Here is a 249,041-nt window from a genome sequence, read left to right on the forward strand (position 1 = left end):
GTGCATCCTGTCCCTCAGGATTCCCTCCAAAAACTTGCCCACCACCGACGTCAGGCTCACTGGTCCATAATTCCCTGGCTTGGCCTTACTATCCTTCTTAAGCAGGGCATTTACCGTATTGGAAAATAACCTGCAAAATGTGTCAATATTAAATCTTTAGACCTTAGGATATGGGATATCTATAAGTTCACTTAGCATACTCGATCAGTTCCAACATTCGATTATGGTTGACATGCTTCTCCACCCTGTTCTCCTGCCTTCTCTCCGTAACCCTTGATGTTCTTACTATGCAAGAATTGATCTCTGCCTTAAGTGCATTCAATAAATTAGCCTCCACAGACTTCTGTGGCAAAGAGTTTCACCCACTTGCTGCAGAAATTCCTCCTCATTTCAGTTCAAAATGATCACCCTTTCACTCTGAGGCTGGGACGGAGGGTCTCAGTCTGATGTACAAGTGAAATTATCTTTTCCACATACATTCCCTACAGTCTCTCAGTATTCTGTCAGATTCAATGAGATCCCCTCTCATCTTTCTTAACTGCATTGAGTGCAAAGGCAGAATATTCAACTGCTCCTCTTTGATAAGCCCTGTATCCCCTGGATCAGTCTTCCAAAATCAGTCTGGACTCCTTCCAATGCCAGCACGACCCTATTTAGTTTAGAGCCCTCAACTGCTCACACTTTTCTAAACGTGTTCCTTATCAAGCCATAGACAGCCTCAGAAATACATTCCCGTGCTTGTATTCTAGCACTTTTCATATGAATGCAGACATCTCATTTGTCTTCCAAATGGCCACCTGAACCTACAGGTTTCAGAAGTCATTCTGAAAATATTTCTCATCTCTATTCTTCCATCCAAAGTTCATAAACTTACATTCACCCACATTACATTCCATTAACAACTTATTTGCTGATTCCCCAGCCTGTCGAAGTCCTTCAACACCCTCCTCCTTCCTCAATATAAATTTTCCCTCAACCGATCATTGTGTCACCAGCCAATTTGACAACAATTCCCTTTGTTTCCTCATTCAGATCGTTTCTGAATAAAATGAATAGTTGTGGTCCCAACACTGACCCGGCAGAACTCCAGTAGTATTGTTTACCGTCCTGAAAATGACCTATTTGTCCACTCATTTGACTTCATCCAGTCAGTCATTTCTCCAGCTATGTCTGTACGTTACCCAGAACATGATGGCTCTTATCTTATTTAGCAGCCCACTGTGTTTGTCAAAACCATGGTGGAAATCCAAATAGATCATGTCCATTGCACTTTATTTGTCTTACTTGCTGGTTTCCTCCTTAAGAATTCTAAAAGATTTGTAAGGTATAACTCCCCATTGATTAAGCTGTGCTGAATCAACCCTATTTTATCAGAATCCACGTATTCTGCAATCTCACGTTGAGTAATGGACTCTAAAATCTTATGATTGAATGAGGTCAAGCTAACAAGTGTCAGTGCTCAATCTTCCGACTGCCTGTCTTCTTAAACAGCAGTTAACGTTAGTCATTTTCCAATACTCTAGAAGCCTCCCCAACTCCATGTATTCCTAAAAAGTCACCACCAATGCCTTAATGATCGCTTTAGTTTTCTCCTTCAGACCTCTGAGATTTATTCCATCTTGTTCAGGTGACTTATCCATCTTCCGAAATTTCAGGTTCCGCAGCACTTCCTCCTCAGTGATGAACTCTGCTCGTTTACACTTGAGACGTTTCGATATATTACTGGAGACTTGCACTTTGAAGACTGATGGACAGTCCCCATTCAAATACTCCACAATTTGTTGGTTCATTATTTCTGCTTCTTCAGTCTCATTTTCTATTGGCCCATTGTTCATTTTTTGCCTCTCTGTTACCTTTTATATATCTAAACAAAGCTCTTGTAATTTTTGTAATCCAGCTAGCTTTTTCTGACATCTCATCCTACCCCTTTTTCAGTTTACAATTGCTGTTTTTAGAGGTTTTTCAATCCTCTCTTTTCACACGCACCTTCACATTCTATCTTTTTCTTTTCTGCTGTTTCTGATTTCCTTTGTCAACCATGATTGCCTCGCCTCAGCTTCGTATGTTTCGCCTTCCTTGGGGTAACTGTCTGCTTTGCGTCCCGAATTGCCTCAGAAACTCCTGCCGTTGCTCTCTGGCATCTTCTTGCTAACCTTCCTTTCGAATAAAGTCTGACCAGCATTCCCTTCATGTCTATTTGGTTACTTTCAATCAATTAAATGCCATGACATCTGTTTCAAGGTTCTCTCTCTCTCAAACTGCAGGGTGAATTACATCACATTATGTTTATCGCTCTCGAGTAGTTCGATTATTTGAATTCTCATTCAATGCTGTCCCAATCGTTAGTATTAAATGCAGAATTCCTTGTTCACTGGCGAGTTCTACCACAAGCTGCACAAAAAAAAGATACTCGTGGAGATTTAATGAGTTCTTTTTCATGGTATCCGGTAAGAACCTGATTTTCCTAGTGTACAAGAATATTGAATCTCCCCCATGATTATTGCAATTGTGTCTTTCTTACATCCCTTTCGTACTGCCGAATTTATTTCCTGGCCCACATATTATTAACGTTGTTGTAGTAACAGCAAGCCTCAAGTCAGCGAGGTGAATTTGAAACATAAGCAAATGTAAAAGAATTCTGATCATTTAACTGGTCGAACCCAAGAGTCGCTTGCATAATTGTGATTCCACACCCTCCTCAGAAATAAAACTAATGATTCGACAACTTGCAACGATAAAATTTCTGTCTTGCTTAATCGCCCGGTTTGTGGCTGCATCAAATGTTGCAGATAGCTTATCTGGAGCCAGCATTCAAAGTCATTTCAATTCCATTAATTCACTACCTTTGGTAAAGAACAACGAGCCAATATTTTACTGATATTCTCTCCTGCACCCATTATTTGAAGGAAAGGTGATCTCCCTGAACATTCCTGGTTCTAGTCACAGCTTTTGAATTAACTGATTCGTCACATGAGATGAAACGTTAATAGAATGCCATTAATCTCTTTCTTATATAAGTGTTTATTCTATGCCATGTTCGTATCTAGCCACATTATACCTTCTGCACCGACGGGTATCAAATGATCTAGAAGAGATCATGCTCGGGAATCATATGCTAGATCACCACGGTGGCAAGAAAATCGAATGGATTTCTGCAAATATGTACCAGATTTTCCATGTTCTGCTGAAGATAAATCATTTTCACGTATCAAGAACACAATCATACCAAAGACCAAATTATTTCCGGCCCTTCATTGGCCTTCATTGTGAGACATTTCGAGCAGGGATGTATTTTTGCAGTTATACTGGACCTTGTTGAGCCCACACCTGGAATATTGTGTGCAGTTATGGGAATGGCGAGATTGACATATGAGGAGAGATTGATTAGTTTAGGATTGTTTTCACTGTATTTCAGATGCAGGACTGGACATCTCATTAAGAGTTATAAAATTCTAACAGGACTAACCTGGGTTAGTCTAGACCATTGGTTAGAGTCTGCGGATTCGAGGTTGTCCATTTAGGATGGAGATGAGGAGACATTTCTTCACCAAAGAGTGGAGAGCCATTGGAAGTCATTACCACATGAAGTAGCTGTAGAATCAGAGAGATGTACAGCATGGAAACAGACACATTGGTGGAATTCGTCCGCACCAATCAGATACCCTAAATAAACCTACTCCCGTTTTCCAGCACTTGACACATATTCTTCCAAACCCTTCCTATACAAGTACCCATCCAAATGCGTTTAAAATGTGGGTACAGTACCAGCCTCCACTACTTCATCTGATAACTAATTCCATACACATGCCACCCTCTCAATGCAATAAGTTGCCAATAGATCACTTTTTAAATCTTTACCATCTCAGTCTAAACCTGTGCCCTCTAGTTATGGGCTACCCCAGCCCAAGGAACAGACCTTGTCTATTGACGCTATCTATGCCTCTCATGATTTTAGAAACCTCTTTCAAATCACCCTTGATCCGCCAACGCGCCTGAAAAAAAAACAGCCTCAACCTATTCAGCCTTTCCCGCTAGCACAAACAGTTCAACCCTGGCAACATCCTTGCAAATATTTTCTGAATCATTTCAAATTTCTCTCTTTGGAGGGAGACCAGAATTGCACACAATATTCCAAAAGCTGCCTAACCAATATCCTGTACAACCGCAACATTATCTCCCAACTCCTCTGCTCAATGCCCTGACCAGTGAAGGCAAGCATACCAAACTCCTTCTTCATTATCTTATCTAACTACGAACCAAATTAAAGGAACAATGAACCTGCACTTCAAGATGTCTTTGTTCAGCCACTCTCTCCAGGACCTTGCCATTTAGTGCGTAAGTCCTGCTCTGATTTGTCTTTCTAAAATGCAACAACTCACATTTATCTAAATTAAACTGCATCAGACATCACACGGCCGATTGGCCCATCTGGGTAAAAACAATGACTGCAGATGCTGGAAACCAGATTCTGGATTATTGGTGCTGGAAGAGCACAACAGTACAGGCAGCATCCGTGGAGCAGTGAAATCGACGTTTCGGGCAAAAGGCCTTCATCAGGAATAAAGACAGAGAGCCTGAAGCATGGAGAGATAAGCTAGAGCAGAGTGGGGGTGGGGAGAAAGTAGCATAGAGCACAATAGGTGAGTGGGGGAAGGGATGAACGTGATAGGTCAGGGAGGAGGGTGGAGTGGATCGGTGGAAAAGAAGATAGGCAGGTAGTACAAGTCTTTGAGACAGTGCTGAGCTGGACGTTTGCAACTTGGGTGATGTGGGGAAAGGGGAAATGAGGAAACTGCTGAAGTCCACATTGATGCCCTGGGATTGAAGTGTTCCGAGGCGGAAGATGAGACGTTCTTCCTCCAGGCGTCTGGTGGTGAGGGAGTGGCGGTGAAGGAGGCCCAGGACCCCTATGTCCTCGGCAGAGTGGGTTGGGTGGGTGGGGGGGGAGTTGAAATGTTGGGCCACAGGGCAGTGTGGTTGATTGGTGCAGGTGTTCCGGAGATGTTATCTAAAGCGCTCTGCTAGGAGGCGTCCAGTCTCCCCAATGTACGGGAGACTGCATCGGGAGCAACGGATACAATATATGATATTAGTGGATGTCCAGGTAAAACTTTGATGGACGTGGAAGGCTCCTTTATGGCCTTGGATGGTGGTGAGGGAGGAGGTGTGCGCGTAGGTTTTGCAATTCCTGCGGTGGCAGGGGAAGGTGCCAGGGTGGCAGGATGGGTTGTAGGGGGGCACGGACCTGACCAGGTAGTCATGGAGGGAACGGTTTTTGTGGAAGGCGGAAAGGGGTGGGAAGGGAAATATATCCCTGGTCTGATCAACATCCCATTGAGCGCTGAGGTAATGTTCTTCGCCACCCACTACCCCTTCATTTTTGTATCAGTGGCAAATTTACTAACTATTACCACCATTTTCACAGTCAAACTATTTTTTTTAAATGACGAAAAGCAGTGGACCCGAACCAATCCTTGTGACACAACACTAGCCCCATGCCTCCAACCCAAAAAGTAATACTCTGCCATCACCCAAACTATTAAAAGTATTCAAGAGGCTGCTAGGAATCACACTTGGAACAAATGGAATCAAATCTTATGAAAAGAAAGCATGATTAGGCTATTGAATTGATTGTGCTGAATGCTGGAGTTGGCTCTAAGGTCTGAAGGACCTCCTCTTGCTTCTAGACTGTTTCTTATTTGTTTTACTACGTTTTCCTTTTAATGTTAATCTATTTATTAAACGTCAAGTTCACGTTGTCTTGTTCACATCAAGATATTATTTCACTTATCCTGTCGCAGGCAGGTTGTGAAATTATGTGTTAATTTTAAGAATTCGGTATGAGACATCACTTTATCTGAATCTGGACTAATGTTCATTTCTTTCCTCGTTGAAGAGTATCTGTAACAAGCAGGAATCCGAAGCTAATTCCTGGGGAGTCTCACTCATTTCTTAAATCCTGATGTGGACTTCTCAATAGTACCGGGTTATTAACAATGTACTTTCAAGCAACTCCTATTTCCAGTTTCTAAGGATGACAGAGATAGAGCATCATCTGCGCCAAGTGTCTAACATGCATCGAAATCTCTTGTATATGACTTCCATCTAATAATTCATAAAATCTACTGTCCCCAGAGCTATAAATCCAATGTCTAAGTCTTTGATGTAGAATGTCCCGGAAGCCTCAGTAAAAACTGGGATAGGCAGACATTTCCAAATGTACTTTGCGTACCATTGATTAAATGACTCATCTTTCGTAAATGCGATGGAACTCCACTGAGCACAGGTGGAACTGGGTAACCTCTCAAAATGATGACATAAAAGCTGTGTAAGGACATTCCAGACATGTAAAGAAAATCAATACGTACACTGCTAAATTATTCATTTCAATCAGAACAACCGTCATTCTTCAAAATTCTGAAGGGTTTAGTATCAATTTACTTTGTTCCACACAGTAAATATTTTCAACTCCCAATCCACCTGTTTATGTTCACCAATACGTTTCGTCGACGTGTCAGGCATAACGATACGAGGATTAATTCATCACATAAATGCCTAATGTCCTGTCCATTCAAATGTAGTGTCATGTAAGTGGAACTGATAACGCCTTGAAAAGTTTCGTGTTTAGTCAAACATGAGCCCATGCAGTAATATGAAAGGAAAAAGTCACTATGACTTTAAATACCTTGTGAGGTTTCGGAATATTTTCCTGAAACATTATTAACAACGGATCAGACCAAATTCGATGGAGTGTTTGATTTCCATACTTACTTTAATTAAGAAGCTATTATTGAGGAGCAACTTAGCGAATAATGTGCTATTATCATACCATGGATCATTGTGCTCCAGGATAAAATTTAAAGCGCACGGATCAACAATAAAGCATATTATCATAATGTTGAGAAAGTATAAAATTCTGACATGCAGAGAGATCTGTCTGTCATAGTGAATAAACCACAGACATTTGATATCCAGTTCCAGACACTAATCAGGAAAGTAAAAGGTAAGTGGTGTGAATTTGTGACGGCCATTTCCTGCAACTGAAGAGAGGTTATGCTTCAGTTACACAGGGCATTTCTAAGATTTAAAAAAAACCTGAGAGATATTGTACAGTACTGGTCACAGCATTTATGGAAAATGTTAATAAGAAAGCAGAGATCATCGCCTTCAGAAAAGAGTACAGACAGGCGAGGTCTGTAAACTCTGGAGTTAAAGACAGTCAGAGGTAACTTAACTGAAACATATAAGTGCTGAGGAATATTGGCTAGATCGATGACGAAAGGTTGTTTCCCTTAGTGGGAGGTTCAAGAAAAAGGAATCATTGTTTTAACACAAGGACTCGCCCAGTTAAGACAGACATGAAAGATAAATAACTACTCGGACATTTGTGTGCGTTTGGAAATATAGACAAAACATAATGTTTTTTAAACATATTTATAAGGAAAAGGTAAATGGATGACTCTTGATTCCAATGGGATTAAACATTAATGAGTATGCAGGAATGTCGAGTTGAGGTTATAGTCAGATTCGCAATAACCTAATCGAATGCTGAACAGACTAGAACCGCAGGATGGCCTACTCTTGTTGCCTCTTCTGAAGACATAAACGGAATATAATCACAAAGTAATTAAATGTTAATTAATTTCAGCCAAGCAGCATCAACAACTCCTCTGCTCCCTCCACCCCACGTCTATAAGACAAACTACATGCGAGAATGCTGGAAAGTCTGCATTAAAAAGACCACATAGAATACACTGGAAATGCTCAACAATGTTCGCAGTATCTGAGTAGAGCAAACCAAAGTTAAGACTTCATGTCATGTGATTTAATCGAATCCCTTCTGATGAAATTTCACGACGTGAAACAACAACACTTGGAAATGATTTCACTGCGTCACAACACTGTTTACGAGGGTGTGCCTTTTGCCCCTCCGACAGAGTTCACATTTAAACGTGTATGCACGGCTCCTGTTTCCAGATTCTGCAACCTCTCATAGCTCTCTCTCTTGATGGAAACGTTTTCCACCTGTTCATAATTCAAACGTGTTTTATGTGATCAATAATTGAGATTCTTTGAACAAAGAAAGCTCAATCTTCGTGTATTCCACAAACCAATATTTCCATATGCCAGTCAACTTTCGACGGTATCTCTGGTGCAAGTTTTGAAATCACAGCATTCAAACTCTTGGCTGGAGTCATTCGCTGAATTCTGATGTAGTGTTGTGATTTATTATTGTCAGCATTTTGTACTGATTTAATTAACACGAAGTGGAATTTTATTTGACTATTTGTAGAATCCGACCAAATCTAACGTTATGCACAAAAAGAAGCCTTCCCCAATGGAATAAAGCACCACTTCCAATTCAAAGCATGTTGAATCCTCTTTTGATAAAAAAAAACGACAAAAAGCCTTTTTTTATATATTTCACAGTGACTTCCACCTTCTACTTTTAAACTAAATCACGCCAGTCTATCAGGGCCTCTTTGATTTTCGAAATTGTTAGCCATAATTCGTAACTGATTAGAACATTCAAATTTTAGCAGCACTGTCTCTAGGATTATACCCAGATGGTGATGTCAATGTGACTGGAGGTATCCCAGAAACAGGTCGTTTGTGAAGCTTCTATCTATTTTTATTTGGTCTGAATATCGCTTTTTTTTTTTGTCTTTTCTCTTTTCTGAACACTTAAATTGACTTCACTGTCCAGTTTCGAATTTTGCCTTCTGGAAAATCTGCACTTGCATTAATTTCTATTTATTAGTCAAAGACATTTAAAGTTCAATACACATTTCATCAGATATTTTCAAGGAACGAAACACAACAAATAAAGCAGATGTTTCAATGTTATGATTTTGGCGAGCATGGCATGTATACATATGGCTACGTGGTAACTCAATTTGCAGATTTCACCGTATGTGGGCTTTCAGTCTTAATTAATTAAGTGTGACATTTTGTTCAGGAATTCGCTGTTAGAACTTGAGAGGTTTTCCCAAATATGAAATGAAAATATCACCAAATTAAAACACAAGGAAATTAAGCACATGTTGCGAATCTCCATTCTAAATTGATGCAGATTTCCATGATGCGAATATGGTTATTCTGCGCAAAATTCAACCCATCACAATCCGTGAGTTAGAATATGCGTGATTGGTCTTTCGTTCCACATCATGCAAATAAACAAATCTCACGAGGTTTATAAGGTCGGTGCTCCGATGCACACTGCTACACAGAACAGGTGGGATTGGAATCCAGTGTTGGCTGCATATGAAGTTCTGCCTGTTGGTGCAGAAACAATGAATATTTTCTTGTTTTCGTGCCTTTTAGCGTGGCTACCAAGTAAGTACTGTTTCTCACAGATGCTACTCCTATAAAGACCGTGTTTATATTATTGAAATGTCCTCTCTGAAATTCTGCTGTTGATAGATAAATGGCTTGCATTAAATATATTTTTTCTTCATCCAGGTGTCTTTACTGGTTGGGTGGACCAAACACCGAAAACGATAATAAGGGGGGCAAACGAATCACTGACCATCAACTGCGTCCTAAGAGATCCGAGCTATGCATTTTATAGCACGTACTGGTATCTAACAAAATTGGGCGGAACAAACAAGGAGAGCATATCGATTGGTGGTCGGTACGTTGAAACAGTGAACAAGGGTTCAAATTCCTTTTCACTGCGAATTAGTGATCTCAGAGTTGAAGACAGTGGCACATATCAGTGTGGAGCATGTTTTGATCACAGTGATCAACCTCGATCGTCCATCATTCAAAAACACCATCAATTCTTCTGTGAAGTAAATTGGATTTGGTTTGCCGTTTCAACGCTCAACATTCATTTTGAGGTCACCGATTATGATATGGAATGCTAGGAGGCAGGTTCTAAATGATTGTTATCAATATTCAGCAGAGAAATTTAGAGCAAGTGCACTTGTATATTCAGAGCTGTTACATAACTTAGAGTTACGAGCGAGCATTTATTTTTGCACTGGGATGTATCACTGTGACGACGGCTATGTAACATGCAATACCACATTGAATAATACGTGATTACAGGAATGCAGAAATGTCTTCCCACATGTGAATCCACTCTTCATGTGAAGTATTATCTGCATGCTTTAATAATTCATGCTTAAAAGTTTCCTGCAACTGTTAGGACCTAGCAACTCTGATACACAGATTTTCATACGTCTTTCACTGATTATTATGTGAATGTTAAAATCATAGCCACACACCAATATCAATAAGTATCCAAAATTTGACAAGTGGTTGAGAATTATAAACGTTGATTTGGAAAAAAGTATAAAGGGAATGATTTGCGTCATACTTGCTGCGTCGATCAATCAATATCCTGGAACTTTTGAAAGGTTTTGGTGATATTTACAACAAGTGATTTCTTGTGCTGATGTGAAACAATGTGTACATGGAGTGAAGGAAGCGGCACCATTCTGACTGTGAAACCTGGTGGTAAGTGCCCCTCTTTCTACTTATCGCTATGAGCATGCTGAGAAATTACAAAGAATGATTTCTAAAAGAGGTAGAACTGTGCTTGCGTGAGATGCAAAACGTTTTGTCATGAACAATTTGTGAGTGCTGTAATTGATGCATCTTAGATTTCAAATAACTTTGCAGATTTTGTTTGAGTAATTTTATGTAATTATATAAATATAAACGTGTAATATAGCTGGGAACAAGCCAATATTTAAATATTTAGCATGCTTGGCACAGACAACATAAGATGTATATTTGAGTAGATGATGGAATCAGGCGGTTAACAAAGGAAACTGACCAGGGTGGGAGGTTGTACAAAGGCGTACCTGTGTGACATAAATATACAAGATTTTCAGTCGGAACAATTAATACAAGTTTGAATTGAGGAAACCTTTCATCGAACGTTATTGTTTTTGGATTGTATCCAAAATTAATATGCTTCAATTAATTTTGTAATTAAGACAAGCCTTATTATGTAAAATAATACTTTAGCATAATGACAAAAGCAGCAAGTAGGACGTCCGCTTTTGAAACATCAAAAACAGTAGTTCGCTAAATATGGACTTCATACTAATGGTTGCTAGGAGCTGAAGTTCATGTGTTCCAGTTGCAAAAAATGTAGATTTATTGTGGGCGGATTACAACAGGGTCCAATTTCAGATCATCAGCAGAGTGTAATTTTACTGCAATTCAGTATTAAATCAGATTGCTGGAAATCTGCTCTCCTCGATACATGACCGTGTGATTTGAAGTTTGTTGTGTTTAAGATTGTAATGAATATTCGAGAACTTTGAAATCACGGTAGTTGTAGTGTGAACTGTTAGTTTGAATTTAAAATGGAAACCGTGGAGCCCATCTGTTCAATGTTTCCTGCTAGAGTAGAATAAGTTAGTCTTTGACTTACTGATTACACTCATTGCTGTCTGATAGAATTATTTTAAACACATCATGGTACGTGTCTAATTAGAATCTTTTGCCTTCATACCAAACAGAGTTGATGTGTACACGATGGCATTGTTTTTGTAAAGCAGCAGCAAATTTAGGGTACAAATGCGCTCTGCCCTATAAAATATGGCATAAACGTGACTACTTTCTTCAGAATGATTTAGTAATTTTATTGTAATTATTGGCAAATTAGGCCAAGTCCCTTCTCCAATCCAACATGCAATTTCATAAAATCAGTTGCAGTCTCCTCTACTTCAAAGGAATCATTAACTCTGTATTTACTTTGTCGTCTATCATATTACTGAGAATTTGTATTGCTATGAAGGTGTTTAGGCGTACTGTACCTTTAAGAGAGTTGAAAAGCTAACAAAGACTGACTGAAAGCGCAGAGTGTCCTGAACACGGTATACATGTAACACTGGGTCGAAACAAATTGCTGCAGATGGTTTGCTTTGAAAGAAAGACAAATTCAAACTCAGCCAATCAGTTTAAATCATGCCCCAAAATACTAAAATCCAATCAAATTTGAATTCAATATTTTGATAATGTTAAAATCAATGAAAGGACCGGATGTTTTGGTGTATAAGACGGGAAATTATTGCCATTTAGTGTGCGAACTACCAACGGCCAACAAATGAAGACTGCTAGCTGAAGAGTTCTCTGAAAGATTCATGTATGTGGCGAATTTGCGCAGCAGGACATCGATGCCAACCTGGAGGAAAATCTACAAAGAAGAATTGACGAAACTGATTGATTTTTGAAACATGATTTTTATTTTGTGAATCCTTTTTTTAAATCGGACTAGTATAGTAGATTGGGAGTTAAGCCATTGGTTTCGGAGGAAGTAGTTGTAAATAGTTGTTGGTTTTAATATTTATTGTTGAACTTAAAGAAGAACGTTGTTCATTTTCACTTTAAATAATGACCTCTGGGATAGTTCATTGCCTCTCGAATTTTAACAGATGACAGCACGACGTGAACCATTTTGTGTGGCTGGTTTAATTTTGCAGCGGGGTTTACCCTGTATCGTAAACATATGCTGACTTCATTTGCTTTACAGTATATTTTAAGGACCTGATCATGCACAATCCAAGTATAAATAGAGCATTCAAGTCTTAATTCTGCTGGGAGGGCTGTGAAACCATTCCTTGTAAGGCAGCCAGTTTACGCCAGGGAATTGTCACGTAACCCTTGTCCTGAATAGCCTCTGATACATTTACATTTCCTGTAAATGAGATGCTTAAAAATGTGTTGCTGGAAAAGCGCAGCAGGTCAGGCAGAATCAAAGGAACAGGAGAATCGGCGTTTCGGGCATAATCCCTTCTTCAGGAATGCCCGAAATGTCGATTTTCCTGTTCCTTTGATGCTGCCTGACCTGCTGCGCTTTTCCAGCAACACATTTTTAAGCTCTGATCTCCAGCATCTGCACTCCTCACTAACCTCAAACGATCTATCCATTAGGACGCAGTGGTCATTCTGCAGCTCAGAGTTGTACCATCGTGATTGTTTTTTTTTCTCTATTCCTCTTGCCAAATGTTCATCTTCTTCAGCAAATCCCCATAATACACATCATTTTTTGTATTCTTACTCACACCTATCACGATATTTTTGTATTTTAACTGTGCCCTCTAAATACTTAAAGCCCCTTTTAATTTTTGAGAGTTCAGCAAATTTGGAAAAACGACATGGCCCTCTTTATCCAAGATATCAATTTCCAATAGTTGTGACTCCTACATCGGTCCCTCTGGCACAAACCTTAGCAACCTTAGGATTATTCCTGCACACCTACTGTCACTTCCAGCTACCCAGCTATTCTACTGTCCATTTCAGTCTTCCACCCCCTCCCTCTTTCATTAACAACAATCAGCTTTGATGGAACATGTTATTTAACGTCTTTAGAAAATCAGCACACACTGCAACCACTGAAACCTCTTTATCTAGATTTCTCAAATAAGAATTCCCTTTCCTAAAGCCATGAGTTTTTGAACTTATCCAGCTGAAACGTATTTCAAATACCCTCTAATATTTCGTTATGACAGTTCTGTACACTGGTGTGTGTCACTTCTTGTTCGCTACCTTAAAATGCTTTGATAAACTTATTAAATTTGATATCTTGCAAGGTAAAGTGTCTTTCCAGCAGTGGGGATGAGATGCAACAGTAAACACAAAACGTTAGTTATTACACAAGCATTTTCTGTTCGGATGCAGAGATGATGTCACGAGAGGACTAGCAGGTGCGGGGCACAGCTGCAACTATTTACTCAGTCCTGTTTCTCCACTACATGTCATTCCTCAGATTTCAACTTTCATTTCATTTACCGATTCATTTCTGATTCTGGGGTGTTGTTTGTATTCTTTGCCGTGAAAACTAAGGCAAAATAAATATTCTGTTCATTTCCTGTTTCCTTTATTTTACAACATGATTTGCTTACATTCAGTTTGTACATGAACAATGCTCACTTGGTGAATATTTTGTTTTCAAAATACAAGTGTACTTAAAGGAACTTGCACTCTCTGTTTTTAATCTCCGGTTAGCTTCCTATCATAATCTGATGGTTCATTGGTTACTAATTTTCAGATATTCTGTTTCCATAAACTGTAATGCTCTGACCTAGCATGTGTTTATTCACAATTGCATCCATTTTGCTTAATTTTGATATTATCTTAAACCACAGATAGCAGGTCCGAACCTTGGAATACTCCTTACTTTTCAAATGCACTTATTTATTTGATCTGACATGTCTCCTTACATTCCACTATATTACAATTGAATTCTCCTCCATCTGATTTTCCAATTCACTTCGGTAAGCTCTGATTATGTGCCTTCATAATCTCCTTTTGTAAAAAGTCATGCTTTCTCTCTCCATTTGAATGTCAAATGCAATTGTGTTAATGTTCCTGATCCCTGTGGGGTGGGGTGGGGGTGCTTCACAATTCCATAATGAATTAATTCTATCTCATTCCTTCATTGAAGGAGGCTTAATACAGGTCAAAACCGTGCGATGTGAATGAACTATTCCAAACTCTTTGTACAAGCTCCATGCGTGGGCTGTCGTTACACATCTAACTTCCACAGTTATTTTACAAAGAATATCTCGCATAATGCTGACTGATTTTCTGGTAAGCACTCATAAAGTCTTTCTTTATGCTCCCCCTATCATTCAGTTACACATGGGTGACCCGAACATCGCTCCCACAACTACAATCTTGAACTGGTGATTGCTCAACTTCATTCAAACCTATTGCACTGGCTGCTTTCCTCAAATGGTATCACCTCTTTCCTTTTCATAAAATAAGAAGAGCAAATTCTGAAGAAACTCAACCTTTCTGGCAGCATTTGTTGAGAGACAGAGACAGAATGTGCTTCCTGTTTGGTATGACTCTGCTACATCTCTTTCTGTTATGCAAATAGCATTGTGAATGAACTGTTACACTTGTACGGGATCATTGCCCCCTTCCTCGTTTTTTCCATGTCATTTGAACGCATATAATCCATGTCATCTTGCAGGAACGATAGTGGTGAAGGCCACGAACAGCTTTGTAATCTCTTGGCCTTGGCATGATCTGAATATGAGTGCGGACATTGTTAATGTCAATTTAAACTAATGTAGCTATGATACTTGTCAGAAAGTGTCAGAAAACTGCTGTTTTCACACAGCATGATTGAGAGGACATAAACGCATGCATGAGATCGTCAATTGCAGGTGGAACAAATTATTATGCAGATGTATGGTGTTACCAAGATAGTCATTGCCATGGAAGATATTTCAGTATGTTAATACCTAATTTTCCATTAAAGTGATGCCGTTCTTTGGATAGTGGGCTTGCTGTAGATCATGAGAGAGTGCTCATGTGTAAAATGAAAAAAGAATGTAATCAACTCGATAATTAGTAAGTGGGGTTTAGCTGCTCCTGCGGTGTATTATTTCATTTAAAAAATTCACAAGCGATATTTTCTCGTGTTATGTATGACGTGACTGCTAATTTGTGATTGACATTGGGGATTAATTAGCAGTCAGCAGTGGACTAGCATAAAAAGTTAAGAGCATGTTTATCTCTGGCCGTTGCAATCGTAAGAATGGGGCCATGGCTGAATCTGAACACATTGAAGAGAAATTTAATTCAAAAGTATTGTCTAGCTTTGAGACAATACTTTGATGGGCGAACAAGAAGTGCAATTTAGGATCTGACTGCAGTATTCGGATTGGATTTACTTTAAAGAATTTGAAGATGTGATCCCAGCGTGGATAATGGTGGAATAATCTAAGCTAACTTTGAAGAGCTTGGAAGTTCCTGCAAGAACCAGCCTTGCTGTCAAGGAAAGGTAGCCAGCATTTGCAAAGATCCATCCCACATTGGCAATGCTTTACTACAAAAGTTACCATCGGGGAGAAAGTACAGAAGCCTGAAAACACGCACCAGCCGTTTTCAATACAGTTTCTACACTGCTGTTGTTAGAGTACTGAATGGACTCACAAAACCTTAACATTCGCCTGTAGCTGTGTTTTTGTTTTTGCCACTGTTTACCGATTATATACTTATCTATTCAACTTAACTCTGGGATCTGTCTGTATTGCACGAAAGACAAAGTTTTTCACTATGCCTCTGCACACGTGACAAAAAGTCAATGCAAAGTCAAATTCAAAGTTATTCAAAGTCACGGGTCAGCTGAGGCATTGTCGAAACAGGAGGCGGTTTGCAGTAACAAGCATGTGGTCCTCTTGATGGCTGTATTAAGCAGCCTGATGCTCACAAAATGATTACAAGTAAATCCCTGCTTGTGAACAGTTTGGTCAGATGGTTGCTTTGGTGGCGATAGGTTATTTTGAGGGGAAAAGAAAATGTCATCTCTTTCCATGACAGGAACGCTTTAAATTTATGAGGTCTAATCAAAAACTGAATGGAAAGAAGCCCACTTGTGTGTATTGGGAACGTAAGGGATTTGTTGAAAACAAAATAATCGTCTGAATAAAGGGGGACATTAAGTGATATCTTTTACTATCGAGTTGGATTTTAGGTTCAACGAACTTTGGTCCAAAAGGAGCGATGCTCACAAAATGACACTGTCTACATTGTACAACAGCAATGCACAAAACATTTTGAAAACTAATTTTAGAAAATGCATGAGTTTTGTAATTAAGAATATTATTTCCTCCGTGTAATAGTTGTAACTGTTCATTTCTACTCCCCGATGATCCTCTGACAATAGTGATAGAAAATCATCATCCGAAGATGGCGAATTAATCTATGCATGCTGCTGCCAACGTCTAAAACTTGTTTGCAAGAACCAGGGCCACAGTATGAGGATTCAAGTTGGACCATTTAGGACAGAAAGAAGTATACATTTCTTAACCCAAAGAGTGGTGAGTCTGTGGAACTCATTACCACAGGCAGTAGTTGATAACAAAACATTGAATGTAATCAAAAGGTGGTGAGGTATCGCACTTCGACCGACTGATATGAAAAGTTATGGGGAGAAAGCACGATTAGGCTACAAAGGAATGATGGAGCAGGCTAGAACGGCCGAATGGCTTCCTCCTGTCCCTCTCTTCTATGTTTCCATGTTTCGATTTGTTTGAGTTTCTACTTCAGTAAGGAGTAATCTTGCTCCCACTACTATATGAACAAGGCCTCCAGATGTCTTCACTCTTCGATGTAAAAATACACTTCTGCTGCCTTATAGAAACCAAAATGACACGTTCCTTTAGAATTGCTTGGACAAAATTAAATCCCAATAATTATATGAGATCAAATTGTCTTGTTAAAACAAATTATTGGCAAAAAATCATTAATATTTCGAGAAATGTGTATTTTTTAAAATATAAAGGCATACTTTAAAAAGTTCACAAAAAATCAAAAGAGGGGGTTAGAAGACAAGGTATTGATGGATGAGTATTACAGAATCTTGAATCTCGGAGGCAGGAAGGACAGCGATTAATTTTGGAACAGTTAAAATCAGGAATTCTCCAGAGGCCAGAACATCAATATTTATTTCTCAGGTGATTTGATCTCGAGGAAATTTTAGAGCAGTAGTTGAGCGAAGCCATTGAGAACTTGAAGATAAGGAAGGGAATACTGAAATTGAGCGATGGTTGACATGGCAAATTTGTGATCACAAAGCAGACAGATGATCATGGCTAGTTATTTGGCCAGAGATTAAAGACACTGGTAGAAGTCGAGGCTTAGCCCCAAAGTTAGAAAATGGGAGATTAACCAGGGATATATTTTCTAGATTGCACAGATTTATGACTTAATGTTTGAACAAATCGATTAGCTGAGCATCACAAACACGGTGAAGTTAGATGTAAAAATATGTGTTCAAAACGGGAAAGTCAGGAGGCAAACATTTATAGGTTTATAAAATCATGAAAACCATGTATACGGGAAATATCAAAAGTATTTTCCCTAGGGAGTGGAGTTCAAATCTAGGTGAGATCGGTTTAAGCTGAGAGGGAAAAGATTTTAAAATAACTGAGGTTCAGGTTTTTCGCACAGAAGGAGGTGTATATATGGAAAGAACTGCCAGAGAAAGCGCTAGAAATGGTACAGTTACAATATTTAGAAGAGATTGAGAAGCTACATGAACAGTAACTGTTTGTTGAATATGGACCAAATAAAGAAGGTGCTTGGAATGCATTGCTTTTTTCGTCCGTGTGCCGAGTATAAAAGTTGGGGGGTCATGTTGCGGCAGTACAGAACATTGGTTAGGCCACTATTGGAATACTGTATGTAGTTCTGGTCTCGCTACTTTGAGAAGGACGTTCTGAAACTTGAAAGACTTCGGAAAAGATTTATAATTAGGTTGTCAAGGCTTAAGGGTTTGAGTTGGATTAGTGGTACTGGAAAAGCACAGCAGTTCAGGCAGCATCCGAGGAGCAGTATAATGAACGTTTGAAGGGTGAAGGGCTTTTGCCCGAAACGTCGATTTGACTGTTCTGGACGCTGCTTGAATTGCTGTGCTTTTCCAGCACCACCATTCCAGAATCTGGTATCCAGCATCTGCAGTCATTGTTTTTACCCTAAGGGTTTGAGCTACAGGAGAGACTCAATAGGTTGGGGCTATTCTCTGTGGAGTGTCAGAGGCTGATTTGTGAGCCTTCAGAGGTATATAAAATTACGAGTGGCATAATTTCACTCATGCCATACACATAATGCCTTTGCCCCTGGGTTGGGGAGTCCAAAGTCAGACGGTGTGAAATGGGAAAGATATGAAAGGGTCCTAAATGACAACGTTTCTCACTGAGGATAATGTGTTTATGGAGCAAGCTGCCAGATGAAATGCTGGAAACTGTTAAAATTACTATATTTAAACTGCATCTTAAACAAGACTAATTTAGGATATCTGATCCACATGGACGAGTTGGACTGAAGAGTCTGTTTCCTTGTTGTCAATGATACTAAGACTCTGAATTGGACAAGTTCAATTTTGGAAAACAGGTCAGCGTGGACGAATTCAATTGAAAGATTTCTTTCTGCTTTTTTTTAACCTGTGTCTGTCTGTGTAGTTTGGAGCTCACCTCAATGTTAAATATGACGCCAACATTGAGAGTAGCCTCATTTAGCAAAACGACATTCTCAGACGATAATATGTTTTTTGTAATATTTGAGAGAAATAGATTGTACAGGACTTCACAGAAATAATCTAATCATCTATACACAAGAGAATAAGTCTTAATTTGTAATTTCAGGCGCGCAGCCTTCTCCACCAGTCATCAGTCTACTCTACTCTGCAACTGAAGAACAGAGAGTAAACGGATTTGTGCAGCTGGTTTGTATAATCAGCGGATATTATCCCGAAACCATCGCAGTGACCTGGCAGAAGAATGGAAATGCTATAAGTTCTGGCTTCACAACCACGCCTTCAACGACAACAACGACCACGGATTTTAGCTCTACAAGTTGGCTTAAAGTGCCTATGCAGGAATGGAGCAGCGGTTCTGTGTACAGTTGTCACGTTTCCCATTCTGAAACCAACAGTAACCACAGAAAAGAAATTAGTTCAACATCGGGTAAGAAAATTAAACACACTCAAAAACCTCACGTTCATAATCATAATCACTTCTATAATAAATATTATTACAGATGGAATATTATTATGTTGGTTTATTTCTGAGGATGAAGTAGTCTTGAAATAGTTGCAGTGAGTGATATCAAAGGCAATTTGTTGTCCAGAGTAATGCTACAGCAAAAATGGTTGCAAACGACCCAGGTATCTAAAGCCACTCTTCAAAAAATAGTGGAGCATAACATCTGAAAATATTTCCCTCTGCTCGGTTTAAGTCTGATGGAAATAAGCAAAGGCCTTGGAAGAGGACAGAGGAAATGAGACAGATATATAGACATTGTGAAGAAATTAACAGAATGGGAGAGATTAGTTATCAATATTCTTAAATGACAAATTTAGACAAATATTTTAAATATTCTGAGTATTAATGATTCTTTGGCCGATTTACCAAGTCAAGATAGTCCTACGCATTGGCTAATTTACCAAGTCAATCAAAAGCAGCAAAATTGCCGTGTCAATGCATACACTTAATCAGAAAGCAATCAGCTGCAACAATCTGTATTTCACCTGGTGACACAAGCGAAGACTTAGTGTTTTCTATGGCAATGTGCTACTACGCAATTATAGAAAGAATGAATTGGTAGGCCGACGTTCAGAGAAGCTAAGGAGAGAGACAGAGATGTCTGGTGAAACAGAGGTATAACTTTGTTATTGGATGGGAATCGACAGAAACAACAAATATACAACGACATGTTTATTTGAAACATTTCTCATGTAGTTCAGCATTTGGACAGGAGTTTAAATGACCTATCAGGGATAAAGATCTCAATGATCTTCTGTGCTTAAAATGCATCGACCCTTCTGATGTGGCGAATTTTCTTTGTCTCTTCCTATCTGTCTTGGTATCTGACTCTCTTTTATTCCTGTCAGTTTCTCTCTGTCTTTATCCATCGATCTGTCTGTCCCTGCTTCATCTGATCCCTCTCGTTCTGGCACTTCACCTTTCCCTTCACCGACAAAATGTCTATGTCCATTTTCCCTGCTTCTCTATTTCTCACAATTACTTGTACTTTTATCTTTCTATTTCTGCAGATTGTAATCACTATTCGTCAATCAAACAACAAACACTGCCGCTCCTTTTCCTTCTTTTACTGTTTGCACATGTCGGTATCTAAGCATCCATTTCTTGTCTACGTTCCCTTAGTACTATCTGACCCTCTCCCTCCCTCTCTGATTATCTTCTTTGCTCTGTCATCTCAAGCTCTCATTCACTAGCTTTATGTGTCTATAATTCTGCCTGACTGTCTCAGATTGCCTGTCTCTGCATCTGTCTCCCTGTCTTTCCATCTACCTTGCATTTCTGCTGATTGTTTCTCTGTTTATTTCCGTACTGCTCACTGCATGGACCGACAACAATCCCTTCATTACCCGAAAATTTTCTCTCGTAGTCCTTTTTGCTTGCTCTCTTTCTTAATTCTATTAGCTTATACACGTTATGACGCAATGTAACCCGGTTACATTGCTGTTGGAACATGGGCCAGAACCTAAATCTCTGACTTCTCAGTGAAGAGATTGCTGTATTACTAAGAGATCCATTGGTTGAAGAAATCTGGATCAATAAAAGTGCCACTCTGGTTTGCGAAGTGCATTCTACAGTTTCTGCTGTGGTGGTTATCTCTTGGATGGTGAATGAAAAGGTTCGGAATGAAGGCGTGCAAACTGAAACAGCTAATGAAAACCAATATCTGACCATCAGCCGCTTGACCAGCAGCGTGGAAGAGTGGCAGAGTGGGGTAGAGTACACATGCTCCGCAAAGCATGATCAATCTGCGACTGCAGTATCAAAACAGGAATGGAAAGAGGTTGTTAACAAAAAATTTATATTTGTATATGTCACTTTATTAACGAGCAAATATTAAAATTGTCTGTAATTCTATGACAGTCGAAGCAATGAAGGCAAAACTTGGCCTCCTGCCTCCATCGCCAGAAGAGATTCAGAAAGGCAGCTCTGCTACTCTCACATGTTTGATAGGAGGATTCTATCCAGACAAAATACACGTTTTCTCGGAGAAAGACGGAGCTTCTGTCAACGCAAACACCATCAGTTTCCCCACAGCTTTGGAGCAGGATCTGACCTTCAGTGCATGGAGTCTCCTCGTTTTACCTGTAGTGGACTAGAAGAGCGGAGCAAAATGCACCTGTACTGCCTCGCATCCACCTTCACATTCCACGGTAAAATGGTCATCAGGTGCCCGAAAGATAAGGACAGTGTTTTAGCAAACATTTTCAACATTAACGCTCTGTGCTAAATATCAACAGAATATGAAATCTCAACCAAACATTCCAAGGTTCAAGCAAGACCTCTTGGAATGAAACAGCTTTAACACACTGCACACTGGCAATAGGTAGAGAGGAAAAGCAATAATATACAACAAATGCGTGGATTTAATCAGTGCGAAAACTGCTGGTGTAAAGAATGGAGGAGCCCTCCTGTGGAGCATTGGTAGTGTCTGTACCCTGGACCAAGAGGCCCGCGTTTACTTTCCCCCATTTCAGAGTTGTGTATTGAGCAATCTGAACAATTTGACGAGAAAAAATAGGTTAAGAAAAAATTTATATTAAGAAAAGAACTTCAGGAGCATTTCTGAACTGACAGCCAGACTGCTGCGACCACTAGGACTCATAACAGCACACAAACCAACAGCCACCCTCAGATAACAACTCACCAGGACAAAGGACCCGATCTATCAACAGACACATCGACCTAGACCCTATATACCGGCCACTGCAGCGGACAGCAACTGACAACCGGAAGCGGCAGATTCAAACCAGTATAAATGCCGGAGGAATCAGCACAGAAGCGCTTCATAGGAGGCTTCCAAGCGCTGAAGGTGTCACCTAGAAAGGGGACGAAACGTTTGCAACAAAAACTCCCAGCTCGGCGAACAGAACCACTACAGAAAAGAGCTTCATTGTACGATTAATACTTGAAGGCGTGTTATCTCTAGACAGAAATGAATGGTGGTGAGAGGAAGATTGTGGCGATATGATTTTTGTGTCTTGTGTGCCTCAGTCACTACTTCATGCTGCTCCATTTGTTCTAAAAAGAGTGGTTCCTTAAAGTCAACTAAAAGGTACACAGAAATGAAACAATTTCTCCCAAAGTGAAGCTAATGCACATGATTTGATTTGAACATTTCAATGATTCTCTTCTTCAGTCTTCTTCCCTTGGACGTCACAAGAACAGACAAATAATTATTTTATTGACGAGAATAATTTATGTAAATTACTGAACTGGGTTTAATTCTCGCTGCCTGCTGAGCTCCTGGATCTCACCAGATTGTGGTGTGGGCCGTACAAAAGCAGGGTCATGACCTTTAAGAAATGAGAAGCAATACATCGTGTTTGCAACACTGATCTCTGGTACACGGGTCTGTGAGTAAGGGAATAGATTAATGGCTGTGACAAACTTCTGGTCATTTACTTGCCAATAGCAAACTACTAGAAGACCATGCGTTGATTTAACTCTGCAGATCATTCTTTGAATATTACACTGAAGGAGACTTATATGAGCAGCATATAGTCACTTTGCTTTGTCTGCCATCTGAGGAGTCTTGCTAAAATAAATTTACTTGCATTCCTGCAAATGGCAGCGGCGAATGTGAGTGTTACACATATGCTATATAAATTGTCTCTTTCTAATTCACGATGACTGATCAGTCAAATTAGCTTTCATACCAATACCGTTTCTTTATCAATATGAAATTCAGTGTCCCTCTGCACAGTAATGGATGACACCCATGTGAAACTGTGAGAGATTTCACTTCAGAACTTTGATGCAATGGTGCCCCTGTTAAAATCATCTCTGTCGTACACGAGAAATCTGAAATTGCTTGCTTTAAAATGTCATTGATAAACCTCCGATTTCTGTTTCAAACACGAGGGCATGATTAATTTCATTTTGATTAGTTTTATTCCTCGCAATTCCGTTGTCACCCGCCCCTGAGAACATAGAACGTTATCAGGCTGTGCAAGCCATTCGGCCCTTAATGTTGTGCCGACCTGTGAAAATAATCTGATGCCCGTCTATCTTACACTGTTCCATTATTATCCATATGCATGCCCACTTAAATGCCCTTTACGTCGCTGAGTCTACCTCTGTTGCAGGCAGGCCGGTCCACACCCCTACTACTCTCCAAGTGAAAGAAAATACTCCTAATATCTGTCGTAAATCTATCACCTCACAATGTAAAGCTGTGTCTCCTCACGTTAGCCTTTTCCATCAGAGGAAAATGGTTCTCACTGTCCACTCTATCTAATCCTCTCATTATTTTACACATCTTTATTAAGTCAACCTTCTTCTCTCCACCGAAAACAACCTCAGTTCCCTCAGATCTTCCCCGTAAGACAGTCCTTCCATAACAGGCAACATCCTAGTAATTGTGCAAGGAACCCTTTCCAAAGCTTCCGCATTCTTCTAATAATGTGATGAACAGAACTGTATGCAATACTCCAGGTGGGGCCTTGCCAGTGTCTCATCCAACAGAAGCATGGCCTCGTGGCTCCAAACCACAAACCCCCCTACCAATAAACACCAACACACCATATGCCTTCTTAACAACCCTATCAACCTGGGTGGCAACTTTCAGGGATTGATGCTCTGGGACACTGAGATCTCTCTCTACATTTACATTGCCAACAATTTTACCATTAGCCTAGTACTCTGTGTTCCTGTTACCTTTTCTAAAGTGAAGTCCTTCACCCCTTTCCGCAATAAGCTCCATTTGCCACTTCTCCGACCAGCTCTGCATCTTATCTATGGTCCTCTGTAACCCACAGCATCCTTTGCCTCACATCTCTGCCTCACTTAGTGTCATCCGCAAATTTACTAACCCATCCTTCTCTGCCCACATCCAGATCATTTCTAAAAATAAATTGTCCCAGATCCTTGAGGCACACCACTAGTCACTGAGCTCCAGAATGAACATTTCCCAGCAACCACCATCCACTGTTTAAAGTCTGGTTGAAGATTTGTAGCTCGGGTGTCCGTTGTTGTGGTTCTGTTCGCCGAGCTGGAAGTTTTTGCTGCAAACGTTTCGTTCCCTGGCTAGGGAACATCATCAGTGCTATTGGAGGCTGATGATGTTCCCTAGGCAGGGAATGAAACGTTTGCAGCAAAAACTTCCAGCTCGGCGAACAGAACCACAACAACCATCCACTGTCTTCTTTCAGCTAGCCAATTTCTGATCCAAACTGCGAAATCAACTTCAATCCCGAATCTCTGTATATTATGCAACAAAACACCGTGTGGAACATTATCAAACGCCTAACTTAAGTCCATATACCCCACACCAACCGCTTTACTTTCATTCATCTGTTTTTTCACCTTCTCGAAGAACTCAGTAAGTTTAGCGAGGCACGACCGACCCTTCACAAAACGGTGTTGACTCTACCTAATCAAATAATTCATTTCCAGATGTCTATAAATCCTATCTCATAACATTTTACATAACCTTACCCACAATCGAAGTATGGCTCACTGGCTTTAAATTACCAGGGCTGTCCCGACTTCCCTTCTAAAACGAGGAGCAAACTTGGCTATCCTCCACTTTTCTGGCAATACATCTTACATAACCCTTCTTCTTCCTCTTGACAAGATCTTCAACGTCTTTATAAACCATAGCTGCCTCTCTCGAGAACTACCTAACTGCCTGATAGATATATACTAATCAAGAACCAGCAGTAGTTGTTTCTTGAATAATCTACACACTTCAAGTGAGTCAATCCCCTGCTGTTTCATTCCCCATCCTATTCAGCCTAAATCTTGCCTGATAACTGCCTTTCCCCCAGTTTTACCTCTTTCTCTGCGGTGTATACCTAGCCCTGTCCATTGTTATTATAAACATAACCGAATTATGGTCACTATCGCCGAGGGCTCATCTACCTCCAAATCTAACACCTGACCGTGTTCATTACATAGTACCAAATCCAATCTGGCATCTCCCCTTGTTGACCTGTCTACATACTGTGTCAGTTAATTTTATGACTGAAACGTTTTGACAAAGCGATTATCACCAAGACTCTGATTGAACATATCCTGTGACGTAAAATATGACCTACATATTTAGTGAAGATATGATTATATAAGGCGACTGATCGCAGGTTGCCAATCGACAAATTCATGTTAGTAGTCTGCTAGGTTTAATAGAAGACACGGAAGTATTTAGACTTAAGAGTTTGGAATGCAAATCAATAGAAGAGTAGCATCTGCAATATTCTCCCCGGCAAATAAACTGAGAGGCACTGGCAAAATTGAAGACCTGCATAAGCGTTACAGTATGCATACAAAATAAAATTATACCACGAGAGCTGGACGGTAGACACGGAAAACCAGTCCTCCAAAGAGGTATTGCAACTTTCAGAGATAACTGGTTCTTCGAATGCAGAAAAGGTACTAATGTTAAGCTAACAATACAATCAGAACCTTGAGCAACCTTGCTTTGATTTGTATTTTCCGGAATGCACAACGAAAATAAATGTTATTGTATTAAGAGCGACCATTTTTCTTTAAGAAATATAAAGGTAGGCTTTCTCCTGTTTTATGCGTACGTTTAAGGTTATCACCATTCTGAAAGCTGTTAGGTTTGGCTGTTCTTAGTAGCAGAGTGCAGCTGTGAAGTTTGCGCGCTCACAATACTTTAGGTTTTCTCATTTCACACTCTTCAAAGAATAACTATTTTTTTTAAGTATTTTCAGAACTCCATTGAGTGGACCTGAATTATTCAGTAAATATCTTTTTTTTTAAATAAAAAGACTCTGCCGAGGAACTAGGACAAAAAGTCACTTTAAAGGACACAATCAATCAAAATGCAGGTTTATGCCAGGTGAATGTCTCCATTAGTTGATCGGATACAGTGCAAATAATTTTAACTTTTGAACATGGGATACTTACGATACGTTTTTGCTTGTTGGTTATTGGATTCCGACAAATGCAGTCCATGCAGCAGGAACTACTTTCTGGCATAAGTAACTGCAATTGGCAAAAGTGTGCAGCACTCGAACGGAGACAATTCAGCCTCAGTTTATGCAAAACAGAACAATTTCCAAATTGTGCATGAATATATCACACATATTAGTGAAGATGCATCCATAACATTCAAAACGAATGCAACCTTTACGAACAGGAGGGCACAGCATCTAATTAACTAAGCTGAATCTATCAGGGAAAACAGGTAACAGATCGCAGTAAATAACAATATTCCCCAAAACTTGTAGTATTTTGGAATTGATTTCGATATTGCAGCCTTAAAACGTGTATTCCTTTCCCTTTCCAGATGATTGCCATCAGACAGACATTTCTGTTAATCTCCTGAAACCTCCGTTTGAAGAGATTTGGACACAGAAGACAGCGACCATTGTTTGTGAAATCGTTTACAACAACTTTGCAAACATAAACGTTTTCTGGCAAGTGAACGGGGCTGAGATAACGAAAGGAGTCGAAACAGAAAATCCTAATTGGAACGGAAGTAAATTCACCATTGTAAGCAAACTAAAAGTCATGGCATCAGAGTGGGACAGCGGTGCCAAGTATGTTTGCCTGGTAGAAAACAGTGAATTACCAACACCAGTGGAAGCTTCCATCAAGAAGACAATTGGTAAGTGGCGATAACACTGCAATAAGTACAAAATAGAACCGACTTCAGAAATCTGAAACGAAAAAGACGTTTGTAGAGACTGAGCAGGACTGACAGCATCTATGGAGCGAACAATAGGGTAAACCTTTCCAGTCCACTATGTCTCTTTCCAAAAATGGTAGTTTATGTTACTATGAGATAATCTTGACTTAAAATCTAGTCCAATGTAAGAACATCCTGTCAAATCTTTAATGCGTTACATTAAATAGTCAGGAATCCGCAGTGGCAAGGTGGCTCACTGGTTTGCACTGCTGTCTCACAACGCCAAGACCCAGGTTGAATTCCAACACAGGCACTGTCCATGCGAAGTTTTCCCATTGTCCCAATGTCTACGTGTTTGCCTTTGCATACTCCAATTTTCGTCCACAATCCAAAGATGTGCAGGTTAGGTGGACTGGTCATGGGAAATGTGTTTTTGGGGATGGGATTGGGGATGGGCCTTGAAGGGATGTTCTTTAAATGTTGGGTCTGGACTTGACGTGCGGAATGGCCTGTTAACACACTGTGATGATTCCTTGCAAGTCCAATAGCCATGACTGCGACTTTACTGCAAACGTTTTCATCCCACGAACAGTACTCCTTGCAAAATATATGATTGGCTCCAAGATTTAAACTATTAAAGCAAGTGACGTGAAATGCTGTAGCATTCAGAGACATGTGCACAGTCTTACAGATAGGAACTATTTTATCAACCACATGCACTGCTAACAAAGTAATTGTGATGCAGACAAAAGATTGTCTCAGTTCAATAAATGTCACTCTCTTCGCAGACAGCCAAATACATCCACCTCAGGTTTATCTCCTGCATCCATCGACGGACGAGATTGATACTGAGAATTCAGCGACTCTGATGTGTGTAGCCACCAGTTTTTACCCAGCTGAGATCTACATTGCCTGGATGGCCAATGACAACCTTTTGGATACCGGGTATCGGACGCACGTAGATAGTGAGAAGGGGAATAGTTCCAACTTCATGACCAGCAGGTTGACAGTCACAGCGGCGGAATGGAACAGTGACACCACTTACACCTGCTTAGTGGGACACCCATCCCTCAGCCGGGAGATCATCAGGAGTACAAATAAATCTCACGGTAAACCGACATCAGTTAATGTTTCAGTCGTACTGAGCGACATTGCTAAATCCTGCACATAAGTGCAGTGATTGATTATTTATTTTTCTGTGGATAGGTTCATGTTGTTATGGCAATAACTGTTTAAGCAAACAAATCTATCATTTTCAATTCATTGCACGCAACAATCGCATTTCTGATCAGTGAACACTTTTGTAAAAAAGATAAATGTCCACTATTACAAATTGTATCTGTTAGTAAACTTTAGCTTAGAAGCTGAAATTCAATGAAAACTTTGTCTTATGAGTGTAATCGTTCCAAAGATCGCTTGAAACGTTCCATCCCGCTACTAAAGAAACGGGAAACCGCGTTTAAGTCTGTATGTGACTCATAAAATTGCAATAAATGCAGAATGAAATTTTTTTGACTTACTTATTCTTGACTTGCATGTATAGTCCTTTCAGAAAGATGATTTAGACCTTGATTGAATTGTGTGTGGCATTCTTTTTTAAAACGCCAATACTGCAACTTGTTTAAACGTACAGAACTTCACATGCACCCGGGTTTCCTCTGAATAAGCTACACTTGTCCGTGCCATTTGTGGCAGCACTCCTCCATTATACGTAACCAATTGGGTATCTCGATGTTCAAAGAAATGACGAAAGTGGATATGATGCCAACTTGTTTAGTACACCAATCTGTCATCCAAATTACTCTTACCTTCATTTAACTTACCTTCAGTCCTGCCAAGTATTCAACTGTAGTGACCTGCAATCCGCGTCTCCAGTTTTTGTGATGCATCTCTGCAAGAATCTTTGCTTGAGCCCTCATCCAGAGCAGGCGACATGCTGTCCCTTATGGATATTATGTGAACTCTGATTCCACTTTGACACCTATATGATATAACTCTCTCTCACAATATTTTACTATTTTCTTTTGTGTATGACCAATACCTCCTCAGACTTGAGCACACAAACAAATAATGCAGAGTCCACAATCATTGCCCTCCATCTGGTGACAACTTAGGTTCTTCATTCATCTGCATTAGTGATTTTTTTGGCCATTTTCTGTGATAACATATGTATTTTTTTATTTGACATGCTACAGAACAGAATACCCAAACCAATCACTCACCCCTACAGATGACTGCCATTTCTTCCGGTTTACCTGTTTTCATAAGATCATGTATTTCAACCTGACTGTTGACAATGTTCTTGTCAGCGATATATCTTCCACTCTCTGTAGTCTTAAATTGACACAAAACTCAATTATATACCAGACGAATTTTGCAAAAGTTATGGGTTGAACCTTTCTAGCAATTTCTGCTTTTGTTTCTCATTTACAAGATGCACAGATTTTATTTATTCATTTTTATTTAAAGCGTCATGCAGAACTTTTGCACACAATAAGGTGAAGGCAACGGAGAAATCTGAGGAATTTGTTGACAGGTTGGTGTCGAGTTTCTCCTGCATCTGCAATGCCTCTTCTCCCAAAAGACCTCCATTTTAAAATTGAAGGAAAATGTCTTTCACAAAACGTTTGCAACTTTCCGAATCTCCAAAGCACAAATTTCACTTAGACAATTTTGATCTAAGTTTTTGGTAAAATATATGCTCCGAATAACTTATGAGGGAGGCGTGCAAAGGAGTGTTCTGAAATTTCTACGTGACCATGAACGCCTACACCAGTGATCAGGTGTGAGTTAGCAAACTCAGGTAACCTGCTTTGATGAACATATGCATCTGACCACTGTTCGTGAATGTGATGAAGTTTTGAACATTGAGCATTTGTCACTGTTTTATGATGTGAGATACTTATTCTCAGTAAATTGTATCTCCGAGTGCGACACTCTGCTTTGCTATCCGATGTGACATTTTTCCATGCTGTTGAGCATATCTGTGCGTGGACAGATCTGTTCAATGTGGTGTGATACTGTTCGTGCTGCATTGGTGACTGGAGAGCTGATCTTCAATTGCCTGTTCTGTGTATCCGTACATGAGGCTCTCACTGAGTGGGAATATATCCAGAATATGGTACATTTATATTAGTAAGGCTTTTCAAAACGTTCCTCACGGCAGGCTATTACACAATATACATGGCATGGGATTGAGGATAACTTAGCGGTTTTGATCAGAAATTGGAAAAAAACAAAGAGCGGTGGTTGATTGGAAATATTCATTATTTACTAGTGGTGTTCGCAAGGAACTGTTTTGGGTCCACCGCTGTTGTCATGTTGATAAATTACCTGGATGAGGACATAGAAATATTGGTTCACAAATTTGCAGATAGACGAAGGTTGGTAGAGTTGTGGATAGTGACGAATGATGTTGGAGTTTCCAGAAGGACATGGGTAAGCTGCACAGCTGTGTTGAGAGGTGGCAAATGCACTTTAATGCAGCAAAGTATGAGGTGATTCATTTTGTAAAAAGTAACAGGAATATAGAGTACTAGGCTAATTGTAAGATTCTTGGTGGTGTGGAAAAGCTGAGAGATCTTGGTGCGCATGTGCATAGATCGGTGAAAGTCGCCACGCAGCTTGATAGGTTTGTTAAGAAGGCATACGGTATATTAGCTTTTATTGGAAGAGGGATTGAGTTTTGGAACAATGAGGTCGTGCAGCAGCTGTGCAAAACTCTTGTGCAGCCACACTTGGATCGCGTACAGTTCTTTTCTTCGAATTATGGGAATGATGTGGAAGCTTTAGAAAGGGTTCAGAGGAGATTTCCAAGGATGTGTCCTGGTCTGGAGGAAAGGTCTTAGGTGGAAAGGTTCAGGGATGGGATTTGAGGCTGTTTTTGTTGTAAAGAAGAAGTTTGAGAGGTGTCTTAATTGAGACATATAAAATAAAGAGGGTTAGATAGGGTGGACAATGAGAACCCTTTTCTTCGGATGGCGATGGCTAGCACGAGGGGACATAGATTTAAATTGAGGAGTACAATACAAAGAAAAGATGTCAGAGGCAGTTGCTTTACTCAGAGAGTAGTAGGAGCTCGGAACAAAGTGTCTTCAACAGTAGTAAACTCTCCAAATTTAAGGGTATTTAAATGGTCATTGGGTACGTACTTCGACGAGAATGGAACAGGGTAGTTTAGATGGGCTCCAGATGGCTTTCAACAGGTCGGCTGAAGGGCCTGTGATACACTGTAATGATCTATGTTCTCCGTCCTCTGCAGTATTTGGTTATACATTGGCTGTTTCATTATACGGGAGAAACAGTGTCCTGCTCGTGCATACTGGTGGTGGTTTCAGTCACTCGAGTGGATTCCTCAGGTCAGATTACGGGGTGTCTACCCATGTTTGGCATAACCTGTGAATTGAAGAATGATGCTGCGACTGAAATGGACTCTGTACATGCATAATCTTGTATGATTCGATGACAATACAAATTGCTAAGCATTTGTATGTGGCGTCGGTTCACATTAAAAATACTCTCGTTTATTGAGGTATTTGTGATATTACGTGCTGGTTCGTTGGTCAACTGTGTAAGCGGCCATGTTATGCCAGCGATTTGAAGCGCTAGTTTCAACCGTTGTTCAGAATACAGAGCAGATCTGTTCAAGTTGAAATGGAGTGATAGACTAAACCCTTGATGTGAGCTTCGAATTCATTCTATGAAACGGTTTATTCTGTGATATGATAATGATTGTTTTGGGTGAAAAATCCAACTGCCTGAATACATTTTCATCACTGATTTCTCCGCATTAACTATACTGTTGTGAATTCAAGATTTATTGATGAAGGGTATTATACTAGCATTGACTGAGATTTAATTAATATGAAGAAAGCACAGAGTGAGTCTAAATGGAATACATAAGCTATCATTCTATTATTGGACGATTATTAAAGGAACAACATTTGTGCAATCGTTATTCATAAGCTGTGTCAATGATTATGAGGACACAATGCAAGATATCTAGCATTGTGAGTGGCAGGAAACTATGTGGGTTCTGATGACAATGCCAGGAGGCGCCAAGCTGATACAGACAGACCGATCCCTGGGCAAAAAGAGAGCAGACGGTTTATTTGGTAGATTAAGTACGAGGTTTTTCCACTTTGTCATGACGATCTTCGATGAGGAATATCTCAGTCAAGCCAAGAAAATGGGAAATGTTGGTGCTGAAAGGGATTTGTACGCCAGATTAGATTAGTTATTGAAATCTAACAAATGCTAGAAAGAGATGGAGTGCTGAGAGGGATGGTGTAAAGACAGCCCAGTCCATAATGTAAACCAGCCTTCCATCCACTGAATCCATGTATACTTATCCTTGCCTTGGGAAAGCAAACAATATAATCAAAGAACACGCTCACCCCGCTACTTTTTCTTGCACCCTTTTCCATCGGTCATAATATATGAAAGTTTTCATTCATGTCCGAATAGATTCAAGAACAGCTTCTCCCCTGCTCCTATTAGATTCCTGAATGCAATTCTCAAATTACACGATAATTTGTCTTTACAATGGAGGGAGTTCATGCAGATAATGTAACTTAAAAGGGCCCAGTGTATGTTAGATGAAATAGTAATGGAATTGAAAGTAATGGACAGACAAATCTCCTTGAAAGTTCAGAAACAATTCGTGGGAACAGGAAGCCAGTGAGGAAATAATAGATGCTCAGAGGATAATTTGCGAAATCTCACGAGATGCATGTGAGGTACCAGAGAAGTGTAACAAAGACTACAATTATTCCAGCTTCGAAAATGTTTTAATGGTTGACCAGAAAGCTGGAGGCCAGTTAGTCTGTACTCCATGAAGGGCAATTTACGAGAAACCATAATTAGATATTAGATGAAATGCCTCTCAGAAGGGGATGGACTAACCAGTGAAAGTCAGTGTGAAGTCGTGAAGTGAACATGGTGTATTACGAAGTTCATTGATTTTTTTGTGTGAAAGCGTCAAGCGGATTCATGGGGATAGTACTGTGGCTAACGTCTAAATGGATATAATGAGGAATTTGACGAGGTCAAACGTGAAAGATAGGTCAGAAAAATAAAGCCCTTAGAATACTAGGGAATGTGGCAAGTTTGAATACAAAACAATCTAACCAACAGCAAGCAAAGTTTAATACTCGGAAATGTTTGTTCTTCTTTGTTTTGGCGATCTCCACTGTTGCATGCCACGACTTAGTATTGTATCTCTCGCATTTTGAGGTGCACCTTAATGAATTAGAGTTTAATGCAAACGTTTTGAACTGGTTTGCACTGACAATATAAAGGTGGTGGTGCCCTTAATAGTAATGATATCAGCTATCGAAGGCGGCTTTATATTAATATTTCAATTCGGTCGTTGAAATATGATAATTTGATTACAGTCTGTAAGTGGGAATTTATAAAGTGTAGAAAATGTTTAAAGCTTTGGATTTTACGTTCACAGGTCCGTGATTGCTGGATAATAGGAAATGAACTGTTTTTAAAAAATGAGTGAACCATTGAGATGTTTACTTTTTATTATTGAAAAGTTGAATACAAAGCAGGTGCAATGCTCCAACTATGTGGTTTTTTTTTGTTAAATCATTGCAGCGGTTTTGTGTCGAGTTCAGCTCACTATATTTTTGGAAAGCCAAAATTGTTCAAAATAGAACATAATAGGTTCAATAAAAATGTTGTCAGTACTATTATGGGCAACGAAGTCATGTTATTATTGTGGTGAGCCAGTGGTTATTACGTTAACATAATGGAGACTAGTGAAGGAAATTTCTTATAGTTGCATTGTATAATTAGTGAAAGATAACTGACTGTGATTTAATCAGATGGTCCCTCTCAGGGCGACATGGGAACCAAAGGAAAGAAAACACATGCCCACCCAATGGTGGGGGTTGTCTGGAACGTGCTTCCAAGTTTGATGTTTGAGACAGAAATCCTCTACTTATATGTATCCAGTTTAGATGTGCACCTGAAGTGTTGTAACCTGCATTAATTTTGTATGGTTCTGTAGTTCTACAAGGTTTTATTCATATACTTGACCACAACATGATCATGATGTCGGTCTCTTCAAACCTTGTAATGGAACTTCGTCTGTGGGAACTGTGTTGGCATTGAAATGAATCATTTTGGATAAAATTATCAGTCAGTTGGACAAATGTGTATTAATTACAGAAATGAAGTCATCATTCAAAATGGCGGGGTGGGAGTGGGGAAGACATTCAAATAACTTGATTGTTATTTTCATGAGGAAACAACGTGAGTCCGTGAACATTGACATGTTGCCATGAAATTACAAGAGGTAGAGAAACAATATTTCTCCACGATTGTAAAGTCACGGGATACAAAGAAAATTGTAAAGCATGGTAGGACATTATATAACTGCCAAATGACAGAGAATATCTGTGGACTTCTGATCCTAGTGATGCTCCATTGCACATAAGCCTCCAATGACACAAACAGCCTTCTACCATTGTCCTTTGTGTCCTATTAGTGAGCCAGATTCTGATCTAACAAGTTTCTATCAAGTCCATGTGTTTTAACCATATATATCATCAACTAAACTCACGTTGTCCACACACTTTATAACTTTTTCAAAAAATTGTAACCAACATGTGAGGCATAACATCTCTCTGACGAAGCCATGCTTACCATTCTCTGACCTCTATTGCCTGTTCTTACAGCTATGTAATCTACTCTGTCGTGTACGTCCCATGATAAATCATCAATTCCATTATTTAAATTCACTCAGTTTGACGACGAATATATCACATATCTCACGATTGCCAATACCATGATGTTACAGGACATTGATCCAGACCTTTTCTTTTCTCAACGTGATTAACTTTAGAAAAATATTCATTCATTAATTGCAGATACCCCTGATATAATTGAATACCCAGAAGACAATGGCATCGAAGAAAAGGAAGGAGAAAATATCAATGGACATGTCAACGGTTCTTTATCGATGATGACATTCATCATCCTGTTTATTCTCAGTATGCTGTACAGCACATTTGTAACTGTGCTTAAGGTAACAGATTTTAATAGCAATATGATATTCTGCATGTCCACGGCATGCACAGTTGAGATGATGCCAAGCTGCACATAGTGATACATATATATTACTGAAAAATAGTAAATCCGATACAAAAGAACGACATTGAACGTGTATGTTTAACGTGCGTCTTTAATAAACGTCCTCAACTGGTTGCTTGTATCGAAGAATGCAGGCACACATGAACAAAAATGTGTAATGAAGGATCTAAAACATGAAATAGTGCTTAATTGGCAGCATCGACACATAAAAGGTCAGAAAATGGTTTAATAGAAAAGTCTTACTTCATACTGATTGGTCATAAGCTAGAAACGGGGATATATATAAGACCTGAGATTATAATGATAAAAGTATAGTTCATAAGAAGTTGAAAGCTAATTGTTTCAAATACTTCGGCATCTCCATGAAGAAATGAGGAAAACATCAGTTAATGAAGGATCAGTGATAGATCACTGTGAAAAGATGGGAAAAAACATGGGTATGAGTGGCGGCTTTCCTTGTGACGCTCACGATTCTTCCAAGATTTTGCAGGACAGATGCAAACAGATATAAAATTCACACAATGCCATAATAATATAATCTAAGAAGTTTAGTTGGAAGCACTCGATTTCAGAGTGCTATAACCTCATCAGGACCTTCATAGGAACAGCAGAAAGATTGGTTTTCCTGGTGATAGAGTTATACAGTCACAGAACACATAAGAGGAACTTGGAGCCGTTGAGTTTGCGCCGACCTAACTACTCTAATCCCACATTCCAACATTTGTGTTGATTGTTATGATGCTTGAAGTTCTCACCCAAGTTCACAATTAAATATTATGAAGGTTCTCAGTTTTACTAACCTCCGAGGCAGTGCACTCCAGAGGCCCACTAACTACTGTCTGGCCGAAGAAATATTTTATAAAATTCATTCTAATATTTCATAAAATTAATTCTAACACACCTGCCCTTCATTTTCAATTATGCCCCTTCCTTACCGAACCTTTAACTAGAGGGAAAAAACAGTTTCCCATGTACCCTGTCCATGCCGCTTGTAGTCATAGACATCTCAATCATATCCCGCATCTTTTTTCTCTGTTATAAAGAAAATAACCAGGATGCACGTCGTATCAGTTCAACTCTTCAGCTCTCCCTCCACTTCAAAAATGTCATTCCTCCAATATTGCAAGCAGGACTACACAAGTAGTCCAGCTGTGGCCTAAACAAAGTTGTGTATAGTCCAACATAACCGCCCTGGTCTTACATCTATACAATACGTACTGAAAAAGGCAAGTTTCCGGAATACATGCTTAAAGAAAGAAATGGCCCTCGACATCTACATAATTTTAACGAGGCAACCTCAATATCTCCAGCAACATTTATATAAGGAAATGGTTCGTCACATCACTCCCTAATATGTTAACACTAATTAACGCTATTATACCTCATACATCTGTACTCTGTAAACATCATCATCATTATCATCATTAGATAATGATGATAGAGTTACCAGTTCAAAAAAATCTGTTTCACATATCTCAAGAATTATCTTGTTTCCCTGCATTTCTCTCAGACCTAACTTTAGCCAACTTGAGTAATTCATCTTTAAGAGAAATTCACCATGATTACTGCAAACAGTCTGCACCTATTTGATGTTTTTGGCATGACGTCATTCTGGTGACTATGTGATACGCAGACTCTATGAGCTATACATTCTTCTTGCTCTGTATGACCTCTGCAACTGAACACAAAGTCAATTATTCAATGTAACTATAAAAGGATAAAAAGCTCTTTGTGCCCCACACACGGGCTTGACTTAGAAATCAGCAATCTATCAATCAAAAATAAACAAATACAGAAATTCTGCAGAAAGGTCACTGCAGCTACAACGTTAAATCTGCTTTCTCTTCTCAGATGCTGCCAGATCCACTGTGATTTTCCATAAATATCTATTTTTGTTTATGATTTGCTGTACCCACAGACACTTAGTTTTTCGGTTTGATGAAAATGTTTTGTCTGAGGAAAAATGAGTTCCTGTATTACAGCTGGTTGCTTAGCAAAAAGGTGAAGACCTCATTTCATAGGCTCCCCAAATAATATAGAGAAGAATTTTCACAGATTTTGTTTTGAATTTTCAAATTGTATTTAACAGCCTTATTAAGCATATTTAATTAAATTACAATGCCTTATGTTTTAAGCAACTCACAGTGACCTAGGTGTCGTCATTTCATTCATTCAGCTTTGCTCCAATATTGAAAACGGGTTCTCCTCGGAATTTCCCGCTCGAACTTGCGAAATGTAATTCTCAACATTCTGTCGTTAAACGCAATTGGTGTGCTTTAACATATTTTTTCAATTAGCTGGCATTGAAACATATTATAGCTCCAGTATTACTCCACCAGTGGTCACGTTGTCAACAGCAATCTCTGTTTTCAGTAAGGCCATTTCAAGGGGCAGGCAAGATGATGATGTCGAGTGAAAATTAATTAAATTAATTTGATAACAAGAACCTATAATTTTCTAATGTTTTCAAATCAAATTTGATTTTTCTTAATTAACTGTAAATATATTTATATTTGCCTACACGGGCCTTAATCTATCTTGATTTCCTTGTACTTGGTTGATTTACTAAATTGCTAGAGCATTTTTCTGTGTAGCATTTGATATGTTACTGAAAGTAACATTCTCTGAAAACATAAATCTATGCTCCAATTGATTCTTTCTCTTCCAAGTCAAAATTGCTGTTATCGTTTACATTGTTCAAGAAATGCCGAGTCAAATTTCAGGTTGCCTGTGCATGGGCTATTGTCGATCATTTCCTGATCATAAACCTGACCACCCAATTACATAACTGTGGTGTGCTATTTGCGTTTTGTGTCTGCTTCAGAATGTTAAATGATTTAATACTTCTTTAAATTTTGTTATTATCATGCTTTTGCTCTCTGCAGGTGAACTGACCATCACTGCTGAAAACAATTGCATTTGATTTCCTTGAAAGCCTGTGAATGAAGCTCCATCAGATGCTGATTGCAAATGGCGTTGAATTGAAGTCTTGCTCTCAACCGTATTAGCTGCTCCACGCAAAACTTCAGCGTGTATTCCCACGTCGTCTCAACTAAGGAGTGAGATCTGTCTGCCCGTTTTCAGTCATTAACGTTTGCCTTCACGCTATCTTTTTTAAGTGTTGTTGTTAAAGCAATTCCATGTAACTTCTACGCATTCAGGAAATCACACTTCCCCAATTAAATAAGATGAAGTCAAGTCTTTGGAAGTTGCCAATTGCCGGTAACATTTTGAAACAGTGAAAGTGCACTTTATGTAACTCAGCCCTTAGAGATATGTTCAATACATCTTTGAGATGAGTAACCAGAGAAGCTTTCCAAGCAAACACACGGCCAAGCATAGAATGCTTACCCAAGAGCATGAGATTGATGGAAGTCCATTGATTTAACAGAATGTCGAGTCATTACAACAGATACAAAAAGAGCATTATCCAAAAATTGTATTGGAAAAGACTTGGAAACAGACATACAAACATGAATATTTATATCCCCACTATTGCCATTAATAAATTGAAAGCACAAGCCGAGATTTCCTCTGTTCAGCATTTTTATTTGTACAATACTCAGGCTATCATTGCTGAATGTGAGTAATCGAATCGCTGGCTAGAACTGAGGAAATATTTGAGAAAATCTTCAGGATATTTCGAGATACGGAGCCCAGCGAACTCTTAATAAAACGTCATGAGTGTAGTATCCAATTTGATTCAACCTTGACTCAGTCCCATCATTTTACAGTCTCGTCGAAATCTAATGAATACTGTGCACTCACATTACTATCCTTAACAACATATATGTGGAAATATGTTGCAAGTATGATTCCTTCTTTCAAACTGAGGTTGCAAATTCCCAGAAAGAAATATTGTAAGGAGATAATAGCCGTTCTACATCAATTTCACGAACTGCTACTTTCTAACATTTTATAAAATGATTCGCTCTTTCTCTCGACTAACAAAGGCAAGACAAGTCAAACCGACACCAGATACTGTGTAACATCACAGTTAACATTCAATTTACTCATATTTCTGCTGTTTATTTTGCTGAAAACCTTCTGATTTGCAATGAAAGTGTTTATGTATAAGACAATAATTGTTATTTTGAGTGGGTAAGGGATTCATTCTTGAAATGCATGAGTCATTCAAACTCTTGTAACAACTTTTGCTTGCCCAGTACCTTCACTTTATTCCCACATGTGTTTCTGAACATCTGAATTAACTGTTTTTACAAAACTGTAATTCTTGCGATTTTCAAAAAAATTAATGGGGTGTCAGAAACAGTAGAAACTTGCACGCAGTTCCATAAACTGTGGAAATGTAACACTGTCACCAATATACGAGACTGTTGTATTCCCATTTAGTTATTGTCTTTATATTTTGTCAAAGCAGAGATGTGAAATATACTTGCTACTATCTGCTCTATATTGCCTTTCATTTATGTTTTGCTGAAATCCTGGCCTTAAATCTAACATATGTTTTCAAAACGCAATTTAATTAAGTTCATTCCAATGACTACGTCAGTATTCACTTCATGAATGATTTTACTTTTGCAAATAAAATAAAACCGATCAAGTTTTTCAATAAGCAACTGGCGTTTAGAGTTCTATTCATTACTTTCAATGTTTCCTGACCGTTATAAATCTCAGATTGAATCGAAACTTATTCCTGTGAAGTAGGCACCATTGGCACAACCAGATCTTATTGCCCATCTACAATTCCGCCTAACGAGATTTGATGTTTTTTTGGCTGCTGCAATCTTTGTCACATAGGTGACTGCACAAAGCATATCAGGATGATAAGTGAATTGAAGGGGAATTGACAAGCGCTTGTTGATTTCATGCAACGCATGACCTTATAATTTCAGAGCGTAGAGGAACGTGGCTCGGAATTTATCATACAACAAAGAAGAGGGATAAGAAGTTATTGAATTATTGCCAGCCATCAATGATATCTAGTCTTCAGTTCTTCATTTTTCATGGAAGACAGAACTTATTGCATCTACCTGTAATAAATTGGTAGCTCTATGCACGAAGGAATGAATGTATTATTGAAAAATGATGAGCAGTTCTTGATACCCTTGGCACTGCATATTGCTGATCCAGCTAATTAATTATATTACATTTTATGAATGCAATTCTGCTTATCATTGAGAGAAGGCTGGGGTTTAAAATTCTGCAGTGGGTAACCCCTGGCTTCCCAAAGTTGAAGGGTCAGATCAATGAATTTGGTCGCAGCTGAGATACCACGATTACATAGACAGCATTTAAAATTATTTTTTTACAATGTCTTTCAAACCGTCTCATAAGATGTCACGACAAAATGTTACTGTAATTAGCCACATTGTCAATTTTCAGTGGCCTTAGACACATCATCAATTTTCAGCTGTGCATCTTACAATAACATGAAAGGCGGAGAGTCCAAGGATTTCTTGGCATGATTAAGTAGCTCATTCTTCATGCAATCCCTTGCTACCTTATGTCTGTAGTTTAAAGGCAAGCGTCACGTTAGCTACTTTCATCATCCTAAAGATTGCAGCTATATCTTCATTTCATGCATTTCAGTACATTGCAAATGGCTCAAAACCGTTAGTGTTTAAACATTTACAGATGGAAAATGGTATCTGCCTAAACAATCAAATCTGTGCCAATAATTTACAATAGTGATTGGCTATGCATTCATTCACACATCATCAATGTTGCAGGAACAGTTCAAAGTGAACTGTATATTCTATCCATTATATTTCATGTGAACAAAATCGTTAGCGTTACACATGAAATGCCTTCACTACCTATAACATTCTAGAGGAATATAGGCTCAAGTGGCATAACATTGGGATTCGGAGAAGTTATGTTAATACCTTATACAGTCCAAGAACATATGTGCAAAACAACTGAATGGATAACATTAATTTTAATAGTTTGAAAACAATGCAAATGTATTCAAGGAACAGAGAGGTTGAAACGACAATAATATGACCCTTATTTTGCTAATCTTTGTCCGGCTTCACTTATCTGCTTCTTACAAATTATACAAGACAAACGAAAACTTGCCAGGAAATTTGCCATGGACAATTTCTTCCCTTACTTACTTCAGTCAAACTGTCGTAATCAATTGAATAATACAGAAGCGAAAATCCATTGAAAATTTCAGCTTTTTATCTTAAGAGATAACTTAAAGCCATGTCTTTTCTATATTTCAAAACTAAGCCATATTTCATGCATCCTACAAATAAACTGAAACAGCGAAGTCAAATCTGCTGCTGCAAATGTTCAAAAATCTAATATGTGTAGGAGATCACTGTAAATCCGTCTGATCTTCAGAGAATACTCACACATCGGTCTTTCAAACCTTTTATCAAAATGTAAGTATTTGAATACTGTTATCATTGTTCTACATTGAAACATCGGCCGATGATCCAGACGGCCCTTTTGGAGAGGCCTACATGTGGACAGCTTGTTTATTTTTCTATAAAATTATATGCAAAGAAATTATTTTTATGTAAACGTCGCTAAATTTATTTGTTTTGAATTGTGGAGACGAACTTTTTTTTAACATGCTGTTGCATTTACAGAGTTTTTGGAGAAGCCTACACCTAGACGACTCTGCAGTGAGGTTTTCTGTCAGACATTTGAAAGCTGCCTCCTAGATCATTTGAGCAGGAGTCGTTTCTACATAATCGTTTAAAGAAGTGGTTGATTGTATTTAAGGTTCTAACGTTTGATTTTTTAAAGTTCTTATTGTCTGCATGCTGAATGTTAAATCTTTGGTGCAGAAAAGTCGTTTATTTTGTGTTTAAGATGTCACTGCAAACTGCTTCTTTTTAGACTTAATTACTTTGAGCACTTGCAAGAGACACAGAGATGACAGGCTAATTGATTTAGAGAAGTGATTAAGCAGCAGGATCTCTCAGAGAAACGAGTCACTGTCACGAAGGTAAGAAGTCAATTCAGAAACGTCTTGTTGTTGTTCCTATCTTAATCAGATTCTCAGGCTTGGGTACTGTTGAAACGAATGGCCTCTATGACGAAAATTCATGTGGCAGCCAAATTTTGGACACGAAGAATGAGTCTTATATTAGGCAGTGTTTGAGAAACATTAAAATAATCAGTATTATAGGGGACTGTTCTGTCAAGTGCACAGGCATGTTACTCTGTAACGGTGAGCGTGAATGTAGGATAGAAGAATGTTTTTCTAATGCCAGGAATACGGAGGTCTCTAAATGTTTGAAGCATATTGTCAAAGGGGAAATGAGAAATCAGAAGGTTTTGCACACACTTGTAAGAACAACAGAAGCAAGGCTTTACAGAGTGAATATGACAAGTTAGGTAGAAGTTTAAAAAAACAGAACGTCACATGTGGTATCTCTGGTTTACACAAACGAAGGGAAAAATCAAAGGATAAAGGAGGTAAGTCAATGGCTGAAGAGGGTGTCATGTTCAGGGATTTAGGTTTTTGGATCCTTGGTATCTTTTTGGGGCAGGAACGACCTGTCCAAGTAGAATGGATGTATATATACTGGAAATGATTAATATCCTTGCGGGAAGATCAGCTAATTATACTCAGGGATGCTGTAAACTATGAGGGGTAGGGTGAGGTGAAAGGACCCGATGTAGCAGATTAAATAGAAACATAGATGAGGATGGTATTAAATCTGGAAAGAAAGAAATTTATAACAGACAAGTGCAAGTCAAAGAATCAAATAACTCTAACTAATTAATTTGAATATATGTCAATGGAAGGTGTCTTACAAGGAAGGTTGATGATTTGGGAACACGGAATTGAGACGTCGTACCTATGTCAGAATCCTAGGTAAAGTATGGACAGGTCTGGCACCTGAATGTTTTGGTTTTCTTATGCTGTAGGAAGTACTGAAAAAGAGGCAAAATACTTGGGGGAGACGAGTTTTGATTAGTGGAATCATTGCTGTGTAAACCCAAAAGATATTTTTGAAAAACCTTCCGTTTAAAATACAGGGGTATTAGAAATAAAAGAAGGATTGACCACCTTGATGGGATTGTACTGTAGGTATTTCAACAGTCAGAGGGAAATTTAGGAACAAATATATAGACAGCTCTTCGCTATATTTAAGAATACAGAAGTCATAAGAGCAGATGATGTTAACATATCCAAGCATTGTTTGGGGCAACCAGAGTTCTTAAGTTGTGGATAGTGAAGGGTTGTTAAATTTTGTCAAGAAAATTTTTCTGATCTTCTTGTGAATGTTCCTACTACAGAAGGAACAAAACGTGACCTTCCCTTGTGCAAAGATAAACAGCAGAAAATGAGGGCATCTGGAGATCAGAGCTGAAAATGTGTTGCTGGAAAAGCGCAGCAGGTCAGGCAGCATCTAAGGATCAGGAGAATCGATGTCTCGTTTCCTGAAGAAGGGCTCATGCCCGAAACATCGATTCTCCAGCTCCTTGGATGCTGCCTGATCTGCTGCACTTTTCCAGCAACACATTTTCAGCTGAAGATAAACAGAGCAAATGTCTAAAGTAATAGTCGAACACTCGGGGTCTAGTGATCACAATTCTATATATTTAAAGTATTTTTTGAAAGGATAAGTCTTCCATAAAATAATTATGTTTTTATTTTGAATAAAGCAAATACTCATGCTGTAAGTCAAGAGTTTTCAAAAATTGATTGGAGTAGACTGTTCATTTGTAAAGGGGCTGTCATATAAGCGGGAGGCATTCACAAATGTAATGAGGAGAGTTCAGAGCCGTTATGCTCCAATTAGAGTGAAAGATAAGGCTCATAGGGTGAGAGAACAATGGATGTAAAATATATTGAGTCAAGAATAATAAGATCATATGTTTAACATCAACAACTCTGTTCAAATAAATCTTTTGAACACTGTGAAGAGTGATGAGGCATTCGTAGATGGGAGATCAGAAAGGTAAGTAGAAGGTTTGAAATATCCATTGAAAATAAGGTTATGGAAAATCCAAAGATATTTTCCAAGTACATTAAGAACACAAGAACGACTAGACCGAAAATACAGCTCCTTATACATTAACAGGTCTTTCTTGTGTTTTACCTCAGGAGATGGGGAGGATTTTAAATGAATATTATCCATCAGTTTTTCCTGTGGACATAAACAATGGAGTTCAGAAAACTCAATAACATACTTAATGATGCTTTCAAAAGATTTAACATAACAGAAGAGGAACTCTTGGACGTCTTTGAATATATAAAACTGGATAAATCTCAGAGACCTAACCTAATGTATCCAAAGACTTTGTGAGAAGTTAGGGAGGAAACGCAGGGACACTTACAGAAATATTTCTATTGGGTATAAATACAGTTGACCTACTTATTGACTGGAGAGTGAATAATGCTTTGTTTTTTTAAAGAAATATGGGAAGTATCGATATCCATTTCTTACTGTTAGAGTTCAGGTACATAATTATTTGAAGTTTTCATCACGTATACATAAGGTTACAAAGAAGACGTTTCTCATGTTTGTCTTCAGTTCTGAGACCTTTGTGTTCATGAGTTGGAGCATTTCGCTAAGATTACATTGGAAGTTGGTAAAATTTCCTCTGGGTAACTTTGCCCATTTCTGATCTTCCTGCAGAAGGAATGATATCATTATTCTGGAAAGGATTCCAAAGAGATTAACCAAGGTTGGCCAAGGCTAAAATGTTTTCCTTAGAAGGAGAGGCTGGATACGCTGAGTCTTCTTTTTCCCTGGATCTTTAGAGATTGAAAGGTTCCCTAATAGAAGTATATAAAAGCATAACGGGTGTGGATAAGATTAACAAAAATGGCTTTTCTCTTGGCTGGTGGATTTCAGACTGTAAGGCATTTTTAAAGCTGAGAAGTAAAATATTCTGAAAAGACACTCATCCACACAGAGACTTTTTCGTGTGTGCAATGAACCTCCAGGGAAAGTGATGAATGACGTTTATAAAACATTTCGATCCGCGTACGAATAAGAAACCTTGGAGGGATATGAGCCACGAACAGATACGTCGGCTAGTTTACTTTGGGATGATGTTTAGTTTGGACTGGTTGGAATCAAAAGTGCGTTTCCATGACTCTATGACTCTCTGATTCTACAACTCTATGAATCTACAAATAAAAATATCCTCAGATGCTACAAATGCAAGATTTCAATCTGAGCAATATTCTTTAAATTTAGATAACTCAGGCTATTCCTTATATGTCAGCGCAACTGACCCTAAAGCAATTATTTAGTAGATTATCAATTATTTAGTAGGTCTGCCAACCGGGTGTTATTAGATTGTATACAAATTCATCTTTGTCCTTTTTGTCGTTTACACTTTCTCGTCCTTTCTTTGAACAGAAATATTCTACCTGTATTTTTTCTCATCTGCAGGGAGTTATTTTATGCTTTCTGATTTGGAACTACACTGCCAAGTTTTAGAAACTGCCGCAATCTTTCTCTAGGCATTTTTTGAAAGCACCCGTTTTCTTCTGTAATCTTGCTGTAACACCCAAGAAGAAGATAAGTAATTTCATTTTGCCTACACAGTAAATATCCTTTATGAAGAGTCTGACCCCATTAACCATAGACTGCCCACTTACGGGTGTGAAAAATGTGCTAATTCTTGGACATTCAAAATCATTGAACGATGCATTGTCATTCAGAAAAAAAAACGGCAGCTATACTCTTGTCATATTCCTGGGTAATCACCGAAGACATAGAGGGCAGGATATCCTCCTTTGTTTGCAGGGAATCTATCCTTGTATATTAATATATCGCACCTCACGCAAGCCCAAAATGGTTCACGTTCATAGCTCAATCTATTGTGAAGAAATGTTAATGAACTCCTGACACATTAGAAATTCTGCAAATTTGTAAACACTAGTTGCTAAGTTTGAACTGTATCTCAATCATCTAAAAAAATCAAAAGTCAAAGTCATTTGTCTCTCTTCCATTTTTATGCAATCACTTGAAATGTCATGTTTCTGCGTTTGACCTGTTCAGTGCATAATAAAATGCACCAGAACATGTTTTTCTTTTCAGAAAGACTCGAGTTCTTATTTATTACAAATTAACTTTTGTGTACACCTTGAAGCGCAACACTTCGACCAATTTGAAAAATTGACATTCCTTCATTTTTTTTATGATCACGGCATTATTTTCCTACGGGGAACGTTTATTTGTATTCCAAAAGCCTTACGTTTTATTTTTAAAATACATCATTCTCTAGTTAGAAAGTCATTTCACAAAACCAATTCAGAGAATGCACCTGCCTCTTCCTTTCATGCGCTTCTTGCACTACTTCATCAAAAATAAATCAAAATTAGGTTCTCAAGCGTTGTCTCCTTTTTCCAAATCTGAATTGCAATGTGAATTTACCACTACTCTATTGTCTGTTTATTTCATTTTCTGCAATTATTGTTTTTCTTTTGTTTTTTCTAACTGCTGATATTACTCGCCTGTAGTTGTGACGACTAACATGTTTCCCCTTCATTTGTCAACCTACCAGGTTTTTTTTCCCATTCTTAATTCTCCGTTCCACAGTTTACTTAATTTTACACCAACTAATTTTCACTGCTATTTATACTTTTGCAGATATATTGTGAGAGCGTCCATTTCCTTTCTAAATCTCTGTCCAATACACATTAAATGCATGACCGTGCCATCTTCTCAGTTTCTTACTGGACTCGCACCTGTATTATTTATATGCCTGTAGAATGCTTTTGGGTTTTTCTTAACATGTTATCTTTTATGTTGACCTACAGTCTACATAGATTTGTTTCGACGCAACAAGGTCATCTTGAAATAATTCACCTGACATGCAGTTTGAAATCCCATTTCCATTTCCATTTAAACCTGACAATACTGTGCCTTTAATACATATATTTTGTGCAGTTTTGTTTTATGAAGAAACGTTGAAATCAGAGGTGCATTTCGTCTGAATCAAAGTATTTAAAGCTATCAGCTTGTGAACCCTTGGTGTTTCATTGTCTAAAGTTTAGAACAATAAAATCAGCTTGAAATTTCGGGTCAAGTGTCCATTGAACCAGGATTTTCTTGTTTGAGGTTTTCAGGAGCAATTGTTGTTGACTTCTTGAAGCTGGATTTGAAGCTGCAGTACTTCTCACCCTGCTTCTCTTTCGTTCAGATTTTTTTTTTGTTAGTGCTTATCTTCCTGGAATGGAGAATTGCCTGCGAGATATTCGATTTCTTTGAACTTGGCTATACCAAGGTTTTGGTTATGGGATTCTACAATGTTGGAACAATAATTAAGTTACATTTTACATATCTATTACTTTGTTAAACGCATCGATAGAGTTACAGTTGAGCCAAGTGTTTTATTTTACTTTTATTTTATTTGCATGTTAATGGTACTGTAAAACTGAATGTCTTTTAGCTAGACCAATCGAATTTTACTTGGAATGTAAAGTTTGAAACTGACCTTTAAGATGAGAACATGTCCACGATCTTCTCTCACATATTTGAGGGGGTCTAGTGTGGTCTGTAACAAACAGAGGGCTACTTTCAGGATCAAAATCTCAAATACCACATTGGATTTATGATTGTGAGACTGAAAGGCCATGAGTCGTGTATATTGGCATCTTTCATTTTGGGCGTTGCTTTCGGTGTGTTTAAATAGACCTTGTATAATAATTGCTAGTTCAGTCGTTAAATGTGTCCCAGGTGTGGAGGAGATCACTTGTGATGTTTTATATAAAGTGAGAAAGGCACAGATTTCGGAATTGGTGAGCGACTTTGAGTTGGGTTTTGCAGTGTCTGTGGGGAAAGTGGAGATAATTGTGACCACCATGCAGCATTTACAATTGCCAGGAAAATGACTAGTTAGTTTGAAAATAGCTATAAATCAACTTTAAGTGTCGCAAAATGAAAAAAAAACAAAGGGAAAGGAAGAGTAACTCTGGCAAAAGGAAAATAAAAATAAAATGAAATGAAAACAACTCAATAGCAATTTAAAGCAGGTGAAAAATAAAGCGAATGGGAGACCCTAACGCAAGAAAGGTAGGAAGAGAGAGAGAGAGAGAGAGAGAGAATAAATGGAGAATGAGAGAGAAGAAAGAAAGAAAGAAAGAAAGAAAGAAAGAAAGAAAGAAAGAAAGAAAGAAAGAAAGAAAGAAAGAAAGAAAGAAAGAAAGAGAAGGTTTTTTTTAACTTCAGTATTTCGGAACTCTAACCTCGAAGTGATTTAAAATGGTGAACATAGATCGGGAAAGGAAAAGTAATGAAGGCAAGGTTATTTAGGAGTTTACTCTGCCAACGTTGAAGAAGGCAAACTACGATTTCTGGGTTTGAGTGATGGTTTTTTTATCGCATGCTCGTGCCAAATTTTGGGAGTGTGTTTGTACGCTGATTTATTTATTGAGTAAGTGCAGAACATTTGAAAGAATGGAAGACTTTCAGAAGATATTGACAGTTTGAAAGCAGTGTTAAGGTCTGCTCCAGTGTTAGTGAAACCATTCAAAGTGTGTATCCATACAAATGAGATGGCCGCCAGTGCTGTCCTTGCAAGGAGACAATGAGGAGATAAAAACGACGCATTCTGTATTTTTCCAGAAAATTGAAAAACCATTAACTGAAATATGTCATGATTAAGAAGGGAGACCTTCAGATTGGTGTTGGCTTTGTAATTGTTTTCGAAATTTATATTGGCATTAATATTTCTGAAACAATCTGGTGTAATGATTACAACCTCTTAGTGCTTATGGAGACATCTAAACACAAAAATTGCAGACTGTTTCGATGGAGCTTATTATTGCAGCCATTCATTTTTAGAACTATACACGTGGCTGAGAGAGAGAGCATGTTGTGACTTTGATTACTAAGGGTGGAGACGGGAATAAAAACGATTAAAATACACCGTAGCAATTGTAGGCTTAGATTTAATGCAATATATATGGACTTAAGTGAACTAATAATGAAATTCTAAGAGTTTCCAAAAAACGAAGTCATCATTTCACGTTCATGCTTCATTTTCTAAAGGAGGAAGGTATGACGACACTATGACTAAGAGTTGTGTTTTGTTGTGCTTTCTTTTAGACAGTGATCTGTGGATAGGCGATGAACACTGTATGAGAGATAAACGACCTGTAAAATCTTGAGCATTTTGAAACAATAGACACAACCGGCAATGGCATGATCATTTCTAACAAACCAGCATTTTTACCTTCTAGTTTTGAGATTTCAGCAGCTGATGCTGATGTCTCAGTGACGTTAGAAGCTGGAGTAAATCTCTGGAGTAAAACGTTGTGAATTTTCTGCTAATGAAACTATCCTCTGAGGCTACAGAAGATGCATGTCAAACAATTTGTGTTCTGAGTTTGCATTTTGCCAGAGGTGTGTTTGTGGAAAAGTCAATCAGTAATATTTAATATATCTATTATTCTGTTAAGTTTTTTTTATTTAGCAATTATATTGCAATTCCACCTTTATTTTTGTGGCATTTTAACGACAGTGGATGAATTAAAGTGTGTGTTTTATTTTAATTTCGTTAATTCTACCAATCGAATTACCTCTGGAATGCAATGCGCTACATTTATCTATAAAACTAAAAAAAAAGTTATGCCCTGTACTAGGCAAACATCAAACTGCACTCATCTCTTCGAATTGTACCTGTTGCATAGCGTCCAGTGAACTGGCATGTTTATTACTCAACTAGATGCTTCTCAAATATTATGAGACTGCACCCACCACTCTCACTGGAAGTTTATTCCATACTCATCCACCGTCTGTATCGAAGAAATTTTCCTCAGGCCAACTTCAAGCCACTTATTCCTCACTGTACATTTATGCCATATGCTGTTAGGGACGTGAACTGAAGGGAAATGCAATCGCACAATCTTCTATTCGTATGCCTCTTATAATTTTGTGCACCTCAATCACATCTACTCTCTTCCCATCAGCCTTCTCTGCTGCAGTGAAAATGCACCCTACCTGTCCAGTCTCTCCACATTAATTTCATCCCAGATAACATTCTGGCGAATCTCGTCGACCTCCTCTCAATTCTCATCATGTCCTCCTTCTCTTGTGACAACCAGAACTGTGCACGACATTCTATCTGTGATATAACCAATTTCCTTTCTAAAGTTGCAACACAACTTACTTTCTTCCACATTCTACGCCTTGGATTTTGAGGACAAACATCCCATTTGCCTTGTTGTCCATTCCACCTATGCAAACAACGTCAGAGACCGATAGACATATGGACCAAGATTGCTTTGTTCCTCAGTATTACTTGGGGTCGTACCATTCATCATATATGTATTTACTTTATTGAATCTCGCAAAATGCATCAATTCCTATTCAGCAGAATTAAAATCTATCTGCTGGTGCTCTGCCCAATTTACCAGATGATCAATATTGAATTGTGTTCCAAGAAAAGAAAGCTTACTACCAACAATACGACCAATTGTTGACTCATAGGAAAGCATGCTAATTCAAGTTGTTGCATTCCTATTCAAGTCATGAACGTACATATCAAACAGGAAGGGTCCTAGCATTGATACAGGACCCTCATACAGACTATCATACACCAGTGTTGCTGAGGAGAGCGGGAGAGAAAATATCTGTGGCCCTGACAGATATCTTTGTGGCATCCTTAAATACCAGTGAGATTGCGGAGGACAGGCAGGTTGCTCATGTTGTCCCCCTGCATAAGAAGGGTAGTACTGATATTCTGAGTAACTACAGACCAGTGAGCCTGACGTCAAAGGTGGGGAAGATGCTGGATAGGGTACTGAGAGATAGGATCTATTTATATTTATAAAATAATGAGCATATCAGAGATAGGCAACATGGTTTCGTGCCTTACCAACTTCATGGAGTTCTCCGAGGAAGTGATCATGTTGTTAGATGAGGGAAGAGCTGTCGACGCCATATACATGGATTTTAGTAAGGCATTTGATAAGACTTCCCATGGTAGACTAATGGAGAAAGTGAAGTCACATGGTGTGCAGGGTGTTCTAGCTAGGTGGAAAAGAACTGGTTGAGCAACAGGAGACAGAGTAGTAGTTGAAGGGATTTTCTCGAGATGGAGAAAGGTGACCAGTGGTGTTCCACAGGGGTCTCTACTGGGGCCACTGATGTTTATGAAATACATAAATGATCTGGAAGAGGGCACTATTGGTATGATCAGCACATTGCAGATGACACAAATATTGGTGGAGTATCAGAAAGCATTAGGGACTGTCAAAGAATACAGGAGGATGTAGATAGATTGGAGAGTTGGGCGGAAAAGGGGCGGATGGCTTTTAAATTAGACAAATGTGAGGTGATGCATTTAGGCAAGTCTAATTCTAGAGCAAATTATACAATGAATGGAAGATCCTTGGGAAAGGTTGATGGGCAGAGAGATCTAAGAGTGCAGATCCCTTGTACCCTGAAGGTTGCTGCACAGGTGGATAGAGTGGTCAAAAAGGCATATAATATGCATGCCTCCATTGGGCGGGGTATTGAGTATAAGAGCTGGCAAGTAATGCTAACATTGTACAAGACATTGGTTCGGCTACATTTAGATTACTGTGTTCAGTTCTGGTCGCCACATTGCCAAAAGGACGTGGACGCTTTGGAGAGGGTGCAGAGTAGGTTTAGAAAGGACGTTGTCTGGTATGGAAGGTACTAGCTATGAAGAGAGGTTGAGTAGGTTAGGTTTATTTTCACTAGAAAAAAGGAGCGTGTGGGGACCTCATTGAGGTTTCCAAAATCTTGAAGCGTATAGACAGTATGGATAGAGAGAAGCTTTTGCCCAGGGTGAAGGATTCAGTAACGAGAGGTCATGCTTTCAAGGGGAAAGGTGGAAAGTTTAAGGGGGATGCACGCGGTAAGTACTTCACACGGAGGTTGGTGGGCTTTTGAAACGCGTTGCCAGCAGATTTGGTAGAGGCAGGCACGGTAGATTCATTGAAGATGCGTCTGGACAGATGTATGAGCAGGTGGAGAGCAGATGATGATGATAAGTGCCTTGGAAGGGGATTTGCTGTTTGTGACGTGCCTGTGCGCTGATGCCATTGTTATTTTCTGTACAAACCAAAGTAGATAGAAAGTTACTGTTTAAAGACCTTTGGTGAATTTCTTTCCTGCAGTTTGTACATTGCTCTTGCTGAGTGTCATGAAAGAAAGCAGTGAACAGTTGTATATTTGGTGCCAATCAAACGACATGCTTTGTCCTGGATGGTGTCAAAATCGTAGACTGCTGTCAGAGGTGACAGATATACCCATATCAAGAATAAACTGGAGGAGGCCGAGATTGGCCAAGCACTCAGCACTTCAAACATTAACACAAACCTGACAGTTCAGAAAGAAGTCATTCGGCCCATCTAGTCTGCAAACACCACACATAGGTCCACTCTCTACCACAACCTTGTAATGCTGCTATGGGCTTTTGCCACAACTAACCCTCTAAGCATGCAAATCTTTGTACACTATGGGGCAAAGTTTCATCGTGGTAACGCAATGAATCTGCACATTTTTGGACTGTTGAGGGAACCTACAGAGATAAAAAGATAACGTGCAAACTCGACACACAAAATCACTAAAGGCTGAAAAAGAATTCAGTAATCGCTGCATTGAATTAAACTATATTGAACTGAATCAGTTTTATTGTCACATGCGCTCGAATGGGTACAATTAAAAGTTTCCAAGTGGCCACATTATGGCCGCATGTGAGGTACAAGACACCAGGTACAATTATTTAATTATTTGTTATAAAATAGAAAGAAAAGTCTAGCACAAAAATATATGGGAAACATAAAATCATTCTGTGCTGTTCTTGAAGATTGGCTATGCCGAATTATGAGATGGCAAGCTTGTTGGAGTGCAATTTTCTGCTGATGATTCTACATGCCACTTCATTGATGCCCAATTTTGATTTGCTTGATCTGTTCCAAGTCCATCTCATTTAGCATGATGACCATTGTACACAACACAGTGGCATTTACACTGACTATCGCAATAGTTTGTGCTATGATGGCATGCTTGTGTATCGGTCACTCTTAGGACACTGTCTTGGCGAGGTGCGTTTAGAGGAGACTGATTAGTGAAGATAAGATCAAGTACGTTTTTTTCCTTCACATTGCTTACCTCACCACCTGCTCTCTTTGTTACCACAGTCCAGTTTTTCTTTCAAGTCGTCCTCAACATGGAGGAGTACTGACTAAATTGGCTGACGAGATTGCCTTGCAGACAGTTGACCTGATGCCATGAGATGTCAATGTTATGTAATGCCAGGTCAACTCTCTCCCGACTTATTTTCCACCATTTCACCACTTTGCTGGGTATGTCCTTTAAGTGGTACATAAATAGCTTAGAGATGGTGATGGAGGCGTTTGGGGCATTGATTCTGCGCATATGACACTGTCAGACTTACTTTGACTGGTCTTGTGTGACAATTTCTTCAATGCGTCTCTCGTCATCAGATACAAGGGATTAGAGCACGCTGGTTCGAAAGGGATGGGATTGCTGTTGTGGTTTCCTATTCCTTAATTTGTGTCATTTGTCTATCTGGTTTTAGCTGAGACCTTTCTACGATTGAGTGTAACTGAACATTTTGTGAGGCCGATTCAAATGCAGTTAGAAGCCAATCACATATCTCAGGGAAATCAGAGAGGAACAACAAAAACTATATTTTCAAGTGCACCCACAGTTCCTAATATAATAGATTAAAATGTATTATCTTCCATTCTAAAGTTTCTCATTTCAGCTTCAAATCTATAGATCGCCGAAGCAAGATCGAGGAGGAAGACAGCTTCAACTGATTAAAGTTTTGGTATTGTTTAAAAGCAATATATACCAAAGATCATCGAAAACAATTAAATAAACTACCAATGGAATGAGACAGAAAGCCCGGAGATTGCTTTAAATAACTTAAAGTACTCTTAAATTCAAACTATTTTCGTTGGAAACAAGCGTTTAGTTTTCACATAAACACAGGATCCACTCAACATTTCTTTTGTGCTTAAATTGCTCTGTTCAAAGGTGTTACACAGAGATCTCATTTCAGAAACAACCAGTGTCTTCAAGTGTTCCATAAATCTTATGGCTTGGTGCATGCCATTGAAGTAGAATGTTATTTACCTTGTTAGAATGCTCCTTTAAATTTCCATGGAATGCAATGAACGTTGTGTCATGATAAATTTACACAAGTCAAGAACAGCTAACCTGAAAACATTTCACACTTCATGACAAGGCTTAATAATTTTGGTTTGTGCTTTTGGTTATTCACTGTGATCACAGACAAATTTCCGCGTTTCCACTTGGCTTCTCATTAAACGTTTGTTACTATCAGTGAGTTCGACATCACTGTCCAGACGTTTACTTCCGACTTTTGTTCAAACCTTGTGTGGGAATGTTTGTCTGTGAAGACTGTAGAACTGTTGCACGATTATCAGCAACTGAACCTAGTATCTCAAAAACATGTGGAAACTATTTCCTTAACTCCTCTTAACTTGAACATTCAATTCTAATTATTTAAATTCATTGTTAAACAGAATGACATATAAATTCAAGAAACCACTGAACTGGCGAAATTCCGAAACATAAATCAAAATGAACCGAGAACAAATGATTGACTGCTCATAGGATTAGGTCGGATATTGCAAGACCATCAGGGTTTTTGATTCCGGCCTTTCTTAATGATCAATGCATTTACACGTAAATAAACATGAAAAGTGTTCCTACCATATCCTTGAACTCATAAATTCGAATCTCAGAATGTCAATCCCCAGTAATCTTGATTTCCTTACAGATACAAGATTCAAATATTCCCTGTAGAACAAAGAAACATAGATGTAAGCCATAAAACAGATAGCAGAAGAGTCGAAAGTTAAAAAAAATGCCGGAAGTACACGTTTCGTTGCTCTTTAGCTCACATCACCATAGATTCCCTCCTCAAGGTATTCCATTGACGGAAGCAATGGCTGATTCCAAAGGTTGCTGACAATTGCATCAGTGATTCAGAAGGGTAAATCTTCAATAAAGCGCTTGCATATATAATATACATTGACAAGAAAGCTAAATTTGTGCATTTTCCCCTTACAAATGTAATGACAGTAACATATACAGTACTTTGATTTTGTTATTCTCAAGACTTTGTCAAATAGCTAAATCCAGAAAGGGTCTCAAGGTGGCCACAGCTGTCCTGGAGCGAAACTGCCAAAATGGGATTAATGTTTCGAACCCCACATTTTGCGGGAGATTTTTTTCCTGGTGCGTGTCACTAATATCAAATCAAAAAATTCTGACCCCTTGGAGAAATATTTTGAATTGACCCATTCACTTTCCAATGAACACGGCACAACACACAACTTACATTGGTACTTTAAGTAACATCTTTGCTTGTAGTTAAATGTAAATTTTTACCCTTTATGTCAATATGATGCAATCTTTGAACATTGATATCCACAACGTTTACAACGTGAATTGATTCGTACCGGAATATTAGAAGCCATTTTGTTTTAAAAGGGACAAATTTCAGGAAAGTGAAAAGTCCCTGTGCCCCCTCAGGTATGAATGAAATTCATGTTTGCTTTGTACCTTAAAACGTTTACTCTACCTTATTTGCAATATAGTTAAATGAGATTCGCAGATAAGCCTATATTCGGAGTGATTTATTTAAATGAACAGACCGTCTGTCATTTTGCTTAGTCTGTGCAATTCATTTACATAAAAGGATATATTTCATATGCATCTTCATTTTGAACGTCTGTCTTCTTTTATCTTATAAGCAATGCAATGTTAAACTTTGCCAACGTAATGCACTAGTTTATAATATGTAAGTGTACTGAAAAAATTTGCAAGGATGTTTCCAGATATGGAGGATTTGAGCGATAGGCAAAGGCCGAAGAGACTGGGAGTGCTACTCCCTGGAGAGTCGGATGCTGAGATGCAACCTATAATAACAGGTGTCATTAAATCATGGGGGAAATACTTAAGGAAAATACATAATGCCGTTTTCCTGGTGTGGGAAGAAGGGAACTAGAGGGTTTTGCTTTCGGGCGAGAGGGGAAATATTGAAGAAGGAACTAAGGGTCTTCATTTTCACGCAGAGGGTAATGCTTGTATGCAATGAACTTCTAGAGGAAGTGGTGAAGACTGGTACGATTACAACATATTAAAAAGTTTCTGGATGGATAAATGAATAGGAAGGGTTTAGAGGGATATGGGCCAAGTGCTGAAAAATGGGACGGGATGACCTTAGGATATCTGTTCGGCATGGGCGTGTTGAACTGAAAGGTCTGTTTTCTGTGACTCTATGACTCAAAATATGATAGAAGATTTATTCATTGTTTTCGCTGAAATCCTTTTGTTTAATTTAACAAATGCGTTCAGAATATTTTGTCCAGATTTGTATTTCCTTTAAGGATTAATTTTGTAAAATTTGTCATTAAGTTTCATAACCATTGCGCCACACGTGAATAAATGCATTTAGATGCTAAATTCAATCCCTTTCAATTGGGGAAGCTTGAGAAGCTGCCAGTTGTTTTTGTTGGTGAATTTGCTCTTGGGGTGTGTATGATACTGATATCGTCGAAAGTTATGCTAGTTGCCCTTTAGAAGATGCTAATGAGTTATTTAAACTTCTGAATTCTATGTCTGGTTGCTCCATGTGCAACTGTTTCAGGCAGGAACTTTCAATTTTTTTGATTCACTCACAAAGAAGATATGTTACATATTATTCTATGGCAGTGTGATCAGTGACTTGCATGAGGCCATCCATGTGTTAGTGTTCCCTTGCCTCTTGATTCCTTTTAGTTCCAGACTACATAGTGCATCGTTTGGAATTAATGACCTTAATGGTCCAAATGAACGAAAAATGAAGAGCCACAAAACAGCACAGAGTTACTGTAGTAGAATTTCATGCACAGCAATTTGTTTTTTTTACTTCCAAGTATTTTACTGCAAACTGATTGCCGATAGCTGTATGAATTGAAATGAAAGTTCCATTTCACTGACGCTTGAGTGCATTTTATGAAATAACTGTCAGGATTCGAAATGAAAACGTGAACCTATGAATAGCTCCATCAAAAACTGGGATTACCATTGACCACAGATTTATCTGGTTTCATATCAAGCAAAAACTGCAGATGCTGCAAATCTGGAAATCGGAGAAAGTCAGAACATCTCTGTGGAGAAAAAAGCCGAGTTATTGTCGCATGCCCAGAGATTCATATTTATTCATCAGCTTCTGGCTAAAATAAGTGGTCAGAGATGAAAACTTCTATGATGGGTAAGTGATTTCCCCTCATTGCAAAAAGGCCAAGGAATGGGTAGAAACTGGTGGTTCTATAAGTTATGCTATTGTCCCAACATGGAATTAAGAAACTAACTGTTGAAAGAAATCTCATAGAAAATTGTGTTAAACATTCATGCAAAACGTTATTTGAAAATTTCGAGAGGCACATACATGAAATGACCAGAAGGATTAAGGGTGCAAAGATTATTTTCATTATTTGCTGTTTAATACATAACATTTTTTTCATTGATGATTTAAGGTATTGCCAATTTTCATGCTATAATTTTAAAATAATTATTACACATTTTTAATTCCTCCGGAGGTATTGTTAATGCAGCATTGTTTGTAAAATAAAAGCTACCATCAACACAAACAATGAAACATCCGGATGTAATGTCTGGTAATTTCAGTTTACGATTTTATTTTTAAAACTTACCAAACAGGAAACTGATTGAAGCTACTCTAACGTGAAAAAATAACTTCGTTAGGTCCTCTCATATAAAGCGAAATTTACTTTCTGGAAAGTTCTACATAGTTCGGTAAGCTCTTTCCTGTCAAAAATTAATAGGTGCTCACATTACTCAAACGGGGAATCACAAGAACGCTGAACAGTTTGTTGGGCTCAGAGTGAATTCAGTTTCTTGAAAATAAGCAATAATACAAAGTTACGACAAAGTATTGCGAAACTAATTCAAGCAAGTCAAGAAACAGGGGGTTAAATACACTGAAAATATTACAGATAGAAGAATCAGAATGCATAATCGTTACAAAATTTCAATAATGTGTTTTTTTAATATTCACATTAACCGGGAAAATGGCCAGTAAATGCCCAAAGAATAATACTTGCGCGTGTTGTGAGGGTTTAATTCATGGTTCCAAATAAAATAAATCCAGGCGTACTGCTTTCAACGTTTACCTCAGAATACTCAGTAATATTCTGTCAGTATTCATTAAAGCCAAGTGACTCGTTATATAGCAGAACGAATATTAAGTTGTGGTGTCACCAGAGTGCAGTTGGTTTTCTGTGATTACTTGATGCGTTCCGATTTGATCTGAGGAACAGCATCTTGTGCCACCTAGTGACTAATGTTTGTAAGTCAAGTAATTTGGGCGATGACAAACTGATGAAGCTGTTCAAAATCTTTGGTCTGTTCCTCCATGAATTCAGATCATGATTAAGTTGAGTTCTGCATAAAATCAGCCATTTCGCAGTATATGTTGTAACACTGCCACACAAATAGCTAGCGAACTCAGTTGTTAACATTCCTGTAATCTACTACATTTTGAGAGAGCTATCTCCAGATTTTGAATGCTGTTTGTCATGAAAATACCTTGACTCCTTAATGTTCTCTACATAATTCTTGAACATGGCAGCACGATTATATAGTTACACAAAGTCTATTTTGAAGATTTTACCGTTTCGTTAGTTTAGATAAATACCTCCTCCACCTTCTATACTTTACAGAAGTTATGTAATGTCTCTAGAACATGGTTGTCGTAATTTAAGTCGAAGCACCGGAATTATCTTTCCTTATGTTATTGACTGCACCTCCAAATGCAATGGACGAGCAGTGAACCGAAATAACGCAACACTGGTGAAATCTTCCACAACACAAAAACATTTGCGTTGTATATTAGTCCAGTTGACTCATTGCTCTTCCCGCCTGCCACTGATTATGCAGTCCCTACTGTGTGGAAGCAGACTATTCGGCCAATGGAGTCCACAACCGAACGTCTGAAACTATCTCACCTGACCCACAATCTACTGTTTTCCTGCAAATATGCATTTCTCACTAATGGTCGAAATACACTTTCTTTGACAATGGGAAGAACCATGGCTCCCACAAAAGAGGGGCGAATACACAAACTCCAATCAGGCAGTCCTCCACGATTGGAATCAAACCCTTGTCTTTTCTGTTATTCGGCAAGAGTGCCATCCTCTTAGCTGCTGTGGTGCCCCACCTATCAATTAAGAAACAAGTATCCTTCGTCTCTTCGCACCTTTACTGTATGTGTAATAGTTTTTAACTATTATCTCAATCAATCTCTGTTTCTTTATATCGCTCACTGCAGCACAACATGCTCTGCCTCCTTACTGATTCACACATTACTTGATTACAACATTAATACAATACAACGTTCGTTATCTCAAGTCCAGACATCAGAGATCATCACAGATCTTCTCAGAAAAAATTGCTGATTCTGCTTGCAAATCACAAAGTCATCAAAGTATGTGCCTCAGTTGGCATGTCCGCGTTATTTCGCATTTCCTACCTTCAGACCCTCTCTCAAACCCAATCATTATTTCTTTCCTCCTGCTACCCGTTTCTGTCACTATTTGCAACTGGTCTTTCGTATCATTCTTCTGATTCTAACCACAGAAAGCGTTTGATCAAAAGGCTCGAGAAAAGTGAATTAAGCTTGGCATGAAGATCACACAGTCCCTCCGACTTGTTGACAAAGTGAACTTACGGATGTAAATGTGCAAAATCGTTCATATATCACGGCGCTACCTTGCTCACGTATCCCCAGGAAAGTGACATGGACATTTTCAGCGATAAAACTTTTTAAAAAGTTAAAGGAATTACCAATCTGATGTTTTTTTTCTCTATCAATGGAATATTTCTCATGATTCCGTATTGTAAGCTATTCTCAAACAGTCCGTGCACCATCATCATACAAGTAATATCTGCAAGCTAACTTTTTTTTGCACTTGAATCTGTTTCTTAACCACGACGCTCTGCAAAACAGCCAAGTCACCAGGGATATGCATATGCAGTAACGGAATTTCCTTGACTGTTTCCGTAACTTTGTGCACAAACACACAAACCATAACTGATCATACCTCAAGGCAGCCAACCCAGCGCTATTTCAATGCATGCAGACTTTTTCGCTCTGTTGCCTTGAGGAAGAAAGTTAAAAATCACACAGCACCAGGATATAGTCCCACACGTTAATTAAGAAGCATGAGACTTCGAAGTGCTGCTTCTTTATCAGTTAGAGATTGCATCTTGTGGTTGAAATATATTAAACAAACTTAGATTAAGTTCGTCATAATTTAGAATAGGTTTCATAGCTTTGGTTCGTTCATATGTAAATCCCAGAACTCATTTTAAATCATAATCTGAAGGTAACTCCTAGTTTTCTGACAAAAGGTGCCATCTCAGCTCGGATTATGTATTAGATGTGTGAGGTTCGAATCTGTCTTTGACCCAATATAGAGTCAGATTGGTTCTATTTCTAAAGTGAGTTTTTCAGAATCCTACATGTATTGACTATGGGTTATATATTTTGAGCAAATACAAATACAAATTCACCTCATCCACTTGTATGTGTTTGCATTCAGGAGACTCAGGATGAGTGTGTGCATGTGGGGGTGAGAGTGCATGTGAGGGAGCGTGTACATGTATGTGTGAAAGCATGGTGATGTGTGTGCTTGACCGTCATAGGATATAAGCCAGTGAGAGGGTGCGTGTGTGGTTATGAGTGTTAGTGGTGCATGTGTGCGTGTATGTGAGAGAGATGTGTATGACAAAGGGTCTGTATTAGTCTGTGCGCATATAGGAGTGTGTGTGTATACGTTTGTGTATTTGTGACAGAGATTGTGTATTGTGCAATGTGGTCACCTGTAGTCTGATATGAATCTGAGATCCCAGTCATGGCCATTATCATGGGAATCGAACTTGGCTGATCGGCCACTTTGCGTTGTTGCATATTCTGAAGTCTACCTTGGAGGATGGTCTGAGGCTAAATGTCCTGTACCACTGAACTGTTCCGCACCTGGGAGGGAATACTCTTGCTTGTTGATTGTTGTGGGTGCCCAATCGCCCGTTGTAGCGTCTGCTCTGTCTCGCCAATATATCATGTCTCCTTGCCTGCAGTGTATGAGATAGGTAGCTTTGTCCGAGTCACCGAAGTACCTGCCACTTAAACGATGGGAGTTGTCCCGATGTGTAATGGTGGTATCCGTCTGGACACTCTGACAGGTCTTGCAGTGGCTGCCATATCAGGGTTTTACGGTGTTGTTAACAATGATGTCCTGAAGGTTGGGAAGTTTGTTGTGAACAATGATCGGCTTCAGATTTGTTGGTTGATTAAAGACGAGAGGTGAAGGCGTTGGGGAAGGCCTTAGCGAGGTGCCCACCTTCTCGCCTTTAAACAACCATCAAACTTGAAACAGTTCATTATTAGCAGCAAACTGCCCAGCCCTCAGGATAACATCGAAAACAACACTGTGCAACGCTATCAAGGTAAACGTCTGGAACATTCCACCTCCGATTTTCAGTGACCATCTTGCAAGGTGGACTTCGGGACAAGCAACAACGCAAAGTGACCGAGAAGAGAGTGTGAGCCAGGTTCGGCACTCAAGAGGATGGTCTCAACCAGGATCTTGGGTTCATACTACACTACAGGTGACCCCACTGTACTATACACTGTATCTCTCTCTCTCACACACACACACACACACACACACGCACGGACATACACACTCTCACACATTCCGACATACTCAGACACTACCACAGACCCTGTCTCGTACACAAGCTCTCTGTCATTTGCGCGCACAGACACAATTCACATTTACACCCATGGACGCACCTTCTCCCAGGCTTATACCGCATCTTACACACGCACATCCACACACTCTCTCACATGCACTCAACATGCACTCATACACGCACACACGCACTCCCGTGCAAAACTCCCTCTGTCTCCCTTGCTGGAACTCAGATAAAATTTTGAGGTGAATGTGTATTTGCAGAATTGTATTTTACTTTGCTCAAAAAATGCATAATCTGCTGTCAATCCATGTAAGATTCTGTGAATCCCACTTGAGAAATAGAACCGGTCTGCCTCAACATTCGGACACAGACAGACTTTAACCTCACATTTAATACATTGATTGAGCTGAGATGACACCTTTTGTTAGAAAACCAGAAGCTATCTTGAGAAAATGACTTAAAAGGAGTTCTTGGATTTACATATTAACAAGCCAAAGCTAGCAAATCCATTCTAAACGATAAAAGACATAATATAAGTCTGTTTAATATATTTCAGCCGCATAACGCTGTAAAGTTTTGCAATGATTTGTGTGTCTTATGGTCCTACTCCACAAACACCTGATGAAGAAGCAGCAGTTTGACAGCTCCAGCTTCCAAACGGACCTGTTGGACAATAACCTGGTGTGCGATTTTTAACGTTGTTCACCCCTGTCCAACGCCAGCCCCTCTAAGTCTTGAAACAATTTTAACGTGTCAACTGAAAATTTAAAAAAGGATGATTTGTCTCTGTAACTGCTGGCCCTTATCAGAAAGAGCCACCTAGGCACTGAATACAAAGAAAAAAGGAGATAGACTCCTCAAGTTCATTCAATTCTGATCGTGGTTTTTGAACATGGGTGCATTTTACTTAGAAGTGCGATATATATTACCTAATATGGAAACAAACTAAGATCATACGGACATCCCGCAGAGAATTGAAAATAGTAAATGCAAAATCTGGCAAAATAAATGTCTGCCAGGCAATTTTATCCTTCGTTTTAACAGTTGAATGTTGGCGTTTCAAATAAGTCACGCAAAATCCCTGCCCCCAAGACCGTGTCTCATGAATTATCAATTTTATCGTCGCAATCAAAAGAAGAAACGCTGAAAAGCTTGCATTTTCCCTCTCTCAAAACTATCTAGACATCAGTCTGATTCCTGGGATGCCAGGGCTGACGTAAATCACTGGAGTTTAGAGGAATGAAGGATGATCTCATTGAAACCTATACATTTGTGATAGGTGCGGATAGGGCACATACAGGAAGGATGTTCTTAATAACCAGGGAATACCAAACCAGGAGGCAGAGACTTGTGATAAGGTTAGCACGTTGAGAACTGACATAAGAAGAATTTCTTTCTGCAGATTATGGCGAACTTTGTGAAGGACTTTGTCAGTGCCAGCGCTTGAGGCTTAGCATCGAATGTTTTCAGGAAGGAGTTTGATATTGTTCTGAGGATTAAACGAGTCGGGGGCTAGCAGAGAAAGAGGGAATAAGCAATTTATTTTTCTTTTATTTCTACAGTGTGGAAACAGGCCATTAGCCCATCAACCCTGCACAGACCCTCCGAACGGCACCCCACCCAGATGCACCACCGCAACTCTTTCTCTGTAAGCCTACCTTTCCCATGATTAATGCACCACGCCTCCACATCCCTGAACACTATGAGTAATTTATTCTAATCGATCCAGTTAAACTGTACCACTTTCAACTGTGGAAGGAAATCAGAGCACACTGTGGAAACCCACGCAGACATGGGAAGAATGTACAAACTCAACACTGGCTCTTGCCAAGCGTGGAATTGAATCCGGATCCCTGGTGCTGTGAGGTAGCAAGTGGATGACGAACAATTATCACATTGAGTAGTGGGGCAGGTTTGGAAGTCCCAATGACCAACCACTCTACTCCTATTTTTGTTTTCATTTCTAAAAAAAAAAATCATTTGATAAATATAGATATTGCTGGCTGGCCAGCATTTATTTCCCATCCTTATTGACCTTCAGTAGTCGTTGGTGAGTTGCCGTCTTGAACCACTGCAGTTCACCTACTGTAGGTTCACGTATAATGGCATTAGGGATGGAATTCCAGGATTTTGAACTAAGAAGTGTGAAATAACAGATATATATTTCCAAGTCAGGATGGAGAATGGCTTGGAGGGGAATTTGAAGATTGTTGTGTTTCCATATCCTTTCCCTTCCAGATCAAAGTGATTTTTAGTTTGGAGGGTGCTGTCTGTAGATCTTTGGCGAATTTCCACAGTGAATCGTGGAGATAGTGTACACTGCTGTTACTGAGCGTCGGTAGTGAGGCGAGTGAATCCTTCCGGTTGTGGTGGTGGGTTTGGGGGGTGCTGTTTGAAGATCTTTGGCAAATTTCCACAGTGCATCTTGGAGATCGTATGCACTGCTGCTACTGAGCGTCAGTACTGAAGCGAGTGACTCCTTCCGATTGTGGTGCCAATCAAACAGGCTGCTTTGTTCTGGGTGATGTGTAGTTTCCTGAGTGCCGTTGAGGCTGTACCTCGCCAGGCAAATGTAGAGTCTTTAATCACACTCCTGACCTGTGTCTTGTAGATTCAGCATAGGCTTTGAGGAATCAGAGTTGTGCGTCTTGCCGCAGTATTTTTAGCCTTTGAACTGCTCTTGTAGAAACTATGTTTATGTGGTGAATCCAGTTGAGTTTCTGGTCAATAATAACCCATGGTAGTAACGATGGGAGATACATTGATGGTAACAACAATGAATGTCAAGAGGTGTTTGGATTGTCTCGTAAGGTGATGCACATGTTACTTCACAATTTCCAGCCCAGCCAATATATTTTCAAGACCTTGTTGTATTTGAAGATGGAATTCTTCAGTACCTTGTGACGGAGGGAACGTCATTAATGAAGCAGCTAAAGGTGGTTTAACTCAGGATAGTAGCCTGAGGAAATCCTGCAGAATTGTCTTTGAGCTGAGATGACTGATCTTCCACAGCCTCGAGCATTCTCCTATGTATCAGGTTGGACTTCAAACAGTGAAGAGTTTGCTCCTCATGATTCCAGTTTTGCCAGGGCTCATTGATGGCAAACTCGGTCGAATGCAGCCTTGATTTCAAAGGTTGCTCCTTTCACCTCAGCGCTGGAATTCAGATCTTTTATCCATGTTTGAATCAAACTTGGAATGTGGACAGGAGCTGGGTGGCACTGGCTGATCTCAAACTGAGCATGATTGAAAAGCTTTTATTTCTGAGCAGATGGGGCTTGATCTGTTGGATCACTTTACCGATGATCGAGAGTAGGCTAATGAGAGCGAGATTGATTGTGCAGCTGATTGTGTACAGGAAGTGCCTAGGCAATTTTCGGCATTGTTTCAACTGTACTGGAGTAGTTAGACTACGGTAGTGGCACGTTCTGGAGCAAAACTCTTCGCCAGTATTGTTGGAATGTTGTCAGGGCCTGTTGTCATTTCAGTATCCAGTGTCTGGAACCGTTTCTTGCTATCACGTGACGTGAAGGGAATTCGCTGAAGATTGGTATATGTAATACTGGGGAACATGGAGTTGGCCAAGATGAGTCAGACACACACCTCTCCTAGCTGAAGATATTGCGAAAGCTTTTACATTAAATATTGTTCTGAAGTGCGAAACGTTTCTATCAAAATAGCTTTTTGCTAATCAAAGGAAATGGGCACTTTCATTTTGATAAAAATGTGAGCACCAGAATGAAAAAGGCATTAAAAGCCGACGATCATTTCCAGGAAACTATTTTGAATCATTTGACTTAATGTGTCTCAATGAAACATCCCTGACCATATCCGTTCAACTTAAAGAACATTTAAATGAAGAAAGTAAAAAGTGGGTTAACTTTGATGTCGTCAAATAATCCCGATAAGTATTCGACCTTGACATAATTCTCTTCTGTTGAATGCACAGGGAATTCTAATCAGCCATTTCTCGAAGACTTTCAGTTGAACTATGAAATGACGACACTCAAAGGGTAAAAAGGCGCTGCATGACATTTCTCTGTTCATTAATTTACGAGATTTTGTCTCAATTAGCCAAATGATTGAAATTTGAATCCGTTTTCTAATTTCAACAGAACGCAAGACAATCTTCTGTCTATTCGAAGCAGAATTGTGCTTAAAAGACCGGATTAAAGCATACGTTATGAATTTACGTGATTCTGTGGGGTTCGGCTGTACTTACACGTGGCAATGATAAATTAGATTTTCAATGGGCAATGGTCACTGAGGAAGCAGCGTCATTGGGCTGGCATAAATATATGGCAATACAAGGAGCTGTGGACATCGAGATAAATAAAAATGTTTTGATACAGGATTTTGAGAGAAGACAGACAATTTGAGTTAATTCAGCCAGGATACTGGACCATGGGCTGACGACTGAATAATGTAGTTCACAGTCATTTTTACAGGCAAAGAAGAGTAAGGAAATTGTAAGACTACTTGAGACAGTGGCAAAGTATGACGGGGGATTAGGCTGTGTGGTTAATTTCAGAAGGATTTGGGTAGAGAGGGAGTTGAGCTCTGGTATTATTGCTCAAGGCTGAAAAAGAGCAGGTAATATGCCACAGGCTTAATTATCATTATTTGCTTCATCAAGGACAAACCTCTCTTCAGAAAGTCAGAACTAGCAGTGTTTGCTTATTATTGTAATAAGTTCATCAGATCCTGAAGTGTATGCAGAGAAATACAGAAAACCCTTAATAGCATCCAGGTTTTGCGCTGAAGTGTCAAAAAGCACAGGAATAAAGCAAAGGCTCATCTCACCATTATCTCTTTATGTTCATTGTTATTAACCATCCTCTAACCTGCGTTATCAACATCTTAGTGTTAAGCAAATACCTGAAAATGACTGCAAGAATCATATAAACACTATTGCTGCCAGAACACACCTGGAATTTAGCATTGCATAATTGAAGTCCCGCTTCCAGAATAGTTTGCCTACAAGTACAAACCAGAAGCCCTGTTTTGTGATGAAAGATTTTCCATTGGTTCGGATGAGTGCAGCTTCACCAGCCTGATAGAAGCTGAACCAGCCAAAAACAATGTCCATTTTATTGACACTGCACCAACCATCTTCAACAAGCAAGACAGTCAGCTCCAACAGCATGTGACATGAACAAAATTCGCCACTGAAAACTTTTTAAGACATTACATTTCGAGCTTAGATAGTGAAACACCGACAATGGCAAGGAGAGCAGATGCATATTAAGATTGTCATCCGCAAATTCTACTCTAAGCCGCTAAAAACCCTAACACAGCACTCGATCATTCGTCCTTTCATAGTTACCTTTTGCAAATCCTGGTATCACTTCCAACATTTCTGAATGTGTCTTCTCAGGACCCAGTGCAATTCAACAAAGCAGCAATCAGCCACCTCCATCTGGTAAACAAGGAACCGGCAATATATATTGCCCTGGCCAAGGGTGCCTGTACTCCACAAGGACTGAAAAATATGATAATAATAAAAATAAATAATGCAATGTTATGGAGGAAATCAACAGCTTGTGATCACTCATGTATTATTACAGAATGAACAGAAGCACATGGGTACATTTGGAAACGCGAGTGGTGCATGGTTACAGAGTGTAATTCTGGAAATAATGTGAATTGAACTCTGATGAAGGAGAATGGCAGTTAATTTGAGTTGGAGATAGTGCAAGTCTGTGCAGCGAAGTGTGTTTAATTGCAAACTAGGGCATAGAACAATACAGCACAGAACAGTCCCTTCGGCCATCGATATTGCGTCAATCTGTGAACTAATCTATGCCCATACCCATTTTGTGCTTATCCAAGGATTGTTTAAATCTGCCCAATGTGGTTGAGGTAACTATATTGACAGGCAAGTTATTCCACGTACTTACCACTCGCTGAGACCTGAGATCTGTCTTAAATCTATCACCCTTCAATTTGTAGCTATGCCCTTTGTAGATGCTGACATCATATCCGAGGAAAAAACTTTAATTGTCTACCCTATCTAATCCTCTGCTCATCTTGTATGTGTCTATCAAATCCCCTCTTAGCCTTCTTCTTTCCAATAAAAACTGACCCAAGACTCTCAGTCTTTTCCCATAAGACATTCCTTCCAGACCAAGCAACATCCGGGCAAATCTCCTCTGCACCTTTTCCAATGCTTTCACATCCTTCCTGAAACAATGTCAACACAACTGTACACAATATTCCAAGTGTGGCCACACTAGCGCTTTATATAGTTGCAAATTTGCAACTAGTTGCAAACTTTTGAAGGGTTCATACGTGTGTAGAGTTCAAATAAAACGGAAACAGAGTTTTCACTGCAAGGGGTCATATTATTAATAAGTTTGGGTACCCTTTTGTTTGGTACATGGTGACACTAATGCACCTTATCACAATCACTTTCCTGTGTGACCAAGGAAAGTTTTCACCACAGAAATAAGAGACAGGGAGCTCTCCTACAAAGGCTCCATGGCTTGCTGAAAGCTATCAGTGAGAAAAGGGAAGTCATTCATCATTGCTTTCAATCTCCTGACATTTAACGGTTAAAAATGAACTCTGAATAGTGGGGTCATCTTAAACTTAACTACAGATTGCTCGAACGTTTGTTTCGAACATTCAGTCATATCGAGATTACCACCTGCTCTATGTATACATGATATCCTGCATTTTGCCTTTTCCTTTCCTAAGTCATTCTGTCAGGTTTATCTGGCCTTGGTTGGGATAGAAACGGGGAAAATGCATGCAGATTAGCTGTGTCTAAAACCACCTTCATAAATCACGTTTTATAGACAATACAACTTGTCAATCAACCCACTTGTCATGTTTTGGCACAAAAATTGGGGAGGGTGAGACTTGACTCTACAATGTCAGTATCATGCTTCTGACAGTAAATTAATGGATGGCACAAAGACTGAGCGGTCTGTCGTTGGATTCTACTCATAGTATCCGAATAATGTTCCAGCCAAAGCCACGAAATTATTTTTTCTCGTTTCTTTCTTATAAATAATAGTGGTCCTTTCTCTTTAAGACGTGATTATTTACTCTACAATCTTCTAATTAGTACAATATTAGTAAAAACATGGAGATTTTTATGTGTCTATCATTAGCAAAAACAATTAGAGCACACCAGAACAAATGAAGCCTGCGTGGACCTAGAACTGCAAAGCAATATTGAATTATTCATCCAGTGACTATCTTTCATTAACTGCCCTACAACTCAGAGGAAGGTCATTATGTTTTTACATTAATTTTCATTCGTTTCCAAACTCAGTTTCAAATAAATTTGAGCATTGCACAATACCACACAGATACATTCAGGTTAACATGATGTGGCATGAAAAAAAAACATTTGAAGAGGAGGTCGATTTACATCTGAAGCATACACTGCCATTGAAATTAATTCCGGTCATTCTACACATTGTCCAATGTAACCAGCAGAACAGAATAAGTTTTGACTTGATCGCACTGAAATCGACACCATTTCTCTTCAAGGCTCCGTCTGTGGACAGATGAGAGACAATTAAAAATGGGTAACGCCGGTTTAGCAATATATGTTTACTGATTTCATTGTTCTGTTTGTTAGTTCTAATGTTATGCTTATGTTTGCCTGTGAAAACAAAGAACAATAGAAATATACTCAAAACGTTCACTTGTGGCATTATAAGCGCTCCAGCATACCACTTCTTACGGGTTTATATGCATTAGAACACAGCACATTTTATGCAAGTTGTGGTCGCAACAGATTTAACTACGAAGACGTCTGATTGACCTGTATTTCACAATCTCTTGCGGTACTCCAAACAGGTTTAAACAAGACGTGCGATATCTGAAAGGTCTTGTGCCTGAATATCCTAAACAAACAGTAAAAACCATTAGTATTCTAATCCTGATTGTACGAACTTTTACAGGCTTCTTTACTCAACATTCAGTTTCACAACTTCAGACGATGAACAATGTCATTAATTTAGAAACTTATTTTTCCTCAGAGTTTCTTTTTCAATTTTTCTTCAGTGTGATTGGCGTTATTTGGAACTGATACCTAAACCTCCATCTTCATCTACTGGACAAATTTTATTCCTCATTTGTATAAAAATCCCCACACTTTGAATTTTTGTCTCCTAGCACAATCTGTTCTTCAGCCACCCTGGCCTTGAAACTTTTGGTGGAGCTTCCGTTTTATTCATCTCGCTTTCCAGTTTGGCACTTTAGAGCCTCGGAGGCTCAATACTGTATTCTACAGCCTGAGAACCGAATGCATAATAAACGTTTTCCATTTTCCTTATATTCTCCCCCTGTATTACCACTTAAACTCTGAATTGTTTGTATTTTCTTTACTTTTCTATCAGTTGAAAGGACTGGGTTTTATCCCTTCACACGTCAATGAACGCCCATTCTACGTCTCTATTTGTCTTTCATCATAATTAACAAATTGTTTTTGCATCGGGCCTCCACATTATCTGTTCTGTTCGCATCTTCTCCACCACAGCCAGAAGCTTTAAATAAAAAACACCTTTGAATATTTTTGCATTCTCAAGAACAATAAAATTGGATTCGGAACATAAACTTTGATTCTTTCTCCACAGATGATGCCAGGCATGCTGAGTTTAATCCAACAAAGTGCTGCATTTATTTTATAACTCCTCGTTATCAATCTGCTCATCCTTCCAATATGCTGAACGGCCAATGGTAAGTGTGGGAGTACTTCCTCGTCCGGAATTCTACAGTACCTAACGACAGGCCCCATCCCTCACCCCACCCCCCTCCCACCCCCTACCCCCCAGGGCAATCTTTGTACGACACTGGATCAATCCATGCACAGAAGCCAAGCAAAATCGTTAACTTTACCAAGAAATTCCACATTTGTCTAATGGATAAAAAATAGTCACAGCAATTCCTTAAAAGAATTGCAGGCAGTTGTATGAAAGAAGAAAAAAACGAGTATCGACCAAATATTAATCTCTGCTTGCAGTTCAATTTTAGACTGCAGCAAAGAATGAAAATATTAGCTTTATTTCAAAGTTATGCGACGCCACATACTGTGCTGCTCTAGCAATATAGTGTTGGTGGAATTACAATTTTATGGTAGGTAGATATGCAACAACACAAGTAAAGCTCATGGTTATTCATGAAAAATTCCTAGGCTTATCGCCAAACATTTATTGAATCACTAAGTATTAGCTTATACAAGGTTTTTCGCGAATGGTGAATCTTCTTTGCCATTTATTTGCAGCTACATATATGGACAGTATCAGGAATCATTCCAATAGATATTGAGGTATTGTAATATGAATTGACTTGCACAAAGTGCATTCAAATGCTCAACGACAATCAGTTGATTAAAATGTCATCTTGTATTCCAATTTATATCTCTTAATAATATGGACGGTAGATCTTTATATCGAGCACTTATCAACAAAAGTACAAAGCCAAATAATACTGAGAAGACACAAATACGATTTTGAGTAAAGTTTGCATCTGTTTGCAGCTTATTTTGTGGACATGGGGAATGATACAAATCCTCAGCAAAGTATAAAAATCTCGGTGTGCTTGCCTATATAAATATTACTGTTGATGTCAAGTGAATATTTATGGAAGCATTGAACTCAACATTCTGATGCAAAAATTGCAGACTTCTGAAATTTTTCAAAAGATTTTCTAGCTCAGGTCTTGTATCAGGCTGTTGCTCTGCTCGCTGACCTGGTGGCTATGTTTTCAAACGTTTCCTCACCATTCTGAGACTTCAGTGAAGCGTTGGTGTGCTGCCCCACTTGAGATTTATGTGTATTAGCTTGTGATAGTGGGTGGTATCATTTATTTTCTATTTCTCAAATGTTGATAAATGGGGTCCACATCTATATTTTTGTTAATGGAGGTCAGCTGTGAATGCCAGATATCTAGGAATTCCCACACATGTTTTGTGCAGATCCATACCAGAATGGATGCACTGCCCCTGCCGAAATGGACAGATTGACAGATTCACATATACAAAGACAGACAGATAATTCAGCCAGATTCCTGGAATCGGTGTTAAAGAAAGGGTACCACAGATATTTTGTTGGTACTTTGGAACATTTGGAAACAATTGAACCTGACTTGAGATCAACCCAAAGTGCAGGAAATAATATAGATACAAAAGATTCAAGGAGACATGTCTGTACTTCGTCCTCTTAAAGAGGTTCGGCTGAAGTATGCTGTCTGCAGTTGAGGTGTTTTCATTTTCAGTGAAAATGTAAACAGAACGACGGGTAATTAAATGAAAAGTAACATGCTGATGTACAAAATAAATTGTGTAGAAGGAGGTATGGTATAACATGTTATAAAAATGTGGTTGTGAAAATATCAGCTTTGCAGTTCACGCAGACATGTGGAAAATAGTCAGTCCATGCCAGGTTATGGGAATATTAACGTGCCAATTTGCATGTCAATAAGGTTGAAAGTTCGGTCAGAACAAAGCTGCAGATGGCAAAATCAGGAATCATTATTCAGAAATATTGTCATTAATATGGCAGTATTGTATGGAAGGATGGGTCGATGGATTGGGAGAGTGAGAAAGATAGGGACATAAAGTCTGGTTGAAGATTTGTAGCTCGGGTGTCTGTTGTTGTGGTTCTGTTCGCCGAGCTGGAAGTTTTTGCTGCAAACGTTTCGTTCCCTGGCTAGGGAACATCATCAGTGCTATTGGAGCCTCCTGTGAAGCGCTGCTTTGATGTTTCTTCCGGTATTTATAGTGGTTTGTTCTTGCCGCTTCCGGGTGTCAGTTTCAGCTGTAGTAGTTTGTATGTGGGGTCCAGGTTGACGTGTCTGTTGATGGATCTTCTTGCCGTTTCCGGGTGTCAGTTTCAGCTGCAGTGGTTTGTATATGGGGTCCAGGTCTGTGTGTCTGTTAATGGAGTTTGTGGATGAATGCCATGCCTCTAGGAATTCCCTGGCTGTTCTCTTTCTGGCTTGTCCTATGATGGTAGCCACAAAACGACACGACCAGATATCCCTAGTAGCCATACACTCAGACAACCAGGAACATGAATTTGACTGGAAAAACACTACCATCATAGGACAAGCCAGACAGAGAACAGCCAGGGAATTCCTAGAGGCATGGCATTCATCCACAAAAACTTCCAGCTCGGCGAACAGAACCACAACAGATAGGGACATATATCGACAGGCAGACAGATCGAAGATACATGGATAGATATTTGGATGGAGAGTTAGCTGGATACATAGATAAACAAACAGATGGATGGGTAGATGGATAGATAGAATGATGGATGGATAAGTGGATGAATAGATAGATAGATAGATAGATAGATAGATAGATAGATAGATAGATAGATAGATAGATAGATAGATAGACAGACAGACAGACAGACAGACAGACGGATGTAAACATAGATAAATAGATTGAGAGACAGACAGATAGATAGAAGATGCATGGATAGATATTTGGATGGAGAGTTAGGTGGATACATAGATAAGCAACCAGATGGATCAGTAGATGGATAGATCGAATGATGGATTGATGGATCAATAAATGGATGCATGGATGGATGGATGGGTGGATGGATAAGTGGATGAATACATAGATAGATAGATAGATAGATAGATAGATAGATAGATAGATAGATAGATAGATAGATAGATAGATAGACAGACAGACAGACAGACAGATACACAGGCGGACAGGCAGATGGGCATGATTTGATGGCTATTAGTGAAGCCAAACCTCAACCTGATTAGTCATTTTAGTTTTCCAAAGCAATCTCCCGTTTTATGTAATCCATTGCTCGGTCAACACAATCAAATATTCCATATTCCTTCTTAACTAATTTATCCATCTTCCTGTTACGTTCAGGCATTCCTCTATATGCAGACGTTACACCTGATGTCTGCGTATTTTCTATGGTTTTGACATTAATAGAACATTATCTTGCTTTCTTCACACATCGCAAGTGATAAACACTCACTTTTTACAATGGAATCCGATTTACTGTTTATCATAATATCTGTCAAGTTTTGTAAAACTTTCTGCAGTTTATGGCTACCTTTCAGACTGCTCACCAGCATGCCCAATATCATGAAATTGTCACTTTCTTGATAGTGCTGGAGAATGCAAGATTTATTGAGACAGAGGAAACCAGGGAGAATAATATTAGTAGAGAAATTGTGCAGAGAGAGTTGAAGGGTTTGAAGGAGGATAAATCCCCAGATCCTGATAATTAGCTTCCTAGAGTACTGACGGATGTCATTCTGAAAATAATGGGAGCATTGGTAGTCATCTTCCTAGATTCAACAGACTCTGGTGCAGTTCCTGCAGATTGGAGGCTAGTTAACGCGATTCCGACATTCAGAAATGGCAATCAGTGGAAAATATGGAAGTATAGACTAGTAGGACTAACATCAACAGTGATTAGACTTCTCGATTCCATTATCAAGGAATTCTCGTGGAACATTTAGAATACAGTAGCATGATCAGACCGAATGAACATTGAATTGCAAAGAAGAAATGTTGCTTGTCAAATCTGTTGGAATTATGTGAATATGTAACTCGTAGATGGACAATGTGAGCCAGTCGATGTGGCATAATTGGTCCTTTTGGTCCTTCAAGAAGATTTGAGCAAGTCCTACATCAGAGACATTGTGCAAGATTAAACCTTATGGAATTGCGGAAAGTAATTTGATGTGGATAGAAAACTGTTTGGCAGTGATGAAACAAAGAGTAGAATTCGTGGATCCTTTTCAAATTTCCATTCAGTAACTAATGGGATACCACTCAGATCGTTGCTTGTTCGCCAACTGTTCACATAATATTTCATGATTTGGATGATGGAACAAAATGTAACATCTCAAATTTTGCAGAGGAGATCAAGTTGGTTGAGATGGTGAACTGTGACGAATATACAGAGATATTTTTCTTCAGCATGATCTGGACAAGTTGTGTGAGTGGGAAAATCAATGGCAGACAGAGAATAAGTTGAATAAATGCGAGAATGTTCATTTTGATACTAAAACAAGAACGCACACTGATATATTTATGACTGTAAATTGAGAGACGAGAGTGTGCAGCGGGCCCTGAGTATCCTTGTGCACTTGCCACTGAAGGTAAGCATGCAGGCGCAGCAGTCAATAAAAAAGGCAGATGGTTTGCTGGTCTTCATTGTGAAAGGTTTCGAGTACAGGAGTAGGGATGTGTTCTTGCAGTTATACAAGGACATGGTAAGGCTACAGATAGAATAGTGTGTGTAGTTTTTGCCTCATTTTCTGAGGAATTATGTTATTACTCTCGGCGGAGTGCCGTCAAGTTTTACCTGGTTGATTGTCGCACTGGTAGGATTGACATCACAGGAAGGATTGACGAGGTAAGGATTATTTTCACTGGAGTTCTGACGAATAAGGGAGAACCTCACAGAGACTTTCAAAAGTCTAACAGGACAAGACAGGGTAGATACAGTATGGACTTTCCATGTGCTGGTTGTTTCCAGAGGTAGGGGCAACAGTTTGAGGATTTGGGGTGTACCATTTAGAAAGGAGATGGGAAGACATTTCTTCACGTAAAGAGTGGTGAGCCTGTGCAATTCATTACCACATGAAATCGTTGATACCAAAATATTGAATGCATTCAGGAGGGGGCTAGATTTAGCCCGAGGGGTGAATGGGGTCAAGGTTCATGGGGAGAAAGCAGAATTACATTATTGAGTTGGATGATCAGGCATGATCATGATGAATATTGCAGCAGACTCCAAAGGCCGAATGACCTTGTTCTACTTCAATCTTCTATGTTTCTATGTTTCCACATTCGCTAATTTTAAACACAACTCATTAATGTACACTATCAACATATAGACCCAAACACCCAGTCTTGTGAAATCTCATTGGAGACTGATTTCGAGTTATAGAAAGATTTTTCTTCCATCGAGTTCTGTTTTTATTCTGTCCGTAAAATTTGAATACAACGTGCCAATTCGCGCTGGATCCAATGGTCTCTTACTATCCTGGTCTATCTGCCATAAGGAAATGCATCAAACGATTTGCTAAAGTCATCAAATCTTTCTTCAATCATTCGATTGCCTCTACAAAAAAAAATCACAATTCTGAACATTCTATGCGATATCCACGCTGGCTTTCCCTGATCAACGCATAAATCTTCAAATGCAGATATACTCCCTCACTTTACATTATTCCTAATATATTCATGACAATTGATGCTGGACAGATATTGCTGTCATTTCCAGGGCTATCGTTTTAATTAACTTTATTTTCAAATGATGTGACAAAGTTAGAAGTATTCCATTCTTCATCACCTCACCTGTGGACAGAGAGGATTCGATTCTTACTGCCAAGGCCAGTGATATCTCTTTCCATGGCCTCTTTCAACTTCTTATAATATGCTGCACGCAGTCTTCTGGATTTATCCAGATTGGGCACTTTTTGGTCCCTAAGTAATCTGTCTTTCTCTCTCTCTCTCTCTCTCTCTCTCTCTCTCTCTCTCTCTCTCTCTCTCTCTCTCCTTCTCTCTCTATCTCCTCTCTCACTATCTCTATCTCTCTCTCTGTGTCTTTCATTCTCTCTCTATGTCTCTCTTTAACTCTCTCTCTCCCCTCAATCCGACATGCACACACACACAGTACTTTTGATATTCTTACCTACTTTCCTCACTTCAAATTGATGTTATATTTTCTCAACCCAGATGTCTATATCTACATCACTGTTTTCTATGGTGAGGACCAATTCAACAGATTCATTAAAGACAGTGCTCATGACTTGTATGTACACATGTAGATTATATATATTCCCCTTGTTGGTCCCACTCTTTTCCAAGCTATTCCCTTACTGACCTTTAGAATTCTTCCACTGTGATTTGCTGACTCTGAGAACACTGCGGCATTCAACCCTGGATCTCTGCATTTGTTCATAATTTTTCCGTAATCCTAAATTTTGTAACTCTTTACATCAAATGTTACCCTGTCTTGGTCTCGTCGTTTGTTTTAATGGGTACATACTTGGCCTGAACTCTTGCTATTCCTTCTTGATGACTTTTCGTGCTTTAACACAATTTGATGCCCACATTGATCAATTTCCATTTCGTTTTGTAAAATTACCCCTTTTGCAGGTCGGTGCTACTTTTCTCAGCTAATATTTATTCTTTTCTCCAAAATATAACTGATTTATGTTTATTGTTTATACATTTCTCATTTGCAAATGCAACTTACCGATGTCTTGCCCGTATCGTTCTATATTGTGAGAAAAGATGTCAAGCTTCCTAAATGTCTTTGGAACTATGCTCAGTCAGGCATTTGAAGAGATTTCCATCACGCTCCAGATTTATGCATTCTAGACAGAGGAAAGCCTTTAGGATGTCAATAGTTGAGTTATTTGCTGCAGTATGCCAAGTCTCTAACATGCTCGTATAGCAAATATACTTGCATGGTTTGTCCAGTTTCGTTTCTGGTGAATGGAAACGCCCAGGTATATGATTACGTTCCTCACTGGGCATAGTTATTGATTGGTTTTGCGTGCCACGCATGTTACTTATCACTTGTCATTCCAAACCTGAATATTATCGAGGGCTTTGTGCATTTGAACATGAACTGCTTTGGTATCTGTGTCGTAGTGAATTGTGCTGAATTTAGTACAATGATTAGCGAAGATTTCACGTTATGATGAAGGGAAGGTCATTGATGAAGCAGCTAAAGGTATGTGGGGAACCGCAAAAACCTTAGGAATTCCTGCAGAAATTTTCTGGAATCGAGGTAACTGATTTCCAAAAATCACAAATTTGTACCAGGTCAATCAATAAATGTTAACTCGCGAATTAGTTTGGAATCAAAATATCATGATTAGACTACTTACAGTGTGGAAATAGGCCCTTGGGCTCAACAATTCCACACCGACCTTCCGAAGAGCAATCCACGCAGATCCATTTCCCTACATTTACCCCTTCACCTAACACTACGGGCAATTTAGCATGACCAATTCACCTGACCTGCATATTTTTGGACTGTGGGAGGAAACCGGAGAACCTGGAGGAAACTCACGCAGAGAATGTGCAAACTCCGCAAAGATAGTTACCTGAGGTGGAAATTGAACCCAGTTTCTGGCACTGAGAGGCAGCCGTGCTAGCCACTTTGCCACCTTACCACCTTACCGCTCATCATCTACAGTTTTCAAATTTCATCTCTAATCCACGGAATACTACCGGCATACTTGGATCCCGAGACCTGTGAGAATATCACAAAGTCTTCATGCAGCTTTTAACAGCAACGAATGGTTTTAAATCTGTTGGTTTTCATGTTGTGTTGGGGGTGTGGAAAATGACCGAATGTCACGATCTAGCTTTTGAATTGTCATTTTTCTATTTACTTCTCACCTGCAAGGTGAGGACAGAGATTGGATCCATAACAGCGTAATGGAGGGAGGAAAGGCAGAGCTATTTAATGTTGTAGGAGAAGCATGGTATTGCGTGTAACAATGTCATGTACCTATCCACAGATAATCTAAAAGATGTCAGCATGATTCAGACTCGATTATTATATGATGGCTTAGTCACTCGAAAATTGAGCTCTAGAAGTCCACTGAAAACTGGTGCATAGCAATGTCTTTCGACATTTTTGAAAAAAAACATTATGCATTTTGAACCGATAATACAGAACAGAACTTATCCCCATGAGGGATTGTGTTTGATCACGTTTTCAAAACCATAAGTAACATCTTGACAAAGTGCCTAAATGGGACTAAACGAAGTCTACTTCAAACAATACAAACTGATTACTGTATCCTTCGTTCCCTCAATGTTTTTTTTCCAGATGAAAGAAGAGACAATCGTTGCCTCTGCCTGATGATATATTTAAATAATGGTTCCAAGTTTGAGAGGATAACATACCTCGATTTATAATTGGGCTGTAATTACTTCGGCTCGTCAATGCAACTCCAGTTCTCTTATGGACATCATTTCGAATTTAGTGTGGTATCTGAGATAGTACAACACCTACAGTTTAGGAACTATATTTAGTCGTGAATTCCAGCAGTTGCTTGTGCATGATGGACAGTCGATTAGGGTGTACCTGAATTTTCAGACTTCGTGCTTTCTGCTCTTTCAAGAAGACTGTGCAAAATAGTCATAGATTTCTGAATGAGTTCAAATCGACATTTTCTACTTGGAGATCCAATTACTTGCAACAACACACAAACATTTCCAGGGTTTGGATGGTGAATGTAATTTCAGCAATCGAATTCCATCTACAGTGTAGAATGCAGTAAACTATTTCTGACAAAGATTGGGAGCATGCTTTGAGGAGAGAGAATTTGAATGATGAAATACCATCTCTCAGAAGGGAGGGAATAGCATAGAAGACAGGGGAGGGGAGCGGAATTTGGATGAATGCACAGAACACAGAATATCGGAGTGAAAGACAGTGAGGGTTCTTCAGAAAAGCATGCTTAGTTAAGAAGGGAATGAATACTTTTCTGGTTAACATGATTGAGAGAAGGCAGTCATACCCAGGTCACATGCCTTTCCCACCGCCTCCTCCGACCCCATCAATAATCCCTCACCCCCACCTTCAACAAGGAGAAAAGGATGTTTATAAAGAATTAACTGTATCTGCTTCATTCTCTTGAACGATGGGGCCGAAATTTATATCTCCTCCAAAACTGCCTGTGAGAAAATGGTGATGACTGACATTCGTAAACTGCCTAAATCCACGAATTCACAGTGTAATTTGAATGGGAGTTCCACTGGTGTTGAACAGAGTGTCCAAGCGTCTACGTCAGGGAAAAAAGAAACTACTGAAATGCAAGAAGCAATGCACTCGCATTTTGAAAAGGAGACGGAGAGTACAGATATATTCTTAGATAATATGGGACTGAGTGTTGTTGATAGAATACGGATACCACTGTACAAAAGGGGAAAGACAGTAAAAGAAAACACAATTCTGTGTGTCGGTGCGTGTGTGTGCGTATATATCTATACCTATATAAACACATACATATCCTGACAGGAAAATCAACATCTGAAATGCAAGAATTATTCTGACTATTTCGTTCTTTAACAAAGTGGGCAACATATGTAGAGCGTTAATGAATTTATTCGCAACCACTTGTTTACAGGATTCTGTCTCGCTCATCATAAATGCAATCGTGGGCATTGACATCGTAACAATATCTCAAATTTTGTGTTTAATGCAGAACACTATTTCACTCTGTCTCAGTGTGTTTGTGTTTGTGTTTGTGATGTAACTGAGATTTATCATAACCGTAACTCTACAAGTGCAGGATCAGTTTCATCTGAAAATTAGCTTTCAATTTTCTGTCATATCTCATAGCATGCACTTTTCAGTTGTGTTAAATATCAATCGGCACTCTTCAGAGCTGAACCACAGCAATCTTCGACTCAACTTGTCGTAGACAGGTACAGCACCCAAACAGAACCATTGGACTAACTCGTCCAGGCTGACCAGATTTCCTAAATTAATCCAGTTTTATTTGAAAGAAGTTGTCACATATCCTTTTAAAAAGTCTCTACTCAGACACGCATCTTAATGTTTTTTTTTCATGTGGCAATTAGTCTCCACGAGTTTCTCTGATAACTCATTTTTCGCACGCACCATCTTCTGCGTGAAAAGGTCGTTCCGTGGGTATATTTCAAATCTTTCCCTTCTCACCCAAACCTCTGACCTCTAGATCTGGACTCTCCCAGTCCAAGGAAACTTTCTTGACTGCTTACCCTATCCATGCTGCTCATGATTTTATAAATCTCTATATGGTCGCCACTCAGCCTTAAAAGCTCGAGGGAAAATGTTTCCAGGCTATTTACCTTCTCCCTCCACCTCTTCAGACGAACAACATGCATGTAAATCTTTCTGAGCCCTTTCGAGTTTCTAAACGTCCTTCCACTCGGAGGAAGGCCAGAATTGCACACAGTATTGAAAACCACTCCACCCGAGCAGTAAGTAAATCATTAATGGAACCCTTGACCATTCAGTTGACAGAGGCTTTGAAATCATCGACAGAACTCAAAGCATTCTCCTTCTTTCTCTCCTTGTGGCTCATCTGGGTATGGCTGCGAACCCAACTGTACTATGACATATCATACGAATGAAGAAAATGCAACATGAATGCTGCCCTTCTTGTTTGAAATATCCCTACTGTTTTGATTATCATGGCCTCGATATAATAGTTCATTTGATTTATCCCGAATTAGAAGATGTGAAACCACTCTTCAATTCTATACTCTCTTACGTTTCATTGATGTTTTGTTTAGTCACCCTTCATGGTCTGCAGTGCCATTGACTGATGAATTATTGCTGTATTCTGCAGAATTTGATCCTGCAGAAAGCATTATTACTGTGTCATCCTTTCTAATGTAACGTTTTTGGCAGTGTTCACTGCAAATCTGATTGATTCTGCTGAATTTTAAAAGAAAGGCATAACTAATGACAATTCATGCAGCTATGAGCGATTAATGTTTGGACGAAAGCAACTCTTGAATTCATTTTTATGAAATTCTATTGTTTGCTATCCTTATCCTGATCCTGATCCTGCTGATTTGCTCTGCCATAACACAAAGGAAACTGTTAAGAAGTGGAGATGGAAAGGAATCCATGGAGCTGATCAAGAGGAATTTGGTAAAGACAATTGGTGGAAACGTAATCTTCCTGCTCTTTTGTTTTGCTCCTCCTCATATACTACAACTTTACCTTTTGAATTTGATCTGGTGTGATATCCACTTTCAATGTTGCATTTATGCAATGTTAAGAATTATGAATGCACAGTTCCTTGTTTACCTGACCTTTCCAGCTCCTTACTGTACTTTTTCATGTCCCAAAACGCTCAGTAGAAAACACAGTGCAGTATGGTGTGACATGGGAAAAGAGTAGCCATCAATTCAAAATCGACAGGGTTTGGGTTCGCTGAATAAAATACCAGCGCCTTATTTTCTATATTGAGCCTAGAAAGATTGTGTTTCTCGCAAATTTACAGAATAATTTGCTTACTCCCTTTTATTCAGATACAATTCTGTTTGAGAATTTTGCACAAGAAATTCAAAGCTTCAAATTAAGTGAATAGATGCCGTGTAAATGCTCCAAAATGGTGCTCTTCCTTTCCATATTAAATACAACACAAGATAATAATAGCCAGGCAGCATACCGCTGAGATTATTTATTGGAAGTTATTTCCTCAAACATATATATTTTAAAAATAAACAATGTGTAATAGCTGCTTCCAAATTTACAAAGGGAAGACTCATTATACACGTAAAGAAAGATCCAATCGTCAAGATATTCAGATGTATATTCTATCAAATGTATTCATGGATTATGGTTTAAAGAAAGCATAGATAACGAGAAAACTATACATATGAAGATATATGAAGGTTGATTAATTTACTGCTGTGCTTGGTAGATAAATATGATGTTCATTCACTGTCAGTTGGATAGTTACAGATATAAAAACAGTTGAAAATGTAGGTACAGAGAAATAAAATTGAGAAGATCGCGATGTGTTAGCTGAGAGATAAACTTATTAAAACAAAACATGCACAGTAATTAGTTAGAGTCCTTTGAAGAACTGACCAAGAGGATTGTCTAAGGCAAGGTGGAAGACATAATCTATTTGGATTTCAAAAAGACCTTTGATCCGTGGTAGGCTGCTCTGAAAGGTTACATCGCATGAAATCCGGGGGAGTTCGCAAATTGGATAAACAACTGACTTGAGTTTTGGAAGCAGAAAGTAATAGGGGAAGAATGCTTGTCGGACTAGATGCCTGTCACTAGTGGACTGCCACAGGGGTCCGTGTTGGGTCCATTCCTGTTTTTTGGCTGTGCTTTGGATGAGAATGTACAAGGCATGATTAACAATCTTGCAGACGAAACTAAAATAAGAGATATCATGGACAGTGAGGAAGTTTATCAGAAATTGCAGTAGGATAACGGTCAGCTGGGGAAGTGAGCTGAGGCATGGCATACGAAGATTAAAATAGGGAAGTATAAGGTCTTGCGTTTTGAAAAGCCGAATGAAGGTAGGTGTTTCATGATGAATGTTAGGGCTTCGAGAGTGTAGAGGAACAGAAGAATCTTGGCGTTCAGGGGCACAGCTGTATGAAAATTGAATCACAGCTACACTGGGCAGGGAAGCAGGCTTGTGGGACCCTAGCCTTCATCAGTCAGGGAATACAGTATAGAAGTTGGGAAGTTATGTTATAGTTGTACCGGACGCTGATAAGGCCGCACTTGGATTTTGTATTCAGCTGTGGTCATCTTGCTCTAGGAAGGATGCTATTAAACTGAAAAGATTGCGGATGAAAATTACAAGGATGTGCCAGGACTCATCAGTCTGAGTTATTGGGAGAAATTGCACAAATTCGGACGTTTCTTTTTAGCGTAGAGACAGAGGTGGTATCTTATAGATGTGTATAAGGTAACCAGAGGCATGGAGTAGAGTGAATGCACTCAGTTTTTATTTTCAGAGTTTGTAAATCAAGGACTAGAGGGCATCAGTCTAAAGTTAAAATGGAAAGAATGAAAGCGAAACTGAGGGGCAACTTTCTTTAAACAGAGAGTGGTATCAATAAGCTGCCATCGGAAGTGTTTGAGGCAGCTCATTCCTAATAAAGTTTAAAACGCCATTGGACAAATACGTGGACAGGGAAAGGTTTAGAAGGATATGGGCTAAGTGCAGGGAAATTGAACTAATGTGGGTGGGCATTATGGTCGGCGTGGACCAGTTTGAAGCAAAAGGGCTTGCCTTCGTGCTGTATGACTCTGTAACTCTATGACTCTATGACAAGGAGAAAGACAGATAAAGACGGAGTGAGAGGAAGAATATGTGGAACATGCAATAAAGGCTTCAGCAGTAAATGCTAAACGTTAAGTATTGATGTGTGATAAAATCCTTGGTAGATCCATATTTATTTGCAGTTCATGTTTCGATGCCAAGGTGTTTTCTCACATGAGGCTTTGAAGGATCTTCAGGCAACAAATGCAGTTTGGAAAATGTATAGGATCGCTTATTCTAAATGTTCAATGGCGACCCCGTGCCCAATACCTTCCTGAAGTAGAGAGCCAACTGTGTGTCTTGAGAAAGGGCTCATTAAACATTCATACTCTCTGATGTAAAAGATATTGAATATTTGAATAGAAGAGTGAATGTTAATTAACATTCATGAAAGACACTGAAGCAACAATGGGAGCAAATAATGAATTCAAGTATGCCCTATATAGAATGATCCAAACTGACAGACAATATACGTTCCATTCTCTCTGATCGAGGTGGGTGTAAATGAGATTTTTGTTGAACCGCCTGGGCTCGTGGTTGACATGCTGAAAGATTTCATAAATAATCGAAAGATTGGTGTCAGGCTACACAATTGGTTTGATGGTAGCATGCAGTAGTTGATATTGAAACGATAATTCGTGGTTAGGGGACCTGTGGCGAGTGCAGTGGCGCTGGGTACATCACTGTTTGTTTAGTCGAGTATATACAAGACATAATTAGTAAGTTTCCAGATGACACAAAACATGACATATTGTGGACAGTGGAGAAGGTTTTCAGAAATTACATCAAGGTCTTGAGCAGCTGAGGAGGTTGGGCAATAAATTAAAAATGCAAATTAATATAGATAACTGTGAGATCTTGCATTTTGGAAAGTGAAGTCAATGTAGGAGTTTCCTGGTGAATGATAGAGTCTTAAAGAGTGTCATGTAACAGGATGAACTTGCGGAGTTCAGGTGCACGGCCTTCAGAAGTCAGGAAATTCAGAGTAGAACTTGGGAAGTTATGTTGCAATTATGCAGAATGTAGTTGAGCCGCCATTTGAAGTACTGAGTTCAGTTTGGGCCACCTTGCCATTGGAAGAATATGAACAAACTGGAAAAAGTGCAGAGCAAATTTACAAGGCTGTTACCACAACACAGCGGTCTGATTTAGAGGGACATATTGCACATACTAGGACTTTTGATATCATTAGAGCATATGAGACTAAAAACGGAACTTACAGAAGTGCATACGATTAAGAAAAGCATGGATAAGGTGAATGCACTTATTGTTTTATCCCAGGTTTTTGAATTAGGGATTAGGTAACGTCAGTATAAGGTTTGAGGAAAAACAATACAAATGAACCTGATGGGCAACGATTTTTACACATAGAGTGGTATGTATGTGGAATGAGTTGCCAGCAGAAGCATTTGAGGTGGGTATACTGAAAACATTTAAAAGGCAATTGGACAAATACACGTCTAAGAAAGATGGAGGATGATATTTGCAAAGTGCAGGGAAAGGGGGGTTAGCGTGGATGGACATTTTGGTCGGCAACATCCAGTTTGTGCCAACAGACTTGTCTCCTTGCTCTCAGAGTCTTTGTCTCTCTCAAGCCATGTTACCGCACATTCAATGCATATCCGTAACCAAGCACCTTTAAACAATAAATGCACCATTAAATTATTGTAAGGTACGATCTCCATTCAGAATGCTAAACCACTGAATATGTATGTTTTGTATTCATTCTCAAGTTTCAGATGTTCGTTTAGGTTTTTGCTATTTTCTCTCCTTACTATCGTTTGCAGCCGCGATGTGACCACTGTTGGAGTGTAGGGAGTATTGAAATTTTCTATTCTACCATGATTTAACGCTTTAGGAAGGTTACCACATGAGCTGTCCATCAGATACATGAAACAACTCAATTAGGCTGAACGTTGCCAAGTACAGTTAAACAAGAACGTCAGGCGAAATTACTACATGGAAAGATATGAACCATAGCGTCACAGAATGATTACTGTGCAGGAAAATGCCGTTAGGCCCAAATGACTTGCACAGGCTGGATCAGCCAGTGCGAACTTCATGCGAATTTAAAAGAAAACTGCACACCACCCAACAAAAAAATACATCCACTGGCCTTTTGCTAGAAAAAAAATTCCATCTGCTGTTACCTTGCAGTGTGGATGAAGTTTTTCTTTCTCACTGTTAAACACCGAAACACAATGCGACACGTTAAAATGTCTTCTTCAGATTTAAACCGCATTATTAAAGAGGGCTCAGATACGGGGTGCTGCTAGAAGTTTGTATTCTTATTCTGAAAAAGCTTGCCTCTGTTTTATTAACATCTCAAGCTGTGCTACGGCCCAAAGACAATTACATAATTTTTGTCAGGCAGATGAACTTTGTCATTGATAATTCATCACTAGTCCACAAACCCATCAACTTCATTTGAAAACAGCTCCTGGGATCCAGTTCGTTTGCACTTTATTGCGACACACAGCGATACAAACTATGTTCACTTTTCAAAATATGTAGCCATTCTTCTAAAACCCGAAGTTTCAGGCAGTTTTTTTTTGTTGTTGTTCTAGTCCATATTTTAAGCATCTCAAGCAAATGAGAAGACATGGTCATTTTGTTGCAAAATTCTGTAGATTGCCAAATCCATGATCCTTATTATTCTCGAGAACTTTGCACAACGAATGTTGATACAGAGGCTTTTACCCTCTGTTGATAATCTACACATTCTCTTGAGTCGTCCAGTCAATGTTTATCGGTACTGATGGACACCTTGACTCATGACTCTCCGTCTTTCCAACTCAGAGAGATTATCTACATTCTCATTTCTGTACGTTTGTCAATATTCATCTTGGAACTATCACTGCACAGACCAGGCACTCGAACATTTCCATGAGGACATATACGTGCATTGACAGATGTTTTACACTCGGTTTTAATTTGCCTCCAAAGATTTACTAACGCCACTGTTGGTTTCTGTGAGCATCTCTGTTTAGAAGACGTAAGTAGACATTTTCAATTCTGCCAGAACATTCCCGCGAATAATTTCTATGTGACTTCTTGTCTCTCAGGCCTCTCTTCTATGACTAGTGTCTGTCAGTTCGCCTTGCTCAGAGTAATATTACGTGCCTTCGTTTTTCATTTCTCACTGAGGCTTGACTTATGAAAACTGGTATGTGTTTCTGAGTTTCACAATTCAGTGAACAATCAATGCAAAGATAGACATGCCTTCGTTGTTAACCAGCAGCATCGTGTTTGCACAATGATTAACGCCGACCAGTCTTTTGCTCTCGAGGGAGCAATTTAATTACTTTTTGTTGCCTTTTGGTCTTTTTGCCTCAGAGGAATTATATGCAATTATTGGTGGCATCTTAATTTCGTGGACTGACGGACCTGTTCCTAAATTTTGTTCGTTCTATCTCTGCCTGATTGATAACTTTACACTAAACAATCGTCAATGGTAACCCCTGTTCTTTTATGGTGCGTGTTTCAGCGACGGTAACACAATTGAATGACAAATGCCAGAGTTAAATTGCCTCTTATTGGAGATGGTCATCACCAGGCAGTTTTGAATCGCAAATCCTTCCATCCATTTTTCCAACTAACTCAGCATAGTGAAAATATCTTGTGGTGCTGGACTTCAATATCTGCGGAGTTGTGAATTGTACTGAACATTGTGGAAGCTTCAGCAAACGTCTCCAGGTCTGAGCTTACAATGGAGGGAATGTCATTTATGAAGCTGTGGAAGATAATTATCTCTAAGACACTACCTTAAGGACACTCTGCTGTGTTGTACTGGAGCACAGGTAACTGACCTCCAATAACTACAATCACCCTCTTTTGTACCATGCATGGTCTCTAACCACTGAAGCTTTATCGCTCTCACTCATGTGGAATTCTGTTTTCCTCAGAACATTGATGCCGCACTCGGGCAAATGCAACTGGGATATTAAGGACTATCAGTTTCAGCTCACCTCTGGATTTCTGTTGTTTTGTCCAGTTTCAACCAAGCTGTGATGAGTTTTGGCATTGTGTTACACTGTCAGAACCTAAGCCGGACATCATTGAGCAGGTTATCGCTGAGTAGGATGTTGCATTTTTGTCATGGTTTTGGCACTTTACAACACTTTATTGATGAAATAGGGTAGATTGGTGGGGTGGCAACTGGTTAGGTTAGGTTTGGCCTACTTTTTGTTTGGTGGTTAGTTTCCAAATTGTCAGGTAAATGCCAGTGTTGTAGCTGCACTGAAACAGTTTGCCACAGGGTGTGGCAAATTCTGGAGCAGAAGTCTTCAATGCTATTGTTGAAGCACTGTCAGGAACCGCAACCCTTGCAGTTTTCAGTGGCCATTAAATGTTTCTTGTTAACACATGGAGTGAACTGATCTGATTTACGAAAGACATCTGTGATCATGTTGTGCTCTGGAGTAGCTGTGGACATTCACCATTTAGATTTCCTCACAGGCCATGCCGACAGTTATCTGCTCCTCCATTCTGTTTGGTCCTCAATAATTTCTCAAACCAGCACTGGATATGAAACCCTTTGTGCATTCTAAGGTACTTCCTGTACTATTTTGCGGCCTTCTCTCACCCCTGATCAGTGATTTAATTCAGTTCGACCTAATCGCATTTGTCTTGAAATGCGTGTTGGATATTAGTCAGTAATATTGTGGGACTAAGTGTCGAATATAGAGTGATAGATTCATACAGCACAGAAACAACTAGTTCATGCCAATCACGAGCTTATGCAATGATCGTTTAAACATTGCAATTTTCAAACATTCAAACAGATTGGAAATATAGTTCTTGCTCGTTGCTGAAGGACTGCGTCCTTCAACTGAACTCTCGTCCTTGGTCACAAGGGTACACTTCAGCCAAAGGCCAAAGCTGATACCATATACTTGAAGACACTTACCACCATTTATTCCTCAGGTCGATTACTCCGTACTCTGGAAATATCTTCTTCTAAACCTTTACCACTGTCTCTGTCCATCACGCCTCAGTGCAATCTGGACTTTAATAAATTCACATATTCGTACAGCAACATTTAATAATTGCCCTCATCATTATTCTCGCAATGCAACAGATCAGGTGTCATGGCACACTGAAATATTCATCCGATGTCTCTCATTCAAGCCCAGAATCATCATGCAACATATATCAATGCACAGTTAGATTTCCTTAAACCATTGTTTACATTTATTATTTACCATGTTGTCAACCTGGAAGGCAAACACATGTTAATCAAATTTTTCATGCTACCTTGCATCATTTCAATCGCAGTTGACCTTTATTTATAGGTCTAGCAATTTCTGTTTAATGCAAGATAAATCTTCATCCATGTCTTTCTTTCTGTTATTCTGTCGCGTAGCCTCTTTACATCTCTACACAAATTTATGTAATGGTGAGATATCTACTTAATCTATCTAGATGATTATTCTTTTAATGATTTGTGCAGTTAAGTTTCCCTCCAGTCATGTGTCTATATCCAGAAAAGTCCCATTTTCTGTCTGAAATGGAAGAAGTCTGTTTCAAACTGCGATAATTCATTTCAATTTATTCAGGAATTTCGATAAGATGATCTATGGAGCATGTACACAGAACAATGCATACACACATGAGCAAAACACACACACAGACAGAGTGGGCAATCGGTGATAGAGATGACATTGCATCTCGGGGTGATTGTGAGGATGTATCTTCCTGGAAATGGTCATTGCCTGACTTTCGTGGCATGATTCAACATTACCACTTGTCAGCCCAAGCCTGGATTCTATCCAAGTATCATTGCATTTTGTATCTGGACTGCTGATGCTGAGCATCGTCGAGTTTGTTACTTTGTCATAACAGTCAATCTCATGAGGTCTGGGGAAATAACAGTTGACTCTATATGACGTGTCAGCATGTTAACATCGAATCGACTGGAAATTCCTGCACGAATATAACTTATTAATCTTTATTGAAATCCTGTTGTCATAAAAGACAACTGTTAAGACGCTGAATGTTACCAATGAAGCGCACTACCAACCTTTTACACCCACTCCACTCCCACATCATCAAACGGAGGCTGATTTTTCTGTTCGCAAACTGCATGTATGCAATGACACCTGAAGGTTGAAGTAACATAAAGCTTGTGCATACCAGGCAAAGATTTTCTATCATTTAGTGTGAGTGGGGGAACCGTTCTGGTACCTGATTACAATCTTGGAAAGCAAATAACACGCCATAAAACATCGTGCCATATTTGGCCTTGGTCAGAGCAAGTTACCTCGATTTTGACGAGAGAGCATGTTAAATACATTTTCGTATTGTGCCTGGAATTTTGTTTGTGGTGTCATCTGTTGAGGCACTACTGACAGAACCACAATCGCTCGAAATGTTCTTAGTACAATCGTTTTATTATGGGTGGTGCGATTTTTAAGAACTGGAAAAGGAATGGAAGAATTCATTGCGACTGATTTGGCAGGAAAGATTAAATGTATTTCAAAATATTGGCGGTGTATTAATTTGCGTATCATGAATAGTCTGTAATTTCTGACAGCTCTGCCTTTGTACTTTCACTAATTTCAGCGTTAGACTATGTGGTGATGAATGCGCTGAACAACAAGGGGAGAAGTGTGAGATTTCTGAGAGGTAATTTGTTGTGCAAGAGAAGCCAAATGCAGATTTCATCCTCCCGCTTTTGGGTCCAAACCATGCTTTGTAAAGACAGAGAAGTGCAACGGAGAGCAATGATTTATGAAGGGACATGTCAAAGTATGAGATGCAGCATGGGAATAGTTGGCAGTCCGCCTGTCTGTAAAGGAAATGAATGTATGGTGCAAATTTAACAACAATATGTTGTTAAATATGCAATGTTCAGGGCAGTTGCAAAGAAAATGTTATTTACGACATTCACAGTAGTAAAAGAAATCACTTAAATAATATGATTTTCTCTCTCCCAGCCCATGTCAATGTGCAAATGATCCCAAGCAGTTCTCTATCAATTATAATCAAACACCATTTTAACCATGTCCGCCGAGTGGACTGTATAATTCAGAAATTAAAGGTACATTGCTATCTTTCCTGATCCAATAAAAATGCCTTCCTTCATTACCCTTTGTCAATTAAAACTAACTCAGACGTGCAGAGCTCCTATTCTGCATTATAGCTATACGTAATTCCTCTCTTCCCTTTACGTTACATCAAACCTAAAATAATCGAACAGGGACTCTAGAAGCCTTTCAGCCTGTATAATTCTCGTGGAAACGAAACTCTGCATTTGGTGTGAGAAATTGGCGTAATACTATGGTTTGAATACTCCAGTGCAATAAGAAAGGAGGGCCTACCATCCCTTCGCCCCACAGCCCTGAATCATAATTGTACGAATTGCAAAACCTCACTCTCTCGTATAGCTCTTCAGGAATGTTCACTTTTATTTTACAATGAAACTAGTGTCATCTCAGTCAATATAGCTGTGTATCCATTTAAGACTCGTCCTTCATCTTTCTGCTTCTCTATCAACAAGGATGAATCCAAAATCGAATTTTTATCTCATGTCAAGTGTACATCTTTGGACCAAAATATAATGCAGCATCACATTCTCTTATAGAATATAAATTCCAATCATTGTGGTGTTGCTCCAAAACCCAAGATGAAATTGTTAACAAGGAAAAAGATATATAACTTTTCGACTTTGACATGCTGAATATTGAACAAAATGGTTTGGCAATCAGAGTTAAAGCAAACAAAATGTGACCGATAGAACGCATATAACATAAAGGGATAAAGAATCCAAAAAGCAGCAGGTCTCAATAGTAGGAAGAAAATAGTTGGACATTTGTTCCCGGGTTAATAGGACTGTGCAACTTGGAAGATTGAAAGAAAACTGGGCCTGAATTTTTTGGAGTTTCCATGAATGAGAGGTGATCTGCTCAAACCTGACAAAATACTTAAAGAAATAGACAGAGCAGGTGCTGGTAATGTGTTCTCCCCTAAATTGTGGAGTTTAGAATCACCTGCATAATTTAAAAATAAGGGAGCTGTGGCTTTGAGACAAAATGCTACGAATCATTTCTTCTTTCAATGGTCGTGAATCTTTGGAAATTAATACTAAAGACAGAAAAGGAAGTTTCGTTTTTGATAGTAATTAAAGTAAGCATTGATTGATTTCTGATTGCTATTGGTGTTACATTTTATTGGAATATTGTGGCTTTGAATATGCCGTCAGGCACGATCAAATGTCATTGTGTAACAACTGCAGCCAGTTGAATGGCTTACTCTATTGTTATGTTTCTAAATAATTTCTACTCAGCCAAGTCTTTTAAAAGTGGATACGGGCAAGAATGTAAGAAACATTTATCCTCACGCAATACAAACATGACGAAATGGCACTGTCTGCTCTTTAGTGCCCAATCATAATAATTTGTGCATAATGTGATGAACCCTTGTTACATTAGAGAAGACCCGGAGAAATAAATAGGAATGCCTTGACAAAAGTATCCTTCCTGCAGAGGAAGAGATGCTAGACATAGGAAAATGCGTAAATCTGGATAAATCCCTTGGAACTGGACAGGTAACTTTCAGAATTTTGGGAAGCTATGGAAGGTAGTGCTGAATTCTTTGCTAACATATTTGTAATACTGATCGCCATGGGTGATGTACTGGAAGCTTCGAGCGTGTTTGATGTGAAGCTATTATTCAGAAAGTTCGGAAGTAAAAGTCGGTGAGTCTGACGTCAGTGGTGATTAAGTTGATGGAGGGGATTCTGAAAGACAGGATTTTCATGCATATTTGGAAAGGCAAAGACTAATTAGGGATAATCATCATGGCTTTGTGCGTGGGCAATCCTATCTCACTGATATTATTGAGTTTTTGGAAGAGATGAAAAGGACAACTGATGAAGGCTGAGCAGTGGAAGATGTCCATGTGGACTTGAACAAGGCGTTCCACAAAGTTCTGCACAGTAGATTATTTAGAAAGGTTAAAACATATGGAAAGCAGATGGAGCTAACTGTTGGATACAAAACTGGCTTCAGGCTAGGGGACAGAGCATGATGGTAGGATATTGGTTTTATGACAGAGCCTCGTGATCAATGGTGTGTCACAAGTGTTAATAGTGTATCCAGTGCTTTCTGTTATCGAAATAAATGTTTTTGGATTTGCATTGGCAGGAAAGATGTTATCAAAATTTCTGATGTTTTGGACAGTGAAGTAGATGATCTCACAGTGTAATGTCATCTTGATCAGATGGGCCAATAGGCCAACGGGGCCAAGAAGCGAGATGGGATTTAATTGATTTAAATATAATTGCATACATTTCGGAACGGTAAATCAGGACAGGATATGTACACATAATTGTTGCCGAACAAAGAGATCTTAGAGTTCAGTTTCGTACTTCCTTGAAGGTGGAGTTGCAGGTTAATAATGCATACGTTTGCTTGGCTTGCCTTTATTGGTCAGGGTGTTGATTCTTTGCGTTGGGATGTCATGTTACAGCTGCACAGGACATTGGTTTTGACAATTATGGAAAACGTGTTCAATGTTTGTATCCCTGTTTTTGGAAAGATGTTGTTAAATGTGGAAGAGTGCAGAAAATATTTACAGGGATGTTTCTGGGATTGAAGGTTTAGAGCTACAAGGGGAGAGTGAATAAATTGGGATTGCATTCCCTCGGAATCAGCACCATATGGGTGGCCTTCTTGATGTTTATGAAATCATGATGGGTGTGAATAAATTGAATGGACAAGCTCTTTTCCTCGGATAGAAGAGTCCAAAAGTAGAGATCATAATTAAAGCTGAGTAGGGGAAGATTTAAATGGGACGTGAGGCCCAACTTTTTCACGTAGAGGGTGGTACATATGTGAAATTAGTTGCCAGAGGATGCTGTGGAGTCTGGTAAAATTACAACATTTAAAAGGCATTTTGACTGGTACGTGAGTAGAAGGGTTTTGAAGAATATGGTCCAAATGCTGAAATATTCGTGTAGACTAATTTGCAATATCTCAGTAGAAACGATTTGGACCAAAGGATCTGATAATTGCTGTACACCTCGATGACTTTATTTTAAACTAAACTATGTCACGCCTTTATACAGTTGGTAAGGAACAATGTAATTTCCCACACGAGATCATTCTGATATTCTGGGTACATTCAAAACAGAGGTCAACATATTTTCGGTTGTGTGAGAACAATGAAATATGTCGATGATTCAAAAAGCCAGTGTTGAAGTACCAGATCAGGGGTTGCTGTACTCAAAAGTGGAGAATGTTCGAGGGGTTGAATGATCCACCACTGTCCCGATTTCCTGAATTCATATCTTCTCAATTAAAGGTTTTCCAGATGAATCACGGAGGAATTCATGCTGAATTTGTATCTATGGAATTATGTGGAACTTTCTGAAGTTGACGAGAATTTAAGGAACCCTAATCATAACATTATCCGGTGTTAAATTGCAATACACAATATGATTTCAAAGCTGAAGCCTTAAAATAATTCATACAACGGGGCTAGCATTAATGATTGAAAACAAGTCTTACCTGAGAGAATTAAAATGAATCATTTGGAGGCAAAAAAGTAAATAAACATGGAAGTCCTTCAAAGTGGACATTCAACTCAATAACAGAACTCAGAAAGGGATGCCTATCAAATCTAAGGATCACCAGATGGAAAGGTACTTGAAATGTAATATAAAAATGCGAATTAATGTAAAAATATAACACAGAATACAGAAGGGAATCAAAGTGAATGCAGTCAAGAAACGCAGATCTCAAATGTTTGACGAACTCGACTTCAATAATATGGCATGACAAAATCTGAGGTCTGAAGAAGCACAGATACATTTTATTGAAAGAAATCAGAAAATTTCACAAGTTCCTGTTCAAGGGAAAAGCCAGCACTTGTAATGAATGAAAGGGGGATACTGATTGTTTGGCAAGTGGCTTTTGTTTGGTAGGTACAGAGGAACACATATTGATGCGGATTGACAATTAAAGACAAGGTTTTGCGAAATGTGAATCCCGTTTTTTGACTCTGATCATTCGGTTCATTGCCCCCAGCAATGAATAGCAAAAGATTGTCACATTTGACGAAGTAAAACACATTCAGTGCATACAGAAGACGTTTCTGTCCGCAAAGAATAACCTTCTGTGTTTTGTTATACAGTGTCTCCAGCACACTTATATGTAAGAGAAAGTGAACACAACTAATCCTAAATTGGTTTTCAATGCAATTCATCAAACATTCAATGTTGCTTCAGCTGTTTATAATAAAGAACGTTATTGTATCCAAACGGACCGTGTTTGTGAAACTCGAAATACTGTTGCTGAGATCAGACGTTGTTCTGCCATTTCATAGTATTTTCTGGATAACTCAGAATGTGTGAAGAATTGCATTGGCAATCAATTTGGGATTGACGTCCGCTGCTCAAGGGCCTCCAGTCTGAATGGCAACATTTAACCGCCATCTAAAACACTGAATTTAGTCAAGGGGCGACTCGATATGGCACTTGAGGTAATTTCAATCAACGTTTATAGGGCGAAAGCAAGATTAGGCTGTTGAGGTGGATAATCAGCCATGATCATGATGAATGGCGGAGCAGGTTCGAAGTTCTTAAAGGCCTCCTCTTGTTCCTATCTTCTATGTTTCTTTATTGCCAGTAGCGTGGTGCATGAACACATGCATTTTTTTCTATACTTTTCTTTCAACGTTATTCGAAAGATTGCACATCATGTTCATGTTGCTTTACTCACATGCAACTTGTGAGTACTCCAGTAGCAAGTTGTGAAATTAGACTTTTATTTTTTTTATTTAGAGTTCAATTTGATACAACGTTTTACCTGAACCTGGACGAATGTCTATTTATTTCTTCATTGAAAAACGCTTGTAATAAGCAGAAATCTGATGCCTTCGGGAGTCCCACTCATTTGTTAAACCGGGACGCAGATTTCTCCATAGTATCAGTTTGGTAACATTATACTTTCAGCAAACTCCCACTTTCCAGTTTCTACTGATGACTCAGAAAAAAAATCAAACTGTGTCATGTATCCAAGAGGCCACCAAATCTTTCGTACTCGCCTTCCATCCAACGAGACACAAATCCCACAGTCTCCAGAGATATAAATCCAAAGTTCAATTATTTGATGTAGAATCTCTTAGAAACTACAATAGAAACCCAAATTTGCAGGCATTTACAAATATACTTTTTTTAAAAATTCTTAAGTATTTACTGCACCTTGCATCTTGCATGATTGACGTTATTGGTTTCCTGGATACACATTACTGCTGACCTGTAATCATAACTCAAAGAGATATTTTCTGTGTTTTCTAGCTCTGGATGCCACAAACCAACCCCTCAGATATGTGATCTGAGTATTGCCTAATACGCCCGAGCCAATGGCGGTGAGAATGAACACCAGACCTCCGAGTACAAAAACCTAAATTACCTCTTTCACAGTGAATTAGCGCAAAAGCTCTCAGCTGCATTTAAGATCACCGTTGAATTTAGGCATCAATTTGACATCTCATTCAGCAATACCACGTAGTTTCTTGTGGTCAGCCAGCTCGTAACATTTGCATTAGAAGACTTGGCGCACTTAGAATAGTTAGGTGTACAGTGACCGTCCTTGCACAGAGAGCTTTTGCAAATGTTCAGGAAGATAAGTGCAAGAACCGTGGCGTTCAGTCAGAAGAAATGCTCAAATATGTTTTGAAATTACTTAGGAGGCAACAAAAAAATATTTGCGATGGCTTTACGATTGCTATAGTAGGTATTGACTTGCAAAAGATGTTTAATAAAGAAGTGTGGTGGGCTGAGTTATAGTTACCAGAATAAATGGGTTTGGGGCTGTTGATACAAAACTGACTAAGTGATGGGAAACAAATTAGACATGAATAGTTGTTTGTTAAGACAAGAAACAAAATGTTTGAACTTGATTCCATATAGCCTATATTCATAGCACTTTTAAAATGATCTCAAACACCTAGATCCGAATTACATGATGACAATCCTTGCAAATGAAGTGGAAATTGAAATTATAGTGAACTATGAGGAGAATAATGCCTTCAAGACGACATATCAAGGCTTATGAAATAGGTGGCCAGGTAGTAGATGATATTTAAGGTAGCAAAGTGTCAATTGATACATTTTGGTTACAGGAACGAGCAGAGTTAACATGAACTAAATGATACAGTACTAAAGGGTGTGCAGGTCTCATCAGATTGGGGATATTGTGCACAATTTGTTTAAGTCATACTAAGCCCATTTAAAAAGAAACACATATAAATAAGGAACTAAGCTGTCTGAAAAGTTTACAAAACTTGACTCTCATTCGATAGAAGGATCATGCTCAGGTCTGGCTACCACAGATTCAGATGGACGTGAGAACGTTGGAGGGAATGCATGAAAATGATTCCTGGGATCAACTAATTGGCTGAAGAAGGCAGATTGACGTAGTTGCGTTATTCTGCTGAAGCAAGTTAAGGGATTCCATGCAAGTCTTCTAAAATAATTTATGCTTCGGATTTAGTCGACAGGGAGAAACTCATGGTTTTCAATGCAGAATAGCTAACTATCAGAAGAGATAGCATTTAGACGGTGTTTGGAAGAGGGCAGTGGAGTGGACTGTAGAGTGATAACAAGCCAGTACGATTAAAACAGCGTGAATGTGCTGCAAACGTTTTATGCAGAACATCTACACATGGCTGTGTAACTGTTTTCAATGATTACATTTCTGATAGACTTCTTCAACCAAATGCCATTATTTACTGAAAACTGTCTTGGTTGCGATCAGATTTTTAAAAATGTGACCTCTGGTCAGATTTGCAGAGCCCGAGACTGCCTCTAACGGTGATGTTTCGGTTTCATTCCTGTTCGAATGGATGTGGATGATTTAACTGCAGTTGTAAGAAATTTCAGATCGCGTTGATTAGTCCATAAATCTCTTAGAACCTCAGTGTGCTTGAGTTGATCATTGGAAATTTAAGGTGCTTTCCTGTGGAAATCAGATTTTTTTAAAAAAGACGAATTCTACCTATTCGTTCAGTTCCCCAAAAACGATCAATTTCAGTTTTTGACACACCCAGTTGATGATATTGAACTGTCTGTATCGAATTACAATGATTAAAGGTTCCTTTTTGCTAAACACATCCTCTGAAAACAGATGGAACTGATTGACATCTGAAAATAATGAAATGAAAGCTGTATAAGGACATTCAAGACAGGCAAAAAACCTTCGGTACATACAGTAACAAAATCTCTGAATATTCTAAGCATTTCAATTAGAACACCTCTCATTCTTCCAAATTTCGAAAAGTATTGAATCATTTTACTTTGTCTCACACAGTAAGAATTTCTGAGTCCCATTCCACTTGTTTATGTTTAAAACATTGCACAAAGACTTTTTGTCTACATAATCAGGCATAAAGTTAGTAGGATGAATTTGTTATGTAAAGTCTAATGCCTGGTGAATGTTCATTCAAATGCAGAATAAGCTAAATTGATAATGACAAGAAAAGATCAGCATTATTCAAATACGATGCAATATTAAAGGAGAAAGTCAACATGTCTCAGAATTCCTTGAGTGGTTTCGGAATATTCTTTTGAAAAATTGGAAACCACCAATGAGACCAAATTGGCTGAAATGCTGGTTTTCAGACCAGACTTAATTCAGAAGTCATTATTGAATAGAAATTCAGCAAATAATTAGCTAATACCATACCATGAAACATTGCGTCCCAAAATAAAACTTAGGACTACTTAATTAATATTAAAGCATATTATCATAATTGTGAGAAAGTACAGAGTTCTGACGTGCAGAGAACTGGCTGTCATAGCACATAAACCACAGAACGTTGATACCTATTTACAGAAACTAATCACGAACGTTAATAGAATGCTATGATTCATTGTGATGGGAATTTACTGCAACAGTCGAGATGTTATGTTTCAGTTGTGCTGCGCATTGGTCAGATGAAATCTGATATGCAGGGTACTCGCCACTGTATTTATGGAGAATGATAATATAAAGGAAGAGATCATTGCCTCATGAAAAGGCCATGCCTGTACCTTCTGGAATTAAGGAGAGTCAGAGGTAACGTAAGTTAAACATATAAGGTGCTGAGGGAAATTGATTGGGTCGATGTCAAACGGTTATTTCCTCTTGTGAGAGAATCTAGAAAGAAAGAGTCATCGTTTTAACACAGGGGCTGCCCCATTTAAGACAGAAATGAAAGGGAAATAATTACTGAGACACCTGTGCATCTTTCAATTTCTCTTTTACAATGGCAGAGGACGCAGATTATTTCTAAGTATTTGTAAGGAAAAGGTAATGACTTCTTGATTGCAAGAGGATGGAGGATCATTCGGTATGGAGGAATGTAGAGTTAAGATTAAAATTAGATCAGCCATACTATTAGAGGATGGTGGAGTAAGGCTAGCAACGCAGAGAGTCCTACTCTTGTTACTTGTTCACATGAAGACATGAATGTAATGTAATCTGGAAGGCATTATATGCTACCCAATTTCAGCCAAGCAGCGTCAAGATCTCTTTTGTTCCTCCACCCAATCTCCAGAAGACAAACAGCATGTGAGTCTGTTGAAAATTTGGCATTAAATATGGCCAATTAGAATACTCTGGAAGTGCTCAACATCGTTAGCAGTATCTGAGCAGAGCAAAACAAAATTAAGACTTCACGTCATAAGTTTTAATCGGTACCCTTCGGATGAAATTTCACGATATAAAACTACAACCCTGGGAAAAGATTCCACAATATCACAATCCTGCCCAGCAAAATGTGCCTTCTGCCCCTCCACGAAAGATTTTACATTTAACTTGTATGCATGGCTCTTGTTTCCAGATTCTGCAACCTGTCGAAGCTATCTGTCTCGATGGGAAAGCTTCCCACCTCTTCATAATTTTAAACACGTATTATGTGAGTCAATATTTACAGTTCTTTGATCAAAGAAAACTCAGTTTTCAAGTATTCCTCATGCACTTGTTTCCACATGCCAGTCAATGGTCTAGAGAATCTCTGGTACAAGCTTTGAAATCACAGTATGCAAACTCGTGGCTGGAGTCGAATGCTGAACTGTGAATAAGTGTTGAGATTTATACTTTGCACCATTTTGTACTGATTTAAAAAGACGTATTGGAATTTAATTTGATACTTTGTCGAGCACTAGCAAGCTCTAACGTTGTGCTCAAAAAGTAGCTTGCCTCACCGAAGCAAAACACTTCACCAATTCAAAGCATATCGACTCCTCTTTTGCTTCAAAGCTACAAAAAAACTCTTATAATTTATAATGAATTCCATCTGTTGCTTTTAATCTAAACCACTTCAACTATCAGATTCGGTTTGATCTTCTAAATTGTTATCTATAATTTCTGTTCAGAAGGAGGGATGATGCCATGAGGGGATTGGCAGGTGTCAGCCCGAAGCTGCAGCTATTTACTCAGTACCCTTTCTCTGTTGCATTTCATTTCCCTGCTTTTGTCTTTCCATTCAGTTGCTGATTCATTGCTGTTCTGGTTATATCCCGTATCATGAAAACTGATGCAAAATTATTGTTCTATTCATTTTCTGTCTCCTTTGTTTTACAACATGATTTTTCCACATTCACTTTCTGCATAACCGATGTTCACTTTGTATATTACTCACAGGAATTTATGCTCTCTGGTGAGCTTCATATCATAATTTGATGATTCAATAATGATTAATTTTCAGATCTTGCGTTTCCCTAACTGTTAATACTCTGTCCAATTTTCTGACTTAACTTGTATTTAAACACAATCACATCCATTTTGCTTAATATTGATATCATCTTAAACAGATAGCAGGTCCGAATTTTGGAACTATCATCACTTTTTTGAATGTGCCTATTTATGTGATCTGAAATGTCTCCTTACATGTCTGTCACTATAACACGATTAAATTCTCCTCTAATCTGATTTTCCAATTCATTTCAGCTTACTCTGATTTAGTGCCCTCATAATATCTTTTTTAAAAAGTAAAACAATTTTGTCTCTCGCATTTGAATATAAAATGAATCATATTAATGTTGCTAATCCCTGTGGGCGCCTTCACAATGAGGTAACAAATTAATATTATCTCATTCCAACATTGCAGGAGGTTCAATACAGGTCAGAAACGTGCGAATCGAATGAAGTCTTCCCAAATCTTTTCACGATCCCCGCACGGAGGCTATCGTTGCACATATGGCTTGCACAGTTACTTTACAGATAGTACCTCCCATAATGATTGTCGTGATTTTCTGACAAGCTCGTATATTGTCTTCTTTTATGCTCCCCCTATCGTATGGGTGACCGAAACACTGCTCCCATAAATCATTCTTGAATTATTATTTCTCAACTTCACTCAAACCCATTCCAGGGGCCCCTTTCTTAAAATAAGAACAGCAAATTCTGAAGAAACTCAACCATTCTGGCAGCATTTGTGGAGAGAAAGAGACAGAATATGTTCCACGTCAGACATGACGGTGCGGTGGCACTGCTGCCTCGCAGCGCCACAAATCCGGGTTCGATTCCCGCGTCAGGCAACTATCTGTGTGGAGTTTGCACATTCTCCCGTGTCTGCATGTGTTTCCTCCGGGTGCTCCAATTTCCTCCCACAGTCTAAAAATGTGCAGGTTAGGTAAATTGGCCATGGTAAATTGCCCATAGTGTTAGGTGTAGGGGAATGGGTCTGGGTTGGTTGCTCTTCGGCGAGTCAGTGTGGACTTGTTGGACCGAAGGGCCTGTTTCTACACTGTAAGTAATCTCTGACTCTTTTCACCTCTTTTGGTTGTGCAAGTAGGATTGTGAACGAATTGTTACAGTTTTACATGCTTCCTACCAACCTCCATCTGTTCTGCGCCATCTGCACGCATCTAATCCATATCACTTGCAATAAGGATAGTGAAGAAGCCTAAGAGCAGTTTCGTGACCCATTGGCCTTGGCACGTGCTGAGCATCAGATTGGATGCAGTTAATGTTAATTCAAGCCAATGTAACTGTGATACTTGTCGAAGAGCATCACAAAACTACTGTTTGCACACTGCATGATTGAGAGGACATAAACACATGCATGAGCTGCAGGTGAAGTCAGTTATTATGCAGCTGTATGATGCTAGTAAGACCAATATGGATAGTCATCGTTTTGTAAGGTATTGCAGCATGGTGTTATCTAGTTTTCCATAAAAATGGTGCGGTTTGTTGACAGTGCGTTCATGAAGACCGTGGGACAGTGCTCATGTGTGAAAGGTTGGAAGAATACAATAAACTGGATAATTAGTAAGCGAGTGAATAGCTGCTACTGTGGTGTATTATTTCATTATAAAATTTCACAAGCGATATTTTCTGATGTCATGCATGACGTGACTGCTGAGTAGGTTTGGACATTCGGAATTAATAAGAAGTCAGCAATGGAACAGTACAACAAGCTAGGAGCGTGCTTATCTCCGACCGTTGTAATAGTAGTAATGTGGCTGTGTCTGAATTTGACCACTTGGAAGAGAAATTCAATTTGAAAGTATTGTCTGACTTTGAGATAATACAGTGATGAGTGAACAAGAAGTGTAAATTGGGATCTGGACAGCAGAGTTCACATTAGATTTACTACTAAGAATTTGAAGATTTGAGCATGAAAAATGATGGAATAATCTAAGATACCTTTGAAGAGCTTGGTGGTGATGGTTGCAAGTCAGCTGAGTAATTTTCGGAGAGAGGAGTTAGTTGCAGGCACTAGCAGGTAGTCTTGCTGATGGTTGTGAACAGTCTGGTCTGATGGTTGCATTGGTGGTAATAGGTTTTGTTTAGGTGAAAGAAAATGTAGTATCTGTCCATGACAAGAATGCTATAAAGTTATGAGGACAAATCAAAAACTGAACAGAAAGAAATACACTTGTGTCTATTGGGAACACAAGGGAATTTTTGAAAACAAAACCTTCTAAATAAAGGAAGATATTAAGTGATGTCTTTTTTGCAATAGAGATAGATAAAACTTGGAACGTTACAGTGCAGTACAGCCCTCGTTATTGTGCCGACCTGTGGAACCAATCTGAAACCCATCTAACCTACACGATTCCATTCTCGTCCATATACTACCCAATGACCATTTAAATGACCTTAAGATTGGCTAGTCTCCTTATGCTGCAGGCTGTGCGTTCCACGCCCTTACTTCTCTCTGAGTAAAGAAGCTACTTCTGATATTTGTTTTATATCTATCACCCCTCAATTTAAAGCTTTGTTCCCTCATAATAGCCATCGCCATCCTACGAAAACGGCTCTCACTGTCCAACATACCTACAACTTATATTATGATTAGATTAGATTAGATTACTTCCAGTGTAGAAACAGGCCCTTCGGCCAAACAAGTCCACACCAACCCGCCGAAGCGCAACCCACCCATACCCCTACATTTGCCCCTTACCTAACACTATGGGCAATTTAGCATGGCCAATTCACCTGAGCCGCACATCTTTGGACTGTGGGAGGAAACCGGAGCACCGGGAGGAAACCCACGCAGACACGGGGAGAATGTGCAAACTCCACACAGTGGGTCGCCTGAGTCGGGAATTGAACCTGGGTCTCAGGCGCTGTGAGGTAGCAGTGCTAACCACTGTGCTACCGTGCCGCCCCAAATTATCTGAAATGTCTCAATAAATTCGCCGCTCAGCCTTCTTCTCTCTAACGAAAATAGCCTCAAGTCCCTTATTCTTTCTACATAGATCCTTTCCTCCATACCAGGCAACATCCTCGTAAATCTCCCATGAATCCTTTCCAAATCTTCCACATCCTTCCCATGATGCGGTTACCAGAACTGATTGCAACACCCCCAATGTGGCCGCACCAGAGATTTGTACAGCTGCAGCATAACTTCATGGTTCTGAAACAGGTGCTTGGTAAGAAACCAGGCTAGATGTTTGATTTAGTTGTAGATTAGCACTTTTGAGAGGGTGACCATACTTCAGTTACATTTAGTTCAGTGATGGAAAGGGATAGGTACATGACACAGGTGAAGAGTTATGGATGGGACAAGGCCAATTACAATGCGATTAGGCAAGAATTAGGTTGAATAAAGTAGAGTAGAAACATGCAGCAGATGGGGACAATGGAAATGTAGAGCTGGTTTTAGGAACAGATTTTGTGCGTGCTTGATAGGCATGTACATGTCATGCAAGGAGGAAGTGATAAGGTAAGGGAACCGTGATTTACGACAGAAATTGCATCTCTTCTTAAGCAGAAGAATTGGGCGTATGCATTGATGAGAAAAGGTGGTTCAGATGAGGCGATGGAGTGTTATAGGTCAACTAGGAAGGATATAGGTCAGCTAGGAGGAAAGCGAGGACACGAGCAGTCTTTAGCAAATAGAATAAAGGAAAGCCTAAAGCTTTCTATAGGTATGTGAGGAACAAAAAGTTGACTCGGGTAGGAATAGGGCCAGTGAAATCCAGAAGTGGGAAGTTGAATGTGGACCCTGTGGAGATCGGAGATGTGCTAAACGAACATTTCTCATTGGTTTTCACTCAGGAAAAGGAGAATATTGTAGAGGAGAAGAATGAGATGCGAGATATTAGACTACAAAGTATTTAGTTTAGTTATGAAGAGGTGTTATCAATTCTAGAAGGATTGTAAATAGAAAGGTTCCCTGGGCCGGATGGGATTTATCTGAGGATTCTCTGGGAAACTAGGGAAGGGATAGTGGATCCTTTGGCTTTGATATTTTGGTCTTCAGGTTTAGTACTAAAGGACTGGAGGATTGCAAATGTTGGCCTGTTGACAAGAAGGGCAATAGAAATGACCCAGGTAATTATAGACCAGCGAGCCTTACCTCTGTTGTTGGAAAGGTTTTGGAAAGTCTTGTAAGTGTTAGGATTCATCTATTATCTAGCAAGCAACAATTTGATTTCAGTTAGTCAACATGGTTTTGTCAAGGGCAGGTTGTGTGCCCTTGACCAAACCATGCGAAGGTGAACAAGCATGTCGATGAGGGTAGGGAAGTTGACCCTGCGTACATGGAATTCAGTAAAGCCTTTCATAAGGTTATACATGGTAGGCTGTTGGAGAAAATGCAGATACATGGGATTGAGGGTGATTTAGCAGTTTGGATTAGAAACTGGCTTTCTGAAAGAAGGCAGCGAGTGGTGTTTGATGGAAAATGTTCAGCGTGGAGTCAGGTTACTAGTAGTATGCCACAAGGATCTGTTTTGGGACCACTGCTGTTTGTCATTTTTTTAAAAAATATCTTACACACAAGCATAGATGGATGAATTAGTAAGTTTGCAGATGGGACTAAAGTAAGTGAAGTCGTGGACAGTTTCGAAGAATGTTACAGGTTGCAGGGGATTTGCATAAACTTCAGAATTGGGTTAAGAGGTGACAAGTGTGAGTTTAATGCAGCTAAATGTGAGATGATTCACTTTCGGAAGAATAACAGGAAGGCAGAGGCAAAGAAGAATGGAAAGATTCTTGATAGTGTGGATTTGCAAGGTGATCTTGTAATCTAAGTACATAAATCCCTGATACTTGCCAGCTGGTTGACAGTGCTGTTAAGAAGGCATATGGCATGTTAGGTTTAATTGATAGAGGGATTGAGTTCCGGAGCTGCAATGTCATGCTGCAACTATACAAAATGCTAGTATCGCCGCACTTGGAATATTGTGTACAGTTCTGGTCGCCATATTTTGGGAAGGATGTGGAAGCATTGGAAGAGTTGCAGAGGAGATTTAGCAGAATGTTGCCTGGTCTGGAGGGAAGCTCTTATGCGGAAAGGCTGAGAGACTTGAGTGTGTTCTCATTGAAAAGAAGAAAGCTAACAGAGACTTGACAGAGACATGCAAGTTGATCAACGGATTAGATAGGGTAGACAGTGAAAGTCTTTTTCCAAGAATGATGACGTCAGCTTGTACGAGGGAGCATAACTACAAATTGAGAGGTGGTAGATTTAAGGCAGATGTCAGAAGCAGGTTCTGTACTCAGAGAATGGTACGGGCGTGGAATGCCCAACCTGCCAACGTAGTTAACTTAAGCACATTAGGGAGATTCATACAATCCTTGGGAAAGCACATGGATGATGATGGAATAGTGTAGGGGACTGGGCTGAGAATAATTCACAAGTCGGCGCAATTTTGAAGGCTGAAGGGCCTGTCCTAAGCGGAATTGTTCTATGTCCTATGTTCTATGTACTCAGCATTCCTGTTACTCCTTCGAAAATGAATCACCTCACACTTTCCCGAAGTTGTTTGGTTCAAAGAATTCACTACAGAGCTACCCTGTGTACTTTGTGCAACAGCAAGGTGGGAAACATTTTGAGAGCTAAGTTTGGGGCAAAAAAGCATGATGTCATGGAACTGAAGAATTGGATGCCCACTGCATAATAGTCTTTTACTGCACATTTCAACTCCCCCTGTGATCGTTTGACATCCCATCTCCTGTCACTGATTTTGACATTATGCCCATGTTTTACAATCCTGGTTACAATATTAATGAACATGAAACAGAAGCTGAAACTCTGGTTTCTCACTTACAGAGATGGCTGTATTACTAAGGAACCCTTTGGTTGAAGAAATCTGGATCAATAAAAGTGCCATTCTGGTTTGAGAAGTTCTGTCTACAGTTTCAGCTGGGGTAATCATTTCTTGGATGGTGAACGGAGAGTTACAGAATGAAGGCGTTCAAACTGAAACTGATAATGAAAACCAATATCCGACCATCAGCTGTTTGACCAGCAGCGTGGATGGATGGCAGAGTGGGGTGGAATAAGTATGCTCCGCAAAACAGGAACAATCATCGACCCCAATATCAAAACGAACCAGAATGGCAAGAGGTTGGTAACAAAAGATATACATTTGTGCATGTCAGTTTAGCAAAGAGGACATAGTAAAATTGTCAGTAATTCTATTACAGTCAAACCGGTGAAGCAATATCTCCACCTTCTGCCACCATCACCAGAAGAGATTCAAAATGGCAGCTTTGCTACTCTGACATGTTTGATTAGAGGATTCTATCCTGGCAAAATACGCGTTTTTTTTGGGAGAAAGACGGAGCTTCTGAAAGCGCAAACATGACAAATTTCCCCACTGCTCTGGAACAGGACCTGACCTTCAGCGCACGGAGCCTCCTCGTTTTACCTGCAGTGGAATGGAAGAGCGGAGTAAAATACTCCTGTACTGCCTCGCATCCACCTTCACAGTCAACTGTGAAACGGGTCATCAGAAACCCGAAAGGTAAGGACAGTGCTTTAGCAACCATTCTCACAATTAACGCTTTGTGGCCAATATTAATACAACATGAAACCGTGTCCTAACTTTCCAGCAACTTTAACATGCATAAGACCTCTTGGAAAGAAATAACTTTAACACACTGTGCATGGTTGGGAAGTAAACAGGATAGACAGTCATATCCATAAAAGTATGTATCCTCAATCGGTGTGAAACTTGTTGGCATAAGAATGGAGGGGGCCCTCTGGTGGCACATTCGTCGTGTCTGCACCCTGAACCAAGAGGTCCACGTTTATTTCCCACATGCTACAGAGTTGTGCGTTGGGTTGTTTGAATAGGTTGACGAGAGAAATAAGCTAACTAAAAAATTATATGAACTTAAAGAGCTTCATTGCACGATTAAGTCTTGAAGGAGTACTATCTTTAAACAACAATGAATGATGGTGAGAGGAAGATTGTGTCGACAAGATTTTGTGCCTTGTTTGCTTCATGCTGCTCTTTTGAGTCTAGCTTGAGTGTTTGCTGACAGTTAACTAAAAGGTAAACAGAAATACAAACATTTCTCGGAAAGTTAGACTAATGCACGTGAATAACATTGGATATTGCATGGATTACATTATTTTGTCCTCTAACCCTGGACGTCAAAGGAATAGACAAATAATTCTGTTATTGACGAGAATAACTCACAAAATCTACTGAACTGACTTTAATTCCTGCTGTCCTTTTAGTACCTGAATCTCACCCGATTGTCTTTTGGCCTGCAAAAAAGCCAGTTCATGACATTAAAGAAGCGAGTAGCTATACATTACTTTGCAACACTGATCGTTGGTGTACGGGTTGTGATCAAGGGACATGATTAAGGACTATGATCAATTTCTGGTCATTCACTTGCGAATAATTATTGTGTAGACTTGTGTGAAACACCAAATGATTGACAAAAGGATGCCAGAAAATCACATACAACAGTGAGAAAGAAGAAAGATACACCCCAGCAAACACTGCTAGTGGTTCTGTTACAAACACTAAACATGATAAAATCCGTTTCGTGAGCACCCATGTACTGAAATAGAACACAATTGGAGGAGCGTTACTTTAGCTCTGCGAAGGATTCTTTCAAAGTTACACCAAAATAGACTTATATGGGTTCCATACAGTCTCTTTGTTTTTTCTTCCATCTGAGGAGTCTTGTTGAAAATTAACATAATAGCTCTTCTCCAAAGAACAGCGAAGAAAGGGAGTCTTGTACATTTGCATTTTTCTCTTACTGATTCACGAAGATTTATCAGTTCAGATAAGATTTCTCAAGGAAGCTTGCCTACCAATACCGTTTGTGTATCAATATGAAATAGACAATAGACAATGGACAATAGGTGCAGGAGTAGGCTATTATGCCCTTCGAGCCTGCACCACCATTCAATATGATCATGGCTGATCATCCTTAATCAGTATCCTGTTCCTGCCTCATCTCCATAACCCTTGATTCCACAATCCTGGAGAGCTCAATCCGACTCTTTCTTAAATGAATCCAGAGACTGGGCCTCCACTGCCCTCTGGGACAGAGCATTCCACACAGTCACCACTCTCTGGGTGAAGAAGTTTCTCTTCAACTCTGTCCTAAATGGGCTACCCCATATTTTTAAGCTGTGTTCTCTGGTTCGGCACTCATCCATCAACGGAAATATGTTTCCTGCCTCCAATGTGTCCAATCCTTTAATAATCTTATATGTCTCAATCGGATCCCCTCTCAGTCTTCTAAACTCAAAGGTATACAAGCCCAGTCGCTCCAGTCTTTCAGCGTAAGGTAGTCCCGCCATTCCAGAAATTGACCTCGTGAACCTACGCTGCACCCCCTCAATAGCCAGAATGTCTTTCCTCAAATTTGGAGACCAAAACTGTACACAATACTCCAGGTATGGTCTCACCAGGGCCCTGTACAGCTGCAGAATAACATCTTTGCTTCTATACTCAATCCCTCTCGCTATGAAGACCAGGATGCTATGAGCTTTCTTCACTACCTGCTGTACCTGTATGCTTACCATCATTGGCTGGTGTACAAGAACACCCAGATCTCTTGGTAAATTCCACTTTCTTCTCCACTGTAGTGGAAGACATTCGTTTGAAAATGCCATAGTTCTCAATTCTGAACTTCACTGCAAAAGTGTCCCTGTTAAAATCATCTCAGCCGCACACAGGACATTCTGAAATTGCTTGTTTTAAGAGTCATTGATAAAACTCCAATTTCTGTTCGTAACACGAGGAGATGATTAATTTCATTCTGATTAGTTTTTTTTTCCATATACTATTCCCCCTCTATCACGTAGTTTTATTATTGGAAAGTATTTTTGAAGCAACTATCAACAAGATTCTTCAGATGGAACAGATCTTTGTCACGTAAAATATGACCCACTTATTTAATGAAGAAATGGTAATATAGCGCAACTGAACACAGGTGGCCAATCGACAAATTAACAGTCTGCTTGATTTAATAGAGATTAAGTGGACGAAACTAACTTAGAACGGCCAGAAGAAAAGCAAGCATTCATGCACAAGGGTTTGGAATGTGAGACAGTAATATTAATCAACACGGGAGTATTTTCTGCAATACTTTCCTTGCCCAGGCAACCTGACGGAGGCGCTGGCATATTTGAAGAACAGCATAAGATTTATAGTATGCATACAAAATGAAATCATGCCACTGGAACTACACAATTGACACGGAAGAGGTATGGAACTTTCAGAGATAACTGGTTCTGCGAATGTAGAAAATGTACTCATATTTAAGGTAATAACGCAAGCAGAAATTTCAGGGACCTTCTTTTCATTTGTATTTTTAGTTCTGCATATTACTGTGTTAAGTGTGACCATTTGGCTTTAATAAATCTAAAAGCATGCTATTCCCTGTCTTATCCGTCCCTTTGAAGTCATCACGATACTGATAACTGCCAGTTTTGGCTATTCCCACTATCAGAGTAACGCTGTGAAGGTTATGTGCTTACAATATTTTAGGTTTTCTTACTCAAAACTCTTCAAAGAGTAGTTAACTTAATAAAATAAGCATCATTTGACAGGGCTCTTGACTGCTTGTGAGTTGTGCATTAATTCACGACCCGTTATTCTTTTTTTTTCCAACCTAAGGACATTGTCGAGCAAATAGGGCAGAAAAGTTGCTTAGGGGAAGCTATCATTCAAAATGCAGGTTGCTATCAGGTGAATTTCTCCATTAGTTGGTCGGACACAATGCAAATAATTTTAGTTCTTGAACTGGAGACGCTTATTGTGCGTTTTTGTTCAGCTTGTGTCAAATTCCAACAAATGCAGTCCATGTGGTACCAACTATCTTCTAGCATCAGTAACCGCAAAAAGTTGAAGGGCACAGTACTCGAATGGAGACAATTAGACCTCAGTATACCCAAGGCAGAGCAATTTTCAAATTTTCAAATACTGAAGTTGCATCTGTGATAGAGTGAATGCAATCAACACGAACAGGAGGGGACAGTATCTAATTAACTATGCTGAAACTATCTGAGAAAACAGATAACAGAATGCGGTAAGTAAAATTATTCCCCAACGTTTGTAGCATTTTGTGATTGATTTCGATATTGTAGCCTGACAGTATGCATTCCTTTCTCTTTCCACGTTACTGCTATCAGACAGACATTTCTGTCAATCTACTGAAATCTCCGTTTGACGAGACCTGGACACAAAAGACGGCGACCATTGTTTGCAAAATCATTGTCTGCGACTTAGAAAACATTAACATTTTCTGGCAGGTGAATGGGGCTGAGAGAACGAAAGGGGTCGAGACGGAAAATCCCGATTGGAATGGAAGAAAGTTCCCCATGGTGAGCAAATTAAAAATCATGGCGTCAGAGTGGGACAATGGTGCTGAATATGTTTGCTCGGTCGAAGGTAGTGAATTACCAACACCAGTGAAAAACTCTTATCAAGAAGGAAATTGGTAAGTGGGGATAATACTGCAATAAGAACACAATAGAATCAATTTCAGAAATCTGACAATATAAAAAGGAATGTTCTACAGAAACCAAGCAGGACTGGCAGAATCTATGGCGAGAAAAACCCAGGGTGAAACTTTCCAATCCAGTATGTGATTTTTATTTTCCAAGAAAAAAAGTTTAGATTAGATTACTTACAGTGTGGAAACAGGCCCTTCGGCCCAACAAGTCCATACCGACCCGCCGAAGCGCAATTCACCCATACCCCTACATAACACTACGGGCAATTTAGCATGGTCAATTCACCTGACTCGCACATCTTTGGACTGTGGGAGGAAACCGGAGCACCCGGAGGAAACCCACGCAGACACGGGGAGAACGTGCAAACTCCACACAGTCAGTCGCCTGAGGCGGGAATTGAACCCAGGTACCTGGCGCTGTGAGGCAGCAGTGCTAACTGCTGTGCCACCGTGCCGCCCTGTATGTTACTATGAGATCAGTCTGACTCATACACTAGTCCACCGGAAACAAATCCTGTCAATTCATGAATGTGTTATGTTAAATGGCCAGAAGTCAGCAGCAGGAAGGCGGCTCACTGGTTTGCACCACCGCTGCACAGCATCAATACTCGGATTTATTTTCACTTCAGGCACTGTCTGTGTTGAGTTTTCCCATTCTCCTCAAGCCTGCGTGGACTTCCTTTGCATGCTCCGGTTTTTGTCGACAATCCAAAGATGTGCAGGGAAGATGAATTGGCCATGGGAAATACGTGATGACTGGCATTAGTGGGTGGGTGTGGCAGGGATGCTCTTTGTAGGGAGGTTATGGAGTGACTTGGCTGAATGGGCTATTTAAAACACTGTGAGGATTCCTGCGAAGTCCATTAGCCATCACTCCTACTTTTCTGCAGATATATAATGACAAGCGTGAAGAAGTATAAGTAGTTGAATCATTTGCATACCACGAACAGCAGTCCTTGAAAAATATATGATTGGCTCCAAGAATTAAACCAGAAAACCATGCGGCCTGAAATGCTGTAGTATTCACAAATATTTGCACAGTCGTACAGATAGGAAATATTTTATCAACCACATATATAATTGACAGTGTAATTGTGATGCAGACATAAGACAGTCTCAGTTATACAAACAGCACTCTCTTTGCAGATGGCCAAATGTGTCGTCCTCAGGTTTATCTTCTGCATCCATCGACGGATGAGATTGAAACTGAGAATTTAGCGATCCTGATGTGTCTAGCCACCAGATTTAATCCAGCTGACATTTACATTGGCTGGATGGCCAATGACACCCTTTTAGATTCCAGGTATTGGACTCAAGTAGACAACTAGCAGGGCAATGATTCCAATTTCGTGACCAGCAGGCTGAGAGTCAAATCGGTGGAATAGAACAGTGACATCACTGACTCCTGCTTAGTGGGACACCCATCTCTCAGCTGACAGTTAATCAGAAGTACAAATAAATCTCATGCTCATCATTTAATGTTTCAATCGTACTAAGTGACATTGTTAAAACCTGCACATAACTTGCAGTGATTGGCTAATTGTTTTCCCTAGATGGATTAATGTTGTTATGACAATAATTCTTTCAGGAACCAACCAATACTTTTTAATTCATTTCACGCAACAGTCACATTTCTGATCAGTGAACACATTTGCAAAAAAAACAAAATGGCCACAATTTGAAATTGTATGTATTGGAAATGATAATTAAGCTGAGAATCTGAAATGCAAGGAAACCTTGTCTTGTGAGTGTAATCGCTCTGAAAATCGCCTGAAATGTTTCATATCGCGACTGAATGAATCGCAAACCATGTTTAAATGTGGATTTGGCTCCGATGATTGCAATAAATGCAGAATGAAATCTCTTTGACATACTTATTCTTGGTTCGCATTTATAATATTTTCAGAAAGACCACTTAGACGTTGATAAAAGTGTGTATGATATCCATTTTTTTAAACGCCAACACTGCATCACGTGCAGAATATCAGACCCATTCGAGTTCTCTCTGACTAAGCCACACTTTTCCTAGATGTTCTTGGCAGCACTCTTCCTTTAAGCTGAGCCATTGTGGTATCTAGTTGTGAGACGAAATGACTGAAGTTGATGTGATGCCAACTTATTCAGTATGCGAATCAGCTATCCAAGTTTGTCTTTCCTTCATTTAACCAGTCCTGCCAAATATTCTACTATACAAACGTCCAAACCTAATCTATAGATTTCGTGTTACATCCAGAACAGGGATGCATGCAGTCCATCATGGTGATCTTCCGAAAGTAGATTCCACTTCGACACTGATATCACATAACTCTCTCACAGTTGTCCATTTTTCCTCTATGTCCAATATGTCCTAAGACATACAAACGCAATCAAACAGCGCAGAGACCTAAATCATTATCCTCTATTCTGACGACAACCCAGGTTCTTCACACATCTGCATCATTGATCTTTTGGCCATATCCTATGTTGTCAGTTGCTTATTTTTCTGACCTGATATCCTACTTAAATGGAATTTCTAAGGCTATTGCTCACTCTGATAGATGACTGTCATTTCTTCTGATTTATCTGCTTTCAACAAGGTGATGTCATTCAGGCTACTGTTTAGCCCGTTCGTTGTCTGCTATATATCTTATTAAATTGGCACAAAACGCAATTAAATGGCAAAAAAATTTGCAGAAGTTCCCAATCAACCATCAACACTGAACTATTCAACAATGTACATTAATGTTTTCCTCATAAAATTATTATTGATGTATTTCAATTCCGCCACATCTTTTTCCACCACTGTCAATGTAACACCTTCCGAACTTATTTTCACTAAGTCTTCTGCATTTATGTGACTCTGGCTTATGAGACATCTAGATTTTACTTTGCTATCATGGTGCTCATCCAGTAAAATTCTGTCAGTTAAAGTCATAACTGATTACTCTTACCTTCATTTAACCAGTTATTCCAAATGATACAGTATGTCAAATCGTACTCGCACAGCATTATTACTGCATCAGCCACAGGGCTCTATGTTTGGAACATCACCATGTAGAATCTGCACGCTGGCCCTGACTAAAAGCATATGAATTCAGAGTCCATCTAGACAATGAAAATATCTATTTGAAGTATTGCAAGTGGATCCAAATTTATGATCAATTAGCTGATCCTATCGTTGGTATGACATTATGGCATTTAAAACCTGCGTATCAAAGAGACTTTTTTGCAAATATCAGTAGGTCTAGCAGTGTCTTTGCACTGAAATCAGAGTTGACGTTTTGTTCGAGTGACCTTCTATAGAACCAATAAGGAAGGGTCCCTCGATCCGAAACGTTAAATCTTACTTCTCTCCACAGATGCTGACAGATGTGCTGAGCCGTTTTTAGCAATTTCTGCTTTTGTATCTAATTTACAAGATCCATTTTTTTTTAGTTTTATTTTAAGCACACAATAAGCTGAAACCAATGGAGCAATCTGACGAATTGGTTGGCAAATTGCTGCCTAGGTTCTCCTGCATCCACGATGCTTCTTCTTCCAAAATGTCTACATTTTAAAATGAGAGAAGAAAGTCTTTCACTAAACATTTGCAACATTCCGAATCTACAAGGCCCAAATTTCAAATTGACTCTTCTGATATAAGTGTTTAGTAAAATATATGTTTTGAATATTTTATGAAGGAACAGTGCAAATAAATGTGGTTCTGAAATTCCTACATGGTCACAAAAGTCGACGACAGTGCTCAGGTGAGAGATAGCACGCTCAGGTAATCGCCTTTGGTGAACATACATATCTGACCCCGCTGTTCGTGAATGTGATGAAACTTTGGACATTAAGCATTTATAGCTGTTACATGACGGAATAATCATTTTCAATACATTGTATCTCTGAGTGCGACATTCTACCATAATCTTCAAGGTGATATCTTTCCATGCTGTCGGGCATATCTGTGCGTGGATAGTTCTGTTCAATGTGATGTGACAACTGTTCATGCTGGATTAGTTATTGAAGAGATGATCTTCAATTGCCTGTTCAGGGTAACGGGTCGTGTGACTGTGTTTGAGTGGGAAAATATCCATAACATTGTATGTGAGATCTGGTTGGGCAGTGGCTGTTTCATTATATTGGAGAAACACAGTGTTGTATACCGTCCCGCAAGCCCACAATGATGGGGGTGTCAGTAAATAGAGTGGATTCATTAAGTCATGTTGCAGGGTATCTATTCATGTTTGACATTACCTGCGAATTGAAGAATGATGCTGCTACTGAAATGGAATCTGTATATCTATAATCTCGTGTGATTCGTTGACAATACAAACTGCTAAGTTTTTGTTTGTGGTACGTGTTCACCCTAAAAGAAAATCTTTTATTGAGGGATCCGTGACTTTACCTGCTGGTTAGTTGGTGAACTGTGAAAGTCACCAAGCTATGATAGCTATTTGAAGCATTCATTTTGGATCAAGCAGAGCTGCAAATACAGTTCGGGAGTTGCCTTTTATCTGCCTGCCAAGTTCTCAATCGAGCTCTACAGTGCCGAAATCTCTGCTTGCCATCTGAACCAATCATTTTTCAGAGTCTGTTCCTCGGTTGCTCGATGCCAACTCACACAATTCACTTCAGTCCTGATATCAGTTGGAATTGATTAAATTGAAATAATTTGCTTTTGCGATGAGATGGTTGCTAGCTTCACCGGTTGCTGAGAGTTGATATCAGATCAGTTCAAACTGAAATTGCAGTGTTAGACTAAAACCCTGGATGTGAACTTCGAACTCATTTTGTGAAATAATTTATCCTGTGATAAGCATGATACTTCTGCGATCATGATTATTTTGAATGAAAACTCCAACTGCCTAAATATATTATGAGCTCTAATTTCTCTGCATTATCTATATTGTTGTGAATTCAAGATTTCTTGATGACGGATATTGTATTGGCGTTAATTATGATTTATAATAATAAGAAGAAAATATAAAGTAATTTTAGATGGAATACAAAAACTTTCATTCTGCTGCTGGAATGTTATTACAAGTGAGTTGTTATAAGGAACAATGTTTGTGCATTCGTTATTCCAAAGCCGTGTTAATGATTATAAGGACACAATGTACGTTTTTCAGCACTGCGAATGTTACATAACTATTTGCATTGTGATGAGAATGCAAGTAAAATCCAAGTTGTACGGACAGCATGATGCCTCTAAAGAAGAGAGCAAATGGATCATTTTATAGATTTAGTACAAGGTTATCCACATGACAACCTTCGAGAAGAATATCTCTAAAACGTCAAGGTAAAAGGACAAGCTGATGCTAAAAAGCCTGATCAGATGAGTTATTGAAGTCTCAGAAATGCAAGGAAGAGATGCAGAGCATACGGGATAGTGTGAAGACAGAAATTTCACTCGCAAATTCAAAAGAAAATCGAAGGAGTTGATCATTGCCTCGTTGAAGTGAAGCTGAGTGCACGCTCCTCCCTGCATCAATAGTGCTGAGATGGAATTGGTCCAGAGCGTCAAGATTCGGGAATTGATGATCACTAACTGTCTGATCCATCCATGTCGTCTCAATGGTCAAGAAAGCACAACAGCAACTCTACTTTCTCAGGAGGCTTAGGAAATTTGGTATGTCCACAAGGTCTCTTAGCAATTTTTACAGAAATAGCAGAGAAATATTCTATGCGAACGCAAGAAACTGCAAGAGTTGATAACACAGCCCAGTCCATACTGTAAACCAGCCTTCCATCCATCTTTGAATCGATGTTCACGCCCCGTTTCCTTGGGAAAGCAACCACTATAATTAAAGTCTGCTCGCATCCCTGCTACATTTTCTTTCACCCTCTTCCTTTGGACAGAAGATATTAAATATGGAAAAGATGTATGAATAGATTAAAGAACAGCTTCCTCCCTGCTGCTACTAGATTCCTAAATGGAACTGTCACATTTTAAAGTTAATGTTGATCTCTGTCTGTGCCCCTTATCTGCAGCTGGAACATTTTATGTTCGTTCTGTTCTATGACAATATGCACTTTATATGGTATGGTCTGCCTACACTGCACAGAAAGTAACACATTCCACTGTACGTAGGTACATGTGAGAAAATAAATCTAATCAAATAAAATTGGTGAGTAAGAAATGAAGAATTTCTATGTTTTAAGGAATTTCATCGCAAGTAAATTTGAATACAAATGTATGCCTTGCTTCAGATTTGTCGGATAGATAAGATTGTACCCAGATATAGTACACAATGTGTTGCCTTCATTTGAGTTACGATGCACTTGCCTTCAAATGAACTGCAACGTACATCCAGATAACAACTTTGTGAGATTGTCATACTGCCCGATGAAAATAGTTTTAGGAAACTGCACAAATACTCTTAGGTAATCGAATAACGCGAAATTTATCCAGAATGTGCATGACAGTGTATGATTGATTTTGACACTCATGACATTTTTGCAAATGTGAATGTATAGCAAAATATTCTGAAGTAGATGATCCGATACTATCTAGAATGGCGAATCAGTCTCAACTGGCTGAACTGTCTACTCCTGCTAGCATGTTTCCATGTTCTTATATGCACAACAGCAGAATTTACAGAATCCAAGGTAACTAAAGTAAAAAGAAAATTAGGAAAGCATCTAGAGGATGAAAATAAATTATGTAAAGCTTAAGGAATACCTAATAATGTTTTCTTTATGCTTTTTAACGCAAGAGAATGAATAATAAAGGGGTTGGGCCAAAGAGAAATAGGCATTGTAACTGGTTCTTACAAAATACGTGGTCTTCAGGAAGAGGGAGTTCATGCAGACAATATAATTTGAAAAGAATGCAGTAGAACATTAGGTGAAATGATCATGATAATGAAAGTAATGGAAGTCCACACTTCCGTGAAAGTGCATAAATATCTTGTGACAAAAAGAAGCCAGCGAGGAAATAATAGATGTCCAAATGATTATTTACCAATTCTCACGAAATGCATGTGAACTACCAGAGAATTGTAATTGTAAGTCGACAAATGTTTCAGCCTCGAAAATGTTTTGATGTTGGACCATATTGCTGTCAGACAGTTATTCAGTACTCTGTGGAGGGCAATTTTCGAGAGCCAATAATTAGAGAGCAGATGGAATGTTACTAAGAAAGGGAGGCTAATCAAGGAAAGTCAGTTGAATTTGTGAAATGAACATCGTGTGTCGCGAAGATTTTTTTGGGGGGAGGTGTCAGCATCAAGGGGATTCATGGATATAGTACTGTGCATAAGTTTCTAAATGGATACAGTGAGGCATTTGTCGAGGTCCAAGGCGGTCTATTCTTCATAAAGATATAGTCCATGGAATACAAGAGAATGTGGCATATAAAATGTGGCATATTGGATATAAAACTATATCACCGATAGGAAGCAAAGGAAATACTGGAGAATGTTTTTGTCTCTCTTTTTGACCATCTGCAGTATTGTATGACCGACTTAGTCTTGTATCTCTCTCAATTTGAGATGGACAGTAATGATTTAGAGTTTAATGCGAGAGTTTTGATTTGGATTCCAGTAGCGATACAAAAGTGGTAACACGCTGTTGAAGGCAGCTGTATATTAATTTTTCACTTCGGTTTTTGAAAGATTATAATTTGAATTCAGTCTGTCAGTGAGAATGTACGAAGTGTAGATGACATTAGAAACATTGGATTTCCTGTCTGCAGGTGCGTGATTTCTGAGTAGCAGGAGGTGAATGGCTTTAAAAAAGCAGGCATGTGTAGATCATTGAGATGTTTTCCTTCTTTTGTAAAACTGTTCAATACAAAAAAGGTGCAATGCTCCAACTATGTGGGTCGTTTATTAAATCACTACAGTAGTTTTGTGTCGAGTTCAAGTCACCACATTCCTGGAAAGGCAAAATTGTTCAAGACAGAGCACAACAGGTTGAACAAGTATACTGCCAGGACTTTTAAATGGTTGTGTCATTGTTGTTTTCCTTACAAGGGAGGTGTCTGAGTTCAAACTAAATTGAACAGTGCGCAATAATGAGCGGCTTATATAGTATGAGGTGCGAAGTTGTGCCATCATTGCTGTGAAGTCAGAGGAAACTTCATTTATGTAATATAGACCAGAGAAGTAAATTTGTTATAGTCACATTCTGTAATTCACGAAAGGATACTGACCGTGGTTTAACCAAAGGGTACCTCGAAGGACATGTGAATCAAGGGAAAGAAAAGCATTTTTCCATACGATGGAGGAGGCTGTCTGTGACTTGTTTCCTGATTAGGTGGTTGAGACACAAATTCTCAAGTTCTCTGCCTCAAGTTTGGATGTGCACCTGAGGAGTTCTAAACTGCATTAATTTTGTATGGTTCTACAGTACTGCAAGGTTTCATTCATATACTTGACCATAACATCATCGCTATGTCGAACTCTTCAAACCTGTCAGTAGTCCTCCTTCTCTGGGAGCTCTTCTCTAAATGAAATGAATCATTTTGGATGAAATTAGCAGTCAGCTGCAGAAATATGTAGAAATATAATTGCAGAAATGAAGCCATCATTCAAAACGGGGTTGGAGGGGTGGGGGGTGGGAGGGAAGCGTTCCATTAACATGATTGCTTTTTTGATGAGGTAACAAAGTGAAACCATGAGTGTTGTATTGTTGACTTGCTGATATGAAATTACAAGACGAAAAGAAACAATATTTTCCACAATTGTAACGTCACGTAAATGCAAAGAAAACTGTGAAACGTGGCAGGAAATAATATAAATGTCAACTGGCAGAGAGAATCTGCGTTTTGCTGAATTGAGAAAACGTGTACTACAATGCACTGAACAGGTCACTGGTTAAATCTTTCGACGAGAATTGACATCCTCCTCCCCACATCTATCTAGTCTGTTTCATGTAATCTTTAATATCACCTTAGCATTTGTTTCCACATCAACTAAGCAGTTTCATGCCTATGACTGTTCGGTACAGAGCATTGTCAAGTGTAATTCTTTAAGATAAATTTGTTGAGATGCAAGATATTAATTGCTGGTCACCAGATGCTGTTGTCAGCCTCATAAAATATTTTCCCCCGAACATGACAAGCACATTTGTATGGGACATTAATACATTTTATAGATCCATTGATACACAGATTCATAACAGCACAGAAAAGGCCTTGCACTCCATCCAATCTGCACCAACAAAATTACTACGAAATGTGCGCTAATCACCATTTCTTGCATTTGTCCTATATTCTTGAATATTGTGATATTTGAAGTACTTTTTGTAAGGTTTCCAGTCTCTGTTACCATCCCAGGTAGTGGATTCCATACTCTCACCACACGCAGAATGGCAAAGACTTTTTTTGCTAAATTCATTCTGACTCTTCTGCCCTTTCCCATAAAATTATCCGTCATGAGTGATGTCTCAACCAAAGGGAGCAGGTGCTCTCTATTAAACCATGTCACATCTCTCGTAATCTTACATACGTCGAACATGAACTCTTCAGTCTTCTCTGTTTTAAAGAAAACGATCCAAACTATCTAGGGTCTCCACTTAGCTCAATGTCTTCATCCCAGACAACATCCTGGTGAACCTTTTCTGTATTCTCTCTCGGCGGATCGCATCCTTCCTGTCGTGCCTTAACCAGAACTGTACATCACACTCCAAGTTTTTCCTGACTAAAGTTCAGTCCAAGTCCATAATTAGTGCCTTATACTTTATGCCATTACAGATGAAAATAAGTGATCCATAACATTCCTTCATCTTGTTTCTTCTTCCAAAATGCATCATCTCGCACTTAGCCAGAGTTAATTACCATCTGCCACAGGTATGCCCATTTCACCATCTTATCTATATTTTCCAATAGCCCACAAGGATCTTCAGTATTGAGTACTCTACCAAAAGCGGTGTATTCGGCAAATTCGCTTCATATCCCCCCCATACGTGTATCTAAATTATTTGTGTATGTAGTATTTATCCTAGTGATGCTCATTGTGCACGAGCCTCCAGTGACTCAAACAGCCTTCCACCATTGCCCTTTGTGTCCGATTACTGAGCCAGTTTCTGATCTACCACGCCAAGTTTCCCTCAAGTTCATGTGCTTTAACCTTCTGAATTAATCTCCAGTGTGGGATCTTTCAAAAGCTTTGCCACAATCCATATATCAAGTAAATCGACTGAACTCCGCTTGTCAACATTAGTTATCGCATTTTCAAAAAATTCGAACACATTTGTTCAACGTGACGTCCCTCTGACCAATCCATGCTTACGATTCTTTGCCTCAATTACCTGTTCTCATACCTATGTAATCTCCATTGTCATTAAAGTCCCATGACAAAACAACAGTTAGATTATTTAAATTCACTCATCCTGATGACGAATGTGTCACATATCTCACGATTGCCAGTGCCATGATATTACATAACCTTGATTTTTTTTTTCTCAACGTGACGAATTAAAAAAAAATTCATCCATTAATTGCAGATGTGTCTGAAGTAACGGAATGCCCAGAGGACTTAAGCATCGAAGAAAACGGACGAGAAAATGTGGATGTACACACCAAAAGTTCATTATCCATCATTACTTTCGTCATCTTGTTTATTCTCAGTATGCTGTCCACCACATTTGTCACTGTGCTAAAGGTAATAACACATTCTAATAGCAGTGTGACATTCTGCAAGTCCACTATATTCGTAGCTGAGATGCTTTTATCTATCTGAAAAATAGTTAATCCTATGCAAAAGAAGGACATTGAATTTAACAGATTAACTTCCATCTTGACGAAACGTCATCAACAGCATGATTGCATAGTGGAATGCAGGCAAACATGAAAAAATGTTGGATTAAGGAACCAAAATGTGTCAGTAATGAAGTAATGCTTAATGGTTAGTGTTGACTCATAAAAGGACAGAAGAAGTTTTAAAAGAAGAGTCGGTTCATATATATTGTTAATAAGCTTGACGCATTGAAATGTATTTACAACTGACAGTACAAAAGTGAAAAATATATTGAAAGAAGTTCACAACTAACTATTCCAAATAATTCTGCACCTTCAGGAAGGAATGAGAAAAATATCAGTTAATTATGATCAGTGGCAGATCAGTGTGATAAGATGGGAAGAAGCATGGAGATGAGAGGTGGCTTTACGCTTAATATGCAAGATTCTTCCATGACGTTATAGAATAAATGGAGAAAGGTTTGAAAATGACACAACAGCAGACTACATCCAACAGGTCTATTTGGAAGCATCAGTTTTCGGAAAGCTGCTCCTTCATCGGAGCAGCGCTCTGAAAGTTAATGCTTCCATGTAAACCTGGTGGACAATAATCTGGTATTGTGTGATTTGCAACTTTGCACACCCCAGTCCAACATCGGCACCTCCACATCATGAAGAATGATTGTTTGTCCTGGTGGTAGATAAATACAATCACAGAAAACACAAGAGGAACTTCGACCCGTTGAGTCTGCGGTGACCTAACTACTCTAATCCCACTTTCCCGCATTTGCATTGAATGTTATGATACTTGAAGTATTCATCCATGTTCACAATTAAATTCTGTAAAGTTTTTCGCTTCTACTAAGCTCAGAGGCAGTGGATTCCAAATGCCCACTGCCGTCTGGTTGAACAAATATTTAATGAAATTCTATCTAATACACTTGCCCTTCATTTTCAATTATGTCCTTTCCTGAGTGAACATTCATCTAAAGAAAATGAGTTTCCAGTCGACCCTGTCCAGGCTGCTTTAGTCATATATATATCTCAATCTCATCACCCATCAGTTTTCTCTGTTCATTGGACATCAACTAGGATGCATATAGCATCTGTTCACATCTAGAGCTCTCCACCTCTGCATTATCTTCACCAAACTCCCTCCAATTCAAGAACATTCTTCCTATAATGTTGTGAACGCAACTACACATAGGAATTCAGCTGTGCCTTAACCAAGGGTTTGTATAGCTCCAGAATAACAGCCCTGGTCTTACATCTATACAACGTACTCTGACTGAAGAAAGGGTCCAGAATAACTTATTGAAAATAAAATGGCCCTCGACTTCGACGCAATCTTGACGAGGCAGGTTGATTATATCCAACATCCTTTATATGATGAAATGATTCATCATTTCACGCCCTAATTTGTTAGTGCTGATTAATACTATTATCGCTCAGACTTCTGTACCGTGTGCCCATTATCGTCATTAAATAATATTTGATAATGATGATGGATTTGCCTCTTCAATAAATCAATATCATTACTTCAGGGGTTATCCAGATTCAGTGCATTTCTCTCAGAGCTAATTTCAGCCACCCTCGGTAATTCACTTTCACAGAAATTCACCATGAACACTGCAATCAGCCAACATTCATTGATCTTTTTTCAGGCACGACATAGTTCTGGTGGTTGTGTTATGTATGCACTATGACCAATATATCCTTCTTCTTGTGTGGCCTCTGCAACCAAACGCAAAGTGAAAAGTTCATTGTAACTGTAACAGGATGCCCGCATTTTGTTTCCCACTCACAGCATTAAATTACAAATCAGTAATCTATTAATCAAAAATAATACAGAGTTTCTGAAAAAAGGTCACTGCAACTAGTGTTAAATTTGCTTTCTCTGTGCAGATGCTACCAGAGCTGACGAGCTTTTTCCATCAGTTTCTCTTTTTGCTTATGATTTCCAGTCTTCCCTGATCACCAGTCATTTTTTCACTGATGAAAATGTTCTGTATGGGAAAAAAAAATCTCGCACTGCAATTACTTGCGAAGCAAGTAGGTGACGACCTCATTTCACAGGGCAACCGTTTAAAATAGAGAAGAGGTTTCATAGTTTTTTTTAAAATATTCAAGAAGTGTTCAAGAAACTTATTATAATTATTTAATTTTAACCTCTTTTCTTAAATGATACACACACACAGGCATACGGTGTCTTCAGTTCATTCTTTCAGCTTTGCTAGAACATTGAAAACAGTTTTTCTTTCCCAGAAAGTTCCCGCTCTAACTTGAGAAAATGAATTGTCAAAAGTTGGTCGTTAAATGCTGCAGGGTGTGCTTTTACATTTTTTCCATTAGCTGACCTCTGAAACATATTATTTCACCAGCATTATTGCACTAATGATCACGTTGTCAACTGCAAGGTCAGTTTTCAGTGAGGCTGTTTCAATTTGCAGGCAGAATGATGATGTAGAGTGAAAATAATTAATTTAATTCATTTAATAACAGGAATTATAATTTGCTGATGATTTGAACTCAAACTTGATCTGTCTTCGTTAACTGTAAACAAACTTATCTTTGCTCACATGGGCCTGGATCTAACTTTATTTCTTTGTACTGGTTTGATTTTCTAAATTGCAAGAGAATTTCTCTGCACAGTATTTGCATTGCAACTGAACTTAATCTTTTCTGAAAACATCAATCTATGCTCCAATTGTTTCTCTTCCAACTCCACATTGTTCCTTGTTCTTTGCATACTTGAAAAAATGTCGAACCAGAATTGATATTACCTGGTAACGGGTCAATCGTTTCCAGATCATAAAACAGAACTCCCGATTTCATAAATATAGTCTGCTATTTGAATTCTGCCGATGTTTCAGATTATTAAACATGCTTACACGTTTTCTGACTAAATTATGGGGCGTTTGCTCCTTGTAAGTGAATTCAACATCACTGCTGAAAACCATTACATCTGATTCCACTGAAAGCTTGTGAATGAAGCTCCATCAGATGCTGATTGCAAATGGTACTGCATTGACTTTCTCTCTCAAATACAACGGCTGTTCCACAGCATCAGTTCAACGTGCCTTTCTGTGTAGTCTCAACAAAGGAATGGGAATTGCTTGCATGTTTTCCGTCATTAATGTTTGCATTCACGCTTTTTTTTTGAATGTTGGTGTTAAAGAAATTCCTAGTAACAGCTACAAACTGAGGAAATTATATAAGCTGCAGACAAATTTTTGAAAGTTGCCAATTGTGAGTAACATTTTCAAAAGGTAAAAGTGTTTCTTATGTAACTCACTTGTTAAAGATGGCTTCAATGCATCTTTGAGACGAGTAACCAGAGAAACTTTCCAAACAGATACGCGGTCAAACATATAATTCTTACCCAAAAGCATTAGATAGATAAAAGCCCATTGATTTAACAGAAGATCGAGTCATTACTACAAATGCAGAAAGTGCATTATCAAGAAATAGTGTTTGAAAAGACTTGAAAAGAAACCTGCAAGTGTGAGCATTCTTTTCACCACTGCTGTTATTAATTACCTGACAGTGCGAGCCAAAGATTTCCTCTGTTTGGCATTTTTATTTGCTGTACACTAATGTTATCAGTGCTGACTGTGAGTAATCGTTTCATTTGCTGAAAGTAACTGAGGTAATTCTTAAGAATATCTTTAAGATATTTCGAGATACAGAGCCCAGAGAACACTTTATACAAAGTCATGAGTGTAGCATCCAATTTAATTCCACCTTGAAACAGTCCCAGACCTTCACATTCTCGTAGAAATCTAATGGATACTGCACACTGCCACTACTATCAGTAACGACATATATGCAGAAATGCATTGCAAATATAATTCGTTCTTTCAAACCATGGTTACGAATTACCAGCAACATTGTTGTTATGAGATAATAGTGGTTCAAAATCAATTTCACGAAGGACTATTTTCCAACATATTATAAAATGATTGTCTCTCTACTAACAATGACAAAATAAGTCAACTCGATACCAAGTGCTGTGTAACATCATAGTTAACATTTAAATGACAGATTTCGCAAACATTTCAATTTGCAATGAAAATGACTCATTATAAGAAAATAAATTTCGTTTTGAGTGCGTCAGGGATTCATTCGTGAAACGAATGGGCCATTCAAACACTTGTAACACCTTTATTATTTGTTTGCTCAGTACCTCTGTCCCCATGCGTTTTTCCGAGCTTTTGAATTAAGCTTATTAACAATACCATAATCATTGTGATTTTCATTTAAAAACACATGATTTGTCAGAAACAGTAGAAACGTGCACGCACCAAGTTTCTGCCACCAAGAGATGTCTCTGTTGTATTCTCATTTAATTATTTTGTTATATTCTGTCAAAGCAGAAGTTTGAATTATACTTGCTATTACCTGCTCCATATTGCCATTCACTTATGTTTTGCTGAAATCCTGGCCTGAAATCCAACATATCTTTTCGAAAGGGAATTTAATTGAGTTCTTTCCAATGTCTACGTTAATAATCGCCTGTGTTCGCCTCATAAATGATGTTCCTTTTGCAAATAAAGTCAAATTACTCAGTTTTTTTTTAATTTAGCAACCATCGTTCAGAGCTTTATTCATTTACTTTCGATGTTTACTGGCAGTAGCACATGACAGATTGAATCGATAATTATTTCTGTGAATGGGCAGGACTACCAGCTCTTATTGTCCAACTGTAATCCCTCCTTGCGAGATTATATTTTGATTCTGTCTGCGACAATCAATGTTATATAGGGGATTGCAAAAAACATGTCAGAATGGTAAGTGAATTGAAGGGGAATCGGCACTCGCTGGCTGATCCCATGCAACTAATAACGTTGGACTTCCAGTGTGAAGAGCAACGTTGTTCGGAATTTATCATACAACAAAGAAAAGGGATATAATGTTATTGAATTATTGTGACAACGTTTACTCATCAACGGCATCCAGTCTTCAGTTCTTCATTCTTCATGAAAGAAGGAAATAATAACATCTCTCTGTACTGAATTGGACGCTCCATTCAGTAATAAATGAATCAATTGTTGAAAACTAATTAACACACCCTGAAACCTTGGCACTAGATATTATGGATCGTGTTTAATTAATTATTATACATTTTATGAATGCAATTGCGTTTATCTTTGGGAGAACGCAGAGCTTTGGAATTCTGCAATGGGTCATTCCTGACTTCCAAATGCTGAAGTGTCAGATCAATAGATTTGGCCCCAGCTGAGATACCGCTGTACCAGAACCGATATTTAAAATTATTTTAAATGTATTTGGAACAATCTGATAAGATGCCACCCAAAAATACTACTGCAATTAGCCACATTGTCAATTTTCAGTAGCCTTAGACACATCGTCAATTTCAAATGGCACATCTTGCAATGACAAGAAAGGCTGAGAGTCCAAAGACTTCTTGTCATCATTAATAAGCTCAGTCTTTCTGTAATCCCTCACTACCTTATTCCGTAGTTTTAAGGCAGGCCGCACGTTAGCTGTTTTCAACATCCTAAAGTTTGCAAAATAGGTTCATTTCATGCATTTTCTGAGCATTGCAAATGATTCATAAACACTTGCATCAACGTAATAACAGATGGAAAATGGTATCAATCTACAAAATCAAATTTGAGTCAGTGATTGGCGGTAGTAATTGGCTATGCATTCTTCAAACATAGTCAACGTTATGGGAACAGGTCAAAGTGATTGTCCATTATCCATCATGCGAACAAAATCGTCAATATTATACATGAAATGGCTTCCCATGGTTATCATATTTTAGAAGAATGTGGGCACAAGTGACCTAACATTGGGATTCGGAGAAGTGATTTTAAAACCGTACAGAGTCCAAGAACACAAGTGCAAAACAACTGAATGGGTAACATCAATTTCCGTAATCTGAAAACAATGCAAATAAATTTAAGGAACAGTGAGATTGAATCTACCGTGCCATGTCACTGATTGGGGTGAGGGTCAGATTATGCTAATCATTGTCCGGTTTCATCAAACTGTTTCTTACAAATTATAGAAGACAAACGACAACAAGCTAGCAGATGTGCCACACACAATTCGATCCTTCATTTCTTGCAGTGAAACTGGCGAATTCAGTTCAGTAATTCAAAAGCGAAAATCAATTAAAATTGTTCAGCTTTTTATTGCAGAAGATACCTTAACTCCACGATTTTTTATATACTTCGAATCTAAGCCATATGGTGCTGCATAATCAGAAATCAGTTCATAATTTGTTGCCATAGTCCACTTCTGTAAATGAGAATGGGCTCACGGAACAGCAATTCACTACACCTAGAAACTAACACTAGCTATTGCATGTCTGAGGAACAGGAGAAGGCATCTCAGATTGTAGAGACAGTACATATGTTCAGTTAGGTCGCAAATAATCTCTCACAAAAAAAACCTTAATTCTATATTCCTTGACAGCTTTGATAACACATATCCATCGGTCTCATTGGGAAAGCTTAACTCCCCAGTAGCTATTAGCTGTTGAGACTTAATGGCACAATGTGTGAGATAATTGTTTCCAATTTAGTTCCAGAGTGGCAAATGTACAATTTAATCAATCACGAGCTTAGTCTGTAATAGCGAAGTCAAATCTGCTGCATGCAACCATTCATCAATCTAATATTTACATCAGATCACTACTAATCCATCTAAACTTAAGAGAGCACACCCAGGTCTTCCAAACGTATTACCAACATTTAAGTATTTGAAGACTGTTCTCAGTGTATTACTTTTGCAGAATCGAGGTTCAAGACAGACCTTTTAGAGAGTCCTACACGTGGATAGCTTCTTTGTTCTGCAAAATTATACGCATAGAATTTATTTTGATTTAGACATTGCGAAAGATATTTTTTTTAAATCGGGGAGGCGAGTTTTGTTTTACACAGAGTTCCATGTCTGGAATTTTTGGAGAAGCCTCCACATGGACGAATCTGCAGTGCGTTTCTTTTTCATCAGAAGTTTGAAAACTGGCTGTTCGACGAACTCCACAGGTGTCGTTTTCATTCATTCATTTAACTACGTGGTGATTTTATTTAAGATTAATACATCTGATTTTTAAAAAGTTCTTATTTTCTGCATGCTTACTATTCCTCTTTGGTGCAGAAAAATCGTTTATTTTGTGTTCAAAGATTCAGTGAAAACTACTTTTCTTAAGATTAATGACGTCTAGAAAATATAATAGACAGAGATTGTAGGCTAATTGATTTAAAGAAGTGATTAAACAACAAGATCACTCAGAGAAATCGGTAACTGTCAAGAAAGGTAAGAAGTCACTTCAGAATTGTCTTGTGGCTTTTTCTCTCTCAACCATATTCTCAGTTTTGGGCACTTTGGAATGTATAGTCTCTGCAACGAAAATAGATGAGCAATGAAATTTTGGACATGGAGACTGAAACGTATGATAAAATTAAAATAATCACGTTTAAAGGACTGTGCACGTGAATGTCAGATAGATGGATGTTTTCCTCACGCCAAGATTAAGGAAATCTCAAATCTTTGAAGCTTAATATTGAAGGGAGAGTGAGAAACTGGAAGTTATTGCAGGCATCTGTAAGAATAAAATAATCAAGAGTGTATATGACAGCTTAAGTAGATGATTGCGAAACAGAACGTTACATGTAGTAATCTCTGGTTTTCTCAAATGAAAAAAAGAATTAAAGGATAAAGGGGAAAATCAATGGCTGAAGAGGGTGTAATGTTCATGGATTTGGGTTTGTGGAACCTTGACATCTCTTCGGGGGCAAAAAAAAGTCCTGCTTAAATAGGATGGTTTTAACTATACTGGAAAGGAACGATTATTCTTGTGGGAAGATTTGTAAATTATATTAAGGGATACTGTAAACTGTTAGAGAGAGGGGGTGAAGGGATCCTACGTAGAGAGTAAATAGAGAGGTAGATGAGGATGGATTTAAATCTGAAAACAACAAATGGATTATAGAAGGCAGAAAAAACAAGACAAAGAACAAAAGAACTCTGAATAATTAATTTGCATTTATTTCAATGGAAGGCAACTCACAAGTAGGGCTGATGATTTGGCAACATCGCATTGGGGCGTCATACCTCTGACAGAAACCTTGTGGGATGGACTGTCTGATAGCTCAATGTTTTGGATCACAGAAGATGCAGCAAGTTATGACAGAGAGGCAAAATAGGTGAGGGACCAGTGTTTTGATTATGGAAAACATTGCTGTGGTATCTAGAGAAGACGTTTCTGAGCAATCTTCTGGTTAAAATATAAGAGTTAGAATTAGACATAAAAGAAGGTACGATAATCCTGATGAATTTGTACTGTAGATCTTGAAGCAGTCAGAGGAAAATGTCGTAATAAAACGTCGAGTGATCTTAGGTCTATGTAAGAATAATAAGGTCAAAATAGCAGATGATTTTAAATTTCCTTAACAATGATTGGGACTACCATAGTGTTAAAGGTTTAGATGGTGAAGAATTTGTTATATGTGATAAACAAAATTCTTCTTATCAGTAAGTGAATGTTCCTCCTACAGAAGGAGCAAAAGTGACCTTAGCTTGGGTAAAAAGAAACAGGGCAAGTATCAAAACTATGTGTAGGAGAACATTTGGGATCTCGTGATCATTATTCTACATATGTTTAGTAGTTATGGAAAAGGACCATTCTTTCATGAAATAAATGCATATTTATTTGGAGAAAGGCAAATATTCCTGGCATGAGACAAGAGCTTTCAAAAATTGAATGGAGTCGACTGTTCGTTAGTGAAGGGATGTCTGATAGGAAGTAGGAGGCATTCAAAAATGTGATGTCGAGAGTTAAGAGTTGTTACAATCCAATTAGAGTGAAAGGCAAGTGTTGGAGAATGAGAAAACAATGAATGTTATAACATATTGAGTCAAGAATAATAAAGCCAAATATTGAACATAAACAACTGGGTTCCAATAAATCTCTTGAACAGTGTAAAGAATGACGAGGCATTTTTTAGGCTGGAGATCACGAAGGCAAATAGAGCATATGGGATATCCTGAGTACGTATGGTTAAGGCTATCCAAAAAATATTCTGCAAGTCTATTAAGAAGAAAAGAACAACTAGGTTGAAAGTTAATTTAAACATTAACGAGGTTTCCTTGTGTTGAACCTCAGGAAATGGGACAGATATGAAATGAATATTATCTACCAGTTTTCTTCCTGTGGAGATTAACAATAGATAGCAGAAAACTTCAAAAAATAAATATTGTTTTTTGAAAACATTCATCAACAGAAGGGGAAGACTGGATGTCTTAGACAATATAATTTTGGTTAAATCTCAGGGACCATATCTCGTGTATCCAAGGACATTGTGGGAAGATGAGGGAGGAAACCGCTGAGGTTCTTGCAGAAGCATTTCTATTGGATATAAATACGGTTGAGCTGCCGAATGACTAGAGATTGAATAAGGTTTTTCATTTTTTTTAAATCAGGGATTTCAGTTGAAACCTGGGAACTATTGACCTATACGCCTGACAGATACGGTTTTGGGGCATAAATCTTTGAAGTTTGCTTCACATATTGATAAGGTTGTTCAGAAGACGTTTGTCATGTTTGTATTCATTGCTCAGACCTTTACGTATATGGGTTGGGATATTTTGGTAAGATTGTGTTGCACATTCGTGAGGATTCCTCTGGATAACTGTGTCCAGGTCTGATCTCTCCACAGAAAGAATAGCAGCATCATGCTGGAGAGGATTCAAAAGAAATTAACAAAGACGTTGCCTGGAATAAAGTGTTTGCATTTGACTGAGAGGCTGGATAGGCTGGAATGTTTTTCCTTTGAACGTAGGAGATTGCAAGGTGCCCTTATACAGATTTATAAAAGCTTGAGGGGTATGGGTAATGTTAACAGCAGGTGTCTTTTCGATCGGGTGGTGGATTTCAAGACTGGAGGGCATATTTTTAAGGTGAGAAGCAAAACATTCGGAAAAGACATAAGAAGAAACTCATTTACACCGAGACTGGTTCTTGTGTGGGATGAATATCAAGGGGAAGTGTTGAATGACGTTTCTAAGACACTTAGACACGCACATAAATAAGAAGTGTTTGGAAGGATACGAGGAGAACACAGCCAAGTCGACTAGTTCAGTTTGGGGTTACGTTCAGCTTTCCCGTGGCAAATCGAAATGCTGCAAGACACACAGATGAAGCAACGAATGTTTATTCAAACTTGCAAGTTTGGGCTTCTTCCAAAAGAAATGGGAAGGTCGCAACGAAAGGTTTACAGCAGTAATATTTATACATTATTCTTACATTTGAAAACATTAGTAACAATTCCATTGGTTAAAACATTTCACGCTTCTCTCTGCCAATTTTTAATTATCTGTATGTTCTTAAACATTATATTGTTTTTAACAATTCTGCTGGCTAATGTTAATTCTGCTGGCTAATGTTTCTAATATCCTAAAGGACTTCTATTGTACTCAGGACATCTGTATCTTAATCATTACATCATTTCAACAATTCTGCTGGCTAAAGCATTCTTTGATTATCTGTATTTTTTACATTCTGAAGGCTTCCATTGTTTCTTGCTCAAGGTTACTTAGCTTCACAACAGCCCAGCTTCAATCAATAACCCATGTCAGCTTCATCCAAGGTCACAATCCGCCATGTTTTTGACATAACAGTTCTTTCAAGTTCCTTCATGTTTCCAAGCAGACCTGCTTGCTTTTTAGTCTCACAGTTAGCCCTTACTTATTAATCCTTAGTTAAACTGCAAAAATTACCTCACTGTGATGTGTGTGAGTGTGAGAGTGTGTGTGTGATGTGTGTGAGAAAGAATGTGTGTGTGAGTGTGTGTGAGAGAGAGTGTGTGTGAGTGTGTGTGTGAGAGAGTGTGTGTGAGTGTGAGTGTGTGTGAGTGTGTGTGTGTGAGAGGGAGTGTGTGTGTGTGTGTGTGAGAGAGATGTGTGTGTGTAAGTGTGTGTGTGTGTGTGTGAGAGAGAATGAGAGTGTGTGTGTGTGTGTGTGTGTGTGTGTGTGTGTGTGTGAAAGAGAATGAGAGTGTGTGTGTGAGCGTATGTGTGTGTGAGAGAGAGAGTGTGTGTGTGAGAGTGTGTGAGAGAGAGAGAGTGTGTGAAACTGCAGAAATTACATTACCCATATCAAGATGAGAGGGGAAAGATTTAAAAAGGATCCAAGCGGCAACCTTTTCATGCAGACAGGACTGCGTGTATGGAATGAGTTGCCAGAGGAAGTGGTGGAGGCTAATACAAATCATAACATTTAAAAGGGACCTGGATGAGTATATGAATAGGAGAGGCTTTGATGGATATAGGCCAGATTTTAGCAAATGGGCCAAGATTCATCCGGGATATCTGGGCAGCATGGATGAGTCAGACCAAATGTTTGTTTCCATGCTGTACAACTCTGACTCAATCTTATCTCCTTTCCACAGTATTTCACATTCTTAGTTTTTTAAACAACCATCTAATTCCCTTTTCAATACATCAACTTGAAAAGGGTTCACCATAATCTTTGATTATTTTAGTAATCATGTCACATTTGTGCCCTCCTTTTCAATGGGTAAAGATTTTTCCCATATATTCTGTCCAGACCATTCCTGATTTTGAACACCTGAGTTAAGGGCATTCACTTGGGAACACAGAAACCGGAAAGGCCTTTCAGTCCTCAAGCTAGATTCGGCATTCAATTAGTTCATGGCTGATCTGGGACCGAATAAATACATTCAGACCAGATTCCTTAACATCTCAGAGTTATACAGCATGGAAACAGACTCTTTGGTTCGACTCATCCAATGCCAACCCAGTTTCACAAATTAAGCAAATCCCATTTGCCTGCAATTGGCCCATATTCCCTCTTCTATTCATGCTGTTGCTTCTCAAAAATGTATCATCTCCGGTTTAAAATCATCAATTGATCTGGTCTCAACCAGTGTTTGTGGAAGAGAATTCCTAATCACTATCACCCCTTGTGTAGAACTGCTTCCTAACATCTCTCCTGACTGGTCTGGCCCAAACTTTAGATTGTGCCTCTTAGTTGTAGAACCAGTAGAATTCTACTCTGTCTTTTCTTATTACTGTAGTATCTTGAAAGCTTCAAACAACTCACCCCCTAACCTTATAAATTACAGAGAAAAGAGACCTAATTTGTATAATCTGCCCTCATACTTTAACATCTGAAGTCCAGGTATCGTTGTTGTAAATTTACACTGTGCTCCCCAAAAGGCCTAAGCAGTGGTGTCAAGCTCTGCTGGCAGTACCCCGAGGTTATAACCAGGGTTTGGTATAGCTGCAGCACAATCTCTGCAGAATGAGACTCCAGCCCCTTTTAGCCATCTTGATCATTATTTGCACTTTTGTGTCATCTCAAAGATGCAAGCACCTGAACCTCCAGACTTCTCTGGACATTTAACATCATACCATCGACAAAACATCTTGGTCTTTCCTTTTCCTTGTCCAAAATGGATGACTTCCCACCTGCCTACAATGAAACCCGTCTGCCAGTTTTGCACATTCACCGAACCTATCAATGCCCCTTCGTAACTTTGTACTGTCACCGACACTGATTCTATGACTCTCCTCCATACCTCTAGTGAAAAACGTCTCTGATATGTTCAGCTTCTTAAGTACTTTCTGAAGCTGTCCTGCCACATTTAATGACCTATATACTCAGATCCCACTGAATCGCCTTTTTCTAAACACACATTTGGTTACACACAATGATTATTATTGACCAAAGACAATTTTTGTTGAAACCTTCGGTCTTGAGGTTTCCTGCATGGCAAACACCTTCTACCAACCAGATTTCACTTGCCCACAAATCAGTACTGACCACTCAGGCTAAACAATATTAACATTGGCTTTCCTCTGGAATTGTTGTGATGAGTGCAAGGTGGAAAGTTTTGACAAAAAAGTACATTTAGCAATATTTGTACGTTAAAAATGTTGGATTCTCAGGAGGTGTACCTCTTGTAATACAGTACATAGTTAGTTTGGTCAAAATGTATAAATTCAAAATTGTATCTTATAATTCTGTACCGATGTTCTTGAACAAACATTTCTTTCATTTTATTGTCTGAAGTATTTTACTTGCCCTCCAGGTTAAAGTCTTGAGAACTCAAAAGAATTAATAGAGTCATAGAGATGTACAGCACGGAAACAGACCCTTCGGTCCAACCGTCCATGCTGGCCAGATATCCCAACCCAATCTAGACCCACCTGCCAACACCCGGCCCATATCCCTCCAAACCCTTCCTATTCATATACCCATCCAAATGCCTCTTAAATGTTGCAATTGTATCAGCCTCCACCACTTCCTCTGGCAGCTCATTGCATACATGTACTGCCCCTGACGTCTCTTTTATATATCTTTCCCCTCTCACCCTTAACCTATGCCCTCTTGTTCTGGATTCACCGACCCCCCAGTCTATTTATCCTATCCATCTGGCATCTCGGCAGGGATAAAGAACGAATGAATTCAGAGCAGCTGATCTGCTTCTCTCCAGTGGTAACTATCCGGTGTTCAATGAGCTCAGATAAACAAACAGCCAACTACTGCTACATATACAGGTGGTCCATACACTCCCAGGTACAATTCAAATGGTATTGTTCAGTTTATCCTGCTCCTCTTGCTTCTATAATCCCATCATTTAAATCATGACCTTGTTTTATTAAGAGACAGAAGATCAGCGAAAATATTACAATGGAAGAATGGCACTTAGGTGGGAGCAAGCACAAAAGCAGCAATGTTTTGGTTCATGTTAAGTTTCCAGGTGGGAGTGGGGTAAATGCAAAAGATTGGCCAGGAATGTATCGGATTCAAGAATATTAAAAGTGACATGGACACGGATGACAGATTCAGCCCCAGGTGAGATGGGGGGGGGGGGGGGGGAATGGAGACTGATGAAGTTCTGCTAATTAAAACGTCTAGTTTTCGCAACGAGGCGGTGGGGGGGGGGGGTTAAGCTGTCAACACTCACCGAAGACGACACGCACATGGTGAACAGAGACATTCACCTTCAGGGAGAGGGATTGATTGATTGTTTTTACTCATTGAAGGTTAACAGCTTTGGTCTTCCACATTTTAATTGTAGGACAATTCTACGAATCCAGTAGCAGTGTCAGATAAGCAGTTTGATCATTTTAGTCACAGTGGAGGAATGGGGGGGAGATAGAGCCGGATATTGTCAGGGTACATGTGAAAACTAACACTGGGCTCTTGGCTGATGTCACCTAATGGCAGCATGGAGATAGATCCTTAGGGAACGCCCAACTACAAAGACTTGGGAGAGGAAAGGGAAGGTGGAGCTAGGGTGGGTGTTTGTAAGGATCATTAAAGACGACAGAGACAGTACTAGATACAGACAGCTCTGACTCTCTGATGGCTGTTTTGTGTGGAAGTCTATCAAAAGTCTTTGGAAAGTCACGGACACAATACCATCAGCTTTGCCACCATCAACCCTCTCTGTTTCTTTACAAAACATAAGTTGATTGCCTCTTCAAAAGAACGAGTATTTTAATCAAATATATTTTTACCTTATGTAAGTAATACTATTTTTTTCTTAATTACTAGCATTTGTCCATATCATTTTTAATTTTATCCAATTTCTTGTTTCCAATTTTCACAACCATCGAAGCTAAAATAATTGACCAAGGATGAAACATTTACAATACTCCAATTTTCTGGCCCCACTGCTAAAGTGTAAGGGATCTGAAAAATCTGCATTTTCTGCACTCTCACTTCCCTCAGTATTTGTAGATGGATTTCATGCAGTCCTGATACAGAGCAGCACAGTGGTTAGCACTGCTGCCTCACAATGCCAGGGTCCCAGGTTCGATTCGAGCCTCGGGTGACCCACTGTGTGAAGTTTGCACGTTCTCCCCGTGTCTGCGTGGGCTTCCTCCGGGTGCTGCGGTTTCCTACCACAGTCCAAAGATGTGCAGGTTAGGGTGAATTGGCCATGCTAAATTGCCCGTCGTGTTAGGTGCATTAGTCAGTGGGAAATGGGTCCAGGTGGGTTACTCTTCGGAGGGTCGGTGTGGACTGGTTGGGCCGAGGGGCCTGTTTCCATACTGTAGGGAGTCTAATTGAATCTATTAAATTTACGCCCAGCCAAGCTAACTGACACCTTGTTATCTGGCATTCATATCTGTTCCTTACTAATTATAAAGCATCTCACTGTCCGAATTCTCAAAACATAGCTACAACAGTTACTGGTGAACGCGCTGGTGTCTCAGCAGGTGCGATAACTGAGTGAATCCTCTCCCACATTTGCAGCAGGTGAACGGTCACTCTCCAGTGTGAATTCGCTGATGTTTCAGCAAGTGGGATAACTGAGGGAATCCCTTCCCACACTCGGGGCAGGCGAACGGTCTCTCCCCGGTGTGGACGCGCTGGTGCACAGTAAGTTGCAAGGATCGCCTGAAGCCAGCCCCACAGTGAGAGCAAATGAACGGTCTCTCGTCGGTGTGAACCCGTTGATGAGACATCAGGTCGCCGGAGCTCTTGAAGCACTTCCCGCAGTCTGAGCATTAGAAAGGTCTCTCATCGGTGTGAACCCGCCGGTGTCTCAGCAGGTCGGACGACACCGTGAAACCCTTCCCACATTCGGAGCAGGTGAAAGGCCTCTCCCCGGTGTGCACTCGCTGGTGTTTGAGCAGGTGGGTTGACTGAGTGAAGGCCTTGCCGCACTCCGAGCAGGTGAAAGGCTTCTCCCCGGTGTGGACCCGCTGGTGTTTGAGCAGGTTGGATGACTTAGTGAATCCCTTCCCGCACGTGGAGCAGGTGAATGGCTTCTCCCCGGTGTGGACTCGCTGGTGTTGGAGCAGGTCGGACGACACCGTGAAACCCTTCCCACATTTGGAGCAGGTGAATGGCTTCTCCCTGGTGTGGACTCGCTGGTGTGTGAGCAGGCTGGATGACCGAGTGAAGCCCTTCCCACATTCGGAGCAGGTGAAGGGCCTCTCCCTGGTGTGCACTCGCTGGTGTTGGAGCAGGTTGGATGACTGAGTGAAGCCCTTGCCGCACTCCAAGCAGGTGAACGGCCGCTCCCCGGTGTGGACCCGCTGGTGCTGGAGGAGGTGGGCTGACTGAGTGAAGCCCTTGCCGCACTCCGAGCAGGTGAACGGCCTCTCCCCGGTGTGAACCCGCTGGTGTTTGAGCAGGTGGGATGACTGAGTGAAGCCCTTGCCGCACTCCGAGCAGGTAACCAGCCACTCCCCGGTGTGGACCCGCTGGTGCGTCCGGAGTTGGGAAGAGGCAGTGAATCCCTTCCAGCACATGGAGCAGGTGAATGGCTTCTCCCCGGTGTGGACCCGCTGGTGTTGGAGCAGGTGGGATGACACCGTGAAACCCTTCCCACATTCGGAGCAGGTGAATGGCCACTCCCCGGTGTGGACCCGCTGGTGCCTCAGCAGGTCGGATGACACCGTGAAACCCTTCCCACATTCGGAGCAGGTGAAGGGCCTCTCCCTGGTGTGCACTCGCTGGTGTTGGAGCAGGTTGGATGACACCGTGAATCCCTTCCCACATTCGGAGCAGGTGAAGGGCCTCTCCCTGGTGTGCACTCGCTGGTGTTGGAGCAGGTTGGATGACTCAGTGAAGCCCTTCCCGCACGTGGAGCAGATGAACGGCCTCTCGCCGGTGTGACTGCGCCGATGGGTCTCCAGCTGTGACGGGTAAATGAATCCCTTCCCACAGTCCCCGCACTTCCACGGTTTCTGCCCGGTGTGACTGCACTGATGTTCGGACAGGTCGGATGACTGGCTGAAGGCTCGCCCACACTCGGGACACGTGTACGGTTTCTCCCCAGTGTGGCAGCGCTTGTGCCTTAACAGGTCGGACGACTGGCTGAAGCCTCGACCGCACTCCGAACATGTGTACGGCTTCTCTCCAGTGTGAGCGGCGCCCTTTCCTTCCATGTCCAAAACACAACAACTCTCGGGTTGCAATAAACCGGCTGACGTCTCGGTGGATTGAGATTCCCAGCTCCACACCCTCTCCTGCTGTAACCCTGTGAAATCGATTCAACACCCAACAAGTCAGGTTTGAGAACACCCGCAAAAACACAAAGGCACGATGTCAAGTTGAGCTGAATGAATCGAGGCCGGCAAACTCGTCTCCTCTTAGTCTCGAGGTCACCCAAAACTGCCTGTGTGAGACTAACATCGAGTCTTCTTCACCCATCACCCCCTGTGCTCAGTAACCTAGGCTCCCAAGTTAAGAAGCACAGAGGTTTTCAAATTCTCATCCATCTTTCCCATTGTGGTTATGGTCATGCCTTTCTCTGTAAGCTCTTCCAGCTCTATAACCCTCCCGAGATGTCTGCGCCAGTCTTAATCCCGGCCTCTTTAACAATTCCTAACCGGACTCTGAATTTCCTCTCTCTGACCATCACTCACTTTCTCCCTGTAATAAACCCCTGAAAGCATTCACTATGTTGTTGGTCACTGGGTCTACTATCTCCTCATAGATACAAATGTTGCTGATTATGTTTTGGTGAAGACCATAAGATACGGGAACAGAAATAGGCGGTAGTATGTACTGCCGATGCTGGAGATTAGAGTGGTGCTGGAAAAGCACAGCAGGCCAGGCAGCATCCGAAAAGCAGGGAAATCGATGTTTCGGGCAAAACATCCTGATGGTTCATCAGGAACCATCATCGGGTACAGAAATAGACCATTTGCCCTATCAGATCTGCTCTGCCATGGCTACGTTTCTCAAACCCATTCTCCTGCCTTCTCCCTGTAACCCTTGGTCTCCTTGCTAATATAGAACCGACGTATCTCTGACTTAAAGACACTCAATGACATGGTATCCACAGCCTTCGGTGGCAATGGGTTCCACAGATTCACAGCCCTCTGCCTGAGGAAATTCCTCCTCATCTCAGTTCTAAAGGCTCATCCCTTCACTCTGAGGCTCTCCTATGAGCGGAAACATCATCGTCACATCCATTCTGTCCAGACCTCTCAGTATTCTGTAAGTTTTAATGAGATGACCACCTCATCCTTCCAAACTCCACTGTGTACAGACCGAATCCTCAGCTGCTCCTCACGTGACAAGCTCTTCACCCCCAGGATCATTCTTGCAAACCTCCTCTGGATCCCCTCCAAAGCCCAGCCCATCCTTCCCTAAATAGACGGCCCAAACCTGAAAGACCTTGAACAGTTTTATTATGTGGGAGGTGCTAAATAAATACCCTTTTCTGTTGGTGATTTTACCTGAGTCCTGTTCTTTCCCCACCGCTGGGTGAATATCTGTAACTCCTTATCTAACAGCATTATGGGAGGGGATTTACAACACAGACTGCAAAAGTTCAAGTAGTTGGTCTGGTCTTGCTAGTGGTTCTCAAATACCCAGAATAATGCTTGAAAATATGTCAATATAAAGCATATGTTTAAAGATTTCCCATTGTTAAAACAACACCCTTTCACAGTGTCTCTTTAATTGTCCCTGTAACCTTTCTTCCTTTGATAACTTCACATTGGAATCTAGCCAGCCCCAGCTATTTCCAAAGTCCTCGGAGTTGAACTAAGCAGCTTCTTCTTGACCTCCAGTCAAAGGCAAACTGCGACAAAGGCATTCAAAGGGAATTAGATAAACACCCAAAGTCAAAATGATGGGCTTCAAGCACAGATCAGGGAGTGGAATGAACTAATTAGCTTTAACAAAGAGACATCACAGGCATAAGTTAAATAATCTCTGTGACCAACACTCACCCTAATACAAATTGGCTCCGAAATGGTCTCTCTCTGTTTCCAGACTCAGTTCTGCTGAATGTCCAGACGCATCAGTGACAGTCAGATTTTGACGTGATGTTTGGTTTGAGATTCCACTCTGCAGTTACTCATGTAACATTCTGTAAAAGTTTTTTTTAAACAAAATAAAATTACTGCCAGTCCAAGACAGAAATTCATGAAACCTATCCCCTTCCTGACCCAGAATGACCATGCTCCCTGCAGAAACATTGCTCGCCACCACCACTCCTTCCAGACCACCACGGTCTGCAGTCCCTTGGTTCGAGGATGCTTGCTCAAAGTTGTGAATTCCTGTACTGGGTCTTCACATGACTGGGCAACCTTTTCACACAGAGGATGGTACGTGTATGGAAGGAGCTGCCAGAGGAAGTGGTGGAGGCTGGTACAGTTGCAACATTTAAGAGGCATTTGGATGGGTATATAAATAGGAAGGGTTTGGAGGGATATGGGCCAGGTGCTGGCAGATGGGACTAGATTGGGTTGGGATATCTGGTCGGCATGGACGGGTTGGACCGAAGGATCTGTTTCCATACTGTACATCTCTATGACTCTCTATTTCTCTCATGTATATTTTAGAACATAGAACAGTACAGGCCCTTTGGCCCACAATGTGCCAAAGATTTATGTTAATCTTAGGACAGTATGATAATTCAGTGAGGCCAATGCAGCCTGAGGGACATGCTGTCTGCATTCTGAATGAGCACAACCCAAGTCCAGCCATTCCAAACAGTGCCCCTTACAAAGATGGCGCCCACGCATGCGTGCTGCCCGCCCCCCACAAAGATGGCGTCCGCTACCAGGGGCCTACCTCTGGGAGGAAGCCTAGCGGCGTCATTGTCATTTGCGCAAACGGGGTAACAGGAGGATCTCAGTCATGTGTTGAAATCTTTTACAAGGTCCTTACCACGCGGCTCCATCCACCCGTCCGATCCATCGGCCGTTTCTTCCCGCCTGGTCCCTGACACTTCAGCAGCTCAGAAGCAAACACCCCTCCGTCGCCATGACAGGCTCCAGGCGGCGGCGGCCGTGCGCATGCGCAGTATCTCCCTATGATGACGACATGGGGACACCCCGCACCGCGGGGGTGTCTGGGTAGGCTACCTGTCAGGTCAAGGAGAAAGAAGAGAATCCAGGTTTGGTTTTGTTTGTAAACTGGAACATGGAGACGGAGATTAAATATTCATTTCACCAAATACAATATGATATCCACATGGGCCACAGGCTGGTGCGATAATGTGGCATGCACCTCCTATTTTAAGTATCACATAATAATTGCATTTCAGAAAGTGCCCATTGTATTGTGCTGACTCTCAAAAGAGCATCTTACTTACTGCCTTTGGTCAGTGCATTGAGCAGAGGAGTTAGGTGGTCATCCTGTGGCTCTGCAGGCCATTGGTTAGGCCCCATTTGGTGTACTACTCCAGGATAGATGTTGTTAAATTTGAAAGGGTGCATAAAAGATTTACAAACTGTTGCCGGGGTTGGAAGGTTTGAGCTACAGGGAGAGGCTGAACAGGCTGGAGCGTCGGAGGCCGATGAGTGAACTTAGAGGTTAATAAAATCATGAAGGGCATGGATAGGCTGCACAGCCAAGGTCTTTTTCCCCCAGGGTAGGTTAGTCCAAAACTAGAAGGAATAGGTTTAAGATGAGAGGGGAAAGATTTAAAAAGGATCCAAGCGGCAACCTTTTCATGCAGACAGTACTGCGTGTATGGAATGAGTTGTGATATGGTTAATGTAATTTCTGCAGTTTCATACATTCACACACACACACACATATTACTTATGCATTCACACATACATACACACACACCCAATACACACACACACACACACACTAGAAACACACTCACTTACACACACGCATACTCACACTACATTCACACACACACATTTATGAATTCACACATTCTACACACACACCCAATACACACACACACTCACTCATACACATACCTACACACACACACACAACATACACACACACACCTCACACATAAACCCACACACATACACACACCTATACACACCTCACACATAAACCCACACACATACACACACCTACACACACACTCACTCACACACACATACTCTCTTGGTATGAGTGGGGTAATTTCTGTACTAAAACTGAGGTTTAATGAATAAAAGCTAAAATTATGAGACTAATAATCGACTAGGCCATAAAAAAAGCATGAACTAGAAGTCACCTCTGTTATGTCAGGAACATGGTAACCTTGGGCAAGAGACCAAAGAATTCTTACACAGAGGGCAAAATACAATGAAAGCTCTTTTTATGACATACAAAAAATCAATAAATGCTGTAGCTAGTGGAACATAGAGATAATGAAGGAATGTACTAACTAGCAAGAATTGTAAAATAATATAACATTTTAATGAAGGAATTGGCAAGGAAAAGCGTGAAATGTTTTAACCAATGGAATTGTCATTAATGATTTTTAATGTAAGAAAATCCATAGCGTGAGATGTTTAAACCAATGAAATTATCACTAATGTTTTTGAATGGAAAAATAATGTATAAGTATTGGTGCTGTAAAATCTTTCGGCGCGATTTCCGAAGTCCTTTTTGGAACTCGCCCAATCTTCGAAGATTGAATAAACATCTGTTGCTCCGTTTGTGTGTGTCTCGCAGCATTTCGATTTGCCACGGGAGAAGTGATAGCCGGTGGGGATAAGGGCTGGTACTGACAGCTTGGAGTTCGCCTCTTGGAACTGAACCCTGTGGACAGTCTCCCTTGATACAAGGGTTAAAGGACAGTCCGCGGTTGGCAGAGTTCGGAGGCAGAACCCGGTTGTTCTGAATCAGAACCCTAGAATTAGAATAGTTAGCCAAGTGTCAGGAACTATTCTCCGGAGATTCAGAATACCTAGACAGAAATCACTTATAACAAATTTGGGGGCTCGTGTCCAGGATCTTAAAAAGAACTCCCACGGGTGGCTCTGAATGATTCTGGGACACTGTGACACACACAGATGTTTGAGCAAACGATGTGAACAGGTGGCGCTCACAATAAAGTAAAAGGTTGAAGTTTTGATAAAGTAAAAAGTTGAAGTTTTTACTTTGAGTCGGACAACTCCGTGCACGGATCAAGGTAAGAACCTTCTCTGTTTTTGGGGTTTTCGCGGAATTGTTGAGAGAAGTGTACACTGCCTTGTCGACTCGGTGGTTGTGACAGGTAACCGGGATACAAGGGTTAATTGAGTAACCAGAGTGTAGAATATAGGTTAGCCTGAAGACCAACCATGGGTGGCCGAGGTTCCAGGTCTAAAAAGGAACGGGAAGACGAAACCCCGAAAATTCCCCCTGATAGTCCGCTGGGACGAAAATTGGGGAATTGGAGTCCCTACGAAAGTCGGGGCTTAAAGAAATGGGAAATGATAAAATACTGTTGTTTTGTTTGGGTAAAAGAACCCATCCATTTGCCATCAGTGTTCTGGCCAAAAATTTGGATCGGACGAGGATTGGGTTTGTCAAATTTTAAATGATTATGTAAAGAATAAACAGAATCCAGGTTTAAAGGAGAGCGAGTATGCTGTATGTTGGGTAGGGAACCCGACAGCAACCGCTCCAACCCAAGTACCCTTATATCCTTTAATCCCACTTGAAGAAAAAGAGAGTAAGTGGGAAGTGTTAGAAAACTTATCCCCGCCTGTGGCACCCCCGCCATATACTCTTCAGAATGAACAGCGGCAGCAGCCGCTGGTGAATCAGGGAGAGAGATCCGAGGGATCAGGCGAAGGGGACTTGGGAGCCACAGCAGCAGGAGCTGAAGGGGGTTAGGAAATCTGCACGACTAAAGGAGAAAGAGATGAGGGAAAAAGATGATAAAGAAGTAGTGAGACTGTCCCCCCTGAGGGAGATCTGTAAGTCATCAGGAATGATGAAGGGGGACAACTGAAGTTTAGTTTTACCAGCAGCTTGCAGTAAGACCGACAGAGAGAGAGAGAGAATGCGAGAACAGCTCGCAAAACATTTAACCCTCTGTGATTCGGTTTGAATGCACATTTGTTTGTTGGTGATTGAATGAGGAAGTTTTATTCACTGGAGCTTGAGTTCCAGGATTGTTTTAAATGAGATTTTTATGTAAACTTAACATGATTTTTTTCAATATGTGAAGGACAGTTGAAGTTTCAGTTCAATAGTAGACTGTCGGGGAAAAAAAAGACGATAACTTCCATGGTTATTATCTGAGACCTTGGATACGGCCGTTAGAATTTTTAAAATTTGAATTGACAAATTATTGTAAGACAGCTCTGATTATTTTACGACCTAAAGTATTGTAATTGAGAAATAATTGGTCAGGAGTACATAAGAAAACTAATTTTGGATCTAAATTAGGGTACTAAATCTGGGTGATTACAGTGGATTTCAAAATTGGGAACTGTATGCATTTTACATTTTAAATAATAAATACTGAATAAATGGACGTAAATATATAAATATGTTTACAAGTTAGGAACAGGCTTTAAAGTTAGTTAAGCATGAATTAATAAATTGGTGTTTGAGGATATGAGAAGCTAGGAACATTGCAATATTTCTTTAAAAAAAAGGAAGAACGTAACGACTAAATTGCCGATAGGGGACAAGGAGATTGGGTTTGTGTGTGACCCCCTCACCAGTGGGGAGGTCGGAACATTTAAAAGGAAATGACGATCCTGGTTGAGAATCCGATAGGATTGTCAGAACAAATAAATTTATTTTTGAGGCCCAGTCTGTATATGTGGGCTGAGTCAATGTCTATTTTTGAATATACTATTTACTGGGGGAGAAAGGAGACTTATATGGGAATACTGGATGGGAAAGGAGTCGGATAAATAAGGTGGTTATCTAAATCTGAATATTTATGTCTGTGTGGGCTGGCCCCGATAGGATTTTTTTTGTGTTGGTGAAGATCTATGTGTGTCTTTGTCTGTGTAAATTTGATTGTAAAAAATAGTCTCTGTGGATGTGAGAATTTGTGTTTGTGTATGGATTTTTTTAGAAGGCTTCTCAGCTAACAAGCAGTTTAACACTTTGTGCTCTGGCTTGAATTCATCTGTTTGTTAATGGTTTTATGTGTGAAACTTGTTTGTCATTTGATTCAGTGTGCTATTTTTGATTGTAATTTTATGAATGCTCAACGTTATTTTCTTTCATGATATGATTTTATTAGAACTTAAGGAGGACCCTGATACTGGGAGAAAACAGCAGTATAGGTGGACTGTCTTAGCTGAAGGTTTTACCGAGTCACCAAACTTGTTTGGACAGATCCTAGAACAAGTTCTTGAGGGCTTGACTTTAAGGCCAACTTTAAAGTTAATTCAGTATGTGGACGACCTCCTGTTGTCCGGTCCTACCCAAACTGACACACAGCAGGGAACCAATGATTTATTAAACTACCTTGCAGTGAAGGGATTGCGAGTTAGTCAGAACAAACTACAGTATGTGGAACGGGAAGTAAGATATTTAGGGCATTTGATCAGTCAAGGGCAGAAGAGAATAAGCCCCGAAAGAATAAAGGGAATTGTAGAATTAGGACTACCCCGAACTAAGAGGGAACTCCGAAAGTTCCTGGGTTTGCTGGATTATTGCAGACTCTGGATAGATAATTATGCTACTCTTACAAAAAGGCTATACCTGCTGCTAACAGAGGAGGCTCCGGACAGGGTTAAATGGGACCCAGAAGGAAAAATGCCGATTGAAACTTTAAAAGAAAAATTAGTTACAGCACCGGTTTTGAACTTGCCAGATTTTAATAAAGATTTTTGACTCTTTGTCAACGCCAAGCATGGGATGGCTTTTGGGGTCTTGACTCAGGAATGGGGTGGACATAGAAAACCTGTAGCTTTCCTCTCCAGAATCCTAGACCCCGTTTCACAGGGTTGGCCCGAATGTGTACAAGCAGTAGCAGCCACTGCTAAGCTAGTGGAAGAAAGCCAGAAACTGACGTTTGGAGCACCACTGACTGTGGTTACTCCTCACCAAGTCCGCACTATTCTGAATCAAAAAGCAGGACGATGGCTCACAGACTCCTGAATCCTGAAATATGAGGCAGTGCTCTTAGATAGAGAGGACCTTAAGATAGAGGTGGGCGCATGTTCAAATCCGGCTGACTTCTTATGGAAAGGAGGACCATTCATGAGATTGAGTGCAAGGTAGTAATAAGTTAGAACAATTCCAAATTCACATGAGGGGTGGTATCCACCTTCAGGAAAATGAGGCAGGGGAGCAGGGGCTCCAGGGGCAAATGTACCCAGTTACACAGAGAGATAGGCTGCCGGTGAGGCAGGGGAGCAGTGGCTCCGGAACAGATGTACAAAGAAATAGGCTGCTGATAAGGCAGGGGGGAACAGAAACTCTGAGGGTAGATGCGAATTAATATGGGTAACTTGAGAGTAAGTTTCAGGACGTTGAGACAGTAAGTAGATTGTATTGCTCTGAGATTGTTCATGGGGGCTATACGGTGCGTAGGGCTGCATTGAACAACTGTACGGGGGGGGGGGGAGGGGGGACAGCGGTAGGTAGGGAGTGGGAGCTCCGGGGGCGGATGCGCCCAGACACAGGGAAAACATTACATTTGACAACTGCGATGTGCGTGAAAGAATTAAAATGTTACTGACAACCGACCCTGAACAGTTCCATATGTAGAGCAGTGACCTCTGGGAAAAAGGGGGGAGATCTGCCACATGGGGACTGCCCAGGCAGCAGTACTGGAGACTGCGAGTGGAGATAGTTGGGGAAAAGAATTAGCACTTGAAGACCTGGTGGTCGAGGGGAGGTCGCTATGAGCTCCGATGCGCAGACACAGGAGACAGTGACAGGCAGACATAGACAGAGAGACCAACGCCGTATGAGAGAGAGAGAGAGAGAGAGAGAGAGATCGGAAGCTATTACATTTTGTGGTGTTTCTGGCTGAAAGTCATCTGTTCGTTAGTGCATGAATGTTTGAGTGTTTATCACCTAGAGCTTGAGTCACGAGATATGTGTATCTGTAAATATGTTGAGACCCTGGGCTTCGCTGTTTCTCGTTTACTCCACCAGGGATTCCTGACTCAGACACCACCTCTGGATTTCGCTGTGCACACTATTGAACCCGGTGAAGGGGTTTTGATCAAACATTGACAACAGCTAACTCTCGAACTTGTGTGGGACGGCCCGTTCCTAGTACTCCTCACCACTGAACGGCGGAGAAAGGCTGGCAAATGGCCAGTAACCTCTCCAGTTAAGAAAGGAGTCTGGACAGCCAAATCAACACGTGACCCACTATAACTCAGACTGAACAGACTTTGATTAACTGACTATACTATGGCGACGTGAGTGTTTCTTCAGAATTGTATGTTAACCTTGTTTAGTGCTTTATTTTGATGTTTAAGTTCTTAGCACTAGTCAGAATTATGCTGCTATTCCTGTTATTTCTGAGTTTAGCTCATATATCTTTTTCAGATGTTGTGTTAATGATTTCTGTTTCGGAATTTCCACAAGTTATAAAAATTGATGCTTGCAGCCTAAGTACAATGCCCAGATGTAGAATTTCAAAGGGAATATGTTTCCTCCCAAATATCTCTTCACACTATTCCGGACGTAAGGTTTGGTCGCGAAAGCCACCGCCTGGCATCACTATCCATAGAGCCCCCTTTAGCCCAGCCCTAAACTGTTTTGACAAGAAGTGTCATCCTATATATCTCACCATTAAAAATGCTTCCTCTGAAGACTCATTTCCCCATAAAAATGGGTCCCAACTCCTTAGTAAAGATTTAAAGATAGAGATGACAGCGTATGGGAAGCGTTTTGTGGGCTGCTGTTTTTGAATTGGCGTCGGACGGGGACAGCCTTTGGGATTCCTTGATTCTAAACTGCAACCTTTAACCCCTTACACTGATCCAAAGACACTGCAGATTATAGAGGTTAAAGACCTGAGAAAGACTCTTGAAATAGAAACAGGATATGGAGAAACAAATGCCTGGATTGAATGGGTTAAATATACTGTAAAAAGTCTGAACAAAAGCAGTTGCTATGCATGTGCCTCCGGTAGGACAGTGTCTCAGGTAGTTCCCTTTCCGCTCAGGTGGGAGCGAAACAAACAGGGCATGGAATGCATGATAGCCCTATATCAAGATGTGACTGCATGGAAAAATCCGAATTGTGCTTCTTTGTCTTTGATGTTCTCTTCCTTAAAAGGACATAAGAGGCAAGCTCCCCCTGTGTTTTCTGCCGCTGTTGGGAATCACACATCGTGTGTTTATAGACAGGGTGGATCTATTGATTTGGGGGAGCTGAGATTGTGTTCGGTGATTAAAAACGTTACTGAAGCAGTGGAAGGAAGAAATTACTCATCTTTAAACGTTCCCCGAGCAGATCTGTGGTGGTACTGTGGAGGCAAACTACTGAGACCCACCCTGTCCCCTGATTGGAAGGGGATATGTGCAATTGTACAATTGGCAACACCATTCACCTTGGCATTTGAGAGAGAACAGTTAGTTGGGAGAAAGGGAAGGGATAAGAGATCACTGCTACCCACTTCTGTTGATAAAAAAATTTATCTTGATTCAATAGGGGTCCCCAGGGGGGTGCCTGATGAGTTCAAAGCTCGTAACCAGATTTCAGCAGGCTTTGAGTCATCCCTATTCTGGTGGGTTACTATTAATAAGAATGTGGATTGGATAAACTACATTTATTATAACCAAGCACGGTTTATTAACCATACTAGAGATGCAGTAAAGGGTTTGGCTGAACAAATGGATGCCACCAGTCGTATGGCTTGGGAAAATAGACTGGCCTTGGACATGCTCTTAGCTGAAAAGGGGGGCGTTTGTGCCATGATAGGCTCTCAGTGTTGTACTTTTATTCCCAACAATACGGCCCCTGATGGCTCGGTGACCCGTGCCCTGGAAGGTCTCCAGGCACTGGCTGATGAAATAGCTGAGAATTCAGGTGTAAATACTGATTGGACTGGCTGGCTAGAGCGGTGGTTCGGTAAATGGAAGGGGGTGATGGTCTCAGTGGTGATTACACTTCTGGTGGTAATCGGGATTTTAGTTGCTTTGGGCTGTTGTAAAATTCCATGTCTGCGTGGTCTAATTACCCGCTTTATTGAGACTGCCTTGATGAAGAGCGACCCGCGTACAGTAGTGGGCATTCACCTCCAAACTGATACGGACAATCCTGAGGCTGATTGGGATAGACAGGCCATGATTATGCTGCAGAAATTACAGACTGTATAAAAAGACAGGGGGGATTGATATGGTTAATGTAATTTCTGCAGTTTCATACATTCACACACACACACATTACTTATGCATTCACACATACATACACACACACACACACACACTAGAAACACACTCACTTACACACACGCATACTCACACTACATTCACACACACACACACACTCTTGGTATGAGTGGGGTAATTTCTGTACTAAAACTGAGGTTTAATGAATAAAAGCTAAAATTATGAGACTAATAATCGACTAGGCCATAAAAAAAGCATGAACTAGAAGTCACCTCTGTTATGTCAGGAACACGGTAACCTTGGGCAAGAGACCAAAGAATTCTGACACAGAGGGCAAAATACAATGAAAGCTCTTTTTATGACATACAAAAAATCAATAAATGCTGTAGCTAGCGGAACATAGAGATAATGAAGGAATGTACTAACTAGCAAGAATTGTAAAATAATATAACATTTTAATTAAGGAATTGGCAAGGAAAAGCGTGAAATGTTTTAACCAATGGAATTGTTATTAATGATTTTTAATGTAAGAAAATCCATAGCGTGAGATGTTTAAACCAATGAAATTATCACTAATGTTTTTGAATGGAAAAATAATGTATAAGTATTGGTGCTGTAAAATCTTTCGGCGCGATTTCCGAAGTCCTTTTTGGAACTCGCCCAATCTTCGAAGATTGAATACACATCTGTTGCTCCGTTTGTGTATGTCTCGCAGCATTTCGATTTGCCACGGGAGAAGTGATAGCCGTTGGGGATAAGGGCTGGTACTGACAGCTTGGAGTTCGCCTCTTAGAACTGAACCCTGTGGACAGTCTCCCTTGATACAAGGGTTAAAGGACAGTCCGCGGTTGGCAGAGTTCGGAGGCAGAACCCGTTTGTTCTGAATCAGAACCCCAGAATTAGAATAGTTAGCAGAGTGTCAGGAACTATTCTCCGGAGATTCAGAATACCTAGACAGAAATCACTTATTCCAGTTGCCAGAGGAAGTGGTGGAGGCTAATACAAATCATAACATTTAAAAGGGACCTGGATGAGTATGTGAATAGGAGAGGCTTTGAGGGATATCGGCCAGATTTTAGCAAATGGGCCAAGATTCATCCGGGATATCTGCTCAGCATGGATGAGTCAGACCAAATGTTTGTTTCCATGCTTTACAACTCTGACTCAATCTTATCTCCTTTCCACAGTATTTCACATTCTTATTTTTTTAAACAAACATCTAATTGCCTTTTCAATACATCAACTTGAAAAGGGTTCACCATAACCTTTGATTATTTTAGTAATCATGTCACATTTGTGCCCTCCTTTTCAATGGGTAAAGATTTTTCCCATATATTCTGTCCAGACCATTCCTGATTTTGAACACCTGAGTTAAGGGCATTCACTTGGGAACACAGAAACCGGAAAGGCCTTTCAGCCCTCAAGCTAGATTCGGCATTGAATTAGTTCATGGCTGATCTGGGACCGAATAAATACATTCAGACCAGATTCCTTAACATATTCCCTCTTCTATTCATGCTGTTGCTTCTCAAAAATGTATCATCTCCGGTTTAAGATCATCAATTGATCTGGTCTCAACCAGTGTTTGTGGAAGAGAACTCCTAATCACTATCACCCCTTGTGTAGAACTGCTTCCTAACATCTCTCCTGACTGGTCTGGCCCAAACTTTAGATTGTGCCTCTTAGTTGTAGAACCAGTAGAATTCTACTCTGTCTTTTCTTATTACTGTAGTATCTTGAAAGCTTCAAACAACTCACCCCCTAACCTTATAAATTACAGAGAAATCTGCCCTCATACTTTAACATCTGAAGTCCAGGTATCGTTGTTGTAAATTTACACTGTGCTCCCCAAAAGGCCTAAGGAGTGGTGTCAAGCTCTGCTGGCAGTACCCCGAGGTTATAACCAGGGTTTGGTATAGCTGCAGCACAATCTCTGCAGAATTATACTCCAGCCCCTTTTAGCCATCTTGATCATTATTTGCACTTTTGTGTCATCTCAAAGATGCAAGCGCCTGAACCTCCAGACTTCTCTGGACATTTAACTTCATCCCAACGACAAAATATCTTGATCTTTCCTTTTCCTTGTCCAAAATGGATGACTTCCCACCTGCCTACAATGAAACCCGTCTGCCAGTTTTGCACATTCACCGAACCTATCAATGCCCCTTCGTAACTTTGTACTGTCACCGACACTGATTCTATGACTCTCCTCCATACCTCTATTGAAAAACGTCTCTGATATGTTCAGCTTCTTAAGTACTTTCTGAAGCTGTCCTGCCACATTTAATGACCTATATACTCAGATCCCACTGAATCGCCTTTTTCTAAACACACATTTGGTTACACACAATGATTATTATTGACCAAAGACAATTTTTGTTGAAACCTTCGGTCTTGAGGTTTCCTGCATGGCAAACACCTTCTACCAACCAGATTACACTTGCCCACAAATCAGTACTGACCACTCAGGCTAAACAATATTAACATTGGCTTTCCTCTGGAATTGTTGTGATGAGTGCAAGGTGGAAAGTTTTGACAAAAAAGTACATTTAGCGATATTTGTAAGTTAAAAATGTTGGATTCTCAGGAGGTGTACCTCTTGTAATACAGTACATAGTTAGTTTGGTCAAAATGTAAAAATTCAAAATTGTATCTTATAATTCTGTACCGATGTTCTTGAACAAACATTTTTTTCATTTTATTGTCTGAAGTATTTTACTTGCCCTCCAGGTCAAAGTCTTGAGAACTCAAAAGAATTAATAGAGTCATAGAGATGTACAGCACGGAATCACACCCTTCGGTCCAACCCGTCCATGCTGACCAGATATCCCAACTCAATCTAGACCCACCTGCCAACACCCGGCCCATATCCCTCCAAACCCTTCCTATTCATATACCCATCCAAATGCCTCTTAAATGTTGCAATTGTATCAGCCTCCACCACTTCCTCTGGCAGCTCATTCCATACATGTACTGCCCCTGACGTCTCTTTTATATATCTTTCCCCTCTCACCCTTAACCTATGCCCTCTTGTTCTGGATTCACCGACCCCCCAGTCTATTTATCCTATCCATCTGGCATCTCGGCAGGGATAAAGAACGAATGAATTCAGAGCAGCTGATCTGCTTCTCTCCAGTGGTAACTATCCGGTGTTCAATGAGCTCAGATAAACAAACAGCCAACTACTGCTACATATACAGGTGGTCCATACACTCCCAGGTACAATTCAAATGGTATTGTTCAGTTTATCCTGCTCCTCTTGCTTCTATAATCCCATCATTTAAATCATGACCTTGTTTTATTAAGAGACAGAAGATCAGCGAAAATATTACAATGGAAGAATGGCACTTGGGTGTGAGCAAGCACAAAAGCAGCAATGTTTTGGTTCATGTTAAGTTTCCAGGTGGGAGTGGGGTAAATGCAAAAGACTGGCCAGGAATGTATCGGATTCAAGAATATTAAAAGTGACATGGACACGGATGACAGATTCAGCCCCAGGTGAGATGGGGTGGGGATTGGAGACTGATGAAGTTCTGCAAATTAAAACGTCTGGTTTTCGCAACGAGGCCGGGGGGGGTGGTTAAGCTGTCAGCACTCACCGAAGACGACACGCACATGGTGAACAGAGACATTCACCTTCAGGGAGAGGGATTGATTGATTGTTTTTACTCACTGAAGGTTAACAGCTTTGGTCTTCCACATTTTAATTGTAGGACAATTCTACGAATCCAGCAGCAGTGTCAGATAAGCAGTTTGATCATTTTAGTCACAGTGGAGGAATGGTGGGGAGATAGAGCCGGATATTGTCAGGGTACATGTGAAAACTAACACTGGGCTCTTGGCTGATGTCACCTAATGGCAGCATGGAGATAGATCCTTAGGGAACGCCCAACTACAAAGACTTGGGAGAGGAAAGGGAAGGTGGAGCTAGGGTGGGTGTTGTAAGGATCATTAAAGACGACAGAGACAGTACTAGATACAGACAGCTCTGACTCTCTGATGGCTGTTTTGTGTGGAAGTCTATCAAAAGTCTTTGGAAAGTCACGGACGCAATACCATCAGCTTTGCCACCATCAACCCTCTCTGTTTCTTTACAAAACATAAGTTGATTGCCTCTTCAAAAGAACGAGTATTTTAATCAAATATATTTTTACCTTATGAAAGTAATACTTTTTTTTCTTAATTACTAGCATTTGTCCATATCATTTTTAATTTTATCCAATTTCTTGTTTCCAATTTTCACAACCATCGAAGCTAAAATAATTGACCAAGGATGAAACATTTACAATAAAATCATGAAGGGCATGGATAGGCTGCACAGCCAAGGTCTTTTTCCCCCAGCATAGGGTAGTCCAAAACTAGAAGGAATAGGTTTAAATTTGTTATAGGTGACTTCTGTCTAGGTATTCTAAATCTCCGGAGAATAGTTCCTGACACTCGGCTAACTACTCTACACTAGGGCTATGGTTCAGATCAACCGGGTTTTGCCTCCACACTCTGCTGACCGCGGACTGTCCTTTAACCCTTGACTTCAGTGCAGCGGACGAACCGCTGCAACACACAGTCTAAGGGAGACTGTCCACAAGGTCCCGTCCTAGGAGGCGAACTCCAAGCTGTCAGCACCAGCCCTTATCCCCACCGGCTACCGCTTTCCCGTGGCAAATCGAAATGCTGCAAGACACACAGATGAAGCAACGAATGTTTATTCAAACTTGCAAGTTTGGGCTTCTTTCAAAAGAAATGGGAAGGTCGCAACGAAAGGTTTACAGCAGTAATATTTATACATTATTCTTACATTTGAAAACATTAGTAACAATTCCATTGGTTAAAACATTTCACGCTTCTCTCTGCCAATTTTTAATTATCTGTATGTTCTTAAACATTATATTGTTTTTAACAATTCTGCTGGCTAATGTTAATTCTGCTGGCTAATGTTTCTAATATCCTAAAGGACTTCTATTGTACTCAGGACATCTGTACCTTAATCATTACATCATTTCAACAATTCTGCTGGCTAAAGCATTCTTTGATTATCTGTATTTTTTACATTCTGAAGGCTTCCATTGTTTCTTGCTCAAGGTTACTTAGCTTCACAACAGCCCAGCTTCAATCAATAACCCATGTCAGCTTCATCCAAGGTCACAATCCGCCATGTTTTTGACATAACAGTTCTTTCAAGTTCCTTCATGTTTCCAAGCAGACCTGCTTGCTTTTTAGTCTCACAGTTAGCCCTTACTTATTAATCCTTAGTTAAACTGCAAAAATTACCTCACTGTGATGTGTGTGAGTGTGAGAGTGTGTGTGTGTGATGTGTGTGAGAAAGAATGTGTGTGAGTGAGAGAGAGTGTGTGTGTGTGAGAGAGAGTGTGTGTGTGTGAAAGAGAATGTGAGTGTGTGTGTGAGCGTATGTGTGTGAGAGAGAGAGTGTGTGTGTGAGAGTGTGTGAGAGAGAGAGAGTGTGTGAAACTGCAGAAATTACATTACCCATATCAAGATGAGAGGGGAAAGATTTAAAAAGCATCCAAGCGGCAACCTTTTCATGCAGACAGTACCGCGTGTATGGAATGAGTTGCCAGAGGAAGCGGTGGAGGCTAATACAAATCATAACATTTAAAAGGGACCTGGATGAGTATATGAATAGGAGAGGCTTTGAGGGATATAGGCCAGATTTTAGCAAATGGGCCAAGATTCATCCGGGATATCTGGGCAGCATGGATGAGTCAGACCAAATGTTTGTTTCCATGCTGTACAACTCTGACTCAATCTTATCTCCTTTCCACAGTATTTCACATTCTTAGTTTTTTAAACAACCATCTAATTCCCTTTTCAATACGTCAACTTGAAAAGGGTTCACCATAACCTTTGATTATTTTAGTAATCATGTCACATTTGTGCCCTCCTTTTCAATGGGTAAAGATTTTTCCCATATATTCTGTCCAGACCATTCCTGATTTTGAACACCTGAGTTAAGGGCATTCACTTGGGAACACAGAAACCGGAAAGGCCTTTCAGTCCTCAAGCTAGATTCGGCATTCAATTAGTTCATGGCTGATCTGGGACCGAATAAATACATTCAGACCAGATTCCTTAACATCTCAGAGTTATACAGCATGGAAACAGACTCTTTGGTTCGACTCATCCAATGCCAACCCAGTTTCACAAATTAAGCAAATCCCATTTGCCTGCAATTGGCCCATATTCCCTCTTCTATTCATGCTGTTGCTTCTCAAAAATGTATCATCTCCGGTTTAAAATCATCAATTGATCTGGTCTCAACCAGTGTTTGTGGAAGAGAATTCCTAATCACTATCACCCCTTGTGTAGAACTGCTTCCTAACATCTCTCCTGACTGGTCTGGCCCAAACTTTAGATTGTGCCTCTTCGTTGTAGAACCAGTAGAATTCTACTCTGTCTTTTCTTATTACTCTAGTATCTTGAAAGCTTCAAACAACTCACCCCCTAACCTTATAAATTACAGAGAAAAGAGACCTAATTTGTATAATCTGCCCTCATACTTTAACATCTGAAGTCCAGGTTTCGTTGTTGTAAATTTACACTGTGCTCCCCAAAAGGCCTAAGCAGTGGTGTCAAGCTCTGCTGGCAGTACCCCGAGGTTATAACCAGGGTTTGGTATAGCTGCAGCACAATCTCTGCAAAATTATACTCCAGCCCCTTTAGCCATCTTGATCATTGTTTGCACTTTTGTGTCATCTCAAAGATGCAAGCACCTGAACCTCCAGACTTCTCTGAACATTTAACTTCGTACCATCGACAAAATATCTTGATCTTTCCTTTTCCTTGTCCAAAATGGATGACTTCCCACCTGCCTACGATGAAACCCGTCTGCCAGTTTTGCACATTCACCGAACCTATCAATGCCCCTTCGTAACTTTGTACTGTCACCGATACTGATTCTATGACTCTCCTCCATACCTCTATTGAAAAACGTCTCTGATATGTTCAGCTTCTTAAGTACTTTCTGAAGCTGTCCTGCCACATTTAATGACCTATATACTCAGATCCCACTGAATCGCCTTTTTGTAAACACACATTTGGTAACACACAATGATTATTATTGACCAAAGACAATTTTTGTTGAAACTTTCGGTCTTGAGGTTTCCTGCATGGCAAACACCTTCTACCAACCAGATTACACTTGCCCACAAATCAGTACTGACCACTCAGGCTAAACAAGATTAACATTGGCTTTCCTCTGGAATTGTTGTGATGAGTGCAAGGTGGAAAGTTTTGACAAAAAAGTATATTTAGCGATATTTGTACGTTAAAAATGTTGGATTCTAAGGAGGTGTACCTCTTGTAATACAGTACATAGTTAGTTTGGTCAAAATGTATAATTTCAAAATTGTATCTTATAATTCTGTACCGATGTTCTTGAACAAACATTTCTTTCATTTTATTGTCTGAAGTATTTTACTTGCCCTCCAGGTTAAAGTCTTGAGAACTCAAAAGAATTAATAGAGTCATAGAGATGTACAGCACGGAAACAGACCCTTCGGGCCAACCCGTCCATGCTGACCAGATATCCCAACCCAATCTAGACCCACCTGCCAACACCAGGCCCATATCCCTCCAAACCCTTCCTATTCATATATCCATCCAAATGCCTCTTAAATGTTGCAATTGTATCAGCCTCCACCACTTCCTCTGGCAGCTCATTCCATACATGTACTGCCCCTTACGTCTCTTTTATATATCTTTCCCCTCTCACCCTTAAACCTATGACCTCTCGTTCTGGATTCACCGACCCCCCAGTCTATTTATCCTATCCATCTGGCATCTCGGCAGGGATAAAGAACGAATAAATTCAGAGCAGCTGATCTGCTTCTCTCCAGTGGTAACTATCCGGTGTTCAATGAGCTCAGATAAACAAACAGCCAACTACTGCTACATATACAGGTGGTTCTTCTATAACATGATGGTGGTGTTCTTGTGCAATCCCGGGTTATAGAAAAATCGCGCCTTAGAAACAGCACTTAAAATTTTGGCCATGTAATCACATGACAGCCAACACACACTTTTAACAGTTTGCGCTTTCGAAACAGTGTCCCCAGTTTGGCAATCGCGTTAAAGTGAATTCACGATAGCGAAACACACGTGATGGCAGAACCACCTGTACTGAAAAGACCAAGTCACTCAACATTTAACACAAGTCTGATTGAGTTGAGTTTCACCTAAAATGCTAAACTGGAGCCACGTTTGAAGTATTATTACCATCAGTGCAAACCAATTAACATGGTTCAGTCCTGGATGTGATAAACTGTGGAAACCAAACACTCTAATTGTGGACCCTCTGCTATCCCAGGAGGTTGGTTGACTGAGTGAATCCCGTCCCACACTCAAAAGTATGAAAATGGTGTGTCACCCTGGTGTGACTTTGCTGGCATACAGTGACCACCTAAACTCCCTCCCACAGTGAAAGGACCTGAACAGTCACTGGTAAGTGAGCACATTGATACTGAACAACAGATCCATCGAGCACTTTTGTTAAATTTGCAAAACCAAGAGATCGTCCCTAAGCGCACTGGTGTGTGCAAACCGGTCTGGTGAATTAGTGAATCCTTTCCCTCACATGCAGCAAGTGAATGACCTTTCACCAGTGTGAACTCGTGGATGTTGTTGTAAGCACTAGCTTTTGAAGCGCTGCTCCTTCATCATACTCCACAACCACCTGATAAAGGAGCAGTGCTCCAAAAGCTAGTGCTTACAAATAAACTTGTTGGACATTTACCTGGTCTTCTGAACCATTTTTCGAGTTCAATTGAGCATGACACCTGTTGGTAAAGCTCTCTTGAAAATGTAACTGTAAAAAAAACGTTCCGGGCTTTACATATGGAAGAACTGAAACCAACACGGTCATTCTAAAAGATGAGAGACTTAACAATCCAGGTCTTTTTTAATAAATTTCAGTTGCATCACACTGTAAAATTTCGCTATAAATTCTATGTCTTATGATCTTAAACTCCACAACCACCTGATGAAGGAGCAGCACTCTGAAAGCTAGTGCTTCCAAATAAACCTGTTAGACTACTGATGTTGTGTAATTTTTAACTTTGTACACCCCAGTGCAACACTGGCTCCTCCAAATCATGTTCTGAAACAGGAAGCCATGATCACACCATCAGAATGGAATTACGCCAACATTGACAAATACAGCTCGGTCCTTGAGATATTGTCCGTCCTCTCACGTAACACCATATTGTTTCTAATTGATATCTTTAGTCTTCGCGTGAGCTGTCAAGAATATAATATAGTTGAGAATTGTTCGCATGTTTAATGTTTGTAACAACACACAGTCAAATACACCAGCAATCTTTTGCAAAGAGTTTTTGTTTTCTGTCTCCGGGATTTGCTTTTACTGATTTCATTAGTATTAATCTTCTTGTACACACATTGCTGACGGCACAAATCGAGGTCAATGAACATTATGGCATCATGGAACAAGGAGATCAATTCTGGAACGTAGCGTTCAATGTTTCAGGCAGATAGGAGGGATTGAAAAGGCGGTGGGGTATCACTGTTAATAAGAGATGCAATGAGGTCAGTTGTGAGAGGCGAGTTGGGTGTTGTGGATCCATTTGAGCAAAGGAAATATTCCAAGAGAGGGGTTAACCAATTGTGGCTAATCACGGTGAGGAGGGGTTTGGGGGAGGCGGTGGGGAGTGAGAGGGAGCGGGGAGAGCAAGAGGGGGCAGCCTGGCACTGCATTAGGACTGAGGTCAAGCCGATAGGACATTCCAGCTATTGAAGGAATGCAGCGTAGGTTCACGAAGGTCAATTCCTGGAATGGCGAGACTATCATATGTTGAAAGATTGGAGCGACTGGGCTTGTATTCACTTGAGTTTAGAAAGATGAGATGGGATCTCATTAAGACGTGTAAAATTATTAAAGGATTGGAAACTCTGGAGGCAGGAAGCATGTTTCCGCTGACCGGTGAGTCCAGAACCAGAGGACACGGTTTGAAAATAAGGGGTAGGCCATTTAGAACAGCGTTGAGGAGGAACGTCTTCACCCAGAGAGTGGTGGATATAGGGAATGGCTTCACTGCCTTCTGGGGCAAATCAAGTCTCTAATACTTTCAAGAAAGAGATGGACAGAGCTCTTAAATATAGTGGGAAAAAGGGGATAAGGCAGGAACAGGATCCCGAATGTGGATGATCAGCCATGATCATAATGAATGGTGGTGCTGACTCGAAGGGCAGAATGGCCTACTCCTGCACCTATTGTCTAGATTAGATTAGATTTCCCACAGTATAGAAACAGGCTCTTCGGCCCAACAAGTCCACACCGACCCTCTGAAGCGTTTGGTATGCTTTCCTTTATTGGTCAGAGTATTGAGTACAGGAGTTGGGAGGTCATGTTGCGGCTGTACTGGACATTGGTTAGGCCACTGTTGGAATATTGCGTGTAATTCTGGTCTCCTTCATCGGAAAGATGTTGTGAAACTTGAAAGGGTTCAGAAAAGATTAATAGGGATGTTGCCAGGGTTGGAGGATTTGTGCTTATAGGGAAATGCTGAACAGGCTGGGGCTGTTTTCCCTGGAGCGTCGGAGGCTGAGGGGTGACCTTGTAGAGGTTTATAAGATCATGAGGGGCATGCATAGGGTAAATAGACAAAGTATTTTCCCTGGGGTCGGGGAGTCCAGAACTAGAGGGCATAGGTTTAGGGTGAGGGGGGAAAGTTATAAAAGAGACCTGAGAGGCAACGTTTTCACTCAGAGGGAGGTACGCGTATGGAATGAGCTGCCAGAGGAAGTGGTGGAGGCTGGTACAATTGCAACATTTAAGAGGCATCTGGATGGGTATATGAATAGGAAGGGTTTGGAGGGATATGGGCTGGGTGCTGGCAGGTGGGACTAGATTGGGTTGGGATATCTGGTCGGCGTGGACGGGTTGAACCGAAGGGTCTGTTTCCATGCTGTACATCTCTATGACCTCACCTTCGACCACATACCGCACAAGAGGCTGCTGTGTAAGATAAAAATGCACAGCATCTTATCACAGGAAATGTGTTCTCATGGATGGACGATTGGTTGACTAACGGGAAACAAAGCCTGGGGATAAATGAGTCCTTTTCTGGCTGGTAATCAGTAACTGGTGGTGTGCCTCAGGGATCAATATTGGTTCCACAATGATTCTCAATTTACAGAGATGATTTGGAGTTGGCAACAACGTGCAGTGTGTCAGAGTTTGCAGATGAAACTAAGATGAGTGGCAGAGCAAAGTGTGCAGCGGACAGGGAAACTTTGCACAGGAACATAGATACTTTAAGTGAGTGGGCAAAGGTCTGGCTGATGGAATACCAGCGTAATAAATGTGAAGGCATCCATTTTGACCGGAATAACAGTAAAAAGGACTATGCGTTGAATGGTAAAATGTTGCAGCATGCTGCTGTGCAGAGGGACCTGGGTGTCCTTGCCTATGAATCACAGAAGTTCAGTCTGCCGGTACAACAGGTTAAATTAGGAAGGCAAATGGAATTCTGTCCCTGATTGCTAAAGGGATTGAGTTTAAAAGGGGGGGGGGGGGGGGCGGGGGGTGGTCATGTTGCAGCAGTATAGGATGCTGGTGAGGGCACACCCGGAGTACTGCATGCTGTTTTGATCTCCTTACTTGAGAAAGGATGTATTGGCACGAGAGGTGGTGCAGAGTGGGTTCATTAGGTTGATTCCGGAGTTGAAGAGGTTGGCTTATGAAGAGAGATTGAGTAAACTGGGATTATATTCATTGGAATTTAAAAGAATGGGGGTGTCTTATAGAAACATAAGATTATGAAAGAAATGGGGGAATGGATAAAATAGAAGCAGAGAGGATGTTTCCACTGGCAGGTGAAAGGAGGACAGGAGGGCACAGCCTCAAGCTGAGAGGGAGCAGAACTGAGAAGGAATCTCTTCACCCAGAGTGTTGTTAATCTATGGAATTCCTTGCCCAGGGAAATAGTTGGGGCTCCTCAGTGAATGTTTTTAAAGCTAATATTGATAATGTTTTGAACAGTAAAGGAATTAAGGGTTATGGTGAGCGGGCAGCTAACTGGGGCTGAGGTCACGTACAGATCAGCCGTGATCCTATGAATGGCAGAGCAGGCTGGAAAGGCCAGACGGCCTACTCCTAGTTCTTATATTAGAGAGCCATAGAGATGGACAGCATGGCAACAGACCCTTCGGTCCAACTCGTCCATGCCGGCCAGATATCCCAACCCAATCTAGTCCCACTTGCCAACACTTGGCCCATATCCCTCCAAACCCTTCCTATTCATATACCCATCCAGCTGCCTTTTAAATGTTGCAATTGTACCAGCCTCCACCACTTCCTCTGGCAGCTCATTCCATACACGTACCACCCTCTGTGTGAAAAAGTTACCCTTTAGGTCCCTTTTATATCTTTCCCCTCTCACCCTAAAACTATGCCTTCTAGTTCCGGACTCCCCCATTCCAGGGAAAAGACTTTGCCTATTTATCCTATCCATGTCCCTCATAATTTTATAAACCTCTATAAGGTTATCCCTCAGCCTCCGACGCTCCAGGGAAAACAGTCCCAGCCTGTTAAGCCTCTCTCTATAGCTCAAACCCTCCAACCCTGGCAACATCCTTGTAAATCTTTTCTGAACCCTTTCAAGTTTCACATCTTTCCGATAGGAAGGAGACCAGAATTGCACGCAATATTCCAACAGTGGCCTAACCAATGTCCTGTACAGCCGCAACATGACCTCCCGACTCCTGTACTCAATACTCTGACCAATAAAGGAAAGCACACCAAATGCCTTCTAGTCACATTCGAAAGATTTATGTCCATACACTCCCAGGTACAATTCAAATGGTATTGTTCAGTTTATCCTGCTCCTCTTGCTTCTATAATCCCATCATTTAAATCATGACCTTGTTTTATTAAGAGACAGAAGATCAGCGAAAATATTACAATGGAAGAATGGCACTGAGGTGTGAGCAAGCACAAAAGCAGTAATGTTTTGGTTCATGTTAAGTTTCCAGGTGGGAGTAGGTTAAATGCAAAAGATTGGCCAGGAATGTTTCGGATTCAAGAATATTAAAAGTGACATGGACACGGATGACAGATTCAGCCCCAGGTAACATGGGGGGGGAGAATTGCAGACTGATGAAGTTCTGCAAATTAAAACGTCTGGTTTTCACAACGAGGCGGGGGGGGGGGTTAAGCTGTCAGAACTCACCGAAGACGACACGCACATGGTGAACAGAGACATTCACCTTCAGGGAGAGGGATTGATTGATTGTTTTTACTCATTGAAGTTTAATAGCTTTGGTCTTCCACATTTTAATTGTAGGACAATTCTACGAATCCAGTAGCAGTGTCAGATAAGCAGTTTGATCATTTTAGTCACAGTGGAGGAATGGTGGGGAGATAGAGCCGGATATTGTCAGGGTACATGTGAAAACTAACACTGGGCTCTTGGCTGATGTCACCTAATGGCAGCATGGAGATAGATCCTTAGGGAACGCCCAACTACAAAGACTTGGGAGAGGAAAGGGAAGGTGGAGCTAGGGTGGGTGTTTGTAAGGATCATTAAAGATGACAGAGACAGTACTAGATAGAGACAGCTCTGACTCTCTGATGGCTGTTTTGTGTGGAAGTCTATCAAAAGTCTTTGGAAAGTCACGGACACAATACCGTCAGCTTTGCCACCATCAACCCTCTCTGTTTCTTTACAAAACATAAGTTGATTGCCTCTTCAAAAGAACGAGTATTTTAATCATATATACTTTTACCTTATGAAAGTAATACTATTTTTTTCTTAATTACTAGCATTTGTCCATATAATTTTTAATTTTATCCAATTTCTTGTTTCTAATTTCACAACCATTGAAGCTAAAATAATTGACCAAGGATGAAACATTTACAATACTCCAATTTTCTGGCCACACTGCTAAGTGTAAGGGATCTGAAAAATCTGCATTTTCTGCACTTTCACTTCCCTCAGTATTTGTAGATGGATTTCATGCAGTCCTGATACAGAGCAGCACAGTGGTTAGCACTGCTGACTCACAATGCCAGAGTCCCAGGTTCGATTCCAGCCTCGGGTGACCCACTGTGTGAAGTTTGCACATTCTCCCCGTGTCTGCGTGGGCTTCCTCCGGGTGCTGCGGTTTCCTCCCACAGTCCAAAGATGTGCAGGTTAGGGTGAATTGGCCATGATAAATTGCCCGTCGTGTTAGGTGCATTAGTCAGTGGGAAATGGGTCCGGGTGGGTTACTCTTCGGAGGGTCGGTGTGGACTGGTTGGGCCGAGGGGCTTGTTTCCATACTGTAGGGAGTCTAATTGAATCTATTAAATTTACGCCCAGCCAAGCTAACTGACACCTTGTTACCTGGCATTCATATCTGTTCCTTACTAATTATAAAGCATCCCACTGTCCGAATTCTCAAAACATACCTACAACAGTTACTGGTGAACGCGCTGGTGCCTCAGCACGTCGGACGACACCGTGAAACCCTTGCCACATTCGGAGCAGGTGAAGGGCCTCTCCCCGGTGTGAACCCGCTGGTGTTTGAGCAGGTGGGATGACTGAGTGAAGGCCTTGCCGCACTCCGAGCAGGTGAAAGGCTTCTCCCCGGTGTGGACCCGCTGGTGTTTGAGCAGGTTGGATGACTTAGTGAATCCCTTCCCGCACGTGGAGCAGGTGAATGGCTTCTCCCCGGTGTGGACCCGCTGGTGTTGGAGCAGGTCGGACGACACCGTGAAACCCTTCCCACATTCGGAGCAGGTGAATGGCTTCTCCCTGGTGTGGACTCGCTGGTGTGTGAGCAGGCTGGATGACTGAGTGAAGCCCTTCCCACATTCGGAGCAGGTGAAGGGCCTCTCCCTGGTGTGCACTCGCTGGTGTTGGAGCAGGTTGGATGACTGAGTGAAGCCCTTGCCGCACTCCGAGCAGGTGAACGGCCGCTCCCCGGTGTGGACCCGCTGGTGCTGGAGGAGGTGGGCTGACTGAGTGAAGCCCTTGCCGCACTCCGAGCAGGTGAATGGCCTCTCCCCGGTGTGAACCCGCTGGTGTTTGAGCAGGTGGGATGACTGAGTGAAGCCCTTGCCGCACTCCGAGCAGGTAACCAGCCACTCCCCGGTGTGGACCCGCTGGTGCGTCCGGAGTTGGGAAGAGGCAGTGAATCCCTTCCAGCACGTGGAGCAGGTGAATGGCTTCTCCCCGGTGTGGACCCGCTGGTGTTGGAGCAGGTGGGATGACACCGTGAAACCCTTCCCACATTCAGAGCAGGTGAATGGCCACTCCCCGGTGTGGACCCGCTGGTGCCTCAGCAGGTCGGATGACACCGTGAAACCCTTCCCACATTCGGAGCAGGTGAAGGGCCTCTCCCCGGTGTGGACCCGCTGGTGCCTCAGCAGCTCAGATGACACCGTGAAACCCTTCCCACATTCGGAGCAGCTGAAGGGCCTCTCCCCGGTGTGCACTCGCTGGTGTTGGAACAGGTTGGATGACTCAGTGAAGCCCTTCCCGCACGTGGAGCAGATGAACGGCCTCTCGCCGGTGTGACTGCGCCGATGGGTCTCCAGCTGTGACGGGTAAATGAATCCCTTCCCACAGTCCCCGCACTTCCACGGTTTCTGCCCGGTGTGACTGCACTGATGTTCGGACAGGTCGGATGACTGGCTGAAGGCTCGCCCACACTCGGGACACGTGTACGGTTTCTCCCCAGTGTGGCAGCGCTTGTGCCTTAACAGGTCGGACGACTGGCTGAAGCCTCGACCGCACTCCGAACATGTGTACGGCTTCTCTCCAGTGTGAGCGGCGCCCTTTCCTTCCATGTTCAAAACACAACGACTCTCGGGTTGCAATAGACCAGCTGACGTCTCGTTGGATTGAGATTCCCAGCTCCACAGCCTCTCCTGCTGAAGCCCTGTGAAATCGATTCAACACCCAACAAGTCAGTTTTGAGAGCACCCGCAAAAACACAAAGGCAGGATGTCAAGTTGAGCTGAATGAATCGAGGCCGGCAAACACGTCTCCTCTTAGTCTCGAGGTCACCCAAAACTGCCTGTGTGAGACTAACATCGAGTCTTCTTCACCCATCACCCCCTGTGCTCAGTAACCTAGGCTCCCAAGTTAAGAAGCACAGAGGCTTTCAAATTCTCATCCATCTTTCCCATTGTGGTTATGGTCATGCCTTTCTCTGTAAGCTCTTCCAGCTCTATAACCCTCCCGAGATGTCTGCGCCAGTCTTAATCCCGGCCTCTTTAACAATTCCTAACCGGACTCTGAATTTCCTCTCTCTGACCATCACTCACTTTCTTCCTGTAACAAACCCCTGAAAGCATTCACTATGTTGTTGGTCACTGGGTCTAATATCTCCTCATAGATACAAATGTTGCTGATTATGTTTTGGTGAAGACCATAAGATACGGGAACAGAAATAAGCGGTAGTATGTACTGCCGATGCTGGAGATTAGAGTGGTGCTGGAAAAGCACAGCAGGCCAGGCAGCATCCGAGAAGCAGGAAAATCGATGTTTCGGGCAAAACATCCTGATGGTTCATCAGGAACCATCATCGGGTACAGAAATAGACCATTTGCCCTATCAGATCTGCTCTGCCATGGCTACGTTTCTCAAACCCATTCTCCTGCCTTCTCCCTGTAACCCTTGGTCTCCTTGCTAATATAGAACCGACGTATCTCTGACTTAAAGACACTCAATGACATGGTATCCACAGCCTTCGGTGGCAATGGGTTCCACAGATTCACAGCCCTCTGCCTGAGGAAATTCCTCCTCATCTCAGTTCTAAAGGCTCATCCCTTCACTCTGAGGCTCTCCTATGAGCGGAAACATCATCGTCACATCCATTCCGTCCAGACCTCTCAGTATTCTGTAAGTTTTAATGAGATGACCACCTCATCCTTCCAAACTCCACTGTGTACAGACCGAATCCTCAGCTGCTCCTCACGTGACAAGCTCTTCACCCCCAGGATCATTCTTGCAAACCTCCTCTGGATCCCCTCCAAAGCCCAGCCCATCCTTCCCTAAATAGACGGCCCAAACCTGAAAGACCTTGAACAGTTTTATTATGTGGGAGGTGCTAAATAAATACCCTTTTCTGTTGGTGATTTTACCTTAGTCCTGTTCTTTCCCCACCGCTGGGTGAATATCTGTAACTCCTTATCTAACAGCATTATGGGAGGGGATTTACAACACAGACTGCAAAAGTTCAAGTAGTTGGTCTGGTCTTGCTAGTGCTTCTCAAATACCCAGAATAATGCTTGAAAATATGTCAATATAAAGCATATGTTTAAAAATTTCCCATTGTTAAAACAACACCCTTTCACAGTGTCTCTTTAATTGTCCCTGTAACCTTTCTTCCTTTGATAACTTCACATTGGAATCTAGCCAGCCCCAGCTATTTCCAAAGTCCTCGGAGTTGAACTAAGCAGCTTCTTCTTGACCTCCAGTCAAAGGCAAACTGCGACAAAGGCATTCAAAGGGAATTAGATAAACACCCAAAGTCAAAATGATGGGCTTCAAGCACAGATCAGGGAGTGGAATGAACTAATTAGCTTTAACAAAGAGACATCACAGGCATAAGTTAAATAATCTCTGTGACCAACACTCACCCCAATACAAATTGGCTCCGAAATGGTCTCTCTCTGTTTCCAGACTCAGTTCTGCTGAATGTCCAGACGCATCAGTGACACTCAGATTTTGACGTGATGTTTGGTTTGAGATTCCACTCTGCAGTTACTCATGTAACATTCTGTAAAAGTTTTTTTTAAACAAAATAAAATTACTGCCAGTCCAAGACAGAAATTCATGAAACCTATCCCCTTCCTGACCCAGAATGACCATGCTCCCTGCAGAAACATTGCTCGCCACCACCACTCCTTCCAGACCACCGCGGTCTGCAGTCCCTTGGTTCGAGGATGCTTGCTCAAAGTTGTGAATTCCTGTACTGGGTCTTCACATGACTGGGCAACCTTTTCACACAGAGGATGGTACATGTATGGAAGGAGCTGCCAGAGGAAGTGGTACAGGCTGGTACAGTTGCAACATTTAAGAGGCATTTGGATGGGTATATGAATAGGAAGGGTTTGGAGGGATATGGGCTAGGTGCTGGCAGATGGGTCTAGATTGGGTTGGGATATCTGGTCGGTATGGACGGGTTGGACCGAAGGATCTGTTTCCATGCTGTACATCTCTATGACTCTCTATTTCTCTCATGTATATTTTAGAACATAGAACAGTGCAGGCCCTTTGGCCCACAATGTGCCAAACATTTATGTTAATCTTAGGACAGTATGATAATTCAGTGAGGCCAATGCAGCCTGAGGGACATGCTGTCTGCATTCTGAATGAGCACAACCCAAGTCCAGCCATTCCAAACAGTGCCCCTTACAAAGATGGCGCCCACGCATGCGTGCTGCCCGCCCCCCACAAAGATGGCGTCCGCTACCAGGGGCCTACCTCCGGGAGGAAGCCTAGCGGCGTCATTGTCATTTGCGCAAACGGGGTAACAGGAGGATCTCAGTCGGGTACTGAAATCATTTACAAGGTCCTTACCACGCGGCTCCATCCACCCGTCCGATCCATCGGCCGTTTCTTCCCGCCTGGTCCCTGACACTTCAGCAGCTCAGAAGCAAACACCCCTCCGTCGCCATGACAGGCTCCAGGCGGCGGCGGCCTTGCGCATGCGCGGTATCTCCCTATGATGACGACATGGGGACACCCCGCACCGCGGGGGTGTCTGGGTAGGCTACCTGTCAGGTCAAGGAGAAAGAAGAGAATCCAGGTTTGGTTTTGTTTGTAAACTGGAACATGGAGACGGAGATTAAATATTCATTTCACCAAATACAATATGATATCCACATGGGCCACAGGCTGGTGCGATAATGTGGCATGCACCTCCTATTTTAAGTATCACATAATAATTGCATTTCAGAAAGTGCCCATTGTATTGTGCTGACTCTCAAAAGAGCATCTTACTTACTGCCTTTGGTCAGTGCATTGAGCAGAGGAGTTAGGTGGTCATCCTGTGGCTCTGCAGGCCATTGGTTAGGCCCCATTTGGTGTACTACTCCAGGATAGATGTTGTTAAATTTGAAAGGGTGCATAAAAGATTTACAAACTGTTGCCGGGGTTGGAAGGTTTGAGCTACAGGGAGAGGCTGAACAGGCTGGAGCGTCGGAGGCCGATGAGTGAACTTAGAGGTTAATAAAATCATGAAGGGCATGGATAGGCTGCACAGCCAAGGTCTTTTTCCCCCAGGGTAGGTTAGTCCAAAACTAGAAGGAATAGGTTTAAGATGAGAGGGGAAAGATTTAAAAAGGATCCAAGCGGCAACCTTTTCATGCCGACAGTACTGCGTGTATGGAATGAGTTGTGATATGGTTAATGTAATTTCTGCAGTTTCATACATTCACACACACACACACACATATTACTTATGCATTCACACATACATACACACACACCCAATACACACACACACACACTAGAAACACACTCACTTACACACACGCATACTCACACTACATTCACACACACACATTTATGCATTCACACATTCTACACACACACCCAATACACACACACACTCACTCATACACATACCTACACACACACACACACCTCACACATAAACCCACACACATACACACACCTATACACACCTCACACATAAACCCACACACATACACACACCTACACACACACTCACTCACACACGCATACTCTCTTGGTATGAGTGGGGTAATTTCTGTACTAAAACTGAGGTTTAATGAATAAAAGCTAAAATTATGAGACTAATAATCGACTAGGCCATAAAAAAAGCATGAACTAGAAGTCACCTCTGTTATGTCAGGAACATGGTAACCTTGGGCAAGAGACCAAAGAATTCTTACACAGAGGGCAAAATACAATGAAAGCTCTTTTTATGACATACAAAAAATCAATAAATGCTGTAGCTAGTGGAACATAGAGATAATGAAGGAATGTACTAACTAGCAAGAATTGTAAAATAATATAACATTTTAATGAAGGAATTGGCAAGGAAAAGCGTGAAATGTTTTAACCAATGGAATTGTCATTAATGATTTTTAATGTAAGAAAATCCATAGCGTGAGATGTTTAAACCAATGAAATTATCACTAATGTTTTTGAATGGAAAAATAATGTATAAGTATTGGTGCTGTAAAATCTTTCGGCGCGATTTCCGAAGTCCTTTTTGGAACTCGCCCAATCTTCGAAGATTGAATAAACATCTGTTGCTCCGTTTGTGTGTGTCTCGCAGCATTTCGATTTGCCACGGGAGAAGTGATAGCCGGTGGGGATAAGGGCTGGTACTGACAGCTTGGAGTTCGCCTCTTGGAACTGAACCCTGTGGACAGTCTCCCTTGATACAAGGGTTAAAGGACAGTCCGCGGTTGGCAGAGTTCGGAGGCAGAACCCGGTTGTTCTGAATCAGAACCCTAGAATTAGAATAGTTAGCCAAGTGTCAGGAACTATTCTCCGGAGATTCAGAATACCTAGACAGAAATCACTTATAACAAATTTGGGGGCTCGTGTCCGGGATCTTAAAAAGAACTCCCACGGGAGGCTCTGAATGATTCTGGGACACTGTGACACACACAGATGTTTGAGCAAACGATGTGAATAGGTGGCGCTCACAATAAAGTAAAAGGTTGAAGTTTTGATAAAGTAAAAAGTTGAAGTTTTTACTTTGAGTCGGACAACTCCGTGCACGGATCAAGGTAAGAACCTTCTCTGTTTTTGGGGTTTTCGCGGAATTGTTGAGAGAAGTGTACACTGCCTTGTCGACTCGGTGGTGGTGACAGGTAACCGGGATACAAGGGTTAATTGAGTAACCAGAGTGTAGAATATAGGTTAGCCTGAAGACCAACCATGGGTGGCCGAGGTTCCAGGTCTAAAAAGGAACGGGAAGACGAAACCCCGAAAATTCCCCCTGATAGTCCGCTGGGACGAAAATTGGGGAATTGGAGTCCCTACGAAAGTCGGGGCTTAAAGAAATGGGAAATGATAAAATACTGTTGTTTTGTTTGGGTAAAAGAACCCATCCATTTGCCATCAGTGTTCTGGCCAAAAATTTGGATCGGACGAGGATTGGGTTTGTCAAATTTTAAATGATTATGTAAAGAATAAACAGAATCCAGGTTTAAAGGAGAGCGAGTATGCTGTATGTTGGGTAGGGAACCCGACAGCAACCGCTCCAACCCAAGTACCCTTATATCCTTTAATCCCACTTGAAGAAAAAGAGAGTAAGTGGGAAGTGTTAGAAAACTTATCCCCGCCTGTGGCACCCCCGCCATATACTCTTCAGAATGAACAGCGGCAGCAGCCGCTGGTGAATCAGGGAGAGAGATCCGAGGGATCAGGCGAAGGGGACTTGGGAGCCACAGCAGCAGGAGCTGAAGGGGGTTAGGAAATCTGCACGACTAAAGGAGAAAGAGATGAGGGAAAAAGATGATAAAGAAGTAGTGAGACTGTCCCCCCTGAGGGAGATCTGTAAGTCATCAGGAATGATGAAGGGGGACAACTGAAGTTTAGTTTTACCAGCAGCTTGCAGTAAGACCGACAGAGAGAGAGAGAGAATGCGAGAACAGCTCGCAAAACATTTAACCCTCTGTGATTCGGTTTGAATGCACATTTGTTTGTTGGTGATTGAATGAGGAAGTTTTATTCACTGGAGCTTGAGTTCCAGGATTGTTTTAAATGAGATTTTTATGTAAACTTAACATGATTTTTTTCAATATGTGAAGGACAGTTGAAGTTTCCGTTCAATAGTAGACTGTCGGGGAAAAAAAGACGATAACTTCCATGGTTATTATCTGAGACCTTGGATACGGCCGTTAGAATTTTTAAAATTTGAATTGACAAATTATTGTAAGACAGCTCTGATTATTTTACGACCTAAAGTATTGTAATTGAGAAATAATTGGTCAGGAGTACATAAGAAAACTAATTTTGGATCTAAATTAGGGTACTAAATCTGGGTGATTACAGTGGATTTCAAAATTGGGAACTGTATGCATTTTACATTTTAAATAATAAATACTGAATAAATGGACGTAAATATATAAATATGTTTACAAGTTAGGAACAGGCTTTAAAGTTAGTTAAGCATGAATTAATAAATTGGTGTTTGAGGATATGAGAAGCTAGGAACATTGCAATATTTCTTTAAAAAAAAGGAAGAACGTAACGACTAAATTGCCGATAGGGGACAAGGAGATTGGGTTTGTGTGTGACCCCCTCACCAGTGGGGAGGTCGGAACATTTAAAAGGAAATGACGATCCTGGTTGAGAATCCGATAGGATTGTCAGAACAAATAAATTTATTTTTGAGGCCCAGTCTGTATATGTGGGCTGAGTTAATGTCTATTTTTGAATATACTATTTACTGGGGGAGAAAGGAGACTTATATGGGAATACTGGATGGGAAAGGAGTCGGATAAATAAGGTGGTTATCTAAATCTGAATATTTATGTCTGTGTGGGCTGGCCCCGATAGGATTTTTTTTGTGTTGGTGAAGATCTATGTGTGTCTTTGTCTGTGTAAATTTGATTGTAAAAAATAGTCTCTGTGGATGTGAGAATTTGTGTTTGTGTATGGATTTTTTTAGAAGGCTTCTCAGCTAACAAGCAGTTTAACACTTTGTGCTCTGGCTTGAATTCATCTGTTTGTTAATGGTTTTATGTGTGAAACTTGTTTGTCATTTGATTCAGTGTGCTATTTTTGATTGTAATTTTATGAATGCTCAACGTTATTTTCTTTCATGATATGATTTTATTAGAACTTAAGGAGGACCCTGATACTGGGAGAAAACAGCAGTATAGGTGGACTGTCTTAGCTGAAGGTTTTACCGAGTCACCAAACTTGTTTGGACAGATCCTAGAACAAGTTCTTGAGGGCTTGACTTTAAGGCCAACTTTAAAGTTAATTCAGTATGTGGACGACCTCCTGTTGTCCGGTCCTACCCAAACTGACACACAGCAGGGAACCAATGATTTATTAAACTACCTTGCAGTGAAGGGATTGCGAGTTAGTCAGAACAACCTACAGTATGTGGAACGGGAAGTAAGATATTTAGGGCATTTGATCAGTCAAGGGCAGAAGAGAATAAGCCCCGAAAGAATAAAGGGAATTGTAGAATTAGGACTACCCCGAACTAAGAGGGAACTCCGAAAGTTCCTGGGTTTGCTGGATTATTGCAGACTCTGGATAGATAATTATGCTACTCTTACAAAAAGGCTATACCTGCTGCTAACAGAGGAGGCTCTGGACAGGGTTAAATGGGACCCAGAAGGAAAAATGCCGATTGAAACTTTAAAAGAAAAATTAGTTACAGCACCGGTTTTGAACTTGCCAGATTTTAATAAAGATTTTTGACTCTTTGTCAACGCCAAGCATGGGATGGCTTTTGGGGTCTTGACTCAGGAATGGGGTGGACATAGAAAACCTGTAGCTTTCCTCTCCAGAATCCTAGACCCCGTTTCACAGGGTTGGCCCGAATGTGTACAAGCAGTAGCAGCCACTGCTAAGCTAGTGGAAGAAAGCCAGAAACTGACGTTTGGAGCACCACTGACTGTGGTTACTCCTCACCAAGTCTGCACTATTCTGAATCAAAAAGCAGGACGATGGCTCACAGACTCCTGAATCCTGAAATATGAGGCAGTGCTCTTAGATAGAGAGGACCTTAAGATAGAGGTGGGCGCATGTTCAAATCCGGCTGACTTCTTATGGAAAGGAGGACCATTCATGAGATTGAGTGCAAGGTAGTAATAAGTTAGAACAATTCCAAATTCACATGAGGGGTGGTATCCACCTTCAGGAAAATGAGGCAGGGGAGCAGGGGCTCCGGGGGCAAATGTACCCAGTTACACAGAGAGATAGGCTGCCGGTGAGGCAGGGGAGCAGTGGCTCCGGAACAGATGTACAAAGAAATAGGCTGCTGATAAGGCAGGGGGGAACAGAAACTCTGAGGGTAGATGCGAATTAATATGGGTAACTTGAGAGTAAGTTTCAGGACGTTGAGACAGTAAGTAGACTGTATTGCTCTGAGATTGTTCATGGGGGCTATACGGTGCGTAGGGCTGCATTGAACAACTGTACGGGGGGGGGGGAGGGGGGACAGCGGTAGGTAGGGAGTGGGAGCTCCGGGGGCGGATGCGCCCAGACACAGGGAAAACATTACATTTGACAACTGCGATGTGCGTGAAAGAATTAAAATGTTACTGACAACCGACCCTGAACAGTTCCATATGTAGAGCAGTGACCTCCGGGAAAAAGGGGGGAGATCTGCCACATGGGGACTGCCCAGGCAGCAGTACTGGAGACTGCGAGTGGAGATAGTTGGGGAAAAGAATTAGCACTTGAAGACCTGGTGGTCGAGGGGAGGTCGCTATGAGCTCCGATGCGCAGACACAGGAGACAGTGACAGGCAGACATAGACAGAGAGACCAACGCCGTATGAGAGAGAGAGAGAGAGATCGGAAGCTATTACATTTTGTGGTGTTTCTGGCTGAAAGTCATCTGTTCGTTAGTGCATGAATGTTTGAGTGTTTATCACCTAGAGCTTGAGTCACGAGATATGTGTATCTGTAAATATGTTGAGACCCTGGGCTTCGCTGTTTCTCGTTTACTCCACCAGGGATTCCTGACTCAGACTCCACCTCTGGATTTCGCTGTGCACACTATTGAACCCGGTGAAGGGGATTTGATCAAACATTGACAACAGCTAACTCTCGAACTTGTGTGGGACGGCCCGTTCCTAGTACTCCTCACCACTGAACGGCAGAGAAAGGCTGGCAAATGGCCAGTAACCTCTCCAGTTAAGAAAGGAGTCTGGACAGCCGAATCAACACGTGACCCACTATAACTCAGACTGAACAGACTTTGATTAACTGACTATACTATGGCGACGTGAGTGTTTCTTCAGAATTGTATGTTAACCTTGTTTAGTGCTTTATTTTGATGTTTAAGTTCTTAGCACTAGTCAGAATTATGCTGCTATTCCTGTTATTTCTGAGTTTAGCTCATATATCTTTTTCAGATGTTGTGTTAATGATTTCTGTTTCGGAATTTCCACAAGTTATAAAAATTGATGCTTGCAGCCTAAGTACAATGCCCAGATGTAGAATTTCAAAGGGAATATGTTTCCTCCCAAATATCTCTTCACACTATTCCGGACGTAAGGTTTGGTCGCGAAAGCCACCGCCTGGCATCACTATCCATAGAGCCCCCTTTAGCCCAGCCCTAAACTGTTTTGACAGGAAGTGTCATCCTATATATCTCACCATTAAAAATGCTTCCTCTGAAGACTCATTTCCCCATAAAAATGGGTCCCAACTCCTTAGTAAAGATTTAAAGATAAAGATGACAGCGTATGGGAAGCGTTTTGTGGGCTGCTGTTTTTGAATTGGCGTCGGACGGGGACAGCCTTTGGGATTCCTTGATTCTAAACTGCAACCTTTAACCCCTTACACTGATCCAAAGACACTGCAGATTATAGAGGTTAAAGACCTGAGAAAGACTCTTGAAATAGAAACAGGATATGCAGAAACAAATGCCTGGATTGAATGGGTTAAATATACTGTAAAAAGTCTGAACAAAAGCAGTTGCTATGCATGTGCCTCCGGTAGGACAGTGTCTCAGGTAGTTCCCTTTCCGCTCAGGTGGGAGCGAAACAAACAGGGCATGGAATGCATGATAGCCCTATATCAAGATGTGACTGCATGGAAAAATCCGAATTGTGCTTCATTGTCTTTGATGTTCTCTTCCTTAAAAGGACATAAGAGGCAAGCTCCCCCTGTGTTTTCTGCTGCTGTTGGGAATCACACATCGTGTGTTTATAGACAGGGTGGATCTATTGATTTGGGGGAGCTGAGATTGTGTTCGGTGATTAAAAACGTTACTGAAGCAGTGGAAGGAAGAAATTACTCATCTTTAAACGTTCCCCGAGCAGATCTGTGGTGGTACTGTGGAGGCAAACTACTGAGACCCACCCTGTCCCCTGATTGGAAGGGGATATGTGCAATTGTACAATTGGCAATACCATTCACCTTGGCATTTGAGAGAGAACAGTTAGTTGGGAGAAAGGGAAGGGATAAGAGATCACTGCTACCCACTTCTGTTGATAAAAAAATTTATCTTGATTCAATAGGGGTCCCCAGGGGGGTGCCTGATGAGTTCAAAGCTCGTAACCAGATTTCAGCAGGCTTTGAGTCATCCCTATTCTGGTGGGTTACTATTAATAAGAATGTGGATTGGATAAACTACATTTATTATAACCAAGCACGGTTTATTAACCATACTAGAGATGCAGTAAAGGGTTTGGCTGAACAAATGGATGCCACCAGTCGTATGGCTTGGGAAAATAGACTGGCCTTGGACATGCTCTTAGCTGAAAAGGGGGGCGTTTGTGCCATGATAGGCTCTCAGTGTTGTACTTTTATTCCCAACAATACGGCCCCTGATGGCTCGGTGACCCGTGCCCTGGAAGGTCTCCAGGCACTGGCTGATGAAATAGCTGAGAATTCAGGTGTAAATACTGATTGGACTGGCTGGCTAGAGCGGTGGTTCGGTAAATGGAAGGGGGTGATGGTCTCAGTGGTGATTACACTTCTGGTGGTAATCGGGATTTTAGTTGCTTTGGGCTGTTGTAAAATTCCATGTCTGCGTGGTCTAATTACCCGCTTTATTGAGACTGCCTTGATGAAGAGCGACCCGCGTACAGTAGTGGGCATTCACCTCCAAACTGATACGGACAATCCTGAGGCTGATTGGGATAGACAGGCCATGATTATGCTGCAGAAATTACAGACTGTATAAAAAGACAGGGGGGATTGATATGGTTAATGTAATTTCTGCAGTTTCATACATTCACACACACACACATTACTTATGCATTCACACATACATACACACACACACACACACACTAGAAACACACTCACTTACACACACGCATACTCACACTACATTCACACACACACACACACTCTTGGTATGAGTGGGGTAATTTCTGTACTAAAACTGAGGTTTAATGAATAAAAGCTAAAATTATGAGACTAATAATCGACTAGGCCATAAAAAAAGCATGAACTAGAAGTCACCTCTGTTATGTCAGGAACACGGTAACCTTGGGCAAGAGACCAAAGAATTCTGACACAGAGGGCAAAATACAATGAAAGCTCTTTTTATGACATACAAAAAATCAATAAATGCTGTAGCTAGCGGAACATAGAGATAATGAAGGAATGTACTAACTAGCAAGAATTGTAAAATAATATAACATTTTAATTAAGGAATTGGCAAGGAAAAGCGTGAAATGTTTTAACCAATGGAATTGTTATTAATGATTTTTAATGTAAGAAAATCCATAGCGTGAGATGTTTAAACCAATGAAATTATCACTAATGTTTTTGAATGGAAAAATAATGTATAAGTATTGGTGCTGTAAAATCTTTCGGCGCGATTTCCGAAGTCCTTTTTGGAACTCGCCCAATCTTCGAAGATTGAATACACATCTGTTGCTCCGTTTGTGTATGTCTCGCAGCATTTCGATTTGCCACGGGAGAAGTGATAGCCGTTGGGGATAAGGGCTGGTACTGACAGCTTGGAGTTCGCCTCTTAGAACTGAACCCTGTGGACAGTCTCCCTTGATACAAGGGTTAAAGGACAGTCCGCGGTTGGCAGAGTTCGGAGGCAGAACCCGTTTGTTCTGAATCAGAACCCCAGAATTAGAATAGTTAGCAGAGTGTCAGGAACTATTCTCCGGAGATTCAGAATACCTAGACAGAAATCACTTATTCCAGTTGCCAGAGGAAGTGGTGGAGGCTAATACAAATCATAACATTTAAAAGGGACCTGGATGAGTATGTGAATAGGAGAGGCTTTGAGGGATATCGGCCAGATTTTAGCAAATGGGCCAAGATTCATCCGGGATATCTGCTCAGCATGGATGAGTCAGACCAAATGTTTGTTTCCATGCTTTACAACTCTGACTCAATCTTATCTCCTTTCCACAGTATTTCACATTCTTATTTTTTTAAACAAACATCTAATTGCCTTTTCAATACATCAACTTGAAAAGGGTTCACCATAACCTTTGATTATTTTAGTAATCATGTCACATTTGTGCCCTCCTTTTCAATGGGTAAAGATTTTTCCCATATATTCTGTCCAGACCATTCCTGATTTTGAACACCTGAGTTAAGGGCATTCACTTGGGAACACAGAAACCGGAAAGGCCTTTCAGCCCTCAAGCTAGATTCGGCATTGAATTAGTTCATGGCTGATCTGGGACCGAATAAATACATTCAGACCAGATTCCTTAACATCTCAGAGTTATACAGCATGGAAACAGACTCTTTGGTTCGACTCATCCAATGCCAACCAAGTTTCACAAATTAAGCAAATCCCATTTGCCTGCAATTGGCCCATATTCCCTCTTCTATTCATGCTGTTGCTTCTCAAAAATGTATCATCTCCGGTTTAAGATCATCAATTGATCTGGTCTCAACCAGTGTTTGTGGAAGAGAACTCCTAATCACTATCACCCCTTGTGTAGAACTGCTTCCTAACATCTCTCCTGACTGGTCTGGCCCAAACTTTAGATTGTGCCTCTTAGTTGTAGAACCAGTAGAATTCTACTCTGTCTTTTCTTATTACTCTAGTATCTTGAAAGCTTCAAACAACTCACCCCCTAACCTTATAAATTACAGAGAAAAGAGACCCAATTTGTATAATCTGCCCTCATACTTTAACATCTGAAGTCCAGGTATCGTTGTTGTAAATTTACACTGTGCTCCCCAAAAGGCCTAAGGAGTGGTGTCAAGCTCTGCTGGCAGTACCCCGAGGTTATAACCAGGGTTTGGTATAGCTGCAGCACAATCTCTGCAGAATTATACTCCAGCCCCTTTTAGCCATCTTGATCATTATTTGCACTTTTGTGTCATCTCAAAGATGCAAGCGCCTGAACCTCCAGACTTCTCTGGACATTTAACTTCATCCCAACGACAAAATATCTTGATCTTTCCTTTTCCTTGTCCAAAATGGATGACTTCCCACCTGCCTACAATGAAACCCGTCTGCCAGTTTTGCACATTCACCGAACCTATCAATGCCCCTTCGTAACTTTGTACTGTCACCGACACTGATTCTATGACTCTCCTCCATACCTCTATTGAAAAACGTCTCTGATATGTTCAGCTTCTTAAGTACTTTCTGAAGCTGTCCTGCCACATTTAATGACCTATATACTCAGATCCCACTGAATCGCCTTTTTCTAAACACACATTTGGTTACACACAATGATTATTATTGACCAAAGACAATTTTTGTTGAAACCTTCGGTCTTGAGGTTTCCTGCATGGCAAACACCTTCTACCAACCAGATTACACTTGCCCACAAATCAGTACTGACCACTCAGGCTAAACAATATTAACATTGGCTTTCCTCTGGAATTGTTGTGATGAGTGCAAGGTGGAAAGTTTTGACAAAAAAGTACATTTAGCGATATTTGTAAGTTAAAAATGTTGGATTCTCAGGAGGTGTACCTCTTGTAATACAGTACATAGTTAGTTTGGTCAAAATGTAAAAATTCAAAATTGTATCTTATAATTCTGTACCGATGTTCTTGAACAAACATTTTTTTCATTTTATTGTCTGAAGTATTTTACTTGCCCTCCAGGTCAAAGTCTTGAGAACTCAAAAGAATTAATAGAGTCATAGAGATGTACAGCACGGAATCACACCCTTCGGTCCAACCCGTCCATGCTGACCAGATATCCCAACTCAATCTAGACCCACCTGCCAACACCCGGCCCATATCCCTCCAAACCCTTCCTATTCATATACCCATCCAAATGCCTCTTAAATGTTGCAATTGTATCAGCCTCCACCACTTCCTCTGGCAGCTCATTCCATACATGTACTGCCCCTGACGTCTCTTTTATATATCTTTCCCCTCTCACCCTTAACCTATGCCCTCTTGTTCTGGATTCACCGACCCCCCAGTCTATTTATCCTATCCATCTGGCATCTCGGCAGGGATAAAGAACGAATGAATTCAGAGCAGCTGATCTGCTTCTCTCCAGTGGTAACTATCCGGTGTTCAATGAGCTCAGATAAACAAACAGCCAACTACTGCTACATATACAGGTGGTCCATACACTCCCAGGTACAATTCAAATGGTATTGTTCAGTTTATCCTGCTCCTCTTGCTTCTATAATCCCATCATTTAAATCATGACCTTGTTTTATTAAGAGACAGAAGATCAGCGAAAATATTACAATGGAAGAATGGCACTTGGGTGTGAGCAAGCACAAAAGCAGCAATGTTTTGGTTCATGTTAAGTTTCCAGGTGGGAGTGGGGTAAATGCAAAAGACTGGCCAGGAATGTATCGGATTCAAGAATATTAAAAGTGACATGGACACGGATGACAGATTCAGCCCCAGGTGAGATGGGGTGGGGATTGGAGACTGATGAAGTTCTGCAAATTAAAACGTCTGGTTTTCGCAACGAGGCCGGGGGGGGTGGTTAAGCTGTCAGCACTCACCGAAGACGACACGCACATGGTGAACAGAGACATTCACCTTCAGGGAGAGGGATTGATTGATTGTTTTTACTCACTGAAGGTTAACAGCTTTGGTCTTCCACATTTTAATTGTAGGACAATTCTACGAATCCAGCAGCAGTGTCAGATAAGCAGTTTGATCATTTTAGTCACAGTGGAGGAATGGTGGGGAGATAGAGCCGGATATTGTCAGGGTACATGTGAAAACTAACACTGGGCTCTTGGCTGATGTCACCTAATGGCAGCATGGAGATAGATCCTTAGGGAACGCCCAACTACAAAGACTTGGGAGAGGAAAGGGAAGGTGGAGCTAGGGTGGGTGTTGTAAGGATCATTAAAGACGACAGAGACAGTACTAGATACAGACAGCTCTGACTCTCTGATGGCTGTTTTGTGTGGAAGTCTATCAAAAGTCTTTGGAAAGTCACGGACGCAATACCATCAGCTTTGCCACCATCAACCCTCTCTGTTTCTTTACAAAACATAAGTTGATTGCCTCTTCAAAAGAACGAGTATTTTAATCAAATATATTTTTACCTTATGAAAGTAATACTTTTTTTTCTTAATTACTAGCATTTGTCCATATCATTTTTAATTTTATCCAATTTCTTGTTTCCAATTTTCACAACCATCGAAGCTAAAATAATTGACCAAGGATGAAACATTTACAATAAAATCATGAAGGGCATGGATAGGCTGCACAGCCAAGGTCTTTTTCCCCCAGCATAGGGTAGTCCAAAACTAGAAGGAATAGGTTTAAATTTGTTATAGGTGACTTCTGTCTAGGTATTCTAAATCTCCGGAGAATAGTTCCTGACACTCGGCTAACTACTCTACACTAGGGCTATGGTTCAGATCAACCGGGTTTTGCCTCCACACTCTGCTGACCGCGGACTGTCCTTTAACCCTTGACTTCAGTGCAGCGGACGAACCGCTGCAACACACAGTCTAAGGGAGACTGTCCACAAGGTCCCGTCCTAGGAGGCGAACTCCAAGCTGTCAGCACCAGCCCTTATCCCCACCGGCTACCGCTTTCCCGTGGCAAATCGAAATGCTGCAAGACACACAGATGAAGCAACGAATGTTTATTCAAACTTGCAAGTTTGGGCTTCTTTCAAAAGAAATGGGAAGGTCGCAACGAAAGGTTTACAGCAGTAATATTTATACATTATTCTTACATTTGAAAACATTAGTAACAATTCCATTGGTTAAAACATTTCACGCTTCTCTCTGCCAATTTTTAATTATCTGTATGTTCTTAAACATTATATTGTTTTTAACAATTCTGCTGGCTAATGTTAATTCTGCTGGCTAATGTTTCTAATATCCTAAAGGACTTCTATTGTACTCAGGACATCTGTACCTTAATCATTACATCATTTCAACAATTCTGCTGGCTAAAGCATTCTTTGATTATCTGTATTTTTTACATTCTGAAGGCTTCCATTGTTTCTTGCTCAAGGTTACTTAGCTTCACAACAGCCCAGCTTCAATCAATAACCCATGTCAGCTTCATCCAAGGTCACAATCCGCCATGTTTTTGACATAACAGTTCTTTCAAGTTCCTTCATGTTTCCAAGCAGACCTGCTTGCTTTTTAGTCTCACAGTTAGCCCTTACTTATTAATCCTTAGTTAAACTGCAAAAATTACCTCACTGTGATGTGTGTGAGTGTGAGAGTGTGTGTGTGTGATGTGTGTGAGAGAGAATATGTGTGTGAGTGAGAGAGTGTGTGTGTGTGAGAGAGAGTGTGTGTGTGTGAGAGTGTGTGTGAGAGAGTGTGTGTGTGAGAGAGAGAGTGTGTGTGTGAGAGTGTGTGAGAGAGAGAGAGTGTGTGAAACTGCAGAAATTACATTACCCATATCAAGATGAGAGGGGAAAGATTTAAAAAGCATCCAAGCGGCAACCTTTTCATGCAGACAGTACCGCGTGTATGGAATGAGTTGCCAGAGGAAGCGGTGGAGGCTAATACAAATCATAACATTTAAAAGGGACCTGGATGAGTATATGAATAGGAGAGGCTTTGAGGGATATAGGCCAGATTTTAGCAAATGGGCCAAGATTCATCCGGGATATCTGGGCAGCATGGATGAGTCAGACCAAATGTTTGTTTCCATGCTGTACAACTCTGACTCAATCTTATCTCCTTTCCACAGTATTTCACATTCTTAGTTTTTTAAACAACCATCTAATTCCCTTTTCAATACGTCAACTTGAAAAGGGTTCACCATAACCTTTGATTATTTTAGTAATCATGTCACATTTGTGCCCTCCTTTTCAATGGGTAAAGATTTTTCCCATATATTCTGTCCAGACCATTCCTGATTTTGAACACCTGAGTTAAGGGCATTCACTTGGGAACACAGAAACCGGAAAGGCCTTTCAGTCCTCAAGCTAGATTCGGCATTCAATTAGTTCATGGCTGATCTGGGACCGAATAAATACATTCAGACCAGATTCCTTAACATCTCAGAGTTATACAGCATGGAAACAGACTCTTTGGTTCGACTCATCCAATGCCAACCCAGTTTCACAAATTAAGCAAATCCCATTTGCCTGCAATTGGCCCATATTCCCTCTTCTATTCATGCTGTTGCTTCTCAAAAATGTATCATCTCCGGTTTAAAATCATCAATTGATCTGGTCTCAACCAGTGTTTGTGGAAGAGAATTCCTAATCACTATCACCCCTTGTGTAGAACTGCTTCCTAACATCTCTCCTGACTGGTCTGGCCCAAACTTTAGATTGTGCCTCTTCGTTGTAGAACCAGTAGAATTCTACTCTGTCTTTTCTTATTACTCTAGTATCTTGAAAGCTTCAAACAACTCACCCCCTAACCTTATAAATTACAGAGAAAAGAGACCTAATTTGTATAATCTGCCCTCATACTTTAACATCTGAAGTCCAGGTTTCGTTGTTGTAAATTTACACTGTGCTCCCCAAAAGGCCTAAGCAGTGGTGTCAAGCTCTGCTGGCAGTACCCCGAGGTTATAACCAGGGTTTGGTATAGCTGCAGCACAATCTCTGCAAAATTATACTCCAGCCCCTTTAGCCATCTTGATCATTGTTTGCACTTTTGTGTCATCTCAAAGATGCAAGCACCTGAACCTCCAGACTTCTCTGAACATTTAACTTCGTACCATCGACAAAATATCTTGATCTTTCCTTTTCCTTGTCCAAAATGGATGACTTCCCACCTGCCTACGATGAAACCCGTCTGCCAGTTTTGCACATTCACCGAACCTATCAATGCCCCTTCGTAACTTTGTACTGTCACCGATACTGATTCTATGACTCTCCTCCATACCTCTATTGAAAAACGTCTCTGATATGTTCAGCTTCTTAAGTACTTTCTGAAGCTGTCCTGCCACATTTAATGACCTATATACTCAGATCCCACTGAATCGCCTTTTTGTAAACACACATTTGGTAACACACAATGATTATTATTGACCAAAGACAATTTTTGTTGAAACTTTCGGTCTTGAGGTTTCCTGCATGGCAAACACCTTCTACCAACCAGATTACACTTGCCCACAAATCAGTACTGACCACTCAGGCTAAACAAGATTAACATTGGCTTTCCTCTGGAATTGTTGTGATGAGTGCAAGGTGGAAAGTTTTGACAAAAAAGTATATTTAGCGATATTTGTACGTTAAAAATGTTGGATTCTAAGGAGGTGTACCTCTTGTAATACAGTACATAGTTAGTTTGGTCAAAATGTATAATTTCAAAATTGTATCTTATAATTCTGTACCGATGTTCTTGAACAAACATTTCTTTCATTTTATTGTCTGAAGTATTTTACTTGCCCTCCAGGTTAAAGTCTTGAGAACTCAAAAGAATTAATAGAGTCATAGAGATGTACAGCACGGAAACAGACCCTTCGGGCCAACCCGTCCATGCTGACCAGATATCCCAACCCAATCTAGACCCACCTGCCAACACCAGGCCCATATCCCTCCAAACCCTTCCTATTCATATATCCATCCAAATGCCTCTTAAATGTTGCAATTGTATCAGCCTCCACCACTTCCTCTGGCAGCTCATTCCATACATGTACTGCCCCTTACGTCTCTTTTATATATCTTTCCCCTCTCACCCTTAAACCTATGACCTCTCGTTCTGGATTCACCGACCCCCCAGTCTATTTATCCTATCCATCTGGCATCTCGGCAGGGATAAAGAACGAATAAATTCAGAGCAGCTGATCTGCTTCTCTCCAGTGGTAACTATCCGGTGTTCAATGAGCTCAGATAAACAAACAGCCAACTACTGCTACATATACAGGTGGTTCTTCTATAACATGATGGTGGTGTTCTTGTGCAATCCCGGGTTATAGAAAAATCGCGCCTTAGAAACAGCACTTAAAATTTTGGCCATGTAATCACATGACAGCCAACACACACTTTTAACAGTTTGCGCTTTCGAAACAGTGTCCCCAGTTTGGCAATCGCGTTAAAGTGAATTCACGATAGCGAAACACACGTGATGGCAGAACCACCTGTACTGAAAAGACCAAGTCACTCAACATTTAACACAAGTCTGATTGAGTTGAGTTTCACCTAAAATGCTAAACTGGAGCCACGTTTGAAGTATTATTACCATCAGTGCAAACCAATTAACATGGTTCAGTCCTGGATGTGATAAACTGTGGAAACCAAACACTCTAATTGTGGACCCTCTGCTATCCCAGGAGGTTGGTTGACTGAGTGAATCCCGTCCCACACTCAAAAGTATGAAAATGGTGTGTCACCCTGGTGTGACTTTGCTGGCATACAGTGACCACCTAAACTCCCTCCCACAGTGAAAGGACCTGAACAGTCACTGGTAAGTGAGCACATTGATACTGAACAACAGATCCATCGAGCACTTTTGTTAAATTTGCAAAACCAAGAGATCGTCCCTAAGCGCACTGGTGTGTGCAAACCGGTCTGGTGAATTAGTGAATCCTTTCCCTCACATGCAGCAAGTGAATGACCTTTCACCAGTGTGAACTCGTGGATGTTGTTGTAAGCACTAGCTTTTGAAGCGCTGCTCCTTCATCATACTCCACAACCACCTGATAAAGGAGCAGTGCTCCAAAAGCTAGTGCTTACAAATAAACTTGTTGGACATTTACCTGGTCTTCTGAACCATTTTTCGAGTTCAATTGAGCATGACACCTGTTGGTAAAGCTCTCTTGAAAATGTAACTGTAAAAAAAACGTTCCGGGCTTTACATATGGAAGAACTGAAACCAACACGGTCATTCTAAAAGATGAGAGACTTAACAATCCAGGTCTTTTTTAATAAATTTCAGTTGCATCACACTGTAAAATTTCGCTATAAATTCTATGTCTTATGATCTTAAACTCCACAACCACCTGATGAAGGAGCAGCACTCTGAAAGCTAGTGCTTCCAAATAAACCTGTTAGACTACTGATGTTGTGTAATTTTTAACTTTGTACACCCCAGTGCAACACTGGCTCCTCCAAATCATGTTCTGAAACAGGAAGCCATGATCACACCATCAGAATGGAATTACGCCAACATTGACAAATACAGCTCGGTCCTTGAGATATTGTCCGTCCTCTCACGTAACACCATATTGTTTCTAATTGATATCTTTAGTCTTCGCGTGAGCTGTCAAGAATATAATATAGTTGAGAATTGTTCGCATGTTTAATGTTTGTAACAACACACAGTCAAATACACCAGCAATCTTTTGCAAAGAGTTTTTGTTTTCTGTCTCCGGGATTTGCTTTTACTGATTTCATTAGTATTAATCTTCTTGTACACACATTGCTGACGGCACAAATCGAGGTCAATGAACATTATGGCATCATGGAACAAGGAGATCAATTCTGGAACGTAGCGTTCAATGTTTCAGGCAGATAGGAGGGATTGAAAAGGCGGTGGGGTATCACTGTTAATAAGAGATGCAATGAGGTCAGTTGTGAGAGGCGAGTTGGGTGTTGTGGATCCATTTGAGCAAAGGAAATATTCCAAGAGAGGGGTTAACCAATTGTGGCTAATCACGGTGAGGAGGGGTTTGGGGGAGGCGGTGGGGAGTGAGAGGGAGCGGGGAGAGCAAGAGGGGGCAGCCTGGCACTGCATTAGGACTGAGGTCAAGCCGATAGGACATTCCAGCTATTGAAGGAATGCAGCGTAGGTTCACGAAGGTCAATTCCTGGAATGGCGAGACTATCATATGTTGAAAGATTGGAGCGACTGGGCTTGTATTCACTTGAGTTTAGAAAGATGAGATGGGATCTCATTAAGACGTGTAAAATTATTAAAGGATTGGAAACTCTGGAGGCAGGAAGCATGTTTCCGCTGACCGGTGAGTCCAGAACCAGAGGACACGGTTTGAAAATAAGGGGTAGGCCATTTAGAACAGCGTTGAGGAGGAACGTCTTCACCCAGAGAGTGGTGGATATAGGGAATGGCTTCACTGCCTTCTGGGGCAAATCAAGTCTCTAATACTTTCAAGAAAGAGATGGACAGAGCTCTTAAATATAGTGGGAAAAAGGGGATAAGGCAGGAACAGGATCCCGAATGTGGATGATCAGCCATGATCATAATGAATGGTGGTGCTGACTCGAAGGGCAGAATGGCCTACTCCTGCACCTATTGTCTAGATTAGATTAGATTTCCCACAGTATAGAAACAGGCTCTTCGGCCCAACAAGTCCACACCGACCCTCTGAAGCGTTTGGTATGCTTTCCTTTATTGGTCAGAGTATTGAGTACAGGAGTTGGGAGGTCATGTTGCGGCTGTACTGGACATTGGTTAGGCCACTGTTGGAATATTGCGTGTAATTCTGGTCTCCTTCATCGGAAAGATGTTGTGAAACTTGAAAGGGTTCAGAAAAGATTAATAGGGATGTTGCCAGGGTTGGAGGATTTGTGCTTATAGGGAAATGCTGAACAGGCTGGGGCTGTTTTCCCTGGAGCGTCGGAGGCTGAGGGGTGACCTTGTAGAGGTTTATAAGATCATGAGGGGCATGCATAGGGTAAATAGACAAAGTATTTTCCCTGGGGTCGGGGAGTCCAGAACTAGAGGGCATAGGTTTAGGGTGAGGGGGGAAAGTTATAAAAGAGACCTGAGAGGCAACGTTTTCACTCAGAGGGAGGTACGCGTATGGAATGAGCTGCCAGAGGAAGTGGTGGAGGCTGGTACAATTGCAACATTTAAGAGGCATCTGGATGGGTATATGAATAGGAAGGGTTTGGAGGGATATGGGCTGGGTGCTGGCAGGTGGGACTAGATTGGGTTGGGATATCTGGTCGGCGTGGACGGGTTGAACCGAAGGGTCTGTTTCCATGCTGTACATCTCTATGACCTCACCTTCGACCACATACCGCACAAGAGGCTGCTGTGTAAGATAAAAATGCACAGCATCTTATCACAGGAAATGTGTTCTCATGGATGGACGATTGGTTGACTAACGGGAAACAAAGCCTGGGGATAAATGAGTCCTTTTCTGGCTGGTAATCAGTAACTGGTGGTGTGCCTCAGGGATCAATATTGGTTCCACAATGATTCTCAATTTACAGAGATGATTTGGAGTTGGCAACAACGTGCAGTGTGTCAGAGTTTGCAGATGAAACTAAGATGAGTGGCAGAGCAAAGTGTGCAGCGGACAGGGAAACTTTGCACAGGAACATAGATACTTTAAGTGAGTGGGCAAAGGTCTGGCTGATGGAATACCAGCGTAATAAATGTGAAGGCATCCATTTTGACCGGAATAACAGTAAAAAGGACTATGCGTTGAATGGTAAAATGTTGCAGCATGCTGCTGTGCAGAGGGACCTGGGTGTCCTTGCCTATGAATCACAGAAGTTCAGTCTGCCGGTACAACAGGTTAAATTAGGAAGGCAAATGGAATTCTGTCCCTGATTGCTAAAGGGATTGAGTTTAAAAGGGGGGGGGGGGGGGGGCGGGGGGTGGTCATGTTGCAGCAGTATAGGATGCTGGTGAGGGCACACCCGGAGTACTGCATGCTGTTTTGATCTCCTTACTTGAGAAAGGATGTATTGGCACGAGAGGTGGTGCAGAGTGGGTTCATTAGGTTGATTCCGGAGTTGAAGAGGTTGGCTTATGAAGAGAGATTGAGTAAACTGGGATTATATTCATTGGAATTTAAAAGAATGGGGGTGTCTTATAGAAACATAAGATTATGAAAGAAATGGGGGAATGGATAAAATAGAAGCAGAGAGGATGTTTCCACTGGCAGGTGAAAGGAGGACAGGAGGGCACAGCCTCAAGCTGAGAGGGAGCAGAACTGAGAAGGAATCTCTTCACCCAGAGTGTTGTTAATCTATGGAATTCCTTGCCCAGGGAAATAGTTGGGGCTCCTCAGTGAATGTTTTTAAAGCTAATATTGATAATGTTTTGAACAGTAAAGGAATTAAGGGTTATGGTGAGCGGGCAGCTAACTGGGGCTGAGGTCACGTACAGATCAGCCGTGATCCTATGAATGGCAGAGCAGGCTGGAAAGGCCAGACGGCCTACTCCTAGTTCTTATATTAGAGAGCCATAGAGATGGACAGCATGGCAACAGACCCTTCGGTCCAACTCGTCCATGCCGGCCAGATATCCCAACCCAATCTAGTCCCACTTGCCAACACTTGGCCCATATCCCTCCAAACCCTTCCTATTCATATACCCATCCAGCTGCCTTTTAAATGTTGCAATTGTACCAGCCTCCACCACTTCCTCTGGCAGCTCATTCCATACACGTACCACCCTCTGTGTGAAAAAGTTACCCTTTAGGTCCCTTTTATATCTTTCCCCTCTCACCCTAAAACTATGCCTTCTAGTTCCGGACTCCCCCATTCCAGGGAAAAGACTTTGCCTATTTATCCTATCCATGTCCCTCATAATTTTATAAACCTCTATAAGGTTATCCCTCAGCCTCCGACGCTCCAGGGAAAACAGTCCCAGCCTGTTAAGCCTCTCTCTATAGCTCAAACCCTCCAACCCTGGCAACATCCTTGTAAATCTTTTCTGAACCCTTTCAAGTTTCACATCTTTCCGATAGGAAGGAGACCAGAATTGCACGCAATATTCCAACAGTGGCCTAACCAATGTCCTGTACAGCCGCAACATGACCTCCCGACTCCTGTACTCAATACTCTGACCAATAAAGGAAAGCACACCAAATGCCTTCTAGTCACATTCGAAAGATTTATGTCCATACACTCCCAGGTACAATTCAAATGGTATTGTTCAGTTTATCCTGCTCCTCTTGCTTCTATAATCCCATCATTTAAATCATGACCTTGTTTTATTAAGAGACAGAAGATCAGCGAAAATATTACAATGGAAGAATGGCACTGAGGTGTGAGCAAGCACAAAAGCAGTAATGTTTTGGTTCATGTTAAGTTTCCAGGTGGGAGTAGGTTAAATGCAAAAGATTGGCCAGGAATGTTTCGGATTCAAGAATATTAAAAGTGACATGGACACGGATGACAGATTCAGCCCCAGGTAACATGGGGGGGGGGGGGGGGGAGAATTGCAGACTGATGAAGTTCTGCAAATTAAAACGTCTGGTTTTCACAACGAGGCGGGGGGGGGGGTTAAGCTGTCAGAACTCACCGAAGACGACACGCACATGGTGAACAGAGACATTCACCTTCAGGGAGAGGGATTGATTGATTGTTTTTACTCATTGAAGTTTAATAGCTTTGGTCTTCCACATTTTAATTGTAGGACAATTCTACGAATCCAGTAGCAGTGTCAGATAAGCAGTTTGATCATTTTAGTCACAGTGGAGGAATGGTGGGGAGATAGAGCCGGATATTGTCAGGGTACATGTGAAAACTAACACTGGGCTCTTGGCTGATGTCACCTAATGGCAGCATGGAGATAGATCCTTAGGGAACGCCCAACTACAAAGACTTGGGAGAGGAAAGGGAAGGTGGAGCTAGGGTGGGTGTTTGTAAGGATCATTAAAGATGACAGAGACAGTACTAGATAGAGACAGCTCTGACTCTCTGATGGCTGTTTTGTGTGGAAGTCTATCAAAAGTCTTTGGAAAGTCACGGACACAATACCGTCAGCTTTGCCACCATCAACCCTCTCTGTTTCTTTACAAAACATAAGTTGATTGCCTCTTCAAAAGAACGAGTATTTTAATCATATATACTTTTACCTTATGAAAGTAATACTATTTTTTTCTTAATTACTAGCATTTGTCCATATAATTTTTAATTTTATCCAATTTCTTGTTTCTAATTTCACAACCATTGAAGCTAAAATAATTGACCAAGGATGAAACATTTACAATACTCCAATTTTCTGGCCACACTGCTAAGTGTAAGGGATCTGAAAAATCTGCATTTTCTGCACTTTCACTTCCCTCAGTATTTGTAGATGGATTTCATGCAGTCCTGATACAGAGCAGCACAGTGGTTAGCACTGCTGACTCACAATGCCAGAGTCCCAGGTTCGATTCCAGCCTCGGGTGACCCACTGTGTGAAGTTTGCACATTCTCCCCGTGTCTGCGTGGGCTTCCTCCGGGTGCTGCGGTTTCCTCCCACAGTCCAAAGATGTGCAGGTTAGGGTGAATTGGCCATGATAAATTGCCCGTCGTGTTAGGTGCATTAGTCAGTGGGAAATGGGTCCGGGTGGGTTACTCTTCGGAGGGTCGGTGTGGACTGGTTGGGCCGAGGGGCTTGTTTCCATACTGTAGGGAGTCTAATTGAATCTATTAAATTTACGCCCAGCCAAGCTAACTGACACCTTGTTACCTGGCATTCATATCTGTTCCTTACTAATTATAAAGCATCCCACTGTCCGAATTCTCAAAACATACCTACAACAGTTACTGGTGAACGCGCTGGTGCCTCAGCACGTCGGACGACACCGTGAAACCCTTGCCACATTCGGAGCAGGTGAAGGGCCTCTCCCCGGTGTGAACCCGCTGGTGTTTGAGCAGGTGGGATGACTGAGTGAAGGCCTTGCCGCACTCCGAGCAGGTGAAAGGCTTCTCCCCGGTGTGGACCCGCTGGTGTTTGAGCAGGTTGGATGACTTAGTGAATCCCTTCCCGCACGTGGAGCAGGTGAATGGCTTCTCCCCGGTGTGGACCCGCTGGTGTTGGAGCAGGTCGGACGACACCGTGAAACCCTTCCCACATTCGGAGCAGGTGAATGGCTTCTCCCTGGTGTGGACTCGCTGGTGTGTGAGCAGGCTGGATGACTGAGTGAAGCCCTTCCCACATTCGGAGCAGGTGAAGGGCCTCTCCCTGGTGTGCACTCGCTGGTGTTGGAGCAGGTTGGATGACTGAGTGAAGCCCTTGCCGCACTCCGAGCAGGTGAACGGCCGCTCCCCGGTGTGGACCCGCTGGTGCTGGAGGAGGTGGGCTGACTGAGTGAAGCCCTTGCCGCACTCCGAGCAGGTGAATGGCCTCTCCCCGGTGTGAACCCGCTGGTGTTTGAGCAGGTGGGATGACTGAGTGAAGCCCTTGCCGCACTCCGAGCAGGTAACCAGCCACTCCCCGGTGTGGACCCGCTGGTGCGTCCGGAGTTGGGAAGAGGCAGTGAATCCCTTCCAGCACGTGGAGCAGGTGAATGGCTTCTCCCCGGTGTGGACCCGCTGGTGTTGGAGCAGGTGGGATGACACCGTGAAACCCTTCCCACATTCAGAGCAGGTGAATGGCCACTCCCCGGTGTGGACCCGCTGGTGCCTCAGCAGGTCGGATGACACCGTGAAACCCTTCCCACATTCGGAGCAGGTGAAGGGCCTCTCCCCGGTGTGGACCCGCTGGTGCCTCAGCAGCTCAGATGACACCGTGAAACCCTTCCCACATTCGGAGCAGCTGAAGGGCCTCTCCCCGGTGTGCACTCGCTGGTGTTGGAACAGGTTGGATGACTCAGTGAAGCCCTTCCCGCACGTGGAGCAGATGAACGGCCTCTCGCCGGTGTGACTGCGCCGATGGGTCTCCAGCTGTGACGGGTAAATGAATCCCTTCCCACAGTCCCCGCACTTCCACGGTTTCTGCCCGGTGTGACTGCACTGATGTTCGGACAGGTCGGATGACTGGCTGAAGGCTCGCCCACACTCGGGACACGTGTACGGTTTCTCCCCAGTGTGGCAGCGCTTGTGCCTTAACAGGTCGGACGACTGGCTGAAGCCTCGACCGCACTCCGAACATGTGTACGGCTTCTCTCCAGTGTGAGCGGCGCCCTTTCCTTCCATGTTCAAAACACAACGACTCTCGGGTTGCAATAGACCAGCTGACGTCTCGTTGGATTGAGATTCCCAGCTCCACAGCCTCTCCTGCTGAAGCCCTGTGAAATCGATTCAACACCCAACAAGTCAGTTTTGAGAGCACCCGCAAAAACACAAAGGCAGGATGTCAAGTTGAGCTGAATGAATCGAGGCCGGCAAACACGTCTCCTCTTAGTCTCGAGGTCACCCAAAACTGCCTGTGTGAGACTAACATCGAGTCTTCTTCACCCATCACCCCCTGTGCTCAGTAACCTAGGCTCCCAAGTTAAGAAGCACAGAGGCTTTCAAATTCTCATCCATCTTTCCCATTGTGGTTATGGTCATGCCTTTCTCTGTAAGCTCTTCCAGCTCTATAACCCTCCCGAGATGTCTGCGCCAGTCTTAATCCCGGCCTCTTTAACAATTCCTAACCGGACTCTGAATTTCCTCTCTCTGACCATCACTCACTTTCTTCCTGTAACAAACCCCTGAAAGCATTCACTATGTTGTTGGTCACTGGGTCTAATATCTCCTCATAGATACAAATGTTGCTGATTATGTTTTGGTGAAGACCATAAGATACGGGAACAGAAATAAGCGGTAGTATGTACTGCCGATGCTGGAGATTAGAGTGGTGCTGGAAAAGCACAGCAGGCCAGGCAGCATCCGAGAAGCAGGAAAATCGATGTTTCGGGCAAAACATCCTGATGGTTCATCAGGAACCATCATCGGGTACAGAAATAGACCATTTGCCCTATCAGATCTGCTCTGCCATGGCTACGTTTCTCAAACCCATTCTCCTGCCTTCTCCCTGTAACCCTTGGTCTCCTTGCTAATATAGAACCGACGTATCTCTGACTTAAAGACACTCAATGACATGGTATCCACAGCCTTCGGTGGCAATGGGTTCCACAGATTCACAGCCCTCTGCCTGAGGAAATTCCTCCTCATCTCAGTTCTAAAGGCTCATCCCTTCACTCTGAGGCTCTCCTATGAGCGGAAACATCATCGTCACATCCATTCCGTCCAGACCTCTCAGTATTCTGTAAGTTTTAATGAGATGACCACCTCATCCTTCCAAACTCCACTGTGTACAGACCGAATCCTCAGCTGCTCCTCACGTGACAAGCTCTTCACCCCCAGGATCATTCTTGCAAACCTCCTCTGGATCCCCTCCAAAGCCCAGCCCATCCTTCCCTAAATAGACGGCCCAAACCTGAAAGACCTTGAACAGTTTTATTATGTGGGAGGTGCTAAATAAATACCCTTTTCTGTTGGTGATTTTACCTTAGTCCTGTTCTTTCCCCACCGCTGGGTGAATATCTGTAACTCCTTATCTAACAGCATTATGGGAGGGGATTTACAACACAGACTGCAAAAGTTCAAGTAGTTGGTCTGGTCTTGCTAGTGCTTCTCAAATACCCAGAATAATGCTTGAAAATATGTCAATATAAAGCATATGTTTAAAAATTTCCCATTGTTAAAACAACACCCTTTCACAGTGTCTCTTTAATTGTCCCTGTAACCTTTCTTCCTTTGATAACTTCACATTGGAATCTAGCCAGCCCCAGCTATTTCCAAAGTCCTCGGAGTTGAACTAAGCAGCTTCTTCTTGACCTCCAGTCAAAGGCAAACTGCGACAAAGGCATTCAAAGGGAATTAGATAAACACCCAAAGTCAAAATGATGGGCTTCAAGCACAGATCAGGGAGTGGAATGAACTAATTAGCTTTAACAAAGAGACATCACAGGCATAAGTTAAATAATCTCTGTGACCAACACTCACCCCAATACAAATTGGCTCCGAAATGGTCTCTCTCTGTTTCCAGACTCAGTTCTGCTGAATGTCCAGACGCATCAGTGACACTCAGATTTTGACGTGATGTTTGGTTTGAGATTCCACTCTGCAGTTACTCATGTAACATTCTGTAAAAGTTTTTTTTAAACAAAATAAAATTACTGCCAGTCCAAGACAGAAATTCATGAAACCTATCCCCTTCCTGACCCAGAATGACCATGCTCCCTGCAGAAACATTGCTCGCCACCACCACTCCTTCCAGACCACCGCGGTCTGCAGTCCCTTGGTTCGAGGATGCTTGCTCAAAGTTGTGAATTCCTGTACTGGGTCTTCACATGACTGGGCAACCTTTTCACACAGAGGATGGTACATGTATGGAAGGAGCTGCCAGAGGAAGTGGTACAGGCTGGTACAGTTGCAACATTTAAGAGGCATTTGGATGGGTATATGAATAGGAAGGGTTTGGAGGGATATGGGCTAGGTGCTGGCAGATGGGTCTAGATTGGGTTGGGATATCTGGTCGGTATGGACGGGTTGGACCGAAGGATCTGTTTCCATGCTGTACATCTCTATGACTCTCTATTTCTCTCATGTATATTTTAGAACATAGAACAGTGCAGGCCCTTTGGCCCACAATGTGCCAAACATTTATGTTAATCTTAGGACAGTATGATAATTCAGTGAGGCCAATGCAGCCTGAGGGACATGCTGTCTGCATTCTGAATGAGCACAACCCAAGTCCAGCCATTCCAAACAGTGCCCCTTACAAAGATGGCGCCCACGCATGCGTGCTGCCCGCCCCCCACAAAGATGGCGTCCGCTACCAGGGGCCTACCTCCGGGAGGAAGCCTAGCGGCGTCATTGTCATTTGCGCAAACGGGGTAACAGGAGGATCTCAGTCGGGTACTGAAATCATTTACAAGGTCCTTACCACGCGGCTCCATCCACCCGTCCGATCCATCGGCCGTTTCTTCCCGCCTGGTCCCTGACACTTCAGCAGCTCAGAAGCAAACACCCCTCCGTCGCCATGACAGGCTCCAGGCGGCGGCGGCCTTGCGCATGCGCGGTATCTCCCTATGATGACGACATGGGGACACCCCGCACCGCGGGGGTGTCTGGGTAGGCTACCTGTCAGGTCAAGGAGAAAGAAGAGAATCCAGGTTTGGTTTTGTTTGTAAACTGGAACATGGAGACGGAGATTAAATATTCATTTCACCAAATACAATATGATATCCACATGGGCCACAGGCTGGTGCGATAATGTGGCATGCACCTCCTATTTTAAGTATCACATAATAATTGCATTTCAGAAAGTGCCCATTGTATTGTGCTGACTCTCAAAAGAGCATCTTACTTACTGCCTTTGGTCAGTGCATTGAGCAGAGGAGTTAGGTGGTCATCCTGTGGCTCTGCAGGCCATTGGTTAGGCCCCATTTGGTGTACTACTCCAGGATAGATGTTGTTAAATTTGAAAGGGTGCATAAAAGATTTACAAACTGTTGCCGGGGTTGGAAGGTTTGAGCTACAGGGAGAGGCTGAACAGGCTGGAGCGTCGGAGGCCGATGAGTGAACTTAGAGGTTAATAAAATCATGAAGGGCATGGATAGGCTGCACAGCCAAGGTCTTTTTCCCCCAGGGTAGGTTAGTCCAAAACTAGAAGGAATAGGTTTAAGATGAGAGGGGAAAGATTTAAAAAGGATCCAAGCGGCAACCTTTTCATGCCGACAGTACTGCGTGTATGGAATGAGTTGTGATATGGTTAATGTAATTTCTGCAGTTTCATACATTCACACACACACACACACATATTACTTATGCATTCACACATACATACACACACACCCAATACACACACACACACTAGAAACACACTCACTTACACACACGCATACTCACACTACATTCACACACACACATTTATGCATTCACACATTCTACACACACACCCAATACACACACACACTCACTCATACACATACCTACACACACACACACCTCACACATAAACCCACACACATACACACACCTATACACACCTCACACATAAACCCACACACATACACACACCTACACACACACTCACTCACACACGCATACTCTCTTGGTATGAGTGGGGTAATTTCTGTACTAAAACTGAGGTTTAATGAATAAAAGCTAAAATTATGAGACTAATAATCGACTAGGCCATAAAAAAAGCATGAACTAGAAGTCACCTCTGTTATGTCAGGAACATGGTAACCTTGGGCAAGAGACCAAAGAATTCTTACACAGAGGGCAAAATACAATGAAAGCTCTTTTTATGACATACAAAAAATCAATAAATGCTGTAGCTAGTGGAACATAGAGATAATGAAGGAATGTACTAACTAGCAAGAATTGTAAAATAATATAACATTTTAATGAAGGAATTGGCAAGGAAAAGCGTGAAATGTTTTAACCAATGGAATTGTCATTAATGATTTTTAATGTAAGAAAATCCATAGCGTGAGATGTTTAAACCAATGAAATTATCACTAATGTTTTTGAATGGAAAAATAATGTATAAGTATTGGTGCTGTAAAATCTTTCGGCGCGATTTCCGAAGTCCTTTTTGGAACTCGCCCAATCTTCGAAGATTGAATAAACATCTGTTGCTCCGTTTGTGTGTGTCTCGCAGCATTTCGATTTGCCACGGGAGAAGTGATAGCCGGTGGGGATAAGGGCTGGTACTGACAGCTTGGAGTTCGCCTCTTGGAACTGAACCCTGTGGACAGTCTCCCTTGATACAAGGGTTAAAGGACAGTCCGCGGTTGGCAGAGTTCGGAGGCAGAACCCGGTTGTTCTGAATCAGAACCCTAGAATTAGAATAGTTAGCCAAGTGTCAGGAACTATTCTCCGGAGATTCAGAATACCTAGACAGAAATCACTTATAACAAATTTGGGGGCTCGTGTCCAGGATCTTAAAAAGAACTCCCACGGGAGGCTCTGAATGATTCTGGGACACTGTGACACACACAGATGTTTGAGCAAACGATGTGAATAGGTGGCGCTCACAATAAAGTAAAAGGTTGAAGTTTTGATAAAGTAAAAAGTTGAAGTTTTTACTTTGAGTCGGACAACTCCGTGCACGGATCAAGGTAAGAACCTTCTCTGTTTTTGGGGTTTTCGCGGAATTGTTGAGAGAAGTGTACACTGCCTTGTCGACTCGGTGGTTGTGACAGGTAACCGGGATACAAGGGTTAATTGAGTAACCAGAGTGTAGAATATAGGTTAGCCTGAAGACCAACCATGGGTGGCCGAGGTTCCAGGTCTAAAAAGGAACGGGAAGACGAAACCCCGAAAATTCCCCCTGATAGTCCGCTGGGACGAAAATTGGGGAATTGGAGTCCCTACGAAAGTCGGGGCTTAAAGAAATGGGAAATGATAAAATACTGTTGTTTTGTTTGGGTAAAAGAACCCATCCATTTGCCATCAGTGTTCTGGCCAAAAATTTGGATCGGACGAGGATTGGGTTTGTCAAATTTTAAATGATTATGTAAAGAATAAACAGAATCCAGGTTTAAAGGAGAGCGAGTATGCTGTATGTTGGGTAGGGAACCCGACAGCAACCGCTCCAACCCAAGTACCCTTATATCCTTTAATCCCACTTGAAGAAAAAGAGAGTAAGTGGGAAGTGTTAGAAAACTTATCCCCGCCTGTGGCACCCCCGCCATATACTCTTCAGAATGAACAGCGGCAGCAGCCGCTGGTGAATCAGGGAGAGAGATCCGAGGGATCAGGCGAAGGGGACTTGGGAGCCACAGCAGCAGGAGCTGAAGGGGGTTAGGAAATCTGCACGACTAAAGGAGAAAGAGATGAGGGAAAAAGATGATAAAGAAGTAGTGAGACTGTCCCCCCTGAGGGAGATCTGTAAGTCATCAGGAATGATGAAGGGGGACAACTGAAGTTTAGTTTTACCAGCAGCTTGCAGTAAGACCGACAGAGAGAGAGAGAGAATGCGAGAACAGCTCGCAAAACATTTAACCCTCTGTGATTCGGTTTGAATGCACATTTGTTTGTTGGTGATTGAATGAGGAAGTTTTATTCACTGGAGCTTGAGTTCCAGGATTGTTTTAAATGAGATTTTTATGTAAACTTAACATGATTTTTTTCAATATGTGAAGGACAGTTGAAGTTTCCGTTCAATAGTAGACTGTCGGGGAAAAAAAAGACGATAACTTCCATGGTTATTATCTGAGACCTTGGATACGGCCGTTAGAATTTTTAAAATTTGAATTGACAAATTATTGTAAGACAGCTCTGATTATTTTACGACCTAAAGTATTGTAATTGAGAAATAATTGGTCAGGAGTACATAAGAAAACTAATTTTGGATCTAAATTAGGGTACTAAATCTGGGTGATTACAGTGGATTTCAAAATTGGGAACTGTATGCATTTTACATTTTAAATAATAAATACTGAATAAATGGACGTAAATATATAAATATGTTTACAAGTTAGGAACAGGCTTTAAAGTTAGTTAAGCATGAATTAATAAATTGGTGTTTGAGGATATGAGAAGCTAGGAACATTGCAATATTTCTTTAAAAAAAAGGAAGAACGTAACGACTAAATTGCCGATAGGGGACAAGGAGATTGGGTTTGTGTGTGACCCCCTCACCAGTGGGGAGGTCGGAACATTTAAAAGGAAATGACGATCCTGGTTGAGAATCCGATAGGATTGTCAGAACAAATAAATTTATTTTTGAGGCCCAGTCTGTATATGTGGGCTGAGTCAATGTCTATTTTTGAATATACTATTTACTGGGGGAGAAAGGAGACTTATATGGGAATACTGGATGGGAAAGGAGTCGGATAAATAAGGTGGTTATCTAAATCTGAATATTTATGTCTGTGTGGGCTGGCCCCGATAGGATTTTTTTTGTGTTGGTGAAGATCTATGTGTGTCTTTGTCTGTGTAAATTTGATTGTAAAAAATAGTCTCTGTGGATGTGAGAATTTGTGTTTGTGTATGGATTTTTTTAGAAGGCTTCTCAGCTAACAAGCAGTTTAACACTTTGTGCTCTGGCTTGAATTCATCTGTTTGTTAATGGTTTTATGTGTGAAACTTGTTTGTCATTTGATTCAGTGTGCTATTTTTGATTGTAATTTTATGAATGCTCAACGTTATTTTCTTTCATGATATGATTTTATTAGAACTTAAGGAGGACCCTGATACTGGGAGAAAACAGCAGTATAGGTGGACTGTCTTAGCTGAAGGTTTTACCGAGTCACCAAACTTGTTTGGACAGATCCTAGAACAAGTTCTTGAGGGCTTGACTTTAAGGCCAACTTTAAAGTTAATTCAGTATGTGGACGACCTCCTGTTGTCCGGTCCTACCCAAACTGACACACAGCAGGGAACCAATGATTTATTAAACTACCTTGCAGTGAAGGGATTGCGAGTTAGTCAGAACAAACTACAGTATGTGGAACGGGAAGTAAGATATTTAGGGCATTTGATCAGTCAAGGGCAGAAGAGAATAAGCCCCGAAAGAATAAAGGGAATTGTAGAATTAGGACTACCCCGAACTAAGAGGGAACTCCGAAAGTTCCTGGGTTTGCTGGATTATTGCAGACTCTGGATAGATAATTATGCTACTCTTACAAAAAGGCTATACCTGCTGCTAACAGAGGAGGCTCCGGACAGGGTTAAATGGGACCCAGAAGGAAAAATGCCGATTGAAACTTTAAAAGAAAAATTAGTTACAGCACCGGTTTTGAACTTGCCAGATTTTAATAAAGATTTTCGACTCTTTGTCAACGCCAAGCATGGGATGGCTTTTGGGGTCTTGACTCAGGAATGGGGTGGACATAGAAAACCTGTAGCTTTCCTCTCCAGAATCCTAGACCCCGTTTCACAGGGTTGGCCCGAATGTGTACAAGCAGTAGCAGCCACTGCTAAGCTAGTGGAAGAAAGCCAGAAACTGACGTTTGGAGCACCACTGACTGTGGTTACTCCTCACCAAGTCCGCACTATTCTGAATCAAAAAGCAGGACGATGGCTCACAGACTCCTGAATCCTGAAATATGAGGCAGTGCTCTTAGATAGAGAGGACCTTAAGATAGAGGTGGGCGCATGTTCAAATCCGGCTGACTTCTTATGGAAAGGAGGACCATTCATGAGATTGAGTGCAAGGTAGTAATAAGTTAGAACAATTCCAAATTCACATGAGGGGTGGTATCCACCTTCAGGAAAATGAGGCAGGGGAGCAGGGGCTCCAGGGGCAAATGTACCCAGTTACACAGAGAGATAGGCTGCCGGTGAGGCAGGGGAGCAGTGGCTCCGGAACAGATGTACAAAGAAATAGGCTGCTGATAAGGCAGGGGGGAACAGAAACTCTGAGGGTAGATGCGAATTAATATGGGTAACTTGAGAGTAAGTTTCAGGACGTTGAGACAGTAAGTAGACTGTATTGCTCTGAGATTGTTCATGGGGGCTATACGGTGCGTAGGGCTGCATTGAACAACTGTACGGGGGGGGGGGGGGAGGGGGGACAGCGGTAGGTAGGGAGTGGGAGCTCCGGGGGCGGATGCGCCCAGACACAGGGAAAACATTACATTTGACAACTGCGATGTGCGTGAAAGAATTAAAATGTTACTGACAACCGACCCTGAACAGTTCCATATGTAGAGCAGTGACCTCTGGGAAAAAGGGGGGAGATCTGCCACATGGGGACTGCCCAGGCAGCAGTACTGGAGACTGCGAGTGGAGATAGTTGGGGAAAAGAATTAGCACTTGAAGACCTGGTGGTCGAGGGGAGGTCGCTATGAGCTCCGATGCGCAGACACAGGAGACAGTGACAGGCAGACATAGACAGAGAGACCAACGCCGTATGAGAGAGAGAGAGAGAGAGAGAGAGAGATCGGAAGCTATTACATTTTGTGGTGTTTCTGGCTGAAAGTCATCTGTTCGTTAGTGCATGAATGTTTGAGTGTTTATCACCTAGAGCTTGAGTCACGAGATATGTGTATCTGTAAATATGTTGAGACCCTGGGCTTCGCTGTTTCTCGTTTACTCCACCAGGGATTCCTGACTCAGACACCACCTCTGGATTTCGCTGTGCACACTATTGAACCCGGTGAAGGGGTTTTGATCAAACATTGACAACAGCTAACTCTCGAACTTGTGTGGGACGGCCCGTTCCTAGTACTCCTCACCACTGAACGGCGGAGAAAGGCTGGCAAATGGCCAGTAACCTCTCCAGTTAAGAAAGGAGTCTGGACAGCCAAATCAACACGTGACCCACTATAACTCAGACTGAACAGACTTTGATTAACTGACTATACTATGGCGACGTGAGTGTTTCTTCAGAATTGTATGTTAACCTTGTTTAGTGCTTTATTTTGATGTTTAAGTTCTTAGCACTAGTCAGAATTATGCTGCTATTCCTGTTATTTCTGAGTTTAGCTCATATATCTTTTTCAGATGTTGTGTTAATGATTTCTGTTTCGGAATTTCCACAAGTTATAAAAATTGATGCTTGCAGCCTAAGTACAATGCCCAGATGTAGAATTTCAAAGGGAATATGTTTCCTCCCAAATATCTCTTCACACTATTCCGGACGTAAGGTTTGGTCGCGAAAGCCACCGCCTGGCATCACTATCCATAGAGCCCCCTTTAGCCCAGCCCTAAACTGTTTTGACAAGAAGTGTCATCCTATATATCTCACCATTAAAAATGCTTCCTCTGAAGACTCATTTCCCCATAAAAATGGGTCCCAACTCCTTAGTAAAGATTTAAAGATAGAGATGACAGCGTATGGGAAGCGTTTTGTGGGCTGCTGTTTTTGAATTGGCGTCGGACAGGGACAGCCTTTGGGATTCCTTGATTCTAAACTGCAACCTTTAACCCCTTACACTGATCCAAAGACACTGCAGATTATAGAGGTTAAAGACCTGAGAAAGACTCTTGAAATAGAAACAGGATATGGAGAAACAAATGCCTGGATTGAATGGGTTAAATATACTGTAAAAAGTCTGAACAAAAGCAGTTGCTATGCATGTGCCTCCGGTAGGACAGTGTCTCAGGTAGTTCCCTTTCCGCTCAGGTGGGAGCGAAACAAACAGGGCATGGAATGCATGATAGCCCTATATCAAGATGTGACTGCATGGAAAAATCCGAATTGTGCTTCTTTGTCTTTGATGTTCCCTTCCTTAAAAGGACATAAGAGGCAAGCTCCCCCTGTGTTTTCTGCCGCTGTTGGGAATCACACATCGTGTGTTTATAGACAGGGTGGATCTATTGATTTGGGGGAGCTGAGATTGTGTTCGGTGATTAAAAACGTTACTGAAGCAGTGGAAGGAAGAAATTACTCATCTTTAAACGTTCCCCGAGCAGATCTGTGGTGGTACTGTGGAGGCAAACTACTGAGACCCACCCTGTCCCCTGATTGGAAGGGGATATGTGCAATTGTACAATTGGCAACACCATTCACCTTGGCATTTGAGAGAGAACAGTTAGTTGGGAGAAAGGGAAGGGATAAGAGATCACTGCTACCCACTTCTGTTGATAAAAAAATTTATCTTGATTCAATAGGGGTCCCCAGGGGGGTGCCTGATGAGTTCAAAGCTCGTAACCAGATTTCAGCAGGCTTTGAGTCATCCCTATTCTGGTGGGTTACTATTAATAAGAATGTGGATTGGATAAACTACATTTATTATAACCAAGCACGGTTTATTAACCATACTAGAGATGCAGTAAAGGGTTTGGCTGAACAAATGGATGCCACCAGTCGTATGGCTTGGGAAAATAGACTGGCCTTGGACATGCTCTTAGCTGAAAAGGGGGGCGTTTGTGCCATGATAGGCTCTCAGTGTTGTACTTTTATTCCCAACAATACGGCCCCTGATGGCTCGGTGACCCGTGCCCTGGAAGGTCTCCAGGCACTGGCTGATGAAATAGCTGAGAATTCAGGTGTAAATACTGATTGGACTGGCTGGCTAGAGCGGTGGTTCGGTAAATGGAAGGGGGTGATGGTCTCAGTGGTGATTACACTTCTGGTGGTAATCGGGATTTTAGTTGCTTTGGGCTGTTGTATAATTCCATGTCTGCGTGGTCTAATTACCCGCTTTATTGAGACTGCCTTGATGAAGAGCGACCCGCGTACAGTAGTGGGCATTCACCTCCAAACTGATACGGACAATCCTGAGGCTGATTGGGATAGACAGGCCATGATTATGCTGCAGAAATTACAGACTGTATAAAAAGACAGGGGGGATTGATATGGTTAATGTAATTTCTGCAGTTTCATACATTCACACACACACACATTACTTATGCATTCACACATACATACACACACACACACACACACACACTAGAAACACACTCACTTACACACACGCATACTCACACTACATTCACACACACACACACACTCTTGGTATGAGTGGGGTAATTTCTGTACTAAAACTGAGGTTTAATGAATAAAAGCTAAAATTATGAGACTAATAATCGACTAGGCCATAAAAAAAGCATGAACTAGAAGTCACCTCTGTTATGTCAGGAACACGGTAACCTTGGGCAAGAGACCAAAGAATTCTTACACATAGGGCAAAATACAATGAAAGCTCTTTTTATGACATACAAAAAATCAATAAATGCTGTAGCTAGCGGAACATAGAGATAATGAAGGAATGTACTAACTAGCAAGAATTGTAAAATAATATAACATTTTAATTAAGGAATTGGCAAGGAAAAGCGTGAAATGTTTTAACCAATGGAATTGTTATTAATGATTTTTAATGTAAGAAAATCCATAGCGTGAGATGTTTAAACCAATGAAATTATCACTAATGTTTTTGAATGGAAAAATAATGTATAAGTATTGGTGCTGTAAAATCTTTCGGCGCGATTTCCGAAGTCCTTTTTAGAACTCGCCCAATCTTCGAAGATTGAATACACATCTGTTGCTCCGTTTGTGTGTGTCTCGCAGCATTTCGATTTGCCACAGGAGAAGTGATAGCCGGTGGGGATAAGGGCTGGTACTGACAGCTTGGAGTTCGCCTCTTAGAACTGAACCCTGTGGACAGTCTCCCTTGATACAAGGGTTAAAGGACAGTCCGCGGTTGGCAGAGTTCGGAGGCAGAACCCGTTTGTTCTGAATCAGAACCCCAGAATTAGAATAGTTAGCCGAGTGTCAGGAACTATTCTCCGGAGATTCAGAATACCTAGACAGAAATCACTTATTCCAGTTGCCAGAGGAAGTGGTGGAGGCTAATACAAATCATAACATTTAAAAGGGACCTGGATGAGTATGTGAATAGGAGAGGCTTTGAGGGATATCGGCCAGATTTTAGCAAATGGGCCAAGATTAATCCGGGATATCTGGTCAGCATGGATGAGTCAGACCAAATGTTTGTTTCCATGCTGTACAACTCTGACTCAATCTTATCTCCTTTCCACAGTATTTCACATTCTTATTTTTTTAAACAAACATCTAATTCCCTTTTCAATACGTCAACTTGAAAAGGGTTCACCATAACCTTTGATTATTTTAGTAATCATGTCACATTTGTGCCCTCCTTTTCAATGGGTAAAGATTTTTCCCATATATTCTGTCCAGACCATTCCTGATTTTGAACACCTGAGTTAAGGGCATTCACTTGGGAACACAGAAACCGGAAAGGCCTTTCAGCCCTCAAGCTAGATTCGGCATTGAATTAGTTCATGGCTGATCTGGGACCGAATAAATACATTCAGACCAGATTCCTTAACATCTCAGAGTTATACAGCATGGAAACAGACTCTTTGGTTCGACTCATCCAATGCCAACCAAGTTTCACAAATTAAGCAAATCCCATTTGCCTGCAATTGGCCCATATTCCCTCTTCTATTCATGCTGTTGCTTCTCAAAAATGTATCATCTCCGGTTTAAGATCATCAATTGATCTGGTCTCAACCAGTGTTTGTGGAAGAGAATTCCTAATCACTATCACCCCTTGTGTAGAACTGCTTCCTAACATCTCTCCTGACTGGTCTGGCCCAAACTTTAGATTGTGCCTCTTAGTTGTAGAACCAGTAGAATTCTACTCTGTCTTTTCTTATTACTCTAGTATCTTGAAAGCTTCAAACAACTCACCCCCTAACCTTATAAATTACAGAGAAAAGAGACCCAATTTGTATAATCTGCCCTCATACTTTAACATCTGAAGTCCAGGTATCGTTGTTGTAAATTTACACTGTGCTCCCCAAAAGGCCTAAGGAGTGGTGTCAAGCTCTGCTGGCAGTACCCTGAGGTTATAACCAGGATTTGGTATAGCTGCAGCACAATCTCTGCAGAATTATACTCCAGCCCCTTTTAGCCATCTTGATCATTATTTGCACTTTTGTGTCATCTCAAAGATGCAAGCGCCTGAACCTCCAGACTTCTCTGGACATTTAACTTCATCCCAACGACAAAATATCTTGATCTTTCCTTTTCCTTGTCCAAAATGGATGACTTCCCACCTGCCTACAATGAAACCCGTCTGCCAGTTTTGCACATTCACCGAACCTATCAATGCCCCTTCGTAACTTTGTACTGTCACCGACACTGATTCTATGACTCTCCTCCATACCTCTATTGAAAAACGTCTCTGATATGTTCAGCTTCTTAAGTACTTTCTGAAGCTGTCCTGCCACATTTAATGACCTATATACTCAGATCCCACTGAATCGCCTTTTTGTAAACACACATTTGGTTACACACAATGATTATTATTGAACAAAGACAATTTTTGTTGAAACCTTCGGTCTTGAGGTTTCCTGCATGGCAAACACCTTCTACCAACCAGATTTCACTTGCCCACAAATCAGTACTGACCACTCAGGCTAAACAATATTAACATTGGCTTTCCTCTGGAATTGTTGTGATGAGTGCAAGGTGGAAAGTTTTGACAAAAAAGTACATTTAGCGATATTTGTAAGTTAAAAATGTTGGATTCTCAGGAGGTGTACCTCTTGTAATACAGTACATAGTTAGTTTGGTCAAAATGTAAAAATTCAAAATTGTATCTTATAATTCTGTACCGATGTTCTTGAACAAACATTTTTTTCATTTTATTGTCTGAAGTATTTTACTTGCCCTCCAGGTCAAAGTCTTGAGAACTCAAAAGAATTAATAGAGTCATAGAGATGTACAGCACGGAATCACACCCTTCGGTCCAACCCGTCCATGCTGACCAGATATCCCAACTCAATCTAGACCCACCTGCCAACACCCGGCCCATATCCCTCCAAACCCTTCCTATTCATATACCCATCCAAATGCCTCTTAAATGTTGCAATTGTATCAGCCTCCACCACTTCCTCTGGCAGCTCATTGCATACATGTACTGCCCCTGACGTCTCTTTTATATATCTTTCCCCTCTCACCCTTAACCTATGCCCTCTTGTTCTGGATTCACCGACCCCCCAGTCTATTTATCCTATCCATCTGGCATCTCGGCAGGGATAAAGAACGAATGAATTCAGAGCAGCTGATCTGCTTCTCTCCAGTGGTAACTATCCGGTGTTCAATGAGCTCAGATAAACAAACAGCCAACTACTGCTACATATACAGGTGGTCCATACACTCCCAGGTACAATTCAAATGGTATTGTTCAGTTTATCCTGCTCCTCTTGCTTCTATAATCCCATCGTTTAAATCATGACCTTGTTTTATTAAGAGACAGAAGATCAGCGAAAATATTACAATGGAAGAATGGCACTTGGGTGTGAGCAAGCACAAAAGCAGCAATGTTTTGGTTCATGTTAAGTTTCCAGGTGGGAGTGGGGTAAATGCAAAAGACTGGCCAGGAATGTATCGGATTCAAGAATATTAAAAGTGACATGGACACGGATGACAGATTCAGCCCCAGGTGAGATGGGGTGGGGATTGGAGACTGATGAAGTTCTGCAAATTAAAACGTCTGGTTTTCGCAACGAGGCGGGGGGGTGGGGTTAAGCTGTCAACACTCACCGAAGACGACACGCACATGGTGAACAGAGACATTCACCTTCAGGGAGAGGGATTGATTGATTGTTTTTACTCATTGAAGGTTAATAGCTTTGGTCTTCCACATTTTAATTGTAGGACAATTCTACGAATCCAGTAGCAGTGTCAGATAAGCAGTTTGATCATTTTAGTCACAGTGGAGGAATGGTGGGGAGATAAAGCCGGATATTGTCAGGGTACATGTGAAAACTAACACTGGGCTCTTGGCTGATGTCACCTAATGGCAGCATGGAGATAGATCCTTAGGGAACGCCCAACTACAAAGACTTGGGAGAGGAAAGGGAAGGTGGAGCTAGGGTGGGTGTTTGTAAGGATCATTAAAGACGACAGAGACAGTACTAGATACAGACAGCTCTGACTCTCTGATGGCTGTTTTGTGTGGAAGTCTATCAAAAGTCTTTGGAAAGTCACGGACACAATACCATCAGCTTTGCCACCATCAACCCTCTCTGTTTCTTTACAAAACATAAGTTGATTGCCTCTTCAAAAGAACGAGTATTTTAATCAAATATATTTTTACCTTATGAAAGTAATACTATTTTTTTCTTAATTACGAGCATTTGTCCATATCATTTTTAATTTTATCCAATTTCTTGTTTCCAATTTTCACAACCATCGAAGCTAAAATAATTGACCAAGGATGAAACATTTACAATACTCCAATTTTCTGGCCCCACTGCTAAAGTGTAAGGGATCTGAAAAATCTGCATTTTCTGCACTCTCACTTCCCTCAGTATTTGTAGATGGATTTCATGCAGTCCTGATACGGAGCAGCACAGTGGTTAGCACTGCTGCCTCACAATGCCAGGGTCCCAGGTTCGATTCCAGCCTCGGGTGACCCACTGTGTGGAGTTTGCACATTCTCCCCGTGTCTGCGTGGGCTTCCTCCGGGTGCTCCGGTTTCCTCCCACAGTCCAAAGATGTGCAGGTTAGGGTGAATTGGCCATGCTAAATTGCCCGTCGTGTTAGGTGTATTAGTCAGAGGGAAATGGGTCCGGGTGGGTTACTCTTCGGAGGGTCGGTGTGGGCTGGTTGGGCCGAGGGGCCTGTTTCCATACTGTAGGGAGTCGAATTTAATCTACTAACTTTACGCCCAGCCAAGCTAACTGACACCTTGTTGTCTGGCATTCATATCTGTTCCTTACTAATTATAAAGCATCTCACTGTCCGAATTCTCAAAACATAGCTACAACAGTTACTGGTGAACGCGCTGGTGTCTCAGCAGGTGCGATAACTGAGTGAATCCTCTCCCACATTTGCAGCAGGTGAACGGTCACTCTCCAGTGTGAATTCGCTGATGTTTCAGCAAGTGGGATAACTGAGGGAATCCCTTCCCACACTCGGGGCAGGCGAACGATCTCTGCCCGGTGTGGACGCGCTGGTGCACAGTAAGTTGCGAGGATCGCCTGAAGCCAGCCCCACAGTGACAGCAAATGAACGGTCTCTCGTCGGTGTGAACCCGTTGATGAGACATCAGGTCGCTGGAGCTCTTGAAGCACTTCCCGCAGTCTGAGCATTTGAAAGGTCTCTCATCGGTGTGAACCCGCCGGTGCCTCAGCACGTCGGACGACACCGTGAAATCCTTCCCACATTCGGAGCAGGTGAAAGGCCTCTGCCCGGTGTGCACTCGCTGGTGTAACAGCAGGTGGGATGACTGAGTGAAGCCCTTGCCGCACTCTGAGCAGGTGAATGGCTTCTCCCCGGTGTGGACCCGCTGGTGTTTGAGCAGGTTGGATGACTGAGTGAAGCCCATGCCGCACTCCGAGCAGGTGAACGGCTTCTCCCCGGTGTGGACCCGCTGGTGCTGGAGGAGGTCGGTTGCCTGAGTGAAGCCCTTGCCGCACTCCGAGCAGGTAACCAGCCACTCCCCGGTGTGGACCCGCTGGTGTTTGAGCAGGTTGGATGACTGAGTGAAGCCCTTGCCGCACTCTGAGCAGATGAATGGCTTCTCCCCGGTGTGGACCCGCTGGTGTTTGAGCAGGTTGGATGACTGAGTGAAGGCCTTGCCGCACTCCAAGCAGATGAATGGCTTCTCCCCGGTGTGGACCCGCTGGTGCTGGAGGAGGTGGAATGACTGAGTGAAGCCCTTCCCGCACGTGGAGCAGGTGAACGGCCTCTCGCCGGTGTGACTGCGCCGATGGGTCTCCAGCTTTGACGGGGAAATGAATCCCTTCCCACAGTCCCCGCATTTCCACCGTTTCTGCCCGGTGTGACTGCACTGATGTTTGGACAGGCCGGATGACTGGCTGAAGGCTCGCCCACACTCGGGACACGTGTACGGTTTCTCCCCAGTGTGGCAGCGCTTGTGCCTTAACAGGTCGGATGACTGGCTGAAGCCTCGACCGCACTCCGAACATGTGTACGGCTTCTCTCCAGTGTGAGCGGCGCCCTTTCCTTCCATGTTCAAAACCCAACAACTCTCGGGTTGCAATAAACTGGCTGACGTCTCGGTGGATTGAGATTCCCAGCTCCACACTCTCTCCTGCTGTAACCCTGTGAAATCGATTCAACACCCAACAAGTCAGGTTTGAGAGCACCCGCAAAAACACAAAGGCACGATGTCAAGTTGAGCTGAATGAATCGAGGCCGGCAAACTCGTCTCCTCTTAGTCTCGAGGTCACCCAAAACTGCCTGTGTGAGACTAACATCGAGTCTTCTTCACCCATCACCCCCTGTGCTCAGTAACCTAGGCTCCCAAGTTAAGAAGCACAGAGGCTTTCAAATTCTCATCCATCTTTCCCATTGTGGTTATGGTCATGCCTTTCTCTGTAAGCTCTTCCAGCTCTATAACCCTCCCGAGATGTCTGCGCCAGTCTTAATCCCGGCCTCTTTAACAATTCCTAACCGGACTCTGAATTTCCTCTCTCTGACCATCACTCACTTTCTCCCTGTAATAAACCCCTGAAAGCATTCACTATGTTGTTGGTCACTGGGTCTAATATCTCCTCATAGATACAAATGTTGCTGATTATGTTTTGGTGAAGACCATAAGATACGGGAACAGAAATAGGCGGTAGTATGTACTGCCGATGCTGGAGATTAGAGTGGTGCTGGAAAAGCACAGCAGGCCAGGCAGCATCCGAGGAGCAGGAAAATCGATGTTTCGGGCAAAACATCCTGATGGTTCATCAGGAACCATAATCGGGCACAGAAATAGACCATTTGCCCTATCAGATCTGCTCTGCCATGGCTACGTTTCTCAAACCCATTCTCCTGCCTTCTCCCTGTAACCCTTGGTCTCCTTGCTAATATAGAACCGACGTATCTCTGACTTAAAGACACTCAATGACATGGTATCCACAGCCTTCGGTGGCAATGGGTTCCACAGATTCACAGCCCTCTGCCTGAGGAAATTCCTCCTCATCTCAGTTCTAAAGGCTCATCCCTTCACTCTGAGGCTCTCCTATGAGCGGAAACATCATCGTCACATCCATTCCGTCCAGACCTCTCAGTATTCTGTAAGTTTTAATGAGATGACCACCTCATCCTTCCAAACTCCACTGTGTACAGACCGAATCCTCAGCTGCTCCTCACATAACAAGCTCTTCACCCCCAGGATCATTCTTGCAAACCTCCTCTGGATCCCCTCCAAAGCCCAGCCCATCCTTCCCTAAATAGACGGCCCAAACCTGAAAGACCTTGAACAGTTTTATTATGTGGGAGGTGCTAAATAAATACCCTTTTCTGTTGGTGATTTTACCTTAGTCCTGTTCATTCCCCACCGCTGGGTGAATATCTGTAACTCCTTATCTAACAGCATTATGGGAGGGGATTTACAACACAGACTGCAAAAGTTCAAGTAGTTGGTCTGGTCTTGCTAGTGGTTCTCAAATACCCAGATTAATGCTTTAACATATGTCAATATAAAGCATATGTTTAAAAATTTCCCATTGTTAAAACAACACCCTTTCACAGTGTCTCTTTAATTGTCCCTGTAACCTTTCTTCCTTTGATAACTTCACATTGGAAATAGCTGGGGCTGACTAGATTCCAAAGTCCTCGGAGTTGAACTAAGCAGCTTATTCTTGACCTCCAGTCAAAGGCAAACTGTGACAAAGGCATTCAAAGGGAATTAGATAAACACCCAAAGTCAAAATGATGGGCTTCAAGCACAGATCAGGGAGTGGAATGAACTAATTAGCTTTAACAAAGAGACATCACAGGCACAAGTTAAATAATCTCTGTGACCAACACTCACCCTAATACAAATTGGCTCCGAAATGGTCTCTCTCTGTTTCGAGACTCAGTTCTGCTGAATGTCCAGACGCATCAGTGACAGTCAGATTTTGACGTGATGTTTGGTTTGAGATTCCACTCTGCAGTTACTCATGTAACATTCTGTAAAAGTTTTTTTTAAACAAAATAAAATTACTGCCAGTCCAAGACAGAAATTCATGAAACCTATCCCCTTCCTGACCCAGAATGACCATGCTCCCTGCAGAAACATTGCTCGCCACCACCACTCCTTCCAGACCACCGCGGTCTGCAGTCCCTTGGTTCGAGGATGCTTGCTCAAAGTTGTGAATTCCTGTACTGGGTCTTCACATGACTGGGCAACCTTTTCACACAGAGGATGGTACGTGTATGGAAGGAGCTGCCAGAGGAAGTGGTACAGGCTGGTACAGTTGCAACATTTAAGAGGCATTTGGATGGGTATATGAATAGGAAGGGTTTGGAGGCATATGGGCCAGGTGCTGGCAGGTGGGACTAGATTGGGTTGGGATATCTGGTCAGCATGGACGGGTTGGACCGAAGGATCTGTTTCCATGCTGTACATCTCTATGACTCTCTATTTCTCTCATGTATATTTTAGAACATAGAACAGTACAGGCCCTTTGGCCCACAATGTGCCAAACATTTATGTTAATCTTAGGACAGTATGATAATTCAGTGAGGCCAATGCAGCCTGAGGGACATGCTGTCTGCATTCTGAATGAGCACAACCCAAGTCCAGCCATTCCAAACAGTGCCCCTTACAAAGATGGCGCCCACGCATGCGTGCTGCCCGCCCCCCACAAAGATGGCGTACGCTACCAGGGGCCTACCTCTGGGAGGAAGCCTCGCGGCGTCATTGTCATTTCCGCAAACGGGGTAACAGGAGGATCTCAGTCGGGTGTTGAAATCTTTTACAAGGTCCTTACCACGCAGCTCCATCCACCCGTCCGATCCATCGGCCGTTTCTTCCCGCCTGGTCCTTGACACTTCAGCAGCTCAGAAGCAAACACCCCTCCGTCGCCATGACAGGCTCCAGGCGGCGGCGGCCGTGCGCATGCGCAGTATCTCCCTACTATGACGACATGGGGACACCCCGCACCGCGGGGGTGTCTGGGTAGGCTACCTGTCAGGTCAAGGAGAAAGAAGAGAATCCAGGTTTGGTTTTGTTTGTAAACTGGAACATGGAGACGGAGATTAAATATTCATTTCCCCAAATACAATATGATATCCACATGGGCCACAGGCTGGTGCGATAATGTGGCATGCACCTCCTATTTTAAGTATCACATAATAATTGCATTTCAGAAAGTGCCCATTGTATTGTGCTGACTCTCAAAAGAGCATCTTACTTACTGCCTTTGGTCAGTGCATTGAGCAGAGGAGTTAGGTGGTCATCCTGTGGCTCTGCAGGCCATTGGTTAGGCCCCATTTGGTGTACTACTCCAGGATAGATGTTCTTAAATTTGAAAGGGTGCATAAAAGATTTACAAACTGTTGCCGGGGTTGGAATGTTTGAGCTACAGGGAGAGGCTGAACAGGCTGGAGCGTCGGAGGCCGATGAGTGAACTTACAGAGGTTAATAAAATCATGAAGGACATGGATAGGCTGCACAGCCAAGGTCTTTTTCCCCCAGCATAGGGTAGTCCAAAACTAGAAGGAATAAAAACATGTATCATTTGCCACCTTTAACCCTGATTGATCAAACCCCGCTCCCCACACACACACTTCAAGATAATGGGATGAGTTTCTCCTTTTCGGTCTGTGTCTTTACGAATGAGGTAAAAGTTACAAATCACACGACACCATGTTATCGTCCAACAGGTTTATTTGGACGGAGAAAGTCAGGACTGCAGGTGCTGGAGATCAGAGTCGAGAACGTGTTGCTGGGACAGCACAGTAAGTCGGGCAGCATCCGAGGAGCAGGAGAATCGATGTTCCAGGCATAAGCCCTTCAACAGGAATGAGGTTTGTGGGCCAGGACTGAGAGATAAATGGGATAGGGGTGGGGTTGGGAGGAAAGTCGCTGGCATACTGGCACTGGAACGTGTCCAGCGGAGATTCACACGGATGATCCCTGGAATGGCAGATCTAACTTATGAGGAACGGCTGAGGATCCTGGGATTGTATTCGTTGGAGTTTAGAAGATTGAGGGGAGACTTAATAGAGACGTACAAGATATTACATGGCTTGGAAAGGGTGGATGCTAGGAAATTGTTTCTGTTAGGCGAGGAGACTAGGACCCGTGGACACAGCCTTAGAATTCGAGGGGGTCAATTCAGAACAGAAATGCGGAGACATTTCTTCAGCCAGAGAGTGGTGGGCCTGTGGAATTCATTGCCACAAAGTGCAGTGGAGGCCGGGACACTAAATGTCTTCAAGGCCGAGATTGATAGATTCTTGTTGTTTCGAGGAATTAAGGGCTACGGGGAGAACGCTGGTCAGTGGAGTTGAAATGCCCATCAGCCATGATTGAATGGCGGAGTGGACTTGAACGGCCCTACTTCCACTCCTAGGTCTTATGATCTTATAAAGCTATAGGTGGATAAAGGGGAGGGAGAAGGTGATAGGTCAGAGGGAGGGGGGCGTGATGGACAGGTCCGGAGGCTGGTGCTGAGTTGGAGGCTTGGGACTGGGATAATGTGGGGGGGAATGAAGAAGCTTTGAAATCCACATTGATTCCCTGTGTGGTTACAGGGTCCCAAGGCAGAATATGAGATGTTCTTCCTCCAGGCGTCGGGTGGGTAAGGGTTTGGCGGTGGAGGAGGCCCAGGACCTGCATGTCCTTGATGGAGTGGGAGGGGGAGTTGAAGTGTTCAGCCACAGGGCGGTGGGGTTGGTGGGTGTGGGTGTCCCGGAGATGTTCTCTGAATCAATCCACAAGAAGGGTCCTGTCTCCTCGATGTAGAGGAGACCACACCGCGTGCAACGGATGTAGTCGATGACATTGGTAGATTTTTGACAGATGTGGAAGGATCCCTTGGGGCCTTAGACAGAGGTGAGGGGAGTGGTGTAGGTACAGATTTTGCACTTTCTGCAGTGACAGGGAAAGGTGCCAGGAATGGTGGGGGGGGGGGGCATGGATCTGATGGAGGTGGAGGAATTGGGAATAAGGAATGGTGTTTTTACAGGAGCGAGGGTGAGAGGAGGTCAAGTCTCAGTAGCTGTGGGAGTCAGTGGGCTTGTAGTGGATGTCTGTGGTTAGTTGGTCGCTGGAGAGGTCCAGGAAGGGGAGGGAGGTGTCCGAGATGATCCAGGTGAATTTGAGGTCAGTGCGGAAGGTTTTGGTAAAGCTGATAACTGTTCAACCTCCTTGTGGGAGCACGAGGCGGCACCAATACAGTCATCGATGTAGTGAAGGGACAGGTGGGGGCGGTGGCGGTGTAACTGCGGAAGATGGACGGCTCCACATATCCGATAAACAGGCAGGCATAGCTGGGTCCCATGTGGTTGCCCATGGCTACCCCTTTGGCTTGGAGGAAGTGGGAGGATTGGAAGGAGAAGTTGTTGAGGGGTGAGGACCAGTTCAGCCAGGCGGATGAGGGTGTCGGTGGAAGGGGACTGGTTGGGACGGGCGTGAGAGGAAGAAACAAAGGGCTTGGAGGCCTTCGTCATGGCGAATCGATGTGTACAGGGACTGGACGTCCGTGGTGAAGATGAGTCGTTGGGGGCCGAGGAACTGAAAATCTTGGAGGTGGTGAAGGTCGCGGATGGTGTCTTGGAGGAGGGTGAAGGGCTTTTATTTGGAAGCTCTAGCTTTCGGAGTGCTGCTCTTCATCAAGACCATATATGACACAGAGTGTAAAGGGTTACAGTGTCATTGAGTTGTAATGATATATCAGTAAGAAAAAAGTCACACAACACAAGATTTATGAATGAGGGCATGAATCTCCCTGTCTGTTGTGCGCTCCGCCCCTCTCCAATCCCATTGGTTGGAGGACCAATGCCCCGCCTCCCTTTCCTTCTATTGGTCCGCACTCCCCGTCAATCAGTAGGGCCCGGCGAAAGTGGAGCACGCGCAGTAGAAGACCCGGTCCTGCCCGGCGCATGCGCATTTGCCGTCCTCCTTCGGGTCGTCGATGGTCGCGGTCTTGTCCGCCCGAGACACGAACAGTGAGGATCAGGCGGATCGGTGATACCGATGGACCGGGCAGTGGGTAGGCGGAGAGGCTTCAAAAACGTCTCGTGTCGGCCGGAAACCGCGGGGGGGGGCGGCGGCGGAATGGCACCGGAAAGGGCGAGGATTGCAGGCCTCCTCCCGGCTATTTGGGCCCTGTTTGGGACGGCCGCCATCTTTGTTGGGGGCAGCGGGCGGCAGCAAGCATGCGCAAAGCGGATGGGGGGCAACTATTGGAATGAGTGGGCGGAGCTTGCTGCCCATTGTTCAGAATGGGTCCAACCTGTCCATCCACCCAACATCTTACTGAGGAGGCAGGGCAGGGAAGCAAAGGTGGCAATTCGTCCTGTCCACGCCCTGTCACCTCATGGGACATCCTGTGCCCGAAGATTCGTGGTTCTGTTCAGTCACAGGGCAGAAACTCACAACCCAGAGTCAACAGCATCCTCAAACCGAGGGACTGCTGACCAAGACAAGGGGCAGTGTGCGACAGGGCACATGCATGCTCATTTCTAGGCGAGGAGATCAGAAAGTTGTGAACTTCTATCCTTCACTGATTACGGCCGTACAGCACAGAAACAGACCCTTTGGTCCAACCAGTCCATGCCAACCATAATCCCAAACTAAACTGGTTCCACCTGCCTGCGCTTGGCCCATATCCCTACAAACATTTCTTATTCATGTACTTATCTAAGTATCTTTTAAACATGGTACCATAACCTGCATCCACTACTTCCTCTGGAAGTTTATTCCACTCTCTTTGGGAAATAAATTGCACCCTGTGCCTTTTTTAAATTTTTCTCCTCTCACCTTAAAAATATGCCCCCTAGTCTTGATATTAATAATATCCTTCCAAAACAGGGCAATCAGAACTGGACATTACTCCAGAATGTGCTGTACGACCTCAATTGATTTTGGAAACTTGATTCATTTTGTAAACTTCTTTTCCAGAATATTAAAAGAAGATTTGAAGAAGGAAACTCAAACCAAACATCACATCAAAAACGTGGCGGGAGTATTCAGGCTTTGAGTGTAAGTGTCTATCTCCTGGTCATTACAACTTGCTGTATAAAATTTATCAATTACATCTTCCACCTTCCATAAGTAAATCTCACCCAAAATCATAAACCTCTGCCTGAAGTTCTTTTCATAATTAGGCAATGAGAAAAATACTTTTCTCGATCTTACATAATACTATCAAAATCTCTAGCTTCTATCAAATCTCCCCTCAATGTCCTTTGCCACAAGAATTATCTTAGTTTCTGCAAAGCCATGATTTCCACATGCTTATCCACAATCTAATCTAATCTTTATAGCTCAGACTGTCCAGCTCAGTTAGCATCTTGGTATATCAGTCATAGAGATGTTCAGCATGGAAACAGACTCTTCGGTCCAACCCCTCCATACCGACCAGATATCCCAACCCAATCTAGTCCCACCTGCCAGCACCCGGCCCATATCCCTCCAAACCCTTCCTATTCATATACCCATCCAAATGCCTCTTAAATGTTGCAATTGTACCAACCTCCACCACATCCTCTGGCAGCTCATTCCATACTCGTACCACCCTCTGCGTGAAAAAGTTGCCCCTTAGGTCTCTTTTCTATCTTTTCCCTCTCACCCTAAACCTATGCCCTCTAGTTCTGGACTCCCTGACCCCAGGCAATAGACTTTGTCTATTTATCCTATCCGTGCCCCTCATAAATTTGTAAACCTCTATAAGGTCTCCCCTCAGCCTCTGACACTCCAGGGAAAACAGCCCCAGCCTGTTCAGCCTCTCCCTGTAGCTCAGATCCTCCAACCTGGCAACATCCTTGTAAATCTTTTCTGAACCCTATCAAGTTTCACAACATCTTTCCGATAGGAAGGAGACCAGAAGTGCATACAATATTCCAACAGTGGCCTAACCAATGTCCTGTTCAGCTGCACCATGACCTCCCAACTCCTGTACTCAATACTCTGATCAATAAAGGAAAGTATACCAAACGCCTTCTTCACTATCCTATCTACCTGCGACTCCACTTTCAAGGAACTATGAACCTGCACTCCAAGGTCTCTTTGTTCAGCAACACTCCCTAGGACCTTACCATTAAGTGTATAAGTCCTGCTAAGATTTGCTTTCCCAAAATGCAGCACTTCGCATTTATCTGAATTAAACTCCATCTGCTACTTCCCAGCCCATTGGCCCATCTGGTCCAGATCCTGTTGTCATCTGAGGTAACCCTCTTCGCTGTCCACTACACCTCCAATTTTGGTGTCATCTGCAAACTTACTAACTGTACTTCTTATGCTCGCATCCAAATCATTTATGTAAATGACAAAAAGTAGAGGGTCCAGCACCGATCCTTGTGGCCACTCCACTGGTCACAGGCCTCCAGTCTGAAAAACAACCCTCCACCACCACCCTCTGTCTTCTACCTCGAGCCAGTTCTATATTCAAATGGCTAGTTCTCCCTGTATTACATGAGATCTAACCTTGCTGACCAGTCTCCCATGGGGAACCTTGTCAAACGCCTTACTGAAGTCCATATAGGTCACATCTACTGCTCTGCCCTCATCAATCTTCTTTGTTACTTCTTCAAAAAACTCAATCAAGTTTGTGAGACATGATTTCCCACGCACAAAGCCATGTTGACTATCCCTAATCAGTCCTTGCCTTTCCAAATACATGTACATCCCGTCCCTCAGGATTCCCTCCAACAACTTGCCCACCACTGAGGTCAGGCTCACTGGTCTATAGTTCCCTGGCTTGTCCTTACCACCCTTCTTAAACAGTGGCACCACATTAGCCAACCTCCAGTCTTCCGGCACCTCACCTGTGACTATCGATGATACAAATATCTCAGCAAGAGGCCCAGTAATCACTTCTCTAGCTTCCCACAGAGTTCTCAGATACACCTGATCAGGTCCTGGGGATTTATCCACTATTTCTCCACAGTCTATATCTTCCATATCCTTTTCCACAGTAAATACTGATGCAAAATATTCATTTAGTATCTCCCCCATTTTCTGTGGCTCACACAAAGGCCGCCTTGCTGATCTTTGAGGGGCCCTATTCTCTCCCTAGTTACCTTTTTGTCCTTAATATATTTGTAAAAACCCTTAGAATTAAGGAGAATCCAATTTGCCGACGCTATCTCATGTCCCCGTTTTGCCCTCCTGATTTCCCTCTTAGGTATACTCCTACTTCCTTTATACTCTTCTGAGGATTCACTTGATCTGTACCTGACATATGCTTCCTTCTTTTTCTTCACCAAACCCTCAATTTCTTTAGTCATCCAACATTCCCTATACCTACCAGCCTTCCCTTTCACCCTGACAGGAATATACTTTCTCTGGATTCTTGTTATCTCATTTCTGAAGGCTTCCCATTTTCCAGCCGTCCCTTTACCTGCGAACATCTGCCCCCAATCAGCTTTCGAAAGTTTTTTTTTTAAGATTACTTACAGTGTGGAAACAGGCCCTTCGGCCCAACAAGTCCACACCGACCCACTGAAGTGCAACCCACCCATACCCCTACATATACCCCTTACCTAACACTACGGGCAATTTAGCATGGCCAATTCACCTGACCCGCACATCTTTGGACTGTGGGAGGAAACCGGAGCACCCGGAGGAAACCCATGCAGACATGGGGAGAACGTGCAAACTCCACACAGTCAGTCGCCTGAGGCGGGAATTGAACCCAGGTCCCTGGCACTGTGAGGCAGCAGTGCTAACCACTGAGCCACCGTGCCGCCTAATACCGTCAAAATTGGCCTTTCTCCAATTTAGAACTTCAACTTTTAGATCTGGTCTATCCTTTTCCATCACTATTTTAAAACTAATAGAATTATGGTCGCTGGCCCCAAAGTGCTCCCCCGCTGACACCTCAGTTACCTGCCCTGCCTTATTTCCCAAGAGTAGGTCAAGTTTTGCACCTTCTCTAGTAGGTACATCCACATACTGAATCAGAAAATTGTCTTATACACGCTTAAGAAATTCCTCTCCATCTAAACCTTTAACACTATAACAGTCCCAGTCGATGTTTGGAAAATTTAAAATCCCCTGCCATAACCACCCTATTATTCTTACAGATAGCTGAGATCTCCTTACAAATTTGTTTCTCAATTTCCCTCTGACTATTAGGGGGTCTATAATACAATCCCAATAAGGTGATCATCCCTTTCGTATTTCTCAGTTCCACCCAAATAGCTTCCCTGGATGTATTTGCGGGAATATCCTCCCTCAGCACAGCTGGAATGCTATCCCTTTTTTAAATCACATTCTGAAGCTACTGGAATGTTCCAAGCCCTGTTGGATCCATGTTAGCAAGCAAAATTTCCACAAGAGATCAGATTGGGTCAGGTGACGGGGGGGGGGGGCGGGTTTGGGAGATTCTGTCAAAGTTCTGGTTGAGTTGAAGGCACATAAAACCCATCGACTTCATGCTCGGCATCTCCTTCAACTTGTTTTCTCTACCTACTTTGTCTGCCTGTGTCCACCAACGCTACCCCCCCCCCCACCCCCGCGTCCCTCTCTCTCTCGGCCCCTCTACTGTCAGAGGCCAGATTCTAATAGCAGGGTGGCAGGTTCCTTACCCTGAAGGACTTTGCTGAACCACTCAGGGCTTTACAACAATCCAGCAGCTTTCAGAGTCAGCGCCAGTCACTTCCATTTCACAAACGGGCTCTATATTGTCTGACTCCCTTTTTCCTGTTTTGAATCAATTTCACAGAGGGGGATTTGCAGCTGGGAAGCGAAACCAAACGTCTCGGCAGCAGCCTGGTGTATCGTCGGACTTTTGAACATGGAAGGCGAAAGGGAAGCTCGCAGTAGGAGGAAACCGTACGTGTGTCCCGTGTGCGGACGGGATTTCACCCAATCGGCCAGTCTGTCAGGACATGAATGTGGTCATGACAGGGAGAAACCGTGGACATGTGGGGACTGCGGGAAGGGATTCATTTCCCCGTCGAGGCTGGAGACCCATCGGCGCATTCACACCGGGGAGAGGCCGTTCGCCTGCACCGAGTGTGGGAAGGGATTCACTCAGTTGTCCAACCTGCTGAGGCACCGGCGGGTTCACACCGACGAGCGACCGTTCAAATGCCCAGACTGCGGCAAGTGCTACAAAAGCTCCGGGGAGCTCATATGCCACCAACGCGTTCACACCGACGAGCGGCCGTTCAAGTGCTCTCACTGCGGCGCTGGGTTCAGATGGTCATCTCAGCTCATCGAGCACCAGCGGGTGCACACCGGGGAGAGGCCCTTCACCTGCTCCGAGTGCGGGAAAGGATTCACTCACTTATCCAACCTCCAGACCCACCAGCGCATCCACGTCGGCGAGAAACCGTTCGCTTGCTCTGACTGCGGGAAGGGATTCACTCAACTCTCCCACCTGCTCACGCACCAGCGGGTCCACACCGGGGAGAGGCCGTTCACCTGCTCCGAGTGTGGGAAAGGTTTCACGGCGTCCTCCATCCTTATGGCGCACCAGCGGGTCCACACCAACGAGACCCCGTTCCGGTGCTCGCAGTGCGGGACTGGATTCAAACACTCGTCGAACCTCACCGTACACCAGAGAGTTCACAGCGGGGAGAGGCCATTCACCTGCTCCAAGTGCGGGAAGGGCTTCACCCAGTCCTCCCACCTGCTGACACACCAGCGGGTTCACACCGGGGAGAGGCCGTTCACCTGCTCCACGTGTGGAAAGGGGTTCACTTGTTCATCCCACCTGCTGAGGCACCAGCGGGTTCACGAGTAACTGCCGAGTGATCGGATGGTGTTAATTCAGACACTGGAGCGGTTGAATATTGATAAGGAAAGGCTGTTGGATCTGTTGCCTGCCCTTAAACTTAATAAGGCACTGGGACTGGATGAGCTGTATCCAGGGACGGTGACAGTAAGTAAGGGTTGAAATTGGAGACACTCTCACCATCAGTTTTCATACCTCCTCATAACTCAGGCGACTCTAGAGGACTGAAGGCGGCACGTCGGCTCAGTGGTTAGCACTGCTGCCTCACAGCGCCAGGGTACTAGGTTTGATTCCAGCCTCGGGTGACTGTCTGTGTGGAGTTTGCATATTCTCCCCGTGTCTGTGTGGGTTTCCTCTGGGTGCTCCGGTTTCCTCCCACAGTCCAAAGATGTGCAGGTTAGGGTGGATTGGCCACGCTCAGTTGCCCATAGTGTTAGGTGCATTAGTCAGAGGGAAATGGGTCTGGGTGGATTACTCTTCGGAGGGTCGGTGTGGACTGGTTGGGCCGAAGGGCCTGTTTCCACACTGCAGGGAATCTAATGTAGGAAAAAAGCCTGCAATTTCTTTGTTACGCCCTTGACCAAAAATGAATGTAAAGGTAAACCCCGCAGCTACGGACCAATCAGGTTGATTTTGTTGCTTGGCGAACTTGGAGAGAAGCACACGTTTGGGATAAGGGAGAGTTAGCATCAATTTCTTACGGCAGAATCATGTTCAATTAACTTTCTGGAGTCTTTTTGAAGAGGTAACAGTCTGTGATTGAAGAGGGGAAGGCTATTGACATGGTGCACGTGGACCTATGTGCAAAACTGGAGCATATGGATTAACAGGGACAGTAACAACCTGGAGACAGAACTAGCTCAGTGGGAGGAACCTGACTGTCGTGTCTCATGGGTGTTTTTCAAGCCAGAGAATGTTTAAGGTTGAGTTCTCCCAGGGTCAGTATTGTCATAAAGATATTGTTGTGAATTGATTTTGTTTTTAATAAAATCTTAATGTATTAAACAGCCTAACAATCACTCAATATAAATACAAAGGTAACTGCTATGATCATGTGACTAGACCTAGCGGTAAACTTCCAAAGAGGCTGTACAGGACATTAGATAGGTCTCTGTTGGAATACTGCGTGCAATTCTGGTCCCCTCCCTATCGGAAAGATGTTGTGAAACTTGAAAGGGTTCAGAAAAGATTTACAAGGATGTTGCCTTGTAAGGATTTGAGCTATAGGGAGAGGTTGAACAGGCTGGGGCTGTTTTCCCTGGAGCGTCGGAGGCTGAGGGGAGACCTTATAGAGGTTTACAAAATTATGAGGGGCATGGATAGATAAATAGACAAAGTCTTTTTCCATGGAGTGGGGGAGCCCAGAACTAGAAGGCAGAGGTTTAGGGTGAGAGGGGAAAAATATAAAAGAGACCTACAGGGTAACTTTTTCACATAGAGGGTGGTATGGGTATGGAATGAGCTGCCAGAGGAAGTGGTGGAGGCTGGTACAATTGCAACATTTAAGAGGCATTTGGATGGGTATATGGATAGGAAGGGTTTGGTGGGCTATGGGCTGGGTGCTGGCAGGTGGGACTAGATTGGGTTGGGATATCTGGTCGGCATGGACGGGTTGGACCGAAGGGTCTGTTTCCGTGCTGTACATCTCTCTGACTCTATAATTCAAGGCAACAGCTATGTACCTCCTGATGGGACTGGGATTGTTAGTGGTGATATAAACTGTCAGATTGTCTCCAATGAAAACAGCAATGCACAAGAATTGAAGTCGTCCCTCACCTGTAAGATGTTAAGAGCTTCACTAAACCTCTGAGATGGGCTCAGGACATTAGATAGGTCTCTGTTGGAGTATTGCGTTATTGCATTGGCTATTTGCATTGCAAGACATTGTCTTAATGGTAACTGTACCAAACTGTCCGTCCACGCTAACCCCACTTCCCCTCCACTTGGGCCCATATCCTTCTAAACCTTTCCTATCCATGTATTTGTCCGAATGCCTTTTAAATGTTGTTCATTTACCCATCTCAACCACTTGCGCTGGCAGCTCATTCCATATCTGTCCCACTCTCTATGTAAAAGATGTTGCCCCTCAGGTTCCCTTTTATTCTTTCCCCTCTCACCTTAAACTGATGCCCCTCTAGTCCTCGTTTCCCCAATCCTGGGAAAAAGACTCAGTGCATTCACCCTATCCATGCCTCTCATGATCTTATACACTATAACATCCCTCCCCTCAGTCTCCTATGCTCTTAAGAAAAAAGTCCTAGCTTGTCCAACCTCTCCCTATAACTCAGACCATCGGTGTCCAGGCAACATCCTTGTAAATTTCTTCTGCACTCTTTCCAGTTTAATAACATCCTTCCCGTAGCAAGATGATCAAAACTGAACACAATACACACCAACATCCTGTATAACTGCAACATAACTTTCCAACTTCTAACCAGTGCCCTGACTGATGAAGGCCAGTGTACCAAAAGCCTTCCTCACTGCCCTGTCTACCTGTGTCTCCACTTTCAGAGAATTGTCCACCTGAACTCCAAGGTCCCTCTGTTCCTCTACCCTCCACCATTCACCATGAAATCCCTACCTTGTTTTGATTGTAAGACCTCACACTTTAGATTAGATTGATTCCTTACAGTATGAAAACAGGCCCTTCGGCCCAACAAGTCCACACCAACCCTCTGAAGAGCAACCCACCCAGACCCATTGCCCTACCTTACATTTACCCCTGACTAATGCACCTAACACTATGGGCAATTCACCTGACTGGCACATCTTTGGATTGTGGGAGGAAACCCACTCAGACACGGGGAGAATATGCAAACTCCACACGCAGTCGCCCGAGGCTGGAATCGAACCTGGTATCCCTGGCGCTGTGAGGCAGCAGGGCTAATCACTGAGCCACCGTGCTGCTCCATATCTATATTAAACTCTATTTGCCGTTTCTTGGCCCACTTCCCCAACTGATCAAGGTCCTGCTGCAATTTCTAATCACCTTCCTCACTGTCCACGATACCTCCTATTTTAGTGTCACCTGCAAACTTATTCATCATGCCTTGTACATTCGAGGCCATTTTAATGCGAATAGAGTGTGCACAGTCCATGAACTGCAGGCTAGCCAACTAACCAAGGAATTCCAGACTGCTCATTTTCAGCTAAACACACAGACACTGATAAACTGCTATGTCTCGGTTGTGTTTCCATTTACGTTGCTGCTAATTGACAAATGTCTTTTATTCTTTGATCTCCTCTTACATATTTGCGAGCGTGCTGTGTTGTGAATTATCCACTCGCCGGCAACTGAGAGTGTGTCAAATAAAATTTCACTCTGGTTTAATTTTACCCCAGTGTTTGCTGAAATGCTTACAAAGTCAAGGCCCACAGACAGAAGAATAGAGAAAGTCAACCGGCTCTGCTTAAAAACAGGGGGGGAGTAGTTAAGTCACCATCTGCTTATGGGGGGGAAGCTGTGGAGAGAAACCAGCTTCAAAATGTGCAAACCATCTGTAACACTCAAAGCAAACTATCCAGGACAGCTATTCTCCTGGTTTGACCAGCCAAAGTGTTCCAGTGCCCATCAACTGATGTCTAGCGCAAACCAGATGTGGAGGAGTCAGTGTTGGACTGGGCTGGACAAAGTTACAAATCACACAGCACCAGGTTACAGTCCAACAGGTTTATTTGGAAGCACTAGTTTTTGGAGCGACGCTCCTTCGTCAGGTGGTTGTGGAACATAAGATCATAAGGTCTTTATAGCAAAAACCTGGATTTGTACAATTAACAAACTTTGGAAATATAGAATCATAGATGTACAGCATGGAAACAGACCCTTCGGTCCAACCCGTCCATGCCGACCAGATATCCCAACCCAATCTAGTCCCACCTGCCAGCACCCGGCCCATATCCCTCCAAACCCTTCCTATTCATATACCCATCCAGATGCCTCTTAAATGTTGTCATTGTACCAGCCTCCACCACATCCTCTGGCAGCTCATTCCATACCCGTACCACCCTCTGCGTGAAAACGTTGCCCTTTAGGTCTCTTTTATATCTTTCCCCTCTCACCCTAAACCTATGCCCCCTAGTTATGGATTCCCTGACCTGAGGGAAAAGACTTTGTCTATTTACCCTATCCATGCCCCTCATGATTTTGTAAACCTCTATAAGGAGGAGAAAGTGAGGTCTGCAGATGCTGGAGATCAGAGCTGAAAATGTGTTGCTGGAAAAGCGCAGCAGGTCAGGCAGCATCCAAGGAACGGGAGATTTGACGTTTCAGGCATAAGCCCTTCTTCAGGAATCCTGAAGAAGGGCTTGTGCCCGAAACGTCGACTCTCCTGTTCCTTGGATGCTGCTAAACCTCTATAAGGTCAACCGTCAGCCTCCGACACTCCAGGGAAAACAGCCCCAGCCTGTTCAGCCTCTCCTAAGAGCTCAAATCCTCCAACCCTGGCAACATCCTTGTCAATCTAAAACCAGTCTGCCTCAAGATTGGGACACAGACAGACTCTGACCTCATACCTTTAATGCATTGTCTGAGCTGAGAAGCCACCTTTTGATAAAAAACCTTACATTATCCCGAGAAGGTGACTTAAAAGGAGTTCTGGGATTTACATAATAGTGAACCAAAACCTGCACTCTAAAAGAAAAAGGCTTAACAATCCAGGTTTGTTCAATATATCGCTGTATGACACTAGTCTTTTTGCTATAAATTCTGTGTCTTATGATCTTATACTCCTCAACCACCTGATGAAGGAGCAGCGCTCCGAAAGCTAGTGCTTCCAAATAAACCTGTTGGGACTAGAACCTGGTTGTGGTGTGATTTTTAACTTAGTGCAGACAAAAAGCAGGACATAACCAACAACGAGAAGCAGAAGTTGCTGGAAAAGCTCAGCAGTCTGGCAGCCTCCGTGCAGAGAGATCAGGTAACATTTCGGGTCCGGTGACCTTTTCTCAGCGTACGTCCAATTACTGTCTCATCGATCTGAAGCCAGTCATCAGCCAACTGGTGCCAAGTGAATTAACAGTGTTATTGAGCAGCATTTACCCAGCAGTATGCTGCTGACTGGTTCTCACTTTGGGTTCACCAAGGGCCACTTAACTCCTGACCCCATTCCAGCCTTGATCCCAACGTAGTCTCAGGCGTTTTTTTGAGAAGGTTTGTAGCTCAGGTTGTAAGTTTGCTCGCTGGGTTGGAAGGTTTGTTCTCAGACGCTTCGTTACCATACGAGGTAACATTATCAGAGGGCCTGCAGTGAAGAGCCGATGTTCTGCCCCTCTTTCTATTTATGGGTCTTGGTCTGTTAAGGTGGGCGATATCATTTCCGGTTCTTCTTTCCCCCAGAGATTGGGAAATGGGGTCCAAGTCGATGTGTTTATGAATGGAGCTCTGGTTTGAATGCCAGGCCTCTGGGAATTCCCGTGCGTGTCTCCGCTTAGCCCGTCCTGGGATGGATGCGTTGACTTCGGCTGGGATAACACGTCCATCCCAGGACGGGCTAAACAGAGACGCACACGGGAATTCCTTGAGGCCCGGCATTCAAACCAGAGCTCCATCAAGAAACGCATCAATCTAGACCCCATTTACCAATCTCTGAGAAAAAGACCCATAAATAGAAAGAGGGACAGAACACCACCGTTTCACCAGAGGCTCACTGATCATGTTACCTAGTGTGGTGATAAAACGCCTGAGCACAATTTGTCTACGCAAGAGAGTAGAAGGGGGTGTGGAATGCACTGCCTCCAACAGTTGTAGACTCGCCAACTTTAAGTGGTCTTCGGTTAGGCATATAGATGGGAATGGAATCGTGTAGGTTAGATGGGCTTTGGATTGGTTTCACAGGACGGCACAGGATTGAGGGCCGAAGGGCCAGTATTGTGCTGTAATGTTCTATTACAGGCCATTTGGCCCAACAAGTCCACACTGACCCCTCTGAACAGTATCCCACCCAGATCCATTTCCCCTCCCCAATTACTCTACAGTCACCCTTGACACATCCCTGAACGCTAGGGGCAATTTAGCACGGCCAATCCCCCCTAACCTGCATATCTTTTAGACTGTGGGAGGAAACTGGAACACACCGGAGGAAACCCAAGCAGACTCGGGGAGAACGTGCAAGCTCCACACAGACAGTCACCCGAGGCTGAAATCGAACTCAGGTCCCTGGCGCTGTGAGGCAGCAGTGCTAACTGCTGAACCACCGTGCCACCCATAACTCTTTCTTTTTGTTTGTCGAAAGTGTGGAAACAAGTCCACACCGACCCTCTTGAAGAGTAACCCACCCAGATCTGTTCCCCTAGCCTATTCTTGCCCCTGACTAATGCACCTAACCTACAAATCACTGAAGACTATGGGCAATTTGGCATAGCCAATTCACCCTAATCTACACACCTTTGGGCTGTGGGAGGAAACCCACGCAGACACGGGAAGAATGTGCTAACTCCACACGGACAGTTGCCCGAGGCTGGAATCGAACCTGGGTCCCTGGTGCTGTGAGGCAGCAGTGCTAACCACTGAGCCACCGTGCCGCCCTTTCCGTGCTGCCCCTGCAGGGTAGTCAGATGCTGTTGGTGTCCGCCCCCTGGGGATCTGAGCTCCTCCAAGTTTCAGTCAGGACTATTCCACAGTGTCAGGCTGAGAGAGAGAGAGAGAGAGGCAGCATACTGGCTCTGTCCAGAGGGTTTGGGGTAAAATGGAGAGAAGTGCAGGTTCGTTATGGAGTGGAGTTCAACCTTCCTTGTCTCCTTTATCTACCGGCCCTTTCCTGGACAAAGATCATACCATTGTTTCCACTCTGTTGCAGACCAGAGATCAGTAATGTGTTAAAAGGCAGCTGGATGGGTGCATGAATAGGAAGGGTTGAGAGAGATATGGGCCGGGTGCTGGCAGGCAGCACTAGATTGGGTTGGGATATCTGGTCGGCCTGGACCAAAGGGTCTGTTTCCCTGCTGTACGTCTCTATGACTCTACAAACCTCCTCCAGCCCCAAGACTCTCTGAGGGCTCCCTGCACTCCTCCAGTCCTGACCCTTTCCGATCGCCCACCAACATCACTCCATCATTGCTGGTCATGCTCTCAGTTGCCAAGGCCCCCAAGCTCTGGAAATCTCTCCCTCATCCTCTCTCTCCTATTTTCAGACACTGGTGGAAATTGAGCTGTACGATCAAGCTTTTGATTGACACGTGAAGCAAGCTTGGAATCTTTTACTTTGTGAACAGTACTATATCAATGCAAGTTGTTGTTGCCTTTAGTGCCTTGCATTGGCACTATCTTTGCGATAGTTTAAAATCCACAAACTGTAATGAGCACAGTAGCTTTCAGACTGGAACATAAAACGGCAGGTTTAATTTCCAATCAGGAACAGATCCCAGTTTTACCCCATAATTTAGCAGCACGGGATTCAATTTATTAGTGTCACGTATACCTAGGGACAGTGAAAAGTTTTGTTTTGCGTTCAGTCTGGGCAGATGTTGTCATAAGGCTAATAGGACAGAGTGAAGAATATACTGTGACCGGTGCAGAAAGAGCGAGGCAAAGGTGAGGACTGCAGATGCTGGAAACCAGAGTCTAGATCAGAGTGGTGCTGGAAAAGCACAGCAGGTCAGGGCAGCATCCGAGGAGCAGGAAAATCGACCTTTCGGACAAAAGCCCGAATGAAGGCAGGGAGCCTCCGGGGTGGAGAGATAAATGGGAGGGAGGGAGGGAGGGAGGGCTGGGGAGAAGGTAGGCAAGAGTACAGGGGGGGTGGATGGAGGTGATAGGTCAGAGAGGAGGGTGGAGTGGATGGGTGGGACGGGAGATTGGCAGGTAGGACAGGTCATGAGGGCGGTGCTGAGCTGGAAGGTTGGAACTGGGGTAAGGTTGGAGGGAGGGGAGATGAGGAAACTGGTGAAGTCCACATTGCTGCCCTGGGCTTGTAAGTGTTCCGAGGCAGAAGATGAGGTGTTCATCTTAATCCCCGTCCCCATCCCCATACTGTACACTCTTGGCTAACCTTCTCCCCAGTCCCACCCCCCTCCCATTTATCCCTCCACCCCAAAAGCTCCCTTGCCTTTATTCCTGATGAAGGGCTTTTGCCCGAAATGCCAATTTTCCTGCTCCGCGGATGCTGCCTGACCTGCTGTGCTTTTCCAGCCCCGCTCTAATCCAGAAGGAGCAAAACCAACATTAAACATTCCCTGTTTTCTTTGTGACTCTTAACAGGGACGTCTTGTCTCTTGTGACAAAAAGTTAAAGAGCTGAAATTATCTCGAATTAGAAACAAGAAAAGATCCTAAAATGGAGCAGTCAGGAACAGGACATCGAACAGTCTCTGCTTATCCTGGAAAATTCAAGGACCTGACACACCGCGTGTGTTTGAAAAGAAGCTGATTTATTTAACAGACGCCAGGACATCAAACTCCCGCCTAGTTACAGGGATTATTAACATCAATCAAAATAAACCCCAAACTGTCGGTAAGGACAGGGCTCGGTTCTGGATGCGATTAATTCTGCTGCTACTGTCACTGACACTCACATTCAGGGAAACAGGAGATGAATATCAAATGTTTCTGGTGGTGAGACAGTCTAGGGTTAGGTCGCAGTCCAGAGGCTAAGTCCAGAGGCTAAGGCCCGACCCCTTCAGGAGCCTGATTGCACAGGATTTGGTTCAGAGCAATCTGACTCAGCAACACGGAAGCCATTTTGTGTCGCTCCATTTTGTTCTGCCTCCCAGGGGCCCAAGTCCTCAACGTGACACAGAGACAGGCCATTTGACACAACCGGTCCCCTGTCGAGTTGAGTGCTTCAAAGAAACCTCTTCTCCAGCACTTTTTGAGATTCCACATCGAGAGCATTCACTTTTACCACTTCTTGTGGTAGTGGGTTACCCCTCGCCCCTTCAGAAGCTGCTTCGGAATCCCCCAGTCGGATTCCCCGTTGACTAGTGCGTAGTGACGGCTGCTTGACACAGGAGGAAACCTGATAAATTTTACAAGAAGTCATCGCCTCAGCCAGCGAAACGGGACCCAAGCCAGACAACCCTTTGCCAATCGGTAAGCACTCCGTTCACCATTTTAAATCTTCTCTGCGCCCTGCACTGTGCCTCTTCCTCTACCTAAAATGGCCACCAGAACGGTGCCCAAGAGGCCGGTCAGTCCCGCACCTACAGATTACCGGGAAGGCCTGCCGAGTGCATCCGTGACCTGAACGCTGCGGGAAACGACCAAGTAAGGACGAGGCAAGAGCTGAACAGACAGGAAACGCGCAACAGGACAGAATGGTTCCACTTGGTCCCAGGGAACAAGCAGAGGGAGACCCAGCCTCTGTAGTTGTCTGTGGCATCGCCCCTGAACGGTTGGCAGGGGGACGCGACTTGGAACGGATGTCAGCCACCATCAAATTGGAACGCCTTTCCTATTCAAAATGATTGTTTTTGACAAGAGTCTGTCCGAACTCGGGCCACGTGTGGGAAACACGACCCAGGGGGCTCGACGTCAGCCAAACAGAGCGCCCCTCCGCCCAACTCGGTTGACACCCCACACGCTATCCCGTCGCCCGCAACCGACATCTATTACAAACCCACCGACTCCCACTGCTACCTTGGCGACACCTCACCCCACCTGCAAAAAAAAACATGATCCCACATTCCCGATTCCTCTGCTCCCAGGCTGAGGAATTCCACTCCAGGACAACCCAAATGTCTTCCTTCTCCAACAATTTCCCCTTCTGCCTTCAGCTCCTCCATTTCCCGCACCTCTGCCCTCAAACACCCCACCCCCCCCACCCACAACAAGGACAGAGTCCCTCTGATCCTCACATCCCACTCCGGGAATCTCCAATTCCAACGCATCACCCTCCGCCACCTGCAGTTGGACCCCTCCACTCAAATTATATTTCACTCCCTAACTCCATCTGCGTTTGCGCAGGGACCGTTCCCTCCGTGACCCCCTCCTTTCGGTCCACAGTCCCCAGCAACCCCTCCTCCTCACCTGGAGAACCTTCTCCTGCCAATGCAGGAGGTGCAGAACCTACTCCCCCCCACCCAAGGCCCCTAGGAATCATTCCGAGAGATTCGCATACATCTCCTCTAACCTGATTCACTGCATCTGTTGTTCCAGATGCAGTCTCCTCTACATCGGAGAGACCGAGCGCAAACTTGGGGACTGGTTCAGGAAATACCTGTGGCCCGTACGCTCCAATCAGCCCCACCTTCGGGTTGCCATCCATTTCAGCTCCCCCTCCCCTGACGACCTGTCCACCCGGGGCCTTCCTCACCACCAATACAAGGCCACGCCCAAACTGGAGGAAGACCACCTCATCTTCCGCTTTGGGAGCCAACAACTACATGGCCTTAACGTAGACATCACCACCTTCCTTCCCACCTATCTGCTCCACACTGACCAATCCCACCCACCTTTGGAGGAGAAAGTGAGGACTGCAGATGCTGGAGATCAGAGCTGAAAAATGTGTTGCTGGAAAAGCGCAGCAGGTCAGGCAGCATCCAAGGAGCAGGAGAGTCGCCGTTTCGGGCATGAGACCTTCTTCAGGAATTCTTCAGCCCTTCCTGAAGAAGGGCTCATGCCCCGAAACGTTCTTCAGGAAGGGCTGAAGAATTCCTGAAGAAGGGCTCATGCCCGAAACGTCGATTCTCCTGCTCTTTGGATGCTGCCGGACCTGCTGCGCTTTTCCAGCAACACATTTTCACCACCCACCTTTTCCCCCAGCTCCGTCAATCGCTCCCATTTATATTCTGCAGCCCCCTTCCCTCCCTAGTCCTGATAAAAGGTTCCCACCTGAAATGTCAACTCCCGTTTTCCGACAACGCTGCTTGACCCGCTGAGCTTTTCTTGATCCACTATTCCTTCAAATAGCCACACAGTGGCCGCGGTGTGTACTATCTACAAGATGCACCGCAGGAGCACATCCAGGCACCGACCACAGCACCCCCTAAACCCGTGACCTCCACTACCCCGAAGTACAAGGGAAGCAGTTGCAATGGGAACGCCAGCCCCGACATGTTTCCAACCAAGACCCACACCACCTGATTTGGTAGGACACTGTCATTCGTTCGTCGTTAATGGATCAAAACCTTGACCCCCATCCCCAACGACAGTGTGGGTGCCCCTACACCCCGAGGATTGCAGCAGTTCAAGGCACCAGCTCCCCACCACCTCCTCCGCTTCAGTTAGGGATAGGAAATAAATGCCGCAAGTTAACCAGAGAGAAAAAGACCTTCAATCCAATTTTCGTTTAGAGTCTGCCCTGGAGAGACGTGTGCTGAGCGGAAATGATCGGCCTCTCCTGTGTCTGACAGCCTGAAGACTGCACTGGAAGCACTCTTCGCAAGAGAGGGCTATTCTGAGTCATGGAAAACCAGTCCACACCAACCATGTTCCCAAACTAAACTAGTCCCAACTGCCTGCATTTGGTCCACACCCTCCAAACCTTTTCTATTCATGTACTTATCTCAATGCCTTTTAAAACGTTGTCGCTATCCCACCCCTTGGTCAGAAAGTTCGTTCCACAGTGTGGAAAAAAAAAGGTCCCCTCATATACTTTACAAATCTTCCTCTTTTAAAAGTCCGCCCCCTAGTTTTGAACTCCCCCACGCTATGGAAAAGACCATCTTATCCATGCCCCTCATGATTTTATAATCGTCTGTAAGGTCACCCCTCGCAACCTCCAGTGAAAGAAGTCCCGGCCTATTTGTATAACTCAAACCTTCTGTGCCCAGTAACATCCTGGTCAGGCTTTTCTGAACCTTCTCCACTCCCTATAACACAATAACCAGAACTGCACACAGTCCTCCAGAAGAGGCCTCATCAACAATCACGTGCAATCCCAACATGGCGTCCCAACTCCGATACTCAAAGCTGAGCACCGACGGCAAGCTTGCGAAATGCCTTCCTAACCACCCAAGCTCTGACCCAAATTTCAAAGAATTATGTACCTGAACACCCCCGTCGCTCTACAATTAAGTGTAGAAGTCCTGCCTTGTTTGCTTCACCCAAACACCATGCATCTATTCAAATTAAACTCCATCTGCCATTCCTCAGCCCACTGAGACAAGTGAGTAACATCTCTTTGTAATCTTAAACCACCTTCTTCACTGGTGTCCTCTATCGGGGAGACAGGATGCCTTGCAGCCACCAACCCCACTGCCCTGTGGCTGAACACTACAACTTCTCCTTCCCCCTCTGCCAAGGGCATACAGCTCCTGGGCCTCCTCCACTGTCAAACCGTTACCAACTGACGCCTGGAGGAGGAACGCCTCATATTCTGCCTTGGGGCCCTGCAACCACACGGGATCAATGCGGATTTCAACAGCTTCCTCATCCCCCCCCCCCTTCCCCTCACATGATCCCAGTCCCAAGCCTCCAACTCGGCCCTGCCCTCCAGACCCGTCCCTCACTGCCCTCTCTGACTTATCACCTTCTCCCTCCCCTCCATCCACCTATCGCTTTCCCAGCTGCCTCCCTCCAACCCCAACCCCCCCCACCTCCTGTTTATCCCTCAAACGTCGATTCTCCTGCACCTTGGATGCTGCCTGACCTGCTGTGCTTTTCCAGCACCACCCACTCGATGCTGACCTCCAGTCCCTTCATTTTCTCCGAACCTCCTTCACTGTCCACTGTCCCACCATCTTACCTTTGGGGTCACGTTAGAAAATGGTTTGGGAGGCACTGGCAAGGCCGAAACAGTTTAGTTTAGCATTTGAGATAATTAAATGCTTTTAAAATGTGTGCTATAATATTGCAGAAATGTGCTCCGATTTTGGGAACATTCCAGTCAACAGATTCTTCCAATCCACTGACCAGACTGCACTAATCTTCATTCCTGAGCTGACTGGATTTACATAGAACATAGAAAGATACAGCGCAGTACAGGCCCTTCAGCCCTCGATGTTGTGCCGACCGAATCCTACCTAACCTACACTAGCCCAATAACTTCCAAATGCCTATCCAATGCCCGCTTAAATGACCATAAAGAGGGTGAGTTCACCACTGCTACTGGCAGGGCATTCCATGAACTCACAACCCGCTGTGTAAAGAATCTACCCCTAACATCTGTCCTATACCTACCACCCCTTAATTTAAAGCTGTGTCCCCTAGTAACACCTGACTCCATTAGCGGTAAAAGGTTCTCAGTGTCGACCCTATCTAAACCCCTAATCATCTTATACACCTCTATCAAATCTCCCCTAAACCTTCTCTTCTCCAATGAGAACAGCCCCAAGTGCCTCAGCCTTTCCTCATAAGATTTTCCTGCCATTCCAGGCAACATCCTGGTAAACCTCCTCTGCACTCGTTCCAATGCCTCCACATCCTTCCTATAGTATGGCGACCAAAACTGCACACAATACTCCAGATGAGGCCGCACCAGAGTCTTATACAACCGCAACATGACCTCAGGACTCCGGAACTCAATTCCTCTACCAATAAAGCCCAGTACACCATATGCCTTCCTCACAGCACTATTTACCTGGGTGGCAACTTTCAGAGATAAATTTTCGCCTGGTACCCAGGATTTGGGTACCAGGCGAAAATATTTGGAGCCTACTGATTCCAACTTCCCTGCTTTCTGGTGACTGATGGAAGAGCCAGTGTCTGGAACGTCCAAGACAGTAGGAATTGTCAACAAGTATTCATCTGCGCTTTCTCACTGAAAAATTTAACCGGTGCAGACTTTAAATTGTAGGGATTCAGAATGGATTATTATTCTAATCTAAGCTCTGATGAGAATTCATGAAGTGAGAGCATAGATCACACATACAACGGTTCTCAAAAGGACACTGCAGCAGAGGGAGAACAGTCAGCTGCAGACCCACAGCATTAGCAGTGACGGGAGGTCATTCACATTATCCGCAGGAAGGAACCGCCAACATCAGGAATAACGTGGGGTCAAGCCCTGGGTGCGATCAACAGTCACACAGCGACAGCACAGTCCGACCCGTGGTCACTTGTGAACTAGCCGGTGGGTGGCCAGGTTGGCGGACTGGGTGAATCCTTTGCCGCACACCGAGCAGGTGAACGGCCGCTCCCCGGTGTGGACCCGCTGGTGCGAGAACAGGCTGCCCGAATGCCTGAAGCTCCTTCCACAGCGAGGGCAGACGAAGGGCCGCTCGTCGGTGTGGACCCGCTGGTGGGTCAGCAGGTGGGACAGCTGGGTGAAGCCCTTCCCGCACTTGGAGCAGAGGAACGGCCGCTCCCCGGTGTGGATTCGCTGGTGTTCATTGACGCTGCCCGAGTGCCTGAAACTCTTGCCGCAGTAGCTGCAGGTGAAGGGTCGCTCGTCGGTGTGGACCCGCTGGTGGGTGAGCAGGTGGCAGGACTGAGTGAAGGTCTTCCCGCACTCGGAGCAGGAGAACGGCCGCTCCCCGGTGTGGACCCGCTGGTGGGTCAGCAGGTGGGATGACCGGGTGAAGCCCTTCCCGCACTCGGAGCAGGGGAACGGCTTCTCCCCGGTGTGGACCCGCTGGTGGACCGTGAGTTGGGAGGATCGCTTGAACCCTGTCCCGCACTGAGAGCACCTGAACGGCCTCTCGTCGGTGTGAACGCGGCGATGGGATGTCAGTCCATCGGCCCTGTTGAAGCACTTCCCGCAGTCTGGACACTTAAAAGGTCTCTCCCCGGTGTGAAGGCGCTGGTGGACAGTGAGCTGAGAGGAGTGCTTGAAGCCGGTGCCGCAGTGAGAGCATCTGAAGGGTCTCTCATCAGTGTGAACCCGTTGGTGGGACATCAGTTCCGCAGAGCTTTTGTAGCACTTCCCGCAGTCCGGGCATTTGAAAGGCCTCTTGTCGGTGTGGACCCGCTGGTGTACAGTGAGCTCAGAGGATCGCTTGAATCCTATTCCGCACTGGGAGCACCTGAACGGCTTCTCGTCGGAGTGAATACGTTGATGGGACATCAGCTCCCAGGAACTTTTATAGCACTTCCCGCAGTCTGGGCATTGGAAAGGTCGCTCCCCGTTGTGCACTCGCTGGTGGGTCAGCAGGTGGGCGAGCTGGGTGAATCGCTTCCCGCACTCCGAGCAGGGGAACGGCCGCTCGCCGGTGTGGACCCGCCGGTGGGTCACCAGGTGGGACAAGCGGGTGAAGCCCTTCCCGCACTCCGAGCAGGGGAACGGCCTCTCCCCAGTGTGAACCCGCTGGTGGGTCAGCAGGTCAGCTGACTGAGCAAACCCCTTCCCACACTCGGAGCAGGTGAACGGCCTCTCCCCGGTGTGAAGGCGCTGGTGGGCTGTGAGCTGAGAGGAGTGCTTGAAGCCGGTCCCGCAGTGGGCGCACCGGAACGGTCTCTCGTCGGTGTGAACCCGCTGGTGGGACATGAGCTCCCCGGAACTTTTGTAGCGCTTCCCGCAGTCTGTGCACTTGAAAGGCCTCTCCCCGGTGTGAAGTCGCTCATGTACGACGAGTTGAGACGAGTGCTTGAAGCCAGTCCCGCAGTAAGAGCATCTGAATGGTCTCTCATCAGTGTGAACCCGTTGGTGAGTCATCAGTTCCCCAGCGCTTTTATAGCACTCCCCACAGTCTGGACATTTGAAAGGTCTCTCGCAAGTGTGAACTTGCTGGTTCTGCAGGGTGGATGAACCAACGAATGTCTGCCCATCCGCAGAGCCGGTGAAAGGCGTCTCTCCTCTATGAATCTGGCGGTGAATCGCAAAGTTGGAATGCAGGGTGAACGTCTCTCCGCACTCAGAGCAGATGAATGGTCTCTCCCCAGTGTGAGTGCGCTGGTGCCTCATCAAGTGAGAGGACCGAATGAATCCTTTCCCGCACTGAGCACAGGTGAACGGTCTCTCCCCGGTGTGGCTGCGTCGATGAGTTTCCAGCTCAGAAGGGTAACTGAATCCCTTCCCACAGTGCCCACACTTCCACGGTTTCTCCCCAGTGTGACTGTGCTTGTGTTTGGACAGGCCAGATGAGCGGCTGAAACCCTGTCCACACAGAGAACACGTGTACGGCTTCTCCGCACTGTGGACGGTGTCCTTTCCTTCCATGTTCATAACCTGATAACTTTCAAGTTGTGGCAAACTGTACAACTCCATTAAATCCTGAAGTGGCAATTCCTTTCAGTCCCCTTCTAACATCCTGTGAAAATCGATTTTGAACAGAAAAAAAGGAGTGTGAGAGGAAACCCCAAAAAAAACAAAAAAAAATGTAGGTTGTGAAACATGACTGAATGACTCTGGAAATGTGTGCAGCTGTCACAAGTTAAAAATGACCATGAAAGCTACTGGATTGTTACAAAATACCCAACTGGCTCATGCAACCTGGTCTGGCCTCTGTGAAAGGAGAAGGAGATGGGAGTTAAGGAGCGAGATTTTATATCAGCTACAATTAAACAAGATGGACTCACCCTAACCCCACCCCGAATCTCCAGCAATTGGACAGCAGATGTATGTGAACATCAACTGTCCCTCCCCTCCATTCCTGATGAAGGGCTTTTGCCCAAAATGTCGACTTTTCCTGCTCCTTGGATGCTGCCTGACCTGCTGAGCTTTTCCCACTCTGATCTAAACTCACACATTGCCCTTACTTTTCTGACATTCAGTACCGGGCGAGAAGAAACATTCCCAATTTAAATGTGAGGGAGCCTGAAGCCATCATCTTAAGCTCTTGCTATAAACTTCATTTCATTGCCACCGACTCCAATCCCCTCTCGACCAACCGTCTTGGACTGAACCAGACAGCCTTACAGCCATGGTATCACAACTTCACTCTAGCAGTGGTCAAATATCTTTGCCACCTCCAAGACCACTCAGCTTGTTGATCTTCTGAAACCCTAGTCCATTCAGTTGCTCCTTCCATGCTGCACCATTCAAACTAACTCCTCGTCAGTATCCTAAATTCAAGCCCTCAAAAGTCATCGATTTCTGGGGAATCTATGTGCTCTGCTCTAAGTCCCACTCGCATACCCATCACCACTCTTCTCACTGACCTGCATCTGGGACTGGTAAACAGCACGCAAATTCCTATTCACAGATTCTGTATTAAAACCCCTTCATGACCTTATCTCCAATTTCCTGTGAACCGTTCAGTGCAGATAAAATGACAAAACATACGTGCCCTGATGACTCGATTGCACCTGTCAGAACTTGATGCCATGTTGGTTTGAGTTTCATGTCTTCAAATCCTGTCCAATAAAAGGCAGTGCAGTCAGACCAAGATTACAAATGCAGAAGAGACAAACATTTCTCTCGAACGTGCAGTGTGTACCTACGTTCGGCAGCTCCAGGGAAGTTGCGCATGCTCCCTGACGCACTGTGGCCCCCTACAAATATGGCGTCCGCGCATCCGTCCCCGCGTGGGACATTGCCCCCGACAAAGATGGCGGCCTCAACTCGGGCCTCTCACCGTCCGAGGCCCGCAGCAGACTTCCGGCTGGTGGCAAGCGCGCGGCAGAGCGTTTTAAATTCGGATCTTGCGGCCAACGCCAAAAGTTTGCGAAACCTTCCGGCCCACACTGACTGAATATCTCTCCGGCACTCCGCTGTCTGTCCTCCTCCCCCCTTTTACCTTCTTGCCCCCTCCCGCTCTCGTTCAGACGTCAGTCACAATGACACCGCGCCTGCGCTGCAGCGCCAACCGTGAGGGTCACGTGCCCCCAACTCGGGGTCTTTACCCCGCCCCCCCTTATCCCCGATTGGTTGGAGGACTACCTGTCCACACTCGGTCCTCCAGGCCTGCCCACTCTCCCTATTGGGCCGGACCTGCCGTCAATCAGCCGAGCACGATTGCGTCACAGAGCGTGGGGTTCCGAATATTGTCTGTCATAGAGTCATAGAGATGTTCAGCACAGAAACAGACCCTTCAGTCCAACTCGTCCATGCTAACCAGATATCCTAGCCTAATCTGGTCCCATTTGCCAGCAGTTGGCCCATATCTCTCTAAACCCTTCCTATTCATACACCTATCCAAATGTTGTAATTGTCCCAGCCTCCACCATTTCCTCTGGTAGCTCCTTCCATACATGCACCACCCTCTGCATGAAAAAGTTGCCCCTTACATCCCTTTTAAATTTTTCCCCTCTCATCCTAAACCTACGCCCTCAAGTTCTGGGCTCCCCACCCCTGGGTAAAGACCTTGCTTATTGACCAAATCCATGTCCCTCATGGTTTTATGAACCTCTGTAACTTGGATCAAGTTGTTGGAATATCCAGTACTTTACCAGGATTTCAGACCAGGAGAGGAGTGTGTGCGCTTGGAACGGCGATCTATAGTTTAATGGGGAAATAACAATATTCAAAGTTCTTTGCTTCACTGATGATAAAGAGTTTTATCAACTCCAGTCACAGAAGAGGAGGGTTGACAACTCAAACCAAACTCCACGTCAAGATCTGGACACAGCCTCACTGCTCATCAGGACTTGAAACGATACCGGCTTCCAAATGTGGAAGAAGAGGAACAGTTGGAAGCTAGGCAGAGACATGAAGAATTTGGATGGTTGGTTGTGCCGTGAGAATTGTGTCAAGTCAGCAGTTAGGTGGGTCTCATGGATAAGACGAGCTCTGAAGGACGCAGGCAAGAAACAAGAGAAAATGGAGGAAAACGTACAATCAGCACATAGGAATGGAGGAAGCAATTTTGAGTTGAGGACGAACGAGTGTGATAGAGATGTTAAAAAGACGCAACACATTGTGTGTCTTACACAAAGCTGATTTATTTGATTTTTATCCAGAATATTAGGCGACTTAAGGGGGCTGGATTCCATTAAAATCAGCAGGAGCAGATCCCATTCAGCACTGTTCATTTCTGGACGTGATTGACAGAAGAATCCTGTCACTGTAATTACTTGTGAACTCCCTGGTGCCTCAGTAGGTGGGATGATCGAGTGAAACCTTTCCCACACTCTGAGCACGTGAACGGCCTCTCTCCACTGTGAACCCGCTTGTGTGTCAGCAGGTGGGATGACTGAGCGAATCCTTTCCCACACTCAGAGCAAGTGAATGGTCTCTCCCCAGTGTGAACTCGCTGGTGTACAGTGAGGTGAGATGATCGCCTGAAGCCAGTCCCGCAATGAGAGCATCTGAATGGTCGCTCGTTGGTGTGAATACGTTGATGGGACATTAGCTCCCCGGTGCTTTTAAAGCACATTCCACAGTCAGGACATTTAAAAGGTCTCTCGTCAGTGTGAACCCGCTGGTGTGTCAGCAGACCGGATGACTGAATGAATCCTTTCCCACACACGCAGCAGGTGAAGGGCCACTTTCCAGTGTGACTGTGCTGATGCTCCTGCAGTTGAAATAAGCGCGTGAATCCCTTCCCACACTCAGAGCATGCAAATGGTCTCTCCCCGGTATGAACTCGCTGGTGTATGAGGAAGTCAGATGATGTCCTGAATCCAGCTCCACAATCAGTGCACCTAAATGGTCTCTCATCGGTGTGAACACGTCGATGGCGCATCAATTCCCCGGAACTTTTATAGCGCTTCCCGCAGTCTGTGCATTTAAAAGGTCTCTCATCAGTGTGAACCTGCTGGTGTCTCAGCAGGTTAGATAACTGAGTGAATCCCTTCCCACACACTGAGCAGGTGAATGGTCGCTCCCCAGTGTGAACCTGCTGGTGTGTCAACAGGGTGGATGATCGCGTGAACCCTTTCCCACAATCAGAGCAAGTGAACTGTCTCTCTCCGGTGTGACTGCGCTGATGGGTTTCCAACCCAGAAGGGGATCTATATCCCTTCCCACAGTCCCCACATTTCCACGGTTTCTCCCCACTGTGACTGCAGTTGTGTCCCAACCGGTCAGCTGACTGGCTGAATCCTCGTCCACGCACAGAACACGTGTACGGTTTCTCCTCACTGTCAACGATGCTTTTCTCTTCCATGTTCAAAATGTGAAGTTGTTCTGGTTACAATTTAACCGGACGACTCTGTCAGAATCTGGCGTGGTTTTAGGTGTTTGTTTCCTGACTGAAAATCCTCCTGTTCTCATATCCTGTGAAATTGATTGGAAGTGGAAGAGAGAGAGTGAACACAAAGGCAAGTTGTGAAATGGAACTGAATGGATCGAGTAATGTGGGGCACGAGGCAAAAATGACCATGAACACTTCTGGGTAGTCATAAAAACTCGTTTGTTTCACTGATATCATTCAAATATTGGGACTTGTCACTTGGTCTTGGCCGACACAAGACTCTGGTCTTGTGGGTGGAGACTGAGAGGGAGGGAGGAGAGATGGATTTTATGCATTTACAACTTGATCAGAACCTCGCAAACTCCACTAACTGAAGTACTAGGGTAGCAAGTGTAAATGAACACCATCACCTCCTAGTCACGCACCGTCCAGTCTTGTCTGACATCTAGTGCCGGATGAGTAGAAATTTTCTCCATTTAAGTCTTGGGAAGATTGAAGTCATCGTCTTCAGTCCTTTCTACAGACTCCATTCCTTCACTAGTAATGCCATCCCTCTCCTTGGTAACTGCCTGAGGTCGAAACATGGAATGAGATGGCGGATATTTAATCAAAAGGCTAGTATAAAGAAACTGGGTCTGATCTCATTGTAGTAAAGAGGCCATTTGATCAAGTTGCACAAGTTTATGGTTGGTTTAAATTAAAACCTATCCCATTAATTGATTGTAAAATGATTGCAGGATACAGATTTAACATTCTGGGGAAGAGCTGCAGGGAGGAAATGAGGATGACATATTGTACAGTGACTGAGTGTGTACTGCAATTCAATACTTACTTTCAAAGGCTGATTACATTCTGGTCCTAATGTATTAAATAATTGTCAGATTTTGATGTGATTGGAGGTACTTGGATTTTCCAACTTGTGAATTCTCTTGTCATATCCTGTAAAATAAGTTTACAAAATTGGTCAATGGCAGTCCAGGATAAAATTTCCCCTCCTTCTGACCCAGGATGACTGTGCATACTTCCTGTTGCACATTGCCCCTCACTGTGATTGGCATTCCCTCAATTCAAGGAAGATGTCTATTCAGGGTTGTGAGTTGTGCCCTGGGTCTTTGTATGACTGAATGCAGCTGCAGACGTGTGGACACTTGGGGCAAGACATCCCATGTGGAGAGGGGGATTTGCTTCCTTTTCTTTTCTTCTGTGCCACAGCTCTACCTCATCAATGAGACACTGAGTGTGAAGGGTTAATGCAGCTTGATGGACAGATTGTCTTCATTCTGAACAATGAGCAGTAGGAGGGCGGGCAATGGTAGCATTAATTCAGAAACTCAGGTAACATTCTGGGGAACTGGGTTCAAATCCCGCCATGGCAGATGGTGGAATCTGAAGTCAATGAAGAATCTGACGTTAAGGGTCTAATGATCGTGAAGCCATTGTCGAATGTCAGAAATCTGGCTCATTAACACCCTTGAGGGAAGGGAAATTCTACCATCCTTTCCTGGCACGACCATATCTGACTCTGGACCCACAGCAATGTGGCTGACTCTCAGTTGCCTCTCTGGGCAACTAGAAATCGGCGATAAAGCCAGAGTGGCCCACATCCCATGAGTGAATTTTAAAAAAGAAACACTCTTCCCCAGTCATTCCAAACATTGCCCCCTACAAAGATGGAAGCCGCGCTGGCTACATTGGGGGAGGGTCCAGTGCCCCAAATAAAGATGGCCGCCTTTCCCTGGGGCCTATCTCTGTGAGGACGCCTGGAGTCGGAGTCCTGTTTACGCCAACGTGAAACGGGGAGGTCCTCCTTCGGGGTTTGCGGCTTACACCAGGCGTTCGCGAAGTTTCTCCGTCCCACCGCCCGGATTCATCGCACCCTCCTTCTCTCCTTGTTTGCCATCTTTCTGGAGCCGAGAAATAAAACTGCATCACCCGCTTCGCGCATGTTCCATCTGCCTCCCCTCCTGCGCCTGCTCATTGCGCTCCTGTTGTGCAGATAGGGGGCTTTCCCACCTGCGAGGCATTCTGGGTAGCCCCGGCACCATTAATGTTCCCAATTACTGTGCCCAGGAATTTCTTTTTGTCACGGCGGGGGTGGGGGGTGCGATTACTGCTGCCGGAGAACCAAAACAAAGTTGGCACGTTAGGTTGTACGGACACCAGTTTGAGCCGGAGAGCGGTACAACACTTCAGCACACTCCCTCTGTGGTAAGAATCACAGCATTGTTAGTCCCTATGCACAAAGAGGTGTCACGGCCCACGAGAGATGCAGTGGCTATCGGATTGAACATGTAATTTAGTGCCATTCTTCTGCCATCTCCCATTTTCCTGTGTGCTTCCTAGCCTGCGAGGAATTCTGGGTAGCGGAGCACCATTGAAGTTTCCCAATTTGAGCCAGACAGCGATCCAACCCTTTAGCACATTCCTTCTGTGTTAAGAATCACAGTATTATTACCCCCTAGCAGAAAGAGGTGTCAGGGCCCACGATGGATGCGGTCAGAATGAACATGTAATTTAGTGCTATTCTTCTGCCATCTCCCCATTGCTCTTTTTTTCAAATAAGAATTCCTTTTTGAATGCCTCGTTGAAACTCCCTCCACCACTCTCAAGGAGCACAGGCCGGATGCTGCCGACCTGCTGTACTTTTCCAGCACCACTCCAATCTTGACCATCACGAAATACTCTGCACATCTGTTCTTCCTATGAAACATCACACTTTTTCCATATTATTTTCCATTTCATATTCCTGCCTAGTTACTAAGACTATCCAAATCGTCCTGAAGACACTTTACAATATTAAAGACTTGGAGAAAGGGGCAGCATGTAATGCTGATTTGCTCATGATACAAAAATAGTTGGAAGGGCATACTGCGATTATATTATAAAGCATCTGTAAGAGGATATAGATGGGTTGAGTGAGTTGGCAAAGGATTGGCATTTAATATAGGAAAGTGTGAGGTCATGGACTTTAATATGAAGAATGAAAAGGCAGTTTTTTAAAAAAATATTTAGAATCCTTACAGTATGCGAACAGTCCCTTTGGCCCAGTAAGTCCACACCGACCCTCTGAAGAGTATCCGACCCAGATCCATTCCCCTATCTAATTACTCTACATTTACCCCTGACTAATGCACCTAACCTCCATATCCCTGAACAATTTAGCATGGCGAATTTATCTAACCTGCACATCCAGGGAGGAAATTGGAACACTGAGGGAAACCCACAGACACAGAGAGAATGTGTAAACTCCACACAGACAGTCGCCCGAGGCTGGAATCAAACCTAGGTCCCCAGCACTGTGAGGCAGCAGTGCTAACCACTGAGCCACAGTACAGAACTTACCACAAGAGAGGCAGACACTAAAGTGTGCAGCACAGAGAGTTAAGTGTTCTTGGACATGAAACATGCAAAGTTAGAGTGTGGGTGCAACAAGTAACCAAGAAGGCAATGGATTTCTAGCCTTCATTGCTTGGGATTGCAGTTTAAGGACAGGGAGTTCTTGTTATAACCAGATAGAGTGTATTAGAAGAATTTGAAGACTGCAGATGCTGGAGATTAGAGTTTAGAGTGTGGTGCTAGAAAAGCACAGCAGGTCAGACAGCATCTGAGGAGCAAGAGAGTCGACGTTTTGGACAAAAACCTTTCATCAGAAATGAGGCTTTGAAGTGAGGGGGTGATGAGCTATATGGGAGGCGGTGGGGGAGGGGGGGAAGGTAGCTGAGATTGCGATAGGTAGATGGAGGTGGGGTTAATGGTGATCGTTTAGAAGGGAGGGTGGAGCAGATAAGTGGGAAGGAAGATGGAGGTAGGACAGTTGGATCTGGAATAAGGCGGAGGGAGGGCAAATAAGGAAACTGGTGAAATCCACATTGATGCCCTGGGATTGGAGGATCCTGAGGCGGAAGATGAGGCGGTTTTCCTCCAGGGGTCGGATGGTTAGGGAGTGGTGATGGAGGAGGCCCAGGACCTGCATGTCCTTGGCGGAGTGGAAGGGGGAGTTGAAGCGTTCAACCATGGCGCAGTGGGGTTGTTGGTGTGGGTGTCCCGGAGGTGCTCTCTGAAGCGTTCTGCGAGCAGGCGTCCAGCATCCCCAATGTACAGGTGAGCATCGGGAGCAAACGGATACAGGAAATTACACGTGGAAGTGCAGGTGAAACTAGAGTGCATTTGAGTCCAAGAAAGCAACTGAAAATCTGAAAAGCCAGAACAATCTAGAATTTGAAAAGATGAAAGATTTAACCCTGGGGGTGATGTCCAACAGAAACAACAGAATGTAACCGCGCTGGTAACGCATAAAGTTTGTCTTTGGGCATGTTGGGTAAATCAGTGAACCCCTTTCTATTCACAGAGCAGAGAAATTGCCTCTATCTCTCTGGAAGAGTTCATAGAGCCGTCCACCGTTTGGTGTGAACAATGAGCTGCTTTTCCGAAGTCTTAGTGTGTTTCCCAAGCCTCCTCGTCCAGCCCCTTTATCACTTCCTCCAGGCAACCCGAGTCCTGACCCTTTACAACCAACCACGCATGCTCCATTTCACGGCGGGGCATGGGCGATTGACAGCAGATTCCACCAAGAGGGGCAGATGAGGCGGGGCTGGAGGACCGAGCTGGTGCCGTTAGTCCTCCAACCAATGAACGAGGGCAAAGCTGAGCCCAGCTCAGGATGCGGGCTGTTTGGGGAGAGCGTGGAACTCGTTTCAAAGATAATGGGGAGGGAGACATTTGGAGATAAAGAGAGTTAATGATCTATGTTTTCACTACTGAGCAATCACAATGTTTTCTCTAACATTCAGCAGGTTAAGGGGTGGACCAGATCGAAGTCTTCAAAGTATTAACAGGATTTGTATTTGCAGAGACATTCTATTTTGTTCAAAAAGCACCTAAATTGTCTGCAGTCAGTCCACGTGGCATTTTATAAATTCCTACATTGGAAATAAGACCAGTTTTACTCCAGGCTGGGACACAAACAGACTCTAACATCACACCTTTCATGCATTGTCTGAGCTGAAATGTCACTTTTTAAAAATAGGCTGAGAAAACCTTGTTATCTCGGTTAAAAAAAATCACACAACAACCAGGTTATAGTCCAAGAGGTTTAATTGGAAGCACTAGCTTTTGGAGCGACACTCCTTCATCAGGTGGTTGCACCATCTGATGAAGGAGCAGCGCTCTGAAAGCTAGTGCTTCCAATTAAACCCGTTGGACTCTAACCTTGTTTTAATTAATTAGATTATTAGATTACTTACAGTGTGGAAACAGGCCCTTCAGCCCAACAAGTCCGAAGCGCAACCCACCCCTACCCCTACATTTACCCCTGCCCCTAACACTACGGGCAATTTAGCGTGGCCAATTCACCTAACCTGCACATCTTTGTGACTGTGGGAGGAAACCGGAGCACCCGGAGGAAACCCACGCAGACACAGGGAGAATGACGGTGTTGGTGTTTGCACAGTCGCCTGAGGCAGGCATTGAACCCGGGTCTCTGGCGCTGTGAGGCAGCACTGCTAACCACTGTGCCGCCAGTGTTGTGTGAGATTTTCAATCTTTGTATACCCCAGCCCAACACTGGCATCTCCAAATCATGATTGTTATCTCGGGGCTGCGACCTGAAAGAAATTCTGGGATTTACACATTAATCATTTAGAATGGTTTTGATTGATTAAAGACTTAACATCCATCTAGTTTTTCTAATACATTACATCAGTTGCGTGACACTTGGATCTTTTATTTATGAATTCTGTGTCCTATGTATCTTGCCCCACTAGCTATCTGATGAAGGGGCAGCACTCCAAAAGCTGGTATTCTCAAAAATACCTGTTGGACTAGAACCTGGTGCCTTGTGATTTTCAACTTTTTAACAGGAAAAGACCTGGGTAGATAAAAGTAAACTATTTCCTCGGTTGGAGATTTTGGCATAAAATGAGAATTCGGGCCAAATGTCCAGGAGGCATTAATACAAAAGCAGAAGTTGCTGGAAAATCTCAGCAGGTCTAGCAGCAGCTGAGGACAGAGGTCAGAGTTAATGCTTTGGCTCCAGTGACCTTTCTTCAGATGTTAGGTTAATTCTGATTTCTCTCCACAGATGCTGCCAAACCTGTGGGGTTTTTCCAGCAATTTCGGTTTCTGATTTCCAGCAACCGCTGTTCTTTTGTTGTTTTTTTTAAATGGGAGAGATGTTCGACAACACTTGTACACACACACAAAGTAGACATTTGGAACCTTGTCCACAAACAGCAGTGGATGCTAGATCCTTAGTCTGAGACAGATAAGCAACTGTATTAAGGGACATGGGCCAAAGGCATGTGGAGTTAGGGCCGTGGGTGGTGGAACAGGCTCAAGAGGCTGAATGGCCTCCTGCTGTTCCCGTATTCCTATGTAAACCTGGAACTCAGATGGGGATTGGTGTTAGGAAGAACAACCTACCTCAGTGCAGAAAGCCTTAAAATGAAGTGACAGCAATTCAGAATGGGTGGTTGGACTCCCAGACAAACCTGGACATTTCTCTGGGACTTTAAACAGAGGAAACCCTATGGCACTGATGCAAATACCCCCAACATCTGTTCGTGAAATGGACATTCAGAAGACCATGCTATTATCTGAGGGAATCACACAGACGGAGTGAGCAACTTAATTCCATGTCAGGTTTTGGAGCCGGAACAAGTTTCATCCTGAGGGGAGAAAAATCCAAAGGATCTTGAGTTCCAATAAGATCACCTCTGATTTTTCCAAACTCCAATGAGTACAGACCCAACCTCTTCTCATAAGATGATTAGATTAGATTCCCCTACAGTGTGGAAACAGGCCCTTCAGCCCAGTAAGTCCACACCCAATCTCCAAAGAGTAACCCACCCAGACCCATTCCCCCTGACTAATGCGCCTAACTCTGTGGGCAATTTAGCCAATTCACACTAACCTGGATTGTGGGAGGAAACCGGAGCACCCAGAGGGAACCCACGCAGACACGGGGAGAATGTGCAAACTCCACACAGACAGTCGCCTGAGTTGGGAATTGAACCCGGGTCCCTGATGCTGTGAGGCAGCAGTGCTAACCACTGAGCAACCCTTTAAGATAGTCCTTCCCAATCCAGGACCAGCCCAGTGAGACTTCTCTGGGCTGTGTCCAATGCCAGTGTTTATATTTTTCCTTATACAAGGACTCCAGGACTGTTCACAGTATTCCAACTCTTCCCTGTACAGTTTTAGAAATAGGTCCCCATATTTACACTCCATTTCCTTTTCAAATCAATGGTAATATTACACTTATCTGCTGAACTCATATGCCAGCATTTTGTAATTCATGTACAAGGAGCCCCAACTCTCTAAAACACAAATAGCAAGTGGTGGAAAAACTCAGTAAGTCTTACTTCATCTGTGGGAGAGGTGCAGAGTTAACATTTCAAGGCCAGCGACCCTTATCAGAACGGACTTTTAAATCTCTCTGTGGTCTTTCCTGATTTAAATAATATTCGGCTCCTCAATTCTCTCTGCAAAAGCGCATAACCTCACATTTTTTGTCATTAAATTCCATCTGCCAAGATTTTGGCCAATTTGCTTAACCTGCTTATGTTGTCTGGCTAACACCAATTGTTACAGTTAACCTGGGAATGCAACTTTTTTTTAAAAAAGTGTTTTGTGATTTACACATGAAAGAAGTGAAACTATCACGGTATTCGAACAGATGAAAGACTCAACAAACAGTCAAGGTATTTTTCAAAGTATAATTTCAGTTACATCACACTGTAAACTTTTGCTCTAAATTCTGTGCCTTACAATTGTGTTCTCCACAACCACCTGATGAAGGAGCGTCACTCCGAAAGCTAGTACTTCCAATTAAACCTGTTGGGTTATAACCTGGTGTTGTGTGATTTTTAAACTTTGGACACCCCAGTCCAACACTGGCACCTCTAAACTATGTGTCTCTGCACACTCTGCATCATTCTCAAGACTCGCCTTCCCGTTTCTGAGGCTTTTGCTCGGCTATAGTACATTCACTTTCCTCATCCCAGTCACTGTTATCTATTGTAAATATTTGTTGGGTCATCACCGCTCCCTATGGCACTCCGGGTTTCAGCTTGCCATTCTGAAAATGTCCCCCTTTATTCCTAACTCTG

General features: G+C 42.3%; 3 protein-coding genes and 4 pseudogenes across 6 annotated transcripts; 3 read left to right on the forward strand and 4 right to left on the reverse strand.

Annotated features, from left to right (window-relative positions):
* Positions 1-9,293: 9,293 nt before the first annotated feature.
* Positions 9,294-28,285, forward strand: LOC132828744 (Ig heavy chain C region-like; annotated as a pseudogene).
* A 51,291-nt stretch (positions 28,286-79,576) lies between these two features.
* LOC132828621 (Ig heavy chain C region, membrane-bound form-like) lies at positions 79,577-123,962 on the forward strand (annotated as a pseudogene).
* Positions 123,963-132,272: 8,310 nt separating this feature from the next.
* On the reverse strand, positions 132,273-194,109 carry LOC132828703 (zinc finger protein 208-like; annotated as a pseudogene).
* Positions 181,813-194,114, reverse strand: LOC132828681 (zinc finger protein 271-like). Its single transcript, XM_060845745.1, has 3 exons — positions 194,033-194,114; positions 190,853-192,327; positions 181,813-185,672 (listed from the first exon to the last, which is right to left on the reverse strand). Exon 2 carries the CDS (start codon positions 192,233-192,235, stop codon positions 190,862-190,864), a length of 1,374 nt encoding a protein of 457 aa, XP_060701728.1. The 5' UTR covers positions 192,236-192,327; positions 194,033-194,114; the 3' UTR covers positions 181,813-185,672; positions 190,853-190,861.
* Positions 194,115-206,123: 12,009 nt separating this feature from the next.
* LOC132828706 (zinc finger protein 271-like) lies at positions 206,124-238,579 on the reverse strand (annotated as a pseudogene).
* On the forward strand, positions 213,188-224,428 carry LOC132828690 (zinc finger protein 239-like). Of its 2 annotated transcripts, none has more exons than XM_060845768.1 (3): positions 213,188-213,224; positions 216,325-216,405; positions 220,091-224,428. In XM_060845768.1, exon 3 carries the CDS (start codon positions 220,163-220,165, stop codon positions 221,114-221,116), a length of 954 nt encoding a protein of 317 aa, XP_060701751.1. In that variant the 5' UTR covers positions 213,188-213,224; positions 216,325-216,405; positions 220,091-220,162; the 3' UTR covers positions 221,117-224,428. The 2 variants fall into 2 exon arrangements, with proteins under 2 accessions (XP_060701751.1, XP_060701750.1); XM_060845767.1 differs by lacking the exon at positions 213,188-213,224 and adding an exon at positions 215,326-215,413.
* Positions 238,580-239,715: 1,136 nt separating the features above from the next.
* On the reverse strand, positions 239,716-242,889 carry LOC132828687 (zinc finger protein 3-like). 3 transcript variants are annotated; one of them, XM_060845756.1, is made up of 4 exons: positions 242,761-242,889; positions 241,766-241,872; positions 241,359-241,502; positions 239,716-241,016 (listed from the first exon to the last, which is right to left on the reverse strand). In XM_060845756.1, exon 4 carries the CDS (start codon positions 240,904-240,906, stop codon positions 239,869-239,871), a length of 1,038 nt encoding a protein of 345 aa, XP_060701739.1. In that variant the 5' UTR covers positions 240,907-241,016; positions 241,359-241,502; positions 241,766-241,872; positions 242,761-242,889; the 3' UTR covers positions 239,716-239,868. The 3 variants fall into 3 exon arrangements, with proteins under 3 accessions (XP_060701739.1, XP_060701738.1, XP_060701740.1); XM_060845755.1 differs by having other exon boundaries at positions 241,344-241,502; XM_060845757.1 differs by lacking the exon at positions 241,359-241,502.
* Positions 242,890-249,041: the final 6,152 nt, after the last annotated feature.

The sequence above is a fragment of the Hemiscyllium ocellatum genome, chromosome 27 (assembly GCF_020745735.1).
Source record: "Hemiscyllium ocellatum isolate sHemOce1 chromosome 27, sHemOce1.pat.X.cur, whole genome shotgun sequence".
NCBI classification, from domain to species: domain Eukaryota; kingdom Metazoa; phylum Chordata; class Chondrichthyes; order Orectolobiformes; family Hemiscylliidae; genus Hemiscyllium; species Hemiscyllium ocellatum.

What these genes read in the sequence shown, in the direction of transcription:
- LOC132828681 (XM_060845745.1), bottom strand. Translation starts at nt 192,235, where the DNA reads ATGGAAGGAAAGGGCGCCGCTCACACTGGAGAGAAGCCGTACACATGT.
- LOC132828690 (XM_060845768.1), top strand. Translation starts at nt 220,163, where the DNA reads ATGGAAGGCGAAAGGGAAGCTCGCAGTAGGAGGAAACCGTACGTGTGT.
- LOC132828687 (XM_060845757.1), bottom strand. Translation starts at nt 240,906, where the DNA reads ATGGAAGAGAAAAGCATCGTTGACAGTGAGGAGAAACCGTACACGTGT.